This window comes from Cydia strobilella, chromosome 1 (assembly GCF_947568885.1).
Source record: "Cydia strobilella chromosome 1, ilCydStro3.1, whole genome shotgun sequence".
NCBI lineage: Eukaryota > Metazoa > Arthropoda > Insecta > Lepidoptera > Tortricidae > Cydia > Cydia strobilella.
The window spans coordinates 15085741-15374098 of NC_086041.1; the positions used below are offsets into that span (position 1 = coordinate 15085741).

General features: G+C 37.0%; 6 protein-coding genes across 7 annotated transcripts; 4 read left to right on the top strand and 2 right to left on the bottom strand.

Annotated features, from left to right (window-relative positions):
• Positions 1 to 31835: 31835 nt before the first annotated feature.
• LOC134747181 (BOS complex subunit TMEM147) lies at positions 31836 to 41309 on the top strand. Its single transcript, XM_063681769.1, has 5 exons — positions 31836 to 32014; positions 32086 to 32227; positions 33869 to 33991; positions 39433 to 39638; positions 41100 to 41309. Exons 1-5 carry the CDS (start codon positions 31938 to 31940, stop codon positions 41239 to 41241), a joined length of 690 nt encoding a protein of 229 aa, XP_063537839.1. The 5' UTR covers positions 31836 to 31937; the 3' UTR covers positions 41242 to 41309.
• Positions 41310 to 44946: 3637 nt separating this feature from the next.
• On the top strand, positions 44947 to 77637 carry LOC134741484 (uncharacterized). Its single transcript, XM_063674274.1, has 9 exons — positions 44947 to 45458; positions 62051 to 62259; positions 64291 to 64396; positions 65502 to 65667; positions 67166 to 67331; positions 68161 to 68299; positions 69615 to 69774; positions 70194 to 70329; positions 74070 to 77637. The coding sequence occupies exons 1-9, from the start codon at positions 45117 to 45119 to the stop codon at positions 74284 to 74286; spliced, it is 1641 nt and encodes a 546-aa protein (XP_063530344.1). The 5' UTR covers positions 44947 to 45116; the 3' UTR covers positions 74287 to 77637.
• A 5153-nt stretch (positions 77638 to 82790) lies between these two features.
• Positions 82791 to 213297, top strand: LOC134746508 (uncharacterized). 2 transcript variants are annotated; one of them, XM_063680922.1, is made up of 8 exons: positions 82798 to 83494; positions 83777 to 83834; positions 141376 to 141426; positions 169804 to 169907; positions 186054 to 186212; positions 193378 to 193560; positions 206303 to 206405; positions 208477 to 213297. In XM_063680922.1, the coding sequence occupies exons 1-7, from the start codon at positions 83429 to 83431 to the stop codon at positions 206393 to 206395; spliced, it is 714 nt and encodes a 237-aa protein (XP_063536992.1). In that variant the 5' UTR covers positions 82798 to 83428; the 3' UTR covers positions 206396 to 206405; positions 208477 to 213297. The 2 variants fall into 2 exon arrangements, with proteins under 2 accessions (XP_063537000.1, XP_063536992.1); XM_063680930.1 differs by lacking the exon at positions 141376 to 141426 and having other exon boundaries at positions 82791 to 83494.
• Positions 213298 to 215167: 1870 nt separating this feature from the next.
• On the bottom strand, positions 215168 to 224961 carry LOC134741491 (protein lethal(2)denticleless). The gene is made up of 4 exons (XM_063674286.1): positions 224753 to 224961; positions 224476 to 224681; positions 220455 to 220566; positions 215168 to 217720 (listed from the first exon to the last, which is right to left on the bottom strand). The coding sequence occupies exons 1-4, from the start codon at positions 224793 to 224795 to the stop codon at positions 216054 to 216056; spliced, it is 2028 nt and encodes a 675-aa protein (XP_063530356.1). The 5' UTR covers positions 224796 to 224961; the 3' UTR covers positions 215168 to 216053.
• Positions 224962 to 226405: 1444 nt separating this feature from the next.
• Positions 226406 to 229820, top strand: LOC134741498 (uncharacterized). Its single transcript, XM_063674298.1, has 2 exons — positions 226406 to 226706; positions 226790 to 229820. The coding sequence occupies exon 2, from the start codon at positions 226794 to 226796 to the stop codon at positions 228555 to 228557; it is 1764 nt and encodes a 587-aa protein (XP_063530368.1). The 5' UTR covers positions 226406 to 226706; positions 226790 to 226793; the 3' UTR covers positions 228558 to 229820.
• Positions 229821 to 234963: 5143 nt separating this feature from the next.
• LOC134747189 (3-oxoacyl-[acyl-carrier-protein] reductase FabG-like) lies at positions 234964 to 241334 on the bottom strand. Its single transcript, XM_063681782.1, has 4 exons — positions 241033 to 241334; positions 240354 to 240579; positions 236936 to 237022; positions 234964 to 235248 (listed from the first exon to the last, which is right to left on the bottom strand). Exons 1-4 carry the CDS (start codon positions 241272 to 241274, stop codon positions 235000 to 235002), a joined length of 804 nt encoding a protein of 267 aa, XP_063537852.1. The 5' UTR covers positions 241275 to 241334; the 3' UTR covers positions 234964 to 234999.
• Between the last annotated feature and the right edge of the window lie 47024 nt (positions 241335 to 288358).

Here is a 288358-nt window from a genome sequence, read left to right on the forward strand (position 1 = left end):
TTGAAACAAAGCTGCATCAGCCTCGTCTTCTGTGACTTGTATCTCAGTCTGACCTAGAACTCTTTCGCGTTCGCATAACTGACTTACCAGGTTCTCAACTCCTTCTTTGACATTAAGAGCTTGAATTGAAGATATTCCGGAGGTAAAGTGTCCAGGATCATACACATTAGGAGAATTTCGGTTTGGTCCAGATATTCTTTAAAATTGAGACATGAGTAATAAACTAATGATGTGATTTGAGTCTTTCTTGTAGCTGATGGATTTCAGGCATAGGATAGGTTGTTTTACTTGTCTACGCACGTACCTCCAAATATGCGCTCTAATTCGTCTTAGATGCCTTTGGCGGGATCTAATCGCACGAATCTTTGCAGTGACACCGAACATGTTTTTCGTAAACAAAATTAAAATATAATATATTTTCAAAATTTGAAAGGTGTTTTTCATAGGTAGGCTTGCTTCATTTTTAATCAGCTACCAGAATTAATAAAGAATAAATATGCTCATATATCTGTTTACGACATTTATTTTTGTCTGACAGGAAACAACCATAATTATGCAACCTTCTTAATGTTGTATCCATGCCCTAAAATTATATCCCTTTGTAGTGACATCTAGTGATGTAGTGTGCATAATCGGAAGTCAACTTTACGCAAAAGTAGGTTGTCTAGAATGAATTAACAGAAATCGCTACCATCTTTACTAACTTAACGCATTCACTGCCACCAACGCACATGTGCGTTCACCGTCATACAAGTTTGATCCTAAGCCACGCCCCCTGGCAGTTAATGCGTTAAACTATATTTGTAGTGCCCCCCACCCCCCTGGTACTAAGTTAAGCAATCGGCAAATGACGCTCAATTTGAAGTAACATAATTAATTAAGGGGCCGTAGTCGATTTTTAACCGACTTCAAGATTCTCAATTCGATTGTTTTTTTTTTTTTTTTTAATGTTTGTTACTCCATAACTCCGTCATTTCTGGACCGATTTTGAAAATTATTTTTTTGATTGTAAGTATATACATACAGATTGGTCCCGTTTTTGTTAAAAAGCAGTTCTGATGATGGGATCCATGAGGAATCGAGGGAACTCCTCAAATGTTAAAGGCATACATATAGTGATTTTAGTATTTTCATCAACAAATCAAGCACTTACATTTAAAAAAGTGACATTTGATGAAGTGGAACTGCTGATGATGATCAGAACGGAACTCTTCAATGACGCATAGTTCACGTTTGGCGATTTGTCCTCTTCGTTATGTTTGTTAAGCAAGTTAGGTTTTCAAGAAACATTTTTGTCAAGCTCGAGTTCTGATGATGGGATCCATGAGGAATCGAGGGAACTCCTCAAATATGAAAGGCATACATATAGTGATTTTTATATTTTTATAAACAAATCCAGCACTTCCATTTTAAAAAGTGACATTTGATGAAGTGGAACTGCTGATGATGATCAGAACGGAACTCTTCAATGATACATAGTTCACGTTTGGCGATTTGTTCTCTTCCTTATGGACCCAAACCCAAACTTGGACCCGGACTCGGACCCGGACCCGGGTCTGAAAATTGGACCCCAACTCGGACCCGGATCCGGACCGAACTCTGACCCAAACCTGGACCCGGACAGCCGGACACGGACCCGGACTCGGATCCGGACCCAGACCCGGAGCCGGAAATGCTACTAGAAAAGTGGGTTTGGTGGGTGGGTGTGTTTTGAACTGCGATTCTCACAGAACAGAACTGCTATCAGAAAAGTAGGTTAGGTTAGGTTAGAGCTGTGACCCTTACAGAAACGAAATGCTACCAGAAAAGTAGGTTAGGTTAGGTTAGAACTGCGACCCTTACAAAAACGAAATGCTACTAGAAAAGTGGGTCGGTTTACCTCCTTTTCTACATAATTAGGCAAAAGATGCTGTCTTTTTCATTTCATTGTCTGGAATCTAAGAATGCTTTCAGCGGCATCCCCCATTGAAGTCGGTTTTTTTTTTCTTAAAAATTATGGAGCAAAAATTTAAAATTGATAGATTTAGTCGTTGAAATTATACACGTTTTGTTACGTAATATCTAAATAACAAGTATTGGTTTCTATTAGCACGTCTTCTCATCTTGCCTTTTAATAATCAGGTCGCGAGCGTGCGTCAACGGTAAAATATGAAAAGAAGGGGTAGTTTTTAAAAATTCATCAAAAATTTATGGTGGTAAATTATACAAATTGATGTATAAGAATAGTTTCAGCAAATGTTGTAGATTGTTTAAGTATCAAAATTATGTTGAAATTAAGTCGTTTTTCAGAGAAATTGTCAATTGTTTTGAAGTAATTTCTGGAGAAAATTGATTTCGTCTAACTTTCATTTACACTACTTCAAAGTCATAATAATAAAAATGTAGTCTGATAAACGTCAAGTACAGGATATGTGTAATACAAAATTACCATGTTTAGCCGTCCAAACTTTACGAAATTTACAAATAAGAGCGACAAAATCAGTGCTTTACGCGCGTTTACCTAAACGTCCATCAGAAAAACCAACATTACTAATTTAGTGAGTCTGTTTTCAAAAAATTGATCTGATAAAAGGTAAGATAAGAAGACGTGCTAATAGAAACCAGTACTTGTTATTTCAATTAGGTAACAAAAGGCGTACAATTTCACCGACTCAATCTATCAATTTTACATTTTTGCGACTAAAATCGACACCGGCCTCTTATATACATATTACTAGTGATGTGCCGACTATTGATTTGGCCGACTAGCCGACTAATCGGCGCTCGAATGGCCGTTTAGTCGGCCGACTAGTCGGCTAGTCGGCCAGATCATTATTTTCATCTAAGTTCAGAATTGACACTTGACAAACAATCGTTTTGGTCCTTTAGTTGGGCTATTCATCATAATAGCTTTGCTAAAAGGTGCTCTTTGAAGGTTCAAAAGCCTAGCACCGGGATTCTAATTCAATTTCCTTTTTTTTTTATTTGCGATCCTGACCAGACCATGAGTACACCTTGTTGGGAGCATTTTCAAGGCTACGTTTCGTTTACCTACGTAGGTAGTCGCGCCAATCAAGAACCCATCCCCAGCAGCAACATGGACTTTTTGTAAGAGACCCACATGGTAAATCTCTCGTATCTTCATGGCTCCGCCATTAAAAATAATTTAAAAACTAAATTTAAAAAATAACTATCGAACTTGCCCACAAAATTACACGAAAATCGGTTGAGAGACTTGAGAGAAAATAATGCGACCTGTAGAAGAAAACTCCAGGTCAATGCTTGAACAAAAGTTTTCGTATGCCCCCTTTATAAGTATTTGAGTAAAATAGACTTAAAGCATATGTAAATAATAAATATTGATATTGTTATTTTCATTTTATCCTTTTTTTCTGTCACTTATAAAGTGCCGACTAATCGGCCTTTTTTGCCGACTAGTCGCCGACTAATCGCCGACTACAAATGTGGCCGGACCGGATAGTCGGCTTTCCCGACTAGTCGGTACATCCCTACATATTACATATGCTTCACTGTGTCCTCATACAGATGAAGTCATATTGACATTTAACTTACCCATTAGAAATCACGAGATACTTAACGTCTACATAACCTTACCAATACGGTCGTTAACGCGTAAAAACTAGTAAAGAATCTATTCCAGCAGTGACATATTTAGGCTTGTCAGTGGCACGACTCGCTTTTTATCGACATAGTCCCTGGCACTTTCTCTATTTGAGCCAAAGATAGATATAACTCCGTAATAGATGGATACAGTCTAAGGAAAAAACGTGCCTCGAAAATCACGAAAATTTGATTCTCGATCAGATGGCGCCACTAGTTTTGGCCTACTCTCGTATAGAGGGCGTTGATGGTTTCGTTTGTTATTTATAATTTTAACGCATATCAGTGAAAGAACATGGGTCAAAATCATATAAAAATAAATAATGCAAATAAAAAAATCGTTTATCCATATTTAAATACATTTTAACGTATTTTTATAAATCTTCATTTTTAGTTTTAAAGTATGTCGATAGATGGCAGTGAATTTACAGTGGTTACAAAATTTACTACGACAGTACCGCTCTATCTTATTATATCCTCTTTGATTTGAGCGAATGAATGGCGCCGAGGAAAGAACTAGGCTGATCAGTAAGGGGCAGCCAAGCCTGCTTCGATCGAATCTTTTGTAATCTAAATCCTCTATTGAGAATTTAATTTAAAGGGTTCCGCTACTAGTCAGTACAAACTTCTAAGCTAAGAAAATAATAAAAAAATGCCTACATACTTATAAACTAGAAATTCTGATAGGCCAAAATGCAATATGTCAATACTAGAGCCACATAAGGCCTGCTCCGTAACGGATTTGACAAATTCAAACCCCATTAATAATGGTACTGAAGCCCACTGAATCAAAATTAGTTTTTTCTATAATTTATTGAAAATTTGTTTAAAATTATTATTGATTAGTAACTTCATCATTCTCCATTTCTCCCCGCTCCTGTCGTAAGTTTAGTTGTATGCCCTCCATCATACATTCGACAGTGTCTTTTGACGCATTGGTTCTTGATTTGAGTTCTATGAAGAACAATTTTTTTTATTAAATATTTTTGTTGCATATCGTTCTTGTCGTTTTAACGAAAGAATTCCTTGGATTGTCAACCCCCATACCGTTTAATACGTCAATACTGTGGGACTTTGTTGAATCAATATTATTTATCTCCACGGGACTTAATCGCGTAAAATAGTTTTAAATTTACCTCCGACGTTTCGAGGACGGCGTTGTCCCCGTGGCGTTGTGTTGTATTTTACGCGATTAAGTCCCGTGGAGATAAATAATAATGAGTAAAAATCGTGAAAGTTTAAATCAGTGTTTTGTTGAATCAAGTCTTTGGGCCCCATTTAGATGGCATTGGCTTAAGCAAGCTGATGGCCTCATAACCATCGTGGATCATCTCTAACTATCTTCAAAATAATATTATAAAATCTTATTATTAAACAAAATCTGCGAACCGTTTCTTTTAGTGATTTTTGATGTAGATTTATCTATCGAAAAGTACCCCATGCCGGCCATGCCAGGTAACTGATACTACATCGACTAAATCCCTGGTACTCCAGATATTTGGAGACTCGTCTACATTCTTATTGTTTCATGAGAATTTGAAAGAAATTGTTCAGTAATGGTATAATGTTGTTTAGCAGGTTGTGTTGGAAATTAGTTATATGCATGTTTCGTCAACACATATCAAGTTTTTGACAGTAATTTGGCGCCGAATTATTTTCGGTATTCACTTTTATTATAATTTTTTGATTATCTAACAAGTCGTTTAAAAAAATGTCTTTAGTATAATAATTTCGTGATTCTGGCAATTTCAATGGTGGAGTGTATATATAGTAAATATACTAGAAAATATTAAAGAAAAAGCACTTTGAATTTGTCAAATCCGTTACGGAGCAGGCCTTAATAAATACTCATTATAATGAGTGTCCCTTATTTTATCATTATCCATTAAAGGGATAAGTTCGCCTTTGTACTGCCTATTTCTGTGCCATATTTGTGTTCTGTGTTTTGTACAATAAAGAGTTAATACATACATACATACATACATTATAGACGTTACAGTACCTACATATGTACTACGTACAAAATTCTCACTGTATAACAAAACCGATTTGTCTAGACTAGAGCATGGCGCGGACGGCGCGTTCCCTTTTTTTTGCTCACTAGAATGTACCTTGACGACTGCTTGGAGCAGTCATAAGCAGAGTGCTCAATTGAGTGATATACCACTGTTAGGGCATAGGTAACCTCTTAAGCACATCTGTTTTAATTGGATTACGCAAGAAGCACTTTATATACCTATCCTCATAAATAAGGGGAAATAATAAACAATAAATTGTTATAGCGCCATAACTTGATTTCATGTCGGCTTATGAACTTAAACGGAAAAAGCGTGTTAGTAAAAAGCGCGTCACGATGACGAGAGCATAAATGATTTATTGAGCCTCGATCGTGTAGCAAGTCAACCTCCCGAATCTGCCAGGAAACGTTAACTGTCCTATACGTGGCTCTACGGCGATAACGATACAAAGCATTATTTATGGTGTAGCTATAAGGGGTAAACGGCGATATCATCGGAGGATATGATGTACCTACTTTACAGACTATAATTTGAAAATCATCAAAAATCCAAATATGCTTAAGCTGTTGTCCTCGTATACATATTCTCTTAAGCTTGATTTCGTGTATCTACCTATCGCCGTATAGTGGCACTGCCTTATGGGAATATAGTTCAGATCCGGAAACCGCTTTCAACTTTTAATATGTTGTTCGCATGGTACTGGGTCTCCAAAACTGTCGGGAGACAGCGGCGCCGGCCATCTATTTCAGCGGAGTGACGTCATCAAAATGACTCCCGCCTCGTTGCGAATATTGCATATTGCACCCCAACTATGCATTGGACATACACGTGTGGGGTATTTAATGAAAGCCAATTAAATGTTCTATATTTTATTTATACACTGTGTACCAAAATATACAACAGTTTAAGAGCAATTTACAAAGAAATCGAAATGATGTAAAAAAAACGATTATTTGGGTTTTACAACCAAACCAAAAGTCGGACCTTAAAGTAATGTACTGTAACATGAAAGATGACGCCTCAAACCTCACACTGATACCAAACAAATCAAAATCTGACCAAAAATTACGAAATTATGCATCAAAATGTAGGTATTTGCTAGAACATTTGCATTAAAGTTAAAAAATCCTAATTGGTCATTTTCAGGTTAATCCACTTATGCTTCTAGTATGTGATTAGCAATATGACCTGGATTCTAAAAATACCGGGAGACCATCTCTATTATCCCTGACTGACAAATAATGACGTCATACAGAATTTCACTGCCGTAGATCGTTAAATGTAAATTATAGCTATACCATGAGTCACACATCCACGTGTCAAACGAAAGGCTATTAAATATATTATGATTCGTTAATACATTATTTATAAAAACAATGTATATTTTAGGAGCCACAAACAAAGAAAAACCACTTTTTATGAGAAAAGCTCGTGTATATATATTTTATAGCTCAACTAAAAACGTTATAACAATGTCGCGTCTAATACAAAGAAAACCAGTTATTCAACTATAGGTACGTCACAGCTTACATTTTTAATTTCCGACAAAAACTGTGGAAGTTGAAAAAAAAAAATTAAAGCGCGCCAACAATTCTACCTTAATGCGCTCATATTATGCAAAGAATAGTCCTAATTATCGGGTATTAAATGAAAGAACATTACATAAAACACATGAAAACGATATTTTGGAGGGGAATCATAATTTATAAATTGAGTTTGCTTAATAAATAAGTAAAACAACGGTTTATTTTCGTACCTAATCTCCTCCTTGGAAAGTCGGTTAAAATTTAAGTTTTGTGCACCTGGGCTACAAAGGCGAATGGAAAGGCATTTATCAAAATCAGTTCAGTAGTTCCATGTAAACAATACATCACACGTAGACAGCAAATTCTGCCTATTTCTATTGTCTTGGACAGGACACTGACTTCTGTAACACAGGTTTTTTACCTAGCGGAGATGTCAGGGACTTCAACACCTATTTTGTACTTGCTTCTATCAATATATATAGGCATATATATATTTTTTTCAAATTCAATTTATAAATTATGATTCCACTCCAAAATGTCGTTTTCATGTATTTTATGTAATGTTCGTTCATTTAATACCCGATAATTAGGACTATTTCTTTGCATAATATGAGCGCATTAAGGTAGAATTGTTGGCGCGCTTTAGTTTTTTTGGTACAACTGCCACAGTTTTTATCGGAAATTAAAAATTTATGCTGTGACGTATAGCTAAATAACTGTTTTCTTTTATATTATACGCAACATTGTTATAACGTTTTTAGTTGATTTATAAAATATATATACATGAACTTTTTTTCATAAAAAGTGTTTTTCTTTATATTTATCAGTACGGTTTTTACTCACTATTATTTTTAGTCGCTTTTGGCGACATGTTCCGGATTCTTTGGGAATCCTTCCTCAGGCACGAGTGTCCGCGGCGGTTGTACGTCGTGTACTGCCCGCGCCGCCCGCCTCGTCGCTCGTTGCGCACGCGCTGATGGGGCGGGGGCGGAGGGCGCGGGGCAGTCCGCAGATGGAGTCGTCAAGTAAAGGTCTGGTAGGGCGGCTGTATCGAACGAAGTCAAGCACACTGCACTCACTATGTCCCCGCGATCGTCACAACACACTTGCCGCTTGACCCTAGGTATTATAGGCTTCCATACAGGTGGCAACATCCAGCCTCCGTCCCGATTGAAATTAGGGCGGCGTGCAATTTCAATCGCCTCGCGAATCTTACGCGGCACAAAACATTTCTCCCGTACCAGTAATCTCGCTTTATCGAAACGAATGAAATGGGACGCGCCTATATCGTTCGCGTGCTCTGCCACCGCTGAGTTCCTGGTGTCCACATGTTGTGTAAAAATAATAGTGAGTAAAACCGTACTGATAAATATTTTGAAATATGTCTCACGATAGTTTAAGTGCGATTGTTTTTTCTTTGTTTGTAGCTCTTAAAATATACATTGTTTTTATAAATAATGTATTAACGAATCATAATAAATTTAATAACCTTTCGTCTGATGTAGCACACGTGTATATATGACTCATGGTATAGTTATAATTTAGATTTTGCAAATTTCGGTAGTGGTCACATGTATGATACCATTATTTGTCACTCAGGCACTCAGTCTCCCAGCAGTTTTATGATCCTTTTTATATTGCTAATAACATACTTGGAACTTATGCGGACTATCCTGAAAATGACTAATTTCGATTTTTTTAACTTTAATGCATTTGTTCTAGCAAATACCTACATGTTGATGCATAATTTTCACATTTTTGGTCTGATTCTGATTTTTTTGATATCAGTGTATGGCTTGAGACATCAGGTTTAATGTTGTAGTACATTGCTTTAACGTCCGACTTTTGGTTTGGTTGTAAAACCCATAATCGAATTTTTTTTTTATCATTTTTTTTTATTGCTCTTAAACTATTGTATATTTTGGTACATAGTGGAGAAATGAAATATAAAATATTTAATTGGCTTTCGTTTAATACCCCACACGTATACACGTGTGGGGTATTAAACGAAACACATACGCGCAATGCACATACGTGCAATGCATAGTTTGGGTGCAATATGTAATATTCGCAACGAGGCGGGAGTCATTTTGATGACGTCATTCCGCTGAAGTAGATGGCCGGCGCTGCTATCTCCCGACAGTTTTGGAGACCCAGTACCATGCCCAACAACATACTAAAATTTGGTACCGATCTCCGGATCTGAACTATCTCTTCGACCGTTTCCCATAAAGCATAGTACTAGTATCGCCATGTACCTAATCGCCAATGCGGCACGTCTAATCTTTAAAAAATTACATGTTTTTTGTCAATCGCTCTTCCAAAGAAACTAAAATACGTTGGACATTATTATTAAACAGATATGGCGCGATAAGCGGTAGATACATTCAGCCGATTAGCCGGCCAGTCACCGCTGCAATATTAATCTTCCCGTTTCATAAGGAAACTTTATGTTAATGGAATTGATTGATTACGGCCATGCCGCGTCATAACGACGTAGCATCCTGAGGGAAACTTGTGACCGGGTGTAGTTTACACATGTAAAAGTTAGATGGACACATCTTTATCTAGTAGGTTGTTCTACGTATCACAGGAAATTTATAAACAAACAGACAGTAGGTATCTAGTTAATATTGCGTCATCAAAAATATATTATAATTTATCGAAATCGCATGTTAATTTGACCACAGGACATTATATACCCAGCTATAAATCTAAAGACAAAGACAGGATAAAACTATACTGAAACTAACCCTTTTCTAATCCTTCCTCATAATACCATGAAACTTGCCTAATTTATCTTGCGTTATTTAGTCAATTAGCTCCGATAATGGCAATATCGAGTCGCGAGGCGTCATCCGTCATTTACGTGATAATGCACGCGGAGACAACCCTTTCGGTAGGTCATCAATCATAACAACTGAACACTGTACTAAGATAACTATGAAGAGTTTATGAACACAATATACAAACATGACGAGCTGCGTTGGGCGTCATGTCATGATTTCCTTTTATAAATAAAAGATCAGGAGCGGACAGTGCTCTTTAAGTTAAAAAAAATTATACATATCGACACTGGAAAGGAGAAATGGCATAAGCGACATTTTCAGAGATATTGAGTTATATGTTATATACACCGTTGGAATCGCCAGATTTTTCTGCATCGAATGAACTGGGTTTCATACCAATCTGACGACTTTGGTGTCGCTTATCCAGTCGGTGAATTATAAAATCTCTTACAAATTTATATTACCGTCGACTTAATTTTTAGCAACTTTTTGAAAAGTGGAGATTAGATGAGAAGTTATTCCACGTCATGAAGCTTAGAGTTTTTTACTTATTTGTCAATACAATTTAATCTCAACTGGGATAATTTTGCCTTATGGCAATTAACCTTTTACTGTTGGTTAACTTTTTTTACCTGGCTGAATAATAGATTTTAATGTCGTTTGAGACATTTCACCTATATCTTTATGTATAAATTTACATTGATAGATAAATTTACTTAACTGTTAAATATAAACTATTGGCGTTTATCCACATTTACCTCACTTAGAATATAAAACTTTTGTCGTTTGTTCCGTTTTACCTGAAATTACTTGGAAATACTACAGTCGGTTATCCCAAATTGCTTGTATGAAATATAAGTCAATTTGGCGTATAGAATTGACTAAAAATACTTTTATTTTTTAATGATTTGTCTGTTAGATAGGTTTACCTTTCCTGTCACCAAAAAAAATTCATATTTAGCATTATATCAATATATTTCTGAAGGCAGTTATACCCACCTGCTGAACAAAAAAATGTCGCTTAGGCATTACTTTTGTCTGATTTCGAGTGTGTTTGTTGTAACCAAACGTCATCTAATTCGAGCAATACCCTCGTAGACGTTGTCTAGGCCACTCAGAGTTAACGTGTTCGTCCCTGGACACCAACAGTGTAAGTAGATTTTGAGCGTTTTATTTTGACGCAAATAATTATTTTACTGAGTTAATGCACGTTTTTATTAAAATTTTGCTTTTTTAGGTAAAAATGAAAAGGCAAGGACGTATTTTAGAGCAAATTTATTTTTGAGCAAACTTTGCAAGGACAATGATACCTATAATATTTCATGGCGAATTTTTAAGCATTCCATCTGCTGGTGTTGTAAGAGATACTCTACTCGAGTCAGACATTGAGGATATGACGACGACTAAATAATATCTTTATAACATTATATACATCATATTTGATTTGATTTTTGGAATTATTGCATAGTCTCTTATACGTAGAGACGTTAACTGACGAGCACAGTTACAGTGTAATATAGACTCATGCATTCCATTAAGGGTTAAACACTTGCGCTTAATACACCGAGATGCACATTTCCCAGGAAGAGGACAAATGCTTTTCTGTAATTACCATCGTGTGTCTGACATTTGAATGATGTATTAAAAAACACACCATACCCGTAAATCGTATTAGACAAAAATCATTATATCGTCTTGTAGAACCGTGAAAACAGCAATAAAACATTTAACTACACGACACGCCTCGCGGCCGTCTTTAATGGGCGAGGACACGCCGTTTATAATGTAGGTATCTTTTATTACCATAGGGCGAACGAATGGCCAGAATTATTCTTTTTATAATCCTTGGTTACTTATAAAATATTTAGGCTCGGGGTGCTATCGTGTGTTTCGCTTTTTTTTTACACGGCTTTTATCAATTACTTTTCAGCATTAATTTAATATGAATCAAAATAGAATCAAGAATCAAATATTTTATTCGTGATAAACTTAAAACTAAAATTACATACAAAAGTATAACTAAAAAAATACAAGCATACATGAATTAAAGTTTACCACGAAATGGTCTCGCCTCAGCAACTACTGACCCGAAAGTCAGCATAAATGTAAACTTTTGCATAGATTTGGAACAAGAAAAGGTCGAGAAGAAAACTCAATTTTGTACATGGATGGATCACGGACTGATCTAATTTTAAAAATCTCAACTTGATCTATTTGACATTACTTGCAGATCAGATTTTTACAGTTTAAATGAGCTCCCTACCTAATGAAGAACGTTCTACTTAGATTGTTTCAATTTGTTTACTTTCATATAGGTAGGAATTGTAATTAAATACTAGTATTAGTAATTAAATATTAAATACTATGCAAATTTCTCATTTAAAAACTTAAATGCCGGATGTAATATTTATTGTATTATAAGTTTTTCTGTGCCTTGGACTTGTACTAACAATAATATCGATTTTTATTCGAAATAAAAATATTGAATTGAATTGAATTGAATTGAATTATTGTATACTTCCATATTTTTAGATATATATTATTTTGTTTTCTATGCTTTATTTATCTCTTTAACGGTAATACGTATTGTTTTAACGCTGTTTGTGAGTAGGTGAAGTTTTACCATCCTAAAGACGCTGAGAACCCAAATAATCCTCGGCGTTCCTTATCGTCGCTCTCCATTCTTGTCAAAAGTCCCCCAGCCATCACCACTACCTACCGCGGTTATATTTCAGAGCATTCCGTATAATGACCGCTGTCATATTACTCCCCTTTATGTGTCCCCAGGATGTAGGCAGTCGTAATAGTAAAATCATCTTAATAACAGATAAACCCCACTTTCGGACACTTCCGGCGAGGTATTGCACTCGCATAATGTCTTTTGATATGTGGCCACATTAGTCTACTTTACACCGTCCCATTTAGTTTTTCTTACTGACGTTAATCTTTAATGCTTTATACTGTGACATTTTATAGGTAGGTACGTAAATTGCAAGGCGGTATTATTAACACTTATCACAGTATTACAATTATTCTTCCCTACAGCAGGCCTATGGAACTCTCCGCGCGAGCTCGGATTTATACCTACGACTCGCTTCCCGCCGGCGGGACTCAAGCTAGCCAGTTGGTTGCCACACGCGCTCACGCACGCACGTCACCGCGCGCTATGCCAAGGAAATGTCTTCGTCGCGAACAAATAACACAGCTTGTAGTGTGGACGGATGCAGAAACAACAAAACAAATAAAAAATATAGTTTTTTCCTCTTTCGACGGATGAGGAAAAGTAAGTACATTCTCAATAGGTACTTACTACTATTAAATTGTTTTAAACATGTAGATATTGTTTTTTACGACACATTTATAGCTAGATATCTACCTAAGACACCTAAGTATTTGAAAGAAGCGTCGGCAACCCTAGCGTTGTGTCGGCGCGCGCGGTGCGGGGAGCGGCGCGTTGAAGGTCACTCTATTGTATTTTTGTGTAGGTATCAAAACGGTAGGTATTTGCGTTTTCTTTGAGAGATAAGTATCTGTTCGTAAGAACTATTATATAATCTGTGCCTACAGTAGCGCAACGCCTTTGATGTCGCGCGATGCCGCCGCCAGTGTAGGTACTTACGCTGTCACATGCAAATATGCCAGGGTTGTCACAAAATGAGAAATAAAACAATGACCGATTTTATTTAAATAAATGGCTTATAAACAAAGGTCAGATATGCGTAATTATTATGAATATAATATTAATCGTAGAAACCAAAAAGAAAAAGTAATAAATTGCCTTGTTTTTACTGTTTTTGATACCTAATAAAATATAATTAAGCGTTTTTAGGGTTCCGTACCCAAAGACCTATTACTAAGAATCCGCTGTCCGACTGTCCGTCTGTCTGTCTGTCACCAGGCTGTATCTCATGAACCGTGATAGCTAGACAGTTCAAATTTTCACAGATGATGTATTTCTGTTGCCGCTAAACCAAAAAATACTAAAATGTACGGAACCCTCGGTGCGCGAGTCCGACTCGCACTTGGCCGGTTTTTATTTACATTCACGTTCACTCACTCATTTCATTCATTCACTTTTTTGCAATCAGTACTTCTTGTAGCTATGTGTGTAATCATTCACCTAAACTCCCGTGGAAATACTTGTTCATACGTTTATACTTAGGTAGGTAGGTAGTATACTTATATAAGATTGATTACGACTTGGCAAATTCATGAAGCCGCCGGTAGAAGTATGTAGATGTACTGTTTATGGAACTACATGAACGTATCCTTTAGCTGTATTTTAAGATCTGTGGCAACACTAACAACAACTAGACATGGCGTCGATTAAAGGCTGTGTTATATTTAATTCTGTGTTTTAATTAAATAAATAATTACAAGAAGGAAACTGAAAGTAAATTCCAGGAACTTAATAACAATATTGTAATGCATGTAAAATTACTTCGAGAAAGTTTGCCAATCTCAAATGTCTGGTTAAAGAAAATACAAGAGGAAACAAAAAATGATAGTGTGTTATGTATTGTTAAATCGTTTATTGAGAATGGATGGCCAAAAAATTGTCATAATCTAAATGCAAATGTAAAACAGTACTGGACGTTTCGGGATGAACTAGCAATTTTGGATGGTATAATCTTAAAAAGCAATCTTGTAGTTATCCCGAGCACTTTAAAGCAATACATGATGAAAAAAATACATGAAGGACATGTAGGTTTAAGTACATGTAAAACTAGGGCACGTTCTTGTGTCTTTTGGCCAGAAATTAACAAAGACTTAGATTGTTATGTAACCAGCTGTATACCATGTGCCAAGTTTATGCCTAACAATCAGAAAGAACCCTTGATGAACCATGACATTGAGTTTTTACCATGGTATAAAATAGGTATGGATATTTGTAATTTTGATGAAAAGAATTACTTAGTAATGATAGATTATTACTCTAAATTTATTGAAGTGTGTAAATTAGATAATTTGACTAGTGATTGTGTAATTACTCATTGTAAGTCAATATTTGCAAGGCATGGTATCCCATCACACATTGTAACAGATTGTGGAACTCAGTTTACATCTGATAGATTTAAGCAATTTGCTTTAGATTATAAATTTACTCACATTGAGTCAAGTCCCAAGCACTCACAATCAAACGGAATGAGTGAAAGTGGAGTTAAAATATTTAAATCTATTATAAAAAAATGTAAGGAAGATGGCTCAGACCCTTACCTTGGTCTGTTAAATTATAGAAATACAGAAAAGCCATATCAGCCCTCACCGGCTCAGTTAATGTACTCAAGAAATTTAAACTCACTTATACCTGTATCTCTGAACGGTCTTAAACCTAAAGTAGTAACTATTGATAAACAAAAATATGAGCAATATCATGACTCTGTAAAACAATATTATAATAAGAATGCCAAGTCTCTGTCAAACCTTAACCCTAACCAAAATGTTATGTTTAAAAAAGTATTGATTCTTCATGGGTTCCAGGCAGGGTCCTTAAACGTTGTGATGAGCCTCGCTCATATTTGTTGGTGGATGATAGTGGTAGACTCTTTCGTAGAAATAGAAAATATGTTAATGATAAGCCTAAAATTACAAATGATGGTAATATGTTTAATGATTTAGATTTAGATATTACAACAGGCACCTTAGCACCAGCTGTTAGCTGTAGTAGTGATAGGAATTTGCAAAATAACAATGTAACAGGCACTTCCCCTAATAATGATAATGAAACTTTGAGTGATACTCCTGATAATGGTGAAGTTTTGTTAAATAACGATAATTTGGCTGGCCCTTCTGCTTCTGGTAATGTTCCTGTTATAAATGCTCCTCAAGCATTAAAAACTAGAAGTGGCAGGATAGTCAAGGTGCCTGAGAAATTAGATCTGTAAGTTATAGGAGTAGTTTATAAGATAAAACATTAAATTGTTATTTTTTAATATTAATAAAAGAGGGGGGATGTTTATGGAACTACATGAACGTATCCTTTAGCTGTATTTTAAGATCTGTGGCAACACTAACAACAACTAGACATGGCGTCGATTAAAGGCTGTGTTATATTTAATTCTGTGTTTTAATTAAATTAATAATTACAAGATGAACATGTACATACCTACCTACTTACCTAATAGGTAGGTAAATAATGATGATTGTACCTTCTACTACATAATTTTTATAAAACTTCATGAGGTTTTTCTCGTCACGATCGAGTGCAAGTAGCCCTTAGTTCATATTCATACAAATAATTACATAATACTTATTAGTAAGTAGGTAATTCCTAGATGGTGTTTTGGTATTTAGTTCCAACTTATAAGTACACAAATGGAAAACACCTACACCTCTCGTCGCGGGGAAATCTATGAAACTTTGAATCCGTCTGGGATTTCGATGTCGAATTACATCCGTACACAGAACAGTTTGTGCGCACCATTACAGAATATGTATAATTATTACTAATAATTATGTAGTGATGATAATTGAAGTAAAAACACGCCCGCGTCTGCCCTTCGCGCTCGGTACCACAAACTAAGCGTGTTTGTGGTACGCGGCCCGCGCCGCCCGCCTCCCCGCGAGTTCCCCTCCATTGCTCTGTGTAAGTACATTCGTCGCGCTACTGTAGGGAAGAATAATTGTAATACTGTGACACAGCCTCGGCCGCGTAGAATTGAGGTGACATTCGGATGTCAACTGCAGCAGCATTACTGCTGTTGCGACAACAACGCCGCCGCTATATCTGTCTATTTCCTTGATAAAATGAGTGACGGATTGAACGTCATAATCGCGACAGTAATGCAGCTGCAGTTGACATCCGAATGTTAATGACGTTCGGATACTGCAGCTGCATGACTGCTTCGGCCTTGACCCGGGCGCTGTAATTGTCGATTTCCTTGCCAAAATGAGGGACGTTCGTAACCGCATTACTGCCGCGATTAGAACGTTGACATGAGGATTAAAAAATTGACAGTGGCAACCCCCGCGTAAACATTTCAACAGTAACGCAGCTGCGGTTGCCAAGTTGAGAAGTTTTATGTTTGAATGTGTATAGTCCCAAGTTGGTCCCGTTTTTGTCAAAACCCAGTTCTGATGATGGGATCCATGAGGAATCCAGGGAACTCCTCGAATCTTATAGGCATACATATAGTGATTTTTGTACTTACATTTATAAATCAAGTATTTACGTTCAGAAAAACTGACATTTAATGAAGTGGAACTGCTGATGATGATCAAAACGAAACTCTTTAACGATGCATAGTTCACTTTGACGATTTGTCCTCTTCGTTATGTTTACTAAGCCAGTAAGATTTATAAAGAACATTTTGATCAAGTTTTAGTCTGATGGTGGATTCCATTTGGGATTGAGGGAACTCCTCAAATATTATAAGCATACATACAGCGATTTTTGTATTTTCATCAACAAACTAAGCATAAACAAAACCGGCCAAGTGCGAGTCGGACTCGCGCACGAAGGGTTCCGTACCATTACGGAATAAAAAACAGCAAAAAAATCACGTTTGTTGTATGGGAGCCCCATTTAAATATTTTTCATTTCTCACGCTCTGAAAGAGGGTCATTGTTGTTCTAAAAGGTGTGCAGAAAATGATACGTGTCTGCACTAGAGAATTTTACGTTCGAAGTACGATTTTTTTACTTTTTTTACGATAAGCAATTGAAATTTGAATTTAAATGGATTTTTTATACAATTTCCATTATGATATTTGACTCTCCGTTCCATAAATAACGATACTTTTGCCTAAATTGTTAATTGAAAGTACCCTCAAGAAATACTATAAAAATGTATACTTAGTCATGTTTAAAAAACACATTCATTTTACTTTTCTCGTATTCGAAATGAAAAGTAGAGTGTTTAACTCGGGTGAAAGGCATCATTTCAGCCTCGGACTATTGGCGCTCTCACTGCGTTCGAGCGCCAAAATACCTCGGCAGGAATGAGTGCCTTTCATCCCTTGGTTAACAATCTACTATATATTTTACAGTACATATGGTGCTACTTTCTCGCATTAGTGCGTCAAATAGCACTTTTCGTGCATATGTCGAAAGTTTAAAGAGCCATATGTACTGTAAAACGTTGTACGATACACGTGCGAATAGGTAATTCGCAACTCGTGTCGATTTAAAACACTCCCTGCGGTCGTGTTTTAATTTATCGCCACTCGTTTCGAATTTCCTCTTTTCCGCACTTGTATCGTAAATAACTAATTCTGTTTTTAGTATTTGTTGTTATAGAGGCAACAGAAATACATATAATATATAATACAATACAATTTCAACTGTCTAGCTATCACGGTTCATGAGATACAGCCTGGTGACAGACAGACAGGCGGCCAGACGGACGGACCCTTTGGTACCTTTTGTCATTTGATAAAGTGGAACTGCTGATGAAGTACACAACGGAACTATTTAACGATGCATAGTTCGCATAAAATAATTGAACTAAAAAGTAGAAAAAAAAAACATAAAAAATAACCGACTTCAAAAAGGGTAAAATAAAATTATATTATTCCTTTTCTATGCGCTAGCAACTGATACGTTTGAAGTCGGTGCCAAGCCAATAAGAGATGTATATGTATGCCTAATATTTGAGGAGTTTCAATACTCATTACATACTGGTTCTTTCTTTTTTATCAAACTACACCAGGGTTGGCATTCGATTTGACGGTGTTGATGCTTTAAAAATTTGGTTTGGCACCGATTTCAAACGTATCAGTTGCTAGCGCATAGAAAAGGAATAATATTATTTAATTTTATCCTTTTTGAAGTCGGTTTTTCTTTCTTTTTTAAGTTTTTATCGTCACCAAGGTCGGCGAAAAACAGACAAATACATACAAACCGACAAAAATCCAAAAATTATCAAGTCCAAAAGCGCAATTAGGTACTGATTTTTGACTCTACTGCTTACATACAAATTTAAATAAATTATCTATAGTTATAGTTCGCTATCTGAAGGTTGTCTGGAAGAGATCGCTTTTTAGCGATAAGTCCGCCTGTTGTTACCTACTCACTTATGTCCTGTCTTTGTTTGTAACATGTATTTTTCTTTGTAGTGCACAATAAAGTATTTTATTATTATTATTATTATTTGTATCTCGTATAAACTCACGGGTATATACATCCCGGTCATTTGATAGGCGTGCGTGGGGATACAGATCCAACACGTAGAGGCCCTTTGGAGAAGTTTGCTGTTATGTAATACACCTGCTAGAACCCATTCACGGGTACAAATAGATACCCGTAAATCGGTCCCAACAGGTGTAGGGGCTATTATAAATACAGTAAAAAGGGTGCCGGTTATGGTATTGAAGTTTGGCTGGTCAAAAGATTGGGCTATTGCTAAGAGGTCCGGACACCTGCCATAACAATGTCTGTACACGTTATCGAGGCAGGTGGTGACTCGCCGCCGACTAGATGGGCCCCTGAAACTGCCGTCGTGAAGACGACCAGGAGCAACACCGGTGTGAGCGGCTCAGGGGTGTCGAGAGGTGTGCGCCGCTTTCTACCCAGTGGCTGTTACCAGCCACTGTGCCAACTCGCGTCTTATGCATCTTTCACTTCCACCCCTGGAGCATATAGCTCTAGCGACTCCTCTCTGGACGGCCAATGAAGGCAAGCCAGAGCTGAGAGTCCTGCAGGTCCCCTTGGGGTCCACTCCGACCGATGAAGACACGCCGGAGACGGAGACCCTGACCGACTCTCGGGAGCACTCGGGTCCGTGGGGTCGTTACTCCCCAACAGCTCGCCACAAGCTGCCCTGCGGGCTTATTATTATTATTATTATTATCAATTTATAGAAGTTATCATTAAAATCCGTTAAATTTCTAATCATGTCAAGCTTTTATAGTATAGTTACGTAATAGAGTCAGACCAAGAGACAAGTCTGCAACGATTTTGATAGCACACGCAGTGCAAGTGTTATTTTAAACGTCAAACTTCTATGAAATTATGACGTATAAATACCACTTGCACTGCATGTGGTATCAAAATTATAGCAGACTTCTCTTGGTCTAACTCTGCCTATAATTCATTGCAATATAACAATACATCGTTTTTAAGATATTCATTGGAATGACCCATCATCTAATTTAAAAATGACCACCTGTCACATTCCACGACTCAATAATGCACACGCCTTATAGACCCCGAAAGAAACTCAATTATTGTGGGTGGTTACAATTTAAAGCCGAGTGGGAACCCGGTCGCAAGTAGAAAAATATTTTTTCAATACATCGCACCCTAGCGAATGATTTTAGGGGCTTGAACCAAGAGCTTGGGCGTATTAGGAGGAATTATTTTATGGTTCAGATGATCATGAGTAGGTAATTTAGTAGCAGTGTCTTCAAAAATGGCATACCAATTGCTCTAAAAACAAAGATCTTTATTCAGTTTATTCTACAAGTTATATCAATTTTTAAAAGAAAAACACATCGGAAAAAATGTTAACGAAGCTTAGTCTGAAAGTTAGTAGGTATCTACAGGTACAAATGGGCATAAATTTAATAATCAGATAGGAGGTCTTCGATCACCTTATGGCTGAGTGGAGTCCACGGACCCCCTAGGGGTCCGTAGCATGTTTATCAGGGGTCCGCAGTAGGTCAGTTTAATCAGTTACCTACTGTAAACATACTTATGAGGAAATCTTGTAGTAAACTTGACGAGACCTAAGTGTAATGAAACTTATAATAAAAGTAAATTTTAAAATATAAATAAGGTTTTTAATTTTTTCTTGAATAATTTTTTGACCGGGGTCCGTGGAATTGTTTCAATTGTGAAAGTGGTCCCTGCCTGCAAAAAGTTTAAGAAACCCTGCCTTATAGTGACATAATTAATGGAAAAATCAAGTTTCCAGCCACTAGTATTTCGTATAATTTGGAAAGTAGTAGTAGCTCTTGCACTATATGTACCTAACAACAAAGCCGGTCAAATTGCGCAGACGGTCGCGAGGCGAGGGTGGAGGCGAGTTTAAAAAATAATGCCCCTTTCCACTGCAAGGGATAATCATGTGCATTCCCAAGCAACGGCCTACAACCAAGCCATAGTAGCCCTTGTGGCAATGGGACAAAGGGCTTTACAATTAGGGGAGCACAGTTACAATTTCGACTATTCTTTACTCAGCGTATGGGCTTCAACTACACACGGGATCACGTGCGAAGGCTATTTGGCATGTTCGTCTATTGTAAACTGCTCAATAGTGTTTTTCAATATTTTTATTCACAGTGGATTACAGTAATGTGTGAGTGCGTGTTAGTCTCTCGAGTCGAAATTATAGAATTGTATGGAATTAAAAATGCACAACGCTCCCATTCGGTAGATGCATATTCATTGTGTGATGATACGAGTGGAAAGCAAGCAAAACAAAAATCAATAAAAGGAGGAAAGTAAGAAAGTTAACGAGAAATAGAAAACCGGAAAAGTATTTTGAAATAAACCCACTTCAAAACTCCTTAAAGAATTCTAAGCATGTTAAACACAAAACATTATTACACAGCTATCCCTTATTCCCAATACCGTCCGTACACCTCCGCAAATTGTAATCCTCTTAGAAAACATTTCCAATTTAAAAAGAATTCCAGCTCTTATCCCTCGGAGGGCTCGCGTAAAAAATAAAAGGAAAAACTGCGACACACGGCGGAGGCGTGGAGTGCGCCTCACTTCACCGGCCCCTCGATTCCTTACAGGTCGCTACGTCCGTCGAGAAAGCATCTATTGAAACTCCACTCAGGTCATGTTAGCTATCTATTTAGTATAAAAAGGGTCGAGCATTTCTTGAGATCCTTTTTTTTATCCGGAGGAGACCCCACCTCCGCCCGCTGGGCATGCTCGCGGGGCGACGCTACGATTTTCAATTTTTGCAAAGTATGCTTAACTGTAAGTTTCGTTAACAATACGTTTCTGTTTGCGAACGCCTCGTTGCGCTGACGAAGTATGGTATAACGAAATGGACGCGAAGAATAAAACGTAACCTTTACTAACAAGTCCTGCGGTATCATCAAGAATAAACGGTTTATGTATTAAGTCGGAACCAAAGAATGAGGTTATACACATATGAATAAAACCGAAGCAATCGTAATATTATGGGCGAGCATAAGCGCCCTCTAAATAACCCCGGTATAAGTCAGTTTCCTCGATTTTTTACCTGAAAATAATAGTACGACGCATCCCCACGGCCCCCGCCCGCCAATCTAGCATCAGTTCAAATATTTAAAGGGCGGCTGAATTTGATTTCATCCGTTTGAAGCGACTCTCTCCCGCAATTGGATCACACGAGCGGTTACGACTCGCCTCGGGCGCGCCATCTCAGAGTTATTTCACTAAAATCAACTTATCCAAGCAAATTTGATTCCAATAGCCCCTAAGTAAACTTAAAGTAGCTATTTAAGTGTTATTGCCTTGTCATTTTACAAGCGATACTTTAGTTTTTTTTGTTTCTATACGATTATTGTAACGACAAACTAAATATGGAATAGGTATAGTACAAGACCGATACGAACGGATAAAACTTAACGAATTATACACCTAAACCTTCCTCAAAAATCACTCTATTGATAGGTGAAAACCGCATCCGTTCAGTAGTTTTTGGGTTTATAGCGAACATACATACACACAGACAGACGTGGGGGGGACTTTGTTTAAAAAACGTGTTAATGATACGAAATACGCTTGTCTACTGTCGAATGTCGACCTATTTCAAACTTTCTAACTATTGGAAAGGACGTACAAGGCATGATCTAACTTCAAAATAACTGGGGGCGGCTAAGCGATACCTACATCTACATACCTGCCTCGTTGGGCATGTTGCGATTGTGTGAAATTGCGCGCGGCACGTCTATCTCAGAATAAGAAATACAAAATATCGTAATCCACATAAGACGGTCGCGGCGCCAGGGGATCGGTTAACCCACGTTATGCGACGCTCCCATCGGACGATTCCGACTTTCCACAAAGAAAATACCAATCAAAATTTGATTTACCGCCACCCGCGGCCATACATCAGGCCGCTCTAATCCGCGGAAAGAAAGCCTAAAATCTAAGGGGATCTGGCGAAACTGTCGAATTGAAAATCCTAGTGGCACGAGCCACGTTTAATATTTATGAGCGAGTAAAAAATACGCGCCGACCTATGAATAAATACGCCAGGAAAACAGGGAGCGTGAATAACAAGTCGTTGTTTCCAAAACACAGCAGCGCCCTCGCACAGAATTCGCTTCAGTTAGCGCATGTGGTAATGTTCACGCGAACGCCAATTATGCACTTTAGGCCAGGAAATAAATGCCCAAAAAAAGGTATAGAGGGAAATGCTAGGAACACAATTTTTAACTTCGTAGCTTTGTTTGGACTAGTTAGGAGATGAACATATCAAAAGTCCCCGGCCGTAACCCTGGTGCTGGGGGGGTGAGGGGGGTTTGAAGGTTCCATTTTTCGGTTTTTTTATTATATCTCGGAAACTATGCGTCTGAGCGACTTGGCTACTTATATAAAATGAAAAAAGATTTAATTTGTTACAAGTCTTATTTAGTCAAGTTTTTCGATATCTTGTATAGTTTTTGAGATATCCGCTCTTGAAGGTTTATTTAGGGCTCTCATTTTTATCTTGATTATCTACATCAGTGAAGCTGCTAGGTCGGGTATGGGATCGTTTTCGTATAAATGGGGGGTTGCTGAATTCATTTATGGTATCAACATTGACACCATTCCTAAGTAAAAACAAAATTTTAAAAAAAATATTTTTATAAAACTCCTCTTTACGCTTAAACCGCCGAACTGATTTCGTTGAAATTCGGTATAGAGATGGTTTGAGTCCCGGGACAGTACATAGGATAGTTTTTATAACCAAAATCATCTTTTAAGGGAGTGAAAAGTGGGGTGGAAATTTGTATGGGGAATCAATAACCGCTGAACCTATTTAAATAATATTTGGGATGGTCTACATGTTTGATTTAGTTGATAATGATACCAAACATGACTTCAAACCTAAATTTAAACAGTATTAACCTCAGGAATTCAACTTCGGCGAAGAAGTTGAATTCCCCTCACACCAAATTTCACACCTTCAAAGTATGATTTTTGAGATAAAAACTATGTATATTATATCCTGTCTCAGGACTTAAAACACATATTTACCAAATTTCAACTAAATCGGTTCAGCGGTTTAAGCGTGAAGAGGAGTTAAAAAAAAAAGTTATTTGTTTAAAGTTTATATGTTTTTACTTCGGAAAGGTGTCAATGTTGATACCATAAATGAATTCAGCACCCCCGATTTATACGAAAACGTTACCAAACCCGGCCTAGCAGCTTTACTGATGTAGATAATCAAGATAAAAATGAGAGCCCTAAATCAACTTTCAAGAGCGGATATCTCAAAAACTATACAAGATATCGAAAAACTTGACTGAATAAAACTTATAACAAATTAAATCTCTTTTCATTTTGTATAAGTGGCCACGTCGCTCAGACGCATAGTTTCCGAGATATAATCGAAAAACCGAAAAATGGAACCTTCAAACCCCCCCTCACCCCTCCAGCACTAGGGTTACGACCGGGGACTTTTAATATGTTCATCTCCTAACTAGTCCAAACAAAGCTACTAAGTTAAAAATTGTGTTCCTAGCATTTCCCTCTATATCTTCTTATTGCTTGGCCTACTTTACCAGCCATACTTTTAATTGCTTTAGTACATATTTTGCTGCGTATTGATTTAATTTACGAACATTTTCCAACTGCTTGTGGCAATAATTATTGCAGGTTTTGACTTGTTCGTGTTGAGCATGTACCTACATTATTTTTATCTCTTTCAAGACAAATTATCATAAGCAAGTTAACTTATTAATTTTAAGTAACACATTCGTAGTTATATATGGTATATCACATCGTTAAGAAAATATCGTAACGTAGGTGCGATATTTGTAATATTTGTATAACTGTTTTTAAAGTGAGTCTAGACACAGACTCGATTTAGTATTCGATTCAAAGCCACACGTAGGCGAAATAGGTAGATACCTTAACTCCCATCTCACGCCCTCCACCGTACTTACATCTCATTGCGGATATTATACGACAGTCGCTCAATATTCAGTGGCATATAAAACCGAATAGGACTTTTTGATCAGCCATCACGTAATGGAACCTTGGATATTACATATTACCCAGTATCTTCAGCCGAGATGGAATTTATACGTAGCATTAGCATTTGGAATTTCGACATAGTATCCAACTGCCTACACGTGTAAACGTGTTATACAGTTCTCGATATTCTTGATCGGTAGAGAGTAGATAACAGCGTTTATGAATCAAGTTTTTACTTTAATAGTAATAGGTAAGTGACTGTGTTCATTTCCACGCATCTAAATGATACTTTCATACAAGTATTACGATTACGCAGTAGCTCATAGCTGTCTACCAACTTTGCAATAACAGTTTCTTACGAAATCACATTATACTTAATACAGATAGACATCTTTGTTCAGCTCAGCCATAGGTAACTACGACGGTCGAAAACTTCGGAAAAGCAATAAGAAAATTACGAGCAAGAAACAATAGTGGAGGGTCCCCTAGCGTGGGTATTTGCATTGAGATCGATCGGAGGGTCGGAGGAATGTCGCAGGGGGCCCAAGCCTGGGCCGGGGGTCACCGTAAGCCGTTTCCGATAAGCCCCGCCGCTATCAGCCGCCGCACTCGCCTGCAGCCCGCGTGACTGGAATAATGCAGCCACCCCAAATTGAAATTATTTTTCTATAACGCATTATTGATGACGAATTCGGGATGGAAGAGCTCTTCCTTGAAGATACATGTGTTCGGAGTTTACATTCGTTTTTTGTAGTCAGTAGAGACCCAGTGTGTTTTATTTAAATTTGAAGGTAAGTACATAGGTACCTATTAAAAACTTCAGCGAAATATACTTGATAGGAATTACAAGGAAGAAAATAAGAACTTAAAGATGCTCAAAGATATTAAAAACTGGATTCCTAAGAATCCTAAGTATAGGAATAAGTATATGCCTCATTTGGTATGAAATAGGTACTTGACACTGTAACTATATGAGGCCAATAGAAGTTTCAGCGTTGTAAGGATCTGAAAGAGACGCTTAATAGAATAAAGAGTAAGAATAGCGGTGATTTTTTTATTGCATCGAACACTTATCTTGAGTGCCCACACTTAAAATAACCGTACATTGATAAAAATGGCGATGTCTAAGGTAAAATTATTAGGCACGTGTAACATACCAATATATTAGGTATATGGTATTTTAACTATAAAACTCAAGACTGAGACTCAAACATATTAATAGTACATTCCGATGCTAGTGCGGAAAGTATGTCATTACTGAAGAATGACATTTCCGCACGTGTATCGAACGACTTTTTTTAATACAGTTGCGAAAAAATAAGAAAAGCAATAAGCAACAAGTAAGGAATGGAATTCGAAACTTTTATATTATTAATTCTGTGACATCATTGACATCGACATTATGAAGAGGTGTTTTTCTAGCTTTTATTCGACTAGAATAGATTTTAGTTTTTAACAAGTAGAAACGTCTGCGATCGATTCTATTAAGCTTAGAATAAATTTAAAAGTGGAAAAATCCCACACAATCCCACAGTCGAGTGGTGGTCTTGGTGGCTCAGTTGGCAGAGCGCTGGAGTATCGATCCAGAGGCCGTGAGTTCAAGTCTCACCCAAGGCAGTAATTTTTCCACTTTTAAATTTATTCTAAGCTTAATAGAATAGATTTTGTTATTATTATTAAACCCACTTCAATGACAGATTTTTTTTTCAATTGCATGTTCTATAAGAAAGAAACAATTATAAATATTAAAACATTGTACTATTATTACCTAAATATCGTTATTTACGATTATTTGTGTATCGTATATTTATAAAAACAACATCGAATGTTGCCTTTGGAAACTTAAAACATTCTTGCAGTAAGAAAATACGCCTCTTCTTTGACAGGCGTTCCGTTCCATTCAGACAACTTATTAAGAACGGTTTTTCAACATGAAAAAAAAACGTGTTATAATACTTATAATGATGAAGAGGTAAGTAATAAAATATGAAATATGCATATTTTTCGTATTCTTACATTAAAAGTAGGTTTTTATGTTGATTACGACGTTTAAAGAAAACTAATATTAACACTCATCAATAAGTAGTCATGAATTGGAACAAGTAAAAATTTAAAAAAATTGGAAAAGTAAAAAGCACTAGTTCGCGAAAACCAACTTTCCGCACGCTAAACAGCCACGAAAAGTAGCATTTTTTGAGCCTGTATTAAAAAAATATTTTAAAACGTACTCACGTATTATTAAGCTCGACATGTTTCCATCCAATTTACGAGGATCCTCTTCACGGAGCAACGATGAATTGGATCGAAACATGTCGAGCTATTCATCTTAATAATACGTGAGTGACCAGTTTTAAAATAAATTTAATAGGTATATGGTATGATACACATTTACATATTTTATACAATATATATTCATGCTCCTCGGTAATAGTATTTTTTCTACTCGTCGAGTATAATCTGTGTATTACAACTTCATATGCAACACTACAACCTTAGCCCCCCTAGCGCCCCCGGCGGGTAGGTCAACGACACCTCCTCGTAACTCATGAGGCCCTGGTACCTGCTCCTTGCTAAATTCAATTTTAAGACAGTTTTTTTCTCGATTTTGGCCACCGTAGCCTATGGAGACTAACAAGCAACGCTAAGCGGTTTTCGTAGGGTATAAAGTTGCTATATGAAGGGTGTCACATGCGCGTTTCTGACTTATGAAGCAATTGTTTCTACTCCAACATAAAATGTTTTTGTTGGCCAACCAATCACAAAGCAGATGCGACGCAGCGTGTTTAAGTAGGCTAATTTGCATTGAATCGAGTCTCCTTAAACAAGAAATATTTTATGGAAATGTATGAAGTTCTATTTTCAAAATGTTTATACTTGACTATGGATGGTATAGAAAGGATGCCAATCTCTTATGGCAGAATTGTTGCAAAAGTGACCGCTTTAAGCTTTAAATAATAGTTCCTAATCTCTCCGGTGGCGCTAGTTAGGCTCTGGGACATGAGTATAACATGAACCATATAAGGCAACAAATAACCCGACCAAATTACGTAGGTTGTTTTTGGTAGTATTTCGGTGATTGGTGGCGCCGCCTAATTACTGTTTTTTGATGGACACTTTTCATACATAGAGATTTGGCTCCTTTATATAGTCTCCATGTACTTGACTAAACCGTATCGATAAAATTCTTATGCTTGAGTCGGAAGTGCCATAGACTATCCAACGTTGAAAAGAGTAAGGTTGTAGGTGTTGCATATGAAGTTGTAATACACAGATTATACTCGACGAGTAGAAAAAAAAATGTTTTAAGTTCTCTAAGTTGAACACCTGTGTTGAACACTATATAATCAACCGTCTGAAGCCCTGAACCATATTTTCAATATCACGCATCTTAGTGCTGAAATGCTATTTGTTTTAACAAGGAAGATAGGGAGGTACCATAGCTGACCTCGCCCGGCACCTGCACTCCAATCGATTACAGCAAAAACCTTCAAGCGTCGAGATCTCAATCTCAAGCTCTCCAGCCATGATAAATGCGCGTCCTTTTTACCGCTACCCTCGGGTGTCACGCAAAAAATGAATAAGGAAATTTACCTAATGGCCGCGATTCTTTATCCCGGCCCATTGTCGCAGGACAATGCTGTAATGGAGGGATGACGTGAGTGGACTCCGGCTGCCTTTTATTTTATTCCTTTTTACTTTTTAGTAATTTTCTCTTGAGGGTTGTGTCTTAGTGTTTCATGTTGCGTTTTCGCATACATTTTCCGTTTTTCCAATATTGTTTTCAGTAGCTGTTATACAGGTATTTAAAAATTTAAGTAGGTACTTTTGGAAGGAACTATTTTGTATGAGGTTAGATAAAATAACCCATAAAAATAGTTTACCCACACATGATACAACGAAATGCGATGAAAGTTCTATGTACCTACAATAGAAGTCTGAATATTAAAGTCTGAGATCAAAATACAAATTGTATGGCTCTTTTCTAGCTATGTGGTGTATGTAGTTATATTATGTTATAGAATATCACAAAAGTAAAAACAGAAAACACTAAAACCCTTATTTTTCTTAACCGTAAATGCGTACTACATAGCCCTATAGTGGTTTGAGTTAAATCATAATTATCATGTTAATAATCTTCCTCATATATTTGGTTAAGCCCTTTACATTACACAGTTTTAGTTTTCATTTTTTATTAGTACCTTTTATTAGTACCTACATACCTCATCTCATCACTTCTTATTTATTAGAAGTCATCAGTTAGTGTTTATATTAATTTATAAATAAAAACACACACTTATCTCATCAATTGTAAACCTTACTGCACTCATGCACTCACTAAGCGAGGGCCTCAGAAAGTGGCGTTCTCAGAAATTGACGTCCTCAGAAAGTGGTGTTCTCAGAAAGTGACGTACTCAGAATGTGACGAACTCAGAATGTGACAAACTCAGAATGTGACGTACAGAAAGTGACGTCCTCAGAACGTGACCTAACTCGAAAGTGACCTCTTAAGCATGTGACATACCCCGCCTAAACCATCACAGATAGCGCTACAAGGCACGATTGAATAAGACATGATTTGCTTTTATACATCTTAACCGATGAAATATTGTTTATTGCTTTAATTCCGTTACGCAAAAGTAAAAAAACCCGTAATTGGCCATTAAAGACTGCCACATAGAACTACCTACATAGTACGGAGCGTCGGGCAGTACTTTCGAATTACTTCATGAATCTTCAAAACCAATCGATCGAGATGCCATTATACACCATAAGCTACATTATTGTGTAAAAATAAAAAATATAAAAAAATGCGAAGTTGGAAAAAAAAAGATATTTAATACTAACTTCCGGTTTGTTATATGAAAAAAAGATAAAAAAACTTTTTTTTATAAATTTTCTAGGAAATCAACTAATATTCTCAAATAATCACTATTTAGTTATTATTAAATCCATTGAAAGAATTGCAATAATATTTTTTTTTAAATCCATTCCTCAAATTTTGTAGTTTTTTTAAATGCGTATAAATTTTTAACGAAGCAATATATTAAAAAAGTAATGATGCCAAATTTTTTAGTTCACATATAGGTCCAATTAATCCAACTATGAACAAAATCCAGAACTTGACATTTTTCTTGCTGCCCGCTTGACGTGAAATGTCCCATAAGTTTAAATGTATACCTATTAGTTAGCTAAGAAGATAGGCTAATTATAGTTTTAGTGTAAGATTCATATTTTGCATGCCTATTGTGGCGTAATATGCACTCATGAATTTGTACCACACTGACATGACCAATATTGTATCTGTGTGTATTAACAAAATAAATAAATTGAAATTGAAACTTAATAGTGCTTTTACACAATACAGACATCAGTTTACAAATTTAACTTTTGCAATAACATATAACAATCAATGCAAAAAATGTGCATTTGGCCAGAATCGAATTTCAGTATTACCTAACACTGTAGGGTCTGTAGATACAGGAAATTCATGTGGGCCACCAAAAACTTAGTAACCTAAATATATTTTTAATTATTGTTAATGAGATGTAGACTAAAGCCAAATAAACTCACCTATTATCACAAATTAATCCAATTAGAAACCATCAGCCAAAGATCACAAAAACGATTTACCAACTACATGTTTAGTAGGTAAGGTAACCAACTTTCCACAAGTTTTTAAATTTAAATTTAAAAATGACATTTCTCAAGTTTAAAGTTATGTGTGTACATTAACACAAAAATGGAAGCACCCTTGTTTGCATAATACAGACAGGTTACTGCTAGCAGGTTTAAAAGGGTACTGATGAAACCGTCCGGAGCAGCCACCGAGCGGTGGCTAAGTTTTCCTCCGGACAAATAAATTTCGAATCTACAAACCGCGCCCTGCCATTGGTTAACATACCCTTTACTCTTTTGCGCGTGTGCTAAAAAACGGAAGGGTTAAACAACTTACCCCTTTTTTATCAACCCCTGCACAATGTGTCCCTTTCTATATTGTTGGCACCCCATAAATTCAGTATTATCCTTAAAAAAATGTAAGCAATTAATATGATGCTCGATAGCTATTTCTAAGTATTATTTAAAAAGCTTAATTAATTCTAAATAGGTATTGAGAAGTAAAATAATGTATAATAGTTACTTACCACAAATAAACAAAAACAACCTAACTTCCTTTAAACTAAGTTTAAATTACAAAAAAAAGCATCTTTAGAAGGTCTCCGTCATTGTATTCCATTCAAAACACCCCTTTTCAATAAAAAAGAAGGGGTAAACCATAATAAAAGTTATTATAAATTACTCGATCAATCAAATGAAGCAACAAAAAAAAATCTCCCGCGATGATTTTATTTCCATTATACGTGCGTGAGTTTGACACGACCTACAGGGAATCTGATATTATAGTTTATTTTGAACTTGTTCTTTAAAATTCGATACAAATCATAATTCAATATAAAATAAAACATAAATCGTAACTAACTTTACTGTTACATCTTTTACATTTTAAAAGAAAATTTATAATTCATTCTGCTGCTTTACAACGTAAAAAGGAATCACTTAACATTTCGTATTATGCATTATCGGCGCGTGTAAATAACAATCTGGTTTAATATTACTATTATATTACTCTGTGTTTGATAAATTATTAATATAAAAATATAATTTGTTAAATAAAACTGTTAGTGACATAGTTTGTATATAATTGATAGAAAAAAAAAACGAATTTTATTCAGGTTAATTCAGTGTCTAAACGTTAAACGGAATAAAAAGTAATCATGGCTGTCGTCTACGTAACGTCAATGTCACTTTGACATATTAATTGATGAATGAATTTAAATTTGGCTGGATTTGTAGTTTTGTAGCATTCTTGATTGTTGTCTTTATTGAGTTAATATTACTAAAATATATGGTCAAAATAACTTAAATAATTAATAAAAATGACGCTTTATCATTTTGGGAACTGTCTTGCGTTAGTTTACGCTCCATATCATATGGCCTACAAGTTTTCTGGGGTGTAAGTAAGATGTTTTAGGTTATGTTAATAATCTAATTTGGCCTATTAAAATAAGAAAAGGTATGTTACAGATCTGAATATGCAACGTTTTCAAAATGTGTATACGCTGGAGGCCTGTACATCTTTACCCAGTTGTGCAAGATGCTACTGCTTGCTACATTCTTCCCCGATTATGATTCTAACCAAGCAACGGGTGAATATGATGTGTTTCTGGTAAGTTATGCTTAATAACCATAAAGTACGACTTTGTCAATCTTAGTTTACTTACGGATTTACCTCAATCATACTTTTTTATTCCACTTCACAACTAATGGTTTAATCCAAAAAAGAAAATATTTTTAAGTTCTGGAATTAAAGTTTATATTAAGTTGAAAGTTATTGGAATTGGTATGTTCTAACATTTAATGAAATGTAAAACTGGACTCCTAAAAAGTGTCTGACACAAGGTGCGGGAATGTTTGACATTAGCCAAAGAGTAGGTATTGACTTAAAAAACAGACTGTACTCTAGCAGGCTTCTGCCTTATGAATATTTAATGAAATAAAATAATAAATTAAAATTAATATTTTTTATATTTAAAGAAACTGCTACCAAGTGAAACACATTTTTTCACCACACCAACGCTAGGAAAATATTTACTATAAAACATTTCAAATGAAATCCAAATGAACATTATTTAATACCTATCATTCAAAATCATCATTTAAAAGTTAATTCTACTTGCTGACATCAGAAATCAACTCAAAATTTGCTTCAAATTACTTTGCCACTCTTGTGGACAAGTTGCAACTTTCTCTTCCATTTTTGAAAGATAAAGAGGGTCTTTACAAGCTTATGTGGTGAAAATAAAATTGTATCATAGTGTGTATAAAATTTACAAAGAGGTCATTATTCATTAGGCATAATATGATGTTATCTCAGACTAACATATCTGTTTAGCTCTACTCTTACTCAAATCATTCTCGCACTGAAAACCCTGATGTATGATAATGTGCAGTAATCAGATTTCTGCGACAACTGCTGTTTGGTGTTTTTTATCCTGTCTACCTTAAATCATTACACAAGTACAAATAGTACAATAACCATTTTTACTTTTTTTTGGATTATAAAAATTTATAGAAAGACTGGTAAATGTAGTGCAGCATCAGTCTTAAAGATCAATCACCGTTGGTCCTATTTACCTAGGATAGACAGTATAGCCACAACTTTTATCATTTATCCTTTAAAAATACAAGACTTCATATCAAAGGGCATCATTGAAATACTAGACTTATATCACTACTACTACTAATACTAGACTTATCATTGAAATGTTTTACCAATGAATAACAGCAACCATTATTATAATGTCTATTTGGGAGGGGTGCGCAGAGCCGAAGCCAACACACCTCTACATCTTTGACGTCTTTTGACACTTTAGTGAGTTGGAATGAGAACACCAAGCGGATGCTGCCCTTCCTTTTCAGGTTGTCTGACCATCTAGATTTATTTTTTACATTTTGTTTTCTCTTGCACAATACTCAATTATATTTCCCATTCATATATCTGTTTTCTCAAGTTCTGGGTATGTCTTTTATGCGGTCATTTCACTCATGCGGATCCGCACAGTACCCTGGTGTGTTAGCATATGCTCATTTACATATAGCGATATTCCATTTGCACACGGGGGCATCATCCACATTCAATGTTTTGGATCATTCTCAAAAAATTTGTCTGAGGTCTAATTGTCCATACAAAATGTATGTAAAGAGTCATGGTAATTAGACACAACCGCAGACATATTCTCAGAATAACCCTTTTATTTATTTCTATATGAATAACTAAATTAACTAAGTTAACTTATACTTTTTCCAGGAAATCCTGAAGGCGACTGTAGACCTGGCTGATCTTCTTGGGCTCTATTTTGCCATTAACTCTGTGCCTGGAAAGGGCCATGCGAAAATCCTCACAGCTGCTATAGGCTGGGCTAGTGCAGAGGTATCATCAATTTTACAAGCTTTTATTTAACTTGCAATGTTTGTGCAGCACAAGGCCGCACTGACTGGATTGCCATTTGAGGTGGGACGTTGAAATGATACTACTTGCTCGGAAGATAGATCTATATTGTCTAAAATAACATAAGTGACAGCTTATATAGTAGAGTGGTATGCACATGTGAGGGTAAGGCGTAGCACACACTACACCTACAGTATGTATGTATCAACAAATCTTGCAAGCTAAATTGGACCCACTTCCCATTATTCGATTGAGCTGAAACTTCACATACATAATGTAAGTTGGATGGCAATGCAATATTAAATTTTCTAACACATAATAACATTTTGACTACTGTCACACATGGATTTTAAAAGTACAGCAGCAGCACCATCTGGTGGTGTCTAAGTGGTAAAAAGTATAGGTACATCTCAGGATGTACTATGTTGATGAGGAAATACCTGAATTTGTTCTTTCAGTGCACACTAAAAGCCTCATAATCGTTGAAACATAGAGAAACATACTATTAAATGAGATTTATGACAGTGAAGTTTGTTGCCATTATTATGTATACATTTTAATCTGGTAGAGTTGTGGATTCTTTTTGTGTTTGGTGTTTTTCATCAGAACCTTTTATATTTTCTGAAGTAAAACCTTGCAAATCGTACAAACCAACATGCCAATTATGGAAGGCTATCTATGAATTTTATACGTTCGATCGTAATAGTACATTACTACAGAGGCTGGGAAGTAAGGGGTTGCCGGCCGAATGCATATATACGGATAGTTATGAGGCCGACAACCCCTTTCCACGCCGATGTATGTATAGTGCTTTTCTCAAACATGCAATGAAATAAATAAAGAAATCTCCACGAAATTAAAGTTTTATTTCTAAAGAAACTAAAAATAAACGAGGCACAAAATATAACTACTACCTATACGTATCTTTCTTTATCACACGTGTCGTATATTTTACACATGTAGTTAATCAATTTATTACACAAATTTTCAAGATATATTTATTGCACAATCGGATTAAGTCTCACCTCGAAATCCTTCCAAAGATATGAAATTTGGTATGTATGTTAATGAAAGGTCTCTTTTTCATGTCCACACTATTTGATATTTGGGGACCTCGAGGAATCGCAGCCATCTTGAAAAATGTGTACCATCCTGGAGAAATTTGCGTTTTACTCTAAATATATGTTCTCTATGTAAATATGGTATAAGGCAACATTAAAGCTTATTAAATTCTACACAAAAAAGTCAAAGATAACTGCGGAAAAAATACAGTTATAGAAAATAATTGCTCTAGATTTAGCGCTTATACCCTTTCAGAGGATATTCTCTTAATATGAAACTTGGAGGAATATGAATTCCACTTCTGTCTAGACATTTGTACACGTTCTACTCCAATATGAACATTTTACTCGACTGCGACTTAAACAGAAAGTAGGGTTTAAATACTGAAAATCAGTACACCCTGTAGCTCAGGATACTTGACGGATTTTTTAAAATGACATATCGGTAGATTCCTTTTGCCCATCACAACCTGTTTACACCTGTTTTATTAAAAAATAATTAATACAGCCGCCTTGAGAGTACGCCGAATAGTAAATCATATTTTTACTTCTAGCGCCTAAACTATTGAGTGGATTTCAATAAAATATACATCAGTAGATCCATAATTGGTACACGAGTGCTATGCAATACAAATTTACTAAAATAAATGCAGGAAAAATGTGTAAAACTTAAAAATGTGACTACAAAAACAGATTTTAGGTCTTAAATGGGGTTTACACAATAGTGACAGTAATGAAATTTGACACCTACAATTTCAGGGATCCCTGTTTTCGTGTCATATACCTAGTCGGCTCATAAGTTCTGTCACTGGCCTTTAAAATTTAAATTTGGAACTCCTAAAACAAAAACCGTTCTGCATTTGAATTTCGAATCTTTATTAAATATTTGAGTAGTATAATTTTGCAATTTTCTGTTTTCTTCAACATGGAGTGGACGCTTAAAGATAGCCGTACCGCAATAATTGCACTATATCGTTGTGGTCACTCGCCGACTAAAATTTTTAAACTACTTGAAAATTTAAAATTCTCTCTAAGATTTGTGTATCGTACCATAGAAAGATACAGTGAGGTCTCTAGTTTAAATGACAAGAAAAGAAGCGGTCGTCCGCGTACAGCTAGGACTCCAGCGGTTGTACAAGCAATTAGGGCACGCATTGCCAGAAATCCCGCTAGGAAACAAAAAGTTATGGCCCTCCAGATGGGTTTGAGCAAAAACACGATGAAAAGAGTGCTTAATCAAGACCTGAGACTTCGTGCTTATAAACGAAAAACTGGCCATCTTCTCAATGGTCGGCTTAAAGCTTTAAGGCTTAAAAGATCTAAAGCTTTATTGAAGAAGTACGCTAAAAATAAGCACCGTTGTATACTGTTTTCGGACGAGAAAATTTTTGACATAGAAGAAAACTGTAATAAACAAAATGATAGAGTGTACGCTCGCAATAGTAAAGAAGCGTCTAATAGCATTCCCCGTATTCGAAGAGGTCATCACCCTTCATCTGTGATGGTTTGGCTGGGAGTTTCTTATGCGGGCGTCACTAGTATGCATTTTTGTGAGAAAGGAGTAAAAACTAGTGCCAAAGTGTACCAAGACACGGTGTTGACTAATATTGTGAAACCACTATCCCATACGATGTTTCTAAACCAGCATTGGGTTTTCCAGCAGGACTCTGCTCCAGCCCATAAGGCAAAGTCTACACAAGCCTGGCTCGCCTCCAATAAAATCGACTTTATACGGCATGAAGATTGGCCCTCCTCTAGCCCAGATCTTAATCCTGTAGACTATAAAATATGGCAGTATTTAGAGGAAAAGGTGTGCTCAAAACCTCATGCAAATCTAGACTCGCTGAAAAAATCTCTTGCTACGGCAGTGGCCAATATCGACATGAAAGTGGTGCGTGAATCCATTGACGACTGGCCACGAAGACTTCAAGCCTGTGTAGATAATTATGGCGGTCATTTTGAATAAATGTTATACATTTAGATTCTCTAGTTTATAAGCTTTCAAACGCTGTACAAATTATACGGAATAAACTTAAACTTTTGATTTTATTTGATACTATGTATATGACAGAACTTATGAGCCGACTAGGTAATTGGAGCTTGGGGATCAAACGCCATCTTGAAAAGTGTAAGTCTTTTTAGGTGTTTCTTTTTTTCTCGGAATATCTGGGTTTTAGTGTGAATACTGTGTATGGCGAAACGAAAGCTTATTAAATTCCACACTAATAAGTTATACAACACCGTGTCCCAAAAACGAAGCCTTTTTCTAGAAATAGGGCTTACAAGTTACAAGGGAAGCTTATAAGTTTCCACACATTTTTTTTTCGTGGCAGGGTAGATAATGTTTTTGTGTTCCAGAAATTGATAAAAAAAATATACAAGTATTTTTTTCTGACCCGTCTTAAAATAAAATTTTAGTAGATGATTAAGTTTAACCATTTGACTTCTGAGCCATATTTCTAGAAGAAAGCTCCGTTTTAGTTTATACCTTTTTTGTGTAGAACCTAATAAGCTTTTGTTTCGCTATACACAGTATTCACATTAAACCCAGATATTCCGAGAAAAACAGAAAAACCATAAAAGACTTATACTTTTCAAGATGGCGTTTGATCCCCGTGGTCCCCGAAGCTCCAATTTTATGACACGAAAACAGGGATCCCTGAAATTGTAGGTGTCAAATTTCATTACTGTCACTATTGTTTAAACCCCATTTAAGACCTAAAATCTGTTTTTGCAGTCACATTTTTAAGTCCTAAAACTCCTAAACATTTTTCCTCCATTTATTTTAGTAAATTTGTATTGCGTAGCACTCGTGTACTAATTATGGATCTACTGATGTCTATTTTATTGAAATCCACTCAATAGTTAAGGCGCTAGAAGTAAAAATATGATTTACTATTCGGCGTCCTCTCAAGGCGGCTGTATTGATTTTTCTTTAATAAAACAGGTGTAAACAGGTTGTAAAGGTCAAGAGAAATCTACCGATAAGTCATTTAAAAAAATCCGTCCTGTATCCTGAGCTACAGAATGTACTGATTTTTAGTACCCATAACCCTACTTTCTGTTTAAGTCGCAGTCGAGTAAAATGTTGATATTGGGGTAGAACGTGTACAAATGTATAGACAAAAGTGAAATTCATATTCCGCTAAGTTTCATATTAAGAGAATATCCCCTGAAAGTGTATAAGCGGTAAATCTGGATTCAGCTATTATTTTCTATAACAAGATGTATTTTTTCCGCAAAGATATCTAGGACTTTTTCGTGTAGAATTTATTAAGCTTTAATGTTGCCTTACACCATATTTTCATAGAGAACGTATATTTAGAGTAAAACGCAAATTTCTCCAGGATGGTACACATTTTCCAAGATGGCTGCGATTCCTCGAGGTCCCCAAATGTCAAATAGTGTGGACATGAAAAAGAGACCTTTAATTAACATACATACCAAATTTCATATCTTTGGAAGGATTTCGAGGTGAGACTTAATCCGATTGTGCTATTATGTATCTTTGATTTTTTCGCCTTGCACCCGTCTGACTGTAGTTTTAGCCACATAACTAAGATTACATAGTTTTTTATGTTAATATTATGCTTCACATACATCGTTGCCTTAAACATGAAATATAATTAACAGGTATTCATTTAATATTTCCGTCGAAACTCAATTTAAATAACACAATCAACAACGCACAATAAATCCAATAAAATAGAATTACAGAATGAAAAATGTTAAACTTTACCTCCAAAACGATTACAAAAATACCTATGCGTGTTTGAGTAGACATTTTTACCGCTAATATTTAAATAAAATATTTTAAATCTGTATTTGTAATTATAGTTTGTCAAAGGACTGTCTTATTTCAAACATAGACAGAGAGAATCATACTATCTTTATCTTACACTAGTACTAGCACTCGAAAGAAAAGAATGAGTATAGTTTTTTTTGTTCTCATTTACTGCCAATTTGGTTTGACCAACTATAAATTTGCAATTCAATATTATTGGAATTTGTTAATAATGTTTTATTTATTATTATTTTTTGGAAATTCTATACAAATAAAACTGCAATATATATCAAATATTGTTTATTGTTTTTTTTTATAGGCGTATTGGCAGAATGTCATTCCGAACCAAACAACAAATATTGGTTATAGTTTTTTTTTATGCTGTGTCACAAATATATGTGAAATGGAAATTAAAAAAAAAGCCACTTCCCGGCCTAGGCCTGCAACTTTGTATGAAACTTCATTACAGACCTCTCGTCTAGCCGCGCCTGAGACGTGATACTTCCTAAAGAACGTAATATCAATATTACATAGCATGTTTGAGAAAAATTTAATTCGATATTTGCACTCGTCTTCAGGTTGTCGTGACTCGTAGCGTGATGCTATGGGTGGGTGCGCGCGGCTCCGAGTTCGACTGGCGCTACGTGCGCGCCGCGGCCGAGTCCAACGTGGCGCTCCTGCAGCACGCCGCGTCCGCCGCGCTCGTGTGGCTGTGGACCCGCTCCGACCTGCCCCGCAAGCACGCGCCCGTTGTGGTCGCGCTGCTGGCCCTGTCTCCCTACAGGTATACCTACACAACGTGCTGCAGCACGCCGCATCCGCCGCGCTCTTGTGGCTGAGGACCCGCTCCGACCTGCCCCGCAAGCACACGCCCATCGTGGTCGCGCTGCTGGCCCTGTCTCCCTACAGGTATACCTACACAACGTGCTGCAGCACGCCGCGTCCGCCGCGCTCGTGTGGCTGTTGACCCGCTCCGACCTGTCCCGCAAGCACGCGCCCGTAGTGGTCGCGCTGCTCGCTCTGTTTCCCTACAGGTATACACAACGTGGCTGTAGCACGCCGTTTCGGCCGCGCTCGTGTGGCTGTGGACCCGCTCCGACTTACCCCGCAAGCATGCGCCCGTCATGGTTGCGCTGCTGGCTCTCTCCCTACAGGTATACACAACGTGGCTGTAGCACGCCGCGTCAGCCGCGCTCGTGTGGCTGTGGACCCGCTCCGACCTGCCCCGCAAGCACGCGCCCGTCGTGGTCGCGCTGCGGCCCTGTCTCCCTGCAGGTAGGTATACCTAGACAACGTGCTGCAGCACGCTTTCTGCGCTTGTGTGGCTGTAGACCTGCTCCGACCTGCCCCGCAAGCACGCGCCCGTTGTGGTCGCGCAGCTGGCCCTGTCTATATAGGTATTCACAACGTGACGTTGCCAAAAGATAGTGCATTATAGACCTATGTTCGTGATTATTCTCTATTGAGCGAAACTTATTTAATCAGGTTTCAGAAAGGCCTTAAGATTGTTATTCATGTTTTTCAACCGTCGCAACCGTATTCTGAATAAAAGAAGCGCTACGACTTTTCAAAAACTGCTGCTTGAACCCACTGCACCCATGTATTCGTTTTGTACAAAACAGGAGCGGTATTCGAACTTTAAAAATCTAACACATATGATGCATCGGAATGAGAATGAAAAAGTTTTTTTTGCAATGCATGTGCTCGAAAAGTGCGTTTCCTACGGAGCCATATCATGCGGAAAGTACTACTTTTCCGCACTAGTGCTTTTTTTTTTTTTTACAGTACATACGGTGCTACTTTCTCGCACTAGTGCGGAAAAGAGCACTTTTCGTGCATATGTCGAAAGTGTAAAGGGCCATATGTAATGTAAAACGTTGTACGATACACATGCGAATAGGTAATTCGCAACTCGTGTCGATTTCAAACACTCCTTTTAATAATTAAACTTATTTGCCATGATATGTTTTCTTATTTACTCGCACAATGCATAGTAAAACATTGTATAATACACGTGCGTAAAGATGATTTCCGACTCGTATTCCTTTATACACTCGTCGGAAATCATACACTTTCCGCACTTGTTGCATAAATAGCTATTTGGTCCTCTGTGCGGAAAAAACAATTACTCTCTTTTGAGACTTGAGATTAAAATTTAAATTCAATAACGTTTATAACGCCCACGATTTTTTTCTAAACCGAATAAAAAAATCTTAACAAAAACTGTCCTTCTATTTTTTTACAGAGCACTGCTCGAAGACGCCGTTGGCTCCCTCCTGTCTTTGAGCGCGTGGTCCCTGCTAGCATTTCGAGCACTCAACGCTTCGGTTATTGGACTGACCGCTTTAGGCATGTACGCTGTATTGGCCCAACAGATTGGGATGTGATTACGTTTTGTATTTATTAATGTAGTGTAATTTATTATTTCATATGTAGGTATGTGGTGTATTGAGAATACCGTTGTTTTATTTACAACCCTTAACTTAATTTAATTTAATATATATTTATTTCGAATAACAAGATCCATACATTACAATAATTAATGATTAAATTACACTATTAATAATAGCTAATTAATTTAAAGCATTGTCAAATCATAACACAAAATTTAGGAGAAGCACAAGAAATATTATAATATACCGCGATAGTTACTCATGAAACAAAACTATGAAAACGGATTATATCGCGTATATTGAATTTATAATACATCCCGACGTTTGGAACCCTTTGTAGTTTTTCCTCAGTCACCCGTTGCCTACGAACGCTGTAAAGGGTTCGAAACGTCGGTATGTATTATAAATTCAATATACGCGATATAATCCGTTTTCATAGTTTTATTTCATATGAAGGTACTTACCGAACCACCACCTTCGCGGTAAACTTGGGAGTCGGTTCGCTGTACGTCTGATAAGGACGCGGCTATGGGTAAGAGCGAGATATTGTTTATTGTATACATGTACAGTACAGTGATGCATCAGAATACATGGTGTTAAATATAATCTTAGGAATAGTACATGCTACCCTGTGAGGGCATTACAATGACGTCAATGACTTATTTCTATACTTATGTTATGTTTGTACATCTTATGTCATTAATACTAAAGTTTGGTGAATTATGGTATTATACAATTTAATTACATACATTCAAATTTAATCTCATTAATTATGTACGTACATATTTGTCACATCTAATTGAATGTCTAGTAAATTTAAATCTCTGTCATTAACGAATTCGTCTATACTATAATAGCATTTTTTTGTCAGTAGGTTTACGAGGTTTTACTTGAATACGCTGTAAAAAATAATGGTGCGAAGGGTTATCGCCCCAAAGAACATTTGAATTTCGTGCCTTTTTCTACTGACAAAGTTGTTTGACAGACTGTACTATAGGTACGTCTATTAGTACGTACTAGGAGGATATAACCAAACGGAGCCGCCACGTCTGTAATTTGCTGTACAAAAAAGTGCCAATTTTTGCAGGGGAGGGGAACGTCAAATGTATACGTAACGTCATCGTCAAAATAGCCATGTCAGATAAACGTCAGTCCATACATTGTGTATGACCATTGGTCGACTATTATCGACAGAGGGGAATGCCTGTTAATAGCTACTCCATTTGGTTATATCCTCGTAGAGTACGTACGAGGCATGAAGTTATATCATAAACTGGAGCGAGCTGTCACTTTTTTGCCATACTAAATTAAACCTTATCACCGAGCCAGAAAGGTGTTCGTACCAGACTAGAGAAAACGGTCCACATGAGATAGCAAAAGGGGGTCGCGGTGTCCCACTCGCACATGTTGCCAATGTTAAAAAGTTACCATTTTGGTAGTATTTATATCAATAACTACTAAAATTAAATACCTTCTTATAATATTTAAGTGCTATATTCAGAGTACGGTTCTGATATCTTTTACGTAATTTGTAAATAATTATGATGTCAATATTATTAACTGATTTAACCAAGCATGTGCACAACAAAAAATACTATAATTTTAATACGGTAGACATTGTAGTAACTTTGAATATTAATTGGTATCCCCAACTTGATGAAGAAATTTTCAAAATACGTGAATGGCGGCGCTCAGGATTTATTTGCGAAATATAGTATAAAATGGGTAAAAGATGTGTGAAAGGTTGCAGGAGTGAAAGTTTTGCTGATTGTGGTATATCTTTTCACAGGTAAGCCTCAACTATTCAAGTTTACGATAAAAATACAATACAAACATTGTCAAACTCATTAGGGTGACTATGATGTCGGCACGATGTGAATCGGTCTTACAGAATTCTTATGTACGTAGGTAACTTACTTAATGTAAAAATAAGTTAAGCTAAATAAGTATATATATATACGTTAAAATCACCAAGGGGAGAGGGGGGTCATAAATAGGGCAAATATGATCACATGATTTCTGGACGACCCAAAACACACATAATAAAAATCTTATATTTAACTTATCACACCTAATTTATCATGACATTTCGTGATTTTTAATCCCACTTGGTCAAAAAATATTTTATTTCATGCAGGTGTACGTTTTGTTTCAAAGATCTATTTTGTTCCCGCGGGATTTTGAAAAAAAAAACAACCTGTAATTTTCATTAATATAACTCCCTAGGGAGTTATACTTTTTAAGTAGGTACTTGGTTTGTATAAACTAGCTCCTAGCAGGGAAGAAAAAGGCCCTTTCTGAATAGGTGAATTCCTTTCTGAATACATTCCAACTTATTCTAATATCCCACATACATATGACTTATGGTCGCCCTAATTAGAAAGAGGTGCAACCGCCCACTTTGACTTCTCATGTGGACACACTTTTTGGCCCGTGTACTCCATCCGGTTTATTAAATCTACATCCGTGGTAACACATTAGGCAGGTGTTGCGGGTGTCCATGGGCGGCGGTAATCGCTTACCATCAGGTGATCCGTCTGCTCGTTTGCCTCCTATTTCATAAAAAAAAGGTAATTATTAAAAAAAAAAGGTAGCACGCGAAAGGTTAAAAAGGGTTATTAAAGCAACTAAGACACGGGCGTACCAGATCGAGACCGTGGTACGGTCCGAGGCTTATTCGATCGAGTGTGGTTCGTAGGTGGTGCGTCTTCGTACGTTAAGGACGCAGCTATGAGTGAAAGCGGGAAAGAGATAAGTTGACCGGATCAAAGTCTCTGTCCTGTACACCCGTCTGTTAGCAGTAGTATCTATCTCTACATTTGATAGCCAGACTTCGGTTGAAAGTGTAATTTACTGCAAAATTGTGGATATAATAACACCTTCACAATTTGATTAAATTGTCAAATTACTTGTGTGATACAGCCGCAAAAATGATATTCAAGGATATTGGCTCGCCGGTCCCACCATTGAATTGTGTACGTGTGGACGCTAGACGATATGAACGCCAATTTCGTTATTGATTAAATTGGCAATTTGATTGTCCCGTCTGGATCGCTATAATTACTTAACGCGTTCAGCGGCGGTAACGGCTATAGCCGTACTTGCCAATTGAATTTAAGGTTTAGCAGTACGGCTATCACCGTAAGTACAGCCGCCTAAGGCCTTATTAGCACGAGCGCTTTTTCAACGCGGATACATGTGTATTTTGATTTATTCACACCAAAGTTCACACGATGGCAGGCGGTGGCGCTTTTAGTCAAGCTTTATTAGATTTTCGACTTTAAGCGTTGGCCGTTAAATCGAATTTAACGTGCGGTCGGATTCAAGCACTTTTTTACGCGCGTTGAAAAATAGCTCGTGTTTATGGGGCCTAACGTGTTAACTTATAGGGCTTATAGACGGCCGCACGGAACCGCGGCCTTGTGCGGGCCGGCGCACGTTTGATCGTTTGTAAGGTGGTCCGCCGTACATCCTTATGGGCGCAGATATAAGTGAGAACGAAAAAGAGATTTTGACCTAACCAAGTTCGCGGTCTGGTCTCCTATATATTATACTATGCACCCGTCAATGACTTTTAGGGGTTCATGCACGCCTGCGTTATCTGTGGTGTATGACGTCTAGCAGCTGTCAAATTATCAAATATTTGTCAAAATGAGGGAATAAAATAATTGTGTCAATGTCAAGTCGAATGTAAATTAAGGCTATAGCTGGTAATAGTTGTTTTCGCAAAATTTTCCTTACCTTAATTTCCTTTTGCCATAGTTATTTTTTATACTTTAGTGTTTAAAACTTAACAACAGTACTGGTTTTCTTGTGGTTTCATCGAAACGTGAAGAATACAAACATGTTTATTGTTTGTTAGATCGTATATGATCGCGGGGTTTTCGAGTATAAAAACGATGCTGAAGGCCGCGTCGTTGCTTTTTATGGTGTCGACAGCACTTGCAGAAATCACGACACGATGTGGATCTGAAATCGGTACTACTTTTAACAAGACAGAAGACGGCGTAGAAGGACGCTATACAGTGGAATGGTGTACCCAAATACCCGAGAATGCAAAACTTTGGGAAATTCAACTGGAACACACAACTGACAATAAATTTAACGTTTGTAGAAATAATATCACTCTCAGGCAGAAGCATGGAATGAAAATGGCATTCCATTCTGGACCATTGATATTGGACATTACCAATAGACCTCAGTGTAACATTGTAAGTATCTGTTTTTTTTATATCATAACAAATAAATTAGGTAAGTCAGAGTAGGGGAAAGGGGGGCCGCTCTTGGGACTTTCAGTGCCATTTGTTGCTGAGGTTGTAACTGACAATAGTAGGTACTATAACATGTCAGTTCCGGCACTGTTCAATCACGGTCAACCTAACACACACATGGCCCCCCCTTTCCTATACCCCAACCAGTAAGTCCAGTTCATAAACATCTTCACAAGCTAACATTCCAAAGATATAATTACATCCCTCTGAGACACTTATAGGTTGTGTAATTATTTTTTTGGAATATTGGCTTGTAAAGACTATGTTTGTGAACAGCCATATAACATTTTTGTTGTAAGAGTAGTATTAAACTTTTTTCTATTTTAGACTATGTTAGCCTGTTAGGGTTGAAACCAAAAGGAGTCTCAAAGAGCTGCAAATGTTGTATTCAGTGGTCTAAGAACTCATTGAACTGCATGATCATTTATTAGGTGAATTGATGAGCCACACTTGTACCTATAAACAGCATAACCAAAGGCACACTTGTATTGCACAAACAACTTATTTGTATTGGCTTATTGAGTCAGTCCAAGCCAAACTAAATCTACAGACTTTGACAAGGTGTGAAAGAGTAATCTATATATATAAACGTAAAAGTCCTCAGTGACTGACTGACTCACTTAAATCAATGCCCAGCCCAAACCGACAACCTAGAGAGCTGTTTTTTTTTACAATAGGTAGTTTTTATAACGTTAGTACGCACTAAGAAGGGGTTTTTAAAAATTCCCCAAAGAGGTGAAATGGGGGTCCAAAGTTTGTATGGGGTTCAAGTTTTATTTTAAGCTATGAATTCGAACCTTGGGTCAAATATATATTATTAAAAAACAAGAAAACTACTTTCAGCGTTTTTGAAAATCATCCCCTAAGGTGGTGAAAAAGGGGTTGAAAGTTTGTATAGAGATCAAAAATTTTATCAAATGCGGGACTTAAAACTTTGTATATAGGCATATTATTAGAATATAGGAAAAGTAATTTCAGCGTTTTTAAAAATTCATCCCCTAAAAGGGGTTGAAAATTTGAAACCATTACAAAATAATAATGCTTAGAAACTAGGGATGTACCGACTAGTCGCCGACTAGTCGGTAAAGCCGACTATCCGGCCACATTTGTAGTCGGCGATTAGTCGGCTACTAGTCGGCAAAAATGGCCGATTAGTCTGCCACTTATTACAGTACAGAAAAATAGCACATAAACAAAATAAACAGCAAATCAAATGTTTAATACCCAGTTTATTCAAATTAATAAAACTATATACCTATTGAGGGTGCATACGAATATTTTTGTTAATATTGTTATATTAAATTTGTCTGTAGGGAGTAGATAGATAGATTAATTTGTTTCAAAGAAAAAGACATAGTACTTTACACAAAAGGATAAAACAAAATGCTTTCATTAAATGAAACAGCAAAACCAACAATTTATGAAGTAAAAATTTAAAATAAAAATATTAATAAATATAAATGAACAATGTCACACTAAAAAACAATGTCTATGTATACATAGCTAGGGTAAACCCAAGTATTGTCGAAGTATCTAAAAAATATGTATGTCGTCGCAGTCCATACAATATTATGTAGTTGGTTACAATTGCAAACGTTTTATTATGTACATCACTTTGTTTTTTTTTTTTTTTAATTTTTTTCAAGCATCTGTAATTAAGTTACTACAAAATGATAAACCTCACAAAACGCGGGACACTTTGTGCTCAAAATGCTCAAAATGATTCATGCATGAAGTCTGTATTGGAACGAAATATTTTTTATTTGGATATTTGTTGCCGTAATATCATGCTACATATATTGTGCATTTCATTTATTAAATCAAATGTACAAAACTTGCGCGCGAAAAGTGACGCAAAGAGCAAAACAAATGTTTTTCAAAGCATCCGAACTTAGACAAAGCTACTGCAGTGACTATCGGAATGCAAACTTTGAAGAGAGAAAATGATTTATGGATTTGGCCGACTAGCCGACTAGTCGGCCGACTAATCGGCCATCCGAGCGCCGATTAGTCGGCTAGTCGGCCAAATCAATAGTCGGTACATCACTATTAGAAACTTCTTAGAAAGGCATAACAGCCACTTACAAAAAAAATATTTCGACGTTTTTGGAAATTTAAACAGGGTTTAACACGGGATGAAAGTTTGTCCTGGGGGTCAAATTTTATTATAAGCTAGGAACTTGAAACTTTTCACAAAGGTATTATATTTAAAAAAACAAGAAAACTAATTTCAGCGTTATTAAAAATTCATCCCCCAAAGTGGTAAAAAGGGGGGTGAAAGTTTGTATAGGGTTCACATTTTATTTTAAGCTAGAAATCAGAAACTTCGTGAAAAGGTATATCATTAAAAGAGTAGAAACGTGATTTTAGCGTTTTTGAAAATTAATACTCCAAGGTGGTGAAAAGGGGGTTGAAAGTTTGTATAGAGATCAAACATTTCTTTGAGTGCGGGACTTGAATCTTTGTTTAAAGGCATATTATTAGAATACAAGAAAAGTAATTTCAGCGTTTTTATAAATCCATCCCGTAAAGTGGTTAAAAAGGGGTTGAAAATTTGTAGGGGTCCTCATTTTATTTTAAGCTAGGTACTTTGAAACTATGTAGAAAGATATTTAATTAAAAGGGAAGAAAACTTTATTCTGCATTTTTGAAAATTCATCCCCCAAGGTGGTAAAAAAGAGGTTGAAAGTTTGTATGGAGATCAAACCTTTTTTTGCGTACAGGACTTCAGTTTTTGTATAAAGGCATATTTTTAAAATACAAGAAAAGTAATTTTAGCGTTTTTAAATATTCATCCCCTAAAAGGGTTAAAGGTTGAATCCATTACAAATGCTTTGAAACTTCTTAGAAAGGCATTGTATAATATTACAAAAAAAAGTTATTTCAACATTCTTAATAATTCAACCCCTAAGCCCCCTTAAAAAGACGATGTAGTTTATAATTATGTAGTACAAGTTTTCGTTTAAGCTAGGAACATGAAACTTGGTAAAAGGGCATTATATTATAATAGACGAAAACTGATTGCACCGTGTTTGTAAAGTTTGTATTAATAAAGTTTGCATCGGGAGCGAGCATTTTATTTTAATAGTGGACTTGAAAATTCATGCGTTGTATAATATTGTATAATTATTAACAAATCATTAACCGTCCCTACTGATATCTTTTGCTGCATAATGTTACAAATCCACGCGTACGAAGTCGCGGGCAACAGCTAGTAAATAATAAAATAAAAAAACATTTATTTCAAGCTGCAAGGCTCATAACCAGTTTTTACACATGTCATAAAATGTCAAGTGGTAATGGTCAAGATTAGTTAAGTAATTAGGTATAAATCTCTAACTTTGATATCATTGCAATAGTAGGCTTACATAGATCTGATCTGATGATGCAACCAGAAGGTGGAAGGAGCTCATCAATGGCAGAACACAACCACATTGAGTATAGGCTCATTATAATTATCCCCATTAATAATTGATAGACATGCCAAGAAGGTACAGTCAGCAACAAAAAGGATATTTTTCATTGACAGAAACTTATTAGGGTTTATAATGTTATTAAGAAGTAATTTTACTTTGGGAAGTAAGAGAGAGCAAAAATTTGTCTTCATCATATTTTTTATGCAGCCTAAGGTTTCATCATTTATAATAAGTATATCTAGAAATTGTCATCAGAGCTTGGTATTGGTTAAGTAAACTATCTTCAAACATAAGGGTTCTTGTAACATAGTGTACCAAAATAGAAGCAATAGAAGCTATATGCTGTTATTGTCATGCTGTCACTGCAGTCTGTGACATGCATTCTATCATATTGTTTGTAATATGCAAGATTGTTCTACAAGTTCTTAGTTTGTTGTAAACTTACTTACATGTCCCTGAGTTGACATGTATTGTGTTAACACTCGACAGTGCAAATTGTTTACAGCCTAGGTGTCAGTTATTGTTGGAAGCATATACCACGCATGTTTATTAACTAAAACTGTATTTTCGGTAGTGACTGGCCAAAGTTTTGGTTTCTGCTGGTTTCAACACAAAAATCATGTTTCGGCCAAAGGTATGGTTTTAGATAAAACTAGAGCAAAAATGAACCATCAGTTTCAGCAAAAATCTGTTTTTTGGTCAGACACTAATAATTATTCACTAAATAGTTACACAATCCACCAAACTCCTGTGCATGTATGTTTATAACAATTTGCTGCTATCTAGTTAGGTGCCCTGTGAACTTGAGATGTCACTATCTTGTGGGATCGTTTGTTTACGTATGCGATTAATAAATTGCTTATGTATGAAATGTGTATGTTTTAAGTGCAAATATTATGGTCGCTATGGTATGCTATGGAGACTCGGTTGTTTGTTTGATGGATTATCAGTTCTAAACAGGCATATTTTTTAACCAACATATGAAAAGGAGGTCATCGATTTTACCCCTGTGTAGGTATATAAAAAAATAAAAATAAAACATTTATTTCAGGTCTTAAAACCCATATTTGTGCCATTTTCAACCAAAAGGGTACTTATTGTCGCTTGTAAGTAAGGCGCTATTTCCATATAGCTTCAATTACAAATCAACCTTATCGACAAGCGACAATGTGGTACCTTTTGGTTGAAAACGTCACATTTTGTCACATTACAAAATATAAAATTAAAATAAAAAAATATAAAAATAACAATGTAATATAATATGTATGTAAGTATGAAATGTAATGTAAATGTTGTGCAATGAAAGATTTTTTGTTTAAGTTCTATGTCACTTAAGAGGCCGGTGTCGATTTTAGTCGCAAAAATGTAAAATTGATAGATTTAGTCGGTGAGATTGTACACCTTTTGTTACCTAATTGAAATAACAAGTACTGGATTTCTATTAGCACGTCTTCTTATCTTGCCTTTTATAAGATCAATTTTTAGAAAACAGACTTACTAAATTAGTAATCTTTTATTTTTCTGATGGACGTTTAGGTAAACGCGCGTAAAGCACTGATTTTGTCGCTCTTATTTGTAAATTTCGTAAAGTTTCGACTGCTAAAAATGGTAAATTTGTATTACACATATTCTGTACTTGACCTTTATCAGATTACATTTTTGTTATATGACTTAGAGTTCGAGGTCATGAAAGTTAAACGTTTTTTTTTTTCAGAAATTACTTTAAAACAAGTGACAATTTCTCTAAAAATCGACTAAATTACAACGTAATTTTGATACTTAAACAATCTACAACATTTGCTGAAACTATTCTTATACATCAATTTGTATAATTTACCACCATAATTTTTTGATGAATTTTTAAAAACTGCCCCTTCTCTTCATATATTACCGGTGACGCACGCTCGCGACCTCATTATTAAAAGGCAAGGCGAGAAGACGTGCTAATAGAAACCAATACTTGTTATTTAGATATTACGTAACAAAATGTGAATAATTTCAACGACTTGTAAGGTTACCTCCGGGTTGATGATGAATACTAATACTTTTACCAATATTTTAACTTTATTCGTTCGCTACCAACATAATAACAACCAATTTACAATAAATATTCCAAAACGTCTACACTGTAACTCGTCTGTCCACGAACTGCCCCTTGTCACAGTGTACCCGCCTTTTAATAACAATTCAAGATGGCGGGAACCAGTGACAAGTAAGGGTCAACTGATACTCTTTTTTAAGCTAATCGTAAAAGTAAAAATGATCAAAATATAAGCTATTAATAAATAATGATCCTTACAAACAGTGTTGCTAACAGACGGCCATTCTGATGTAGGAATGTCCCTATTCCGAATTCCGATTAATGCTCGGCCATTCTACAAAAGGCGTATGGCCTCATACAATTATTTGAATCTCTACAAAATTAAGGATTTAATTACAATAAACACGTCTAAAGACTAGTCTTCTAAAATGTAACTTTAATCTTATACATCATTAATTAGCAATAAGCATATAAAAATGAAACTAAAATAAAATAAGACTTTCTAGGACAATGTATCACTTTTATCATCCAATCCATTAAACATCAAACAAACATCAAACATTTATTCAGCAAATAGGCCACAGGGGCACTGTTACATGTCAATTTTTACAAGCAATACAAAACCAAAATTTAGAAAAAACAATTACAAATATGGAATCAATAAAATATTAGATACTTTGTCAGAGATGTATCCAGTCTAAATGTCGAATTACACAAAAAAAAGAAAACTAATAAAAAACAAAACATTATTTCAAAACTTGCACGCTCATCGTCATCGATTTCTTTATACAATTTTTCAGCGTAGACGTCGATTCCTCGCAAGTGTGCACGTCACCTTAAACGTGATCACACGCTCCTTCTTTGGTGGACGTCACCGTAGACGAGGTCGCACACTCCTTCTCATGTGTCTAATTCACCGTAGACGAGATCATCTATACCTTCTTATGTGTACTCGTCACCGTAGACGAGATCTCACATTCCTTCTTATATATACGCGTCACGTCACCGTAGACGAGATCTCATACTTAAAACGCAACTTGAATCATCTGATCATGACCTGGCACAATCAATTGCTTTAAACCTTTAATGAAATCAAGACTATTGTAGAGATAATATTAGAAAGTTTCATGATAGTATAAAGGCTCTCTCCTTTTGTGAGTTTATTAGCTCGAACAACGCTCAGGAAGCGTTTAATATCCTCTGTGACTTATTGAGACTTCTTTTTGATCTGTGTTCTCCCATCATTAAATTATCATCATCATCGACAAAAGGGAATTAAGTGATTATCTAAAGGTATCCGCCAGTCTTGTCACGTTAAACGACAGGTGCATTTCCAAAACAGAAATAATGATGATATTTCAGTACAGACATTCATTCTCATTTTGTCACAGATCACCGCATTACACGGCATATTTCAGAACAAACATTTTCTTTCTTTTATTCACTGATCACCGCATTGCACGGCATATTTCAGCACAAACATTCATTATCGTATCATCACTGATCACCGAATTCACGGCATATTTCAGCATAGACATTCATTTTCGTATCATCACTGATCACCGAATTCACGGCATATTTCAGTTCAGATATATTTTCTTGTTTAATCACTGATCACCGCAGTATACGGCATATTTCAGGATAAACATTCATTTTCGTATCATCACTGATCACCGAATTCACGGCATATTTCAGCATAAACATTCATTTTCGTATCATCACTGATCACCGAATTCACGGCATATTTCAGTTCAGATATATTTTCTTGCTTAATCACTGATCACCGCAGTATACGGCATATTTCAGTACCTGAATTGAATATAAATGTATTAAATATCACACCAACATAAATACTACATATAACGCAGACTATGTTGCGCTTATTCTAATCATGTAAATATTATTAGTATTATTTTTTAGTTACACTTTATTTAATGACATAAGTCAGCCAGTTTGAGTTTGTCATGAGTTTTTTTAACTATGTATTCTCAAATCGCCAGAAGTTTGCGATAGCAAATATATATCCTCTAATAATAATAAAGCAACCTGGAATAACATGTCCTCGCAGGTACCAAATAGAGATCAGACAACAAATATACCTTATTATTAAAAAAATGAATAGTAAGATCTATAATAATTATCAAGACATATGTACCATCCTAAATAACCATTTCATTTATCAAATATTTTAAATAAGTTAACAACCAACCGTAACCAACAGTAAGGCAGTACTTAATGGTGACTATTGTCCATATTACGATGTTCCTATTGTCAACAGCAGTTAAGCAATAGTAAACCCTTTGGTATTGACGATATTTCAAGACTATCAAATTATTATTGAATACTTAACTCGTGGTTTTATTAAATTGATTTATTTCATAAGAAAGTAGTCATATCGATTTAAGCTTGTTATGGATTAATATTGCTACACGTTTCAGATATTTTCGTACATAAACGACATGGCTACCAAGTATTTTACCAAATTATTAAAGTCACATAGTCCACAAATTATTTGTCATTTAGTCATGTATTATATCATTGTATTGTGCAATAACGTTTAATAATGAATGAAAGTCTTACACCTATATAAACAATCATGGTTTTGATTTCATATCTTCGGGTCCAGCCCGTAGTCAACATGAATGCAAGCATATGCTGAGATAAAAACCTCTTGATAATAATAACAATTATGAGTAACCAATTATGTTGTTTGGTTTAGGCTACTGATTATTTGACAATATTTCATTCATATACTTAATAAACGGAAGTGTAAACGAGTAAGTCCCGTTTCAATATTAAAATTATTCGATAATTTCTTTATAATTATAGTACTTTGACGGTTACCCGCTTTAGGTTATTATTATAGCCATTAAAGACTTATGAATACTCAATCAAATTTAAGAACATCAAATAAACTAACGAGTGATTCATTACAAGAGCAAATTCCTTGTCACAAAAAAAGATGGATTTAATTAATTACTTTATTAAAAGTATTTAATTTCCAAATATAATCGTATTTTTTTCTAAGAAACAAATTGTAATAGGTATTACGGTGCATTTGTTATCCTAATTCGTTATTCAGACTAAATTCCAGATTCCACAATCAATGCATGTAATTATTTCAATGTGTATGCTTGGAATGTTTTTTTTTTTTTTAATTATTTTGGCTTTACGAAAACAAGATTTTATTAATAATACTGTCATAATTCACGTATAAAACCCTGGACAAAATAGTGTGTGTATATATGTCGAATACCATTTTGTCTTGCAGATTATTTTTAATACTATTTTACTATATCGAGATAGGTATTCGTAAATAATTATTCAAATTAAGAACCGTTTTCTGAAACCTCATTAAATTGAGATTTTTTTTGTCAATTTATTAGTTGTATTGAAATTGACATTTGAATAAATGGTACTTTCTTCTGAATTATCAGTTATCAAACAAACTACATATTAGAATATAAAATATGAGACTAGAATTTACATCATGTTTACTTGTCAAGATAATATTGAACAGAAACAGCATATTGAAAGCTAAGCACCTTATCAATTACTATTTTATATGTACATAATTGCATGTCACTATGGTGATTTAAATAATGGAAGAAATGAGATTCTCTTATGAACGAAACTTATAAGATCATGTTATTTCTTTTGTAAAGATTTTATCATATCTCCTCAGTAATAAGCAGTTTTCATATATATATGGAATGTCTCAACTCTATGGCTAACGCGCTCAAATTCAAATTGAACATTAAGAAAACAGGTATCACTAATGTACGCGTATATCGATTTCCTTTATATTTACGAACGAGCGATAATAACGCTTCGTTCCTTGTATTAGTCAAGTGTCTAATTCCTTCGTCTTATTTTTTTAGGTGTACACAAAAATACAAGTACGAGTAATGTATAACACATGTAATATGATATTTCATTCACATAATCTGTAATTTATTCAGTTTTAATCTAAATTGCACTTAAATGAGAACTCCACATATTAGGGTGTAGTGACATTATTAAGTTTTTCTTTTTATTATTATTGTTTATTTGTATGTTATACATATTTACATGGTTAACTCATTATTTTAGTGTTGTAAATATGTTTATGAGAGTTGTAATAAAAGTCTAGCGCCTTCATCCACGCACTTAAAGGTCTCACACGTTCATCCACGTGCGGTAACTATACACATCGATTTCACAAGATGTATGTTCGTATTTACTGACACTAGCGTCTACATGTACGGCATAATTTCTATTTATGAGAATTACTCAATATAGCTCTGACTGTACATATGACTCTACATGTGACTCTACATGTGACTCTACATGTGACTCTACATGTGACTCTACAAGTGACTCTACATGTGACTACATGTCTCTACAAGTGACTCTACAAGTGACTCTACATGTGACTACATATGAGTACATGTGACTTGACTACGTAACCGACTATATATTACGCATCATATTCTCTATATTTGTCTTTCATCTTTTCACATCAAGTTAGTGTTTTTATAATATGGATATTAAAGTAAAATATAAAAGCACTTACAAAACAATACAAAAAATATAAATATATGAACACATTATAAAAAACCTAACCTGGCCGCCGGCAGCGGGGCAAAGCCCATTTTTTTACGCTTTATATATATTATATGATTCCAATTAAGGTCCCTTATTTTTTTTATTTACGTATGAATTAGTATTATTACAAAACAGAAATAATAAAATGTAGTTACTGCCATATAATACACTATACGACATTCAAAATATTCTCAATAAATAATAGAAAACGGGTAAATGAGTTTTTAAATTTTCAAAATATGCGAGTTAATCCAATAATAATATCGACTTCCCAACAACCTCGTATGAATGATAAATGATTTATTTGCATATGAATATTGGGTTACATAAGTAGGTGTTGGGTACAATATTTTGAGTTTGTTTCACCAAGATTCTACCTATACAGGTGTACATGCACTGTATATTGGCTTGATATTATTATTTCTCTATGATCAACATGGTTAATACACGTAGAATAGAATAGTTTATTTAGAATAGAAAAGCAACGTAAAGGAAAGAAACATAAATATGGCCAAAAATAAATTACACAGTTTACACAAACTAATACAAAAAATAACGTAGATTTATATACATTGATAAAGTACTTGTGCCGAAATTACTGGCCATTATAAAGTTGTTATGAGGAAACTGATTATATTAGGTAGCCAAAATAAGTGTTGTAGTGAATTGTTACATGTAGTAACTTACATTCGATAAACAAAAGGTGACCGATTATTAAATTGAATCCATTGAGATTTAAGTTCACGATGTCTAGTAGGTGTATAGGTACATTGACACAAAAATAATTGAATGCTCAGCGCATAAAGTTACGAGATATATATCATGAGGAGTGTACAATATGGAAAATACGACATATGCTCTGCTCCATAACTTGGAGATTTAACATACCAGAGTTGGCAAAATTAGAATAAGGTTCGTTTTTCGACAGAAATATTTGAGGCTTATTTTAGTTTAAGAACAGATTACATTCGGGACTGACGCAAATCGAACAACTTGGAACTCGAGGCATTTCTTATTCAAAAGCAGCAATAATTAAGAGATACTCAATTGACAAGTTATAATTTTAGTTTACTCATCGGTTTCACGGCTACTAAGTCAGTGTATTTATACAATAGGGATGATGACACATGTTAAATTTTATAACAAAATCTAATTTTATAACAAAAATAGATAGCAATTGAGCAATTAATTGCAATAATATGGATATTAAAATAATATATGGAAATGATAAGAAAATACAGGATCTAAGTTTCCAAATCTAAAGTTTTTTCAACTTCCAAAAAGGAATAAAGAAAGGGTACTATTCGATTCCTTACATTTTATCCAAAAAAAGATTTTATAGCAACGATATGCATAAACGCAATATTTCACAGACAAAATCGCAATTTTACTTATTTTCCATACATTCAAGTTGGGCTCCCAGTGACCTTGACGTCATGTTCATATCGTTTTATTATGACCGTTTCGCGAGTGAAGTACGACTGTCGGACTTTGACTATCAATTCTGACTTTTGTATTGCTTTAATGCAATGGGTCCCATATAGACATTGGATGAATTGTAATTAAACTGACATATGTTTACTTGTTAATATTTATGACATGTAAAATTTGTAATTTTATCAATAAAGGAATATGAATATAATCCAAAAAATAAACCTGATCGATTGATACCATTAAAGAAAATTTGTCATCTAGCCTATTTCAGTACCACAAACTGACCTCAAAGATGCAGCAGATCGTAAATTTTTAATGTCTATAAAACAATATCCTACTGTAGTCTGCTACTACACTACTGCTATGCTATGCTATTTTGCTACGCAGAAAACTAAACAATGAATCCTTAGCCTGAACTTGAAATAATCGATGTGTTACAGCATCGTACAATCGATTTTCATAAAATAAAAATAAGAAACATTCTTATGACACGATCGACTTTTCACTAACTCATATGCTGTATTCAAAAACGCTTAATAGACAATTGTAGATTTTAAAATTTCATATTTTTAACTTTTTATTATTACTGAGAATATCTGTTATTTGTTCGTACGTTCTTTCTTCACATACATATGCCAAAATTACTACATTAAATGATATTGTCTTAGACGACGATAGATTATCTAACCAGTTTTATTTAAAATGAAAGAAGGTAAAAGAAATACATAAAAATTATGACTGACTTACCATAATTTAACATACTTTCCGGTAAATAATGTTTTACTCACTGATACAAACGGAAAGAAAACCTACCGTCGTGGGGCGTGGCAAAACAAAATCTTATCGATTTTTGTTGGATCCAGCTTCTGATTGTGAGGTTACCTCCGGGTTGATGATGAATACTAATACTTTTACCAATATTTTAACTTTATTCGTTCGCTACCAACATAATAACAACCAATTTACAATAAATATTCCAAAACGTCTACACTGTAACTCGTCTGTCCACGAACTGCCCCTTGTCACAGTGTACCCGCCTTCTAATAACAATTCAAGATGGCGGGAACCAGTGACAAGTAAGGGTCAACTGATACTCTTTTTTAAGCTAATCGTAAAAGTAAAAATGATCAAAATATAAGCTATTAATAAATAATGATCCTTACAAACAGTGTTGCTAACAGACTAAATCTATCAATTTAACACTTTTGCTCCAAAATCAACAACGGCCTCTTAAACTGGTGAGCTATGTGTCATTAGTCCACAAATCAGAAATTAGTAGAAGTTAGATAACTGTGCATCGCGTTTGATAGCATAGACTGTGGAAGTGTTATTTTATTTAAACGTCATAACACTTCCTAGCTTTGTGCTATCGAATTCGCTGCATAGGTATCTTGTCTAACTTTTGTAATATATGTATTTAACTAAGTATTCATCAATTTACACCTCAGCCACGAAACGCATGCTCCGGGCGTGCACTCTCGGCGCCCACGCCGACAGCCATACACTAGTTAAAATATAATTTTTAAGAAAAAAAAACCGACTTCAATGGGGGATGACGCTGAAAGTTTACTTATTGATGGTGCACTCTTAGATTCCAGGCAATGAAATGAAAAAGACAGCATCTTTTGCCTAATTATCTTAATCCATCTTTTGCCTAATTGCCTAATTATTATAATATAGCCTAATAATGTAGAAAAAGAGGTTTAACCACCCACTTTTCTAGTAGCATTTCGTTTTTGTAAGGGTCGCAGTTCTAACCTAATCTAACCTACTTTTCTAATAGCATTTCGTTTCTGTAAGGGTCACAGTTCTAACCTAACCTAACCCACTTTTCTAGTAGCATTTCCGGGTTCTGGTCTGGGTCCGGATCCGAGTCCGGGTCCGTGTCCAGCTGTCCGGGTCCAAGTTTGGGTCAGAGTTCGGTCCGGGTCCGGATCCGAGTTGGGGTCCATGTCCAGACCCGGGTCCGGGTCCGAGTCCGGGTCCAAGTTTAGGTCTGGGTCCATAAGGAAGAGAACAAATCGCCAAACGTGAACTATGTGTCATTAAAGAGTTCCATTCTGATCATCATCAGCAGTTCCACTTCAAATGTCACTTTTTAAAATGGAAATTGATAAAAATACAAAAATCACTACCTAGTCGGCTCATAAGTTCTGTCACTGGCCTTTAAAATTTAAATTTGGAACTCCTAAAACAAAAACCGTTCTGCATTTGAATTTCGAATCTTTATTAAATATTTGAGTAGTATAATTTTGCAATTTTCTGTTTTCTTCAACATGGAGTGGACGATTAAAGATAGCCGTACCGCAATAATTGCACTATATCGTTGTGGTCACTCGCCGACTAAAATTTTTAAGCTACTTGAAAATTTAAAATTCTCTCTAAGATTTGTGTATCGTACCATAGAAAGATACAGTGAGGTCTCTAGTTTAAATGACAAGAAAAGAAGCGGTCGTCCGCGTAAAGCTAGGACTCCAGCGGTTGTACAAGCAATTAGGGCACGCATTGCCAGAAATCCCGCTAGGAAACAAAACGTTATGGCCCTCCAGATGGGTATGAGCAAAAACACGGTGAAAAGAGTGCTTAATCAAGACCTGAGACTTCGTGCTATAAACGAAAAACTGGCCATCTTCTCAATGGTCGGCTTAAAGCTTTAAGGCTTAAAAGATCTAAAGCTTTATTGAAGAAGTACGCTAAAAATAAGCACCGTTGTATACTGTTTTCGGACGAGAAAATTTTTGACATAGAAGAAAACTGTAATAAACAAAATGATAGAGTGTACGCTCGCAATAGTAAAGAAGCGTCTAATAGCATTCCCCGTATTCAAAGAGGTCATCACCCTTCATCTGTGATGGTTTGGCTGGGAGTTTCTTATGCGGGCGTCACTAGTATGCATTTTTGTGAGAAAGGAGTAAAAACTAGTGCCAAAGTGTACCAAGACACGGTGTTGACTAATATTGTGAAACCACTATCCCATACGATGTTTCTAAACCAGCATTGGGTTTTCCAGCAGGACTCTGCTCCAGCCCATAAGGCAAAGTCTACACAAGCCTGGCTCGCCTCCAATAAAATCGACTTTATACGGCATGAAGATTGGCCCTCCTCTAGCCCAGATCTTAATCCTTTAGACTATAAAATATGGCAGTATTTAGAGGAAAAGGTGTGCTCAAAACCTCATGCAAATCTAGACTCGCTGAAAAAATATCTTGCTACGGCAGTGGCCAATATCGACATGAAAGTGGTGCGTGAATCCATTGACGACTGGCCACGAAGACTTCAAGCCTGTGTAGATAATTATGGCGGTCATTTTGAATAAATGTTATACATTTAGATTCTCTAGTTTATAAGCTTTCAAACGCTGTACAAATTATACGGAATAAACTTAAACTTTTGATTTTATTTGATACTATGTATATGACAGAACTTATGAGCCGACTAGGTATATGTATGCCTTTCACATTTGAGGAGTTCCCTCGAGATCCCATCATCAGAACTCGAGCTTGACAAAAATGTTTCTTGAAAACCTAACTTGCTTAACAAACAAAACGAAGAGGACAAATTGCCAAACGTGAACTATGCGTCATTAAAGAGTTCCGTTCTGATCATCATCAGCAGTTCCACTTCATCAAATGTCACTTTTTTAAATGTAAATGCTTGATTTGTTGATGAAAATACAAAAATCACTATATGTATGCCTTTAACATTTGAGGAGTTCCCTCGATTCCTCATGGATCCCATCATCAGAACTGCGTTTTTTTGACAAAAACGGGACCAATCTGTATGTATATACTTACAATCAAAAAAAGAATTTTCAAAATCGGTCCAGAAATGACGGAGTTATGCAGTAAAAAACATAAAAAAAAAAAAAACCGAATTGATAACCTCCTCCTTTTTAACCGACTTCAAGATTTCAAAAGGAGGAGGTTATCAATTCGGTTGTTTTTTTTTGTTTTTTTTTTTTTAATGTTTGTTACTCCATAACTCCGTCATTTTTGGACCGATTTTGAAAATTCTTTTTTGGTCAAAACGCAGTTCTGATTATGGGATCCATGAGGAATCGAGGGAACTCCTCAAATGTTAAAGGCATACATATAGTGATTTTAGTATTTTCATCAACAAATCAAGCATTTACATTTAAAAAAGTGACATTTGATGAAGTGGAACTGCTGATGATGATCAGAACGGAACTCTTCAATGACGCATAGTTCACGTTTGGCGATTTGTCCTCTTCTTTATGATTGGTAAGCAAGTTAGGTTTTCAAGACACATTTTTGTCAAGCTCGAGTTCTGATGATGGGATCCATGAGGAATCGAGGGAACTCCTCAAATGTGAAAGGCATACATATAGTGATTTTTGTATATTCATCAACAAATCCAGTTTTTACATAAAAAAGTGACATTGGATGAAGTGGGACTGCTGATGATGATCAGAATGGAACTCTTCAACGACACATAGTTCACGTATGGCGATTTATTCTCTTCGTTATGGACCCAGACCCAAACTTGGACCTGGACTTTTTTTTAAACTGCGATCCTCACAGAACCGAACTGCTATCAGAAAAGTGGGTTAGGTTAGGTTAGAACTGTGACCCTTACAGAAACGAAATGCTATCAGAACATTGGGTTAGGTTAGGTTAGAACTATGACCCTTACAGAAACGAAATGCTACTAGAAACGTGGGTGGTTTTACCTCATTTTAGTTAGGCAAAAGATGCTGTCTTTTTCATTTCATTGTCTGGAGTGCACCATCAACAATAACTAACCTTTTAACGGCATCCCCCATTGAAATCGGTTTTTTTTTTCTTAAAAATTATGAAATCTTGAAGTCGGTTAAAAATTGTACGCCGGTCGGCGTCAGGCGGCCCTCTGGGATATGAGAACAGTCACAGATTAATAAATAGGAACAGTGCAGTTTTTATAAACTAAACGGGTTCAATATTTTCTAAGATAAGGACTATCACGAATGACGTCTCATTCACTAGTAGAAATACATTATCATGAATATTAAAACTAAATTAAATATGTCTTTTATATATCACATCCTGTTGTTCCAGACCTGTCTATCAAAACAGTTTAATGCAGTTTTCTCAAGCTGCTACAAGGTATGCAGCAAGATAATTGAGAAGAAAGAAACCAATGAACATGGGGTCACTAACACGCTAGTGCACTTAATGATGGATACGTATCATCGCATCGACAACATGTTCACCAGCCATCAAGCCCTCAATACGTTGCAACCTATCGTGCAACTTGAAAAGAATAAGTAAGTTTAATTAGTATAGTCTAGCCAACCATGTTAGTAGCAACAGTTACCTAAACCTGTGTTGACACTGTTGACTAATTATAATGTTTAATGTAGGAGGTAAGGACCTATGTTAACTCAAAACGGTCACCACCAACCAAACACAGTGAACACTAGTATCTAGAATAATACGTATCATCGCATCGACAACATAATCACGAGCCTCGTTTGTAGTTCCCCTCTATCTATGATAGTTTAATTTGTGTAATTATTTCGACCAGGCACGCGTTTCAAGCACATGCCTATTTTTAAAGAAACTGGCCCCGTAGATAACATAAAAGGGTTTTTCCACTTTTTCCTTCTAACTTTTGAGCCATCTATCTAAAAAATATGAAAAAAATTCCAAAAATAGTGCGCAATAAAAACATTCGAAAAAAGTTAAAACATGATCGTGATCAATTAAGCCGTTTTTGAGTTATTCATAAAAGTCTTTCCTTCTTATTTTCTTTAAAAGCCTGCCAACCCTTATTTGTGACCGGATTTTCGCAGGCAACCCTATACCATTGTATTTGCAATAAAATTACCATTATTTTTATATATAATTCAAGCGTCAGACAGATAAGTGCAATGGGGTTGGCAACTGTCAAAGGTTTGCAGAGATGGCGCCATCATAGCTTGCCCCTTTTTCTATGAAATTTGGGTTAAAGGGCTGGCATCCAGGGCATTAAAAAAACAAAAATTTTACACAATTCTAGGAATTGACAGGGCAAGCTATGCTGGCGCCATCTGCTAAACACTTCGACCGGCCAACCCCATTATCGATAAAAACTCACCTGTTTAAACATGGCAACCTCATAATAGTGACCGGAAAAAGATAGGCAACCTATTTTATTCATGTTGTACTTACAAGTTGTATACTTTCCATTTGAACTTATTTCGTTCGTCAGACAAAAATTTATTAAAAATAGCCTTGACCATAATTCTTTAGGCAACCAATTTTGTGTGTGTATTAGTGCCTGCTAATTTGTGTGCATAATATGCTCAAATTTAGATTGCTATGAGATTTTTTCCAGGCGCCATTCTTACTCTAGCTGCGGTTACTAAGTCCACCCAGACGAAGTCGCGGACAAAAGCTAGTAATATCCATACTAATATTATAAATGCGAAATTCTGCTGTCTGTCTGTCTGTGTGTTCCCTCTTCACGCTTAAACCGCTGAATCGATTTAGATGAAATTTGGCATAGTGATAGGTTGAATCCCTGAGAATAACATAGGATAGTTTTTATCCCGAAAATCATCCCTTAAGAAAGTAAAAAGCGGGGTGGAATTGAGATAATTAATGAAGTGCCTGCTAATTTGTGTGCATATGCTCAAATTGAATTATTGCTATGAGATTTTTTTCAGGCGCTACTTTAGCTGCTGTTACTAAGTCCACGCAGACGAAGTCGCGGGCAAAAGCTAGTCCATACTTATATTATAAATGCGAAAGTCTGTCTGTCTGTCTGTCTGTCTGTGTGTTCCCTCTTCACGCTTAAACCGCTGGACCGATTTAGATGAAATTTGGCATAGAGATAGGTTGTGTCCCTGAGAAGGACATAGGATAGTTTTTATCCCGAAAATCATCCCTTAAGAAATTAAAAAGCGGGTGGAATTGAGATAATTAACGAAGTGCCTGCTAATTTGTGTGCATAATATGCTCAAATTTAGATTGCTATGAGAATTTTTCCAGGCGCTATTCTTACTTTAGCTGCGGTTACTAAGTCAACGCAGGCGAAGTCGCGGGCAAAAGCTAGTAACGTATATAAAAAATACATAATTGAACACCGCCATATACGAAACGTAATATTTCGACGTTATTATCTGTCAGTCATCTATTCTGATGAAGAAGTTACTAAGTTGAAATATTTACAGTATTTGACAAGTTGACAACAAATAGTACAATTTAACAAGGATTTCGATTTATTTTAGGTCCAATTATCATTCGGTGCCTCGGAGACCACTGATGCGTGTACAACCATTTACTTAAAGGTATATATTTTCCCTTTGTTTCAGCCGTGAGCTCGTGGCCACGTACAACCTTCACTACATAGACGTGAGCGAATCATTTGGCATGATAAGAAAAGAGTATAAGAAAAATTCCACTACTAAAGAAATTGATGTAAGTATTTAAAAGCATGATGTACACCGAGTGGGTAAAGTATGTACGAGTAAATTCCGGATTTGTCCTGAGAGTCGTGAAGTTCAGAATTGTTCAAATCTCGCCACAGTGTGATTTTTAAATTGGAACGGCCACTGAACGTCTAGCGACCTTTATTAAGGAGAAATTTGGCTGAAAGGTGTCAAGATCTTATATGATTACTCGTGTGTCACACTCCGTCCGTCTGTTACAGCCAATTTGCTCCGAAACTACTGGACCGATTACACCGATTAAGTTGTCATTGCTTGTTAAGCGAAACTGACTTTCAGTTAGTTTTTTCTAATGATTAGGGTAAATATATGGTGGGGTAAATATATAAGACTCGGGTAAAAATAAGACGTAAGTTTTTAACACTCAAAATAGCAATGATTTTTTTATTTGCATTAATTATTTTTATATAATTTGGACCCATGTTCTTAAACGGATATGCGTTTAAATTATAAATAACAAACGAAACCGTCAACGCCCTCTATACGAGAGTAGGCCAAAACTAGTGGCGCCATCTGATCGAGAATCAAATTTTCGTGGATTTTCGAGGCACGTTTTTTCCTTAGACTGTATCCATCTATTACGGAGTTATATCTATTTTTGAGTGAATTAAAGACTCGAGTAACAATATTCTTACCCCCGGAGTTACACACAATGATTTACATCACACATGCGAAGAAAAAACTAAATTTTAAACAAAATCATTCTTAAAAATACTGACATTTCAAACCTTCGTTGAAATTTTTTGGTAGTTTAGGCCTCGAAGGTAGAGACCCATCAACATTCAGCCACAATAAAAAATTGTGTGTAAATATAATTTTTAAACGGCTATTCAATTAATCAAATTAAATATTTTTAAGCATAAACAACAAAAATAATTTATAAACCTCAGTATTTTCAAAGTAAAACTTATTTATACCTACTTGGTTCGTATAAATTAGTGACATACTTAAATAAGATCTATTTCGAGCAAGTGTGATGAAAACGTATTTTTATTCATTCCTATTCCATTTAAAAAGAAGTCTACACACAAGGCTTCTTGTTCTGACCCATAAATTTTCTATTTCTAATATTTTAGGCTGTAGATTGGATAAACATCAGAGGCAACTGCACCCCGCTGTCTGAGTCTGCTACAGTTGTTTGCCACCTGCGGTGTCCCGACGCGGGTAATTGTGTACTACTGTCTTTGGTATACACCGCGTCTTATCGAAACAGCATCGACGACCCCAGCGTCTTTGAATACTGTGAGTACATCGAAAGACCCTTTTTCCCTCTTTTTATTATAAAGGGGACGTCAGCTTTGGTGAAAAAGGCATTACTTATAGTCAACGATTGAATCACATAAAGACGTATACCTACAGGTGATTTCATTCATAGATGATTTGTCATTAATGGCTTGCAATCACTGCATTTAAATTTTATGTAACGTATTATTAATTAAGAATTATTTTAAATGAAAATAAACGAATAATAATTACCCATCACAAACCAAAGTACAAATTTAACCTTTATTCGTGTAAATTATAGTTGTTCCATTGTGTCACGTCCCCGTGACAACAATAAATAACTGTTGTTTTCCCAATGACTCGTTGTGGTTAGGGCCAATGAAAATGCGTAGTAATTTGCAAGTGAAACTTACCTTTACACTACTACATACTTAAATAACTGACTCAGCCCAGCACCTTAAACAATACAGGGTAGAAACTCCTGTTTGAAAAAAATGTGCTTCTTATACCTATCTGTTGCCGCTGAGTTTTCTACAGATTTTTTATAAAAAAAATTGAGACATTACACTGAAATAAGTAACGTATTACAGAATAGTGTATGGTGTATGGTGGCTTACATTAAATTTACAATACAGAAAGATTTTGTAAACAATGACAATATTTCCTTGTAGGTATGTTCACTTTATGACACTCGCGCGAAATGATTGAATTTTAATTCTAACTAACCTTTCCTGGTCTATAAATAAACTGATCGTAAATTAACGATAGTAAAAATCACATTATCTTATTTACAAAAGTTACATGTGTTCTTATTATAAATGCGAAAGTGTGTCTGTCTGTTACCTCTTCACGCTTAAATCGCTGAACGGATTTAGTTTAAATTTGGCATAGAGATAGTTTAAGTCCCGGGGATGGACATAGGATAGTTTTTATGTTGGAAGTCATCCCTAAAGAGTGTGAAAAGGGAGGTGGAAATGAGAAAGTTAAGGAATTGCATGTTGATTGGTGTTAGCAATTAAGCATATTGCTCAAAATTATTGGCATTAGGTTTTATCCAAGCGCTGTACTTACTCTAACTGCTGGAACTAATTCCACGCAGACGAAGTCGCTGGCTAGTAATCTATAATTCTTTGTAAATGTAATATGAACAGTAAATATACAAAAGAAAAAATTACTAAGGCCTCGAGTCTCGAGTGTCCGAGGACGTATTCAAACAGGCGTCTTAACCCATTAATTGCAGAAGACGCGAATTCGCGTCACGACACTTGTTAATCGTAATGCGTCGGCAATTAATGTGTTAAGCATTCGCGACTGACGCTATAGCTTCTAGGTCACCTGGACATGGCCTTTCCTATCCCATTTTTTGCAATCTTGAAGGCTACTTTTGCCTGGTATAGCAGTTCAAATATATCATCGGGTCCCGAAAGCCTTGGTCACTTCTCTCGTTTATGACATCTACTTTCATTTTATAAATCCACTGTGAACAATACTTACGAAGTACAAATTCGAATTACAGGTGCGTCGAGCGAGGAGAGGGAGATCGACCCAGGCATGGACCCTCGCGTGTGGTGGGCGATAGGTGCGCTGGTGCTGACGCTGACTCTGCTGGCGGCGTGCTGGGCCGCGCACTCGCGCGTGCTCGCCAATCTGCGCAAGAAGGTGCTGCACGAGTGGGTGCACAGGTAGGCAACATTGACTATCGAAAAAGATCTTATTTCATGCAGGTGTACTGAAGGACAAATGCCTATATTGTTCCCGTGTGAGTTATGGATTTTGAAAAAAAAAGCTATAACTCACTCGTGAATTATAGCTTTTTTTTTAATTATTTCACTAATTCATACGAACCAAGTAGGTATAAATGAGTACTACTTTGAAAATACTGACGTTTACAAAATATTTTTTTTGTTTATGCTTTAAAATATTTAAGTTTATTAATTTAATAGCCGTTTCAAATATTTTTACACATTTTTAAATTGTGGCTGAATGCCGATGGGTCTGTGCCTCCGATGCCTAAACTGCCAAAAAATTTCAAAGTGGCGGACGAATGTTTGAAATGTCACCGTATTTAAGAATAATTTTGTTTAAAATTTAGTTTTTTCTTTGCAAGTGTGAAGAAAAACATTGTGTGTAACTTCGGGGGCAAGACTATTGTTACTCGAGTCTTTAAATCACTCCAGCCTGCGGCTGTCGTGAATATATTAGATTCTTACAATATTTCACTTACCCCCCCACGTTGCATAATGTACTATTCTTAAACCGCTTCCCGGTTGCACATCGGAGCCCGGGTCTTCCAACCCAGAGGGGCTACTAGGTTTTTGAGATTATTCCGGTTTCTTCACAATACCTATGTTTTTTTACTTAAGTGACTTTTTTTTCACTAAAGAGTAAACCCTATTGTACTAGCTTAGTAGGCTACTAAATTACCGTCATGTTTTATTAAACCGTAAATAGTATTATACGCGGCGTTGAATATTGTAAATACGTGTACATTATACATTTATTTACTTACAGATACGCTTCGTACTCAGTTGAGCACCCGCCAGCGGTAGACCCCGGCCGCATCCTCCTGCTGTACGCGCGGGACTGCGAGCCGGCCATGGAGGCCGTCAGCGTGCTGAAGGAGATGCTCGAGGAAGGCGCTCCGGCCCGGGTAAGAGATGAGATATCAAACAGTTACAAATTGTAGAAAGGTGAAAGTATCAGAAAAAAACCGGCCAAGTGCGAGTCGGACTCGCGCACCGAGGGTTCCGTACATTACATAATTTTAACAATGTATTTTTTATGTGAAACGTGAGTAAAAGGTAAATTGCGGTTTACGATTTATGACGTATTAAAAAAAAACTACTTCTAGATCTCGTTCAAACCAATTTTCGGTGGAAGTTTGCATGGTAATGTACATCATATATTTTTTTCAGTTTTATTCTAGAAGTCTCTTCTCTTATTTCTCTTGGTTCTCTTATTTTAGAAGTTACAGGGAGGGACACACATTTTACCACTTTGAAAGTGTCTCTCGCGCAAATTATTCATTTTAGAAAAAAATGATATTAGAAACCTCAATACCATATTTGAAGACCTATCCATAGTTACCCTACACGTATGGGTTTGATGAAAAAAAATTTTTTGAGTTTCAGTTCCAAGTATGGGGAACCCCCAAAATTTATTGTTTATTTCTATTTTTGTGTGAAAATCTTAATGCCGTTCACAGAAAACATCTACTTACCCAGTTTCAACGGTATAGTTCTTATAGTTTCAGAGAAAAGTGGCTGTGACATACGGACGGACGGACAGACAGACAGACATGACGAATCTATAAGGGTTCCGTTTTTTGCCATTTGGCTGCGGAACCCTAAAAATCGTGCTCAAGTTTGATAGAAAAACTAGATGGCGCTATATGGCGCCATGTGTTTTGTGGTTACGAAAGAAAAGAAACGTTCACTTTTGACAACCAGAGTTACCACATAATGTAGCCTACTGGACCATATTATACAGACATCTGTTTCGGGTGTCAAATTCGAGGCACAAATACTTAGTAGACTGTACACTTACCTATTCGTTTTACCTTATCAAATCGACACATTTCCTCTTAAATTCATAATATTTCAGTCGCGTGCTCACGCCTTCCTGAAGTTGGCCACAAACGATTGCAATATATATTTCAAACACTTAAAAATGCATGAAAGTGTGCTAAAGGAGATGTCTTCCATGAAGAAGATACTCGTGCTGAGTAATTTTAATAATTAAGGCAGCTTGAAATAAAAGGACGAGTCCGAACACACTGCAATGCTTGTGCGAGTTGTGCGACTGAAAGCGTCACAGTTGGAGACAATTATATTTTAGCTTTTATTGCACGCATAACGCGTTCAGCTGTCATCGTGCTGCCTGTGTCGCCAAGCCTTTACTCTCAAAATGTACAGTTAAGGTTTAAATTGAAACAAACATTTGTCTTCAGCAGTGTTCTATTACAGGTATACGACTTATTCAGCGCCGACTGCATGGCGCTTTACGCCCAAGCACCGGAAGAGTGGCTCTGCGGCTTGCTATCGCGGCCCGACGTGCGCGTCGTGCTAGTGCAGACCCCGGCCGCCGCGGCGCTGTACGCGGCGCAGGTCTCCCAGGACATGCAAAGTGAGTCTATAGCCTGTACTGTTGTGTACTTACTGCACGGTAGAGCGTGTGCTATCGCGGCCCCACGTGCGCGTCGTGCTAGTGCAGACCCCGGCTTGTACGCGGCGCAGGTCTCCTAGGACATGCAGAGTATTTAGATCAGTACGGTTTCGCTCACTATTCCCCCCATCAGCGCGCGCGCAACGAGCGACGAGGCGGGCGGCGCGGGCAGTGCACGACGTACAACCGCCGCGAACACTCGTGCCTGAGAAAGGATTCCCAAAGTATCCGAAACCTGTCGCCAAAAGCGACTAAAAATAATAGTGAGTGAAATGAAACCGTACTGATCTAAATATTTTGAAATATGTCTCACGATATTTTAAGTTAGGACATGCAGAGTGTCTATAGTGTAAACTAACACTTTCTTTTCTTATTTTCAGTGCAACAACCGCTGCTGGGAGCTCGTGTGCAATACAAGAAACCTCACTATGGAGATGTGCTACTGCAGTTCGCATTACGATTGGTGCGTGACATGGCCCCGATGCAGCAAGAGTATGCTCGGTATTACATCGCTACGTGAGTATTAACCACTTCTAATGTTTTAAGTTAAACCATCTTGTCTTCCAAATGCATTTGGTATGTGGATCTCAAGATCTGGATCGATCGATCAAGACGGATTAGAGATTTGACTGACGGGTGAAATCAGCTTCTCTTATTAACCTCACATACCCTTTTCATTTCTTACCGATTTATCGAATAGAAATTGTGTCGAAACATGAATTCGGTCGACGTTTTTTTGGAACGAAGTTCCTTTTCGGACTGACAAACGCGGCGGATGGGGGCTAGGCGAAAAAAAGTGTAAGATTTTCCGTCACGCAAACTCGTCACGATCCTTTCTTAACCTCCTTCCAACCGAGTGTGAACATGAACACGAACTTGAAAATGATTTCCTCTTATGTGATGTGAAAAGCGGGATGTGTCAACCTGTCAACCTTCTTTCTTAACTATGTTCCAACCAAGTGTTCCTAGACTACGATTTTTTAATTTGAGTGCTTTATTTCGTACATGGTGTAATAGTAGTTTATGCAACTGATACATAATGAGAGGCCTTAAAACACAAGTGTGGTTTTATAAAACGAGCGTCAGCGAGTTTCATAATAGAATCACACGAGTGTTTTAAGGCCTAATTATGTACAGTTGCATACACTACTTTATCTACACACATATCATAAGTACTCTAAGATGGGTTCAGAAGCTTTAGGGAAATGACCTGCATTGCTACTAGTGCTACCTGTAAAATATCTATAGACTAATATAGATATTAAAATAATGCAATAAAAAATAAATTTGAACAAATACAGAAACAAGCTAGCAAGCTACTCATATTTTCAACTAAAATGTAAATTACAAACAACTTTTTATAATTCTACTTTCGTAACAGCAAAAAACCAACAAACAATTGACAACAGTAATGGCGGAAATTCGATTCTCCGTCAAGACGAATGTTTTTTGAAAATTATAGACAAACGAATGAAGTCCTTATTTTCATGTCACTCAAGATCAAATGTTGTGCGGTTTATATAGGTGGGGTAAGAGAAACACCGGGACAAGAGAAACACTTGTATGGAATCTTTATACTGTTTCTCTTGCCCCGAGCAAAATAAAGTATGTTTCACCAAAGAGGATATAATAAGATAGAGCGGTACTGTCATAGTAAAATTTGTAACCGCTGTAAATTCACTGCCATCTATCGACATACTTTAAAAATAAAAATGAAGATTTATAAAAATACGTTAGTTAGTTAGTTAGTTTTGCTGGGCATTTTCCGCAACTCGACATCCAATGTGCCTATTTTGCGTGAAACGAGGTAGCGCTACTCTAACCACCCCAGCTCCTCCACGAAGCCTAGCAAGGTCTTCAGGTTGCTAGTTGCTTCCTTTAGTGTGCATGGATTTCCTAGGTATTTGCTCCTATATACTTCTACCTGTTTACAGTCTAGGAGAATATGTTTTGTTGTTTCTTCTTCTGCCATGCACGCTCTGCACATGGGGCTGTCCGTTTTACCCATGATATGTAGGTGTTTGTTTAGTGTGTTATGTCCTGTGTGTTATTAATCCTACTATTTTACGTTCGGCTTCTTGGTGTTTTCAGTAATATTTTGGTAAGTTTGTGGTTCAGTTCCGGTAGAATTTCTTTGGTTTGCCTGCATGTCTTCATTTCATTCCAGTACTTGTTGTGCAGTTGTCTGTGATGTTGTTCTAGCTGGTTGTGTATGTAGGATATTGGTAGAGGCATAATTGGCTCGGGTCCATATGCCGGTGTTTCTGAACCTTTCCTGGCCAGTTCATCCGCTGCATCGTTTCCTCTTGATCCACTATGCCCCTTTATCCATTGTACTCTTACTTTGTTGCCTTCTTTGCTCACTTCAGTGAGGCTCCGATGGCATTCAAGTATAAGCTCTGAGGTAAGTTTGTCGCTGCATAGCGCTTGTAGTACCGATTTACTGTCTGACAGTATTAGTATGGTTTCGTGTTTCACTTGTCGTCTTGTAATAGCATTGCAAGCTTCTATTATTCCTACACATTCAGCTTGGAATACCGTATTGTGTTCACCAAGGGGTTTTGTGATGTGAATGTTCAGGTCCTCTGAGAAGACACCACATCCTGTCCCTTCGTTTGTTTTTGAGCCATCTGTGAATATTCTTAGGTTTGTTTGGTTTAGTCCTTCTTTCGGATCTTCTGTTAAGGATATGGCGTAATCTTTCCAGAAGATCATAGTTTTTGGTATTTTGTCGATAGGCGCTTCCAGCATGGGCATTTTTGAGATCGTATTTTCATAGATCTTCTTGTGCGATGAGCTGAAAGATGTCCATAGGTTTAGATTCTTCAAACGAAGAGCTGTGGCAGCCGCTTCTTTCTGTGTGTACATGTGTAGTGGCAGGAGTCCTAGCATTATTTCTAGAGCTGCAGTCGGAGTAGTTCTCATGCAGCCCGTTGCAGCCACACATGCTAGTCTTTGTGTTTTATTTAGTTTGTCTATTACTGTGGTTAGCTGGGTGCGGGGCCACCATACAACCGCGCCGTAGCTGATCATTGGCATTATTACCATTTTGTACAGCCATAGAAATATACGTTACATATAAAAATACGTTAAAATGTATTTAAATATGGATAAAATGATTTTTTTATTTGCATTAATTATTTTTATATGATTTTGACCCATGTTCTTTCACTGATATGCGTTAAAATTATAAATAACAAACGAAACCGTCAACGCCCTCTATACAAGAGTAGGCCAAAACTAGTGGCGCCCTCTGATCGAGAATCAAATTTTCGTGATTTTCGAGGCACGTTTTTTCCTTAGACTGTATCCATCTATTACGGAGTTATATCTATCTTTGGTTTCACTTACCCAACTTGACTATTTAAAAACAAAAACATACTGAATTGACGTTTACTATCGATAACTGTTTTAATATCTATGGATACTAGAATAGAGACCCACTTGAGTTTCGACAGCTGTTCCAAATTTAAACTCATAACCAGGGACCGGCCCGCTATTCCTTATCCGGGTTTTATAAGGGTATTGCATAAGGCTTAACTCACCATACCCTTTGCCAGACGAAACCCTTTCATTTTGCTTTTAAAAACCCTTATATAAAGCTAACACATTTGAGTAATCGGTAGCCCAAATACCCTTACAAAACCCTTATCATCCGCTCACCAACACCTTGCATATTGCTTATAAGGGTTAGCCTTATAAAGGGCTTCCCTTTTAGCATATAAGCGTGCTAATTTAAGTCGTCTACCTTGTTCATAAAGCACACATTACTTCGAATCCGAGCGATCGTCGGCGGCGACGGCGTCGTTCTTTGACTAGGCACGTGTTTTCTTTCCTATATACTAATCCTGTCTCTTTCACGCAAAGGGAAACTTTTATAAAAAGCGCTTAAAGATAAGGTAACCCTTATTAAGGGCTAGCCTTATTTTTGGTTAGCTTTTCTGTAAGGGTTAGTCAAAGGTAGGGGTATGAATGGGCTTGCAGTTCAAAAGGGAAAGGGTTTTATCGCGGAAAGGGTTGTCCGGTCCCTGCTCATAACCTTACAAAAATCTATAATGTAATAACATTAAACTACAGATTTTACCTACCACCACAGATAAGAAAGTTCTCATGGTAAAATTGGTTATGGTCATTTCCTACGGTTTTTGAACGCATTTTAGAGCACTAACGATATATGCGTAGATAAAATAATTGGATGAACTACAGTCGACATCCCTATCGAATACTCGTCGTCACCAACCATATTAATATTCCAGTGTCTCGGAGCTGGGTGACTCGGTGCTGCCGCAGGTGGCGCCCTACCGGCGCTACTCGCTGCCCTCGCACGCCTTGCGCCTGCTGGCCGACCTGCGCCTGCGCGCGCCCGCGGCCCCGCCCGCGCGGCTGCAAGCCCTCGCCGCCGCTGTAAGGGACCTGCTCGACTACGTCAGGGCCAATGAGAACTACTTGCGGGACGAACTCATGTTCATATAGGTACGCACAGACACTTCACGGAACACTTGAAGGATAATGTTGTAGACCGCGGGCCAGGAACAGATTTCCATGACCGATCGCCTCCCGGGCGAAAACTCGTATAGTGGTTAACGGCTATGTATGATGAACCCCTGTGAACGTCAGCTGCCGCTCCGTTGGTGGGTTGAGGAATGGCAGCCACCGAAACGCGTAACACGGTCTTTTCACCGCGATACAACAGGCTGACGATTTGTTTTATTAGCGGGCGATGACTGACGAAATTTGCGCCTGGCTTGCGGTCTATAGACATAATGCGCCGACCCCAAGTGAATGGGACAAGGGCAAGCGAATGATGATTAATTTAAGATCCGATGGAATAGAAACACAATTTATAGAAATTATAGATATTAAAAATGACGTCAGTATACGAAATTGGTGGCCAGAAACCGAGTCTACTTTATTGTAAAACTGAAAACTTGTCAATTATACTAGTCCAATAATTGGATAGGATAATTATTATCTTCTTGCTACATGGGGTTGCTGTTTTCACTCGACCATCTAATCTTACAAACCGGCATGGTTCTAGAAGCTGGTGTTGTGTATATATATACAGGGTGTAATCGTTAAGTGTAGCCATGCTTCATAATATATATATATATTCTGTATAGTCGGTCAAGCAAATCTTGTCAGTAGATAAAGGCGCGAAATTCAAATTTTCTAAGGGACTATATCCCTTCGCGCCTACATGTTTTAAATTTGCCGTCTTTTTTCTACTGATACGATTTCCTTGACCAGCTATAATTAATAGTCTATATTCCTGAATGATTCATTTTCAATGCCATATAATAGGCAATTTATACATATAATAAAGCGGAATATTTATACATATTGGCACCGTGCGAAGTACATGGTAGGGGTAAGGAAAACGATCGCAGCGCATAAGGTGGTAAAAATTGACAACTATGGATTAGTAACATTTTCATACTAGTTATATGGGTCGAAATGGAACTTTAATCTACGATTACTCCTGAGATATTCATTTAAATTGTATGGTGTAAGGGACCATTGTAATTTGTATGAAATGCTTAATATAACTAATGTATTTAATTTGATAATTATTAACACTGTATCCGTGTAAATAGCTTTGCAAATACCACATACTATGAAATCTTTTTGTAGAAGATAAGAATGGGTATAGTAAGTTATCCTTAAAAGATAGACATACACCATCGCGGACTTTTTTGTAGACCAATGAAAGAGAAATCTTTTCACCATACATTGTTTTGTTATATCTCAAACGGGTTGGGCAGCGTTTTCGATTAAAGCTCTTAGCCAGCGTGATTTTTTTCTGACTTCATTACCAAATATCGTCATATTTCAACCAATTTACACAAAACCTTAACAAATTATACGCCTTAAGCTTCCTCAAGAATCACTCTATTCATAGGTGAAAACCGCATAAAAATCCGTTCAGTAGTTTTCACTGAAATTATTACGATTTACTTACTCTCGCTTAATAGTTTTGACAAAATACAAGCCTATAGTTGCAACCGCTGTGTGGCGCTGACATCGTGCACGGTCCCAATAGGAAGAGGGTCGAAAGTTTGTACATGGAAGATATTCGAAAAAAAATTTGCTGGGGATACTTAGAATCGATAACAGAACACGTTCCAACAGTTTTTAGAATTTTTGTCTGTTTGTCTGTTTATCTGTTTGTCTGTTTATTTGACCGCGCATCAAATGAAAACGGCTAAACGAATTTTGATGCAAACTTTACTAATCTATCGAATAAATCCACGACCAGGTTATAGGCTATAAAAATTAGAGAAATTTCACCCCTAAGGGGGTTAAAAAGGGGATTTAAGTTTGTATGGGGTTCAAGATTTATTTTAAGCTAGCAATTTGAAACTTCGTAAAAAGATATATTATTAAAATACAAGAACACAAATTTTTGAAAGCCATGGGGATAGGGATGAATTTTCAGCGTTTTTGAAAATTCATCCCCTAAGGTGGTGAAAAAGAAGTTGAAAGTTTGTATGAAGGTCAGTTTTTTTGGAGTGCGTTTTACTTGAAACTTTGTATATGGGCATATTATTATAATACAGGAAAAGTGATTACAGCGTTTTCAAAAATTCGTCCCCTAACGGGGTTGAAAGTTTGAATACAATACAAATGCTTTGAAACTTCTTAGGAAGGCATAATAGACGATTACAAAAAAAGTAACGTCAACGTTTTTGGAAATTTAACCCCTCAGGGGGTTGAAAAGGGGATGAAAGTATGTCTTGGGGTGCTAATTTTATTTTAAGCTAGGAACTTGAAATTTTGCAAAAAGGTATTACTTATATTAAAAATCAAGAAAACCACTTTCAGCGCTTTTGAAAATTCATCCCTTAAGGTGGTAAAAAAGGGGTTGAAAGTTTGTATGGAGGTCAAACATTTTTTGAGGCGGAACTTGAATCTTTATATAAAGGCACAACGACGACTGGTCACCACAAAAGTACCCAATACCCTACTCAGAAGCCGAAAGGCTTCTGGCTGCAGAGGAAATACTGGGGCCGCCTCAACAGAATCCGCACAGGTCATGGCAGGTGCATGTGACACAAATGGGGATGGAAAGAGAGCCCGTTGTGTGACTGCGGCCTTGAAGACCAAACTACCCAGCACATTGTTGAACGATGCCAAAATAGACGTTTCCAAGGTAGCCCGGAGGACCTCTTTAAGTACCTACCAACGGACCTCTATAGGTACCTACCAATCTGAACGATAACTCCATTAAAACAAAATGTCCCTTTCAAAAGTTATTTTATACGACTAGCGCTCTGGCTGTATAGCATTAACTAAAATTGATAACCCGTTTAGCCTAGCGGGTATTGGCAGTATGGCAGTAATTCAGTTCAGGAAGCTAATGGTCCTGGGTTCGAATCTCAGCGAGGGAATTTCTTTTTGTATTTTTTTTTTCTTTTTTGTTCTTGTTAGGTGATGTTTTTAAATTAGCATTTCCTAAATAAATCTATTACATATTATAATATAAAGCGGAAGAAGGTCGAAAGTCTGTACATGGAAGATATTCGAAAAAAAGTGGCTGGGGATACTTAGAATCGATAACAGAACACGTTCCAACAGTTATTAGAATTTTTGTCTGTTTGTCTGTTTATCTGTTTATTTAACCGCGCATCACGTGAAAACGGCTGAACGGATTTTGATGCAAACTTTACTAATCTGTCGAGAAAATCTCCGGCCAGGTTATATGCTATCATAATTCAACCCCTAAAAGGGGGGGTAGCCACTACACATGATTTAGTCGAAGGTGCAGGTCCTAAAATACGGCGTAGCGTGAGCAAAAGATTTCACCAAGCCACCGAGATTTGTGATGTAAATATGTAGAGGGGGGGGGGGGGGGGGTCTCGACTTTATCTTGATATCTATATCATCAAAGATAGATATAACTCCGTAATAGATGGATACAGTCTAAGGAAAAAACGTGCCTCGAAAATCAAGAAAATTTGATTCTCGTTCAGAGGGCGCTACTAGTTTTGGCCTACAGTCGTATAGATGGCGTTGACGGTTTCGTTTGTTATTTAACAATTTTAACGCATATCAGTCAAAGAACATGGGTCAAAATCATAAAAATAATTAATGCAAATAAAAAAATTCATTTATCTATATTTAAATACATTCTATCGTATTTTTATAAATCTTCATTTTTAGTTTTAAAGTGTGTCGACAGATGGCAGTGAATTTACTGGGGTTACAAAATTTACTATGACAGTACCGCTCTAGTATAAGTTACTCTATGATATCATTTAAGCTACTAGGCCAAGTTTGGTGCCTAATATAAATATAAATAAAAAGTCTTAGACATATATAACCAGCTCCGTTACTAATATACTAACAGAGACCACCTAAACTAAACCGCTGAAAGTAGAAATCTTCAAATGGAGTTCCACTAATTTTTGGCTATTCATCCCCGGGGTGGATAAAGAAGCTTATACCAGCCAGCCAGGAGCCATTATTTACGGATTTTGAAGGTATCATAGAGGGTTTATGATATGTGTGTAGTATAAAAGTTTTTAACGATGCGGACAAGGTCGCGGGCGGAGGCTATTGTATATAAAGCAATTATAAGTTATGTCTGTTCAATACATGTACTTACTTACTCATCAAGTCATCAAAACACCTGTGCAGTGAGCACCTTTTGACACAATACCATTATGAAAGTGTGAAATGTTTTTGTATTTTCGTTAAATATGCGTAATAAACGCTCTACAAAAAATTTCATTTCTATATTTTTTTCGATCGTGGCATAGACGTGAAGTAGTGGGTGCGAAGTACCTTTCTTCTTATATTAAATTAGTATGTAGTAGTAGAAGAAAACTCTTTATTGTACAAAAATACATATTAAAAATTACATGGTACAAATAACAAGATAATGTAATGTGTGGTATGTAATTAGATAAAGACATGTATTTTGAAATATATTTATACTTTATGGGTGAATAAACTTTTTGTTGTCGGTCGCCTGGCTCACTCTTGAAACACTTCCCTGGTTATATGGTATTTATAATAACCAAGTTACAAGCCCTTTCCATAATGGGTCATCTACTTAGCATATTAAAAGAAAGTACACACTAAACAAATGGAAAACAGATTATGCTACTATTGCCACAAGCCTTATTGAACTTACTGTGGGACTTAGTCAATTTGTGAAGCCAGCTATTTATGAGCTGCGTAATAAATTTGTGTAATAATGTCCTATAATATTTATTTTAATATTTATTTATTGTTGTTGCCTGGCTGACGGGTCAGAATAACAACAATAAAAGTTGATCCACCCTTATAGACATTTCATTAGGTACACACCTACTAGATTTTGTTGAAATACATACAGTAAAATTAAAAGGGTTTTCGTTTTGGCTTTTATAAATGTAACGTGTATAACGTTACATTAACCCTCTGCGTAACGAAAACAATTATTGTTATTAAAATGAATCTTAATCAATTCCGAATTTGAGATCTCTCCCAGTGACTATTTTTGTAGTGTACAATTGAGACTTTTTTAAGTAAAAAATCTTTATTATTTAGGTATATTTAATGTGAGAAGTGTCTGTGTTCAGTTAAAAATATGTATGACTAACATAAGTTCGTTTAATTAAATTTAGATTTGTACATACTAACTAATAAAGAATTATTGTTCGCGTTCTTTCCTTATAATGTTATAATTATTTATTTAACCAGTCTCTATTATGTCGCAAATGTGAAATTCATGTTTTGTCCACCGATTTACCTGAGATTATACAAACTTGAAACAATAAAATATGTAATGTTGTTTTTTTCTTAGTTTGATGTATAATTTGATAAAATGATGTTTAGTTTACTAAGTCACGCATGTTACAACTTAGTACCTACTGTATAAATGGTAGACGCATTTGTAAATGACTGAAACTGTACCTTATGCTGTTTGTGAATTACATATTTTTGTAATTTGTTTATATTTCATATAGATATATACGCGTTGTTTGTACTAAGAGGTAAGTTAGTGATTCTGTCAACCTGTTACAGGCCGACTAAAAAATTTCAATCAGTTACAGTCGAGTTCACAAACATCTTTACAAACCAATGTTCCAAAAATATATTTACACCCTACTACAGTCGGACCAAGCTAACTCTGCATGCCATTTGCAATGACAAAGTGTGGGAATGTTAAAAATCTGAAAATATGATATTTATAATGAGTATAATGACAGTCCCTCACTTTGTTCTGTTCAAGTCGGTGCAAAGTTCGCTTAGATTATACGGGCTCTAAGACCTAATAGGGTCCCTAAGATACCAAATAAGTGTGAATAGTGAATATATTTTTGGAACGTTGTCTTGTAAAGATGTTTGTGAACTCGACCGTACAATAAATTTACCTTATTCAAGATTGTAATTTTGTGATTTTACATCCCAGTTAACTTTCAATTGTATTTTATACCTAGGTGAATAAACTTTTTCTCGTTACTCGTTGCCACGGTTACGCTCCCTGGACAACTTTTAAAACCTTGATTTTATAGTATTCAAATGTACCAGACATGGTTTCTCTAATGGGCCATCTACTGAGTATATGTATTAGAACGTGATACGACATTTCATCTAACAAACTGTGCCGCTATTGTCCCCTGGTCAACAGGACAGAATTACAACAAAAAATATTTGATCTAGAAGAATGAAGAAGCCATTTAAAAGAGTATGTGTTTAACAATTGTTATTAGTGCATAGTTACATTAGTATCTTGGCACACTTTCAATTTTTGTAAATGTAGTTTTGTTTTTACTAGATCCTTGCTTGCTCAATTTTATTTAACTAATGAATGACAATGAATACAAAAAAACGCTTTTCATATACAGAGCTATCAGATAAGCGTTCCGATCTTATTAGTAAGTACAAATATGGCCAAAGTGGCCAAATACATTGGAACACATTCTTATTTTTATGGTAATAACAAAGGTGTGTTCTGATGCATTTGGCCATCACGGGTGTGACGAAAATTACTGTGATTGGTGGTAGGTATGACAGTAATAATAAAATGCAAGCAAGTAGCAAAATTAAGTACATATAAGGAATGGCCCTCGGGCCCTCACACCCTATACACTAATTTTGAGCAAGGTTGTGCTGTAACTTTTGATGTGGCCGTTGAAACAGAACATACAGTAGTCAACTTTGATTAGATAATATGATATAAAATATATCTCACGTTGTGCCTTCATTTACTATTATTGCAAAAAGGATTGTTTAGTACTAGTTCTAGTTCTAATATTAAAATAAGCGTCTCAGTTAATGTTTTTTTCTTCTTCATATAAATACACGTTTGAAATTGCATTTAAATTTGTTTTCGTAAAATTTATACAGGTACAGTCAGCATCAAAATCAGCGAATGAAACAACGGGCCAAAATTATCTGCAACCCTCGATTACTTTTTCAAAGAGATATTATACAGGTTGGCAAAAAATAACTACATCCCCGTTGCCAGGGAGGTTTTGGGATTATACTGAATACATTTTTACTTTGGGACTAACCACGAAATCGCGAAAAAAAATTACCTAAATAGCCAAAATTTTTTGGCGATTTCGGGGTTGGTCAAATAGTAAAAGTTGTTTAGTATAATCCTAAAACCTCCCTGGCAACGGGAATGCACTTATTTTTTAGCCATCCTGTATATCACTACAGTTTGAATTCCAAAGTATCTGCATTTATTTGTGTTAGTTTTTAGTTTAATTAGTAAAAAAACTAACCAATGTAGCTCCGATGCGATGCTACCGGCACAAAGAAAAATACAAAACAAGACAGGTTGAATACTAATAATGACCAATGCTTTCTGCCTGTATATTTGATAATATTCTGTAATTTTAATTTACCCTAAGGATGAGGTTAGTAGTAGAATCACCTGATTTTTTTTATAGCAATATCATTCAAAGTTGGCGCGCAAATATGGCGGACGTAGCGAGTTGACATGCGCGGCGCAGCGAAAGACAAGTATGGATACGACTTATTATTTCCTAAAACGGAACTTGATCGCATAAAATTAAGTTTTAAATTTACCCGTAGTCTCGGAGAAGTCTCAACTTATTTTTACGCGATTAAGTAGTAGTAATAAAAAAAGTGGTGAGGGTCGTGGAACAAAATTAAGAAAGGCTGGTGACGTGTTCATGCTCATGCTGATGCTCGTGCTCATGTTTTGTTTTGTTCTGTTCTCTAGTATGGCTTGTGACACCAATATTTAACATTTCCATCTATCGCACTGGCACTAGTATGGTATGTGACGCCAAATACGCCAATATCAAACATTTGCATCTATCATAGTATTCATAGTAATATGGTATGTGACGCCAATATCAAACATGTGCGTCTATCGCAGTAATATGGTCTGTGACGGTAAAAACTTACACTTTTTTCCATTTTTTTTCGCCTAGCCCCCATCCGCAAACCTTATCGGACGATAAGGAACTACGTACGTTCCAATAATGAGTAAAAATCGTGAAAGTTTAAATCATGGATATTAGGCCGCGGGCCAGGAGCATAATATCGTCAGTCATCTCATCGCCTCTCGGCTGATACTTTGTCAGATGATAGTTTAGGTGGAATTAAAAAAAATAGTCTTCCGTTTGTATCGCGGTGGAAAGCGTCAGTTGATGACATGAACATGTAAAAAAAAAGTACTATGACAATAACCCTCTATACACTCTATTCTCTTTAACGTGTATATACGGAGCGAACGATTGGCATCTTGGCTAGGCACAGTTGATTCTTTCAATTCTTTGTCTGATAGGATAGGTACCTACATAATTAATGTTTTATTTTGTATGACATGTATTGTGGACTTAATAAATATGCAAACTTAAACATAATTAATAATGATCATAACATAAAGGCCAACCTTTATTTTTAGCACGTTTGATTTGTTGGCAAAAGGGCACAATACAAAAGTACCTAGGTGTTTGGCATATCCATATCAGTTAAACATGCGCAACTTTTTATCAGCGATTTATTATCAGACGCGGTTATATAACCGACCGGTACTCCTTCTCCCTCACATGCCCGTATTGCGAGCGAGATGCGTTCTGGCTCGAGTGAGACGCAGCATGTTGCATTAAATTTCGATCCTCTTCTGTAATATGTTTTGTCCAATCGCGTCGGATCTTCGCGTGTTCCGGTTCTTTGTCATCAATGGGTCGCCGGGCGAGTCCATTTCGAGTGCCTCTTATAGTTCTTTTACGAGATATCCTAGTCGAATGTGGAAAGAGGAAAAGCGCCGGCGGCATCCGCATGTAATAAACCGACCGCTCGATAACGCATTCGCGTCGGAAGCGAAGTATTTAGCGCGATAGTCTTTAGGACCTTTCGGCATTAATGAGTCGTGCCCACTTCAGCTGACTGCGTCGTACGCGAAGCTACTCTACCTACTCCAGTAGTAGTTCGGCGTTCGAGCCAGGCGGTCGGGTTGCACGCGTGCCCGAGCAAAGCGGATATGTCGTTGATGTTTAAAATGTTTATAGAACGTTTCCCATAGGCGTGACGGTATTTCATTGGCTACAAAGACGACGTGAAGTCGTGAAGTGCTCTGCAGAGGCAGCGACGCGGCGAGCCGGCGAACGACTAGCGAGTGCGGGACAAGGCCCGAGGCTCAATAATGCTCAAATTTCTGACCCACAAGTTGCGAACGCATTCGTTGAATGAGGAGAACGTTTCCGAGAAGGTGGGTGTCGCCGCGATGGCTCTGCCGGCTCGTGTGAAGGTCACGCCGCCACCAGAAAATGGCCGCCCGACCGAGAACAAAGAAGCGGAACGTTCACCGGCTCCCGGCCCGCTTTGCTCGCACACAATTCTCCTAAAATTGTCGTGTAGACGTTGTCTGATTATCCTTTAGCGGTTCTAAATGCTGTATAACGTTAGAAAGCGGGCAGGAAGTGCGGTTTATGGGCTTCGAAGGCGGCGTTCGGATTGATCGTGTTGTTGAGCCGTCGTGTTGTTGTTACAGGTCGAGGAGCGGGACTCCGGCACCGAATCGGACGACGAGGCCGACCGCGGTGACACCGGTGAGTTTCGCCGGCCGGCTACCGGTCTGATCTGTGCCTACCTAAGTTTTTAAAGTTCAAATCTAAGTCAAACTCGAAGAATTCCTCAATCCTATTAGAATCTTATAAGAATTGTTACTTAAATATTTTTTCTCAATCGTATCAACTTTCTTATCGGTATGGACGGTATGGTGACCTTGGGGTGCGACCTTGAGATTGACATCGGAGGTGTGTCGTGACGTGGCAGAGATGCGGGAACACAACTCGCGGAAGTGAGATCAGAACTAACCTAGGCCATGCCAGGGTCTAGTTAATAAATAATTCCTTTAAATCCGCACTTTGAAAATAATACGATATTAGGTACCTACCTAGATTTGAGGATCTTGATTAAATTTAATGACTGAAAGCCAGTGTTGTACCTACTCGGAATAGAGAAGCGATATATATATAGGTATGCCAATGCATTCACCTTTAAGTACTTTTTTAATACAGTTGCTCAAAAAGTGCTACTTTTCGTGGCTGTTTAGCGTGCGGAAAGTTAGTTTTCGCGAACTAGTGCTTTTTACTTTTCCAATTTTTTTAAATTTATACTTGTTCCAATTCATGACTACTTATTGATGAGTGTTTATATTAGTTTCCTTTAAACGTCGTAATCAACATAAAAACTACTGGTTAATGTAAGAATACGAAAAATATGCATATTTCATATTTTATTACTTACCTCTTCATCATTATAAGTATTATAACACGTTTATTTTTTAATGTTGAAAAACCGTTCTTAATAAGTTGTCTGAATGGAACGGAACGCCTGTCAAAGAAGAGGCGTATTTTCTTACTGCAAGAATGTTTTAAGTTTCCAAAGGCAACATTCGATATTGTTTTTATAAATATACGATACACAAATAATCGTAAATAACGATATTTAGGTAATAATAGTACAATGTTTTAATATTTACAATTGTTTATGTCTTATAGAACATGCATTTGAAAAAAAAACTTTCATTGTAGTGGGTTCAATAATAATAACAAAAGCTAGAAAAACACCTCTTTATAATGTCAATGATGTCAGTTTTTTTTTTTACTAGCCTATTATGGTGTCCCACTGCTGGGCAAAGGCCTCCCCCCCTTGTCTTTCACGACTCCCGATATAGTGCCTCCTCCGGCCAGTTGTTGAGAAAGGTGTCTAGGTCGTCCCGCCATCTCCGTCTGGGCCTGCCGGGTCCGCGCCCCTCTTCTGGCATCCATTTGGTGGCTATGAATTAATAATATAAAAAGTTTTGAATTCCATTCCTTACTTACTTGTTGCTTTTCTTATTTTTTCGCAACTGTATTAAAAAACGTCGTTCGATACACGTGCGGATATATGCATACTTTCCGCACTAGCATCGAAATGTACTATTAAATCTGGCATTCATTTGTTTTGTTAAACAGATCTATAGACAGATGCCTACTTAATTTTATTAGCTAAAAGTCTACTTCTTCTAAATGGAATTGAATACCTAGTAGTAGTAAGTACATAAACATTTCTAGCACTCTTTCGCTTATAGGATTAGGATTTCATTTAATCGAGAATTACTGCATTCGTCTATTTCTACTACCTAGTTTGATTTTTCTCATTGAGGCCGTAAGGGACCAATGTCGACGATCAACGGAAAGAGATAAAATAAAAGACTTGTTGATACCTAAACACAATAGGTACTTACCTAACCTACCTACTGAGTATGTAAAAACGTAAGTACGTGAGAGTACAGCAGTTTAAAAATTTAAACAGGTAGGTACTTGCCGCCTGTAGATTTTTCTCAGCCTTTTTCGTTAAATCACGGTTAGATTTTGTTCTGTTCTACTTCTACCTCTCCAGTCAATTCCACGTTTCGCAGACGTACCTACTTACTCAGGTAAGTAAGTCAAGACTGATCTTATGCTGGTTCAGTATATTATAAAGACTTACCCCCTTATTCACAAAACTTGGCAACCTCTTACAAACATCCGTAAAAGTTTCTCTCTTTCTAATAAACAGAAATGTCAAAATGACTGATATGGACATAGTAAGATTCATCTACTAAAAGGTTAACGTTTATGAATAACGCCATTAATCTTGCACTCCTCAGGTGCATTTAGATAATTTAGTTATTTATTTATATGTTCCTAGAGTGTCCCACTGCTGGGCAAAGGCCTCCTTTCCACGTATCCCGGTCTTGACCCGTCTCCCACCATATATTTTAGTTAGATAGTTCATACCTATTCAAGCACCAGCAGTTTGTGGCAAAAGTGCCATCCCAGTAGATCTTGTAATTTACATTTATTGAAACCCGTAAAGTATGAGGGGCAAACTGAAAGTTTTTAGAATAGAGAAAACTACAGTACCTACATAATTAATTAGGTCGCCTCCTTTTTTTTCGAGATTAAAGTTTTTTAATCACACATGTAATATTGACATGTAATATTTTAAGAATATTATCAATAAATGAGTATGAGTAACGCATAAATATTCATACGAGATTTTTTTACTGGTGTCTGTCATAGTAATACCTACTAGTCAAAATCAGAGGATATGCAACTTTTTTGTTAGTCTTTTTATTAACCGCACAAGTGTAATGTAAACTTTTGACGTAGCTGTTTAATGCCATGTTTCTAGCGATTAAATATGATATTCTAAGTGTAAACAGCCGTACAATAACTAGGCTTCATTGTAAAAATAGGTATAAATAACTGAAGCATATTGCAACATTTGTACTTAACTCATTTGTTGGATTAGCTTGCAACGAAAATCGTATAAAAAATACACGAAACGTTTCTCAGGTCAAAATTGGAATAACCCTGCCAGCAAATAAATTTGAAATACAATGACAAGGACCTCAAATAAATTATAAAGCTATAATATATTTTCATAAATTATATTAGTCTCTTTTCGTTATATTATTTGGTTTCTGTGGCATTATCTAAGAACTTTCAGTGTTGCCTACGTACCAACCAAACCCTATTAGGCAGTTCTTTTCATCCTCATTATTCATTACTTTTAGTTTATATAGTTTAGTTTTAATTTTAGTTTTCTTTCGGTTATATCTTTAATTTTTGATATTTACGAGTATTTGCCTCTACTATTTGTGTTTTTAATTATACGGAGTATATCTTCTATCTCTATATAGTTAATTATGTTATAAAATTCAACATATTGTCATCATACAGACTTTACTGAACTTTTCCGTTAGTATGCTGTCTTTTCGATTTATCAAAATATTTTAAAAGTAGGTAGGTAAATTATGTTCTGATTTCTTAAACCTCTCCTTACATATTTGACTCAGTGAATAAGTCTCAAATTTCTTACCAGAATTTTATCGATTCGTTACGTACTGACAACCCTGATAACAGTTGTTCCATTATTTATTTAAAACAACCGATACTAAATAAAAATATGCACGTGACACTGTAAATAACGTTATCAAAACGAATAGGTGTAGGTATATAGCTAACAATATCGCATACAAGTTTTAAAATCACGTCACCACAACAACCCATAGAAGAGATAGATAAAAATTAGATACCTAACCGTTTTTCTAGATCAAGTGCGCCATAGTAAATCTACTTATGACGAGCTTGATCTTAGAAATCAGACAGGCTATATATTAACCACATGAAATTAGCTGTGGTAGTATCTTTAAAAAGTCCTTGGTACAAAATATTGTGCTATTTCTAAGGCAACGAAAAACGCTCTTGAGTTAACGGTCTTTTTTTCGTTAATAACATGATCTGGAGATCATATTAAACCAAATGTAAGGCTGGCGTGCCTGATCACAGTTAATTTCCCAGTTCATTTGCTGATCTTCCGATTTTGCTTTTATTTCTAAGTGACGATCTCGTAATGAATAGAATAGAATAGAACATTTTTATTCAACATGGGAATGGGACATAATGGGAATGGCTAATTATAATTTGTCGTTTACGAGACGAGTTAATACACCAGAAAAGCGAGGTAAATCCTCTCCAATCCAATCCATCCATCGCTTTTATTTGCCTACTTTTATGAAATACTTTCATAAATCATATCAAAAACTATGATTTTTTGTATCCGAAAATTGTTACTTACCTAGTATGTAATTTAAAGAAAATTTTGCTTTCATCTGATACTAAAATTAATAAGGCAGGTATTATCGAGCGTGTGCCTTGTATTACTTATTTCAAACCAAGTGTTGTTTTCACTAACTGTAGATATGTGCTACAGTCCAACCCATTTTTTATCTAATCATCCATCGCCATGTTATTATTAGACCGATAAGCTCCGAAATAAGTTGAATGAACGTCGATAAAAGACAGGCCGAGATACCTGTCCATGAGTTCCGACATGCGTAACTGTTACAAAACAAATCTATGTTAAGGTGACCGACCCCAACAGTTCCAATCTGACAATGTACGTGATGGTTTTTGACAGCACTTAGCGTAGTGGCACCAATGATCGACACTTTTAGGAGATAGTTAGGTTCTCTATAAAATTAAGTTATTTAGTCATCATTAAGCCAAAAGTAACGATTGAGTATGATAAGATATGTTCTTGAGACTTATCTAGGGTGTATTATTTTTATTAACTATACACAGGCTAGAAGAAAACCCAAAAAAAGGGAAAAGGGTCGAATCATCGACACTGAATCTCCAGTAACCAACACCCAGTTATCGACATTACCAGTTATCGACTATTAATTATCCGTAATGTGCATCTGCCAGATCACCACAATGATACCATGATACCTTAGTCGGTAATTAAATAAAATTAACTATTCACTCTATCTATCAATATTAAGAGGGCCCGGGCCTCTGTCGCTGCATTTTCCATTCCAGCCTATTCTGGGCTTGCGTTTTCACTTCCTGATATGAATGGCTACAGCACCATTCTTTTATCCGTGTCATGTATGATATTCTGGGTCTTCCTCTTCCTTCCTCAATTCTGCCCTCTAGTATAATTCTGTGTAGCCCTTCGTGTCGAAGTATGTGACCTATACATTTAGCTCTACGTTTTTCAATGGCGTGCATTATTTGTCTTTTATCTTTTGCCTTCTCTAGAACTTCATGGTTCGTGCGCTTTTCTGTCCAGCTGATTTTGAGCAACCTGCGCCAACACCACATTTCGAATGCTTCCTGACGACGGCGGTCTTGTGTTGTGATGTTCCAATTTTCACATCCGTAGAGGGTGGTGCTCCAAAAGTAGGTTTTAATTAAGTCTTTCCTTATGTTATGTGGATTTTGCTGTTGTAAATATGTCTATTTGACGTAAAAGCTTTTCTTGCCATTGCTATCCTAGTTCTTATTTCTTTCTCGCTTCTGCCTTTTTCCTCGATGATGCCTCCTAAGTAAGTGAATGTGTTTACTTGTTGTTCTTTCCGAGTTGAGAGCGATGTTTATTCGGGGAGATTTGGTTTTGTTTGTCACCAGAACCTTTGTTTTCTTGACGTTTATTCTAAGGTTGTATTTTCGGAAAATGTCGTCCATTTTTTGTATATTTACTTGGAGCGTCTCTTCTGTGTCTGCCATGAGAGCAATGTCATCGGCGAATCTGATCCAGTGCATAGCTGTTCCATTGAAACTTATTTCTGTAGTGCAATCTTTGATGTCTTGCATAGCTTCCTCTATATATAGGTTGAACAGCAATAGTGATAGACTACATCCTTGCCTTACTCCCTTCTTTATATTTTCAGTTTTAGTTACATCCTCTATTGTCACTTCTGTCTGTTGGTTCTTGTACAGTTCTACAATTACTCTCCTGTCCTTCCAATCTATGTGTTTGCGTTTCAGGGGGTCAAAGAGTTGGTTCCATTCGACATTGTCGAATGCCTTCTCTAGATCTACGAAGCAGATGTATGTGCTTTTGTTAAGGTCAAGGCGTCTTTCAATAATATTGCGTAAAGCCAAAATAGCTTTACGTGTTCCTATGTTCTTCCGGAACCCAAACTGATCGTCGCTAAGATTTTCTTCTACTTTTTTGTAGAATCTGTTCCGTATAATTTTTAAGAGAATTTTTGAAGCATGTGACAGCAGACTAATCGTTCGGTAGATCCACATTCCACTGCGTTACCTTTTTTAGGAATGGTAATTGTTTTACTAGTTGAGAACTCTTCTGGCACATGCCCTGTGTCGTAAACGGTTGATATTAGCTTGTACAGGTATTTTTTAGCTTCCGGGCCGCAACATTTTAGGAGCTCCGCTGGCACATTGTCCTTACCTGTCGCTTTCTTATCTGCTAATGCTTCCAGTGCATTCTCGAATTCTCTCCAGAGTATGTTCGGGCCTTTGAGGTCATCCGGGACTTTTTCTTCTTCCTCCAATATGTAGTAGTAGTAGTAGTAAATCACTTTATTGTACAAAACAAAAATTGTTAACATGAAATTCATATAAATTTAGGTACAAAGGCGAGCTTATCCCTAAGGGATCTCTTCCAGCCGCCGCCGCCGACAGGAGAGTAATATGTCGCCGTTAAGATTTGTTCCTTCGTATAGTTCCTCTATGTATTCAACCCACCTGTCGGCTACATCCTCTGTATCGTATAGCAGTTTACCTTCTTTATTGCTTATGACCTTGCTTTTTGTTTTCTTCTTTTCTTGCAATGTTTTGAGTAAATTATAGCCCCTTTCCGGAAAACCTCTCTGCATACAGAAACTATAACTATTCAATAAGTATTCATTTACTTATTGTCTACAGTACCCATGTATTAGTTATACAAATACACACACATAATAAGACATAGGGTCTGTGCGTAAAAGTGAACAGTCGTGGATTAAAAAGGAACCAAATCATTCTCTGACTCTATCTTTCCGCACAGACTTTGCGATGTTCGCGGTAGGCCCTCTGGTAGCTCTACTTTTTTAATTAATCTATTTCAAATATCTACCGAACAGGCAAATCAAAAGGAATCATATTCGCTTGTCAAATGAAATACGTTTAAAAAGTATATCAGCACGTGTCGATAGTTGGAACAGTCACGTTTGTGAAAACCAGTAATCGACACCAACAATCCTATAGTTCTTATAATAACCCATGAAAAACATCAAATTCGAGTTACATTGGGATTATTAACAAAAAAACCGGCCAAGTACGAGTCGGACTCGCGCACGAAGGGTTCCGTACCATTACGCAAAAAAACGGCAAAAAAAACACGTTTGTTGTATGGGAGCCCCCCTTAAATATTCATTTTATTCTGTTTTTAGTATTTGATGTTATAGCGGCAACAGAAATACACCATCTGTGAAAATTTCAACTGTCTAGCTAGGTCAGGTCAAAAAGTGTCGGTTATTGGTTCTTGTCGGTCATTGGTGCCTCTACGTTACCAACACAAATCTCAAAACTTAAAATTATTTATTTATTTAATCGTATGGCGTATATACATAAACATTCTTTATAAAATTGGATAATAGTCTGAATAAGATAATTATAAGTCCACATTCACTTAAAATTATGATTTAAGGGTATCCGTCGATTTTTATGTCGAAAATAATGGAACTTATTCACGGCAGTCAAGCTTCCTCCACACAAAAGTTATATCGGTATATGGTATATCGGTTATGCTTTCGCATTGATATAGGTAGGTATGTATAATAAGACGGTACACAATGTTGTATTAACCTCACTGCGTAAGAGGAACCTTTAACACATCACTGGGTCTTTACTCCCACTAGCAAGTCCGAAGGTTGCTATTTACTACTGCTATGTCCGCTGGCCGATAGCACTGGGTAGGCGAAATATAAAAGCAGTTAGAAATATAAAAGAGTACAGCACCGTACTCCACATATTTATTATCGTCGTCACGCAGTCTGCCACGATTCATATCACCACTCCACGCGCCACACCATTATCATGCCTATTTACAATCACGAAAGCGTCAGTTTCGAGTGGTTTTCACTTATCCACAAAGAATCGTAACGAAATTTTTCCACGGCTGAAGAGATGACGGTGCGATTGGGCAGGATTGATAGCTTCTAACATTAATTGCTTTGACATTGTGTATTCGCTGATTAAAGAGCTCATTTATTTAGATAGTATTGTATTTGCCATATGGATATATTTATGTGAGTATTAAAACAATAAGTTCTCAAAATTATTGTTAAACGGTTTAGTTTAGGGGTAAGACGTATCAGATTGTTACTTATCCAAACATTAGTACGAGTAGGTATCATCCATATTCGCACAAGAAAATTGAAAAAAAAAAGAAAGTTGATAGTTGGTCAGACATAGCATTAGCTCATTTTATATTTTAATACTAGCTGAAAAGGTTCTATACGGTTTGTTCTAGATTTTCTAATATCATATTAGAGACATGAAATATTACATTTCAATGCAAGTGTTAACCAGTGATTCCAAAATTTCTTTTTCCAAACAATAGACTATCTGTCTACCTCGGAAGCTTTTTTTTTATTTTTTCGATATCGGCTTTTGTATTCAGAATAATCTACTTCAAAGAGTAGTATAAATCTACTTTCTGTCTGAAAAAACAGGAAGTTTTGTCGTTTTTTTCCAACATTTTCAATTTTCCAAAAAAGTTACCGACCGATTTTCGAAAATTTAGAACCTTACGCGGTAAGCTGCATCTCTTAATATGACTGCATTTCGTCTATCTTTATAACTTTTGGAAATATAGCCGAATTACACTCCCCCACGAAAACTATCTGATAAATGTTTTCGATACTCTAAGAACAAATTAAATTATTTTCTATGAAAATATTTTTAATTTGTGGTTTTTTAAGTAGACACACTACTATTTAAACTATAAACTGAAATAAATGTCAGGGGGCGCCACAAGCCTTCGGGAATTGTCATATACTTGGAAATTTCGACCCATTCCACCGTGACCGGATAGCCGAGCGGTTCAGGCACCTGTCCGGTAAACGGGGTACGCTGGTTCGATTCCAGCTCTGGACACTGGAGGCTTTGGTCATTTTTTTCCTTCGTATATGACATTTATTTCAGTTTAATGTTTTCGATGTTAAAGGCCAGGCCACAGTGGCCACACCGGCTGCGTGTGCGTAGACGTGCAAGTGCGCGTGCGCTAAAATGTTGGAGCCGCGCTCGTACAGGTCACACAAGCGGTGTGCCGTCTCTCATGCACGTGCGCGTTGTAATATACGCACCCGGTGTGCACAGGCCTTTAACACGAACATAGGTCTAAAACGCACTTTAAAAATTTGTAACTATTTATACACAAAAGCTAAAAATATGAAAATTGTTTCTCAAATGCGCTATTTAATTTTTCAGGGAACTTACTTTTCTTTTGTTTACAACAAATTAAATCCAAGAACATGATATCCGCCTTGCTTGTCTCATGTGAATTGTAACAATTTATGCACAAAAGCTAAAAATATAAAAATTGTTTCTCAAATGCGCTATTTAATTTTTCAGGGAACTGATTACTTTTCTTTTGTTTACAACAAATTAAAATTCAAGAACGTGATATCCGCCTTGCTCGTCTCATGTGAATTGGCAGAACAGTTTAAATTGTTTTAATAAATTAATTGTGTCTTCTGTACAAATTCTAGAGAATAGGCAGTGTACTTGTTGTACTACTATAAAGTTAGTAAATTGAAAATGACATGTATGTAAGTCACTAGTTACGAGTCACACGAACCTTAATTGCCGCCATTAAATCGAAGTTACGCTCTCATTTTAAAACGACATTTTGAAATAACATGAAATTTGACACTGAACATTCAAATACCGTATACCTATGTCTGGTACAAGTTGTCGTTGCTAGAAATTGTATTACAAAGAAATTAGAGCGAGTAGAAGTTTTACATACAGAACTACTATTCGCTCTATGTATTTTCTTCGTGCAACAATTTCCAGTAAAGAAAACTAGTACCAGACAGAGGTATAATTTAATACATATGTTACGTAAATGTTCATGTCAAGTTTCATGTAATTTGAGCATGTGGGTTTAAAATGAGGGTGTACTTCGATTGTATGGGGGCGGCTTTTTGGCGGCGGGCGTTGTTTCAAAATTGTAGCTATAAGCCAAATCGATGTTTTGGAGCAATCATTATTCTTAAAGACTTATTTTACAGCTACGGTACGTAGCTCTATTATTCTCTTATCGTTGTTGACTGTCACACACATTCATTGCAGCCTGATTGCCGCTATCTCTGCGACCCGTCGTTTATATTTACTATTCATGTTATTTTCAACGTTATGATTTGTCAACATCAAATGGTATTATATTTAATTGATAGATCATGAAATTCATAAACATCTGGTTATTCCTTAAAAGTGACAGCATAGAGTAACTTATACTAGAGCGGTACTGTCATAGTAAATTTTGTAACCCCAGTAAATTCACTGCCATCTGTCGACACACTTTAAAACTAAAAATGAAGATTTATAAAAATACGATAAAATGTATTGAAATATGGATAAATGATTTTTTTTATTTGCATTAATTATTTTTATGATTTTGACCCATGTTCTTTCACTGATATGCGTTAAAATTGTTAAATAACAAACGAAACCGTCAACGCCATCTATACGACAGTAGGCCAAAGCTAGTAGCGCCCTCTGAACGAGAATCAAATTTTCTTGATTTTCGAGGCACGTTTTTTCCTTAGACTGTATCCATCTATTACAGAGTTATATCTATCTTTGGTGACAGCAAGAAATTGGCTTGTAGAAGTACACAGATAGATACACGATACGCAAATTGTAACATTGTTTAGTATTACCGTTGGCATAGAAAACTTTAATTAGTTCGGCCTGCCTAGTTATGTTATGTTTGACGCTCCGCCACTGGTAACTATAAGAAAATACACTTTTAAACATTCTCAAATACAAGAATTTTAATTTATTCCATGTACATACTAAGTTAAATACTTGAGGTACGGCCTTGGGAGGTGTTATGGTTTAAACAGAGTATTTGCTCAGGTGACGGTAGAAGCGGTAGGCGATACTTGACCGGCTGCGTACACTGTACATGAACACTTGTACGAGTTGTATGTATTCGATCCGATCCCAGTATTTGAAGAGTTTAAGGTACTTAGTACTTAACGGTTGCCATTTATTAACATTGGGCAGTGTCGAACATTGGGCCGTGTTTGACTCTCTCCATCGCTGTTCAGTTGATACTCGCTATGTGAATGTGCTCCGGGAACTATATAGCTCGGCAACAATGCAAGTTCGGCTTCACAAACTAAGTAACCCAATATCCATCCAAAGGGGTGTGCGTCAAGGGGATACAATTTCACCCGAGCTTGGCGGTACTTGAAGACGTCATAAAAACGCTTGCATTGGACAAAACTGGTATAAATATCCATGGTGTCTTCTTGTCGCACCTGAGATTTGCCGAGACCCTGGAAGATCTTCAAAGCATGGTTGAAAACCTATACCATGCTGCTTTGAAGATAGGTCTTAAGATGAATATGTCCAAGACTAAAGTTATGACGAACATCCCCGGTAAATCGATTCCAATCGTTAAGGTTGGGAACGAAATGCTAGAGGTGGTCGAGCAATACTTGTATCTTGGACATATTCTATCATTTGACAAAACACACCAGCAGAAGGAGATCTCCAGGAGAATCCAGCTGGGTTGGGCGGCATTTAATAAATTAGCGGACATCCTGAAACCTGCTAACATTCCACAATGCCTGAAAACTCGCCTCTTCAACCAATGTATCCTGCCCACCATGACATACGGTGCCGAGACATGGACGATCACTAAGGAGGCTGTACATAAAATCCGCGTAGCACAGAGAGCCATGGAGCGCGCCATGCTCGGTATCAAGCTTCAACATCGAGTAAGGAATGTCGAGATCCGTCGACGCACCAATGTGCAAGACGTTGGTTTCGCCATTACCAAACTAAAATGGAGTTGGGCGGGACATGTTGCTAGGCAGAGTGATGGCAGGTGGACTAAAATGTTAACATGATGTTAACGGAATGGTGGCCGCTTTCGAATGAAAGAAGCCCCTGGCGTCCGTTGGCTCGTTGGGTGGACGACATCCGGAAGATTGCGGGTCACTTCTGGATGAGATTAGCTCAGGACCGGGACAAGTGGCGTACTGGAAGAGAGACCTATGCTCAGCAGTGGGCGATAAAGGGCTGATATGATGATGATGATGATGATTTATTAAACATTTAATACTTTTTTAACCGCCTTCAAAAAAAGGAGGTTCTCAGTTTGACCTGTATGTTTGTATGTATGTATGTATGTATGTTTGTTCGCGATTATCTCGCGTTTGGCTGAACCGATTTTGATGCGGTCTTCAGAAAAGTGTTTCTTACATTCTGGAGAAGGTTTTAGTATACATAGAGCTGAGCTGATGCTGAACCCTGGCTGTACCTAGTGGAACGCAGGTTTGGTGCAACATAGGCACACGCTGTTTTGGTGTTCCGACACGTCTTGATGAGCAATTAGGAGAGCGGTACCCAAGATGGAGCTGATGCTGAACCCTGGCTGTACCTAGTGGAACTCCGGTTTGGTGCAACATAGGCACAGGCTGTTTTGGTCTTCCAACACGTCTTGATGAGCAATTAGGAGGGCGGTACCCAAGATGGAGCTGATGCTGAACCCTAGCTGTACCTAGTGGAACTCAGGTGTGGTGAAACAAAGGCACACTCTGTTTTGGACATCTGACACGCCTTGATGAGCATTTGGGAGAGCAGTACCCAAGATAGAGCTGATGCTGAACCCTGACTGTACCTAGTGGAACTCAGGTTTGGGGAAACATAGGCATCTACTGATTTGGTTAACCGACTCCTCGCCGTGTGCCTATGTTGCAGATGGATCGATCAACTTCTTTTTAACCGCCTTAAAAAAAGGAGGTTCTCAGTTTGACCCGTATGTTTGTGTGTATGTATGTATGTTTGTTCGCGATCTCTCGTTTGGCTGAACCGATTTTGATGCGGTTTTGAGTAAAGTGTTTGTTACATTCTAGAGAAGATTTAAGTATACATGGATGGTTTGAAAACCTAATTGGACCCGGTAGGTGGCGCTGCTATCGATATACCTATCGTCTTTGATTTGCTGAAAGCTGAAACCGATTTAGATGAAATTCCTGGAGCCTGGAACTGGGAATGGGAGTGGGACTGGGACTGGTAGTGGGAGTGTCTAGAGAGGTTGGCCATCATCTACACTAGAGTACCTACTAGCCCAAAACTAAATGGGGAACCTAACTGTAAACAAACTAAATTTTAGCCCAAAATCTAAAATAATTCGCTAAAAAGTAACAAAAACTTTCTTTGCTGCCAAATAGAAAAAGATCTACGAGAAGTAGTTAGTAGTGCAAGAAATAAACATGTCTTTTTTTAGGATTCCGTACCTCAAAAGGAAAAAGTCTGTCTGTCCGTCTGTCACAGCCTATTTTCTCCGAAACTACTAGACCAGTTAAGTTGAAATTTGGTATACATATGATAGTTTGTGACCCAAAGACGGACATGTAACGTAAACAAATGAATTTTAAACATGGGGGTAAATGAGAAAATTAAAAAACAAAGTTTTTCAAACTATATCGTGTTACATATCAAATGAAATAGCTCATTGTGAGAATCTCAAATATATTTTTTTATTATATTTATGATAAACAGTTTAGAAGTTATTCAAGAAAATAGGCAAAAAATGACAATCCCCTCCCCTTTATCTCCGAAACTACTGGGTCTAAAATTTTGAAAAAATACACAAAATAGATCTTTACCTATAGATTACAGGAAAACCTATTAGAAATGTGTACTCAATCGTGAGTCGGACTTTAGTTATTTGTTATACAAGGTTGCAAAGTTGTATTTTACCCGCGAGTGTGGAATTAGAATCCTGAGCGTAGCAAGTATTTCAACACGCGGGAAGTAAAATACATTTGCACCCGTGTGTAACACAAAACTTTTCCCCTCACTATAGCGAGGAAAGTGCAACATCCACAGGCGTTAGATCATCTTCATCACTGGAATCACTTCTTTTGTTTACGATAATACGATATTATAACAAAAAACTCTGGAAGTTGTGTATTTTTACGTATCGGAGTCGGTGAGAAATTTTTTGTTGACAATGTTGACATTTCTGACGATGCGTTTTGAAATTGCATCGACTCAACTTGTGCGTTCAGAATTACATTCAACATCATTTAAAAAAACAAATGTTTCTTATGGAATTTAAGGTTTATGACTTAAAATCATTAAATAAAGCTAAATTTGGTATTTTTTATTAAATTCTCAAACCATTTATTTACAATAATTAATATCGAACGAACCATTATTATGAGCGTTTTACGTTTTGTTATCTGTCAAAAGCTACTTAAACACGCTCCATCCAAGGTCAAATTACTTTCCCCACTAGTGGATAAAATGCGTTTTTTCCCGCTTGTCTTAAAGGATAAAAGACGGCTTTCCGAGCTAGTGAGGGGAAAAATTACTTACTCTTTGATCCGACCCCTACGGGTTTTTTAAAGACATTTCACTCACGTTTCACATAAATAATACATTGTTTAAATTGTGTAATGTACGGAACCCTTGGAACGCGAGTCCGGCTCGCACTTGGCCGGTTTTTTTTTGGTTTGGTACCGCCTTCGAAAACTAAGTCATTACCCGGATGGTTATTAATTTGCTTATTATTAGGTATTAATTACTTTTTGGCAGAAATTTAGTATACGACGGGATAGGGACTGGACAAGGGTGGGGTTTATAAAAACTATTTTGTACTTTTCAGTGGGTTGGTTTTTTGAAGGCGGTTCCCTTTTTTAAAAAAAGAATTGTAATTAAACTATTTGAAGCATAAAGTTGACGAAGAAGTTAGCCGAAAATGATTTAATATAATCAACATGCAGTAAGCAATCCAAGATGGAGTTATAGAAATCGGCTCGACTTATTAGTCTTCCTTCTCTATATTTATCATATGTACTAAACAACATAGTTAGGCAAAACTATACAGAAAATGCAGTACTGAGTATAAAATGATATATTCTACTAGATGTAAAGTGCAGTTATGTCAGCTTGATCGAAGCCGTATCGAGTCCAGTTTATCGAGAATATCGAGATCTAGATTTGCTTAGCATTCAGTTCGTGCCTTGTGCTTGCGACTGTCCGATTGCGTTGAATTAAACATCTTTCCAAAACTGGATGTATTAATTGATTGCCATTTCTCCGAAGCTTAAGGCTCACACTAAGTTCACACGGCGTTTATTTTTCCCGGCGTTTATACGGGATTTTATCGAATACCATAGAGGCAGCAAAATTTGTATAGAAACGTACTCAACTGGACTTACTCAAAGGGAAAGAGCTATTAGGGCTCATGACAACACAGAATATTTATTGTTATATACTTAGTATTAAACCTGACGTGATGAAAGCCACATGACGAGAGCGGTATTAAACATAAGGGAGGGTAACCGAGGCTGAGGACGACCCCCCACAACTTGGAGCAGCACCGTTGAAGGAGACATGGAGGCAGCAGGCATAGATAAAAGTATGACAGCAGACCGCATAAAGTGGCGTAATGGTATAAGGAGGGCCGACCCCAACTAGAGATGGGAATAATAATGGCCAGGAAGAAGAAGAAGAAGACTTAGTATTAAACATGTTTAGGTCTAGAAGCAAACTTAATGTCTACTTGTTCATGTCATGTCAAAGATCAACTTTGTACTACATTCCCGTTTTTGCGCTACGAGTAGGTATGTATTCTTGCTTGTAGGATTTGTCCCTCTTTTGTGAATTTCATTTTTAAAGACTATTTGGATTTGGCATTAGTGTCCACACCTCAGATACATTATGATTTGCCCTTTCCTATCATCATAAGTCTATTTATCAAAATAGGTAAAACTAGATATGACCTCGAAATATGATAATACGAGCATTATTTTATTGGACTAACAATATTTGACAACAACCTATCGGTAGCGCTTTCTTGGTGTGACAGCCCTATGGTAGACATTTTGCGCCATCAATTGGCATTTGCGCGGTGAATGGGCCCCCTGCCTGCACAAAAACCACTCCCGCGTCGACGAGCGGGAACGCCATTGTGGCGAGTGGGAGTGAGACCAGTTGCGCACTTGCGTGGCTCTTTCTTCGACTTTTTTATATCCTTTATGGGTTTGAGAAATCTTGAGTTTACTTTATATGGTCAACTTACTTTTTGAAGTAGAAGGGCTGTTCAGAGAAATGCAGGCAAATTAATATATTTTTTAATACAGTTGCTCAGAAAGTGCTACTTTTCGTGGCTGTTTAGCGTGCGGAAAGTTGGTTTTCGCGAACTAGTGCTTTTTACTTTTCCAATTTTTTTAAATGATTACTTGTTCCAATTCATGACTACTTATTGATGAGTGTTAATATTAGTTTTCTTTCAACGTCGTAATCAACATAAAAACCTACTATTAATGTAAGAATACGAAAAATATACATATTTTATATTTTATTACTTACCTCTTCATCATTATAACACGTCTATTTTTTTAAATATTGAATATTGAAAAACCGTTCTTAATAAGTTGTTCGAATGTAACGGAACGCCTGTCAAAGAAGAGGCGTTTTTTCTTTCTGCTTTAAGTTTCCAAAGGCAACATTCGATATTGTTTTTATAAATGTACGATACACAAATAATCGTAATTAACGATATTTGGGTAATAATAGTACAATGTTTTATATTTACAATTGTTTCTGTCTTATAGATAATATAGAACATGCATTAAAAAAAAACTCATTGAAGTGGGTTCAATAATAATAACACCCAGATAATAAAAACTTTTATAAAAAAAAAGATAAACCGACTTCAAAAAGGATGAAATAAAATATTATCCTTTTTAGGGTTCCGTGTTTAAGTATATGCGTTACCAACTGATATTTTTGAAGTCGGTGCCAAGCCAAATTTTAAACCATATATTCATAATGATTTTGGTGCAATTCGATAAAGATACATAGATATAGAAGTGTCCTACGAGGGCGATCTCGTTGCGAACGCGAACGCCTTGGGCCGGCCGCGCCGTGCCGCGTCGCTTCGCTTCGCATTCGCGAGTGTTCGCCTATGTAAGACGCAGCGTACACGACGACAATAAACGAACTTTCTGTACACCTCAGAACAGAACACACGGTTGAACCTTCTTGGCGCAGTTCGTACCATGCTTGTCGGCACGTTAGTGTAAATCTAATACGTTTTGTCGTCGTATTTTTTTAAAGAGCATTTCTTACTAATTCTTGAACAGTCATAGCACGCAAGTGTGGGATTGGGACTGTCGCTTATCCAGAGGACTACATTTCAAAATATAAAACAATTCAAGGAACCTTCATGCAAAATTTCAGCTAAAGCGGTTCAGTTGTTTAGCCATGAAAAGGTAACAAAGAGGCAGACATAATTGCTTTCACGTTTATAATATTTGTACAGTTGTAATGGGATTTATAGACATAAAGCTGATTATTTTTGACTGGTATTGTTACTACTTGGAGTACTTGGCTTGGCACCGACTTCAAAAATATCAGTTGGTAACGCATATACTTAAACACGGAACCCTAAAAAGGATAATATTTTATTTCATCCTTTTTGAAGTCGGTTTATCTTTTTTTTTATAAAAGTTTTTATTTTTCCATTTTTAGTTTTAAAACATTGTTAAGAGCGTGACGCATGAATGAAAAACATAATGATGTTTAACTGTAAATTCGTAAACTTTATTAAATAATCAGAATTTTCCTCGAGTCCGTCTGGGAAATCATTCCTGTCACTAAATCCATTCTCCGCCCCGCCACTGACCCAATCCCTCAAACCCGGTGATCACTCAACCTCACAGCACATCAACCCCTGATCACTGAACCCCTCGACCCTAAACCACCAACCCTTCAACCGCCATTCCCCGACCCCTAACCCCAGACCCCTTAACTTCTAACCCTAACCCCCGATCCCTTAACTCCCAACCCCACAGTCCCCAACCCATCAACTCACCTCCCCTCAACCCCCAACCTCAAACCCCCCAAACACTAATACCCTCTACCTTCACCTCTCAGTCTCTTTGGTTGTTTCCAACACTACCTACATCAAAAATCATAATACACATACGAGGGAAGTTATCAGTAGCCTTACCACGAGTTTGACATTGATATATTCGCTATCGTGTGCGTAACTTACTGTTTATGCATCTCGCTCGTACTAGCATATTAGTGTACAAAGTAAGTTACGAAGAATATTTAGTGTCAAACTCGTGGTTAGGCTACAGTTGCACTACATCAAATTGGTGGTTTTGGGGAGGAAATGCTTGAGTTACTTTAGAAAACACCGAAATTACCACACACGTGCCTTTAAAAATTGAGGAGTTCCCTCAATTCCTCACGGATTCCATCATCAAATCAAAACCAAAAATATTACGAAAACACCTTGGAGAGGTAACTTCTTTCAAACAGAAAAAGAATAACTCAAATCGGATCATGGGTGCCGGAGTAATCGCTGAAATCATTATCATCAAAACAATCATCATCATCCGCTCCACTTCATCAAATTGGTCGTTTTCGAGAGAAAATGCTAAAGTTGCTTATGAAAACACCCAAATCACCATACATGTGCCTTTAAAAATTGAGGAGTTCCCTCAATTCCTCAGGGATCCCATCATCAGATCAGAACCAGATTAATATGGGACCAACTTGGAAGTAGCTCCTTTCGAACAAAAATATAATTACTCAAATCGGACCACGGGTCTCGGAATAATCGGTGAACATACATAAAAAAAAAAAAAAAAAAAAAAAAACAGCCACAACCGAATACAGAACCTCCTCCTTCTATGAAATTGAAGTCGGTTAAAAAACACCTCTTCATAATGTCAATGATGTCACAGAATTAATAATATAAAAGTTTCGAATTCCTTACTTGTTGTTTTTCTTATTTTTTCGCAACTGTATTAAAATAGTACATTTCGATGCTAGTGCGGAAAGTATGTTATTACTCCACGAGTACCGAGATATCATGACGAATGACATTTCCGCACGTGTATCGAACGACGTTTTTTTAATACAGTTGCGAAAAAATAAGAAAAGCAACAATTAAGGAATGGAATTCGAAACTTTTATATATATATCTTTGATATTGTTAATTCTGTGACATCATTGACATTATGAAGAGGTGTTTTTCTAGCTTTTATTTGACTAGAATAATTTTGTTATTCTTATTGAACCCACTTCAATGAAAGTTTTTTTTTTTCAAATGCATGTTCTATAAGACAGAAACAATTGTAAATATTAAAACATCGTACTATTATTACCTAAATATCGTTATTTATATTTATTTGTGTATCGTATATTTATAAAAACAATATCGAATGTTGCCTTTGGAAACTTAAAACATTCTTGCAGTAAGAAAATACGCCTCTTCTTTGACAGGCGTTCCGTTCCATTCAGACAACTTATTAAGAACGGTTTTTCAACATTAAAAAATAAACGTGTAATAATACTTATAATGATGAAGAGGTAAGTAATAAAATATGAAATGTGCATATTTTTCGTATTCTTACATTAACAGTAGGTTTTTATGTTGATTACGACGTTTAAAGAAAACTAATATTAAAACTGTATTAAAAAACGTCGTTCGATGCTAGTGCGGAAAGTATGTCATTACTTCACGAGTACCGAGATATAAGACTCGGGACGAGTGAAGAATGACATTTCACACAAGAATGACATTTGACAATGTAGAATGAAATGTACTATTTTAAACTTTTATCTCGTTCAAGCCTGTATCTCATGCTCTGAAAGTGGGTCGTTGTTGTTCTAAAAATTGCGCAGAAAGTGATACGTTTCTGCTCTAGTGCAGAAAAGTGGTGTACTGTACTCCTCTGCGTTCCCGTCCCACGAGCAACTATTAGGTGGAAACAAAATGGAAAAATAATGTCTTTATTTCCCTGACTGGAACAATTGGTAATTGTTCTATTTTACTAATCCCGCATTGGATCTTTTTTTTTTTAAACAAAAATGATCTAAGTAAATTGGTAAAATAAATTATTCTTGATTCTTTTGTTGAATTGTATTTATTTACTCGATTTCATAACATAAGGCGGGAAGCAAAAGGAATACACCAAAATATCATTTTAAAATTACTGCAGTGTGTTATAAGATGTGTGTTTTCGTAAATATTGCAATCTAAATTTTTTTCGCTAGGGGTTATTTATCTTCACACATGTAAAGTCTCCGATTACAAGTAAGTCCTACGGAAAAAAATCATGGCATGCTAAGTCTATTAGGTACATTAATTACTGATTTTGCAAAATTGCCTTGTCTTGTTTGGTTTCCTCGCATTCGATATGAAAAGTTTAACTCGGGTGAAAGGCACCATTTCCGTCTCTGACTATTGGCGACTATCTGGTGGACTATAAACTAGCCTTTTCAACCCTTGGTTAACAATCTGCTATTGTCTATTTCGTTTACTATATAATTGGTTTCTGGCTGACAGCAATATTTAGTTCCCAGTTCCCAAATAAAATATAACTTATGCTTACCTAAATGGAGCGTTATGCCTTATTTAATCGAGAAAGTCCTTTGTAGTGAAATGAAATTAAAGTCGATGCACCCGCACTTCGATCGCAGTATCGATTTTCTCTGCACCAGTGCTGCTTAGTGTTTAGTTTCATATTGGTTTTACATGCCATAAGATTACCAGTTTACGATCGCAGCATTGACTCACTGAATTTTAATCTCACCACCCGTCTATTCACGGGTGTGTTCCTTTTGAAAGACCTGTTTATTCTATTAGGTACTTTATGCTTAATATTATACTTGTCATAATTCAGTTCGGACGTGGGGTGCCCACTCATTGTTTCTTAACCGTATCTACTTGATAATCGAGACCAGTACCGGTAGCTAAATTGATAAGATGATAAATTTCCGATTCAAATCTAAATAAAGGAAGTAGGTAGCTCATCCATTTTCAAACAAACAATTAGGTACTCGTGAGAGGCAAGTTAAACAATCAAGTCGTCAAGTCAAAAATAAAATTTTCATTTGAAGAAAAGCATTTCAAAGTGCACGTTACCAAGTTGCCATTACTTATCCTATTAGTTTGAAACCTATGGTCAGTTCGTGTCAGCTTAAGACGATTAACTCCAGCAAGAGATTACCTACGTGACACTATCGCGTGTCATGTGCGTGCGGCGCGGCGTCCAGTTATCACATGTGTGTTGTATTCCAAAGGCACCCATTCATTAAGCGTGGTTTGTACATATATAATGTCTCTTTGAATTTGCGAGGGCTTTACTGATGCTTTTTAGTATAGAGAAAATGTATCATTAAGGCAGTCAATATTTTTACTACGAATCACACTGAAACGCACATTCCTCCATCCAAACTCTATTTTTTGTATGTTAGAATCTGCTGATGTGCTTTTTTTGCTATTATTAAGTATATTATAATGCAACATCCGTTCAATTAGGTTAATGGTTTTATCTAAAAATATGTACCTACAACTACAATGTGATTTTGGTGGTGGTTCTTTTATCTTACAATCTTTTTCAGACTAAGAATTAGCGAAAAACATCATGCTTGTATCTCAGGATCAGATCAAAGGAAGTCTGTTGTCATAATTTTAATTACGTACACGCTTATTATTAAGTAAGTCGCGAACTCGAATGATAGGCTTTTCATAAAAGTTAACAACAGGGGCCCATTTCTCGAAAGGTATTATACTAATATTATTAGTTCACGAACTGTCAAATCGTATGAGTTTCCATAGCAACACACTAATAATATTAGTCTAATATCGTTCGAGAAATGGGCCCCAGGAGGCAATTTGTCTACTAATAATTACTACTTCGACATGTACAAGTATACTTCGGCGCTTCCCTTCAATGAGGCTGCTTTGCGTATCGGGTACCACATACAAACATCCAAACAGTATAAATATTTTGTAACTTTTGAGAGTTACAATGGCAACGCTTACTCTGTTGGGTCACCGTTATTGTATGTTGTTCGCTCTAGAATTGCAGGAGGATGAAGCAACCACCAACAATATTTACGTTACTAAACTGTCGTGACAGGACAATCAAAATAAGTTCTTCTCTATGTCGTTTAAATCACGTCAAAAATTTGAATAAGGGCAAAAAAATATTGATTTTGAAGTGTAGTTTTATTTAGTGGTACCTAATTGTAAAATATTTTATCCGGACTACAGTCCTCTAGCGTATCCATCTGTCAAATTTACTTCAAGTTCCGCCTCCAGGGGAGAAGGAGATGAATTAGGGGTACATTAGCCGCTTACTGACAATTCAATTCAATTCAATTCAATTATTTATTCATAAAATTTTACATTTTATACGTCCGTCAGTTTACGATTACACATTACATTACATATGACACAGACCGAATTCCACGCAGGCGAAGCCGCGGGCACAGCTAGTTGACAATAAACGTTTTTGCGAATGCCCGTAAGGCGTACATATATACCTAGACATACGTGATTTCCGCGAACCGTGTAAGGTTAGGGTTGTCGCTTATTTTCCCGAATTTGTCCCAAAATCAAATAGAGTGACCTCTCTTTATTCTGATATGGTTTTTTAAAAGTACGTTTGAGTAAAATTCAGTAAGCCTGTTTTTAATTTTGTTAGTCGACATGATGGCAGCTCAACAAGAGTTATTTGTCTTACAAAGGGGCAAAGTTGTTGTTAAACCTCTTGATACTTAATTGATACCCGAGTAAGCGTAAGATTCCAAATGTTGAGCGTTGCGAGGCCTTCGAAACTAATTTTGGCACCGTGTAAAACACAAAATATTTCACCACACCAACGCAAGGAAAATGCTAACTGTAGAATATCAAACAAAATTAAATCAAATCAATTAAAAATTAATATCATTAGATATTTATCATTCAAAATCATTATTTAAAAGTTACTTCTACCAGCCAACATAGATACAACTCATAATAAATATGCATTTGATTACTTTATTACAATATGGCATTTTTATTGTTTTTTGTGACTAAATGATTAAATTTAGCGTTTTACAATATTACATATGTGGATAAAATGCAACTTTCTGATTAGTTTTTGAATAATCAAGAGAGCCTTTACCAGCTGGTGTAGTGAAATAGTACATTTCGATGCTAGTGCGGAAAGTAAGTCATAAGTATAATATCCGCACGTGTATCGAACGACGTTTTTTAATACAGTTGCGAAAAAATAAGAAAAGCAACAAGTATTAAGGAATGGAATTCGAAACTTTTTATATTATTAATTCTGTGACATCATTGACATTGACATTATGAAGAGGTGTTTTTCTAGCTTTCTAGAATAGATTTTGTTATTATTATTGAACCCACTTCAATGAGTTTTTTTTTTCAATGCATGTTCTAAGACATAAACAATTGTAAATATTAAAACATTGTACTATTATTACCTAAATATCGTTATTTACGATTATTTGTGTATCGTATATTTATAAAAACAATATCGAATGTTGTCTTTGGAAACTTACAATATTCTTGCAGTAAGAAAAAACGCCTCTTATTTGACAGGCGTTCCGTTCCATTCAGACAAGTTATTAAGAACGGTTTTTCAACATTAAAAAATAAACGTGTTATAATACTTATAATGATGAAGAGGTAAGTAATAAAATATGAAATATGCATATTTTTCGTATTCTTACATTAAAAGTAGGTTTTTATGTTGATTAAGACGTTTAAAGGAAACTAATATAAACACTCATCAATAAGTAGTTATGAATTGGAACAAGTATAAATTTTAAAAAATTGGAAAAGTAAAAAGCACTAGTTCGCGAAAACCAACTTTCCGCACGCTAAACAGCCACGAAAAGTAGCACTTTTTGAGCAACTGTATTAAAAAATATCTTTTCTGCAAGATTTGGTAAAATAAGGATTCAGTGACGTTTTGATCAATATGTAGAAAGTTAGAAACTTTGTTATAATGAAATACGCCATTTTATTGATTGTATAAATAGTACCTATTCCATATTTTCTGATGGATGTTTCATAATATGCAAGCGCGATGAACGATTGTAATCAGCATTCATTTATTGAACTAATTTTTATTCGATCCAATTATCGGGGCAGCTCTTATCTCCTATAGCACAATGTGGTGGTAAAGCAAAATCTTATATTTTATCTACACACTTGGCGTCTTGTTTGCTACTCTATTTTACCCACGATGGGCACTGTGCGTCCAATTGGTAGTTTTTTTTGCGATATGTGTTCAAAGTTTTTGGTTATATTATACTAGCGAAGTAGCGACCCGTCCTGGCTTCGCACGGGTAGTTCAACTAATTTACACAAAACCTTCACACATTATACATATAAACCTTCCTCTTGAATCACTCTTATCTATTAAAAATAACCGCATCAAAATCCGTTGCGTAGTTTTAAAAATCTAATCATACATAGGGACAGACATACATAAAGAGCGGAAAGCGACTTTGTTTTATACTATGTAGTGAAGTATGACTACATCTCAATTGCATACCAGAAAATGCTAAAACAGTGCCGCTGCGTTCTAGTGTCTGACTGTCCCTACACCATGCACCATCGGCCATCCCTAAATCGGCGACACCGGTTCAGCCCAACTGGTCCCAGGACGGGTTTTTACAAGCGAGTAACCATGCAACATAGTAATGAGCCGCATCGGGGACGCTCGAGCACAGCTAACTAACCAGCGACTACTCTCCTAAACAATATCGTCACGAACACGTCCCCTCTTTTACGCACTCTGCTGCTTTACAACTTGTTCTCGGCAAATTTATGCGTAAATAAGAGACTTAACACGATTATTTGAGAAAATACTGTCAAGGTAAAAGTTAAGGCATTTTTAGGGTTCCGTACCCAAAGCCCCCAAAGGGTAAAAACGGGACCCTATTACTAAGACTCCGCTATCCGTCTGTCCGTCTGGCCGTCTGTCCGTCTGTATGTCACCAGGCTGTATCTCATGAACCGTGATAGCTAGACAGTTGAAATTTTCACAGATGATGTATTTCTGTTGCCGCTATAACAACAAATACTAAAAAGTACGGAACCCTCGGTGCGCGAGTCCGACTCGCACTTGGCCGGTTTTTTTATTCCTTAATTTGGTTGGAGCAAGGTATTACTTACTCGTAACATTTCTTAGAGATCTTTAGTATTGATTTAATTCCGTTTTATCTTTTATAAAAATAGGTTTTCGCGTCTTGCTGCTGTTTGTACTAGTAATGGCCGTTTACTGAAAAAATACAGCTTATTAATTTTTCAGGTGTTTTTATAACCTTTAGCAAACTGAAAATTTCTTCTGCTGTCTTATCTTTCTTACTCTAAACTGAAAGCCATAAATAGATTCCAAAAAGTGTTGCCATTAAAATTAAATATTTTAGCTAAAGTAATTTTTTACTTTGCTAAATGATGTATGTAACTAATGTTCTTATTTATAATTATAAAGATTAAATTTTATTCAACAGTTTAAATAAACAATCTTCTATCAATACTATTCACACCAATATATATTTATTCAAAACTATTTTGTTAAAGTTACCATTAATTTTGCTAAAAAAGTTAATATTACAATAGTATTATTTCAGGTGTTAACAACATTCGGTACCAATTATTCTCATAATGTGCGTATTATATTATTATGAATATTTAAAAAAATCACAACTTATCGTGTGAGATAGACTTTATGGTGCTTATGGTGGCTCTATCGCGGCCATGACATCTCCTATTGTCACTTCATTCGACATCTGACGTTCGGATTGCTCGATTGTTTTCTGTGCTCGTCGTGGTGATTTCCATTGTTGAGTTTTTGTTTCTTATTAATATAAATTATCGACAACCTAGTATGATTTTTATCAATTTTAAGTACTTGATAGCAAAATAATATTTTTTTATTACGTTCTATAGGTTGGTTACATCTGGAACGTCACAATGACAATGACATGTGTCACTATGACATTCGGCCATCTGGTAGTTTTTTTGGAATCTAATGGTGGCTTTTGGTTTAATCGTGACTGTAGCCATTCGACCTTTAAAATACAGACAAGAGCTGCAACTTGTGACTGGTCGTATCCCTATAGCCTAGTATTAAGCTCATTTTTCATTACAAAAACATAGAAGATGGGAAAATATACCTTTGTAATACTGAAATCCTCTTCAGTCGCATATTTCATTCATAATTCCACTAAATATTCTGACAGATGAAACTTGAAGCACTTAATTCCATGCTTTACTATTTAACACTAGTGTTCTCGTTAAATTAACCCTTGTTTTTAACTTAGAAATAACCAAAATAAACTTTTAAAAAAAGGTTCAATATAAAATTACGGAGACTGACAGCTTGACAGGATGTCGAACTGACGTTTTGGTGCTCCTGGTACAATATGACATGCAATAACGTTTTTGATACTACATTCTGATCGTAAAACTTACGTGTAAAAGATAGTAAAATCTTAATTTCCGGAATTTGTTTTAAACATATTCCTCCCTAGCGACACAATCTACTATTTTTACTACTGTAACTATTAAAATATTCTTTAGTTTCATAAAATATATCTTCAGTACCATAAATATAAATATTCCTTAAAATATAGGTAATAATAGAATAATACCGGAGTCCAAAATTTAGTCGATACTCATTAAAGAATCTAGGGTTCCGCGGTACACTTCGAGGGGTTCTAACTACTATCTAGACGATCACATGGCCAAATTTTAGGGGTACATTCGTAAGAGGTGTTTAGCATAATAAGAGTAGCTTTAATAATAGTAATAGTGGGGGTGGTGACAAACTAAGTAGTAAACCACAACCAGATACATGGTTTAATTATCACAATTAATTAAGAATCATCTATGTATCGAGGTTATTTTAAAGTTCCATTGACTTTTAAGAGTATAGTGGACTACCGCTTCTCCATACAAGTCCGCATTTTCCTCTAGGGATATTGACATTTTGGAAAATATTTTCTCACATTCTGATGAATATACCATCAAGGTACTACCATCAACCAGGTGGCAACCACGACATTCTTGGCCTTCCAACTCGATCAGGGCCTTGCTTGGGAAACCCAGATAAGCGCGGTATGTGGCAAGCTTAGCAAAGCCTGTTTTGCACTATCGAGGTTAACCCAAACCTTACATAGCCAAGCGGTGCGCACATGTTATTTCGCGACTATACAAGCGATTATTCAATACGGTTCGGAGTTCTGGGGACGAGCAGCGGAATGGCAGCGCGTGTTTCGACTACAAAAACGCGCCGTGCGCACACTAGCCCGCGCAAGACACGACGACAGCGCTAAACCGCATTTTATAGCACTCGGGATCCTAACACTACCGTCTCTATTAATTTTTCAAATAGCTGTATTTGCTAGGGAAAACATGTCGCAATATGGTAGGCGAGGCGATGGATCTGCGTGGGTCACTCGAAACGCGCACTTGCTTAAAACAATTTCACATAAAATAAAAAAAACCGGTCAGACTATATGTTGCTGGTCCGGTAGTATACAACAAGCTGCCAGTCTATATCACAGAAGCGTTAACGCTTAGTTCCTTTAATTAAAGCAAGGCTAAAAAACTGGCTAATCAAGCAAAGCTTTTACAGTTTTAAAGAATTTATAAATTATATTGAATAGTTAATAGTATAATATGTAATATGTATAATAGATTATAAAGAATACTGTAATATTGAATTGTTTAAGAGCGCTATTACATTTGGGCGTTGAGCGAGTTTAGGTATTTTACGCGCTGCGGCGGGCTGTGCGAGCTCAGTATGCCGATCCCTTCTACCACGTTTTCCCTCTCGCTCGCACTACAATGATGGATTAAACAATCTTGATCCTTCGTGAAGCATATTGAAAACAATTATAACGACACTAACTTAAAATCCTAATTATTGTTATTTGGTACGAAAATACTAAATCCAGTGCAAATGTACTTACTTTTGTATTATAAAAGAATTATTTTATACTAGAAAGAAATTATACTCGCTTGTTTACATGTTTCGTCATTACATTTGGTACAGGTACAGGGTAACCGTACAGCTTGGGACAATGTCACTTGGTGCTAAATTATATCCCAAAAAGAGTGAAAATTATCACTGAAAATGACAAAAACTGTCAATCTGTCAAATTTAACTGATATGTCAAACAACACTAAACTATGTCACTTAGTACCACTTTAACAAAACATGTTAATTTTCACTAAAAATGACAAAAACTGTCAAACTGTCAATTTTGACAGTTTTGACAGATGTGTCAAACTAACCAATTGCATTACGCACCAATTGCATTAAAGTTAATTCGAATTAAATTTTTGAGACGTTAATGGCCATTGAAGTTAATGTTTTGTTTAGTGTTGTTTGACATATCAGTCAAATTTGACAGATTGACAGTTTTTGTCATTTTCAGTGAAAATTATTTTTTTGGGATAGAATCTAGCACCCACTGACATTGTTAAATGTAGATTTATACTATCTGTCAAAATTGACAGTTGGTGACCTTTTGACAGTTTTGGATCCCAAATCGAAACGGCTTGTCCGATTTTGATAGGACCTTCAACATTAGTCATGGGATGGAAAATGTAGTTTGACACATCTGTCAAAACTGTCAAAATTGACAGTTTGACAGTTTTTGTCTTTTTTTGTGAAAATTAACATGGTTTGTTTGCTAAATTATATCCCAAAAAGATAATTTTCACTGAAAATGACAAAAACTGTCAACCTGTCAAACTTGACTGATATGTCAAACAACACTAAGCTATGTCACTTAGTACCAAACTTTAACAAAACGTTAATTTTCACAAAAAATTACAAAAACTGCCATACTGTCAATTTTGACAGTTTTGACAGATGTGTCAAACTGCATTTTCCATCCCATGACTAATGTTGAAGGTCCTATCAAAATCGAACAAGCCGTTTCGATTTGGGATCCAAAACTGTCAAAATGTCACAAACTGTCAATTTTGACAGATAGTACTACACTTAACAATGTCACTGGGTGCTAAATTCTATCCCAAAAAGATAATTTTCACTGAAAATGACAAAAACTGTCAATCTGTCAAATTTGACTGATATGTCAAACAACAGTAAACTATGTCACTTAGTACCAAACTTTAACAAAACATGTTAATTTTCACTAAAATGACAAAAACTGTCAAACTGTCAATTTTGACAGTTTTGACAGATGTGTCAAACTACATTTTCCATCCCATGACTAATGTTGAAGGTCCTATCTAAATTGGACAAACCGTTTAGATTTGGAATCCAAAAATGTCAAAATGTCACAAAATCTCAATTTTGACAGATTGTATAAATTTACACTTAACAGTGTCACTTGGTGCTAAATTATATCCCAAAAAGATGAAAAAGACAAAAATTGTCAATCTGTCAAATTTGACTGATATGTCAAACAACACTAAACTATGTCAATTAGTACCAAACTTTAACAAAACATGTTAATTTTCACTAAAAATGACAAAAACTGTCAAACTCAATTTTGACAGTTTTGACAGATGTGTCAAACTACATTTTCCATCCCATGACTAATGTTGAAGGTCCTATCAAAATTGGACAAGCCGTTTCGATCTGGGATCCAAAACTGTCAAAAATGTCAATTTTGACAGATAGTATAAATCTACACTTAACAATGTTACTTGGTGCTAAATTCTATCCCAAAAAGATAATTTTCACTGAAAATGACAAAAACTGTCAATCTGTCAAATTTGACTGATATGTCAACCAAACCTTAGTTCCACTAGGTACTGCCAGGGTTCAGCATCAGCTCTATCATGGGTACTGCTCTCCTAAGTGCTCATCAAGACGAGTCGGATGACTAAAACAGCGTGTGCCTATGTTGCACCAAACCTTAGATCCACTAGGTACTGCCAGGGTTCAGCATCAGCTCTATCATGGGTACTGCTCTCCTAAGTGCTCATCAAGACGAGTCGGATGACTAAAACAGCGTGTGCCTATGTTGCACCAATCCTAAGTTCCACTAGGTACTGCCAGGGTTCAACATCAGCTCTATCATGAGTACTGCTCTCCCAAGTTGCTCATCAAGACGAGTCGAATGACCAAAACAGTGTGCGCCTATGTTGCACCAAACCTAAGTTCCACTAGGTACTGCCAGGGTTCATAAAGAGGATGAGTAATACATAATTAAAAACTTATACAAGTTCAGTCTTAGTTATATCGGAGCATCGTTTATAATGGCGTAAGCGCCATCGACAAAAAAGGGACCTTTTTATAGGAAATACCACATTTTATTCTGTTTTTAGTATTTGTTGTTATAGCGGCAACAGAAATACATCATCTGTGAAAATTTCAACTAGCTATCACGGTTCATGACATACAGCCTGGTGACAGACGGACAGACAGACAGCGGAGTCCTAGTAATAGGGTCCCGTTTTTACCCTTTGGGTACGGAACCCTAAAAACAGAATAAAATAAATATTTAAGCGGGGCTCCCATACAACAAACGTGATTTATTTACCGTTTTGTGCGTAATAGTACGGAACCCTTTGTGCGCGAGTCCAACTCGCACTTGGCTGTTTTTTTTTTAAATTAACTACCTATAAAATGTCAGGTCATTTCAAATATTTTTAATGTTGTTCGGAAGTTTGTTATGTTACTATACTATATTATAATACTATAAAAACAAATACAGTACTCGGATCAAAGTTTCTCAGTCGCAATTTACACGCACACAGTATAGCGTTTTACACGGCGCCTGCCGCACACAACGATAAAAAACCTCGTTGTCGCCGTCGAAAACGTGCGGAGCCGACCGACACAGGTCCGACCTCTTCAAGCTCTGCTGCGGTACTGAGATCGCCAGCGCGCGTCATCGGCAATATAGAGTAGTTTTCAAAAAATTGCTAAAAAATTTAAGTAGAATTTGATAAACACAAATGTATACCAACAGTATAAGCAAACGTTGTAGATTGCTCGTGTATAAAAATGACTTCGATACTAAGTAGATTTTCGTAGGAATTTACACTTGTTTCGAAGAGAAAATTCAATTCGTTTAACATTGATTTTCTCTTTCTTAAAAGCATGTAGGAAGAATATTATTCGATATTCCTTCAATACAGGATATTAGTAATACAAAATATCCAACTTTAGCAGAGTAAACTTCTCAAAATTTACAAATAAGAGCTCACAATTCAGTGCTTGACGCGGTTTTTCGTAAACGACCATCAGAAAAACAATCATTACTAATTTAATTAGTCCTTTTTCTAAAATGTACAACGATATTCCTAAGGATAAGAAGACGCTCCTACTGGAACAAGTACTCTTTATTTCTAATAATGAGCGTAAAATCTTAAATGTTGTCGGGAATATCATCAATTTTACATTATTTCGACTTTTCTTGTAAGAACGCTCTTAATTAAAAAAAATATTTATTAGTGATATAAATGAAAAATAGGTGATGTGTAGAAATAAGTGACCTGTAATATCTTAACACTGATTTAAACTTTCACGATTTTTACTCATTATTATTTACAACGACGGGACTTAATCGCGTAAAATAAGTATTAAACCCACCTCCGACGTTTCGAGGACGGCGTTGTCCCCGTGGTCTCGGAGAAGACTGGCTAAAGTTGACATCAACATCTTCTAGGCGCGCGAGTTTTTCGAACTACCCGCACTTGGTCTTGTTTATTAACTTGAACGTTTTGCGCACTAGGGATGTTACCGGGTCGACACACAACACTCACAATATTCGATTTTTCAACTTTCGATATTTGGTTTCGCTTGCACTTACTAATGACTGGGTTCCATGTGGATGAGATCTTAAAACCTTCGTCTCGATTGAAATTTCTATGTTTCTTGATTTCAATGGCTTCACGGATTTTTCTACTATAAAACCCACGATCTGTAGAAAGTATTCTAGGGTTGTGAAGCTCAATCCAGTGGTTTGGCCCTGACTCTAGTAAATGCTCAGCAACAGCAGACTTGTTCACCTGACGGTTCTTGACAGCTGCTATATGTTCCTTAACTCGCTCCGCAATGGTACGTTTCGTTTCCCCGATGTAGGAACTACCACAACTGCAATCGATCTTATAAACGCCAGGTGACTGGAACGGGATAACGTCCTTCGGTGACCTCAGGTTTCCTGCAATTTTGGATAAAGGAGTGTATACCGTCTTTATAGAGTACCTCTCAAGTACTGTGCCAACCTTATCCGTTATTCCTTTCACATAAGGTAAAAATGCCGGTTGCCTGGAGACATCAGGACGCTTCACTCTTGCTTTTCGTCTGGGTTGCCACTTTCTCACCTTATACCCGTTCCACCTAAGTACCTCCTGAATATGCGACATCTCGCTCTTTAAATATTCAGGGTCACACAGATCTTGTGCTCTGTTCACCAGCGAGCTGACAACTGATTGTAAGTGTCGGGGATGGTGGTGAGAAAAAGCGCTCAAATACCTATCCGTGTGAGTTGGCTTCCTGTATACAGTATGCGTCAGGGTTCCGTCGACTCGACCAATCACTTTGACATCCAGAAAAGGCAAACTGCGCTGTGATTCCAATTCACACGTGAATCTTATCTTAGGATGAATTGAATTCAAATATTGGAGTAGTTGCTCCACTTCCTGCTTTCCACCTTTCATAACACAGAAAACATCATCAACATATCTCTTCCACAACTTTCCGAGACCACGGGGACAACGCCGTCCTCGAAATGTCGGAGGTGGGTTTAATACTTATTTTATGTAATATCTTATTACCAATAAATTATGTCAATGTCTATTAATCATAGCAAAGATAGATATAATCCTCTTTGATCATAGCAATGCCCTTTCGTTTGTTTTTTTTCGATGTTTTATTATTATGAGTTAGGAGCTTTTTTTTAATGAATTTTATACTTATAAATAAAAAATCAAACGAAGGGGCATATCTATGGTTGATATACCTACATGGTTGTGTAAAAATATTTTCCAAAATGTCAGTATCCAGATAGGAAATGGAGAAGCGGTCGTCTCCTTTCGTCTTAATTTTGAAACAAAGTTGTCTTTTGTCATTTACAATGTGTTGTGACGTATTTTATTCACAACACGTACCTAGGTAACAGCTGTTCTTTGGCGGAGGTCACCAACCCGCGCACTATCGTGCGATAACGTCCCAATTGCCGGGATTGTGTAACGTTAACGTTACTGATAACGTTTAGGCCTGATAGTAAATAAACTACACGTGAAATAAGTTGCTGACTAATGAAAAGAGTGGGTGCTGATACAACACTCGTTGTTTGTCTGTGTCTGTGTCGTATCACAGGCATACGATAAACAACGATTGTTTGTTGTCAGTTATCAATTAGTGTTATATTTTTTCCGTTAACAAAATCGTCAGCTATAGGATCTCCTATGTAAGTATATAAAAGTAAATATAGTTTATGTGACTGCTACATAATAAAAGGCATTAAAATACGAGTGTGGGTTTAAGAAACGAACGAAGTGAATTTCTTAAAAGGATCACACGAGTGTTTAATGCCTAATTAAGTATGTTCAGTTACACTATTTTATCTACACACATGTGCCATTTTCAACCAAAAGGGTACTTATTGTCGGTTGTCAATAAGGCGCTATTTTCATATAGCTTCAATTTGAAATCAACCTTATCGACTAGCGACAATGTGGTACCTTTTGGTTGAAAACGTCACATATTATAAACTTTCTATGATATATTCACTAACCTCATATTACAGCCGACATTGGGGCATAATTGCTCTATGGCGGAACTCGCGGTTATAAGGTGGCGTCTCCGAAATATCTTTACCGCTCATTTTACTCGAAACTTTTGCTATAGTTAGTTTAAAAACAAATTCCAAATTATTTATTTGTTAAACATAGGTATGTACAACAGGTCTTAAATGTATAATATAGTATCACAATGTTTCGCCACATGGCACACAAATAGCTACAGAGCCGTAGCGTGAAATTATAAACTAGTCTTAATAAAATATACACAACACAACAAATTAAAAGGAAATGAAATCTCCTGAGTCAGACAAAAAATCTTGAATAGAATAATATGCTTTACTTACAAGGAAATCATATAACATTTTTTTAAATTTCTTTAAATCATGAAATAAAACTATGAAAACGGATTATATCGCGTATATTGAATTTATAATACATTTCTTTAAATCATCAATTACCAAAATTTGTTTTGGTAGCTTATTATAAAATTTTGGTGCCATTCCAAAAAAGCTTTTTGCTAGTAACGCTGTTTTACATGATCTAGATTGTATTCTATTTTGATGGCGATAACTTATGAAATAGGAGAATTGGTCAGGGTTATACTTAACATATAATGCGACTTCATATATATAGAGACAGGGAAGCGTGAGAATATTTAGCTTAATAAAGTAGGGTTTACATGATTCCATGTTTTGTATACCGCATACTGATCGTAAACACTTTTTTTGAGCTCTGAAAACTAATTCTCTATCAGTACAATTACCCCAGAATATAACCCCGTATCTCAAAGTTGATGTAACATGAGCGTGATAAGAGATTAAAACAGTCGACTGGTTTACTACTTTTCGCAAATTATGTAAGGCATATGAATATTTATTTAGTTTTTTACAAACATTGTCTATGTGGTTTGTCCAACTTAATGTTCGATCTAAGGTTAGACCCAAAAAAGTTGTTGAATCCGTTTCTTCAATGTCCTGATCTTTGTATGTAATTTTCAAATCAGAAATAAATTATTTTCTCTGTTTAAAGGTCACTGTTTTGGTTTTATTTAAGTTGATAAAAAGATTATTTTGATATAGCCAATCGTTTATTAATTCTATTGTTTTATTAATGTGTTGTTCAAATGATGATGGGTCTTTGCTAGTAAAAATCACCGTACTATCATCTGCAAATAAAACTATTTTATCTGTGATTGCTTGTGGCAGATCGTTAATATAGACCAAAAAGAGGAGCGGGCCTAAGACGCTTCCTTGTAGGACGCCAGAATTTGTTTGTTTTAAATCTGAATAAAGTGTGACCTCTTTTTTAGACTTAACACAAATTCGAGTTATTTGTGTGACTTGCTTTCTATTTATCAAGTAGGATTGTAGTAAATTGTAGGTATTTCCACGGATACCATAATTATACAGTTTTGATAATAAAATTTTATGGTCAACAAAATCAAAAGCTTTTGTTAAATCCATATACAATGCTGTAACAGGTACTTTCTTATCTAACTGTGACGTGATTGTGTTAAGTAAATCATAAATGGCCATGTTTATGCATTTATTTTTGCGGAAACCTTTTTGCTCGTCAGCAAAGAGGTTATGTGATTCAAGAAAGCTACTTAAATTTAAATAAATTACTTTTTCTATTATCTTGGAGAAAATAGGTATCAATGCCACTGGTCTGTAATTAGTTATATCTTTTTTATCTCCTTTTTTGTACAAAGGTCGAACGATGGTAGTTTTTATTTTATCCGGAAATATTCCTTGTTCAATACACATGTTTATAATAAAACTAAGCGGTGCTGCAATGATTTTTGAAACTGTTTTAACTATTTTTGTATTTATCCCGTCATTTCCTGTACAACAAAACAAATTAATTTTATACTTACAAACCGTACAACCGTTCTTCATCAATTCTCATCTACTCAAAGGTTAACTGGAAGAAATCCCTTAAAGGGATAAGTTCGCCTTTGTACTGCCTATTTCTGTGCCATATTTGTGTTCTATGTCTTTGTACAATAAAGAGTTTATACATACATGTAACATGTATGTATAAACATGTAACATACAAACTCTTTTAAAGTATGCGTCAAATGGCGGTAAATGAAAACTTATTTCACGCATGTCACGCATCCGTAGTTTTTTTCTGAGGTTTTTTTAATTCAGAGACAAACTAGAGTGGGGGCCCGATTGCCATATCATCAAAGAGTATAGTAAGTTGATTATATAGAAAAAGAGAGCCCTCTTCAAGCATTTTATGGAATCTCATTTGAAAGCGCCATCTCCGATTTGCAATCGTAACTAACGATGTATGTGTGCGTGTACATTTACATATGCATCCGTAGGTATTGTGTACTTTCGTCCTACATAATAATATTTTCAACACACTTGCTCAAAACGACGTTTTTATTCCATCGATTTTTGGCTCATAATCCTAGATATTAAACACGCGTGCTCTTTCAGTGTATTATTCCACTCGTGCTTTTTCATTATATTATCCGAATGAGTTAAGAAGCTAACTGATTGCTAATAATATGCATGGAAAGGGAGCCTTCTTTAATTGGTCGGACTGGCGGGCACGGGTGCGCCCGACCGCTTGCGCAGTGCGCGGCCCGACCGGCCCGCCCGCCGCGCCGCCCGCGGCCGGGGCGAGCGAGGTAAGGGCCGGCCGGCAGTACGAGTATGGCAGATGAAACACACAATACTAACTGTTTTAACTTTTAAAATTTGATTAATATGAAAGTTTCTTTTTTTTTCTCGCAAGTGTGTTGAAAAACGTCGTATGAAACGCGTGTGCATTGGTCATTACACACATCGGCTTTCTACAATACAATATCGCCTCGTGTGTAATGACCAACTTAGCACACTTGTATCATAATGTACTATAATAATATTGTCTACTTGGGCGGTTTACAAGTAGTTTTTAGGGTTCCGTACCTTAAAAGCAAAAAACTGAACCCTTATAGGATCACTCGTGCGTCTGTCTGTCTGTCTGTCCGTCTGTCACAGCCTATTTTCTCCGAAACTACTGGACCAATTAAGTTAAAATTTGGTATACAAATGTATGTTTGTGACCCACAGACGGACATGTAACGTAAACAAATGAATTTTAAACATGGAGACCACTTTTGGGGGGTAAATGAGAAAATTAGAAAAATAAAGTTTTTTAAACTATATTGTGTTACATATCAAATGACAGAGCTCATTGTGAGGATCTCAAACAAATTTTATTATTTTAGGATAAACAGTTTAGAAGTAATTCAAGAAAATAGGCAATAAATGACCATTGCCCCCTTTATCTCCGAAACTACTGGATCAAAAATTTTGAAAAAAATACACAAAATAGTTCTTTACCTATAGATCACATGAAAACCTATTAGAAATGTGCAGTCAAGCGTGAGTCGGACTTAATTACTTACTTTTTGATCCGACCCGTGGGTTTTTAAAGGCAATTTTCACTCACGTTTCACATAAAAAATTCATTGTTTAAATTGTGTCGGAACGCGAGTCCGACTCGCACTTGGCCGGTTTTTTGTTTACAATAAGTATATAAAACAAATTATTGACCTAATCGCACTTAAACTATCGTGAGACATATTTCAAAATATTTATCAGTACGGTTTTTACTCACTATTATTATTACTCACTATTATTACGCGTGCGCAACGAGCGACGAGGCGAGCGGCGCGGGCAGTGCACGACGTACAACCGCCGCGGACACTCGTGCCTGAGGATGGATTCCCAAAGAATCCGAAACATGTCGACAAAAGCGACTAAAAATAATAGTGAGTAAAAACCGTACTGATAAATATTTTGAAATTATTGACTTATAAAATGAAAAAAAAATTAAAATAAAAGTTTATTAATAACAATCGTTACAGGTCTGTTACAGGTCCACCCAAGTAGACCTAATAGTTTGTAGAAAAGGTGTAAAAAAAATTAAATCAAAATAATTAAAAAACATACACTGTACTTCATAGTAACACAAGTATGTTTATATAAGTATAGGTATACAAAATACTAAAAGACTAGGTGTAAAAACTTGCAGCTTCTGATTCTCTCTAAAATTATTCTTCTTTTTACCTTTGTTCATCTTCGTGTACAAAGCTGCATGCTGCATTAGACTCCGTCTTCTGTAACTTGTCTCTCAGTCTGACCTAGACCTCTTTCATGTCCAAGTCAGTTATGCTGACTTGCCTGATTCTCAAGTTTCTCAACTGAGCATTCCCTTTTTTGACCTTAATATCCAACTGGACTTGATTTCAAAATATTCCAGAGGTGTAGTGTCTAAGTATGATCTTTCAATTCCCGGTAATTTTTCACCTCGCTCTGTAGCTCCGTACACATTTCGCTTCAGATATTCTTTAAAATAAACTCATGAGTAATGTAATGATGTCGTGATTCGGTCCTTCTTGTAGCAGCTACAATGTAGCTGATGAATTTCAGGCATAGGTCGTATGTTTTGTCTACGCACGTATTTACATAGATGTAATCTATCTCGTCTTACTTAGCGGAATCCAATTGCACAAATCTTTGCAGTGTCATCGGACAAGTATGTCGTAAACAAAATTAAAATAATTTTTTAATACAGTTGCTCAAAAAGTGCTACTTTTCGTGGCTGTTTAGCGTGCGGAAAGTTGGTTTTCGAGAACTAGTGCTTTTTACTTTTCCAATTTTTTTAAATTTATACTTGTTCTAATTCATGACTACTTATTGATGAGTGTTAATATTAGTTTCCTTTAAACGTCGTAATCAACATAAAAACCTACTGTTAATGTAAGAATACGAAAAATATGCATATTTCATATTTTATTACTTACCTCTTCATCATTATATGTATTATAACACGTTTATTTTTTAATGTTGAAAAACTGTTCTTAATAAGTTGTCTGAATGGAACGGAACGCCTGTCAAATAAGAGGCGTTTTTCCTTACTGCAAGACTGTTGTAAGTTTCCAAAGACAACATTCGATATTGTTTTTATAAATATACGATACACAAATAATCGTAAATAACGATATATATATTTTTTATACAACGTCGGTGGCAATCAAGCATACGGCCCGCCTGATGGTAAGCAGTTACCCCGTAGCCTGTGGACGCCTGCAACACCGGAGGTATTACACGCGCGTTGCCAACCCTTTAAAAACCTGTACGGAGTAAAACCCCATACTGTAGCCCCTCGGGAAAACCTCGGCAGGGAGCTCATTCCACAGCCGAAGCGTACGCGGGAGGAAATTCCTCTTAAACCGCACAGTACGCGACCATTTAGGTGCTAGGGTGTGAGGATTTAGGTAATAATAGTACAATGTTTTATATTTACAATTGTTTCTGTCTTATAGAACATGCATTTGAAAAAAAAACTCATTGAAGTGGGTTCAATAATAATAACAAAATCCATTCTAGTCGAATAAAAGCTAAAAAACACCTCTTCATAATGTCAATGTCAATGATGTCACAGAATTAATAATATAAAAGTTTCGAATTCCTTACTTGTTGTTTTTCTGATTTTTTCGCAACTGTATTAAAAAACGTCGTTCGATACACGTGCGGAAATTTCATTCTTCACTCGTCCCGAGTCTTGCCACGAGCCGTAGGCGTATATCTCGGTACTCGTGAAGTAATGACATACTTTCCGCACTAGCATCGAAATGTACTATTTAATATCTAGGCCTAGGCCGGCCTCCCGGCATTGCCTTGAGTACCGTTAAAGCTTTAAACCTCCAGGATTTGTAACATTGAAACTATTGGGAATTACCCTATTTGAATTTTACTCGTGTTTTATTATGCTGCTTGCTTGCTTGCTCCGATTTTACTTTGTTCTGCTATGCACTTTAAAATTAATAAAGAAATAATAAGTTCGTATCAATCATATCTCTCCAGGTAACAACCATGTAACAACATTATGAATAAAGATGGAATAAAGAAAGGTCTTGACGTACGAGATTATATTCTTTGATATGCAACCTTCTTAATGAATACAACCATGCCTATAAATTGTATCATTTTATGCTAGAAAGAAAAGAATTATTTCCGAACAAAAACTATTGTGTTGGGTTAAACTTTGTTCTTCTTTTAATCGAATGACTCCTTTGCAACGTATTTGGGACCATATTAAAAGATTTAAGTTTGCCAAGTTAAACAATAACAATACAAGATCTAAATTTTTGGACAACCCATCTAATGCTCGTGATTTTTTAGATAAAATTGCCTCTTCTAATTGCGTTGACCCTGATCGTAATACTTTAGATTTATTTTTTGCCTCTGAAGGCTCCGAAATATCTCGATGGATCGTGAACTCCTTTGAATATTATGAATTTGAAGCTTCTTTGGAAAACAAAAAGAACACGTCTCCTGGCCCTGATTTCATTCCATACTCAGTTATTAAAAAATTACCTATTAATGTAAAGAAAATTCTACTTAGTATTTACAATCAACTTTGGTTACATAAAGAAATTCCGCCTATCTGGAAAGTTCAATTTGTAGTTCCTATTTTAAAACCAAATAAGGATTCTAATAGTTTAGATGCTTATCGACCCATTTCTCTTACTTCATGTTTTGCTATGTTATTTGAAACTATGTTAAAGAATCGGATTGAATGGTTTATTGAACATAATTCTTTGATCCCAGAATTTCAATTTGGTTTTCGTAAAGGCAAAAATACTATGTATAATTTGGGTTGCTTATTAGGTGATATCAATAACAATATGAGGAATAATAAATTAATTTTAACAGTTTTTCTGGATGTAAAAGGGGCCTTTGATAGCATTAATCACGATTATTTAATTAAAAGTTTACACAACCTCGGTGTTCCTGGATCTGTTCTGTATTGTATTTTCAATTTTTTAAACGACCGTAGTGTCTCACTTAAAATAAAAAAACAATTTATATGGCCCTAAATCTACTTTCAAAGGAACTCCGCAAGGATCTGTTATTTCTCCCTTAGTGTTTATTTTGAGCCTCGTCGACTTTACGTATGTCAAGTATTCCTTTTACACTGATGATTTAGTTTTATATTTAGATTGTGATGATATTTCAGCCGGTGAGACTACAATGAATCAGTGTTTATTAACTGTATACAATTTACTTCATAATTAACTTAAATTGGAAGTTAATGTAGGAAAAAGTTCAGTTATGATTTTTAGTCATACTTGTCCTTTTCGTCCTAAAGTTTATTATAATAACACTGTTACCATATAGTACTTCTGAACGATACTTAGGTATAATATTAGACTGAATTATCTTGGACCCAGCACATAGAATATATTTGTAAAGAAGCTGAGCTTCGTTTAAATATCTTGAAGTCATTATAAATAAATAATAAATAAAAACTTTTATTTCAGGCATTTACCCATATTGCGTACAAAATTAAATACTACTTAAGAACTAATTGACACTGTAAAGGGGTGCCAGTCATGTTAAAAATAAATTAATTTTTAACAAGCAGAAACGTCTGCGATCGATGCTATTAAGCTTAGAATAAATTTAAAAGTGGAAAAATTACTGCCTTGGGTGAAACTTGAACTCACGGCCTCTGGATCCAGAGGCCGTGAGTTCAAGTCTCACCCAAGGCAGTAATTTTTCCACTTTTAAATTTATGTTAAAAATAAGTCTAAATCTAGTTCAGTCATTTTCCATGTGAACAGAAATCCAGCGCTTAAACACCGGACTCCTTATATCGTCAGAAACAGCCACAAGTATTTTGTTGTCGGAACAGCGAAGTCTCCTCCAGAACGAGGCAACGCGGGATCTAATTATCGCGAAAAAGTCGGGGACCCCCGCGTCCGCGAACATGCCCGACGCGCTGCAGCACCGCGGCAGCCGCATAAGAGCTCGGAACGCGTCATTGTACTGAACTCTTATTCTGCTCATTGCCTTCTGCGTGAACGTTATCCACAGCTGAGAGGTGTACATGCCTAAGCAGTACGCCTTGAAGAGTGTGGTCTTTACATCCTTGCTGCACTTAGAAAACCGTCGAGCGAGCATGTTGCCTCTGACGGCGAGGGCCCTCCGCTCGCGTTCAATATCATCGTCGTCCTGCAGCCGTTCCTTCAACAAATGTCCTAAATACTTGAACCGCTTAACAACATTAATTTTCGACCCATTTAAATACACCACAGGTACGCTGTCCGGCCCAGAACCCGACGCCAATACCATCATCTCCGTCTTGGAAACATTATATTTCAGTCCATAATAGTCGGAGTCATTTGGGGCTCTGACCCTAAGATATTAAAAACATTGTACATTTCTATTGTTCGTAGTCAATTTGATTATGGATGCATCTACTATGCTAACACATCTAGTCATTTGCTAAAAGGCTGGATATCATACAGAATAGAGCCTTACGTATTATCACTGGTGCCATGATGTCTTCCCCTATAAATTCTTTAGAAGTTGAGTCTGGTGTTCCGCCACTATTTACAAGGAGAACTTATCTTATTGACAAATTTTGCCTTTCCTTAGTCAGTTCCGATAATGTTCTTGTGAGTCGGTATTTAGAGGATTTTACTGTTCCCAATTATAATTTAATATCATTACATATTTAAAATTTTGAGTTTCAAGATACAGTATTTTGGTACCATCTCTTGCCCTGTTATACTTACAACTACCATTGCTTAATGAGAGATATTCCGGTTACTATAATTAATTTTAAATCTAAGTATGAATTTTATGAGTTTTTAAATGATAAGTCTGATTATATTAAGATCTATACTGAAGGGTCTAAAACCAATACTCGCACTAGCTTTGCTTTCTATGATTCTTCAATTAAATCAGGCAAAGTATTTTCCTGTAATAATCTTTTTTTAATTTATTCAGCCGAAATTCTAGCTATGATTTGTGCCTTGATGTATATTAAGTGTAACGATTTTGCGTCACACAACTTTGATTTTATCTGATTCTATGAGTGCCCTTCAAGGTCTTTCATCAAAACAAATTGTAGCAAATGTTAATTATTTAATTTATGAAATGCGAGAGCTATTTGATGATCTATTTAAATGTAAAATCAATGTAGAGTTTTGTTGGGTTCCTGGTCATTCAGGTATACTGGGCAATGAAATTGTTGATTCTCTTGCTAAACACACAGTGAATTCTGAAATTTGTAGTTTTATAGTTCCTCGTTCGGATTAATTCAAACCTCTTAAAGATATCATGCTAAAGCGGTGGAATGCTTCTTTAATCAGTGCCAGAACTATCAAAGGGAAATGGCTGGCTGAGATTCAGCCTGACCCGTCAACTTCAGCCTGGTTCGAAAAAGGTAGCGTGTACTCAGGTAGAGAGTTTATTAAAAGTTTGTGCAGGCTGCGTCTTGGCCATTGCCATTTCCCAGCTCATCTTTATAGGTTAAAATTATCAAGTAATTCTGTTTGTAAGTTCTGTCTCGCTGAAGGTTGTAATGTAGACCATTTATTTTTTAATTGCCCCTATTTTAATTTACAGAGATTACTGTTTATTTGAACTTGTAGTGATATATTGAAAGACAAAAAATGTCCAGCATCCGTACAGAAACTATTAAGACATTTTGAATTGTATTTAATAGTAATATTTGATTTAGTTAAAAAATACTTTCGGCCTCTTATAGGTGACACTTTTTTCCTTTTGTTTTGTGTTTTAGTAGTTTTTAAGTTGTTTGTGTATTTCTTTTCTAAGTAGTTAAGGATGTGTTTGTAGTTTGTACTGATGTATTGATGTTTGAGCTGATGGCCGTGTTGCCAATGCTCCAAATAAATGTAAAAAAAAATGAAATTTATACTGACATCTGGTGACGTAGTTTGCATAATAGTAAGTCAACTTTACGCAAAAGTAGGTAGTCGATCCAATAAATAGAAATCTCCATCTTTACTAGTTAACTACATTTCTAAGTGTCGCGCGAGATTTGTATAAATTGTATGCAATTGACATTTAATTTCGAATAAAACGTCATCTCGCATTATGGATGTAACGTCTGAAAAAGGTCTAAAATACACGATTTCAATTTCAATTACAAAAGAGGTCAAATCAAATTATTCTTTTTGTTCAGAGATGTTCGAAATTTGAATGTCATTACCGTGGTCATTACCAAATCGATTTAGATTATTGAGGGCTAACGCGTATGAATTCGCCGCTAGGGGCGCTAGTGTAGATGGTGGTCTTTTCCATTATGGATGGTATAAAAAGGATGCCAATCTCTTATGGCAGAATTGTTGCACAAGTGACCGCTTTCAGCTTTAAATAATAGTTCCTAATCTCTCCGGTGGCGCTAGTTAGGCTCTGGGACATGAGTATAACATGAACCATGCAAGGCAACAAATAACCCGACCATATTACGTAGGTTGTTTTTGGTAGTATTTCGGTGTATGGTGGCGCCGCCTAATTACTGTTTTTTGATGGACGCTCCTTTATATAGTCTCCATGTTTTCCATAGTTCGAAATGTCAATTGTCACTTGTCACTTCAATGACTGACAGCTGTTCTTTAGTCTTTTGGACCACTATAAACAGAGGCGCCAACTGGTGAGCAAAAAAACGATAGCCCTCATTACAACATTTTCACAGATAAGAAATTTGTTCTAACATATCATTTACGGATTTTGAAGGCATCATAGAGAGTTTATGATATGTGTCATGGAGACTATATAAAGGAGCCAAATCTCTATGTATGAAAAGTGTCCATCAAAAAACAGTAATTAGGCGGCGCCACCATACACCGAAATACTACCAAAAACAACCTACGTAATTGGGTCGGGTTATTTGTTGCCTTATATGGTTCATGTTATACTCATGTCCCAGAGCCTAACTAGCGCCACCGGAGAGATTAGGAACTATTATTTAAAGCTGAAAGCGGTCACTTTTGCAACAACTCTGCCATAAGAGATTGGCGTCCTTTCTATACCTTCCATAATATGTGTGAATGTGTGTAGATAAGAACATTAGTAAAATATGGTGCAGGTTCAGGTTCGACCAAAGAAAACTTATAAAAAGGTAGTCATTCAAACTTATAATAGTTATAGTTATAATGGCGCAAGGTAAATAATTCGTTTTAAATGTTTCAAATTAAAGAACCCTCGCTTCCATTCTAAAGGCATCAAGCAACGAGCCATGCTTAATCCATAGGCTTCGCTTTTCGCTGCTAAATCTACATTAGGCGATAGTATCGCATCGTAGGTGAGTGCAGCGGGCGTTGACCCCTGAACTGAATCCAGGTCGCGGAGGTTACGCAGCTCCGCCAACTGCTAGGATAAACACGAGGCGTTGAGAAAGGGATCTCAATGCTGCCAACTGGTTGTGGCGAATAATCCAAATTTGAAATGTAGAATGCGTTTGACATCGTTGTTATCTGGGCAGTCATTGCACTGGCGTTTCATATGGGCTCGTTATCAACATAAATCGGGAGCTAATAAACTGAAACTTGTGAATATTGCACGGGTTGCTTGTCGGCATTATTTAAAATGCGAGTGCATTATTTTTATTGAGTACTACGATGAGGTTTAAATACCTAATGTTTGGAAGTTATAAGAATTAAAAATCCATAGTTTATTTAGTCATATTTCACTGATTTATGAAACCTAAGGGCAATAAAATCCAGTTATGAATTGTGGTCAGTTGGTTAGCTAAGCATCTATCTAGTTTTTCTATATTTGTATTACGCAGCGCAGTGGTGATTCCTAAATAAATAAAATAGTCGTAAAATAAATAAAATAACGATTATAGATGAAACGCCGAAAAAAGTGATTTAGATAATATCAAGGAACTAAAGGTAGAATCGGAGTCGTAGAGGTGAAATAACTTACATTAAGAAGAACTGACTGAGGGAACTGCACCGACAAAAGATCACTTAAATTAAATAACGGCGGTTGTAATAAGTTGAAAAATATAGAAGAAATTATTATATAAAGTTTGTCAAAGGACTGTCTCATTTCAAACATAGACAGAGAGAATCATTACTATCTTTGTCTTACACTAGTACTAGCACCCAAAAGAAAAGGATGAGTATAGTTTTAGGGTTCCGTACTCTAAGGGTAAAAACGAGACCCTATTACTAAGACTCCGCTGTCCGTCTGTCTGTCTGTCTGTCACCAGGCTGTATCTCATAAACCGTGATAGCTAGACAGTTGAAATTTTCACAGATGATGTATTTTTGTTGCCAGTATAACAACAAATACTAAAAAGTACGAGTCCGACTCGACTTGGCCGGTTTTTTTTGTTCTTATTACTGACAATTTGATTTGACCAACTATAATAAGGTTAGGTTCGTATACGTCAGTATACATATGTATATGAACTCTTATTGTAAAAAAAAACATGACTAAGAGTAAGAGCACTTATCGATTTAAGGAATATGTATTTTTGCAGTAGCCTTTATTTTGTTTTGCTTTAAGTTGTATATTTCATATTTACTAAAAAAGAAATTTAAGTCTAACAAAATCTAACTAAATTAACCTTCACTTTGTCGAAATGGTGTCAGGAGCTCAGGAGTGCATAAAATAAATTAAAACATAAAATTGTAAAGACAGTTATGAAATAAATCAAAAACACGAAAAAAAAACGTAACGCCCTGGCACCCGAGTTGCCAATTTAATCGAGTTTAACCAATCCGAAAAACATGAACCAAATTAAACGGCGAGACTAGTTCTAACAGCCTGGGAAAGTAAATGTCCGCCACAATGTTGCATGCGTGGAATATTTTACTAGAATCCATGGATTGAATTTTTATTGCTAACTCCACAGCTTACGACAGGAACAAATCGTTTTGATGATTTAAGCTTAATACTTCAATGAGAATGAGAAATCGTTTATTACCAATTAGTAGTTACATCTTTTTATCCCCGTAGGATTGTGTCAGCTACCTTGTGTCTAAAAGATCCCATCAAAAACATTACATGTAAAAAGATGCAAGTTTCGCAACGCAATTATTTAATTCACCTACAAAAAAGTTTTGAGATGTAATGTGATACCAAGTTGGTTATTTTAGTCAGGGCCAGGGGGTGTTAAAACCGCATCAATATTAGATATCTAATGATATTTTTAATTTGTAATACGTATAATGACTTGGCCATCGCACGGCTGCATAATGACATAAGGATCATCGTCAACTATTAAAAATAATTGTAATTGAACATAACGCTAGCGCTAATCACATGCAGCTTGAGCATTACACATATTTAGGAGTACGGTACAGTACGAGCATAGCATTATGTGCGATTGCCAAGTCATTATATGTATTAAAAATTAAAGGTATCTAATATTGATGCGGTTTTAACACCCCCTGCACTGACTAAAATAACCGACTTGGTATCACATTACATCTCAAAACTATTTGTAGTAGAATAATTGCGTTGCGAGACTTGCAAATTTTTACATGTAATGTTTTTGATGGGATCTCATCTCTTTTTGCAGGCAGTCCTTCTTTTTGGGTACTACTTCTTGTACGTCAGCTACCACATTTCTCAAAGCTCATACTCATACCCGTCCCACACCATACTCGTACTCATACCTATACAATAGGTACTCATGGCCATACCAAACTATACTTGTATTCATACAATACTCATACCCGTCCCACACCATACTAGTACTCATACCTATACAATAGGTACTCATGGCCATACCAAACTATACTTGTATTCATACAATACTCATACCCGTCGCACACCATACTAGTACTCATACCTATACAATAGGTACTCATGGCCATACCAAACTATACTTGTATTCATACAATACTCATACCTAAGTCCCCATCCCACACCCTACTCGCACTCATACCTATACCATATTCATATCCTTACCATACTCATAGTCATACCATACTCATATTATACACATCTTTATACTCACATCGTGCATCTTAGTCCTTTACTTTACTTATTCTTTGTTGGAACTGCAAAAGTAACTTTGTAATAGCATTCTTTTATATGGGACTACAAACTTACTTATGCAGTTCCTTAATCTTTAGAATGTGACTAATATTGCAATGTTTTTAGGTTTTTTATGGCTTGTTAATCTAAAAACTACTTATGTTTAAAATTTGAAGCTTGTGGGTTGGCTAGAAGTACCTTAGAATTATGATGATCGGTGAGTGAGTGAGTGAGTGTGTCAGTGACAAAAGTAATAAGGAACTTTGTCGTGCAATAATTCTTAAACTAATAGTTCAAATTGAATGTTCTTGGGAATATATGTAAGCCATATCATGCCCTATATGTCACTGGAAATTTAGGGTTCTAGCTTTAGCCAGCACAAAATTACAGGACGTCGAAAATGGCCTGAATGGCTTCGAGAAAAGGATGGTACGGCCGTGCCTCTTTGTTTTTCTCGACTTGGCGGAGGCACTGCCGTGCCCCCAGATCTGTGTAAGCTGGAGTTGTTACGTCACAAGTCACAAGTGTTGAGTTAAAGATGTTAGTAGTGTTCCATAAGTTACATTTTCAACACACTTGCTAAAAACGACGTTTTTATTCCACCGATTTTTGGCTCATAATCCTAGATATTAAACATGCGTGCTCTTTCAGTGTATTATTCCACTCGTGCTTTTTTATTATATTATCCGACTGAGTTAAGAAGGTAACTGATTGCTAATAATATGCATGGAAAGGGAGCCTTCTTTAATTGGTCGGACTGGCGGGCACGGGCGCGCCCGACCGCCTGCGCGGCGCGCGGCCCGGCCGATGAAATGATGACAGATGAAACACACAATACTAACTATTTTAACTATTAAAATTTGATTAATATGAGTTTCTTTTTTTTTCTCGCAAGTGTGTTGAAAAACGTCGTATGAAACGCGTGTGCATTGGTCATTACACACATCGGCTTTCTTATTGCGCGCTCGCTTACAGCTCGCGCGCACAATGTCGCCTCGTGTGTAATGACCAACTTAGCACACTTGTATCATAATGTACTAACTATTACTTAATTTTAAGGGGACGAGGAGCCGCTGCCCCTCGCGGCATTCTATTATTTGTTAATAGTGGATTACGTTCGCCGTGAGCTAGGTAAGCGTCCCCTTAATAGTTGAAGTTGCCTTTACCTACAGTTCATGTCTTATAGGTAAACATTCTTGTTTGAGATGAGACCTTTTAATAGTAAATAGTCAATAAAACTACGGCCACTTGATATTTACGATATTCAATAAGCGCGTAGCATTATCTGATTCGGTTTGTTTAGGCTGCGGTTACGTGTTCTCGCAGAACCGGTCTGCCAACTCCTTTTAAGGCAACTTGCTCAAGTGATTTGGTTGGAACTTGTTACTTTTTATTAAGCTGTTTGTTAGCTTTCATAAGTTACCTCTGCATTTCTGAGTGTTTTAGATTGTTAATATTTGCTATTTATTATGGGCTTATTAATTCCAGTGCTGACTAATTTTGTCTGTAAGGTATTAGAGGTTAGAGGTACCTATTTCGCAATATAACAACAGAAGAAAAGATTGATACATACTGATAAATGGACTAAAAACGTTCATAGTGGGGTTATATTTCAATAGAGAAGATAATATTTATATGAAACAGGTCAGAATAAAAAAACTAAGTAATTTCGATAAAAAAATCGTTTCTTTTATGCACTTTACCATTTTTGTAATGCAAGATAATTAACTATAACCACGGTCTTATTCTCTAAAAACACTTTCTTTTTAATACATACATACATATAATCACGCCTATTTCCCAGAGGGGTACGCAGGGACCACGGATTTCCACTTGCTACGATCCTGACATACCTCTCTCGCTTCCTTCTTCTTCTCTTTAATATTCAACCATATTATGTATAGCTACGGCTGCCAGAAATCCCGACATTTGGCAGCGATGTATGAGTATGGCCAAATCATCCCGTTATATTTTATAATTGAGTAGATAAGGCAAGATGTCTCAACACCAACCATTAGATTCGAGCTCTGTTTTGCGAGCGAGTGTTTTGTCTTGTATTAGAAAATGTTCGCCGGCACCTGCACTCAGCAGTCTAAGATATTACTTACATTTCTTTTATTTACACAGGATATTAAATCTACAAGCAAGTTTTTTGTGCGACAATATATTCAATCGTCAGTCGTGTTATAGTCGTGTAACGGAGGATTACTATGAAGGTGCTCCATACGATAATTAACGATTTTTATTAAGTTTTGATTCGATATTCCTCCTTCAATACTAAAGATATTATAATTATTGTTTAATTTTTTTATGTTAATTTGTACATGCTGAATTCTAAAGACATGAATAAGTACTCATTTTTAGGGTTCCGTACCCAAAGGGTAAAAACGGGACCATTACTAAGACTCCGCTGTCCGTCTGTCTGTCTGTCAACAGGCTGTATCTCATGAACGGTGATAGCTAGACAATTGAAGTTTTTACAGATGGTGTATTTCTGTTGCCGCTATAACAACAAATACTAAAAACAAAATAAAATAAATATTTAAGTGGGGCTCCCATACAACAAACGTGATTTTTTTGCGTAATGGTACGGAACCCTTCGTGCACGAGTCCGACTCGCACTTGGCCGGTTTTTCATTTCTCATGCTCTGAAAGTGGGTCGTTGTTGTTCTAAAGAGTGTGTAGAAAATAATACGTTTTTGCTCTAGAACACTGTGTTCTTTCTAAGTACGTTTTTTCTTTTTTTACGATAATCAATTAAAATTTTGGTTTTAAATGGATTTCAATCAATCAATCAATGTCTTTATTTTGCATAAAAAGTGGTGGATAATATAAGTAATTAAAATTATTTATATATTTGTTGTACGATTTCCATTCTGATAATTAACTCCCCATTCCATAAATAACGACAAGAATCGGGACAGGATTTTGAGATGAAGCTGGGCTTGAAATTTCAACCGTTTTTTTTGTGTTATACCTCAGGGCTCAGAACTCCGTCATATCTGAACCATCATTATCATCTTCCTCGCGTTATCGCGGCATTTTGCCACGGCTCATGGGAGCCTGGGGTCCGTTCCAACCCAGAGGGTAAACTATAGGTCTTATTGGGATTAGTTCTTTCCTCACTATGTTTTCCTTCACCAAGAAGCAACTGGTAAATATCAAATATGATATTTCATACATAAGCATTAAGCTCCGAAAATCTCATTGGTACGAGCCGGGGTTTGAAGTTTTGAATATAGCACACATCAATGTATGTAATTTGAGTAGGTAATTAGGTATAGCCTGTCCGATTTCTAACATCAAGTTTGCCATAGTATTACCTGAAATAATGATATGTTTCGTGTCTACAAGCGACATAGTCAAATCTGGCTAGCTGATAGAAATATACAAAATATGCTGCTCCTATTAGGTATTAGTAATGTGTAACATATGGTTGTTTAGGACTACTCGTAGCTGTTTCGTACTAATTCAATTAACTGGTTCAAACTATGGGTTAATTAAGACAAAATCATTGAGAGGTTGAGACGACTTAGGTTTGAGTTTACACGGGCGGGTTTGTCCTATCGTTATTTATTTGTTTATTATTTATAAGACAGAAGGCCTTTCTGCTTGTCAATCACTTTGAAATTTTGATTACTTTGATGGCGTGCTAGAACCGGTTTTATTATACATAGAAACCGATAATAGAAAATATATGTATGATCGATACGAATCTATATATTATATAAATATGTGTATATGTATACCGTCTATAATAGGTTGTTATCGATATATTTTTTCCTGAATTCCTGATGCTTTTTCATTCTCTTCTGTTAGTACAATAAAAATGAAAAAAAAAAAAAAAAATTTTTTTTTGATGTTTTGTTACATATTAGGTATTGAAAAACAAAATGCACGTGAACAGTGGTTCTCGTGCAATCTTCCGTCGTATGCCCTAAAATTTATCTCTATCTAATCATGAGTAGTTAACCCTTTTTTAACAGACTTCAATTTCATAGGAGGAGGTTCTGTATTCGGTTGTGGCTATTTTTTTTTATGTATGTTCACCGATTATTCCGAGACCCATGGTCCGATTTGAGTAATTCTTTTTTTGTTCGAAAGGAGCTACTTCCAAGTTGGCCCATATTAATCTGGTTCTGATCTGATGATGGGATCCCTGAGGAATTGAGGGAACTCCTCAATTTTTAAAGGCACATGTATGGTGATTTGGGTGTTTTCATAAGCAACTTGAGCATTTTCTCTCGAAAACAACCAATTTGATGAAGTGGACCTGATGATGATGATTGTTTTGAAGATAGTGATGATGATTTTTTTAATGTAGGATGTTCAGCGATTACTGAATTTTTAAAGTCACGTGTATGGTAATTTCGGTGTTTTCTAAAGTAACTCAAGCATTTCCTCACCAAAACTATTTGATGTAGTGCAACTGTAGCCTAACCACGAGTTTGGCACTAAATATTCTTCGTAACTTACTTTGTACACTAATACGCCAGTACGAGCGAGATGCATAAACAGTAAGTTACACGCACACGATAGCGAATATATCAATGTCAAACTCGTGGTAAGGCTACTGATAACTTCCCTCGTATGTGTATTATGATTTTTGATGTAGGTAGTGTTGGAAACAACCAAAGAGATAGGGAGGTGAAGGTAGAGGGTATTAGTGTGTGGGGGGTTTGAGGTTGGGGGTTGAGGGGAGGTGAGTTGATGGGTCGGGGACTGAGGGGTTGGGAGTTAAGGGATTGGGGGTTAGGGTTAGGAGTTAAGGGGTCTGGGGTTAGGGGTCGGGGAATGGCGGTTGAAGGGTTGGTGGTTTAGGGTCGAGGGGTTCAGTGATCAGGGGTTGATGTGCTGTGAGGTTGAGTGATCGGGGGGTTTGAGGGATTGGGTCAGTGGAGGGGCGGAGAATGGATTTAGTTACAGGAATGATTTCCCAGACGGACTCAAGGAAAATTCGGATTATTTAATAAAGTACGAATTTACAGATAAACATGATTATGTTTTTCATTCATGCGTCACGCTCTTAACAATGTCTTAAAACTAAAAATGGAAAAATAAAAACTTTTATAAAAAAAAAGATAAACCGACTTCAAAAAGGATGAAATAAAATATTATCCTTTTTAGGGTTCCGTGTTTAAGTATATGCGTTACCAACTGATATGTTTGAAGTCGGTGCCAAGCCAAATTACAAAAAAAAGTAATATTGACGTTTTTGGAAATTCAACCCCTAAGGGGGTTAAAAAAGGGGATGAAAGTTTGTCTTGGGGTTCAAATTTTATAATATAAATGTTTATTCATTATTATAAAAAAACAAGAAAACTCATTTCAGCGTTTTTAAAAATTCATCCCCCAAGGTGGTGAAAAAGGGGTTGAAAGTTTGTATGGAGATCAAATATTTTTGTGAGTGTGAAACTTGAATCTTTGTACAAAGGCATATTATTAGTATACAAGAAAAGTAATTTCAGCGTTTTTAAAAATTCATTCCCTTAAAAGGGTTAAAAAGAGGTTGAAAGTTTGTATAGGGTCCAAATTATATTTTAAGCTAAGAGTGTGAAACTTCGTAAAAAGGTATTTCATTAAAAGAGAAGAAAGCTAATTTCAGCGTTTTTTTAAAATTCATCCCTTAAGGTGGTGAAAAAGGGGTAGAAAGTTTGTATGGAAGTCAAACATTTTTTTAAGTGCGCGACTTGAATCTTTACTTAAAGGCATGTTATTAGAATACAAGAAAAGTGATTTCAGCGTTTTTTAAAATTCATCCCCTAAAGTGGTTAAAAAGGGGTTGAAAGTTAGTCGTGGTCCTAATTTTATTTTAAGCTAGGCACTTAAAACTTCATAGAAAGATATATAATGAAAAGAGAAAAAAACTTATTTCAGCAATATTGAAAATTCATCCCCCATGGTGGCAAAAATGGAGTTGAAAGTTTGTATAGAGATCAAATATTTTTTGAGTGCGGGAATTAAATCTTTGTATAAAGGCATATTATTAGAATACAAGAAAAGTAATTTAAGCGTTTTTAAATATTCATCCCCTAAAAGGGTTAAAAAGGGGTTGAAAGTGAATCTATTACAAATGACAATACAAATAACGTGAATCTATTACAAAAGACAAATTTCATGCGTTGTATAATAAAATTATCAGGCATCGTAAACTGCGAGCGAAATCCCTTGAAGTACTACCCCCCTACCCTACCCCCTACCCTAGGGTTGTAACTGGTTGTCATACGTCATTTCAATGGATTTCGCTCGCAGTTTACGATGCCTGATAATTATTAACAAATGATTAACCGTCCCTACTGATATCTTTTGAAGCATAATGTTCTATATTATGCTCATGTAGAATATATAACCACCAACATACAAATCCACGCGTACGAAGTCGCGGCAACAGCTAGTAATTATATATTTACAGTGTATGTAAATTTTACATACATATTATTTATTATTTCTAACACTGATTTTGCAGTGAAAATCAATGTAACAATTTTTTACTCAAGCAAGCAAGAATCAGCAATAGTTATTTGTGCAACAAGAGAGGAAAGTTGGTTTTTCTTGCGAGTTTTGATTTTGAGTCCCGAGTAAGCGAAAGATTCTATAATTGAATCACGAACGAAGCGAGTGATTCTAAGTTAGAATCTTGAGCGTAGCGAGGGACTCAAAAACACGAGATGTAAAATAGCTTTGCTCTCATGTGACACATATAATTTTTCACTTCAGTAGTGAGAACATATTAAAGGTTAAAATTTGTAATAGACCCCGAAGTGTGAAGTGGCAGTTCATGGCCTTCACTAAATTAAAAAGCTACTTTGTTTCACTCCTTGGAGTGAGGAAAGTCGCACTTTCCGCACTCCACGGAGTGACGAAAGTAGGCTTATTCGAGCTGCTGAGGTGAAAACAATTATGTGACACATTAATTTCGGGGAAAAAGAAAAAAATCATGCATTTAAGGGTTAAGGACCAAAGAATAAACGGTCTAGTTTTGCTTAGTAGCGGTGTCATGCATATATTAGATCTCTGTTAAAATTTCAACTCCCAGTGACTGCCTCGGGTTTTAATTTTAAACTGAATTAGCAAATGAGGGTTAAGCCGGGTCGGCGACCGACGATCTGAGAGATTCAGGGAATGTAGGCCGGCTTAGCGCTGTTTGCTCTCCTAGTACTCTTATAAAATTATTTTATTAGAGCTTAACAGATTAAATTTCGCTATGGTTTAATGACATTTAGATTGTATCGTTTCCCTTAATTTTGTTGAATGTAGACCGAGCGATTAATTCAGAATATTCGCGTTTATTTAAACATACGAGTATATTAAATCGTTAGCTTGCTAATGTATTTTGCGATGATATTTTTCTAGGCCCTGTAGTGTGTATATCAAATCGTTTATTGAGCGTCGACGCGCTTGCGTGCGTATATAACGTGCGTGCCAATAGTTAGTTTGACTAAACAGCGACCGCTGCACAAACGTACGCTGCACATTGTATGCAACATGGCACTTTTTTCAGCAGTCTCTGGCGTTCCATTGTAATTAGAGCTCCTATTGTGAAGTTCGTTCTCACGCTGAACGAAATTTCATTCTATGCTAATATCGTCGTAGCAGATAATATATACGCAGAAGTTTAACCACCATTTGAAACATTGCAATATCTAAACTCTTATCCTTATCGCACTACGTGGTCCTTCTTCTATAAAGGCGGTGACAAGCGGGACGTAATGTAACGTAAACCTATCATTTTATTTCAAATCATAGAAAACATTTGACACGTGACATTTGATGAAGTGGAACTGCTGATGATGATCAGAATGAAACTCTTTAATGACGCATAGTTTACGTTTGGCGATTTGTCCTCTTCTTTATGTTTGTTAAGCAACTTAAGTTTTTAAGACATATTTTACGTGAACTATGCGTCATTGAAAAGTTGGGTTCTGATCATCATCAGCAGTTCCACTTCACCAAATGTCACTTTTTAAAATGGAAGTGCTGGATTTGTTTATGAAAATACAAAAATCACTATATGTATGCCTTTCACATTTGAGGAGTTCCCTCGATTCCTCATGGATCCCATCATCAGAACTGCTTTTTGACAAAAACGGGATCAATCTGTATGTATATACTTACAATCAAAAAAAGAATTTTCAAAATTGGTCCAGAAATGACGGAGTTATGGAGTAACAAACATTAAAAAAAAAAACATACAACCGAATTGAGAACCTCCTCCTTTGAAATCTTGAAGTCGGTTAAAAATGCACTGAGATGGCTACCCGGTATCCTACAAGCAACGTGAATAGTTATTTGCGCAACAAGAGAGGAAAGTTGGTTTTTCTTGCGAGTGTAAAATAATGCTCTTGTGTATTGCACACATCTACCCGGTATCCTACAAGCAACGTGAATAGTTATTTGTGCAACAAGAGAGGAAAGTTGGTTTTTCTTGCGAGTGTAAAATAATGCTGTCGTGTATTGCACAAATAAGTCATAATTTTACATCTCAGTAGTGAGAACATATTAAAGGTTAAAATGTATGTATTTCGAATTACACAGAATAATAATACAGAGGAAAAAAATATTAAAAAGCGAGACCGAGTAAGCGAAAGTTTCTATAATTGAATCACGAACGAAGCGAGTGAATGTAAGTTAGAATCTTGAGCGTAGCGAGACTAGCGAGGGACTCAAAAACACGAGATGTAAAATAACTTTGCTCTCGTGTGACACATATAATTTTTCACCTCAGTAGTGAGAACATATTAAAGGTTAAAATGTATTTCGAATTTGTAATAGACCCCGAAGTATGAAGTGGCAGTTCATGGCCTTCACTAAATTAAAAAGCTACTTTGTTTTACTCCCTGGAGTGAGGAAAGTCGCACTTTCATTGTTCGAACTGCTGAGGTGAAAAATAAATAGTCAAATTTCGTAATGTACTTACGATTTTTTATTTTATTTTGATATTTGCCGAAAAAGCCGAACTCCATTTACAGACTCGGGATAAAAACTCCCGTATTCAATTTTTGGTTGACGCTATAAACTAGTAGTTCGCCCTGAACTGAGAACTCGCGGTTTGCCAAAAACTATATAGATAGAGCGATTGAATTTTTTGCACCTACTTAGTCGGCAATGGGTGGAAAGTCGCGTGCGATTTATTGCAAGGTCTGTCGGTCCCTTAACTGATAGATTTAAGCCACCATAGAGATTAAAATAAACTGTATCTGTGGTAAGCCGTAATGTTTCTTGTCAAATATTATGTTTATTTTATTTCGTTTTTATCTTGCTAATTATTTTAAAATGGTAAATATAAAAAAACCGGACAAGTGCGAGTCGTACTTGCCCACCGAGGGTTCCGTTTGTTCTTATAGCGGCAACAGAAATACATCATCTGTGAAAATTTCAGCTGTCTAGCTATCACGGTCCATGAGATATAGCCTGGTGACAGACAGACGGACAGACAGACAGACGGACAGTGGAGTCTTAGTAATTAGCCTTCAAAGGTCTTCTAGCTCAATAACCCCTTGATCGAGCCTGCTCATAATTTAACGACTAAAATATAATGCCTTCAACTACACGTTTACCCTATTTAAATTAGAACAAATTTACTTCAGCTATTGTCCATCAAACTATCCTCTGATAGTTCAGCTTAAAAACATCGAAATGCCGGTACGTGCCCCTAGCCAGCCGCGTGTTCCAAGTCGAATGTAACAACTTCGCTTCGCTTCGCTCGCTCCTTCGAATATTAAAATTACGCTACTTCTGCTAACCACCTACCCTTTCTCAATAAAATTAAAACGTAATCCTATTAAATTTTTCAGAAATCAGAAATATTTATTTGCTTAGATACAGTAATGGGATGTTACATATTTATAAATGTACTGTGTATCTTGCCTGCATGCAAGCGTGCAAATCAAATCAATCTTAAAAATAATAAAAATAAATAACATCAATGAAGCTTAATACAAATTAATAATTAAAATGTCCATTTTGTACAAATAATAATACATTCAAAACTAATTCTAACCTAGAGGCACGAAAATCAATTCTTATCCTAGAACTGAACCGCGGTCGAGGTACTCCTTTACGCTATAGTAGCACTGGTCTAGAAGCCAGTTCGTCAGGCGACGCTTAAAAAAATTGCCCTCGAGCACCTTTATGTCCTCCGGGAGTTTCCATAGTTTATATGCATTTTCTTTTGTTTCAGGTGATTTTTGTACCGACGTCATCATGAAGTGGAACGATGTAACAGATATCAGTGAGTGTTATTTATTAAAACTAAGTAAAGACAGTTTTTCCTAATATGATACCTACCTGATGCAGTCCAGAAATCTAGATAAATTATAAGTTTTATTTCGTTTAGTGTCATAAAGCTCATAAGAGTCATAAGTTATATGTATACAGGTTGTTTTAATACCATGGCAATGTTTTACGAGACGAGAATAGTACTGGAAAGGCGCATGACAAGATAAATAATAGTAATAATTTTAATAGATCAAGGTCTTAATAGAGGAAACGATAACATTAAACTTATAAGCTTTAATTGTAGGTCAATCACTCGTTCGGTTGAATGTGTAAGGCAGTTATGCCGCTCAGCTGACCTAGTAGCCATACAGGAACACTGGCTGTTACCCGAGGACATCCCATTTTTAGGTGGCATTGACGACGATTTCGAGTTCACAGGGAAATCGGCGGTGGATACGGGAGCCGGTATTTTACGCGGTAGGCCGCACGGCGGTGTGGCACTGTTGTGGCGTTGTTTATTTACATCGGTTTCGATTGTGCATTGTAAAAGTGCGCGACTCTGTGCTGTAAAGATAGTGTTATCGGATCGCTCGCTCTTAGTGTTCTCTGTGTACATGCCCGTCGATTCAGCGGAGACTCTTACCGAATTTACGGAATGCCTAGGTGAAATGGCGGCAATAGTGGAAGAGTGTCAGATAGACTCCGTGTTCATATTAGAGGACTTCAACGCTCACCCGGGCAGACGATTCGGTAAGGAGTTATTAGACTTTTGTGCGGAGGTTAGATGGCAGTGTGCGGACATAGACTTTCTAGGAGTGACCTCGGATACATACACTTATGTTAGTGACATTAATGGCTCTAAAAGCTGGTTGGACCACTGTGTAGTATCTGATATCTGACGCGGCACGGAGAATAAAGGATGACTCACGTTAGACCGGGGCGTGACCGGGCCGGAGCTTCCGGCGCGTTGTTTTCTATGGAAAGCATTACGTCATGACCGGGGCTCGGGAGTGCGACGGTGCGGGCACGGTACGGGCCCGGGCCGGTCATGCTATGTGCAAAGGCCTGACATCCCGGAGCCTCCTGACAAGCCATTGCTCTTGGGGTGGTATTCCACTTGTTGAAGATCTGTGTCCAACGTGCATTGCGTCTCACTCTCTCATTAAGCAAAATGTGAAACGCAAATACACGTTGGACCAAGATTGGACAGATGGAATACCACCCTTCGCAATATGCATGCCCGGGTGTGTCGGAATATATTTGCCAAAATAAAAAGGTTGCAAAACGTCATAAATTTGTTTCTTAAATATGATGGTTTAGCTAATTCGTTAATTGGTCGGTTTATGTTCATGACATCCCGGGGCCTCCTGACAAGCCAGAGACTCAATTCTTCTCTTGGGGTGGTATTCCACTGTTCAAGATCAGTGTCCAATGTGCATTGCGTCTCACTCTCTCATTAAGCAAAATGTGAAACGCAAATACACGTTGGACCAAGATTGGACAGATGAAATACCACCCTTCGCAATATACATGCCCGGGTGTGTCGGAATATATTTGCCAAAATAAGAAGGTTGCAAAACGTCATAAATTTGTTTCTTAAATATGATGGTTTAGCTAATTCGTTACTTGGTCGGTTTATGTTACTTGGCGCAAAGAGAAGTTAATCAACAATGACTTTCAATCTCTTTAAAAAAACACATTACCATAATCTATTTTAGTCACACTGGCTCTACATTTTACTTCAGATAGTTGATAGCGCCAGACAGCCAGTTGCCTAAGAATTTTTTTGCCAATTTTAATACTTCCGTTCATTTTTTGACTTAATTGCATTGAAATAAAAAATGTTTTCAAGAAGCGGAGTTTTAAGAAGTAAAGACTGCCGTTTCAAACATATACCTAGTTGGAATATCATATTACAGACAATGAAATAAATTATATAATAAGTATACATGTCGTTACGTAAGATTTATTACAAGCGATTTAGCTAAGTATTAATTTGACTCTTACGTAATAAATATTTAAAATAAGGGAAAATTCCTATTTAAAATACCTTACATTTACAACAAAAAACTAATTCATAAATACCTATAAATATTTTCCAAACAACGCTGTCATCCGTTAAGATTCATGCAGTCTTTATTATTTACTTTTCAATGTTAGGTGTTGCTACATGAAAGCTAAGTCCCAACACGGGCGACTCGGATGTATACGTCAAAATTATATAGGTTAGATAATGTCTTGATTTATTTTGTGAAATATGGAGGTGTTGCTGAAATGTAATTTAGTCGGATTATATTAAATGAGATGCCTATTGATGTTACTGCTTGTAAAAATAATTCAATAATGAACATGTAGGTTAATAGGGAATATTACACAAAACTTTGCGTAGCGAGCGTCATTAGCACAATAAAAAAATCGGTTTCTGCCTCTCTATCACTCTTGCCTATTCAATCGATAGAGAGGCAGATAAAGAAATTTAGATTTTCGCGGTTCGCGGTAGGCCACTTGTAAACAGACCTGAGAAACAAACCGCCTTGATCATAGACATAGTATAATATACAAGTAGTTATAAACGCGCTACCGAGCGACCGGGGGTAAAAGAAAGAATATTCATATAAAATTTGGCAGCATAGGATTTTTTCTCTTTCACTCTTATAAATTCGGTATTTCGCCATCGCCTCCTATATATGATGCTACCCAGTCGGTGATAGGGACAAAGCATTGCACTATTTTCTCTTTCCTCTTATAGGAATCGCAATAGGACTATCTTTCTCTATCATAGAGTGTCAGTGGGCCTTGATGTATAATGTCAGTGAAAACTTGTCAAAAAACTGTTGAAGGCCTAGTATGTATAAGTTACTTTAAGAGTTAGTATTGTGCACCAGTGCTGCACTCTGGCGGCAGAACATTACAGACAGAAAATGCCTGCCTGCAAAGAGTACAAACATCATATTATTTCATTGTATTACTCATAAAGGGATATTTATTGCTAACTGCGTGTATTATACACCATAGCGTGTAAGTAACGTATACATACTATGCCTTAAACAGTTTTTTACAAGGTAATTTGTTAACAGATGGCCTACCGCGAAACGCAATAATCGAAATTTTGTTATCTGCCTCTCTGTCGATCGAATATGCAAGAATGATATACAGGCAGACCGAAATTTCGATTGTCGTGTTACGCCGGTTACGCGGTAGGCCCTGTGATTGTGCTAGTGACGCCCTCTACCTATGCAGAGTTTTGCCTATTTTCTGTCTAAAATTACCCAAAGGCACTAACTACTGAAATAATACAATAGTACTCTTCGTATATTTTATTGTTCTTTTTTAATATTAATGACTAAGACGTGGAACGCGTAATTTCCTTAGGGGAGCCGCCAGACATCCAAAATAAAAATTTCATCTATGTGCCTCTCCTCCGCACAGATATATATAAGATCGATAGAGAGGCAAATAGATGAACAAATGAAGTGGTTCGCGGTTATAGCCCTGACTGTAAAGTATGAAACCAGGCATACTGCGTGTGTAACAATATTAAACTACAATTCTGCCATGGAGTATGCTCTACAGCTGAAACATAAGAAAGCGTACAACGAAACTAGTGATAAATATAGATATTTTTTAAACTAGTCTAGAATTGTAAAGAGTCTGTGCGGAAAGAGAAGAGTCGTGGAATGTATAGGTCCCAATACATTCCACAACTCTTCTCTTTCCGAACAGACTAGACATTATATAGATATTTCCTATATATTCATTAAAGCTAAGGTGGTTCTGCTGTGGAGCATGAGTAGCATGACACGAATCCCCTAGTCTGATCCTCTAGGGATCCTGGTGAATTTGGGGCCTGAACCCTCAAGCCGTAAAGCTGCAGCGTTTACATTACGGCAAACATATATAATTGTTAAAGGTTTTCTTGTTGTTCAAACCGCGAGTTCTCAGTCCGGTCCGGGGCGAACTACTAGTTATATATCAAACAACAAAGAATAAACATTTATTGAATATATCCTGCTTAGACGTGGCTGCTACGGTCTTCAGGATTTGATTTGCCATGTGATCATCGCTTTCCGGTTGCAACTTGATGCCATCGAGGAATGTCCATGGTACATATATGAAAAAAAAAATGTTTATTATACCATTCATTGTACCTATCACAATACCTAATACTACTAGAGGGCACCTGTAACATTATTTTGGCTATCTGGTTGTCTATATCAGGCATTCTCAAAGTGTGCTCCGCGGACCCCTAGGGCTCCGCAAAGCCTCTGTTGGGGCTCCGTGAGAATACTTGTAATAATAAGAAAAAAAACAGTTTTTCTATAGGTATATCTGGTCCATAGTGACGAACGAAAATTTTAATTTGGGGCTCAAATATATCCTGCTTAATCGGTTCAGTAGTTTCGGAGAAAATAGGCTGTGACAGACGGATAGACAGACAGACAGACAGACGCACGAGTGATCCTATAAGGGTTGCGTTTTTTTCCTTTTGAGGGAACGGAACCCAAAAAAATAACTTCTACTTAACATAACGCTGTTTCTTTGTAAATAATAATATTTAATGTATCTACCAATCCTATGATACGACCTCTGTTCATGGGCTCTGCTCGTTTGCCTCCTATATTTAAAAAAACCGGCTAAGTGCGAGTCGGACTCGCGCACCGAGGGTTCCGTACTTTTTAGTATTTGTTGTTATAGCGGCAACAGAAATACATCATCTGTGAAAATTTCAACTGTCTAGCTATCACGGTTAATGAGATACAGCCTGGTGACAGACAGACAGATGGACAGACGTATATGGCTCGCAAAACCGAATTTTGTCTTAAATATCCGGTCGCACTGTGCACAATAAAGCTTTACGTTCTTACATAATACGTGAAAGACAAGTCTAATGCATACTAATAATATGTAGGTATTAAGGTCTCACAAAGGCGAAAGCAGGAAGCTCTGTCCGTCTGGTTCCTATACTAAGCTGATTCAAGCGGCACTACACTACACCATATCACACCTATTAGCCAATACCTTACTTAGTACATCTTATGTTGTTATGTTACTGACGCGCGGACCGCGCGGTAACACGATACATTACATTCAAAGTGTTCTTGCATATTTATTCATACATTTGGTATCTTTCTAAACATAAGATCACTATTTTCTCTCTTGACATGTTTATTTTGCTATTCGAAAAACATGACAGCATCAAATATGTAAATGTCGTAAAAAGTATATAAGTAAAAAGGCTTAAGAAAAGAGCCCGCAAAATATTATTATTATTTGTTAGACCCTTTAGTCTTACTTCAGACCTTTGCTTCAGACCAACTACACTAGAGCAATAGAAAGGTACAAAAATGAAAAGTATTTTGTTTTGTTTTTGTATGTTTTTGTATTTTACTTTTATATACATATTGGAGTTTTGAATGATTCACGGTTAGTTTCACTAGACTACAAAATTACAAAAAAAATATTGTATTATTACAAAAGGTAATCACGGTCTATATCCCGGTCAATATAAGTTTATATACATATGACGCTGCGGCTGTGGAATGAGCTCCCATGTCGAAGTTTTCCCGAGGGGCTACAGTATGGGGTTATTCAAAAAAGGAGTCACAAACCTACATATGTGTACCAAATTTCAACTTAATTGGCCCAGTCGTTTAGGAGAAAATAGGCTGTGACAGACAGACAGACAGATAGACAGTCAGACAGACGCACGAGTGATCCTATAAGGGTTCCGTTTTTTCCTTTTGAGGTATTGAACCCTAAAAACGGCAAAAAAATCACGTTTGTTGTATGGGAGCCCCACTTAAATATATATTTATTTTATTCTGTTTTTAGTATTTGTTGTTATAGCGACAACAGAAATACATCATCTGTAAAAAATTTCAACTGTCTAGCTATCACGTTTCATTTGATATGTAACACGGTATAGGTAGAAAAACTTTATTTTTTGATTTTCTCATTTTCTCATCGTCGAGCGGCGCCACACTATCGGTTCGTGTTAGTCGTGAGGCCAAAAACTGACAGAGAACTGTTAGTGTGTGGCCTTTTGCGGTTAACTGACAGGCTGATATCGTCCGGCGGCCTGGTAGTCAGTGGGCCCCTTAAGAAGTAAGAAGCTCTATTTACTGAATCTCTCTGACGGTGATGAATTGAATAAAAAGATACTTTAAATATATACATAAGAAGAAATTGGACAACCGCCCCGTAGTTTCTATACAAACCTAGTTCCCATTTGCCTCATTGAATATTGATATTATGGAAATAATGTTTGTATAATTAGATGTAGAGCGAAGGAAGATAGCTATTGTTAATAAACATCTAATTTTATAAAACTATATTCGTAATAATCTAGAGAGGAAAATGGGGACTATATTTGTATGGCGAACCGATCATCTCCTTTCTTCTCAATAGCTTTATATATGCTTCGGCACATTATTATACTTATTTGTTATACACAATACACGCATTGTATATCTTACCTTAAACAGAGAGCCAGACGATGTTTGCTGGTTATTGGTTCCTCAAATCTAGTTATTGGTGGTGGTTATCAACGGTGTTTAATCCTGTCGTGAATGGCTTCGAAAGAGTCTTGGGTCATATGAAAATAATCAAAAAATTTGTCGTCGTAGGTCCAAAGCTGCTTAAGGAGCCCGCAGCAGCCTCTTCATCTGCCGTTACGGCAGCAAGGGACAAAATTTTAATTTTATTCGGCCTTTCCATTTTTTCTCCTAGTTATCACTATCAGCAAACAATTATTTGTGACATTTGTCATAAACAGTCCGTTGCTCGGATATACAACTAGTTTCGGGTGGCCCTGACGCCCCGGCCCCGGAACGCTCCGGCGACGGTGGCGCTCCTGATAGCCCCTGTGTCGGATCGCTCCGGCCCGCCCCGGTCCGGTCACGCCCCGGTCTAACGTGAGTCATCCTTAATACGGAGTGTAAAAATACATTATGACGTGTACTGGTCGGACCATCATCCCTTAGAATTAGTTTGTAATTTAAATTTAATCAGAAATAATAATGTAACAATTAATATAGTATGTAATAGGATTATTTGGGGAGAGCGTGACGTAGAATAATTGACATTATATGAGAATTATTGCAATGAGAAATTTAAATGTATTGACTTTCCAATTGAATTTACCGAATGTAGTGACAGAAAATGTAACAATAATGAGCATAGGTTATATATTGACAACTTGTACACAAATATCATTAATATTCTCGGGGGTGCCGCTAGTTATAGTTATATTGACAAGAGATCGAATAAGAAGCGTCATGTGGTAGGTTGGAACAAATATGTGCGTCAAGCTCACGCGGAGGCTCGGCTTGGGTTTCAAAATTGGGTCATGTGTGGAAAACCAAGGGCCGGGGTTGCTTATATGAACATGGTTGAAACTCGGAAAGCTTTCAAGGACAAATTAAAATGGTGTCAGAACAATGCAGAGCAAATTAAAATGGACATTTTAGCTACACACCATTCTAATAAAAAAATTAAAAATTTCTGGAAGCAAACCAATAAATTGAGACCGAGGTCGGGCCTTCCTGTGAGTGTAGAGGGTGTTAGCGAGCCTAATAAGATAGCTGATTTGTTTCAGAAACATTTTGAGGTTGAGTGTCCCATGGGGCCCTGCGGGGACCCATCTCCAATGAGGTGTGTGCCTGCGGGACCTCTAATGAGAATTACGGCCATGGAGGTGGCATCGGTGGTGAAGAACATGACGCGAGGAAAGTCGCCAGGTCACGACTCCCTTAGCATTGAGCACCTGCAGCATGTAGGGGTACACCTACCTAGAGTACTCGCCATGTTCTTCAGCTTCTGTGTCAGCCATACTTATATACCAAGCGATATGATGAGAACTGTGGTAGGACCAATTATCAAAAACTGTACAGGAGACACCTCGGACATTAAAAATTATAGGCCCACTAGCTGTTGCCCGCGACTTCGTACGCGTGGACTTGTTTGTTGGTGTTTATATATTTTACATGAGCATAGAACATTATGCAGCAAAAGATATCAGTAGGGACGGTTAATCATTTGTTAATAATTATACAACTCATGAAATCTGTCTTTCACAAACTACGAAGTTTCAAGCCCCTAACTGAAAAAAAATGTTCTCGATATAATCCCTCTCAACCCTCTTAGAAGATTTTTAAGTCCACTACTTATTTAAAAATAAGGTTAATTCGCTCCCGATGCAAACTATTAATACAAACTTTTCAAAAACGGTGGAATCAGTTTTCGTCATGTTTTCGTCTATCTTAATATAATGCCCTTTTACCAAGTTTCAAGTTCCTTAGCTAAAAAGAACCCTTTTCACCACCTTAGGGGTTTTCACCACCTTAGGGGATGAATTTTTAAAAACGCTGAAATTAATTTTCTTGTTTTTTAATATAATACCTTTTTTCAAAGTTTCAAGTTCCTAGCTTATAAAAAAATTTTAATCCCAAGACAAACTTTCATCCCCTTTTTAACCCCTTTAGGGGTTGAAATTCCAAGAACTTCGAAATTTATTTTCTTTGTAAGCGGCTATTATGCCTTTCTAAGAAGTTTCAAAGCATTTGTAATAGATTCAAACTTTCAACCGCTTTTTAACCCTTTTAGGGGATGAATTTTGAAAAACCGCTTCTTAGTGGATACTAACGTTATAAAAACTACCTATTGTGAAAAATTCAGCTCTCTAGGTCCAACGGTTTGGGCTGGGCGTTGATTTAAGTGAGTCAGGACTTTTAAGTTTATATATATAGATTTCGTTGGCTACCATTGTAGCAAAGGTGTTGGACAGTGTGCTGGAAAAACAGTTGGAAAAGCACACGGTGCTTCATGACGCACAATTTGGATTTCGGTCGGGCTTGTCCACGGAGACGGCAGTCCTTTGTCTTAAGCACACTGTCCGATACTACACAGATAGGAAAACACCAGTTTTTGCGTGTTTTCTTGATCTCTCGAAAGCCTTCGATTTGGTGTCGACGCCCTTAGGACGCTAGTAAGTGTTTGTGAGCGGTATGCGGAGGCCCAGGGTCTCAAGTACAATGTCTCTAAAAGTGAGCTGCTAGTCTTCAGAGGAAGAACCGTCCAATTAGACGACCTAATGTTACCTCCAGTGAGACTGAATGGCACTCCACTTAAAGTCGTAAGAGAATTTAAGTACTTGGGACACTGGGTAACCTCATCGCTAAAAGATGACGTAGATGTGGAAAGGGAGCGTAGGGCGCTGGCAGTAAGAAGTAATATATTTATCAGTACGGTTTTTACTCACTATTATTTTTAGTCGCTTTTGGCGACATGTTTCGGATTCTTTGGGAATCCATCCTCAGGCACGAGTGTCCGCGGCGGTTGTTCGTCGTGCACGACGAACAACCGCCGCCGCGGTAAAAATAATAGTGAGTAAAAACCGTACTGATAAATATTTTGAAATATGTCTCACGATAGTTTAAGTGCGATTAAGAAGTAATATGTTGATTCGTAGGTTCGCAAGATGTACTAGCAACGTTAAAATCACCCTGTTTAAGGCGTACTGTCAGTCATTTTACACTTGCAGCCTATGGATCAACTTTACTCAAAAAACTTACAGCGCCCTACGCGTCCAATATAATAATGCTTTTAGGATGCTGTTGGGGCTGCCGCGCTATTGCAGCGCTAGTGGTATGTTCGCGGAGGCGCGCACCGACGGCTTCCACGCCATCATGCGCAAGCGGGTGGCGTCGCTGGTACGGCGCGTGCGCGGCAGCACTAACAGCATCCTAGCCACAGTCGCAGACAGGATAGATGGCGCTTTCTGGGAATACTGGAGTAGCCTACATGTTTATAATAGTTAAAGTATACATAGATTACATACATAGATATTGTCACTAACATAGTTTAAGAGTTAATAGAATAAGTTACTAATATATTATGGAAATTGAATTTCTGAAATAAATAATTATTTAATCTAATTTAACAATAGGTCAACTTTTACTATGGGTTCAACCACGAAATCAGAAAAAAATAGGCTTTTTTATACGTTTTGTGGCTGGTCTGATGTGGATGTTTTCTATGGGAGAGCCAATTTTATTTTTCGCGACACCGCGAATTGGTACCATAGAAAATGTTGCTCAGCATGACCTATTTATCCAAATCGCAAAATATTGCCGGGTATTATAAAAACAACCTGTATAGTAAATTAATATCAAATATTCTACATCTGTGTCACCATAACGGCTTTTGTGTTAGCTGTTTACAACGCCTTTGGACACACTTCTTTTCAACTCTTTTCCCCTTGTCAACGTAATCCGGTGGAGACGAAATACCTCGTCGAATAAATTTAAATAGCATTCACAGATCGACTGAGACGAACATCAATCAGTATAACACTGACTGCGACTTCCTTTACAATTAATCCCATTTTGGCGTCGGTACAGTATTTATAAATAAAATGACGGGATAATATGTATAGGAAAATCTGTTGGTTTTGGCAGCTCGTTCGCGTACTACATACTACAGTAGTAACTCTAGTAACGGAGCGCGACGTGGGTGCTGGGTGCCTGGTGGGCGGATGTGATTGATAGGTCATTACTAACAACTCTTTGTAACTCCGTATTTTCAAAGTGATTCCTCAATCAAACCGGTTGCTTTGACTGGGTAAAGGTCACTTCCCGGTAGATTGATGCCTAATAAATCGGGATTCTATCGACCACTAGTTTTTACGAAAGCGACTGCCATGTGACCTTCCAACTGGGCCTTATTGGGAGTAGTCCGGTTTCGTCACGATGTTTTCCTTCACCGAAAAGCGACTGGTAAATATCAAATCAAATTTCCATACGAGAGTTTTCTATGGATTCCATCATCACACCAAAGATTATGGCAATAATGGGACCAATCTAAATAAAATCTTTCCAAAATCGGTTTAGGTATCTGTGGATTTTTAATCTTAAGCTTCGACACCCCTTTTTGATTATACCTGTCTGTTTCTAGAATGTAACCAACCACATATTATGCCTTAACCTTCACGACGCCGTGTCAAACACAAAAACTGTCACTCGGAACGTCACCGAAGTGTCAAAACTGAAATTGAACTTTATGCACATGCACGTAGCCACGTAGGTCTATCTTGCTCTGTGGTTTGTGACGGATTAATCGGTCTTTGGCGTTGGACCTGCGGTGCCGATACATATCGGTCATTGGCGTGCAAAAGGTTAAATGAGATCGTTAATAATTGATTTGATACCTAGATCAAAGAGGATATAATAGGATAGAGCGGTACTGTCATAGTAAATTTTGTAGCCACAGTAAATTCACTGCCATCTATCGACACACGATAAAAATATCACAAAATGTATTTATTTGGATAAATCTTTCTTTTATTTGCAATATTTGCATTAATTATTTTTATATTATTTTGACCCATGTTCTTTCACTCATATGCTTTAAAATTGTTAAATAACAAAGGAAACCGTCAACGCCATCTATACGAGAGTAGGCCAAAGGTAGTGGCGCCATCTGATCGAAAATTAAATTTTCTTGATTTTTGAGGCACGTTTTTTCTTTAGACTGTATTCATCTATTACGGAGTTATATCTATCTTTGCCTAGATTCAAAGAAAAGTTTGATTTTCGATGAAAAAGAGTTTTACCGAACTCGACCTCGGTTTTGCATCGGTTAAACTTGATACTCGGTTTTTTCATTACTCGGATGCACTCCCTACCACCAGCGCTTCACCAATACCAATTTATTCCTTTATATATGTTGTAGGTAATAAACTAATTTATATGCACAATATAGAAAGCTGTGGAAACACTGTAGGTTTTCTTGAATGCAGTGACATGACATAAGCAGTGATATGGATTTATGTTAGGGGCAAGTATTCAAGCAGACACAGATTTTGACCTTAGGTCATCATCATCATTCGCTTGCCCTTGTCCCATTCACTTGGGGTCGGCGCAGCATGCCTTTTTCTTCCATACATCTTCAAAGGGTCTAAAGACGCAAGGTCTTTGACCTTAGGTATTCATGTTTAATCATAAACTGTCGACATGACCTATACTCTGTATCTTTAGGTATTTAAGGTATATAAAAGTAAACAAAATCTACCTTCAAATGGCTTCTTAAGCCAGTTGAGGGTAGTTGAAAACATTACATGATCAAATAATGTAGGTTAAAGTCAGGCCGTTCAGTGACAGATCCAAGCGGTTTTGTATTTGGTTGGTTAACCAATAAATGTTATAACTACCCGAAAATGTACAAATTGTTTGTTTACTTTTATTTAAATACCTGAAGATACAAAGTATAGAGTTTTAGTGATATACAGGAGAGTACCAATTAGTGATACATAAACAATTTTATTTACCCGTATTAAATTGGCGTGTCGCTTTAAATTCACTCTTAAATGAAACAACCTCTCAAACCTCTGATTTATTTCCGCGCAGATCCCCACAGCATCCAATTATACGACAGATAGTTTGGCAAAGTGTCCGGGAAGGCACGTACGATGAAGGTAAATATATGCACGGTATTAGGACTAAAGACAGTAACCTATCTTCAAAATCAAATGATCAAACATTTTTTATCAATTTGTGTTGGAATTTCAAATTCAAATACAGGGACAGGGATCATGAGCATGTAGCGTGTAGCGTGTATCGTCACTTATTCTTTTGCGCGCGCGAAGTCTTCCTGTTTTGAGATAGATTACCCTATATAAATTTACTCTGGTATATGCTATGCATGATACGCACAGTAGTGGCCATTCATTCGGAAATAGTAAGTACAAAGGCGACGCCGGCCACAAGGTCCGATGCCTCTCTGACAAATTACTCCCCCATAAAGGCTGACATCTGATTGTTGCATCCACAAATTTGATTTTTAATCGATCAGAATCTATCTAAAAGCATCAGACTCAGTCATCAGAGACAGTAATGAATTGTCGCGGTTACTGCTCCGTAAATTGTACGGTATCTTTGGTTGTCAGATGTTGACGTTTGACAACTCAGTTACTACAAAACGCCGTCTAGTTCGGCTGTCAATCTCGATTAATTTAGAATCCGCCACTAAAATGAAGCATAGGTATAATGAATATCACTAGAATATTTCCTTGCATTAAAAGGCAGCGATACATTTTGGTTCTCCACATACTAACAATTTACAGCTTATCTTGCCGGCAGAGAAGGGAGTCCACGGAGAGATTTCTTGATAGGTGTTGCATGACTAATGGGATGGGCGCATGCGCGTGTGTAATTGCACGTGCAATGCGCCTGCGGTCCCGATGCGGTCGCACGTTGCGTCCGTTGGCTGCGGAAACTTAAGAGTATATCAGAAACAAGTTTCCCTCACGCAAACCACGACTTACATTCAAGCTAGCGTAGTACTACGAGACGTGTTGTCCATAGACTGATTAGAGTATAAGTACCATGAAAGCGAGAAAGAGAAAGCCTAGAATTATACAACTTGGTAGAAGACATAAATACTCTGAGCTACGCCGACAGTAACTCATCAGCTCTTCAATAATAGATCGAAAGATAGCATAGTAGAAGTTAAGGGAGCCAAGATGACGATATCTGCGCTACTACAACAAAACGCTATCTGTCTCTCTATCGCACTTATATGGATGAGTGATGCTGAGATGAATCGTTCTTCTATCTCATAGTACATCAACTGTACATCTGAAAATTCTGAAACATTAATTGCACTGCAATATAAAGTTGTCATGGTCCCCTAATGGACGGTAACTAATAGCGATCATCTGTCACCATCATTCTAATAGTAAATAGATGATCTGTGGCAATGGAAACCTCACCTGTTACTGCCAGACTGCCATCTTTAAAACATTATCGCTGCTAATTCTTATTGTGTCTAATAAACCAACAGCCGCGAAAAAGCGGAAAAAGACTAAATAAGCAGCAGCAACAGTCAGCATATAAAATCGTTAGGAGCCGATCCTAATGTCCATCCATCCATTGTGCGAAACGAGTGCGAGCGAGTCAACTAATCAGTAATCATCTTTCCGGGGTCTGATCTTGTAGCATGGGTCGACATTGACGACAATCATAAAGTTATTACCCATCTAAAACGAAGGATTACGTTGCGATGCTATAAGATCTCATAACCAAGGCTCTAGTTTAAAAAAAGAAATAAAATTGCTTATCCGAGCGCGTCGGGCGGCCATGTTGCGCTCGCGCCGAATTGCGGATTACATCACTGCGCAAAAACTGCGCGGGGAGGGGGGCGAGTGACCTTGGCCTTGCCACTGCCAAGGCGAGGGCAATTATACATGCGCCCACTAGTCTACCGATGTTATTATATATTACTTGTATGCTTACAACCAAAACGGATTAACTCCATAACAATATAAAAGAGTAATGAAATGGTGCATTTAGACTGCCTAGATTTTATTTTATTTATTATTGTATTTTATTTTATAATTTATTGTACCTATGTGTGTGTTTTGTAAATTGTAATTGTATGTTACTAACCTTAACTAATTTTAAGTTTTGTTGTACTTACTAACATTATATGGATCATATGATTTGAAATAAATAATGAATGAATTGAATATTTTTTTTGTCACGATAATGTTTTGCAATAAAGTTCTTATCTATCTATCTATCTTATATAAAAGTAGCTCTACTACAGCAACAAAATGATAGTAGCCCATGAGCCCATTTTGGCAGAGAGGGCGGTGTCTTATATGGGATGCAACCTGTGTGAGTACATTTGCTGCATCCCATGTAGGACACACTGCTAAGTCGACTGCCGCCAAAAGCAAGCGCCTCAAATACTCTGCTTTGGAAGCCACCTATGACTTCGTGCCCGTCGCTGTCGAGACAGCCGGGCCCTGGGGGCGGGAGGCGCGTGAGCTCTTCCGAGAGCTTGGCAAGCGCCTCAGAGAGAAAGGGAGTGACCCCCGTTCTGAGTCATGGCTCGTCCAACAGGTCTCCATCGCCATACAGCGGGGTAACGCTGCTAGTGTTATGGGGACCTTTGGACCCGGTATGGCTCAGAACGGATTTTAGTTTCTAATTATTATTATTATTTTTTCGTATTTCTTGTATTACAAATAGTACAGCTATAATGTAGTAATGTTATTTATATTTGTAAAATATTTGGTAAATAAACGATTTGTAATTACAGTACATATGGTACTTTACTGCAGTAGTGCGATAATTAGCACATTACATAACTGAAAATTTAAAGGGCCATATGTACTGTAAAACGTTGTACGATACATGTGCGAATAGGTAATTCGCAACTCCCTTCAGTCGTGTTTTAATTTATCGCCACTCGATGCGATTTTCCTATTTTTCGCACTTGTATCGTAATGTACTAATAAAGTTCGAATCGCTCTCATGCAGACAAGTAACTAAAAGGAAAATTCTGTTTTTTATGAGTATCAGGACAGCTAGAGAACTCCAAAGAAATCATTGTTAGGTTAGTTCTGCGTTCGTTAGTTCGGTCATCTATTTGCCTCTATCGACTATCGCTCAAATATGCAAGACGAACTTTCAATTTTCTGTGTTCGCGGTAGGCCCCCAGAACGGGCTAGAAACTGTTGCTGTATATACATATGCGTTCGAGTGGCCGGGCCCACGCATACACGTCACGCCGCCACGCCATGTTTGCATTGCGGTGACCAACTAGCTAGCTTCATATAACGCCTTGAAACTTCAAACCCAGTTTAACCTTCTTATGGACAAAAACACAAACATAAAAAATACACATACTCACACTTTACTTGTGCAAGTGAGAAAACTTATTTTTTTTTAACGCCATTTTTTTTTAAATTGTTCTGTATAACTCGTAGCGAAACCCTGATATAGCGCTTTTGGACAATACATATTATATTATGTGTCATAAAATAGAATTCACATTCACATACCTTCGGCGAAGTAGAACTGTGTCACTTTGTAAGTTTGTAATATAAAAAAAAAACTAAATGAAATTATTTTCGAAATCGCTTACTTTTATTGCAATAACAAGTAAAATAAACAATGAATAAAGCCTTACAGTAAAAATTAAACTAGAATTAACTAAACTAATTGCTTTCTTGGGGTTAGATATGAGGATATCACTTATCATTTGTGGTTGTACAAAAAAAAAACCGGCCAAGTGCGAGTCGAACTCGCGCACGAAGGGTTCCGTACCTAAAACGGAAAAAAACAGCAAAAAAATCATGTTTGTTTTATGGGAGCCCCATTTAAATATTTATATCATTCTGTTTTTAGTATTTGTTGTTATAGCGGCAACAGAAATACATCATCTGTGAAAATTTCAACTGTCTAGCTATCACGGTTCATGAGATACAGCCTGGTGACAGACAGACAGACGGATAGACGGACGGAAAGACGGACAGCGGAGTCTTAGTAATAGGGTCCCGTTTTTACCCTTTGGGTACGGAACCCTAAAAAATCAGCAATATCGTATCTGGAGGGACTTGGTATGTTTTGAAAATTCTTTTTGTTTAAATTAAAAAAAAAATGGTTGACATGTAATGATGTGTTATATTTTTAAAATCGCCCCTAAAAATCCTTTCGTATCTACACACGATAGGTTTTTGAAAAAAAAACCATACTTAAAAAAAAAAGTTTCAGCGCTCCCCTCCTAAGGGATTTTTTTTAGGTACTGAGGGTCAAAAATGTTGTTTTGACCTTCTAATATGCGTGTGGCAAACGGCTAACCTGTACATCGATTTGCGGTTTTTCTTTGAAATTGGGCTTGTACGGCTGCCACTAAAGTCGAAGGCATCTGCACCTCGCTGCCGCGCTTCAACGGTCCGTAAAGTGATACAGACACTAGGTTATTAGGTTATCTATTTGACGAACTAAAGTGGAACTAAAGAAGAACCCACAGAAACTAGAAAGCTTGAGCTTGTAATTCCGAAACACAAAAAAAAACTTTCAGAGGAGGTTTTAAATATGCTGCAACAAAAATCTGGAACGACTTACCGCCACCCCTGAAGAAGCAAATGCATTTCCTACAATTTAAGAAATTAATGAAGACGTATCTTCTTCAAATACAACAGAAAAAATAGACCTCAAGCAAACAATAGATATTAGCATCTGTTAATTTTTACATATAACTTTGTCCTTTGTTTTACCAACCTTCTACATCAAAATAACCAAGCCTGCTGTGGATATACACACACACAGACTACACAACATACTAATCACACTACTAAATGCTGCACGCACACCTCACATGCATAATAAATGGCATCGTTAGTTCCAACTTATAAATTCGTAGTATTAGGATAATGCTTGGCAAGGGGAACAGCTGACCTAGCATATGTTGAGAGTTGTATTGTATCCGTATACCAAACACTAAAAATGTACTATACCACAGAATAACTAATAGTACTACCGTACAGAAAATTCACTCCTTTACAAAAGTCAGATTTAGGTATAAAATTATACCTATACTCGCCGCCTGCAAGCAAAATTGAAACTTATAACCGCGCACGAACCGTGAATCTTCTTTGCGCGCCGCAGTTTTATGACCGAGCTGCGAGTGTCGGCACGGGGTTAGAGATGGGTAGTGAGTAAATACTCAAGAGTAAATACCGAGTAAATACTCAGTATTTACTCAATTTACCCGTATTTACTCGTTTATACCCAATTTGGTGGGTATAAACTATTTAGAGTGCTGACACTGCTGACAGGGAATAGAAATCTGAAATAAAGGTGTATTTTGTACTGGATTTAGTAGTCCAATTAGTAAAAAATATATTTTAAAAGGGGCGTTCCATACATGTAACTAAGTGTCACAATAAAAAAATCTGAAACCACCAACGTGTGGCACATCATTAAATTGGTCTTTAAAAATAACTTAAATGTTATTATACACTTTTTTCGATAAAATTAATACTTTTGGGAAAAAACCGTTTCCAAGGCACAGATTAATAAATAGTTACTACGTAACAGATACATCATTCCCATACAAAAGCGAAAATACCTACTCTATAATAGCCTACAAAATCTTAATAATAATACCTGCTGCTCAGGACGAGAAGAAATGTACCATAAGTATGCGCACAAAGAGTCGAGACTGCCTTGCTCGCCGTGCGAGCCACGTGCCAACGCGTCATCGTAAGAATGCGCTAGGGTTGTACTGTTACTTATGTTATTATTGTAATAAAACGAATGTTGCGAATCAACCATATTTTATATTAGTCAATCAAATATTTAAAAACAACACTTATAATACCCGACTCAAAAAACTCCTTAATTTACGATTTATTTACTTATGTTCAAAGAAATAAATAGTGACAAAATTCATAAAGATAGATTTAAAATACTACTCACCTTTCTTCGTCTCTCGGAAATGAAAAAACCGGCCAAGTGCGAGTCGGACTCGCCCACCGAGGGTTCCGTACTTTTTAGTATTTGTTGTTATAGCGGCAACAGAAATACATCATCTGTGAAAATTTCAACTGTCTAGCTATCACGGTTCATGAGATACAGCCTGGTGACAGACGGACAGCGGCAGCGGAGTCTTAGTAATAGCATAGAGTACCTTATACTAGAGCGGTACTGTCAGCAAATTTTGTAACCCCAGTAAATTCACTGCCATCTGTCGACACACTTTAAAACTAAAAATGAAGATTTATAAAAATACGATAGAATGTATTTAAATATAGATAAATGTTTTTTTTTTGCATTAAATTTTTTTATGATTTTGACCCATGTTCTTTCACTGATATGCGTTAAAATTGTTAAATAACAAACGAAACCGTCAACGCCATCTATACGATTGTAGGCCAAAACTAGTAGCGCCCTCTGAACGAGAATCAAATTTTCTTGATTTTCGAGGCACGTTTTTTCCTTAGACTGTATCCATCTATTACGGAGTTATATCTATCTTTGGTAATAGGGTGCCGTTTTTACCCTTTGGGTAAGGAACCCTAAAAAATCGACAAATTTTCTTTTGTTTTTTGACTTTTACACCCATCTACTGCACAATAATTACGTGGTTTCGGCATTTCGAAGCGTAAGCGCGGGAAACGTGCGGTGCGAGCGCTCAGGCGGGCGTTCGGCGGCCCTCTGTCGATTATATCGTCGACGATACGCCGAGCGGTAGGCATATAGCGCGTGGCTTTGAGCGAGTGAAGGAGGCCTGTCCAAGGGCCAAAATAATGTTCATCCCTCTATAACTTTTGGAACAAAGTTTAATAAAATATGAAAAAATATCGGGAGAATAGACCCTAGAAAATACTTTGAGAAAAAAGTACTTTAAACATGATCGGTCAGGTCATTTTTGAGTTTTCATTAAAAAACTCTTCATAAAAGGACGTAAGTGCCGCGTAAACACGTACTTTTGCGTGTACGGGGATTCAGGATTCTAAAAGGCGGACCTGTGGATTCTATTCCAGTCCTCAGTCACTTATTTTAATGGGAGAGTGGAACCCAGCATGGAACGACGCTTTCTAAGCATCAGTTAACCGCAACTAGATGGGTAGTTAGAAAAAACCCACCAAATATTTACCTAAAATACCCGTATTTGCCGTATACCGTAACTATGTATTTAGTGTGGTTAAAATATGATTTAATTATAGTCGTTAGTTTTCAGGCTGGCCCTTTCGGTTAGCTCTTTGTCTATTGTAAGTAAAACCGCACGTGCTACTACCTGCAAAAAAAGAATCGCTAACTTTGACCGCGTATACTATACGGCTATACTATGTACTATGTATAGTCGTTAATTTTCAAGCTGGCCCTTGCAGCTAACTCATTGTCTATTGTAAGTAAAACCGCACGTGCTACTCACTCAATAAAAAACGGTTCGGTCAATTTAACCGGTTATTGAATTACAATTTCTATGGAACTTGCAATAAGATTCAAAATGAACTACGGAAAAATTGCGAGGCTGTATTCCCTCTACGGTTACTGAGTTTCGGCGAGTCGAACGCTACAGAACCAGTCTAAAATGTGTCAATGAGATGCGTAACAAAGGCGCGTTATCCGATTTAAAATGTATATATATATCGTAGAGCGCACTTACACTGGTTTTTGAGCGTTGGCCTAGGGGTCATCCATAAATTACATCACACGAATTTCGTGATTTCACATTTGGCAATCCCGTTCCCCCTCGTGTGACTTCACATATTTGACAATTTTGTTTTCAACGAAATAAGTAAATTAAATGATTTTAATAAAAATATTTTAAATAATAGGAATATAAGAAATTTTATGATACGAAACCGATACGATATATCGTTTCAAAAACTAGCTTATTTAGTTGTATCGCGAATACAAACAATCAAAACAATTTTCGACTACAAGTGAAGTAGAAGTGACGTCACAAAGTTTGTAACTCCTCTCCCCCGTGTCACAACATGTCACATTTTCTAGACTCCCTCCCACCCCCTAAACGTGGGACGTAATTAATAGTTTTCCATTGTAATTGGCACGTCTAACCGGTCAATTAATTAATCGAATTTGGGTAGTTTAAAAAAATAGAAATGGGTACTTTTTTTTATTAGCCTACTTTGGTGTCCTACTGCTGGGCAAAGGCCTCCCCTCGTTTTTTTCATTCGACCCTGTCATCGGCATTTTCCCACCATTTCGGGTAGAATGCGTCCAAGTCGTCCCGCCACGCCGTCTCCTTTTCGGTCTGCCTGAACCCCGGCCTGCACCGTCTATGGTGTTCCGTGGGTCCCACTCAGTAACCATTTTGGCCATGGGTACTAAAATTGATAAATTGGCAACAAAAACGGAGCCTTAAATTAATCAATATGAGTTGTATTTTTATGAATTTTGGCCACATTGCCAGGAAAAACCTGGAAAAGCTGGTAATCACTGGTAAAATCGAAGGCGATAAACCGAGACGCAGGAGCCCAATGCGGTGGACAGACCAAATTCGCTCAGCCCTTGATGTAACGCTCCACGGTCCCTACACTCGGCGACAGACAGAAAGAAGTGGCGGCAAATTGTCCAAGATAAGCTAGAAGTTACCTAGAAGTGACCACTACCCTCAGTGATGAGGAACCGATGCAAGGAGGAGAAGACCACATTTTAAAAAGAAAACGGCTATATATTTGAGGCTCATATAAATTATTGGCGCTAAAATATTAATACACAGCCAAATTATATTATTATATGCCCAATGAAAGTTCGTGTTTAATATTTTAGATTCCCGAATATTGATAAGCCAATAGGGCATTTGACTGTATTTAAAATTAATTATTTTACACCATGCATGAAATAAAGCACCAGAAGATTAATAGAGAAACGTAGACAGACAGCAGTTATTTTTAGACACCATTTCTATTTTAAAGCCCGTATAAAACTAAAGAGTAGGTAATTTGATTGTGACGTCACATGCTACTCACGCTAGTGTTTCATATAAATTCCATAGTAGCAAAATCGTTTTGACAGTTCGAAAAAAGAAACTGATTTGACTAGTAGTCAAATACCCTATTAGAGTTATATGCCAATGACCGAACCTTTTTTGCAGGTAGTAGCACGTGCGGTTTTACTTACAACAGACAAAGAGTTAGCCGTAAGAACTACTATACATACTATGTAACAATCGCCGCGCTATCTGGTAAGAGCTATAATATTGTTAAGTATTTTCGTCGCAGTTTTATTTTAATAAACAACTGGTTAAAAACTGTATATATAATATGTGAATCAGCTTGCAACATGCACTTATCTAGACCGTAAGTAATTAAGTAACTTTGAAAGTAATTAAATACCTTCTTATTTAAAACAAAATTGTTAACTATGCTTTATCACGTCTATATCCGCTAAATTCCAAATTACCTCTCACTGATAATCACCTTTTTGCCAAAAACTAAGCGTAATAAGCTTCTTACAACATAAACATCATTAATATTGTAAGAAGCTTATTAATGACAGATATGTAGGAATTACAAACGTTGATTCTGTAAACATAGTTTTTTTATCCGGAGATGGTATGTCTGATTCTCACGGAAGTAGTTATGCCACAGAAGTACTTATTTCTTTGAAAATATGTCGGTCAATATAGTCCGGAATTAAAAAAAAAATGTTATTTCTGCTTCCTTGTTCTTCCATTTATTCACACATTCGTATACAGAACAATATCTATAGATTTAGGTTTCGAAGGCATTATGCATTTTCAATTTTGCGCGAGTCGAGCGGCAGCCCATTGCCATACTCCTGCCCGGGAGGCGCGCCGGCCAAATGTACCTAAACTGCGAAGTGACACCCCCCTGACTATACTTTAGTTTAAGTTTCCGACACCATATTGTTTCTGTGTTTTCCATTGCTGTACTGTTTTTGTGTCTTGGTAATAAACGTATTTTTATTTATTTATTTTATCAGATCAGAACCAAAATTGATTAAGAAAACACCCAAATCACCACGAATTAATAAACTAGTGGATGTGAAATGACTCCTATTTAGTATGAAAACCAGTGTCGCTAAACTCACACATTCATAGCCACGTTAAAATACGTCACACACTTACAAAATTGCTCTGATTCGTAGCAACTTTCCATACCAAAAAGTTATTACCGGTGGACATTTCTCGAACGAATATCAACTGTAGGCTACATGAGTGACGGTTTAAATTATAATGTCAAAGCTATATGACATACGACTCTTTCATTATCTCATTCATCTCACAAAAGCTCGCTCAACGTTCACCTAATACAACTACTCAACACCAGATGGCGTTATTTTATATAATTTTAAAATCACTTACTTAACAGGCGAGAAAAGGGCTAAAAAACCAGTATAAGTAAGGTCTAATTACGCATGGTTTGTTACGGATCTCACGGTCACGTTACACTGGTGTTTTCGAGACCTCTACACGCCTGCGAGTAGCTAACCGTTGGAACTTCTTTCCATTCGACGATATAGGGAGGGGACAGTGTAATCGGAGTGTTTTATCGATATTTGTGTGTTCAGTTAGGTATTGATATTTCATTACCGTATGTTTTAACACATTTAGATGATACTTTATTTATGATTATAATATAGGTAGTGATAATCGTGATTGTATGAAAAATAATATGTAGTACAGTACAACAAATATCTAACTAGAAATTTGTTTCTTATTAATTGACCAACTAGGTTGTTAATGTGAACATTAAATATATCTTAAAGTCAAACAGATAAAATCATAGTTCTTTAAAGGTCTATTAACTCGGTATTGCTGTTATTTTGTGATCACAAATCTGCAATTACTTACATAGGTAAGTATTCGTCTTTAACAATATATTTACTTGTAGCAGCATTTAAGGCCAATCTAGACGGGACAACCTGATTAAATTGTCAAATTAATTGTATGGTGTGAAAGCATACATGAAACTGGCTCATCGATCCCACTTGATTTGATTGTAAGATTGTGACCTATCAAATCAGGAAGGGGGGCGGCAAAATTCCAATATTTCACGCTAGTTTGCGTGGTACACTTTTTATTAATTAAGTAAGCCCGAATGTCACTAATAATTACTAAATTAGTAACTAAGTTTTAGGCGTGTGGACGCTAGATGAGATGTATGGCAATTTTATCCCCAGAAATCTTTCTCTAAGAAATGCTCCTAGCAAATGGTGCTATATTTTTGCGGAAACTAATTTTCTTGCCCAGTAGCATTGACCCATTTATTTTTAATATCGGCATCTTGTGGTAACCTACAATAATTAATAATAAAGAAATAGAAAATATAAAACGTTTATTCATGGCACATTGCATGCATTGTACGCATAAGTGCATTAAGTACCTAGTCTAATTATATTAACGATGAAAATATGATGGGTGTAAAAAACAAAAACGTATGTAAAGGAATACGAAGGTTTGAAAGGTTGCCATGAAATGACCCCGACTTAACTTAGTGCTTGATGACCAGAGCTGCCATATTTACTAAGACATTGATTATCCCAAATAATAATTAGAAACGTGTCTAAAATAATAATTTATTACCGAACTACCAAACATCAAACTTGAAATATCGTAACTTTAACTTTATCGATATAAATATCGACATTGCGCAGCATCTGAGTAGCGAAGTTATTTGACATTTAGGATAGCGAATATTCCAGATAAACGTAAAGAATAGTGACAAAGGATTGTGAACTCTAAGTTCTAACTGATAAAATATAGATTTACTTAACGAACATTCGTAAATAATGCAATAGAAATAGATTTTTCGTATTTATCGGATTATATTTAAATAAATAACCACCGGTGATAGGAAATACCTCCACGTGAAAGATTTTTTAAACCGCTGTGATTTCTGCAGCTTAATACTGCACAATACGGCATTTTAAATTTAATTATCAATTTTTGTTAGACGAGCGTACGTACGACGTGAATGTCATTCGAGCATGAAGTTTACACAACAACTGAGCATAGTCTGTGCATAAAGTGAGTCGGTCGCTACTAACTGTCGGATAGACGGGAACGCCCACTTGCCATCTCCATCCTACTCCGTGCAAATCACCATACATATGCCTTTAAAAATTGAGGAGTTCCCTCAATTTCTCATGGATCCCATCATCAGAACGGCACAAGATTAATGTGGGACCATCTTGGAGATAGTTCTTTTCAAACAAAAAAAGAATTAAGTACTCAAATCGGACCACGGGTCCCGGAGTAATCGGTAAACATACATACATAAAAAAAACATAGCCACAACCGAATACAGAACCTCCTTGAAATTTAAGTGGGTTAAAAATACAATTTAGCATTCCTGCCAATTACTTGAATGTGGCCACCATATAGATTGACGGGTCGTGACCAGTCCGTCAGCACTGAATCTTGATCAGTGATCACACAAACATGTTCACCCTAGTAATACTTGCCACGCCATCTTCCACCATATGTCTATTAGCAAAGATAGATATATAACTCCGTAATAGATGGATACAGTCTATGGAAAAAACGTGCCTCGAAAATCAAGAAAATTTGATTCTCGTTCAGAGGGCGCTACTAGCTTTGGCCTAATACTGTCGTATAGATGGCGTTGACGGTTTCGTTTGTTATTTAACAATTTTAACGCATATCAGTGAAAGAACATGGGTCAAAATCATAAAAATAATTAATGCAAATAAAAAAAATAATTTATCCATATTTAAATACATTTTATTGTATTTTTATAAATCTTCATTTTTAGTTTTAAAGTGTGTCGACAGATGGCAGTGAATTTACTGGGGTTACAAAATTTACTATGACAGTACCGCTCGCTCTAGTGTAAGTTACTCTATGCTATTAGTTACGGTTCTGGAGACATGTTAAAAAGGCAAAATTAATTTTGTCATGTAACACCGTGCAAACTTAGACTTTACGCCATGGACAGTAATGTTAGGTTTGTTGGGAGAATTCAAAATAAAATCGATGAAGTATCGGCAAGTTTTCAATTCACTATGCTTGGCCCTGCGGTGGATAATTTGATGTTTATTTAGGAGGGAAACTTAGTACAGGACAGGAACGCCATTATAAGACAGTCAATGAACTATGGGATCTCTTGCACAGGTCAGCTGCCATAGTATAAGGCCTGTGCCGAAAAAAAAACTGTGAATTTTAAACGGCTAAGCAAGAGTTGACAGAACTTGACCTAGAGACAAGTACCAGAACCGGAAGAACTAGTACCAGAAGATGAGCTGGGTCCAGAAATACTTAGAGAAGAATTTGATAAGGCAATTGCGAGACTTCAAAACGGTAAAGCTGCAGGCGTTGACAATATCTACATAGAATTGATCAAATTTTCAGCTTGTGATCCAGTTATTGATGAAATTTTCTTCTTACGAAACAAATACATACCACAGGCCAGATCCCAAGAGATTTTAAACAAAGTAAAATAGTAGCTTTGCCCAAGAAACCTAATACCCTACTTTGTGAAGAACACAGAACCCTCAGTTTAATCTCGCACGCAAGTAAAATACTTTTAAAAATAATTCAGAACCGAATCAGACCCATATCAGAGAATTACTTAGGCCCCGACCAATATGGTTTCCGTGAAAACAAAGGTACCAGAGTGGCTATACTAGCTCTTAGATTAGTAGTAGACAGACGGCTGGATGTAGGACTCGACACTCATATCGCTTTCATAGACTTAGAGAAAGCCTTTGATAAAGTTAACTGGAGAAAAATGATGAGCATCTTGAAAGAAGTAGGAGTAGACTATAGAGATAGAAGAATAATCTACCAACTTTACAAGGAGCAGGAGGCGTTGATGGAAGTGGGAGAGGAAATTGGGAATGCAAGGATTAGACAAGGAGTACGACAGGGGTGTCCACTTTCACCTTTAATATTTAATATATACATAGAATACGCTATACGAAAAATTGTTGAAGCAGACAAGGGAGGGCTAAAATTCAATGGGGAGAAAATACATTTTATACGATTTGCAGACGATATCGCGGCGTTTGCAGAAACTTCAGCTCAACTAGAACATCTAATGTTAACAATGGACACAGTATTTAACGAATTAGGCTTAAAGATAAACATAAAGAAAACTAAGACCCTTACAACTTCAAAACGCAAAACTAATCATCCTCCAATAGTTCTCAACAACATCCCAATTCAGCAGGTTGATAGTTTCAAATATTTAGGTAGCTTAATTACCAGGGACTCCAGGTGCACACCAGACATCGTTTCAAGGATTGCTATGGCAAAAAAAGGTTTCAACCAGAAGAAACAATTATTGAAATCCCGTTTATCATGCAGAAGCAAGAAGCTACTGATTAAGGTGTACATCTGGAGTATAGCCCTTTATGGAAGTGAAACGTGGACAATGACCCTAAGAGATAGAAAGAGAATGGAAGCATTTGAAATGTGGTGCTGGAGGCGAATGGAAGGCATTAGTTGGAGAGACAGGATAACGAATGAGGAGGTGCTACGAAGAGTGAGTGAAAGAAGAGCTATTCTGAACACTATTGCAAATAGACGCGGGAAAATGATTGGACACTTAATACGACACGACTACTTCTTTAAAACTATCCTGGAGGGGCGGATAGGAAGGAAGCGGGGTAGAGGAAAACCCAGACGCAGCTTTTTAGATCAAGTGAAAGAAAAAGTAGGGGTCGTGTCGTATCAAAAAGTCAAAGAGCTGGCGCGGGATAGGGAAAGATGGAAGATACTCCACCGACAAGAGAATAACTCTTAAGTTAATGATGATGATGAAGCAAGACGACGACGGCTTTCTTACCGCAGTTAAAAGTCCTATCATTAAATTATATATTCCAATATAAATAATTCTGGTTTTACGCAATGCGACGTTACGTTACACCGGTAATAGAATGGCAAAAGCATTTTAAAATTAAGTACCTCGAAGTTTCGTGCATTTCATAATAAATAACTAATTTAGTATGTTGTATCTTGAACAGAGGTCTCGAAACGGCAGACCTCTAGGAACAAGTGACCAAGTGCCCATCAGAAAGATTGTTAATAGAATTTGCGCCGCCCCCGCATGCCCGTCATATTTATCGTGAAAAATTGGGGTACATATGCGGCTAAAGTGAAACGAACTATAAAAAAACATAGTATAAATAAATATAGATTCGTACAAAAGTTAGGATAGCTAAAGTAACCAAAAATTTTCCGTTATTAATTTCTAGGCAACAGTCGAAAATCATATAATTTCCGTCGTACAAAAAGGGTGGAAAAATATTTTGCATGGAAGACAATTTGCCTGAATAGTACTTATTTACTTACAACGTACCTAATACGAACATACTGTGGTGTATACCTTCTTTTTAACTGGCCTTAAGCTGAAAGCGCCGTAACGTGGCAAATGTGGCAATGAACACTACAGTACATATAACTCGTATACTCTGACCAATCGTGGCAATCGTTGCAATTGTAAGTCTCCTCCCGTCCATCATGATTTCGTGGTCATTATGTTGGGGACATTAATTCTTACTTGTAGTTTTCGCGGTAAACTGAAGATATGAAGAAGAAGCCAAGCCAAGTGTTGTTATTTTCGTAATTAAAAACGTAACAGCGTATACTTAAGAGTCACGAGAACAGAAATAGATAGGTAGCGGTAGGTATTCAAAATAAATTATTAGCATCTGTATTCCAAATTTCGACTGTAATAAGAATAAAATGTTTGTGCATACACTTAATTTAAATGCATTATTAATCGCGCTAGGGGCCAGAACGTTGCAGTGGTGAGTGTTTATAAATAAGATAAAAATCGTTAGCCACATAGATTATTTCTAATACTGGCTTGCTACATTTGAAATAGATGCAAGATACCAATGCAGCTTAGGTCACTTCACATGTTAACATTAAGGCACACAGAAGTACATACAACATACATACATTACTAGTGTACATATTGCTTTACAATAATGGTTAAATGTATTGTTTAAAAAAGATTACCGCTGCAATTAGAACTCTTGGATTAGTTTTATCTTGAAGGGGTGCTATGTATATTATTGTCTTGTTTGTTGTCTTGGTTATATTTAATTACCTACACGTCATCTCTTTGCTCTAGGTATGGGCGGAGAGGCATGTGCGTGTGCGCCGACGCCTCAGGCGCTACCAGACCCCGAGCCAGATCAGCTCTACGACCACCACTCTTCAGAAGAAGAGCTAGAGGTTGGTAGTACTTACAATGACAGTGTTTAACAATGATCACCACGTGGCTTTGAAAAACGTTCCATCGTTTAATGGGAAATTTGTTACACTTGTAGTATGTGTAGAGAGAGGGCAATAGAGAGTACTCTCTCCAGGCGGGTGTTATGCCTGGGGACCGAAGTCCACTGAGAGTTAGTCAGAAGGAGTATATATAGTTAGTGACATTTGAAACTTCGTAAGCGCGATGTAGGTTTCTAGCTAATTGCGTTCTAGCTCCCTAACGGCATCTGTTAGATGACGTCGACAGTGGCAGCTAGTGGGAACGCCGGACGCCACACACTCATCGATTGTCAATGTCAATGCTAAAGATACGATACTATAGGTAGATATCGGGCCAGGCCAATCAGAATATCAGGGTGATTTGAATCTACTTTTTCGTACATGTATTGGCGCGAGCGAGATGTACGGGCGAATGATAACAAAATGATATCATATTATTCTCAAAATTAAGGTTCGGATTGACTTCTCGGTCTCACCGCGGTTCGCTGAATTATTGCGGGCCAGCGTCTTAGTAAAAGGTTGCTTGTACCTAGTATATAAGTAGTATACCTACCGTTCCTTGACGTGCAACTCGATGGCAAAACCTTTTCGCAACGGCCACGATAAAAGTTCCTGCATATTAGGCCACTCTACTAGTGAGTATTATATTCTTTGCACTCTACGCTCATCGCAAAGTGGTAACAGATTTTGATTTTTGACATTCATGGAATCACTGTGAACGATTTTGGTTATAAGTATTGTTGATATTAGGTAGTTGACGCTAACGATTTTTCATGAAAATATTATCTTGACGTTTAGAGCCGTAATAGATATCTGTCGTAATATAGTTAGAATTTAACAAAATCCATGAGCTCGGAGGTTGGTGACAGTACATCTTACATCCTGTATTTTATATTTTATAAAAGTTACCTTAAATAAACTAGTTGACACTCGTAGGTACTAATTACGCGGAAAAAATCGTTGCAATGATTATTAAGCCTTTTGATTTGTGCACTATATAGTATACTAATAAGAACTAAATTTTCCCCGTAATTAATTCGAAAGTGAATTATGGTATCTACTCGTATATAAATAACAAGTATTAATTCAGATTTTCTTACCGCGATCCAGTGGATTTTCTGAGTCAAAATAGGATGTATACATTGTAAACGAATTATTACGATTAAAATAAACAATAACATTATGTTACACGTGGGTAAATTAGAATTTCGATTGTGAAAGTAAATATTCGTGTCTGCGAGTCATTTGTTAGTAAAGAGGTAAACATCGCAATTTATATCTCACTCGAAGAGATGGCAGGGGTCCCAACGGAGTAAACAACTTAGCCAAATTGTCCACTCAATCTGGGCAAATTAAGTTAATTGACATTTTTATCCATGCTTATCGCTAGGTAGGTATAATAATAAATTCCGAATAAAAAATTGTTATTGAAATTACTGAAGCCAAAGGTACTTTAGTATTATTTAATACGTAATCTTTGCCGGAGGTTGATCTATCAAATAAAAGTCAGGAATAAACTTTGCTGTATTTCTAGAAACCTGCGTGCTCTCGTCAGCCTACAATAATGAGGTTTCCTTTCTCAAATAACTTATTTGTACATTTTTAGGTATTGATTTTTGTCAATTGGGTCTGATTGTCCCCTATTCCTATTCAGAATTTGTGCAATGCTCTTCCTGTTATTATTTTACAAGCCCTCTTGAGCCCTGAAGGGTTTCCCCATCATTAATTTCTACCATTATCCGTAGACATTTCCCCAGCCAAACGTTTTAATGACGTAACATGACATAACGCTTGCAGCTGCATCTTGATTCGGGGTGAACGACCGCAGCGGGAAAATGGCGACCTCGTGGCTGCAGGAGCGAACTAAGAACTCAAGGTCGCCGAGACAAATCCCGATTTGAGATTGCAAGTTAGAAAACAATAAACGAGTAAAACTACGTTTAAAAATCTGAACCTGATATTTCTTTTGAATCAAAAAAACTGTATACATACATATGTATATTCTTTAGTCAGTTTAGTTGGAACTGGATTCATTGATTGCATTATTCATTAAGATGTGTAAAGTTTTAAACGAATTCGTGCTTCGAATTTAACAGCTAATGTAGATGGCGCTTTCGTACATAATGCGGTATCAAAGATAGATATAACTCCGTAATAGATGGATACAGTCTAATGAAAAAACGTGCCACGAAAATCAAAAAAATTTGATTCTCAAACAGATGGCGCCACTACCTTTGACCTACTCTCGGATAGATGGCGTTGATGGTTTCGTTTGTTATTTAACAATTTTAACGCATATCAGTGAAAGAGCATGGGTCAAAATCATATAAAATAGTTAATGCAAATAAAACAATCATTTATCCATATATAAATACATTTTATGGTATTGTCTTCGGTTACCGCGACAGTTACTCATGAAATACAACTATGAAAACGGATTATATCGCGTATATTGAATTTATAATACATCGTCGGGATGTATTATAAATTCAATATACGCGATATAATCCGTTTTCGTAGTTTTATTACATTTTATGGTATTTTTATACATCTTTATTTTTAGTTTTAATCGTGTGTCGATAGAGGGCAGTGAAGTTACTGTGGCTACAAAATTAACTATGACAGTACCCCTTATCCTATTATATCCTCTTTGGCGGTATCTTTGGATGTCTAAAGTTGGAGTTGGTCAATTCAGTTGCCACAATACATATAGCGACGTACAGCGCTATCTTCTTCAGCTGACAAATTGGGGGCACAATTTTTACAATCAATTAATTTAGTTTGAACCTATTTAATAAGTCTCGGTCTACATACTATCCATATTAATATTAATCTAGCTTTTGCCCGTGACTTCGTCTGCGTGGAATTAGTAATTTGGGTAGTTTATTTTTTATCCAATCTGCTTTTTATCGATTCCCTATACAAACTTCCACCCCCCTTTTTACCCCCTTAAAGGATCACTTCTGGGATAAAAACTACCCTATGTCCTTCCCCGGGACTCAAAATATCTCTATACCAAATTTCAACTAAATCGGTTCAGCGGTTTAAGCGTGAATAGGTAACAGACAGACAGACGGACACACTTTCGCATTTATATTAGTATGGATGCAAAAGTTTGCCTGTCTGTCTGTTACCTCTTTACGCTTAAACCGCTGAACCGATTTAGTTGACATTTGGTATAGGGATAGGTCCCGAGGAAGGATATATAGGATACTTTTATTTATCCCGGAACTCACCCCTTAAGGGGGTGAAAAGGGGGTGGAAATTTGTATGTGCAATCAATAACCGCTGAACCGATTTAAATGAAATTTGGTATGGAGATAGCTTGAGTCCTGGGGAAGGATATAGGATAAGTTTTACCCCAGAAATCAACCCTAAGGGGGGTGAAAAGTTTGTATGGGACCCAATACCAACTACTTCAAAAATACAATAAATACAGGAAGCCTCTGTACATGGCGTTTATTGATTATTCAAAGGCATTTGACAGTTTGATCCAAAATCACGTCTGGACAAGCTTAAAGGAGCAAGGAGTAAACGAATCTTATACCAGCATCATCAAAGACATCTACATAAAAAGCAAGGGATCGATAAAACTAGTCTAAAGGTAAAGAATTCCCCATCGAGAGAGAGAGAGTAAGACAAGGGGACCCCTTGTCACCCAAGCTTTTCTCTGCAGTGCTCGAAAAAATCTTCAGAAAGCTTGACTGGGAGGAGTATAGACTCAACATACATGGCAGGAGACTAAACATCCTCAGATTCGCGGACGACCTAGTACTGATGGAGGAAGATCCCAAAAGATTGGAGTTCATGGTCCAAAACTTGTGGGATTGAAAATGAATGCAAGTAAAACAAAAATGATGACAAACACAACCAAAGTTAACATAACAATAGATGGAAGCGCTTTTGAATATGTCGATGATATACACATACTCATCCGAATAATTTGACCCAGGTACAAACCTTGGTCAAATTATTTCCCCTAAAGACCAAATGACGAAAGAAATCGACAAAAGAATAGCATGTGGCTGGGGAAAATACTGGTCACTAAAAGAGATAATGAAAAGTAAGGACCTAGGTACCCACATAGAGAGAAAGACGTTCAATACGTGCATTCTTCCATGCATGACATATGGATGCGAAACCTGGTCATTAACAGCAGAACATAGGGACAAACCCGACAAACTCGTTAAATGCCAACGTGCTATGGAGAGAAGTATGCTCGGTACAAAACTAAGGGACAGAATCCGGAACGAAGAACTAAGGCGAAGAACAAAAGTAACAGACATACTCGAGCGTATCGGTATCGACCAACTAAAGTGAAGGTGGACAGGTCACATGTTGCGGCACAATAAAGAAAAATGGAGCAAACAAGTGACCCACTGGTACCCACTCGGCTGTAAGCGCAAAAACGGCCAACAAATAACCAGATGGGAAGACGATATCCAGTTTTCTCTAGGACACCACCAGAGTTGCCTTAGACAGGCAGCACACCACACTAAGAGACATCCGTAATAGATGGATACAGTCTAAGGAAAAAACGTGCCTCGAAAATCACGAAAATTAGATTCTCGATCAGAGGGCGCCACTAGTTTTGGCCTACTCTCGTATAGAGGGCGTTGACGGTTTCGTTTGTTATTTATAATTTTAACGCATATCAGTGAAAGAACATAGGTCAAAATCATAGAAAAATAATTAATGCAAATAAAAAATCATTTATCCATATTTAAATACATTTTAACGTATTTTTATAAATCTTCATTTTTAGTTTTAAAGTATGTCGATAGATGGCAGTGAATTTATAGCGGTTACAAAATTTACTTATGACAGTACCGCTCTATCTTATTATATCCTCTTTGCTATAACATAACTAAATAGGTATCTGAATTTGTACTTACAATTGTCTCTTGTATGGAATAAAATAAAACCGATTTAGATGAAATTTGATATGGAGATAGTCTTAATTGTTAGAAAGGGTGTAGACGTTTGTATTCCCGAAGTGATCCTTCTCTTCTCTTCTCCACTCTTCCAACACTCACGCAACGTGCAACGAGGCAGCTCAAGACCTGGAACACCTGGAGTGCTGCTGGGTGCAAGGGGTCAGAGGTAACAATCGCTCAACGTGCCGCTGGTAGTGTATGATGGGGAAAGCTCAAGACCTGGATGGAACACTTCTGGAGGGCTGCCAGATGAAGCAGGCGCCTGACCAGAGCTACCAAACGTTTAACGTGCAATAGGTACTGTTTGCTGTAATCAGGTTGAATTCTCCAAGACCTGGAACACCTAGAGGTGGCTTCCCACGCATTCCTCGCGCCTACAAGCCTTTGCTGAACAAGTTTCTGCTGGAGACGCTATACTGATGGGAGACCAGGACTACCACAAGCTGAATGTTCAGTTGGTAAAATTTAGGGGGTGAAAGGAGGTGTAAGCTTGTATGGGAAAAAAATAAATAGCTCATTGGTTAAAAAAAGCTACCCAAATTACTAATTCCACGCAGACGAAGTCACGGGCAAAAGCTAGTATAAGATAAAGAGCTGCTAAAATATATGTACGAGTATAAAGTCTATCTAGATTTCTAGAGGTTCTCTGAATTTTGAATTTCAGTATTAAAACCAGGCGCCCTGAATTCAAACAATCTAATTCTTGTCTTGAGATCGAAATGTTACTACAAGCTTATTTATATTCATTATACAAACTTAGTGCAGCAATTTACCAACGCGTACGATATTACGCAAAACTGCATAGAGGGCGTCACTAGCATAATCACAGGGTCTACCGCGAAACACGAAAATCGGTTCGGTTTCTGCCTCTCTATCACTCTTGCTTATTCGATCGATAGAGAGGCAGATAAAGAAATTTCGATTTTCGCGTTTCGTGGTAGGCCACCTGTAAAGGAGCCCACTAACTATCAGTCCGCCGGACGATATCGGCCTGTCAGTTGTTCGGAAATGTCAAATTTTTGTTCCAACTGACAGGCCGATATCGTCCGGCGGACTGATAGTCAGTGGGCCCCTTTAACAAACCGCCTTGATCATCAATGTCATAATGAAAAACCGGCCAAGTGCGAGTCGGACTCGCGTTCCAAGGGTTCCGTACATTACACAATTTAAACAATGTATGCGAAATGTCTTTAAAAACCCGTAGGGGTTGGATCAAAAACTAAGTAATTAAGTCCGAATCACGCTTAACTGCACATTTCTAATAGGTTTTCTGGTGATCTATAGGTAAAGATCTATTTTGTGTATTTGTTTCAAAATGTTTGGCCTAGTAGTTTCGGAGATAAAGGGGGGGAATAGTCATTTTTTGCCTATTTTCTTGAATAACTTCTAAACTGTTTGTCCTAAAATTATATAAAAAATAGATTCTCACAATTTTCTCATTTACCCCCCAAAAGTGGCCCCCGTGATTAAAATTAATTTGTTTACGTTGACCAACTAAAGGAAAAGATAAACGTCGTGTCGTATCAGGCGGTCAAACGAAAGGCTCAGGAAAGAGATACATGGAAATTGCTCCACCAACAAGAGCTAGGCTCTTAAATTAATGATGATGATGACGTTACATGTCCATCTTTGGGTCACAAACTTACATATGTGTACCAAATTTCAACTTAATTGGTCCAGTAGTTTTGGAGAAAATAGGCTGTGACAGACGGACAGACAAACAGACAGACAGACGCACGAGTGATCCTATAAGGGTTCCGTTTTTTCCTTTTGAGGTACGGAACCCTAAAAAGGCCTAGTACGAGTCTATGTTACTTTATGGTTTAGTATGAGCACTCTGGCGGCAGAACATTGCAGTAATACTCCCTATTTATGAGTTGTTGTTGCCGACGGCCGAAAATACTTAGCAGACCGGACGTGACGGTAGCTCCATCTAGCGAATTTCAACTGTCTGGAACTCGCAGATACGTATGTCAGATAATAGCGTAGTACTTGTCGCCCCATTGTTCAAGTCAAGAACCACTGTCTGCGCACCTATAACTCGCAGACAAGGCAATTAAATCCTTCTCATCATGGTTTTAAGGTCGCTGTATAATTTATTCAAAAAGCAGATAAATGTGGGTATGTCTCTTAAAATTTGTATAAAATATGCTGAGGTGTAGGAATATATTTTTCAGAGGGTTCAGCTAATTTCATGGTATGACTTGAAATGATGCTTATTCGAACTTGTTATGGCCAGTATGTTATAGACCTGTACCAATAACTTCTGAGGTTATAAGAATATTAATGTTGCTTATTTTTTATATATAGTTTCCAGACCATATACTAAACCTAAAAATAATATTTTGTGTCATCCTAGGTATTTGCTTAGGTAGAAATTTAGGTATTTCTTTTTTCAATCAGCATTCTGTAAAAAAAATATTCGAGACGAAATTCTTTGTTTCCCTGTAAAGGCAAAGTGGCTTCCGACGTACACACGCATTTTGTGTCATTTTCATCCACGGGTATAATGGCATTTAATAAATACCTAATATTGATCCTAAAACGCCTAAAAAAATATTAGAGTCGGTAAGTGAAGTGTTGTACTTTACAGAACATTGTTATATGTTATTCAAACAAATCTGTGTCAAATTCATCCACCGCTTTTATTTAAAAAAAATTTTTTTCTAATTAACACCCTGTATCTGCCACAAAAAAAAATTCATATTATTAAGTTTACGTCTATAATATTATAATACCACATTGAGACATCATTCATAATTTGGGTCATTTTGATCCACGGTTTTTTTACTATCTGGCAAAATAAAACTCAATTGAGCAAGAAGGGCGTGCGCGGGGAAGGGTACCTACGCGGGTGGGGTGCTTATTATACTTGCCGCAATATCAGCTGGCCACTGAGATCTTAATACTATCTCCTTTACCCTTGTTAAGTTAAGACCAACCAAGAGATGGCATTATGAGCTGTCTCGCCACTTAGTTTTGCGATACAGTGTATTTATTTCATTCGGAGGCATAATTACATTGTCTTATCAATCTTACCGTAGTAGGTATATAAATATAATTAAAAATAAACTGTAGGCTGCACTCCTCATACTGACCAACATTTGTGACGTTCCTAATCAAAAGGTACCACTTTCTCTGACAGGTTATTTGTATAAAGATATAATCAAATTTCGTCTTTATGGTAAACGACAAAGTGGTACCTACCTTTTGATTGAGAATGTCACATCAGCGACTTAAAAATTACTTTTGTTTCGATTTTTAGTAGACTTTTTAAGTTTATTTTAAGACGCAATTTATTGTGATTTTTGTTATGTTTAAGCGTGGCAAGCAACATTAATTACATTGATGATGATGTTCATTAAATACAATATTTTTTCATACTATACTGAACTGTCACCCTATACATGAGAATGAACAGCGCCCTCTTGACAATGATCATATATTACTGATCAGGCTTTAATATGTGTCATAATTTAGTAAAGTCCCCTTTGTGGATTCTAAGTTTCCGAGTTACAGCAGTTTAGTGAAAGCGTTTTTTTTTAAATATAAATTAAGGGTTGAATAAAGAGGAAAGAAAATTTGATTATTTTTGCGCTACGACGCACGGTTTAGGAGATACAGCCCTATAAAGTTTTTTTTATTGTTTTTTTCTTTTTTACATTGTGTTTTTTGTATATTACTTTGGGGTTTCATAAAGGGGAACGAAAATTTAATTATTTTTGCGCTACGACGCATGGTTTAGGAGATCAAGCCCTATAATAAAAAAAACTTTTTTTTTGCGTTTTTTTTTGTATAAATTAATGGTTACATAAAGGGGACCGAAAAGTTGATTATTTTTGCGCTACGAAGCACGGTTTAGGAGATACAGCCCTATATAGATTTTTTTCTTTTTCTTTTTTACGTTTTTAAATCTTAATTAAGGGCTTCTTAAGGGGAACGAAAATTTGATTATTTTTCGCTACCATGCACGGTTTAGGAGATACATCCCTAAAGTTTTTTTTTCTTTTTTTTGTCATTGCGTTTTTTGTTATTACTTTGGGGTTTCATAAAAGGGAACGAAAATTTTATTATTTTTGCGCTACGACGCACGGTTTAGGAGATACAGCCCTAAAATGATTTTTTTCTCTTTTTCTTTTTTGCGTTTTTAAATCTTAATTAGGGGCTTCTTAAAGGGGAACGGATATTGATTATTTTTGCGCTACGATGCACGGTTTAGGAGATACAGCCCTATAAAGTTTTTTTGTTATTATTTTTTTCTTTCTTTTTCTTGTGTTTTTGTATATTATTTTGGGGCTTCATAAAGGGGAACGAAAATTTTATTATTTTTGCGCTACGACGCATGGTTTAGGAGATACAGCCCTATAAAGATTTTTTTTTAATTTTGCGTTTTTTTTTTAAATATAAATTATGAGTTGCATAAAGGGGAACGAAAATTTTATTGTTTTTGCGGTACCACGCACGGTTTAGGAGATACAGCTCTATAAAGTTTTTTTTCCTGGTTTTTTTTTGTTTTTTTTTTAAAGTATTAATGACGGGTTTCTTATTATTTATTATTTATTATTTAAGCTTTGTTTCTCGCACATCTATTATAAAATTGACTTTTCTTTTGTTATGTTTTTATGATGTGTGATCCCTTGAGGGTAAAAGCCTCCTCCATCTTTTTCCATTTCTCTTTGTCTGTAGCATTGTTCTCCCAAGTATTTCCTGCAATTGCTATGATGTCATCGACCCATCTTTTTCTTTGTTTTCCTGAGTTACGTTTGCCCAGTGGGCCTTTCCATTTGGTTGTTTGTATGGTCCATCTCTTGTCCTTGTATCTAGCCAAATGTCCAGCCCATCTCCATTTTTGTCTTAAACTAAACTGTAGTGCGTCTGTCAGTTTTGTTCTCATCCGGATATCTATGTTTTTTACTTTGTTTATTCTTCTTAGTTTCAATAGGCTTCTTTCCATTGCATGTTGGCATGATAAAAATTTTTCTTTAACTTTCTCGGTGAAGACCCATGTCTGGCATCCGTAGATTAAACTGGGGAGAATGCAGGAATCCATAACTATTTTCTTTATTTTTAAACTAGTTTCCTTTTAGGATTTCTTTATGTGACCAGTATTTTCTCCAAGCTATGTTTATCCTTCTTTCCACCTCGTTTATGTTGCTATTGGGGTCAAAGGAAATCATTTTACCTAGGTATACATAGTTATCCACGTATTCTATTTGTTTTCCTTCTACAGTTATACTTTTTTTGTGACTGTTCGTCATAACTTTGGTTTTAGACGCGTTCATGTGTAGGCCCACTTTTTGGCTCTCTGAATTTAGCCTCTTTAACATTGTCTCCAGACCTTTGGCAGTGTTACTGAATAAAACTATATCATCCGCAAACCTCAAATGTGTTAGTTTTTTATTTGATATCCATATGCCTTCCTTTTCCCATTGAAGTTTTTGAAAGATTTCTTCCAACACCGCTATAATAAGTTTTGGAGAGAGGGGGTCTCCTTGTCTCACACCTTTTCCGACTTTGAATTTCTCTCCTAGCCTTTCCAGTCTCACCCTGCTGACGCTGTTGGAGTAGATGTTCTTTATGATGTTGATGTATTTTTCATTAATTTTGTTCTTATTTAATGTGTTCCATATTGATGCGTGTATTAAGCTGTCAAATGCTCTTGAGTAGTCCACAAATGCCACATACAGTGGTCTTCGGAATTCTTTGAATTTTTCTACAACTTGTTCGATGGCATGTATGTGGTCGATTGTTGAGTATTGTGGCCGGAAGCCGGCTTGTTCGATCGGCTGGTTTTTGTCAATTTCTGGTGCTATGACGGGTTTCTTAAAAGGGTTTTTTAAATTATTTTTGCGCTACGACGCATGGTTTAAGAGATACAGCCCTATAATGATTTTTTTTTAAATTTTGCGTTTTTTTTTTAAATATAAATTAAGGGTTGCATAAAGGGGAACGAAAATTTTATTATTTTTGCGCTACGACGCACGGTTTAGGAGATACAGCCCTATAAAGTTTTTTTTATTGTTTTTTTCTTTTTTACATTGTGTTTTTTGTATATTACTTTGGGGTTTCATAAAGGGGAACGAAAATTTTATTATTTTTGCGCTACGACACATGGTTTAGGAGATACAGCCCTATAAAGATTTTTTTTTTAAATTTTGTGTTTTTTTAAATATAAATTATGGGTTGCATAAAGGGGAACGAAAATTTTATTGTTTTTGCGGTACCACGCACGGTTTAGGAGATACAGCTCTATAAAGTTTTTTTTCCTGTTTTTTTTTGTTTTTTTTTAAGTATTAATTACGGGTTTCTTAAAGGGGTTTTTTAAATTATTTTTGCGCTACGACGCATGGTTTAAGAGATACAGCCCCATAATGTTTTTTTTTTTAATTTTGCGTTTTTTTTTAAATATTAATTATGAGTTGCATAAAGGGGAACGAAAATTTTATTGTTTTTGCGGTACCACGCACGGTTTAGGAGATACAGCTCTATAAAGTTTTTTTCCTGGTTTTTTTTTTTGTTTTTTTTTAAGTATTAATGACGGGTTTCTTAAAAGGGTTTTTTAAATTATTTTTGCGCTACGACGCATGGTTTAAGAGATACAGCCCTATAATGATTTTTTTTTTAAATTTTGCGTTTTTTTTTAAATATAAATTATGGGTTGCATAAAGGGGAACGAAAATTTTGTTATTTTTGCGCTACCACGCACGGTTTAGGAGATATAGCTCTATAAAGATTTTTTCCTGTTTTTTTTTGTTTTTTTTAAAGTATTAATTAAGGGATCCTTAAAGGGGAACGAAAAATTGATTATTTTTGCGCTACGATGCACGATTTAGGAGATGCAGCACTATAAAGATTTTTTTTTTGTTTTTTTTTCATTGTGTTTTTTGTATATTAGTTTGGGGTTCCACAAAGGGGAACGAAAATTTGATTATTTTTGCGCTACGACGGTTTAGGAGATATAGCCCTATAAAGTTTTTTTTTGTTTTTTTTTCATTGTGTTTTTTGTATATTACTTTGGGGGTTCCGTAAAGGGGAACGAAAATTTTATTATTTTTGCGCTACGACGCACGGTTTAGGAGATACAGCCCTAAAATGATTTTTTTTCCTCTTTTTCTTTTTTGCGTTTTTCAATCTTAATTAGGGGTTTCTTAAAGGGATTTTTTTAATTATTTTTGCGCTACGATGCACGGTGTAGGAGATACAGCCCTATAAAGTTTTTTTGTTATTTTTTTTCTTTTTTTTCATTGTGTTTTTAGTATATTACTTTGGGGCTTCATAAAGGGGAACGAAATTTTTATTATTTTTGCGCCACCACGCACGGTTTAGGAGATATTATATCTATATATATATAGCTATAATAGCTCTATAAAGTTTTTTCCTGGTTTTTTTTTAAGTTTTAATTAAGGGTTTCTTAAGGGGAACGAAAATTTGATTATTTTTGTGCTACGATGCACGGTTTAGGAGATGCAGACCTATAAAGATTTTTTCCTCTTTTTTTCTTTTTTGCGTTTTTAAATCTTAATTAGGGGCTTCTTAAAGGGGAGCGAAAATTTGATTATTTTTGCGCTACGATGCACGATATAGGAGATACAGCTAATACAGCCCTATAAAGATTTTGTTTCTTTTTTTTTCATTGTATTTTTCATGTATTACTTTTGGGTTACATAAAGGGGAACGAAAATTTTATTATTTTTGCGCTACGACGCATGGTTTAGGAGATACAGTCCTATATATTTTTTTTACAATGCATGTGCTCGAAAAGTGCGTTTCCTACGGAGCCATATCGTGCGGAAAGTACTGCTTTTCCGCACTAGTGCTTTTTGTTTTCAATTTTTTTTACAGTACATGGTGCTACTTTCTCGCACTAGTGCGGAAAAGAGCACTTACCGTGCATATGTCGAAAGTTTAAAGGGCCATATGTACTGTAAAACGTACGATACACGTGCGAATAAGTAATTCGCAACTCGTGTCGATTTAAAACACTCCTTTTAATAATTAAACGTATTTGCCATGACATGTTTTTTTATTTACTCGCACAATGCATAGTAAAACATTGTATGATACACGTGCGTAAAGATGACTTCCGCAATTGTTGCATAAATAGCAATTTTTTTTATCAAAGAATGAAAGAAAGTCACGGTATTAATAACCAAATTTTACTTTAGTGGTACCTTTTCCCTATCACTGTCACAAATGTATGTGGCGTTCACGTAAACGCGATATTTTTAAGATTTCCCTGCGCAATGTTGCCAGCTCGCTCGCAAATCAAACATGTACTTACAGTTCTTTTGCATAATGGTGACATTGTACAATATCTATGAGTTTTAAATAGGTAAAAGATAATTCGACGCATTCTTTGCTTGCTTGTTGCTTGTTGTTGTGTTGTTTGCGTAACTTCTTTGAATAAGTTGCGTTAATTTGGCGCACAGGCGAAGTAAACATGCGTTGCGTACGGCAAGGTCACGCCGCGGCCCCACCCTGCACGGCCTCCGTTGCCCATTCAGACCGCCCGCTAGCTTCGTTTGAACGCAAATAATATTTTTGTAATATTTGTTTATGCAGTGGATGCAAGTGACACAAATTCATACATCTTATTTATCTTGCATTTCAAATTAATAAGATGTAAACTCTAATATCTTTAATATTCTTTTGTAACGGTGACAGCCTGTTACAACAAAATCATCAAATATCTTATGAAGCTATGCCTTAATAAGACACAAAATCATTTAATGGACCTATTTAAACGATTAAATTCGACCTAAGTAATTTTTTTTAACTCTAATTTTTTTTTGTGTCATTTAGAATATTATGACATAGTATCAGATTGCAGTGGACGTAATTGACACAAACTATGTTTTCACACTAAAAACACTATCCTAAATGCAACACAGTTACATGTTTTCTCTCGAATATTTTTTTCTCCAAGATAATTCAAAATATGAGGCCGACAACCCCTTTTCACGCCGATGTATGTATAGTGCTTTTCTCAAACATGCAATGAAAAAAATAAAGAAATCTCCACGAAATCAAAGTTTTAATTCTAAAGAAACTAAAAGTAAACTAGGCACAAAATATAACTACCACCTGTACCTATCTTTATCACACGTGTCGTATATTTTACACATGTAGTTAATCAATTTATTACACAAATGTTCAAAGGTATATTTATGTATCTTTGATTTTTCGCCTTGCATCCTTCTGACTGTAGTTTTAGCCACATAACTAAGATTACATCGTTTTTTATATTGATATTATGCTTCACATACATCGTTGCCTTAAACATGGAGTATAATTAACAGGTATTCATTTAATATTTTCGTCGGAACTCATATTAAATAACACAATAAACAACGCACAATAAATCCAATAAAATAGAATTACAGATACACAATGAAAAATGTTCAACTTTACCTCCAAAACGATTAAAAAAACACCAACGCGTGTTTGAGTAGACATTTTTACCGCTAATATTTAAATGAAATATAGTTGGTCAAAGGACTGTCTCATTTCAAACATAGACAGAGATAATCATACTATCTTTGTCTTACACTGGTACTAGCACCCAAAAGAAAAGGATGAGTATAGTTTTTTTTGTTCTTATTTACTGACAAACTGGTTTGACCAACTATATTTTAAATCTGTATTTGTAGGTAAATTTGCAATTCAATATTATTGGAATTTGTTAATAATATTTTATTTATATATTTTTTGTAAATTCGATACAAATAAAACTGCAAAATATATTAATTATCGTTTATTGTTTTTTTTTAAGGGGTATTGGCAGAATGTCATTCCGAACCATAAGCAAATATTGGTTATAGTTTTTTTTTTTTTTGGCTGAATGCCATGATGCTGTGTCACAAATATATGTGAAATGGAAATTAAAAAAGAGCCACTTCCCGGCCTAGGCCTGCAACTTTGTATGAAATTTCATTACAGGCCCCTCGTCTAGCCGCGCCGGAGTCGTGATACTTCCCAGCCTAATATAAAGAACGTAATATCAATATTACATAGCATGTTTGAGAAAAGAAATGTAAAGGCACTTCTGGCTTGCTATACATTTGTCTCCTTTTGCTGAGGCTATGGAATATGAGTATCCCGAGATACTTACAAATCGTATAAAATAGGATCGTTTAAAATTGTTAGTCAGCGCAAAGGTACCGTTAATAAGTAATGGTTCCATGCGTCTCATGCATTTTGTATTGTAATAGAAAATTTTTAGAGGTTAGTAATGTAATCATTGAAAAACTGGCAGTTTTCATCAAAAATTACAGTTAAGTATCAACAAAAGCAAAAGAAGGAAAAAAGCTGTTTAGCCTTTATTCAGATAATGCTATGATACATGGAGTTTTTTTGGTCTCCATAGGCATACATAATCAGGAAAATAGGTATAAAAAATCAGGAAAGTAGGTAGGTAGGCAACCTCAGGTAATAATAAAAACGTATAAAAAAGATGACTATTTATAATTAGGGTGCTGACTATTCATAACAATTGCAACCACTGCAAGGTCTTGTATAATTGGAATTGGCGCAATTATGTGCGCAGGACCTACTGTGTTTGTTAGGGCAGGTTAGTTCGTAAACTGTTATGTTTTATGCGAATTGCATTAGTTTGTTTAGCCAGACAAACATTCGCATAAAACATAGCAGTATGCCGTGTAACTTAGAATTATGAACATTTTACAAGCTTAGTTCTTTAGTAAAATCTATTGGTCAATGGAGTTTTTTTTTTACTTTGAAAAACCTTCGAGCACATGGTTATTCTACATTCATTGACATTGTTTTTAATAATGCATGATATGGCAGGAGGTTTTTGAATGAGATGGCAGCGATGAAGGAGGATCTACCAGCTGTGTATAATTTATTTGCTAACACAGGTGTCCCCTATTGTATTTCTATATGATTATGATAACGATGATGTTCTGGGGCTTTTAAAGTTTTGGAGCATTTTTACCAGCTGCTTTGCGTTAGGACCCAACCACAACTCCAAATCTGCTTTCGTTCAGCAAGTCTAGCCCGCTCCAAGCAGTCTATCTACAGTGTCTCTTAAAGAACCTCGAAGCTATATTGAGGTTACAGATCACTTTTTTGAACCCTTATCGCTGTCACATCCATAGATCACCTGCCTCGCTAACACCACCCCACGCCCATACTAGCATCGCATGCGCAGGTCATAAACGGGGCGCCGTGCGGAGCGACGACGGAGTCGCGGCGGCGCGGCGCGTCCTCGCCCCCGCCCGCGGCGCCCGAGAAGCGCAAGTGGCCCGCGCAGCCCTACGACGCGGACGAGCCTGCTCGCGTGCACAGCTCCGACGACGACGACACTAAGGTTTGACGTTTAACAATCACCGCACTGTGTGGATAACCTGTCAGGGTAATTACACTTGGCTATATTTCCAATATTCATGTCCAATCACGAAACAAGATACCACACGAATACCTGCTCAAATACGGCTAAGTGTATTACCATTATAGGTATACTTATGTCCGAATTTGTTCCCTTATTTATAGGTATACATATTGTAACATGTGTTATAGTATTAATTCTTATTTAAATAACTTGTTTTAATTCTTGCTTAGATTTTTATACTTACTACTAGTACTTAATTTCTCGAGAACCTCTAACTCTATTAGTTTCTGTTTCTACCTTTTTCAACAAAAAACCGGCCAAGTGCGAGTAGACTCGCGTTCCAAGGTTCTGCAACAATTTTTAACCATGTATTTTTAGGGTTCCGTACCTCAAAAGGAAAAAACGGAACCCTTATAGGATCACTCGTGCGTCTGTCTGTCACAGCCTATTTTCTCCGAAACTGCTGGACCAATTAAGATGAAATTTGGTATACATATGTATGTATGTATGTATGTATAGGTAAAGAACTATTTTGTGTAAGTTTGTGACCCAAAGACGGACATGTAACGTAAACAAATAAATTTTAAACATGGGGGCCACTTTTGGGGGGTAAATGAGAAAATTAAAAAATAAAGTTTGTCAAACTCTATCGTGTTACATATCAAACAAAAGAGCTTATTGTGAGAATTACATATTTTTTTTTATAATTTTATGATAAACAGTAGAAGTTATTCAAGAAAATAGGCAAAAAATGACCATTCCCCCCTTTATCTCCGAAAAATATACAAATTAGATCTCTACCTATAGATCACCGGAAAACCTATTAGAGATGTGCAGTCAAGCGTGAGTCGGACTTAATTACTTACTTAGTTTTTGATCCGACCCCTACAAGTTTTTTTAAAAACAATTCACATAAAAAATACAATGTTTAAATTATGTAATGTACGGAACCCTTGGAATTTGGCCGGTTTTTTTTAAGTGAAACGTGAGTGAAATGTCTTTAAAAAGCCGTAGGGGTCGGATCAAAAACTAAATAACTAAGTCCGACTCACGCTTGACTGTACATTTTTAATAGGTTTTCCTGTCATGTATAGGTAAATAACTATTTTGTGTATTTTTTTCAAAATTTTAGACCCAGTAGTTTCGGAGATAAAGGGGGGGGGGGGAATAGTAAATTTTTGGCTATTTTTTTAAACTTCTAAATTATTTATTCTAAAATTACAAAAAAATATATATTTGAGATACATCAAAATGAGCTCTTTCATTTGATATGTAACACGATGTACATATGTATGCAGTTTGAAAAACTTTATTTTTTAATTTTCTCATTTACCCCCAAAAGTAGCGTTCATGTTTACAATTCATTTGTTTACGTTACAAGTCCGTCTTTGTGTCACAAACTTACATATATGTACCAAATTTCAACTTAATTGGTCCAGTAGTTTTGGATAAAATGGGCTGTGACTGTGACAGACGGACAAACAGACAGACAGACGCAGAGTGATCCTATAACTAAAAGGGTTCCGTTTTTTCCTTTTGAGTTACGAAACCATGTACAACATGTTTATTGAACTTTCTTACTAATCGAATGATTACATAATAAAAAATATACGTGATACGTGATGTGACTTAATAGTAGTTTATGTGACTGCTACATAATGAAAGGCATTAAAACTCGAGTGTGGGTTTATGAAACGAACGTAGTGAGTTTCATAATAGAATCACACGAGTGTTTTAATGCCTAATTATGTACAGTTACATACACTGCTTTATCTACACACATATTATAACTTTCTATGATATATTCACTAACCTCATATTACAGCCGACATTGGGGCATAGTTGCTCTGATGGAATTCGCGGATATGAGGTGGCGTCTCCGAAATATCTTTATCGCACATTTTACACAAAACTTTTCCTAGTTACTTTAAAAACAACAAAACAAATTATTTTTTACTTACAAACTAATTCATGTTAACATTTTTTTTGTACAATAAAGTGATTTACTACTACTACTACTAAAAGATAAACTGCACGTCAAATGGCGGCAAAGAAAACTTTTTTCACGCATGTCACGCATCCGTAGTTTATTTTTAAATTCAGAGACAAACTAGAGTGGGGCTCGATTGCCATATCGTTCGATACCAACTAACAAGCGAGATTTGTCAAATTTGTATGCAATTGACATTTCATTTCGAATAAAACGTCATCTCGACTGATATAAGAATAAAGGTCAAATCAAATTTCTTTGTTTTTCAGAGATGTTCGAAATTTGAATAAAATAATATTATCGAAATCGATGTTATTATTTAGCGATAATAACATTTCACAGATTTACGGATTTTGAAGCCATCATAGAGGGTTTATGATATGTGTGTAGATAATAGTAGTTTATGTGACTGCTACATAATGAAAGGCATTAAAACTCGAGTGTGGGTTTATGAAACGAACGTTGTGAGTTTCATAAAAGAATCACACGAGTGTTTTAATGCCTAATTATGTACAGTTACATACACTGCTTTATCTACACACATGTTATAAACTTTCTATGATATATTCACTTACCTCATATTACAGCCAACATTGGGGCATAGTTGCTCTCTGGCGGAATTCGCGGATATGAGGTGGCGTCTCCGAATTACCTTTATCGCACATTTTACACGAAACTTTTGCTAGAGTTACTTTAAAAACAACAAAACAAATTATTTTTTACCTACAAACTACCTAATTAAAAGATAAACTGCACGTCAAATGGCGGCAAAGAAAACTTTTTTCACGCATGTCACGCATCCGTAGTTTTTTTTAATGCAGAGACAAACTAGAGTGGGGGTCGATTGCCATATCGTTCGATACCAACTAACAAGCGAGATTTGTCAAATTTGTATGCAATTGACATTTCCTTTCGAATAAAACGTCATCTCGACTGATATTAGAATAGAGGTCAAATCAAATTTCTTTGTTTTTTAGATATGTTCGAAATTTGAATAAAATAATATTATCGAAATCGATGTTATTATTTAGCAATAATAACATTTTCACAGATAAAAAATTTGCTGTAACAAAACAGTTTATCTTAATGTTGGCCATTATTTACGGATTTTGAAGGCATCATAGAGGGTTTATGATATGTGTGTAGATAAAAGTATTAATAAAATTGTGTGTGATATGACTACATTAAAAGGAAACAAAAATAATTTTCTTTTAATGATCCATTGCTTAATTATCTCACCTTTATTGTAATTGTGCCCAAGAATAATCTTTTCATTTTTGTTAATAACTGTCGTGATCATGAAAAGTCGCTTACCTATCCTATATGTATACTACTGGAGTAGTGGTCGGTCCTTTTGAAACAATACCCCATTGGCTGCAGGACAGGTGAATTTTACATTTTACAATTTTACATCAGAACCCTTCGGTTTTCAAACTGGGTTGCGACAGCAAATGGTAGGTATTTTATACAATTGTGATATAATAGAGAACTCTTTAGTCGAGTACCGTGATTAGGCCACGAAACTTGCTGAGTGGCTTAAGTAAGGTACGAGATTGAAAAGCTTGATTATATTATTATTGTATACAATACTTTTTCTACTAAAACCCTAAATAATTAACCAAAATTAGGTACGTATCTCAGTAGATAAAAAGGAAGTACAAAAGACATCAACGCACTTCTTTTTCATTAAATAGGAGCGCGTTGATGTATTTTGTTCTATCCTTTGATTTATTTCTCTTGACCGCGGCGACATCGCATATTATTTATTATGGGCTTCCCGCTCAACTATGATGACTTTTAACGTCTTTAACGAAACGCTTAAGGGCCTACACACAATTAGACGTCACGGCGTCGTGCCTAATCCTATGGTTAAATCCTATCTTATGGTTGGTCTTATGGTTATCTTATGGTTAATCCCAGCATCTCCAGAGGTTCAATACATCCTGCCTGATGTATGCTGTTTTCGTATATATGGTGTTATCCGTGCCAGCAGTTCTCTAAAACTTGGTATACTCATTCTAAAGAATTCATAATAGTACATTTCGATGCTAGTGCGGAAAGTATGTCATTACTCCACGAGTACCGAAATATCTTGCAGACTCGGGACGAGTGAAGAATGACATTTCCGCACGTGTATCGAACGACGTTTTTTTAATACAGTTGCGAAAAAATAAGAAAAGCAACATACTTTTACAACGGAATTCGAAACTTTTATATTATTAATTCTGTGACATCATTGACATTGACATTATGAAGAAGTGTTTTTCTAGCTTCTATTCGACTAGAATAGATTTTGTTATTATTATTGAACCCACTTCAATTAAAGTATTTTCTTTCAAATGCATGTTCTATAAGGCAGAAACAATTGTAAATATTAAAACATTGTACTATTATTACCTAAATATCGTTATTTATGATTATTTGTGTATCGTATATTAATAAAAACAATATCGAATGTTGCCTTTGGAAACTTAAAACATTCTTGCAGTAAGAAAATACGCCTCTTCTTTGACAGGCGTTCCGTTCCATTCAGACAACTTATTAAGAACGGTTTTTCAACGTTAAAAAATAAACGTGTTATAATACTTATAATGATGAAGAGGTAAGTAATAAAATCTGAAATATAACATTTAAAACTTTCGCGGTTTAAACACATATTAAATCACATTTAGAAACGGGTCTATCGCGAATTTATTTTGTTACCTTTATTTACCGACGTTTCGACACAGGTTTCACTGGTCGTGGTCGCGGCTAACTGACGTCCCAGCAAAATGTCAAAACAGAGATTTGTGTGACTACCCCACGAAAAGTGCATTTAAAGTTCGAGGTAGACATCACATTTTCAAACCACCCACTACACATAAAAGTTAATTATTGTCAATAGTCCGACACACAACACTCACAACATCCGCGCACACATCCGAAGATAGATCCCTTGGCTTAAACTTCTGGATCACTGGTCCCCAAGTTGCCGATAAGTTAAAACCATCTTCCCTATTAAAATTTCTGGGGTGCTTCTTGATTTCAATCGCTTCTCGCACAACTCGAGGATAATAATGGCGTTCAGTGGAGACAACTTTTGGTTTATGAAGCTCAATCCAGTGATTTGCGCCGCATGTAAGTAGATGTTCGGCGATCGCGGACTTGTTTACTTGGCGATTTTTTACTGCCGCTATGTGTTCTTTCACTCTCTCTTGCACACTTCGTTTGGTTTGACCAATGTACACACTTCCGCAACTACACTCTATTTTGTAAACGCCCGGATTTTGGTACGGAATGACATATTTTGGACTGCGTAAAAGATCTGCTACTTTGAATAACGGCTTGTATACAGCCTTGATGGAGAATTTCTTAAGTACTGCTCCTACTTTGTCCGTTATCCCTTTCACATATGGTAAGAACGCTGGTTGTCTGTTGACCTCTGGATGTCTTTCCGTTCTCTTCGGCTTGCGTTTCATCCCCCCTCGGTATCCATTCTTTTCCAGTACAGCTTTGACATGCGCTAATTCACCGTCCAGGTGCTCAGGGTCACATAAGTCATGTGCCCTGTTCACCAAGGACGTGATCACGGATTGTAGGTGCCTTGGGTGACACTTACAGGCATCCTCTCATCATCACCCAAGGCACCTACAATCCGTGATCACGTCCTTGGTGAACAGGGCACATGACTTATGTGACCCTGAGCACCTGGACGGTGAATTAGCGCATGTCAAAGCTGTACTGGAAAAGAATGGATCCCGAGGGGGGATGAAACGCAAGCCGAAGAGAACGGAAAGACATCCAGAGGTCAACAGACAACCAGCGTATGTCATTCCGTACCAAAATCCGGGCGTTTACAAAATAAAGTGTAGTTGCGGAAGTGTGTACATTGGTCAAACCAAACGAAGTGTGCAAGAGAGAGTGAAAGAACACATAGCGGCAGTAAAAAATCGCCAAGTAAACAAGTCCGCGATCGCCGAACATCTACTTACATGCGGCGCAAATCACTGGATTGAGCTTCATAAACCAAAAGTTGTCTCCACTGAACGCCATTATTATCCTCGAGTTGTGCGAGAAGCGATTGAAATCAAGAAGCACCCCAGAAATTTTAATAGGGAAGATGGTTTTAACTTATCGGCAACTTGGGGACCAGTGATCCAGAAGTTAAAGCCAAGGGATCTATCTTCGGATGTGTGCGCGGACGTTGTGAGTGTTGTGTGTCGGACTATTGACAATAATTAACTTTTATGTGTAGTGGGTGGTTTGAAAATGTGATGTCTACCTCGAACTTTAAATGCACTTTTCGTGGGGTAGTCACACAAATCTCTGTTTTGACATTTTGCTGGGACGTCAGTTAGCCGCGACCACGACCAGTGAAACCTGTGTCTTAACGTCGGTAAATAAAGGTAACAAAATAAATTCGCGATAGACCCGTTTCTAAATGTGATTTAATAAAATCTGAAATATGCATATTTTTCGTATTCTTACATTAACAGTAGGTTTTTATGTTGATTACGACGTTTAAATGAAACTAATATTAACACTCATCAATAAGTAGTCATGAATTGGAACAAGCAAAAATTAAAAAAAAATGGAAAAGTAAAAAGCACTAGTTTGCGAAAACCAACTATCCGCACGCTAAACAGCCACGAAAAGTAGCACTTTTTGAGCAACTGTATTAAAAAAAAAATGTCTTCCTTTTTTAGGGCACTATACTTTCTCTTAAAGTGATTTCCATCATTCACGATAAAAAGAAATGGATGGACCCAGTATTTTCTGTGTTTCTCCCTCTTCTTTAGGCGACTTCTTAATAGCAGCAGGATGAAGACAAGTCTGGTGCAGTCCATGGCTTTTGATCAACTGCGGCATATTTTTCAAATTTCGACGGCCTGCGACACGACGTCGTGACGTCGCGCGTTGCGGCAACGTGCTACGGCACGACGTCATAACGTCTAATTGTGTGTAGGCCCTTAAGCGTTAAAAGTCATCATAGTTGAGCGGGGAGCCCATAATACACAATAATAATTACTACAAATAAAATATATTATATTCTATTCTATTCTATTCTATGCGATTACAGTTTGGTATACGAAATCCTAATTCAACCATTAAAGTCGACGTAAACATAGTAAACAAGTAAACATTGTTCAAAGATATTGTAACCTGGTGTTCCAGGTGGAGACGCCAGTCAGGTTCCGCACGTCGCCGCCGCTGGAGGCGCTGAAGCCGCGGCGCGCAGGCGCGGGCGCGGGATGTGCGTGCGCAGCGCGCGCGCCCGGCTCGCCGCGGCGGCGCCGGGCCGCGCTGCCGCCGCCCCGCAGGCACCGCCCCGCGCTAGACTTTGATAAGATGCAGCAGGTATGGAGATTTCCTATTTTATGGATAGAACACCTAGCAGCCTGAGCTTGCGGGGCGTCGCCTTTTTAACCGACTTCAAGATTTCAAAAGGAGGAGGTTCTCAATTCGGTTGTTTTTTTTAATGTTTGTTACTCCATAACTCCGTCATTTCTGGACCGATTTTGAAAATTCGTTTTTTGATTGTAAGTATATACATACAGATTGGTCCCGTTTTTGTCAAAACGCAGTTCTGATGATGGGATCCATGAGGAATTGAGGGAACTCCTCAAATGTTAAAGGCATACATATAGTGATTTTAGTATTTTCATCAACAAATCAAGCATTTACATTTAAAAAAGTGACATTTGATGAAGTGGAACTGCTGATGATGATCAGAATAGAACTCTTTAATGACGCATAGTTCAAGTTTGGCGATTTGTCACCTTCGTTATGTTTGTTAAGCAAGTTAGGTTTTCAAGACACATTTTTGTCAAGCTCGAGTTCTGATGATGGGATCCATGAGGAATCGAAGGAACTCCTCAAATTTGAAAGGCATACATATAGTGATTTTTGTATTTTCATCAACAAATCCAGAATTTCCATTTATAAAAGTGACATTTGATGAAGTGGAACTGCTGATGATGATCAGCATGGAACTCTTTAATGACGCATAGTTTATGTTTGGCGATTTGTTCTCTTCGTTATGGACCCAGACCCAAACTTGGACCCGGACTCGGACTCGGACCCGGACTCGGACCCGGACCCGGGTCTGGACATGGAACCCAACTCGGACTCGGACCCGGACCGAACTCGGACCCGGACCCAGGCCAAACTCGGGCCCAAACTTGGACCCGGATAGCCGGACACAGACCCGGACTTGGATCCGAACCCAGACCCGGACCCGGAAATGCTACTAAAGTGGGTTAGGTGGGTGGGCGTTTTTGAATTGCGATTCTCACAGACCAGAACTTCTATCAGAAAAGTAGGTTAGGTTAGGTTAGAACTGAACTACGATGGGAGCAGGAGAGGATGAAGAAGTCCCAACAGTAACATCCACTGAGCTCCACGCGGCGGTGTTTCGGCTCCGTGCCAAGAACACGGCCCCCGGGCCTGACGGCATTCCGGGCCGTGCTTGGGTCCTGGCCATGGACGCCCTAGGGTCAAGACTGTTGAGGCTCCTGACCGCGTGTCTGGAGCAGGGCCGCTTCCCAAGGGACTGGAAGACTGGGAAGCTAGTGCTTCTGCATAAACCCGGGCGGCCGGCTCACTCTCCATCTGGTTACCGTCCTATAGTCTTGCTTGATGAGGTGGGCAAGCTCTTCGAGCGGATAATCGCAGCTCGCCTCATCATGCACCTGGAGCGCGTAGGGCCGGATCTTGCCGACTACCAGTTCGGCTTTCGTAGGGGCCGCTTGACGGTAGATGCCATATTGCGGGTTCGGGCCATGGCTAAGGAGGCTGTGTCCCGGGGCGAAGTCGTCTTGGCGGTGTCATTAGACATCTTTAACGCCTTTAACACCCTGCCCTGGGAAACCGTAAAGGAGGCGTTGCGGTACCACAAGGTGCCCCCACACTTGTCGCGAATCATAGCCGTCTACCTCAGCGAGAGGGCTGTAGTCTGGCCAGGGCGACAGGACTGGAGTCGAAGGAGTATGTCGTGTGGAGTTCCGCAGGGGTCGGTCCTACGGGGGGAAAACTTGCGTGGAGTAGACGTCACGTGTTACGCTGACGATACGCTCGTGACGGCCAGAGGACCCAGTTACCGCGACGCAGCTGTGCTCGCGACGGCGGGAGTCGCCCACTGTGTGGCCCGAATCCGGCGTCTAGGGCTAGAAGTGGCGCTAACGAAGTGCGAGGCCATTTGTTTCTTCGGCCCGCGAAGAGCGCCTCCAGGCGGCGCAGAAATTATTGTGGGAGGTGTTCCAATTGCTGTCAAGCCGACGTTACTCTACCTCGGCGTCTTGCTTGACAGCAAGTGGAACTTCGAGGCTCACTTTAAGCGTTTAGCGCCCAAATTACTGCTCGCAGCGGTGGCCTTTGGGCGTATACTGCCCAACCTGGGAGGGCCCAAGGCCTCATGTCGCCGCTTATACACGGGTGTGGTGCGCTCGATGGCGCTTTACGGTGCCCCAGTATGGGCGGATTCCCTCAGCAGCCACAACATTGCCCAACTGCGACGACCGCAGAGGGCAATGGCGCTAAGGGTAATCAGAGGATACCGCACAGTGAGCGCGGCGGCCGCGAGCGTGCTGGCCGGTTCTCTGCCCTGGGACCTGGACGCGAGGGTCCTCGCGGCGCTGTACCAGTGGCGCGGGGAGGCGCGAGCCCGAGGTGACCCGAAAGCACCTCAGGAGGTGGCGAAGCGGCACACTGAGCTGCTAGAAGACGCGACGGAGATGTGGGTGCAACGGCTAGAGCGGCCGAGGGCTGGCTCCCACACTATAGAGGCGGTACGACCAGTCCTCCGTGACTGGGTTGAAAGACGCTCCGGTGTCCTTACCTTCAGACTAACGCAGGTACTGTCGGGGCATGGCTGTTTCGGCAGATACCTGCACAAGGTTGCCCAGCGGGAACCGACACCGGAGTGTCACCAATGCGGAGCCGGCGTAGACTCGGCCCAACACACATTGGCTGAGTGCCCAGTTTTTGGCGAGGAACGGGAGGAGTTGGTCGCCCAAGTAGGGCTAGACCTTTCGCTGCCAGCCGTAGTTCAGGCCATGCTGGGCAGCGAAAGTGCGTGGGAGACTGTGCTCACGTTCTGCGAGCACGTCATGAGAGATAAGGAGGCGGCCGAGCGCGAACGGGAAGTCCAGGCCGAGGCTGACCCAATGCGCCGCCGCCGCATAGGCCGCAGACGTGCCGCTCATGAGCGGAACCTGCCGCCCTAATGAGAGCCAGCGGGCGGTGGACACGGGGGCGTCCCCGCCCATGACGCTGGCTCCCGAGATGGTAAGCGCGACCTAGTGTCCTGGAAGCGCTTCCACTGGGTAGGTCAGGGGAATAAAAAAGGGTATGGATCCTAGGCAGGATAGCCGCTGCGGGGTCGCGGACGCATTGCGTGAGCTTCCCCGTAACCCCGCAACCACAGCGGCGAGAGGACACCATGGGGTTTAGTGGGTAGTGGGGCCTCTATACAGCCCTGAGTCCCACATAACCGTCCGGGCCCGGCGGTATGCGTAAAAGCATTCCCCATGTAAAAAAAAAAAAAAGGTTAGAACTGTGACCCTTACAGAAACGAAATGCTATCAGAAAAGTGGGTTAGGTTAGGTTAGAACTGCGACCCTTACAGAAACGTAATGCTGCTAGAAAAGTGGGTGGTTTCACCTCCTTTTCTACATAATTAGGCAAAAGATACTGTCTTTTTTATTTCATTGTCTGGAATCTAAGAGTGCACCATCAACAACAAGTAATCTTCCAACTTTTAACGGCATCCCCCATTGAAGTCGGTTTTTTTTTTCTTAAAAATTATTGCTTTTTTTGCTCCACCACGTAAGGCACGTGAATTGTCTGCTGAATTTTATTAATTACCTACATAAGTATTTTTTACCCTTTTGACGAAATTTGGCAGAGGACAAAGGTCGCTCACAAAGCCAATGTAAAGACGTTGCTTCAATGTGAAACATACGCTACGTGCCTTTCTATTGATGTCACCAACCTAGCGCCTCTTACTAACCACAACCAGGACTAGTGCGATAACTTCTTACGAATCATCGTTACGGATTTTAAGGCCAAGTTATACTAGGGGTGAGACCAAACCCGCGTCAAGACGGCATGTTTTGTGAATATTGCTTGCACAGTATGCCATGTCACGTCCATGGGCCACGTGCACGTACGAGACACGAAACAACATATATGTGTGTACGCGATACAAATAAACAGGCATGGACGTCTTGGCATTCGTCACAAACTAAAGCTTTGGAGAAAATATCGTAACTATTAAAAAATATTTCGAGATTGTCATCAGTAAATCATATGACGATACCTTAACATATCTTTTGTAAGATGATTTCTACTAGGTATTAGGTATGTATCTAGATTACAAGTATTTTTAATAGGTATATAACATAACATAAATATCTACTCAATACTTTAACACGTTTTAATGCAGTGTAAATTTTACATTCGGATGTTGACTGCAGCAGCGTTGTTTTTGCAACATCTTGCGATTGGAACTAGTCGCATATATTACATTACTGTCACGATTATATAGAACGCTCAATCCGCCACGATCAAATTAAAGATCAGAGTGTGGTCACTGTAGGGTTTAAATTAATTATAACAGATGTACAACTGCATGCAAAAATGTATCTACATCATACATACATACCTATACATACGGGACATAGCTCTTAAAAAGGATTGAGTTGCTTTTCGAAGATTAGAAGATTACACTTGCAGGTTCAAGGAAACTTTGTTATGTTAGGCTTTAGGTAATGGTTTCTAACCGCATTTTGTAAATATAAAAATCGGCCAAGTGCGAGTCGGACTCGTGCACGAAGGGTTCCGTACCATTACGCCAAAAACGGCAAAAAAATCGCGTTTGTTGTATGGGAGCCCAGTTTGTTGTTATAGCGGCAACAGAAATACATCATCTGTGAAAATTTCAACTGTCTAGCTATCACGGTTCATGAGATACAGCTTGGTGACAGACAGACGGACAGCGGAGCCTTAGTAATTGGGTCCCGTTTTTACCCTTCGGGTACGGAACCCTAAAAATAGCTGATTGTGTCGATTGACGAGGAATCCTCACCTGCCAGTCTCCCTGAAAAATATTAGATATCCGTCGTAATTCAGTTTAACGCCTGTTCGGTAACTCGATCAAATTCATCACGCGCGTTATGTTAATCGCGCCGGTAACTTCGTTTGAATAACTCGCATTACCATGAGGGAAACACCTTTATTATTAATATTTATACGTAAAACTGAGTCAAAAGCGACGTGCCTTAATGCATTTTATAGGGTGTTAATTCACTTTGTCGACTTACCTACCGTTTAACAACTTTACCTACCTACAGTACCTACCTAACAACGGTTTGTATAATTTGAAACATTTCACATAGAGTACGGAAGAATAGAGATTTACTTGAAATAATTAAGTAGGTATAACCGCCTGTGCAAGCGGACTTGCGCTCCAAAGGTTGCGCACGCAGGTCTGGTACCTATATCACAATTTTATACAATGTTTCATTTATTTTTTTCTTGAAACAGACTCACGCTTGACTCGATGCAAATATCTACAATTCTAAATCTATTTTAATTTTATCATGTGCTACAGTGCTACACCAATTCATATGTTTTTAGTTAGAGCCCATATGAACTTGTGTCACAGTATTACAATATTCCCTACAGTAGCGCGACGAATGTACTTACGCAGAGCAACGGAGGGGAACTCGCGGGGTGGCGGGCGGCGCGGGCCGCGTACCACAAACACGCTTAGTTTGTGGTACCGAACGCGAAGGGCAGACGCGGGCGTGTTTTTACTTCAATTATCATCACTACATAATTATTAGTAATAATTATACATATTCTATAACGGTGCGCACAAACTGTTATGTGTACGGATGTAATTCGACATCGAAATCCCAGGATTTAAAGTTTCATAGATTTCCCCGCGACAAGAGGTAGGTTTTTCATTTGTGTACTTATAAGTTGGAACTAAATACCAGAACACCATCTAGTAATTACCTACTTACTAAGTATTATGTAATTATTTGTATTAACTAAGTTAAGGGTTACTTGCACTCTATCGTGACGAGAAAAACCTCATGAAGTTTTATCAAAATTATGTAGTACGAGGTACAATCAGCATTATTTACCTACCTATTAGGTAAGTAGGTAGGTATGTACAGTCAGCTGCAGAGAAAAAGTACCCCCCCCCTGCATGCAATGCAGAAATTTGTATGATGCAAAGGTGCTAAGCTTCATGAAATTTATAAAATTGCCAAGACGTAATCAATCTTATATACGTATACTACCTACCTACCTAAGTATAATATAAATGTAGGTATATATAGGTGTTTCCACGGGAGTTGAGGTGAATGAATGAAATGAGTGAGTGAACGTGAATGTAAATAGAAACACTTAATTATAGTTGGTGAAGCAAATCTTGTCAGTAGAAAAAGGCGCGAAATTCCAATTTTCTGTGGGACAATATCCCTTCCCTTCGCGCCTACGTTTTTTAAATTTGCCGCCCTTTTCTACTGACAAGATTTGCTTGACCAACTACATATTTTTAATAGGTATAAAAAAGAGTAAAATAAGGCAATTTATTACTTATTCTCTTTGGTTTCTACGATTAATATTATATTCATAATAATTACGCATATCTGACATTTACTTATTCATATACTTACCCAAGCCATTTATTTAAATAAAATCGCTTAATATTTCATTTGCTGTTTTGTTTTAAGTCGATGAGTTAATTATTTTGAATGTCCATATGAATAAATGATTACACCAGATTTTTAATAATCACAATTGTTTTATTACCCATTTTGTGACCACCCTAGCATATTTGCATGTGACAGCGTAAAGTACCTCTACACTGGCGGCGGCATCGCGCGACATCAAAGGCGTTGCGCTACTGTAGGGAATAAGAATAATTGTAATACTGTGCTTGTGTGCTTTTCTAATTTGTGTAAATATCTGCTCAGTTTTTTTAAGGCCATTCCATTGGTTTGCCGCTGTCACTGTTACATTTGCCAAGTGTCAATTTTGCTCGAATTTTTTCGATTTTTATTTATTTTAAAAACGTTACCTTACAATATCAAAATTCTAAAGCTATGAATTTACTATTTAAGATTGAATTTTCTTCTTTTTTGTTTATAGTATCACATAATAAATAACCAAGTAAAGTTGGATTAAAAGTCCGAGTTAGAGGTTACTTTGGGAATTAATTGTATCGAGCGAAGTGTCATAATTCGTGTCTTCCGGAAAGAACTACGTATATTTTTTCCACGTCTACGAATATCAACGCCTCTTAGAAAAACATGATCATATAATTTTTCGCCTTCTGATTCAGAGAACCGCCTTAATGGTTCATTTGTGCTTGGACATTCAATTCATGTAATCACATTGCACAATGACCGTGGAGGGTGTCGCTGTCGGTATGTTAGTAGAATTACTAAATACAGTAACACTTTTATGAGATATATATATCTGAGTGAACAATTCTTCGACATTTATAAGGGCAATTAAATTAGGTACATATTTCTTAGATATTATACCGTATAGCAGTGACGAGTCGCCCATATTCGGTTTCACCGACTTGTCCAAAATATCTAGTTTATGGACTTCAGTAATAATATTTTTTCGGCGACTGTACTTGAACGCTACCCTAACTCTAATTACAATCGGCCGCACGGCCCGCACGTACAACTGGTCGTGGATCTCGGGCAATTTGTCGTGTCGTGTCTGATTGCCATCAGCGCCGCTTTCTGGATTTTCATTAACTTTTATTTGCGGCTAAATTTGGTTTGCTCTCTTAATTTAAAGCGGCAGGGCTGATACTTCTGTTCCGAAGCGATTAGGCCTTTACAGAGTAGTCACGGTACTCACGGTACATACCCAGATAAGAATACACTAGTTAGGAACTCTTGGCCTGAGGTAAATCAATTATATTTAGGTAGTAATTGAGTAGTAGGACAAAATGTTATTACCTAGTGTGCGTGAGGTAGACGTCCGAGTGCACGTCACTTTCCTAATACATGTCATCTCTAAACATACGTCATTAGTTATTAATAGCAATTAACCGTTATCGATATTCTATAGGGTCATCAATCATCAATACCTATCCAAAAATTAGTGCTGCTGCAGATGAAGGTTTGAAATTTTGCATACAAATAATACAGAAATAAGAAATTTGCAATGCAGTTCACCAACCACGAAGATTGCAAATATAAACACCTAGATTTATATCCAAAGCTGCATACAGTTTTATTACTTAATGTCAGATGTATTATTAAGGTAGTGCTATGCGGGAGACACGACGTTACGTTTTTGTGTAAAGCGGTTATAGCCTCGTCAGCGTTGAAATAGCTGGGCTGATGTTTATTTTGGTTATTTACGTGAGTCGTGTCGTGTGCGATGCACATGCGCTAGCGCTTCCCACGACTGCACGTGGTCTCGGCCGCTGATATTGCTATAGTAGCCGCAAACCTACTGCGGACTGGGTTCATATCACTATTTCCCCTATTCTTGATATTAGTAATATATAAGTACGCATACTTAGCCGCTGACCAACCTGAGGAGCACATTCATATCAAGATCTCTATCACTTGATATATATACAAGTGTGCCTGAGAAGTCTTACGACCCCATTGGTTAATTTTATTCTCTTATTTACTTAAACGATACTAACCACTAAGCAGGCCGATACAAGTTCGGGAACCTCTGAACTAGGCTGAGGAAGATTACAAAGCGACAAAAATAAAATAAAATGTAATAGTAGACTTATATTGACCGGGATATAGATAGACCGTGATTACCTTTTGAATTCAGTCACCCGTGAACAAGATGCATTTAACTGCGTCGAAATATCGTGAGCTCATAAACAATTTTATTCAAAAGGTAATCACGGTCTATATCCCGGTAATTATAAGTCTAGTGAAACTAACCGTGAATCATTCAGAACTCAAAATGTAATAGTGTCGCAAGTAGCAATATATGCAACGCTTATTCGTATATCAAAGGATTAAATTATTTATTATGAGTCGGTTGCACCAAATGACCAAACCGTCTGTCCCCGTAAAACGTTCGGTAAATTTTATTGTATGGGAAGTTTCATAGATTTCTGCTACGTAACGTTAATCAGTCTATTAACTGTGGTTGGTGCAACTGGCACTTAGTCTGATATTAATGAGTAATTAATCTGTCTAATGACAATAGTTATTTGTTATACAAGGGTGCAAAGTTGTATTTTACCCCCGAGTGTTTCAACACACGAGAAGTAAAATACATTTGCGCCCGTGTGTAACACAAAACTTTTCATCTCACTATAGCGAGGAAAGTGCAACATCCACAGGCGTTAGATCATCTTCATCACTGGAATCACTCATTTCTTTACGATATTATAACAGAAAACTCTGGAAGTTGTGTATTTTTACGCGAGTCGGTGAGAAAAGGTTTTAAGTAAAAAAATTGTTGACAATGTTGACATTTCTGATGTATGAAATATCAACGATGCGTTTTGAAATTGCATCGACTCAACTTGTGCGTTCAGAATTATATTTAACATCATTATAAAAAAACAAACCTTTCTTATGGAATTTTAAGGTTTATGACTTAAAATCATTAAATAAAGCTAAATTTGGTATTTTTTATTAGATTCTCAAACCATTTATTTAATGATAATTAATATCGAACGAACCATTATCATGAGCGTTTTACGTTTTGTTATCTGTCAAGCTACTTAAACACGCTCCATCCAAGGTCAAATTACTTTCCCCACTAGTGGATAAAACGCGTTTTTCCCCGCTTGTATTGAAGGATAAACGACAACTTTCCGAGCTAGTGAGGGGAAAAAGTTTTTGAACGTGCGTGATGATCGACAGATCTGAGTCATAGTCATTCACATTAGGCCTCATATGACAGGTCAGAGTTATCGTGCTTGGAAACATCGAGCATTAGATAGGACTCTCCACGCACCCTGAGGGGCTACCTCCAAAGTCGATAATCGAATATGCAAGAGTGATAGAGAGGCAGATAACGAATATTCGTTTTTCGCAGTAGGTTATCTGGCTTGTTCACGGTTCATGAGTTACTGTATTTACATGCAAGGGTGTTTCCGTTGGGTTCAATCAACATGCTAAGCTTGCAGATACTTGTACCATTACGTCTTAATATAAATTGAGTATTCTATGTACGGTAAGTAGGATGCGTGGGCGAATGGTTTATGCACCTTATTATATATATATATATATATATATATATATATATTTATACCTACGACTCGCTTCCCGCCGGCGGGACTCAAACTAGCCCATAACTAGCCAGTTGGTTGCCACACGCGATCACGCACGCACGTCAGCGCGCGCTCTGCCAAAGAAATGTCTTCGCCACGAACAATAACACGGCTTGTAGTGTCGATGGATGCAGAAACAACAAAACAAATAAAAAGTATGGTTTTTTCCTCTTTCGACGGATGAGGAAAAGTAAGTAGACATTCTCAATATGCCTACTGTTATTATTTATACGATAGTTACAAGCTACGTAGGTACTATTAAATTGTTTTAAAGATGTAGGTAATGCTTTTTACGACACATTTATAGCTATATATCTACCTAAGACACCTAAATATTGTACTCGTTGTGCTGGCGCACGCGGGGCGGGGAGAGGCGCGTTGAAGGTCACTCCATAGTATTTTTGTGTAGGTATCAAAACGGTAGGTATTTGCGTTTTCTTTGAGAGATAAGTATCTGTTCGTAAGAACTATTATATAATCTGTGGCACTGTTAGCTTATCAAATGAAACCAAGCCAAACAAGTGCGCATGCCGTGGGTGAAGTGAAGACTTGCGCTCCAGATAAGGATTTGAAGTAATTCCCTTCCGCTCAGTTCCGCGTGATAAGTTTTATCGCCGAGATCCCTGACCTCTCCTGTATTTTTTGCAGCTTGAGTTATATAAAACGTAACATATTTAGGTCCACTACACTTATAAGTTATGTGTCTTCAAACTGTATAGGTATATTACCTAAAAAAGACAACCCTTAATACGATCGCTTCGTCAGGAGATATAGATTCGTTCGAGGCTTCGAGATACAAGCAGGGTATTGTTGTAGATAAATACTTGGTACCTATTCTAGTTTGTATCATGTGAACTAGTTCTATTACGCCTTTGCGAAAATTCTAAACTTCGAAAATTCTCACTCTAACTAAACACGTACCATAAAAATCCGCGCGTCTCAATGACTTCCGCCCCATTGAGCAGTCGTCAATGGACCGCATTCCTTGCGCGCGCCCTTATATGGCCAGCAGTGGAATGAGAACTCGATGCATTACACTTTTTGCACTTAGCCTCTTGGTATGGGGCTTGTTTTTGCTGGATTTGATCTGTGGAAATTATTTAGGAGTGGTTAATATAAGGTTTTTCTTATAGGGCGCCACTAATCTGATATATGAATAGCCAATGAATTGTTTAGTGTAAGAATGGTCATTTGTTTAATGGCGTATCGGTTTGCTTTCATATTTATCTTAGGTATATAAACGTAAAAGTCCTGACTGACTGACTCACTTAAATCAACGCCCAGCCCAAACCGTTGGACCTAGAGAGCTGAGTTTTTTTTACAATAGGTAGTTTTTATAATGTTAGTATCCACTAACAAGGGGTTTTTCAAAATTCATCCCCTAAGGGGATGAAATGAGGGTCCAAAGTTTGTATGGGATTCAAGTTTTATTTTAAGCTATGAATTCGAATTCGATACCTTGGGTAAAAGATATATTATTAAAAACAAGAAAACTAATTTCAGCGTTTTTGAAAATTCATCCCCTAAGGTGGTGAAAAAGGGGTTAAAAGTTTGTATGGAGATCAAAAATTTTATCAAATGCGGGACTTAAAACTTTGTATATGGGCATATTATTAGAATACAGTAAAAGTAATTTCAGCGTTTTTAAAAATTTATCCCCTACAAGGGTTAAAAAGGGGTTGAAAGTTTGAAACCATTACAAAATATTAATGCTTAGAAACTTCTTAGAAAGGCATAATAGCCGCTTACAAAAAAATATTTCGACGTTTTTGGAAGATAAACAGGGGATGAAAGTTTGTCTTGGGGTTCAAATTTTATTATAAGCTAAGGAACTTGAAACTTTTCACAAAGGTATTATATTTAAAAAAAAAAAAACAAGAAAACTAATTTCAGCGTTATTAAAAATTCAGTGTCACCACTTTGGGGGATGAATTTTTAATAGTGGACTTGAAAATCTAAGTGCTGAGAAGGATTATATCGAGAACAACTTTTTTCAGTTAGGGACTTGAAACTTTGTCGTGGGCAACAGCTAGTAATACATATATATTTGATCGCAAATCGAATTGTGTCTTTCACGGCTGAACATTCTAAATTTGTGTTCAATATGTAGGTACATCTTAGCGGAAGCCGCTCGACCCCAATTTCAAAGGAATACCGCAAATCGATGTACAGGTTAGCCGTTTGGCACACACATACTAGAGGCCAAAACAAAATTTTTGACCCGCAGGTAAAACATTTTTTTTTTGTATGGAAAAATTTTTTTTTTCAAAACCTATCGAGTGTGGTATCATACGAAAGGGCTTTTTGAGGCGATTCTAAAAATATATCACATCATTACATTTCGGGCATTTTTTTTAAATTAAAACAAAAAGAATATTATATTATTTTCAAAATTGCTTTCTTGGGGTTCGGTATCAAGATATTACGTATTGGTTTTGGAAAAAAAAAAATTTTTTCACATACAAAAAAATAATGTTTTACCACCCCCGCAGCGAAATTTTTTTAGGAACTGCGGGTCAAAAATTTTGTTTTGGCCTCTAGTATGTGTGTGCCAAACGGCTAACCTGTACATCGATTTGCGGTATTCCTTTGAAATTGCGGTATTTTTATACGAACGGGTTAGACTATCTAGTTAGTTCGTGCCTTGCCTAACAGCAGATTTCAATCAAATAGATTTTGTCGACCGGCTGTTATTTATTATGGATATACATATTACTTACTGACTACAATAACCGATAGGATTATATAAGTAATTATAAATGAATAAAGATATGATTGATAATATTTGTTTGTTTGTTACAGCTAAAGGTGGGCGGCGTGCGCTCATGGCGCGGCGTGGGCTCGCACGCGCATGCTCATGCGCATGGCGGCGAGCTTTCCGTCTTCTGCTGGTGATAGCGCGCAGGTAACTATCATATCAAAACTATTCATCACTATCATTCTTATACCTCGTTCATTTTCAATTCAATTTGTGACGTTTTCAATCAAAAGGTACTACATTGTCGCTTACCATAAGGACGAAAATTGCTTGTATCTTTATACGAAAAACCTGTCAGAGCGTCTCTATGGCAAGCGACAATGTAGTACCTTTTGCTTGAAAACGACACATTTTAAGCCATTTATACTCGTTTTTTTTTGTATTGAATTACCTTTTTGTGCTTCTTGAACCCTCGAGGCACATACTAGATGCACACGTTAGGTATGTGAACCTTTCAGCTATAACTATAATTGTTCCTTTGTACCTACGTTAGCAACTTTTATTTAGAAGTGACCAATATTCGAATATTAAATTGCCAGTCACTTAGGTCAACGTTTAAGACGAAAGGCGATGAAGTGAGATGACCGCTTCTCCATACAAACGTAGTCCCCATTTCCCTCTCTAGATATTATATTTTACAAAATAATTTTACGCAATTTGATGTACGACTACCTATACTTAACCACATCTATGCTCTTTCGTTTCATTTTTCTCCATTTGTAATTAGTATTATAACAGTGAGGACTTCATTGAGTACCTAGCTTTTAAAAAATTGTATGGAATTTGATTTTTGCTCCTGTAACTTATAATAGAAATCGAAAATACCCGATATTTTCTCATGCCCAATCCAAATAGTGCACTTTATAATTAAACTATCTTTGTTGTCACGTACATTAATTGCAGAGGCCGGGAAAATGCAATCGTGGATGAGTTCGACAAAGAAGACGCATCCACGAATTGCTATTCCTGCCGACGCATATATAGTTGGTCAAACCAAATTGTCAGTAAATAACAACAAAATAAACTATACTCATCCCTTTCTTTTGGGTGCTAGTACTAGTGAATGGAAAAGATAGTATGATTCTCTCTGTCTATGTTTGAAATGAGACAGTCCTTTGACAAACTATAATTATAGTGCTTTTCTCCAAACATGCGAGGAAATATTGTAAAACAATCATTATTTAAGCATCAAGCATCACTCAAATCGAACCTTCACGTCGAAAACAATTTTCCTCTTTCTTATAGTGCGACATAAATAATAGAAATTATAGAAATTAAATGAAGTGGAACTAAAAAAAATCCATACTAAATTGTTGCCATGTTATATTACATTACTACAGAGGCCGGGAAGGTAGGGGTTGCCGGCCGAACGTAGTGAGGCCGACAACCCGTTTTCACGCCGATGTATGTATAGTGCTTTTCTCAAACGTCTAATATAGGTATATAGTTTGTCAAAGGACTGTCTTATTTCAAACATAGACAGAGAGAATCATACTATCTTTGTCTTACACTAGTACTAAAACCCAAAAGAAAAGGATGAGTATAGTTTTTTATATACTGACAAGATTTGCTTGACCAACTATATATCAATCAAATATCGTTTATTGATTTTTTTTTAAACTTTAGGAGTATTCCAGCGTAGCAAAACCGTCTCGTGTGATGCGGAAGGGTCCAGGATTTTCCCCAGGCTACCATCCCACACAGTCCTACCGCTCTAATGGCCATAGTGCCATAGAGCCCGTCAGGTTTAACAAAAAAAAGGCGTATTGGCAGAATGTCATAAACGAACCAAAAAGCAAATATTGCTTATAGTTTTTTTTTAATGGCTGAATGCCATGATGCTGTGCCACAATTATATGTGAAATAGAAATTTAAAAAAAGCCACTTCCCGGCCTAGGCCTGCAACTTTGTATGAAATTTCATTACAGACCTCTCGTCTAGCCGCGCCTGAAACGTGATACTTCCCAGCATAAAGAACGTAATATCAATATTACTTAGCATGTTTGAGAAAAAGCATTTTACGTCAAAAATGTGACAGTTACGTAGGACAGGCGCCCTCAATAATTTTCTACAATTTCTTGTCGGACTATATTCTGCCATTCAGTACCATTCAATATGATTGTGCAATATAAACTGTATGTGCATGCATGAGATCCTTAAAAAATATAAGTTGTAAGTATTTCCGCATGTTCCTTAACTGTATTTTGTCCTGTTGCAGTGAGTCGTGGTCCCCCTGCGTCGCGTCCCCGGGCCGCGGGCCGCGCAGCGCCGCGGCGGCGGCCGCGGCTCGGACCGCTCCCTAGATATCCCAGCACCGTTCCATATCATTGATAACTGTACACGACATTTTGATCTTTTTATTGCTGACGTTCCTTTTGCACTCAATAATGATACAGTACAAAATAACGAAAGACTTTAATATTGTAACGCTTGTACTAGACGGACGGGGCGGATCCGACGCGACCGCGGGTGGAGCTGGGCCCTCGCCGTTTGGGTGCGGGCGAAGTTCTTTTCTATTTCTTTACGTATAAGACTCAACTTTCACCTATCGTTACTTCGAATCGCACGTTTCGACTAATTCGTTTACACTACGTTTTTGGGGGTAGAGGTGTTTAGACACGTGTCATAACTTACAAGTTGTTGCCGGTGTTTAGTCCCAAATAATCTTATTTCTCAAAGATAAATAATACGACGCTTCCTGTGGCATGTTTTGGTCGGTGTAGATACATGATGTTAGAATATATGTGTTAGGGCAATGAAGTTTTAGTTGATGAGAGTAATTTCATCTTAACTTGGTGTATTTGTGTAGGGTCGTGCGTCGCGTCGGATCCGGTGACGCCTTTTACAGATATATCGTACGACCGTCACATTAAGTAGTATTTTTGAGATATTTACTGTTTTTGAACGTTGTGTTAACACTGTTACAATGATTTGAACGTTTGTATTAGACGCGGTGACATTATAAAATAATATGTAGGTCACATATCGGATCAATGTGTTACGTATCTACATGACTCGTATTATTTGTACCCGTAGTTAAATTAGGTACGAGTATTCTTTAGGAGGCGGCTTATTAAGTGAAGATGTCGACTACATTATTTAAATAAAAAAATATTTGCGATATTTAACTGTCGACTGATTAGTTGTATTAAATCAAAATTTGCAGCATCTGAAATTATGTCCTATACGGTACACTATGTGTAGACGCGGAACATACGAGTATTAGTAGGCTTAGCACAGGAGCGCCCCGACAGTATCTCGCCCGAGAGATAGACTACCGGTCTCTCTCTAACTAATAAAGTTAGAAAAAAATGGGTAGTCTATCTCGCTCGCGAGATATTGTCGCGGCGCTCCCGTGCTAAGCCTACAGAAACTAGTAGTATTTCTTTACCAGACACACATAACATGTGAGGACTGAGGAGTGTCTTTTCAAAAGGGTTCATTTTTGTATAGATTTCATAGAGAAATAAGCCCTTTTGAAAAGACACTCCTCATGTGTGAAGGAAACTTCAAACTCTAGTAGGTACATATCCATCGTGTACTCAACTCAAACAATGTACCTACAATTAATGAATTTGTAGTTTTGAGTCGGGCGGCACGACATCGGCATGTAGCTAGCTTCTGTACTTACATTACATATGATCTTATAATGTCACCGAATAGACTGGATCTTCCGCGCGAAACTATTACAAAGATTTATTTAATTTTTAATTTAGCGATGCCATTGCTAGCTACATCCCAAAAAATATTTTTGTTACGAGTTATGTGATAGAATGGTATCTCGGGACTGGAGTCTATGAATTAAACTACGACTGTGCCTCTGATTTACAAGACAGATCATAACTGAAGTTATCTCAGTAATAAAGTACATTTTATTCTTTAAATTAGATGGACAGCCGTTTTTTTATTAAGGACCCTTAAATTTTTAATGATTTGATCTCGAGCCACGGCCCAATCTTCGCTCGCAGCGGATATTATCCTTTTCTGCTCGACTTAGATTGACGCGCGTGGTTCCTACATAGATTTTATAATATTTTATCAAAATAAAATGTCAATTGTATGGGAGGATGAGTTTGCGCCAAATCGTTTAGGGCTATTTTCAGAACCTGAATAAATATATGAGTATGGGCTGTTATAAAATGTTCATCAAATAGGTCAAAACTTATCTATCACGTAAACGGAACTTAATCACGTACAAATAAATTTATTTACTTTTTCGACAAATCACCAAGACTACCCGTACAGTAGTAGTGGTTAGAACAACCCGCGCAGCTAGAGCATGCTGATTAGTAGGTACTTATCGACATGTTCTAGCAGAAACTTGGTACAATCCCTCGCAATCGTGTGCCTGCGACCAAGGCGCAATTTCAAGCTATAGAGTTTGAAACGTCAGGAAAAACCAAGTACGCGATTATTTGCCGTTAAAATAATATGCGAAAATCGTGATAGGTACATCAATACTTATACTTTAAACCTAGTTGGGGGTCAAGTCAAAAATGGGAGTACCTATACGGGGCAGTATGAGCTAGGCGCAAGCTCGTCGTACAAGTTTTGTCGGTTGTATTGTACCCTAGTTGTATGTTATAGTAGTTTTATTTAGCAGAGCTAAACTTTTCGTTACTCGTTGTGTTAAACGGGATTAAAGTGGTGCAAGTGGATTCAGTGAACTTAACGATAAAGACAATTTAACAAATTAATACCTACGATTAAAATAAAGTACTAAGACTTTTTTTAAATAGCTTGGAAGAAGATTGTATGTATAGATGTAAGGTAGAATAAGCATAAATAGATGTAGTAGGTATAACAAATTGTAAGGCAGAAGCCAGCTCTTGAATTTAACTTTTTGTGTTGTTTAATCGCGCATTATTGACGATATTTGTTACGATGCACCTTCCGTTCGAAATAGCGCTTCAACGGAGGCGTTAGCCAGGGCCGCATGCGACATTTTGTAAGTTTTGTTTGTGTTCTTTACCGAATTAGTAGATAAGCTAAAATCCACAAAGTATTTTCAGTCCATCGCAATACATATATATTATGATTAACTCTACATCACCTACAGGGAGACTTCATCTCGATAAAATGACACGTGTAACGTGCCTACCACATTTAAAATAACCATATGGTAACCACGTCACTATGATTAGTCGAAGTCTCTTCTCATCTAGTTACTGACGCGGTAATGATTCATTTTGATTGTCGAGACTTGTAATTATTTTTGTTATGAAGAAACAAACAAAAAAAAAATTACAAATCTCGAAACTACCTATGCTTACGAAGTATCTTGAGCGAGTAAACTTGCTGTTTGGAATTTTGATATCCCACTGATGCTCGACGGCCGATTTTAGGTTTACCTTCTATGCTGATATGAATAGACATAATAAATATCGCATGCGGTATTGCCACCGTTGTAGCACCATGTTGTGCGCACATATATGGGCCTTGGCGCCGAAGCCCTGCAGTGGGCCCTTTTAGTTATACCTTAAAATTGAAGAATTAAAAGGCGGCAGGTCGTGAACTTAAGGCCGTACACACGAGCACTTTATCAACGCGTTTTAAAAAAGCGCTTGAAGCGTTTGAATGACACAAATGGATACATCTGTATTTATTCACACGATGGCGGTCACGCTTTTTATCAAGCGTTGTTGGAACTGCGTGCGGGCGGATTCAAGCGTTTTCCAGATTTCACTCCGTATACGTTATCTGTACACCCTTAACGCCTTCAATATGCAATGATGTAGATGCATTAGGATACGGTACGTGGGAAAAATACAATTTGATCCCCTAAAATTATGCTATTTTTAGGGAAATGGGGGAACACTTAGCTATAGGTCTGTGGTGATGTTACATCCGCATCCGGATAGCTTTGTGTCGAAAGCTCAGTTTCCAACATTAATCAGTCAAGAAGAACTGATACTTGATAGGTATACTCGTATTGGAGGCAGATTTTGATTTAACAAATTGTTAAGGTTTTCATCTTGTTTTGACACGAAATTGAGTCTGCCTCCTGTTATGATACGGTGTACAAATGTTAATTAACATTTATCGTACACATTCCGAGACTGACATTAATGCCGGAAACTTTGTAGCAATCATGTGATGATTTGTGGTATTTTCTATAAAAAGGGACCTTATTGTCGATGGCGCTTACGCCATTATAAACGATGCTCCGATATAAATACAATGCCGCGTAACGCTGTGCGGCGTAAGCGCCATCGCCATTAAGGTCTCTTTTCATAGAAAATGCCCCATTTGATGAAAGTAGATTTTGTATGGATATTGGTCAACTGTATATTTTTGTTCATGTAATCTAATCACCATTTGATTTACATTTATAGTAATTATAATGCTGTTGCCTGATAAGATAATTCTAAAAATACCCCAGAGTAACCACCTGTTCCAGTTTTTCAGATGTAATACTGGAAAATAACCAGTATTTAGTTTGTATAATTATTCAGTATACTTATTTACTTAACCCTAATTATCAATCTGCAGATAAAATATAAGGGCCTGTTTCACAATGTCCAAGTAAAGTCCTGAATAAGCTACTTGCAACTTATCTGACGAATAGTCATCGTTGGCGTTTCACAATCTTCAAATAAGCTTAACTGGTAGATAAACATTTTTACAAGTTGAGGTAGCTTTATCTGGCAGTTAATTTATTTTTTAATTATCCAATACTTTACTCAGACTTGTATTGGCCGTTATGTAGTGAAGACTGTTTGGTAGTTACTCTATTTACAGGTGGACATCCTGGATTCCACTCATATTTGAACAGAATTAACAACTTCTGTAATAAAAATTCTATCCTTATCAGGTACAAGTCTACTGTTGTTTTCTTAATTTTGAACCTCAAATGTTTAACAATAAAGGTTTTTATAGAGGAAACGTTCATGTTTCATGTGTCTTTCAAGCTTGGCCTACCGGGCAGTCCGTGGGGCCCGCGGGCGCGGAGCAATCAGTGATATTTTACAATAAATTATTTTGTTTTTATATATTGAATTAACAAGCGTAATAAAGAGTGAGCAATGGCACATCTTAATTGCTGTTTTATTCTACCTGACATATTCGCCACCTGTTTCAATTAAACTAAAATAATAGCACAATCGGATTAAGTCTAACCTCAAAATCCTTCCAAAGATATGAAATTTGGTATATATGTTAATTAAAGGTCTCTTTTTCATGTCCACACTATTTGACATTTGGGGACCTCGAGGAATCGCAGCCATCTTGGAAAATGTGTACCATCCTTGAGAAATTTTCGTTTTACTTTAAATATACGTTCTCTATGAAAATATGGTGTATCTAAGGTAACATTAAAGCTTATTAAATTCTACACAAAACAGTCCAAGATATCTTTGCGGAAAAAATACATCTTGTTATAGAAAATAATAGCTGAATCCAGATTTAGCGCTTATACCCTTTCAGGGGATATTCTCTTAATATGAAACTTGGAGGATTATGAATTCCACTTTTGTCTATACATTTGTACACGTTCTACCCCAATATCAACATTTTACTCGACTGCGACTTAAACAGAAAGTAGGGTTATGGGTTTAAATACTGAAATCAGTACACCCTGTAGCTTAGGATACTGGACGGATTTTTTAAAATGACATATTGGTAGATTCCTCTTGACCTTCACAACCTGTTTACACTTGTTTTATTATAGAAAAATCAATACAGCCGCCTTGAGAGGTCGTCGAATAGTAAATCATATTTTTACTTCTAGCGCCTAAACTATTGAATGGATTTCAATAAAATAGACATCAGTAGATCCATAATTGGTACACGAGTGCTATGCAATTAATATTTACTAAAATAAATGGAGGAAAAATGTTTAGGACTTAAAAATGTGACTGCAAAAAAAGGTTTTAGGTCTTAAATGGGGTTTAAACAATAGTGACATTAATGAAATTTGACACCTACAATTTCAGGGATCCCTGTTTGCGTGTTATAAAATTGGAGCTTCGGGGACCACGGGGATCAAACGCCATCTTGAAAAGTATAGGTCTTTTTTGGTTTTTCTGTTTTTCTCGGAATATCTGGGTTTAATGTGAATACTGTGTATGGCGAAAAATGCGCACTAGAGCATTTTACTTTCAGTACGATTTTTTTTAAGATAACACAATTGAATTTTGTTTTGAAATGCATTTGTTATTCAATTTCCGTTCTGATATCTAACTCCGCATTCCAATCAAAACTATACTTTTACCTAAATTGTTAATAAGTACCCTAAGTAAGTGAAAGTACCCTCAAGAAATAGTATAAAATGTATAATTAGTCTTTTTTTTACACTTATTTTACTTTCCTCGTATTCGAAATGAAAACTAGTGTTTTAACTAGGGTGAAAGGCATCATTTCATCCCTTGGTTAACAATTTACTATTACCACATTGACAAAGCACCTCCGTAACATTAAATGTCGTAGCTCCCGTAGATATGTAGAGGACGTGCAACGTGCGAGCGCAGCATGTGCCATGCGCCATAGGTACACAATACACATCATTAGTAGATTGTTAACCAAGGGATGAAAGGCACTCATTCCTGCCGAGGTATTTTGGCGCTCGAACGCAGTGAGAGCGCCAATAGTCCGAGGCTGAAATGATGGCTTCCACCCGAGTTAAACACTACTTTTCATTTCGAATACGAGGAAAGTAAAATGCATGTTTTTTTTTAAAACGTGACTAAGTATAAATTTTACAGTATTTCTTGACGGTACTTCCAATTAACAATTTAGGCAAAAGTATCGTTATTTATGGAATGGGGAGTCAAATATCAGAATGGAAATTGTATAACAAATCCATTTAAAGTCAAAATTTAATTGCTTATCGTAAAAAAAACACGTATCATTTTCTGCACACCTTTTAGAACAACAATGAACCTCTTTCAGAACATGAGAAATGAAAAATTATTAATTATACACAAAACTATATTTAAATAAAATTTCCGATGAGGAACAAATATTTTTTCACGTACATTCATACCTACCTACTCATAGTCCATTCTATTCTATGCGCTTAAATAATTACTTACGTTCCTCAATAAAATGCTTGGTTATAACTAAAAAGCTCTCTTACTCATCAAATTAGCATTAATCACAATATCAGTTCATTTCGTATAAAAGGGGGCTTAGTACTTTCTATTTTGATTTAATTCTAAAATACCTAAGTCTTCGTTTCGGGCCAACATGTGTTTGCTAAATACACATATAGTCATTAAATATAAAATTGACTTCGCCAGAAAGGCCGTGCCAGGATAAGCTAAGTGCCATGTTCTTTAACCTTAACCTTTTTGCTTTAACCTTATGGCGTGGGTTGCCGTTGTCGTTGAATAGGTCTTTAAAAACGAATAATGGTCTCCAACAACTATTTTTTGATGATAATAATTTCAGAAATAATTGCTCCGAAAGAAAAAATATATGCGTCCCTGTAGCTTTTTAACAAAAATTTACGTATTCATTTACATTATTTGCTATTTCTATTGAACTCCACTTTACATTAGTAGTGTATAAACTATTTTACTAGGAACACGCTCATGCGACTTCGAGACCAATACTCGATGTCTAAAATAGGGCAAATATCGGCGGCCAGTATATTCGTGGTAATTATTTTTATACAGCTTGGTACCTAATAACTAGTCTTAGATGTGGGGCCTGACTATCAAGCGCAACCTTTTCTAATTGTCTAGAATTCTAGATCAATATATAGGAATATTGTTATAAAGGTAATTTTTCACAGATATTCAAATTAACATCTCTGCGATATACATCACAGAATCTGTGTATGATATGATGACTTTATTTATCTTTATTGGCAACTGAGAAATACGTTAGCAGCGTTCTAGATTTTTTGCCAGATTTGGGTGTTTTTTCTGTTACTGAATTCCTTCTAACAGGTATATTCTCTTTAGGACTAAGCGGCGCAACCACGTCTTCCGGATTGCCATTTTTTCCTTTTTTTTCTCGCACGATACGTGTGAGCCAGTTAGTGGTGTCCTGTTTCTTCTTGACAGGTGACATCAGTCTTAAATGTGGAGCTTGTCCATCAAGAACAAAATTAGGTAAATTTTTTGTGGGAGTATTGAAACTTATTATTCTAAGTTTAGTAGGAGAAACGCTTACTGGTGAACAACTAGGCATTGAAGGTGGCGTGATAGTCTTAGGTGATTTTGGAGACAGTTTCCTGAATACCTTCTTTTCATAGTTTTTGGTGGGTGTCATAAATGAAGTGCCAGCTTTCGGTGCTATATAGTTCCAATCACTCGACATTTGACCTGAATCAAAGGATAAGGGTACAGAACTGGTGTTGTCTAACACATCACTGTGCCTCTTAATGCCGGCAGGAAGCAACTTCGGCTCGTCATCCTCAGGGACCATATCCAGCTTTAACCGCTTAACTAGGATTTCGGCATCATCTGCCTCTCTGGAAACGTTCATCAGATCTGTTAAACATCTCTTAGTTTTTCTTATTGAAGTACTGTCTGAACGCATGCGTTTAGAGCTATATGAGCCTGGAGTTGTCACCAATTTCCGCTTTAATGAGCTGGGTGTTCGGTCCAGAGTGCCCCACTTTGGTAGAGTGGTTATGTCAGTCCTTGGGACGACCTCGGCGTGCCCCTTCAGTTCTATGTTCCGTTCATGATCCGATACAAACTCTTTCCCTATTCTCCAGATCTTGTGTCGTGCGTCGTCACTGCAAGTGACGATCTTCATGTCACCCTTCTGACACCACGCAGGGCACGTGACCTCGGCCCAGTGTCCAACCAACTTTACAACCGGCTCAGAGTATTTTACATTCCAAATGTAAGCGTTCTTATCGCTACTGCCTGAAACTAAATACATACTGTCAGGGCTAAGACTAGTTTTAATGTAAAATGTGCTATTTTCATGGCCGACGTATCTTTGCTCTGGCAGCGAATTATACGTTGAAATATTAAAGCAGTAAATTACGTTATCCATGCAGCTGGCGTAGAGTCTCATCCTAGCATCGTCAATGATGAGATTTGTGTAACCATTCTTTGTCGAACTTCCACAATATGGTATAGAATGTTTTGGTAGTGGTTCTCTTTTATAAATAGTATAATTCTTTCTTAAATCCCACACCTTGATGTTACCGTCGCATTCGCCGCATGATATTAGGGTTGTGTCGTCTTGAAAAACTAGACCAGTGATGCTGATGGACCTATGGTTATCAAGTCGGGGCCTTTTGGTATGTGAACCTGGTGTTTTTGGTGTGAACGAGGAGTGGCAGTTCATGAGGCAGTTGTCGGGTTTAACAACAACAGCGGGTTGCCCGCACCTCACATCCCAAACAAGGATGTGTCCATCTCGAGCCCCCGTAGCAAAAACCGAGGGCTCGTTAGGGCGGAAAACAGCTGTCTTGACTGAGCGTGTGTGGTTGGAGAATACGAGGACACGCTTTGGAGTGCTCTCAGACACATCCCATAAACTGGCTGTATGATCTCCTGGAAAACAAGAATTCATTTTGTTAGATACATGGTTTGCAGTCTTACTTCATCATTGTACTGCAGAATTCTTTCCACTCATAATATACTAGATATTTAAAAAAAGCAAGTGCAGTGATATACACGCATCAGCTTTCAGCTGCTAGTGTATTAATTTAAACAATATAATATATGTATAATATAATATAATATATAAAGCTAGCCCTGGAAAAAGGTGCCCCTCTGTTTTGATTTGATATACTATACATATTACTCTGGGTAATACGGATTGGGGGTTTGGGTTGAGTGTATTGGGGATGATGAGACCCACGAGGAACCGAGGGAACTCCTCAAATGTGAAAGGCATACATATAGTGATTTTTGTATTTTCATCAACAAATCTAGCATTTACATTTTAAAAAGTGACATTGGATGAAGTGGAACTGCTGATGATGATCAGAATGGAACTCTTCAATGACACATAGTTCACGTTTGGCGATTTGTTTTCTTCCCTATGGACCCAGACCTAAACTTGGACCCGGACTCGGACCCGGGTCTGAACATGGACCTTAACTCAGACCCGGACCGAACTCTGACCCAAACTTGGACCCGACAGCCGGACACGGACCCGGACTCGGATCCGGACCCAGACCCGGACCCGGAAATGCTACTAGAAAAGTGGGTTAGGTTGGTGGGTGGGTTTTTTGAACTGCGATTCTCACAGAACAGAACTGCTATCAGAAAAGTAGGTTAGGTTAGAGCTGTGACCCTTACAGAAACGAAATGCTATCAGAAAAGTAGGTTAGGTTAGGTTAGAACTGCGACCCTTACAAAAACGAAATGCTACTAGAAAAGTGGGTCGTTTTACCTTCTTTTCTACATAATTAGGCAAAAGATGCTGTCTTTTTCATTTCATTGTCTGGAATCTAAGAGTGCACCATCAACAATAAGGGTACTTTCAGCGGCATCCCCCATTGAAGTCGGTTTTTTTTTCTTAAAAATTATTTTACACCTCATATGCTGCGCTCCATAGCTCTCTGGCAAACCCCGAGTTTGAACTTCTGAGCTTCCGTCAAAGATCAGGTCTGAGCACCATAGGTGAGAACTGGAAGTACGCACACGTCCATGTAGGTCCAACGTAGACTACGTTTGAGTGACAGAGGTAGGTTTTCCTTCATCAGGTGTTTCATTGACCAATAGCTTTTCCAGGCGTTTTCGGTGCGTCTTTGGACTTCTTTGTCCTGTCGCGCCTGGAAAGAGACTATTTTGGCCAAAATAAAGGTATTCCTGGAAATATGCGATGTGTTCTCCGTTTATCTCAAACCCACGTTTTGTGCTATTAGTTATGACCTTGGTCTTTGAGATATTTATCTTCAGTCCAACAGTCCAACCTCGAGGCTTGAGTTGCTAAGGTCTTCTAGCATATGACGTAACTCAGATGAAGATGAGGAAAACAAGACTATATCGTCGGCGAAGCGAAGGTTGGTCAGCCTCCTCTCCCCGACAATCAAGCCCCTCTTCCCCAACGCAGCGCAAGTTTTTGGAACACGTGCTCTAAAGTGCTGGTGACAAGCTTCGGCGATAGCGGATTTCCTTGTTTAACTCCTATTTGTACATCGAAGGACGGGCCAGAAGACGAGTTTTATGGCGGCTGTGCAGTTAGGATAAATGGTGGTATGGTTGGAATAAATGGGAAGAGGTTAGCGTCAGAAATTAATAATGTTTGTAAATACTCAAAATCAAGCTACCTACACAAATTTTGTGTTCTTAATGGTAACTGACACTGCACTGCAAGAACTCAAGGCTTGTAACATGATAAATAGTAAGCACCCATGGCCATAGGTAATGGGCATGTCTTATACTAGAGCGGTACTGTCATAGTAAATTTTGTAACCCCAGTAAATTCACTGCCATCTGTCGACACACTTTAAAACTAAAAATAAATATTTATAAAATATGATAAAATGTATTTAAATATGGATAAATGATTTTTTTATTTGCATTAATTATTTTTATATGATTTTGACCCATGTTCTTTCACTGGTATGCGGTAAAATTATAAATAACAAACGAAACAGTCAACGCCCTCTATACGAGTGTAGGCCAAAACTAGTGGCGCCATCTGATCGAGAATCAAATTTTCGTGATTTTCGAGGCACGTTTTTTCCTTAGACTGTATCTATCTATTACGGAGTTATATCTATCTTTGGTAATGGGGTACCACTGTCAAGAAAAACTAGGCTTGTGTCGGTCACAAACTAAGAACTTTCTGTGAAGAATGAAATCCCGTGAAGGACCAAAACCGAAAAGAACTAAATCTTTTTGCACACTCTTAATCGGTCTTTAGGTCCTTTAGTTTGGTGGGATTGGAGAGCGCTTGACTCAGTGAAACAGAAAACGTTTCACAATGCAAGTGCGAACGAGGTAAAAGAACGACGTGACACGCCAAAGCCCGAAAAGTATGAAGGGAAATCAAATATTTTTCTTTATATTTTAATTTTTTTTATTGTGTTAAGGTGTTTCAATGTTTAATATCGACATAATCATATCGTTCAACTTGAATTATATTTAGTTACCAAAGATTGGAAAAAAAAGAGTGTAAAACTGATTCCTATTCATTTCCGGCTCTCAACAAGTTATACAACCGAACTGAACTAAAGGAACTAAAAGACCGAACTAGTTTGTTTGACCGATTTACCGAAAGTGGAGCGCTCTCTGTAGTGTATGAGCAGGCACAAGCCTAAAACAATCTTACCTGAGACAGTAACAAAGCTGAGGGAGCGAGGTGCCCAGGCCAAGTCAAACACTGCATTGTTGTGGCACTGGAAGCTTTCTAGGGCTCCTGTGAAGCTTATCTTTGAAGTATCCTGCAACATGAGTAGATAGAAATTATAATCTGAGAATTATCTCAGAACACCTGTGGCTGCACACGCCGTATAGGCAAGTTGTTGACTTATTTTCACAATATAGCATTTTTCTGAGTCCGGTCCGGACACATCCCTACAAACAAGTTTCTGTGCATGATGGGTGTCAGAAGACTGATGACTTGTCTCCGGTGTTGTTGGAACGCGTCCGGAATTCGGACTTGAGAAAAATATTTTTTGGTAGTCTGGGCTCCATGCACAATGGACAGATCAATTGTTGGTTGGCAGAGCCTATATCGGACAAAGCAATCAGTGTTTACCACTTTATTGACCTCTCCCTTGAGTAGGGAACTATGAAAGCACCCATGAGGCTGATATGTTCACCTAGTGTCCAAAGCCTCAATAAAAACCAGATAAAAAAAACAATATAGCATTTGTATTAAACATAACACAATCCTGAATTAACCTTGTAAACGTAGTTTACATTCAAAGGGGTATCTAGGGATCTTATAAAAATAGAAATCATTATTATCACATCAGTCAAATTATGTACACTAATATGGATTATGGATGTAGGTCTCTCCCAATGATTTCCATAGGATGTGCATAGATTTCCATAATCCATATGGTCCTTTGCCACCCAAAACAGAAATCTTAACACATACCATCAAACTTGGCAACTTTACCTTCTGTGGTAACTTCATCTATTATAGTATGGTATTACTTACTAGAAATAGCTCATTTTAAGTAATACTTAATATAAATAGCTTAAAGAAACCTTAATATATTATAAATATATATTTTTGGATTTCTATCAGATATTTCTATTAAGTACCACATGGTAAAGTTACTACAGAAGGTAAAGTTGCCGGGTACACTACATAATTCCGAAAAACGTTATGCCGAATTTCAGAATGCCGAATTTTATTATTCCGATTTTTAAATGCTCGACCTATCAAAATTCCGACTGTCGTAATTACAAATGATGAAAATCACGAAGATTTATATTTCCCAAAAGCCGAGTTTTGTAAATTCCGAATCACATAATTCCGATTATAACAATTCGGATGGTGACAAACACCGAATTTAACACTTACTTACGATTTTTGAAATCACGAATTCCGAATTGCCATTATTCCGAAATTCAAAATTCCGAACCACATAATTCCGATTATAACAATTCCGACAGTGAAAAACGCCGAATTTAACATTTACGATTTTTGAAATCACGAATTCCGAATTCCATTTCGATTTTTTTTATTCCGAATTGACGTTATTCCTATTTTAAATATCCCAATTTTTAAATTTCCGAATAACGATATTCCGAATTTATTGTTAAATACATGAAGGTACCTACGTCGTTAAAGTAAGCAGAAATGCCTTTTAACATTTCCTATTTTACATAATATACACACTCACAAACACCAGTTTTCTACACAATTATGCGCTTTAAACATTAGTAGATAATAAGGTAGCCTTCAAATCCATATCACTTTGTCACACCCATTTTCTGTAAGCAGGTCCCTTCTGTGTGGGGTTGCAGTTCAAAGCAGTACAGTGGCAAACAAGCATACGGCAAGCCTGATGTTAAGCATTCTCCATAGCCTATGTACGCCTGCAACTCCAGAGGAGTTACATGCGCGATGCCGACCCTAACACTCCTCTCCCTCGAGCTCTGGCAACCTTACTCACCAGCAGGAACACAACACTATTAGTAGGATCTTGTGTTATTTGGCTGCGGTTGCGGTTAATGGTTGATTCGAAACATTCGTTTTATTACAATAATAACATAATTAACAGTACAACCCTAGCGCATTCTTACGATGACGCGTTGGCACGTGACTCGCACGGCGAGCAAGGCAGTCTGTCCTGAGCAGCAGCTATTATTATTAAGATTTTGTAGGCTATTATAGCGTAGGTATTTTCGCTTTAGTATGGGAATGATGTATCTGTTACGTAGTAACTATTTATTAATCTGTGACGTAACCCACTTTTCTGGCAACAGTTCGTTATCTTGAGGGTCGCAGTTCTGCCGAATTTATTTATGCCGAATTTAACGTGACGCGGCACGACAGGCACCCGTAATAATTACTAAAACGTGAGTCTTCTTTTGAATATCACGAATTTCAGTTTTCCGACCTTACAAAAGACCGAATTTCTGAATACCGAATTACTAAAACGAAACGTGTCTTCATTTGAATATTATGAATTCATTTTTCCGACCTTACATAAGACCGAATTTCTGAATTCCGAATTATTTTATTTCCGATCGGACAATGGTTTTTCGGAATTTAAGAATTCGGAAAAACATTTTTTCGGAAAAGTGTTAAATCGGAACTTTAAGCTTTCGGTCAAATGACAATCGGATTTTAAATTTTCGGAAATAACACATTCGTGATTTTCTTCCATCGTGTTTTTAAAAATCGTAATTTTGATATTTCGGACTTATAAAAAATCGGGATTATGAAAATGGGGCTTATGAAATTCGGAAAAACATATTTCGGAATTATTGGGTGTTCCCAAAGTTGCCATGTTTCACAGTACACTTGCAAGTGACAATATCAACTATCAAAGATGCAAGATTGAGGGCCTATTGAGATAACTTTTAGGGTGGTGGTTTGTTATAGTTAGGTTTTTAGTCTTCTGAGGCCTCAGGCTACCAGAAATCTGCAAACTGGCTCAATTTTAGTTAGGCAAACATTTGCAACAAAAGTGAATGAAAGTTTGATGCAAAAAATATTTCTTTGTTGCTTGGGCAAACAATTGAATTAATTTCACATGCATGGTCAGAAACTTATAAATTTCCAGAAAGGAAACATAAAACAAGAATAAATTTCCCAATTTTCCTATTTTGTCAAAATACCAGCTTTTATATGATATATTTTTTAGGATTGCATGAAGTCAGACACCTTGGAGGATCTGAGCGGTCATCAACTGAAGCTAGAAAGCCATAGATTTCATGGTAAGACACTTCCGGAGCAACTAAATAGTGATGGTTTGGAGCAAATTTCCAGAGGATGTGGTTGTGGCTCAGTGTGTCATAAATTATTAAAATCATTTTTATTTTATTTTTTATTTTATTTTGGTACATGGAAAACCAACAGCGCTAAACATATCAACAAACTACAACAGAATTAGATAGCCAATTATAGGTTTTCACTTATAGAAACGGAATAAAATATAACAAGCTTATTGCCCAACTTAATTACACATGTACAAGTTCATACAGCACAAGAACAGAGGATCGATATGAATATGATCGATTATTACAAAAAATAAGTAGAAAAGCAGGTAAAATCTGTTAGGTAGTACATTTAGCCATAGTAACACATTTAGTACATTTACAACACATATACAATTATATTCCTGGTTACTGTATAATATTGGATTATCATTCATTATTGTGCAATTTGAGTGTTTGCTTGCTGCTATTGTAATTTAGTCAGAATCTTTGAGTTGGAATTTTTATTCTATAACATTTGAAGTTTTATAACATAAACCCTGATTGAAGTGGAAGTGTCACACTGGTGTAGTTAGATAAGATAAGATAAGATAAGATATTGCTTTATTGTACAACCGTGTTACAGAGGTGTTATGTGGTGTGATACATGTGAGTTTCAACGGTAACCCAATTCGGGTATACAATGGACACTTATAACTAAATTAAAATTTTATCCAGAATGTTCCAGATTCTAGCAATACAAGCTAGACTTTATGGACTGTAGTCATACATTTCTGAAAATCCTTTTAGATCAAATAATAAGTGAATATAAAATAAAATCATGGCAATCTCATTAACTATTTAAAATAAAGCAAATGGATCAGGCTTGTTTACATTAAAAAAATGTAATACACACTAACAGTATTTAGACTATTTAGATATGCTATAGTGATATTGATTAAAAAAAATACCTGAATAGCCACTTTCCCGTCTTCATTAGCTAAGGCTAAGATGTTTTCATAGCCGGCAGCCTCAGAGAATCGGCATGCAAAGATTGGTGGGTCCTGCTGATCGAGTGAGGCTGCGGGAACCGCACTCGAAGGCTGCAGCCCGTAAAAACACTCCGCACCGTTCACCACCAGTCGCTTGAGCACGTTGTCGTAGTTATAGCGGCTGCCTACAAAGTTAGCGTGAATAAGAAAACGTTGCAAAATAGTGCCCGTTATTGTAACGATTTAAACAACGTACTTATGCCAAATTGTCTATCGATGAGATACTGGAGGTCGTTCATTGTATTTTTTAGTCGAAAAACTACATTTAACACAAACAGATAATTATCATCTGTAAAAAGAAAATATTTATAATACAGCGTCTTTCTTCACCTCACACTAATCCTGATTGATAAAAATCAACACACAGTCCACACAGATTCAATTCACATATGACACAAACATGGACGGCATGGCGCGAAAATGGCGTACTACTGTCATGTAAAATGTCAGTGTCACTGTCATCAGTGTCATTTAAATATTTTTTTAATTTGCGTTTTGTATACAGTTTTTTTGAGAATTTACCAGGCTAAGGGATATATATTTCCCACATACGGCACTTCAAACATGTGTTCTATTTTCGATGAGTAAGACTGACATTCGATTGTCATTTTTGAAGTATCAGCCTGGTAATGGGTTAATATCATAATGCCAGAAAGTCGTAACAGAGTACCACACCGCACAGTGACTTCGGTTCGGTGCTGCGCACTCATCGATAGTGTGTTAAGTGAGGTTTAGACTAGCAAGAACTTGCATGCAATTTTCATTACATTGCGGCACCTGATAAACATTTTGAATGCAGTTTACCTTAGTAGTCAGCAATGTAACGTAAATTGCATGCAAGTTCTTGCTAGTCTAAACCTCGCTTAAGTAAGGTGGTCGCCGTACGTGCGTTAAGGACGCAGCTATAAGTTAGAGCGAGAAGGAGATATTTTGACAGCACCAAGGTCGCGGTGCGGTAGTCTATATCATGGAGACTATATAAAGGAGCCAAATCTCTATGTATGAAAAGTATCCACCAAAAAACAGTAATTAGGCGGCGCCACCATACGCCGAAATACTACCAAAAACAACTTACGTAATTTAGTAGGGTTATTTGTTGCCTTATATGGTTCATGTTATACTCATGTCCCAGAGCCTAACTAGCGCCACCGGAGAGATTAGGAACTATTATTTAAAGCTGAAAGCGGTCACTTTTGCAACGATTCTGCCATAAGAGATTGGCATCCTTTCTATACCATCCATAGTCTATATGACTGTTTTAACTTTAAGCACCCTTCACAGTCGATCGCGGCTTCGCGCCGCGTGTGGAGAGAGCTTAAAGAAAAAATATGAATTGTTGGCATCTTAGCCATTTTATAGTTTGTCAAAGGATTGTCCCATTTCAATTTTCAAACATAGACAGAGAGAATTCAGAGAATCATACTATCACATACTATATACTCTCCCGACCGGTTTCGGCCACGGCGACTGTTTCAGCCCCGTTTGTGGGCTCGCGTAGCCGATTTTATTTGCGAAGACCCGTGCACATGACGGGCAGGAAAGCACACCATTGACGTAATTATACGTAATAGCCGCTGTTCATACTATCTTTGTCTTAGACTAGTATTAGCGCCCAAAAGAAAGGGATGAGTATAATTTTCCTGGTTGTTACTGACTGACAAATTGGTTTGACCAACTATATTGACTGATCATGGACTTATCAGATTGGCAATTTTTTTCATTTACATGTAATGGGAGTTGATGTCAGGGACTACTTTCTTATAATTATTACATGCATGTTACATGCCCTTAAAAAAAATACTTGTTAAAAAAAGTCAAGACGCGACGCTTGACCGTTATTATTTACTTCTAGCCACACATCACCATCGGGGCGCCATCTTCCTTCCCATTGTTGTTGCGTCAAATCGTAGTGAAAAAGCATCTAAAACTCGTAGGAATATATAATTTTGTAAAATTACGTAGTTTTGTGCCATTTATTTCGACATTTTAATGATTTAGTTGTCGCAGAGTCATAACAACATCGTATATTGTGACCGTCGTAGTGTAGCCTGGTGCTCCACCGCCGCCCGGTGATGACATTTGTCTCCATTGGAATTTCCGTTTCACCTGGAGCTGGACCTCTCCTCGCCGAAACGGACGAGTATAATAAAGTGAGTATTGTATATTTGCCCTTGGGACACTTGGCGTCCACGTACTGCCTGGACTCTCTTCACCCGTATATTTATGCTTGCAGGTTTATGGAATGTGATCGATATATTGAGAATGGACAAGACGTTGTTTCGACACCGCAGGCATGGGCCTGCGGGGTCAAGCGTAAGTTCGGAGACGGAGGGATGCGGGTTGGCGGGCCTGGCGGTCGCTATGCGGGCCCTGGGCGAGTGCTGGCTCCCGGCGCTCTGGAAGGCGGCGCCATGCTCGCTTGCGGCGTCAGCGCCTCTCCTCGCCGCCGCCCCGAGCCGCGGCCCTCTCCCCGAGCGCCTTTGCCACGAGTCGTGTCAGACTCTCCCTTTATGAACAACATGGACGAAATCACTTATTGGATTGTAACAAAACGCGCGCCGTGCTTAGCAGGTTACAACAACCCCCTGCGGCGTGTGCAGCCACAGTGTTCTCGTGCGCCTCTTCACTCAGCTAGTCCTGAAGAACAAGGAGAGCCCGAGAAGAAAAAAACGAAACTTGTTGTCTTGCACAATGATTCTGATACATTGGACCAAATAAATGTACATGTTGAGGCCGCACCTCAACTCGAGTGTGAAGTGATCAGTGATGAATCGGAGACACTTGTGTCAGACGTGGATTTTAATATTAAAAAATCATCAGTGCAGGTCAAGAACAAAAAAACAAAGATACAAAAGAAGAGCAGTTGTGCAGCTCTGCATAAAAAAAATAAGGTGGTCACATCTACACCTAAGGTGACATCAAATCTTAGGAGGAGCTTGAGGAAAGTTCAGTCTTCTGTCAATAACAATAGCCATTTAAACAGTACCCCTGATATTTTCCACACATCCAATGGCAATGATCATTCCACTGTTTCCAAGTGTCAGGCAGGGAAGTTTGAGGAGAATACAAAATTAATAAATATGTCAAACAAGGAACTAAATGCTAATACATGTGCTGTATCAGTTCCAAGACCAAACAATGGTATTACAAATGGTCAATTTGATGATCTCAGTGATGTTTCTGGGTTCACAGCAAACTATATAAAATCCACGAAAATAAATTCCAAAACTCCCAGAAAGGTAAGAAGTAAGCAAAATAGAAACTTGGCTAGAGAATCAAGACATAGTGGGCACAAGGAAGAGAGATCTTTGATTGTGAGTATCAACAAAGCTACAGGTGATCCAAAAACGAACATTATGAACTGCAGCACTGACTCTTCCCAGAATATTATCAACCTTGTAACTGTTGATAAAAAATCAAGAACCAAGAAAATTGATAAAAGTACCTCCTTACTCAAGTTTATGGAAAGTAAAAAAGGGCAAAAACTTGTAAATAGTAAGAGTGAGAGTAGAAATGGTGTCCTAAATACATCTTTTCAGTCAATAAGTACAACTGGGTCCAGGTATCCAAAGAGGCACAAAAATAATTCCGTGGATGTATTAATGATAGACATCTCTGAGAAGACCGAACCCTCCAAGCTAAATTCAGATAAGAGAACTGCAACTAACCACTCCAGCAGACTGCAGAGTACAGAACTGGTCTCCAGAACAAGAAGTGGGAGAAGCTCTAAACTTACAGAGCCTACAGTGTATGTTCGTAGCGACTTTCCTGAACAAGAAAGTACTGTGGCAACTGTTAATGTGGCCAATACAGTGCCAGATGAAGCAAAAGATAGTTCAAAGAAGAAGAGACCATCATCAAAGTGTGGAGTTGCAAGAAAAACTCTAAACAAAACTGGACAATCTAATAAAGACTCTTTTAGAGAAAAAAGTGGTTTTGCTGCTTGCTTCTCTGACAGTGATGATGATAAACCATTAAAACCGCAGAAATACTTGTCATAGCTTAATTGATATTTTAATGAGTATGGGATTTGTAGACATATTTGTGGATATGTTATTATGAACCTAGAGTTACAACTGTAAGCACCAAAATCATAGGTGTACCAATGATGGCTAACGCATATGAATTCGCCGCTAGGGGCGCTAGTGTAGATGGTGGTCTTTTCCATAGTTCGAAATGTCAAATGTCACTTGTCACTTCAATGACTGACAGCTGTTCTTTAGTCTTTTGGACCACCATCAACAGGTGCCAACTGGTGAGCAAAAAAACGATAGCCCTCATTGGTTGTGTAAACTTATTGCTACACAAGAAATATCATCACATTTGATATGGCAGTGAGACTGCTTTCCAGATCTCTACTGATGATTTCCAGAATTGTAACTTTAGGAGCTGGTTTTGGTATTTGCATTAATTCATTGTCATGAATGTATTGTCATGTATATTGATTGATTTTGTTGTTCTTTGTAACATAATGTGCAATTTGGCAGCAGAAATCCTGTCTTTTCATAATGAGGCAAATATAAATGAGTAATATATAAAGTATATTTGTATAAAAGTAAAAGTGTTGTCATATTATGTGATGTAAATGTAAAATGTATGTAACAGAAAGCATTCTAAGATTTTTATCATTTGGGAACTAAAAATATGTTTTGCCATGATGGTTATGAATAACAATGATTTGTGCAGCCAAATATTGCACATACAGACAACAGTGCCATACTCAGTATGGTACTTATACATAGCTTGTATCACCCACCTAGATGTAGTTCGTGTTATATTTATTATATCTTATAGATCATGTCATATTGGACTATACACAATTGAATTTATAAATTATATTAAAGTGCCATTGTACCAACAACACTATTGAGTAAGTGTCGGTCTTATAATTATGATTTATATTTTATTTATTTATTTCAATTCTGACCTTTGGTGTCCTTGTATATGACACTCTCGAGGATAGGAATTGTATACTGTAGTATACAATTCCTATCCTCCAAACTTACTAATATACTTTGCCATTATTGTATTCAATCAACTCATGAAAGTATATGAATGGTGTACAATGATATAATGTAATATGAGACTGTCTTATCAAGATAGCCTATTGGAGTCAGTACCTTGTTTCCATGACTAAATATGTTACTTTCATTTGAGTTTATTTTTAAATAACAGTAATGTTGCTGTTTTTTTAATTCAAATTATTGTGTAATATATTTGTGGCTTTCATGCATTTAAATTAAAAGTAAAACCTTAGTAATGAATATGGTTTTCTTTATTCTTATGAAACTGATTATTGTACTTACATCTATTCTGCTTTTATTGAATACTCCGCGGAATGTGGTCTGGCTTATTAGTGGACCATATGTAGGACCATATTAGTTATTTATTAGTAAATGTGAAAATTTGAGCCATGTAAGCTCCCATTTTCAAACTTCGCATGTAGGCTTAAAGTTTAAAGTGTCCATTATTCCCCAATACAAGTAACTGATATTTCAAAATAATAGACAAATATTTTGAGATAACAGTAACTGTGTATTGGGGATCAGTGCTTTATTTAAATATTCAGGTTTTGAGGTAGAAGCAGAACATTTTGTATTAGATACAATTTTAATGACACTTGCATTCACAACCGACTAGATACCTACATTAATATCAATATTATGTTTCATATCTACATTTCTAGATCTCTTTCAAAGAGCCGCGTGCGACCGGCGTTTGCCGACCACCTGTATAGGGCAACGGCACCCATATAGACAGTATATACACGTAGTTATAGACATGAAACCGAGCGACCAGGGAAAAGAGAAAGACATATTCATGTATTGACAGTTTCATGTATAATCCATAATTCATGCATAATCCTTTTTCTCTTTCACTCTTATAAATTTCGCCTCCTTGCTAGCCATAACCGGACCATGAAAAAAACCGGCCAAGTGCGAGTCGGACTCGCGCACCGAGGGTTCCGTACATTACACAATTTAACCCATTCAGGGCCAGCGACTGAGCGTATGGGTCATTCTCAAACAGTTCCGCAGGGCCAGTAAAAAAAAATATAAACAAGTTTTTTTAAATAAAAACAGGGTCTTAAATACTCAAGTTTGGTTTACTATCAGTATAAATACTGAAATTCTAGATACATACGCGTTGTAAGCAAACAGAAAAATCCATATTTCAAAAATACTAAAAATATATATATTTCAGAAGTTATTGACATGGCTCAAGGTATGGGTCACCGTGGCCTGGCGCTAGATGTAAAAACTACAAATGTTTCCGTAGCAGGCTAATCTAATATAAACTTATTGTCTGGTTTTAAAGCTTATTTCATGTTGAAGCTGGTTGATATTGTATCATTTTACAACCGATTACTGTTTGGATGATGGTAAGTAACATTTTGTAGGGACCAAACCGTAGTATAATAATATTTTGCTTTGTATGAGGGGTAAGGCAATGAGTATTATCTCCCACTGTACTTTTATGTCATAATATTTGGTGATCGTTGTATTGTATCTTACCACTAACAATCATGTTAAGATTCTTTTTTTCGTTTCAATATAAAACAAGGCGGTTAAAACAGTCGCCACTAACTAATAGGTATTGTATTATCGTAATAGTGTGTGACAAATATTTACAAGTTTTTCAAAACATCTTCGTGGTTTCTACGGCAGATTAGAAAGAAGTACTATAATACATTTTAAGTGCTCTATTGTTACTAATATTAAGATAATGGCGTTTACCAAAACAACAATAATGACCCAGGTGTAAGCTTATCGGACACACTTGGACAGTAAACAACTAAACAATGAATGCATCCGAGCGGCGGTATTATCTTTCATGTGGTATTTTTCACAAAAGTTCAAGAAGTGATTCACCTCACCCCCCCTATTAGAGATGTATTTTGGAGTAACATGAGAAATATTATTTAGTCACGATTTTAGAGATGGGCGAAATGTGTCAGTAAAAAGAAAAGAGTGATATATATCTTTCTCTCACTGGGATATATATCACTCTTTTATATCTTTATATCCGTATGCGTCACTGCTCCCGCTCGCAACTGTATCGGGCCGATACAGTTACTATCGGCACTTGCTCACTTTACGTCATGTTATGAGTGAGAGAGAGGACACTAGAGTAGTTATTATACCGTGGCGAGATTGTTTCTTTCATTTTGTATATTGGATGTCTTGGATGATTGTATCATGATGGATATTGGATATAGATCGATTCATTCACGAAGGCGCTTGCTTTGGTTCGTATTGTCATGCTCATGCTATTACTTTAGGTTTGACAAATCTGCGCGTCGTGAATTGCGCTATTTATAACCTTGACCTTGCATTTAAAAATGAATATATTGACGTTATTGAATTTTAATATTTTTGCGTAATAAAATACCTTATTGCGGTTTGTTTACATTTTATTAAATACCTAAAGGAATACACTCAAGTCGAAACGTCAAAGCAAAGCGAACGATTTCCAAAATTTTGGAAATCGCAAATACGTTTGGTGTAAATCCTTAAACTTACCAAAATATGACCTAAATTAGTTTGCATATGCATAGTTCAATTCTAACTTTGTAGGAACAAAACGCAGCTAGTGTATAATAACAACGAAAATAATCATGCTAGGTCCAAAAAACTTTAAGCTTTTAAACTTTAAGCAATAGAACTCATTGCATTGTACTTCGGTTGACCGACGGCGTCGACGCGCGGCCGAGACAAAGAGACAATAGACATCGCTTATCTTATCTATCTATTCACTTTTGTAAATCCTTGCCGGGGGTGCGACGGTGCGAGTGTACGGATATATTGGGATATACTGATATATTCGGATTCGTAAAGACAAGAAGAGTGATTCATGAAAAGAGAAAGATATATATCCTTTATATCTATATCCCCTGAGCTACCCATCTCTACACGATTTATAGTCACGACAGATAGACGCACGAGTGATCCTGTAAGGGTTCCGTTTTTTCCTTTTGAGGTACGGAACCCTAAAAATGATATTAGAAACCTCAATATCGTTTTTGAAGACCTATTTGATGTTTGACAAGACGGGCTTGATGAAAAAAAAATTGAGTTTCAGTTTTAATTATAATAATTATGGGGAACCCCCAAAATTTATGTTTTTTTTTCTAATTTTGTGTGAAAACCTTAATGCGGTTCACAGAATACATCTACTTACCAAGTTTCAACAGTATAGCTCTTATAGTTTCGGAAAAAAGTGGCTGTGACATACGGACGGACAGACAGACAGACATGACGAATCTATAAGGGTTCCATTTTATCCCATCTGGCTACGGAACCCTAAAAATGCCCGGTCGGTGATAAAGACAAAGCATGGCACTATTTTCTCTTTCCTCTTATAGGAATCGCAATTAGGCTACCAAACGAAGCCCAAAAATTGCCATTCAAGGGAAATAATTCGTGTGTATGCGTATTTTGGCATAGTTGTAGATAAAGGTGCCTGAAACAACATACTAAAAGTACTGATGGATGGGGGTGATACTCTAACCCGTTCGTATAAAAATACCGCAAATCGATGTACAGGTTAGCCGTTTGGCACACACATACTAGAGGCCTAAACAAAATTTTTGACCCGCAGTTCCTAAAAAAATTCGCTGGGGGGGGGGAGTGGTAAAACATTTTTTTTTGTATGGGAAAAAATTTTTTTTTCCAAAACCTATCGTATGTGGTATCATACGAAAGGGCTTTTTGAGGCGATTCTAAAAATATATCACATTATTACATTTCGGGCATTTTTTTAAAATTAAAACAAAAAGAATTGATGAAACATACCAAGTTTGGGCTCCTCCAGACACGATATGGCTGATTTTTTTTTGTACAATATACTACAAATGATACGTGATATCCTCATTTCTAACTCCAAAAAAGCAATTTTGAAAATAATATCATTAACATTTTTTTTTTAATTTTTCAATTTTACAGTGACACAGTTCTACTTCAATACCTATTTCACGAGACTTATGGAACTATACTGCAGATACGGTACATATTAATCATACATGATACGTATATCCATATATCGAACGGGAAATACCTCTTTAACCCTTTAACTGCGCCTTTCATCAGTTGGTATAGTTTTTGACACAAAATATCAAGATTGTATCCTTCAGATACGATATACCCTATCGATTTTTATCGAATGATACGTAATATCTTATTATCTAACCCCAAGAAAGCAATTTTGAAAATCATTTCATTTAGTTTTTTTTTTAATTTCTCAATATTGTAATATTGAAAAATTATACACATGAAAAATATTAAAAAGAAATTCTTAAAGAAATTATTTTCAAAATTGCTGTCTTGGGGTTAGATATCAAGATATTACGTATTATTTATGGTATATTGTACAAAAAAAACTCAGTAAGGTACATAATATCGTATCTGAAGGATACAATCTTGATATTTTGTAACAAAAACAAAACAAACTATACCAACCGATGAAAAGGCGCAGTTAAAGGGTTAAAGAGGTATTTCTCGTTCGATATATGGATATTACGTATCATTGTATGATTAATATGTACCGTATCTGCAGTGTAGTTCTATAAGTCTCGTGAAATAGGTATTGAAGTAGAACTGTGTCACTTTGTAAAATTGAAAAAAAAAAAAATTGTTAATGATATTATTTTCAAAATTGCTTTCTTGGAGTTAGACATGATTATATCACGTATCATTTGTGGTATATTGTACAAAAAAAAAATCTGCCATATCGTGTCTGGACAAGCTGGAGCCCAAACTTGGTATGTTTCGAAAATTCTTTTTGTTTTAATAAAAAAAAATGCCCGAAATGTAATGATGTGATATATTTTTAGAATCGCCTCAAAAAGCCCTTTCATATGATACGACACTCGATAGGTTTTAGAAAAAAATATTTTTTCCATACAAAAAAAAATGTTTTACCACTCCCACTCCCAGCGAAATTTTTTTAGGAACTGCGGGTCAAAAATTTTGTTTCGACCTCTAGTATGCGTGTGCCAAACGGCTAACCTGTACATCGATTTGCGGTATTCCTTTGAAATTGGGGTCGAGCGGCTTCCGCTATGACGCTAACGGGTAAAGGTCCCTTTTTTTTAGTTTTTCGTAAATAACTCGTAAACTGTGGCCCATAGCAAAACATGTCCTTCTACATAAAATTGCCTACAAGAAAGATTCGATACAATTTTTCGCTAGGATCAATATTCAAAAAGATATTAACGCGGGAAAGTTAACTATAATCAATTATAAGGTCCCTTTTTTGTTTTTGCCTGACCAGGAATATATGATCACGCGCCATGTTGCGGAATTTCACTGGAACTAATTTTTTCATACTATACTGAACTGTCACCCTATACATGCACAACAGCGCCCTCTTGACAATGATCATATATTACTGGTCATGCTTTACCTACATAGATAGCAATAAAAATGTCAAGTTCGTCAATATTCATTTTCTCATCTCCTCGTTCTGGCCCTTAAGTATCTCTCCGAGGCCAACGAGCTGCAGGCCGCCGTCGACCTTAACGGTGGCGCCGGTGACCAGCCGGCTGTCCCCGCCGGCCAGGAACGCGATCACACGCGCCACGTCGGCCGGCTCGCATGTTTGTCGCATCGGGATTTTCGCCTCGCTGTTCTTGAGGAAGGCCGCGTGCTCATCGTCAGAGTGGCCGGTCAAACGTTGAAGGAGAGGTGTGTTCTAGAAAAATATAAAAACTTTTACAATGTTCATTATGACCTTTGTGTACGTGATGAGAATAGAAAATTATAAAAAATTGCAATTTGAATTTTTATTTAGGTATTAAGAATTATTTACAAGTGTAATTATCAAAAATGTCAAATTATAAGAAACAGATTATTGAAGAGAAAATTATAGTTGGTCAAGCAAATCTTGTCAGTAGAAAAAGGCGCGAAGTTCAAATTTTCTATGGGACGATAACCTTTAACCGATTACTGACAAGATTTGCTTGACCAACTATAGCTTAAAAACGGCTTTTTGCTTGCATTTTTTTACTTTTTAGGGTTCCGTACCTCAAAAGGAAAAAACGGAACCCTTATAGGATCACTCGTGCGTCTGTCTGTGCGTCTGTCACAGCCTATTTTCTCCGAAACTACTGGACCAATTAAGTTGAAATTTGGTACACATATGTAAGTTTGTGACCCAAAGACGGACATGTAACGTAAACAAATGAATTTTAAACATGGGGGCCACTTTTGGGGGTAAATGAGAAAATTAAAAAATAAAGTTTTTCAAACTATATCATTGTTCTATATCAAATGAAAGAGCTCATTGTGAGAATCTCAAATATATTTTTTTTTTATAATTTTAGGATAAACAATTTAGAATTTATTCAAGAAAATAGGCAAAAAATGACCATTCCCCCTTTATCTCCGAAACTACTGGGTCAATAATTTTGAAAAAAATACACAAAATAGATCTTTACCTATAGATTACCGGAAAACCAATTAGAAATTGCAGTCAAGCGTGAGTCGGACTTAATTACTTAGTTTTTGATCCGACCTCTACGGGTTTTTTTAAAGACATTTCACATAAAAAATACGTTGTTTAAATTGTGTAATGTACGGAACCCTTGGAACGCGAGTCCGACTCGCACTTGGCCGGTTTTTTAAAGTCATTTCACTCACGTTTCACATAAAAAATACATTGTTTAAATTGTGTAATGTACGGAACCCTTGGAACGCGAGTCCGACTCGCACTTGGCCGGTTTTTTAAAGACATTTCACTCACGTTTCACATAAAAAATACATTGTTTAAATTGTGTAATGTACGGAACCCTTGGAACGCGAGTCCGACTCGCACTTGGCCGGTTTTTTAGCAAAATAACTAATTGGGCTAATTAATAAAAATAATGTGAGAAGTTGAGAAGTGTGTGTGGTGTGAGATTACAAGATAGAATTAGGAACAGTGTGATATGCGAAAAGTGTGGACTGAGCGAAGATGTAGTGACAAAAATTGAGAAAGGTATGTTGAGATGGTTTGGACACGTGGAAAGAATGAGTGAAAGAAGGCTAACAAAGAGAGTGTATAAGCGAGAGGTAGAAACGGGAGTTGGAAGGGGCACACCTCGGCGGACTTTCTCTGATCAGATCGGGGAAATCCTGAAGAAAGGCCAGGTCAAGAGCACCCTAAACCGGCGAGCGTGTTTGAGGAATGTTATGAAAGTGAAGGAAGCGAAAGAGGTATGCCAGGATCGTAGCAAGTGGAAATCCGTGAAATAGGCGTGATTATATGTATGTATGTATGTGTAATAAAAATAATATGATAGATACACGGCACGGTTACCAGAATGATGCCAATAAAGAGGAAGATTAAACGACAGTTTGTAATTTATAAAGAAATCAAAATATAAGGCTTAGGTACTTACTGTGATTCCTGGACTAACGGTGTTCACTCTCACTCCTTTCGGGGCTAACTCGAGGGCGATCAAACGCGTGAAGTGGTCGAGAGACGCCTGTTGATAGAAAATGGTGCCGAATGAAGAAAACAGTGCTAAAATACTTATTTCAGTTGTGCTTTAAATATGAAACAAAATTTTCGGACGCAGTGAAAATTATAGTTTCACTACCATATCAACCAACGGGCGCTACGAGTCACACACTTTAAAGAAATTTAATATCCACCATTTTCTGTCTTTCAGTGACAGATTCTCAGTGCATCTCACTCACCAACGAAGTTAATATCAAATTAAGTTCAGATATTAAAAGTTCAATGTACTTTGGCCTTCCAAGTAAGATTCGTCTATCTGTATTATTTAAAAACCTATTATAAGATACCAATTTTATTTTAAAAATTAAAACGTCGCGCACACATACACGTAGGTATTAGACGTCGCGCACCTACGTGACACATGTAAAAAAAATAGATTATAACCGGTATAGTTATAAACCACACACATGGATTAACCTAGATAGGCTAGGAAATGAATGCTCAAAAAAAGTTACAGAGGGAAATGCTTGGAACACAATTTTTGACTTCGTAGCTTTGTTTGGACTAGTTGAGGTGAACATATGGGGGTTTGAAGGTTCCACTTTTCGGTTTTTCAATTATATCTCGGAAACTATGCGTCTGTGCTACATGACCACATACAAAATGAAAAGTGATATAATTTGTAACAAGTTTTATTAAGTCAAGTTTTTTGATATCTTGTATAGTTTTTGAGATATCCGCTCTTGAAGGTTTATTTAGGACTCATTTTTAGGGTTCCGTACCCAAGGGTAAAAACGGGACCCTATTGCTAAGACTCCGCTGTCTGTCTGTCTGTCCGTCTGTCACCAGGCTGTATCTTATCAACCGTGATAGCTATATAGTTGAAATTTTCACAGATGATGTATTTCTGTTGCCGCTATTAACAACAAATATAAAAAAAAAAAAACTGAATAAAATAAATATTTAAGTGGGGGCTCCCATACAACAAACAACGTTTTTTTGCCGTTTTTTGCGTAATGGTACGAAACCCTTCGTGCGCGAGTCCGACTCGCACTTGGCCGGTTTTTATCTTGATTATAGATGAAAGCTGCTAGGCCGGGTTTGGTATCGTTTTCGTATAAATCGGGGGTGCTGAATTTATTTATGGTACCTATCAACATTGACTCCATTCCTAAGTAAAAACAAAATTTCTAAACATAACCGATTTCGTTGAAATTTGGTATCTAGAGTTTGAGTGCCGGGACAGTACATAGAATAGTTTTTATAACCAAAATCATCTTTTGAGGGCGTGAAAAGTGGGGTGGAAGTTTGTATGGGAAAGATATCAAGATAAAATTTGAAGGCCCATATAAACCTTTAATAGTGAATATCTCGAAAACTATTTAAGATATCTAAAATTTTTATTGTTAAACTTGAAGCAAATTCAATTAGCTTTCGTTTTGTTACCCAAAGGGTAAAAACGGGACCCTATTACTAAGACTCCTCTGTCCGTCTGTCTGTCACCAGGCTGTATCTCCTCAACCGTGATAGCTAGACAGTAGACATTTTCACAGATGATGTATTTCTGTCACCGCTATAACAACAAATACTAAAAAGTATGGAACCCTCGGTGGGCGAGTCCGACTCGCACTTGTCCGATTTCTTTTAAAGTAGTCATATCGCTAAGACGCAAAGTTTCCAAGATATATATATTTTTTTTTACAAGCCCATTATGGTGTCCCACTGCTGGGCAAAGGCCTCTCCCCTTGTTTTCCACGACTCCCGATATAGTGCCTCCTCCGGCCAGTTGTTGAGAAAGGTGTCTAGGTCGTCCCGCCATCTCCGTCTGGGCCTGCCGGGTCCGCGCCCCTCTTCTGGCATCCATTTGGTGGCTATGCTAGCCCATCTGTCTGGATGCATGCGGCAGACGTGACCGGCCCAGTCCCATTTGAGCCTAGCAGTCTTCTCACCGACGTCAGCAATGCGGGTTTTTGCGCGCAGCGTGGTGTTCCGGATACGATCGGTCCTCTTCACACCTAAAATGCTGCGCTCGATAGCCCGTTGGCATACCTTCAACTTGGACTTCTGACTCTCTGTGAGTGACCATGTTTGGGCACCGTAGGTTAGGACGGGCAGGATACACATGTCGACGAGTTTTCGCTTCAGTGACAGTGGAAGGCTACCCTTCATCAGCTCTTTCATGGACCAGTAGCTCTTCCAGGCGTTTTCGACACGGCGCTCAATTTCTTTGTCTTGCCTGTTGTTGAAAGAGACTAACTGGCCCAAGTAAATATACTCGTCAACATAGTGTATAGTCTGCCCGTCTACCGTAACCGTACGTTTCCTGCTGTTGGTCATCACTTGAGTTTTGGTTCGATTCATTTGAAGTCCAACTTGAAGGCTTGCATTGCTCAGGTCTTGGAGCATTACCTGAAGTTCTGCAGCGGAATGGGCAAAGAGAACGATGTCATCGGCGAAGCGAAGGTTTGATAACTTCCTGTCACCGATGACCACTCCTCTATCCTGCCAGGAAGCTGCTAGGCTCTTAAAGATTTCTTCCAGGGTGCTTGTAAATAATTTCGGAGACAACGGGTCACCCTGCTTGACACCTCGCTGTATTTGGAACGATGGACCGGATGACTGTAGCTTAACGTCCGCTGTACTATTGTTGTATATGGCTTTAATGAGATTTATATAGGTGGAATTAATACCTTGATTTTAGAGTGCAGTTACTATGGCGGAATGTGTAACGCTGTCAAAAGCTTTGGTGTAGTCCACAAATGCTAAGTATAGGGGAATCTTGTATTCAGTAACTTTTTCTATGATCTGGTTAAGGGTGTGTAAATGGTCAGTGGTGGAAAATCCAGGGCGGAAGCCAGCTTGATTTGGGGGTTGGTGTCGGTCGAGTTGTCCAGCAATGCGACTCTCAATAATTTTAATGAATGTCTTTTAGACATGAGACACCAGGCTGATAGGTCGATAATTGCTAATGTCGCCTTTATCGCCTTTCTTGTGTAGCAGTACGATATTAGAATGAAGTAGCTTTTGTGGAATCTTACTTGTTTTTAATATGTTATTAAATAGTTTTGTCAAGGGGAGTAAAAGACTAGTTTTGCCAAAAACGAGCGCTTCTGAATTAACACCATCTGCTCCAGGGCTTTTTTCGAATTTTAGAGTAGATATATATAAGAAAAACCGAAAAATGGGACCTTCAAACCCCCCGGCACCATCAGGGTTACGGCCGGGGACTTTTGATATGTTCACCTCATAACTAGTCCAAACAAAGTTACGGAGTCAAAGATTGTGTTCCTAGCATTTCCCTCTGTACCTTCTTATTGCTTGGCCTAAGAATGCACAAGTATCGTCATAAAACAAACCTTCGCCATCCCATAGGGCAGACTGCCAACGTGCACCATGGTGGCGGCGACGCTCGAAACGTTGACGATGGAACCGCGCGCCGCTATAAGCGCGGGCGCGAGCAGCCGTGTCAGGTTGAAGGCTCCGCGGACCACCGTCCCGAACACGCGGTCGAACGACGCCATGTCCGCCGTCTCCAACGACGTGATGGCTGCCACGCCGGCGCAGTTCACAAGCACGTCCACTCTGCAACCAGTTAGATATACCGGGGTTAATATGGATGGCGATAAGGAACTCAGTACGAGCCGTGTTCGAATACCTAGGTACGTAACTTCTGGTTTGGAAGTCGTTTTACCGCTACGCTATCAACACTTAAAAAGTTGGCAAAGCGGCTCAAAGCGCATGCTATGAAACCATGAGTACCAGCCGTTGAATACTTGCTTAGGCAACTAAGAATTTCGAGCGAGCGAGGCGAGGACAAGCGGAGAAGCAACGTAAGGCTGCGGACAGGACGCACGTGAACGCGGCGGGGCAAGGGCAACGAGCGGCCGTTTATACATTGGTCGAGCGCAATGTATGGATGGCCTTGATTTGTCGGCGGTCGCGTGCGTCCAGGCTGCGGTCTTAGAATCTTACTACCGTACTGTTTTTATTTATTGTTGTATTTTACCTATCTAATAATGAGTTGACCCTTCTTACCGTCTAAAATGCTCTAAAGTTTGCTTAGCGACCCTCTCGCATCCCTCGTCCGTGGACAAGTCCGCCGCGATGTGCAGGTGTTGCAGCTGGTGTTTCGAATACTTTGCGACCGAGCGCAGTTTCGCCTCGTCTCGACCCACGAGCGCGAGCCGAGCGCCTCGCTCGGCAAACAGGAGTGCTGTCGCTTTGCCGATGCCGGAACTCGCGCCAGTCACCAATATCACTTTATTTTCAAATTCCATTTTGTCTAAGTTGCACGCTTCTTACAGACTGCGGCTGGGATATAACTTATGCTATATTTATAAGAGTTATAGCAAACCCAGTATTCCTCAATAGAAGTTACATCATGTCGAGGGGGAAATACCTACCTGCGTGAGTTTCCCATCCGCTTGACGCATCTTGTGGTTTTAAGGTTATTTACGTTTTGATTGCTTCTTAGAGTTCTTAGCAGGAAAATATTCTACTTATAGCTAATAATTGTTTTTTTACAATTTAAATCGACCTACTAGGTATAATGAAAAAAATTAAGTTTAAGATTTGGATTCCTGTTCGGTTCCGGTATTTACCATTGTTAATAATTATAATAATTGTGGGACAACTTTACACAAATCGCCCTAGGTCCACAGCTATATTGAGTATTTCCTCTACAGTAAGCTCAGTAATTTAGTGACCCTACACATGCCCTACACACGAGCGCTTTTTCAACGCGCGTTAAAAAAGCGCTTGTATCTGCCCGCACGCTACATTCGATTTAAAGACCAACGCTTAAAGTTGAAAATCCAACAACGGTTGATAAAAAGTGCTACCGCCAACGTGTGAATAAATACACATGTTTTCATTTGTGTCATTCAAACGCTTTTTTAACGCGCCTTGAAAAAGCGCTCGTCAGTATGAGGTATGAGGCCTTAGCTTAGGCTCGTGTTGTGGGTAGTACCCACTGGGTACTAGACCGCGATGTAAAGTTATGTGTATATAATATAAATATGTATAGATAAATACTTAAATACATAGAACCACCACCATACCATAACTCAGGAACAAATAATAGATTGAAAAACAGACCAAGTGTACATAACACAATTTAAACAATGTATTTTTTATGTAAAATGTCTTAAAAGACCCGTAGGGGTCGGATCAAAAACAAAGTAATTAAGTCCGACACACGCTTGACTGCACATTTCTAATAGGTTTTCCGGTAATCTATAGGTAAAGATCTATTTTGTGTATTTTTTTCAAAAATATTGACCCGGTAGTTTCGGAGATAAAGGGGGAATGGTGATTTTTTGCCTATTTTCTTGAATAACTTCTAAACTATTTATCTTAAAATTAAAAAAATATATATATATTAGAGATTCTCACAATGAGCTCTTTCATTTGACATGTATACGATATAGTTTGAAAAACTTTATTTTTTAATTTTCTCATTTACCCCCCAAAAGTGGCCCCCATGGTTAAAATTAATTTGTTTACGTTACGTTCGTAGAAAATAGTCTGTGACAGACGGACAGACAGACGGACACACAGACAGACGCACGAGTGATCCTATTAGGGGTTCAGTTTTTTTCCTTTTGAGGTACGGAACCCTAAAAAACAACCATTGGTACAATTTGACTTTTATGAAATTAACATTTTCATCATTTAACTTGATTTAACAGTTAACTATTTAAGTAATATTAGTACCGATACAAATACAATAGGTACATACATGCAAAGAGAACAGTGTTTATAGGTTGAGGCTTATTGTCATAGTAAATTTAGTAGTCACAGTAAATTTACTGCCTTCTTTCGTTTCGAGGCATGAAAATGAATAAAAATATTAAAAAAAAATATACTTATGGATAAACGTTTTTATTTTTTAGAACGCCATATGACTTTGACTCTTGTTCTTTCACTGATATGCGTTGTCGCCATCTACACGAGTATAGGCCAAAGGTATGGCGCCATCTATTCGAGCATACATTTTTCTTGATTTTCCGGTGTACGGTTTTTTTCTTAGACAACTACATATATCTTTGATACATGTATAGGGGAAGGGTAACTGTTTTGTTGCTGATATTATAGTTGTATTGTACATGGTACATGGGACACGTTTATTTAGAATCTATGCTCATTAGAAAGCGTTTTTGAGTATCGTATTAAATTGGCATAAAACTACGGAATGAGATTAAATTTAATTGGACTATTAAATAGTTAACATCTCAAAAATAATTTGATTTTAATGCCATCTATTATCAACAGAATGCACTAGTTTAGTTATTCTACTCAACAATAGATGACGCTACTTGCAATTGTAATAGTGTTTGCTATCGGATAATAGATGGCAGCACAAGTCTTTCAATACTGCTGTAATATACAAACAATTTATATTAATATTACAGTAAACTTGCAAAGGAGAGTTACGCCGGTTAGTTTTAGCAATAATATATAATTATCAATAATCGGTATTCTTTTTTGTAAAAGGAGACCCTCGATTTTGTTGTACTTGAGTCCAGAATAAACTGAAGCGTATGTGATTGAATTCGAAGCTCATTTTAATCGTCATCATTTTTAGATTACGACGAATCACGAAATATTACTGGATATTGAGAAATCCCGTGTGAAAGTAAATATAGTAGTATTATAACATGACAAGAAATACCTAAAAACATAGATAATATATGCGATGCGCATACTATTCATACTATTCCGTAAAATCAGTTGTTTTTTTTATTTATTTAAATAAAATAGATAAAGAAACTGGCCTGTAAATGAAACTGGAATCGTGTTCTCATTTTTAATACCTAATATAAGGTAATATCAAAGATAGATATAAGTCCGTAATAGATGGATACAGTCTAAGGAAAAAACGTGCCTCGAAAATCAAGAAAATTTGATTCTCGTTCAGAGGGCGCTACTAGCTGTGGCCTACTGTCGTATAGATGGTGCTGACGGTTTCGTTTGTTATTTAACAATTTTAACGCATATCAGTGAAAGAACATGGGTCAAAATCATAAAAATAACTAATGCAAATAAAAAAAATCATTTATCCATATTTAAATACTTTTTATCGTATTTTTATAAATCTTCATTTTTAGTTTTAAAGTGTGTCGACAGATGGCAGTGAATTTACTGTGGTTACAAAATTTACTATGACAGTGCCGCTCTAATGGTAATATAGTAAATTTTTGATCTAGTTCGTAGTTCGTACGAAATAAGGTTTATTAAACATTTTCGTTGCTTGCATGTTTGATAGATAGATAAAAGGAACATGTATTATTTATTTCCACTATTTGATACAAAAACAATACATAAAAACAACAAAATTACCATTAATCTAAATACAAACGAGCATGATATTGTCCAATTCTTATTTAAATCTCCAAACTGAACCAAAATGAAAAATCAAGTAGGTACCCACCTAAGTATTTCTATAAACTATTTTTTTTACATTTTGATAGTCGTTTTGTAATTTAAACGTAGGTACAAACTCGTAGTTGCTCGTAGGAATATATAGATAATAAATACAATAGTATATTTTAAAAAGTAAGTATCATGCTCAAATTAGCTATGACCTATGACAGACATTGGCAGTTAGTGTCAAACGAACACATTTTGAATCTAATCTCACTAATCTGCAAGTAAACCAGGTCAGGTACCTACATCTCATCACATTTTCAAACACCGTGTGACAGCTCAACACAAGAGGATTAGCGATACCTACTGACTTCAAACCAACTTCAAACCCATCACATTTGCTTTCTTTTGCACATTGACAGGTCTTTCCCGAAACTGTCAAATAGTTAAAGAGTCAAATCATTACGCTTCATAGCAATATTGCAATCGACTGGTGTGGGAACCGTCAAGTGTCCGACGTGTTCACACTCGTTTGAGTGGAAACCTACTGTGCGATTCATCTGGGAAACAAGGTGAATAATTCTTTCATGTTTGATATTTCTATTGCTCCTACTATGTGCATTTGACTTAACATCTTTTATTTACCTACGAATGATTGAGTCTATTACGATTACAGGGTCATTTAAAATTGTACTTTCAAGTAGGTTAGTACTTAACTTTATACGTATACTTGCTTATACTTACCGAATAAAATAAGTATTCTTGACTATTTTAAACTGACTTTCATGAAGTAGTAATTAAAGGGTGAAGCGAAGAGTCTCCGTTTGAGTTAAGGCAAAAACACTTTTTTCGTATGGATTTTGACCACCATAGGTGGCATAGCGGCAAAATAGTTTTGTTCGTGTGTGTGTGTGTTCACCTAAAACCAAAGAGGATATAATAGGATAGAGCGGTACTGTCATAGTAAATTTTGTAGCCACAGTAAATTCACTGCCATCTATCGACACACGATTAAAACTAAAAATAAAAATATCACAAAATGTATTTATTTGGATAAATGTTTCTTTTTTTATTTGCAATATTTGCATTCATTATTTTTATATTATTTTGACCCATGTTCTTTCACTGATATGCGTTAAAATTGTTAAATAACAAACAAAACCGTCAACGCCATCTATACGAGAGCAGGCCAAAGGTAGTGGCGCCATCTGATCGAAAATAAAATTTTCTTGATTTTCGAGGCACGTTTTTTTTTAGGGTTCCGTACCCAAAGGGTAAAAACGGGACCCTATTACTAAGACTCCACTCTGTCCGTCTGTCACCAGGCTGTATCTCATGAACCGTGATAGCTAGAGAGTTGAAATTTTCACAGACGGTGTATTTCTGTTGCCGCTATAACAACAAATACTAAAAACAGAATAAAATAAATATTTAAGTGGGGCTCCCATATTACAACAAACATGATTTTTTTGCCGTTTTTTGTGTAATGGTACGGAACCCTTCGTGCGACTCGCACTTGGCCGGTTTTTCTTTAGACTGTTTCATTCATCTATTACGGAGTTATATCTATCTTTGCTAAAACGAGTGTAGTACTTAGAAATTTTCTAATGTAGGTACCTATTTTGCTAATACATATTTTTAAGTCCCCGGCAAGCTCGGCCGAATTTCATCTTCCCATACAAACGGAGCTAGTTTCGTTCTCATTTTAAAACTACGTGTTGGATTATAATGAAACTTTGCAATGACATGAGGTATATCTAGGTCTGTAATTAGTTTAAATAGCTCCAGTTTATAAAACACATGAAATAGAGCAAAAACAAGTTTTGTATGAAAAACTTAAATTAGCTGTATTTTTTTAACTATGGCCTCTGAAGCTACATAAACTAATTACATATATATATATAAAATGAGAGCGTAACTGCGTTTGTATGGAGAACCGAGCTTGCCGGGGACCCTTAATTTTAGTTCTTCTTGTTGAAAGGTTGAAAGCTCGATGAAAGCCATGCAGTTGCAAAATTTTCTTATTAAGGATTTATTTTGCTTGGAACAAACTACCTACCTACCGATGCCTAGTTTAAATAGGAACTCGAATTACGTTTTATGAATTTTGGCTGGAAAAAACAATAGAGTACCTATTTACAGCAACTACCAGCTTCGACGACAGGCTCTTTCTGTCAGATGCCAGCTGTGTGTAACCCAAGTGTAACCCGAGTCGCGTTTGTCTTGTTGTTTCAATACGTCTGTAGCGCGACAGAGATACCCGTGTTACGCTAATAAGTATCAGTTTCTAAAACGTGGAACTGTTTTTTAGATGATGTTTTAGTAAAGTTATATTCAGGAAATGTTTTAATCTAAAATAACTTTGTTTCAGACGGGTCAATGCCTACTTGTAAAAACTTGCTAAAAATTAAACATTTTATTATTTTAACACCCGGACGAGTGCCAGACGCCACTGTTTTTATCGTTTAGGAGCCGGAAAGCGGTATATGTTTTACTTACAATCATATTCATAAAATTGGTAATATAACCACTGACTTGGTCAACTTGATTAGTACCTACTTCGGATAAGCACAATGGAAGCCGACTGCGCCACATGGCAGACACCGTACTTATCCTATACATATAATAAGAAATGTTACACTGTTACACACACATAATATTTGCATTTAATCCCAATTCTCTTGTATGCTTTCATATACTACCTATAAGAACACGCGTAGCATGTCAACCACTTTATTACAGGGACACTTAAAAATTGTCGAACAGGAAAAAAATACTCCCCAAATTCGACTGTAGGTATTATTGATATATTACTATCTTCGAATACGTTTGAAACTCATAGCCTCTATCAAGCATTTAATATAGGTAGTACATACACACTACGAAGTTGGGTAGGTACTATATACATACATAGGTACAATCAATCAACCAATTGAGACATAACTATGATAATATTCCCTCAAAAGGTTGTCATATGAAGACTATAGATCAAACAAGTGGCAAAGACGTACCGACTGTTTACAATCCGCAGTCGCAGGCGACACATTAAAAAAAGCCTCATTGAAGCTCAATTCATTAAATCGTCCGAATTGAATTAAGTGCTTATTTATCCACAATACGCACTGCGGGCTTTCAAAGCTTCCTCAATCAAAGGCTTCAACACTTTTGTACAGGTGTTGCGCGGTCGCACAAAGCCTCTCGGGTAACCCTTGGAAGGTAACCTAACACCCTGCGCGGACGTTTTTTCAAAAAGCTCGGCCGCCATTGCTGTTCTAATCGTATCTGAGAGGAAACATTTTGACAGGCAAATTCTTGGGAAATGATAAATGTTGAATAGAAACGGGACGATAGACAGAACGGGATCAAAGACGATGTGATCAGTTTAGAAAACAGCCTCGTGATAGTACCTACCTATCTTTAATATCACGAGGCTGTTTTCGGGCCTTTTTTTAACTCTGCATGGGGCTTGAGTAACATTTATAATTTGACTTATTTTAAATTATTTAGGGGTCAATTCCTGGGCAACCGTTATGACCGTTGTGAGTGTTAGGTTTTGCTCAGCGCCGATCTATACGTAAGGGATCGACCATTAATTACTTCGCACAAAATTAGATTTTTTTGCCAATAACTCCTATGTTAAAAAACCGGCCAAGTGCGAGTCGGAATCGCGTTCCAAGGGTTCCGTACATTAAACAATTTAAACAATGTATTTTTTATGTGAAACGTGAGTGAAATGTCTTTAAAAAACCCGTAGGGGTCGGATCAAAAACTAAATAATTAAGTCCGACTCACGCTTGACTGCATATTTCTAATAGGTTTTCCTGTGATGTATAGGTAAAGATCTATTTTGTGTATTTTTTTTTAAATTTTAGGCCCAGTAGTTTCGGAGATAAAGGGGGGAATGGTCATTTTTGCCAATTTTTTCTTGAATAGCTTCTAAACTGTTTACCCTAAAATTATAAAAAATATATATTTGAGATTCTCATAATGAGCTCTTTCTCGATATAGTTTTAAAAACTGTATTTTTTAATTTTCTCATTTATCCCCCAAAAGTGGCCCCTTAAAATTCATTTGTTTACGTTACATGTCCGTCTTTGGGTTACGAACTTACATGTAGTTTCGGAGAAAATAGGCTGTGACAGACGGACAGACAGACAGACGCACGAGTGATCCTATAAGGCTTCCGTTTTTTACTTTTGAGGTACGGAACCCTAAAAAACAAGTAGCTCTAATCTAATATAGCGAAATCAAACAGTATGCGTGCAATGGCGGCCTGTTGCCTTGTGAGTAGATACATATACGCAGTGTATAGGCACGCATGAGGCGGGGCCTGGCGGAAACAGGATCCACTTCCTTAGACACGGCTGACACGGGCTCGGAGCTCTTTGGTGTCGCTTTAAAGGGTTAATCACGAACGTAATAATAAGAGAGTATGCTTACTCAACTAGTTAGGTTCATTCTCAGTGCACTTGTCAAATTCCTTACTGAGGTATCAAATACGCAAGTACTTTGGAGTGCTTAATTAAAATTACCAATACTAGAATCAAAATTTTTGAACTGGAATATAGATTTAAGATGTTTTTCCTGTTAATTACATTTCGGCTGTAACACAGGTCTTTGTCAAATGACACGACGTTTAAAAGATATACGAGTACTACTTAGAGGCCTTGGAGCGCATAATTGAGTCGCTTAACTTCAAACAAGTAGATTCAGATTTTGCGATTTTGATATTAAGAAGTAATGGGGTAATAATTATTTCCTAAGACTCCTAAGAGGGTCGAATGGATTTATCTGAGTTTGAAGTTAAGCGACACAATTATAACACCTAGATACTTATAGCATGAAACGTAATAATAGAATAAAAAATATTACAAGGGTGAAGTTAACCTGACCGACACTGTATGACACCATCATCACCTTTTAGCCATTATATTTAGAGTAACACTAGCATCATTGTGTGTCACTCTTATTGTATTTGCGATAAGACGCTGATTTTATATTATAAACAAACTAATGCCCTATGACTACGGCATCTAATGTGTCCTTTGAGTTCTGATTATTTATTTGGGCCTTTAATATTTCAAATAATTGATTTTAATAATGTTTGAGATATTCGACCGACAAAACATAACCTTATCGAACAGCTCAGACGAGAGACTTAATTGCGAGCTTCATATAAATAGCTTACTTTACAATATAAACAAGAATAAATATGCCTTCCGTCACGCTGCGAAATCGCTTTAAAAACCGAGGAGTCGCAGATGACAAGTAAATTAGCCGCACACCTCTTTACGGCGCTCATTTATCCGAGGTAAAGCCTCAAGTCAAGGACCCAGGCGAGATACCCTAAAAAGAATTCTAGTCAATCGTCTTACGTTTCACACTTCTTTACCGCAACCTCCTAAGGTTAAGTTCAGTGCTCACAGAGAAAAAATAATCGTTACGCGTACCTTTTAAGGTGGTTTTTGGTATAAAGATGAGAGGGAGGAGGGAGCGGGTTCTTCCATAAATAAATCGTCCCCGTTGAGTCCTGAGCGTATTTTACAAGCGTTTACACCTAAGTAGGATCGACGGACAGTGTGCGTTAGAAACGCTGCGAAAAGGATTAACGTTGGATTTCTCTTTTACCCGACTTACGAAGTAATGTTTTCGGTGTAGGTGTACCTTCAACACAAATAGTTTGATGATGGCTCGATGGGATTTATATTAATATTACATTGTGCAACATGGGGCGTAAGTTAAATATAACAAACGAGAGTATAGTTAAATCGCGACGGCTTGCCGGAGCGATTTATAGACTCGAGTTTGCAATATCATTACGCCCCGAGTTACACATAATGTTTTTCATCACACTTGCGATACAAAAATGAAGTATAAAGACAAAAAACTGTTAATTATAATACTAGAAACTTCATAACTCCCTACGGAAAACGCTTTTTCTATAGTTCCCGCTAAGCCGGCGTGCAATTCCACATTTACTAAGCGAGTGTGATGAAAAGTATAAGGTGTCATTAGATTCGTCCTGACTTTGTGAGCGACAGACAGTGGGAATATTTCGTAGTTTTTAGGGTTCCGTACCCAAAGGGTAAAAACGGGACCCTATTACTAAGACTCCGCTGTCCGTCTGTCCGTCTGTCCGTCCGTCTGTCTGTCACCAGGCTGTATCTTATGAACCGTGATAGCGAGACAGTTGAAATTTTCACAGATGATGTATTTCTGTTGCCGCTATAACAACAAATACTAAAAAGTACGGAACCCACGGTGCGCGAGTCCGACTCGCACTTGGCCGGTTTTTTTTAGGATTCGGTACCTCGAAAAGAAAAAACGGATTATAGGATCACTTTGTTGCCCGTCCGTTCGTCCGTCTGTCTGTCTGTCAGGACCCTTTTTCTCAGGAACGCGTGGAGCTATCAAGCTGGTATTTATATCAAATACTCAGGTCTACTGTCCCTTGCAGCTGTGAAAAAATCAAACTTCTAAGCAAACGCAATCAAAAGATACAGCCGTTTATGCCGCAAATTTCCGCAAATTTTCGACACGCAAGGGAATCAAAACCTACAAGGTACTTTCCGTGAACTCAGAATCTTGAAATTTGGTACGAAGCAACGTCTTATAGCACAGATAAAGGAAAAATTGCGAAAATTTTAGTTACATCATATAATAAAAATATTTTTAATAATTTTAAAGTTACTACCCCTTTCCTCATGAACGTGTAGAGGTATTAAATTGAAATTCATATCAAAAAATATGACTCGATTGTTGGATGGCTGAACTTTTACTTATATACCTACAGGTTTGTACGGAACCCTCGGTGCGCGAGTCCGACTCGCACTTGGCCAGTTTTTTTTACACATGATGACATTTCATACAAGATAGCACGATTTTGCTGCTTAAACCATTTTTATGTAGTGGTGAAGTAACAGGGTGATCAATCCAAATGGGTCAGTAGGGAGAAGTCAGAAACTATGAGAGATAGCGACATCTGTTCTTAGAAACTATGGCTTCGATTTTTGATTTAATAATAATAGCATTTTTTTAATTTTTTTTAAAGCGCTGGTGGCCTAGCGGTAAAGGCGTGCGACTTGCAATGAGGTCGCGGGTTCAAACCCAGGCTTCGTACCAATGAGTTTTTCGAAACTTATATATGTACGAAATATCTTTGATATTTACCAGTCGCTTTTCGGTGAAGGAAAACATCGTGAGGAAACCGGACTAATCCCAATAAGGCCTAGTTTCCCCTTTGGAGGGTTTGATGGCAGTCGCTTTCGTAAAAACTAGTGCCCACGTCAATTCTTGGGATTAGTTGCCAAGCGGACCCCAGGCTCCCATGAGCCGAGGCAAAATGCTGGGACAACGCGAGGAAGATGATCATGGCATTCAATTTTTTCTAATTTTTTATTCAAATTTCAGGATCAATTATATAAACAAATACTACACGCGATTACATAAAGAATATTGACCAGGTTCGATTCCCAGTTACATAACTGGGAATGGAACCTTGAAATGAGAGTTTAAAACAAAGTTTGAATGTCATTAATTATTAAATCTAAAATCGACGCCATGGTTCCTAAGAACAGATTTCGCTATCTCTCATAGTTTCTGACTTCTCCATACTGACCCATTTGGATTGATCGCCCTGTATATTCGGAAAGAGGTTCCATATTTGTAATTTTTAGTAATACATACCTATAATTACGTATGGATTGCAGACTACTATGCAAAAAAGTTTGATAAATCCTATTTTTTTTTATTCAACGGGAATAATTTGCAATTTTAATGTTACTTTTGTGAGCTATACACAGCGCCATGTATGTACCTAGGAGAGGCTCTAGCTAAGTTTTTCATACCTATATCCTATATATAGTAGGCATATAACGTAAATAAAAAAACGTGCACGGTTATTTTTCTTCCTATATTACCTGATGTCTGAAAACAGAAATTACCTTAACTAACGAGTATAAATAACTAGCTGTTGCCCGCGACTTCGTACGCGTGGATTTGTATGTTGGTGGTTATATATTTTACATGAGCATAGAACATTATGCAGCAAAAGTCATCAGTAGGGACGTTTAATCATTTGTTAATAATTATACAACGAATGAAATTTGTCTTTCACAAACTACGAAGTTTCAAGCCCCTAACTGAAAATAATTGTTCTCGATATAATCCCTCTCAACACGTAGATTTTCAAGTCCACTATTTAAAAAAAATGTTCGCTCCCGATGCAAACTTTATCAATCAGTTTTCGTCTATTTTAATATAATGCCCTTTTACCAAGTTTTATGTTCCTAGCTTAAACGAAAACTTGAATCACATATAAACTTACATCCCCTTCTTAAACCTCTTTGAATTTGGGTTGAATTATTAAGAACGTTGAAATAACTTTTTTGGTAATATTATACAATGCCTTTCTAAGAAGTTTCAAAGCATTTGTAATGGATTCAAACTTTCAACCCCTTTTTAACCCCTTTAGGGGATGAATATTTAAAAACGCTAAAATTACTTTTCTTGTATTCTAATAATATGCCTTTATACAAAGACTGAAATCCTGTACTCAAAAAAAGTTTGATCTCCATACAAAGTTTCAACCTCTTTTTAACCACCTTGGGGGTGGAATTTTGAAAAATGCTGAAATGAGTTTTCTTCTCATTTAATTACATATTTTTCTACGAAGTTTCAAAATTTCAAATTAGGACCCCTACAAATTTTCAACCCCTTTTTAACCACTTTATGGGATGAATTCTTAAAAACGCTGAAATTACTTTTCTTGTATTCTAATAATATGCCTTTATACAAAGATTCAAGTCCCGCACGTAAAGAATTGTTTGATCTCCATACAAATTTTCAACCCCGTTTTCACCACCTTGGGGGATGAATTTTCAAAAACGCTGAAGTCGGTTTTCTACTCTTTTAATGACGAAAACCTTTTTACAAAGTTTCTAATTCCTAGCTTAAAATAAAATTGGAACTCTATACAAAGTTTCAACCCAGTTAAGAGGAAAATTTTTAAAATCGCTGAAATTACTTTTCTTCTATTCTAATAATATGCCTTTATACAAAAATCCAAGTCCCACACTCAATAAAATGTTTCATCTCCATACAAACTTTCAACCCCCTTTTCACCACCCTGGGAGACGAATTATTTAAAAAACGCTGAAATTAGTTTTTTTGTTTTTTAATATAATACCTTTTTATAAAGTTTCATTGCAAGTTCCTAGCTTAGAATAAAAACTGAAACTTAAAACAAATTTCATCACATTTTTAACCCCCTTAGGCGTTGAATTTCCAAAAACATCGAAATCACTTTTTTGTAATCGGCTATTATGCCTTTCTAAGAAGTTTCAAAGCATTTTTAATGGATTCAAACTTTCAACCCCTTATTAACCCTGTTAGGGGATGAATTTTTAAAAACCCTGAAATTACTTTTCTCGTATTCTAATAATATGCCTTAATACAAAGATTCAAGTCCCGTACTCAAAAAAATGTTTGATCTCTATACAAACTTTCAACCCCCTTTTCACCACCTTGGGGGATGAATTTTTAAAAACGCTGAAATAAGTTTTCTTGTTTTTTAATATAATACCTTTTTGCAGTTTTAAGTTCCTAGCTTACAATAAAATTTGAACCCCAAGACAAACTTTCATCCCCTTTTATCCTACTTAGGGGTTAAATTTCCAAAGACGTCGAAATTATTTTTTTGTTAGCGGCTATTATGCCTTTCTAAGAAGTTTCAAACCATTTGTAATGGATTCAAACTTTCAACCCCTTTTTAACCCTTTTAGGGGATGAATTTTGAAAAACGCTTAAATTACTTTTCTTGTATTCTAATAATATGCCCACAATATGCCCATGTACAAAGTTTCAAGTCCCGCACTTGATAAAATTTTTGATCTCCATACAAACTTTCAAACCCCTTTTTTACCACCTTAGGGGATGAATTTTCAAAAACGCTAAAATTAGTTTTCTTTTTTTATAATACTATATCTTTTACCCAAGTTTCGAATTCATAGCTTAAAATAAAACTTGAACCCCATACAAACTTTCATCCCCTTTTTAACCCCCTTAGGGGTTGAATTTCTCAAAATCGCTTCTTATCTCTTGTACACATTATAAATGTAACCTGGTGTGCAAATTTCAACTTTCTAGCTTTTGTAGTTTCGCCTCTGCGTTGATGAGTCAGTTAGGACACGTGTGCATTTATATATATAGAAGATAGACAGATAGAAGATGATCAGCATTTTATGAACGACGATTTACCCACGACGGTAGCGTTAGTACTAGCCCCATATGCGTGTGTCCTTATCTTAAGCGGCGTATCAAAAAGGATTATTCGAACGCAATAAATATGGCCGCCGTATAATCCGAATAATAACATTAAAATAATATCGTCACCAATGGAGACGTCGCCGCCTAATAGATTTATCAGGCCGATATATCAACGTTATTGGATGGTATATTCTACACGCGGCATCGGCTTTCATATTTTTAACGTCTGCTCAATTTGACGAGTTTTCGGTGTTGTAATTAGAAGCATCCGTTCAACAGTCGACATATTTAACAAGACTTTGGTCCTTGCGTGGAGAGGCGTAGAATAGGGTGGCGTTCTTTTGTTTCAGAGGCCAAGATCCTCTATGGGTCACTGATCCAGTGGAGTAAGAAAGTATTGCTTTCATAGTTAGTATTTTATTGCTAATGGAACTGTTAAAGACTGAATGTAGACGAGGTGACGCACTAGATGTATTTCCAACTAGGCACCAGTGAATCCAGATAATAATTAAGTATGGTTTTAAAGATAACATTACGTGGGTCACTAGGAAAGATTTGCGATACTCCAAATTTATAAAGAGAACGGACCTGGTTTAATACCTTTTTATAAAGATAATTTAATAGACATTCAACCATAGACAACTATTATAAAAGTATTTAAAAATTAAAAAAAAAAATGTTATTTTTTAATTCAATTTCGCGCGCGTTTTTCGTCAATCATGGATTTTAAGAGAGAGCATTTCCGTGCAATGATTTTGTATGATTATAAGTTTGGGTTAAATGAAAGTGAGTGCAGAGATCGATTAGTTTCATTTGGAGGCTGTGCGCCATCCCGTGCAACAGTTTTCAGATGGTTTGCACAATTTAAACGATGGATCTTCTCCTTGAATGATGATGAAAGAAGTGGTCGCCCTGCGACTTCAGTTACGGAAGAAAACATCTTGGCTGTAAAAAAAATGATTAAGGAAGATCCAAAAGTGACTTATAAACAAATAGAAGAGGTCCTTAAGATTTCATCGCCAGCCATTAATGACATTTTACACAACCGGCTTGGAGTTAGGAAACTGTGTTCATGGTGGGTGCCTCACGCACTGACTGCAGAACAAAAACATGCTTAAGTGACGTGGTGCAAAGATATGCTTAATCAATTTAACCAGGGGGAGGGACGCACCATTTTTAACATCATTACTGGAGACGAGAGTTGGATTTATCAATACGATCCACCAACTAAGCGGCAATTGCCAGTTTGGGTGTTTTCAGACGATGAACCTCCAACGAAGGTGAAACGTGGGCGAAGTGTCGGAAAAAAATGGTGGCCACATTTTTTTCCGCAAGTGTGGCTACAATTTCTTAAGATGAACAAAAAACTGTGAATGCTCAGTGGTAAACTGAGGTGTGTTTGCCTACCGTTTTTAATAATTTGAGACAAAAACGTCCGAAATCTGGTTTGAGGGGGCTATTTTTGCATCATGACAATGCGTCGCCGTACAAGGCCATTCTCACCAAAGATTTTTTGAAGAGTGTACTCTTCTGCTTCTTATCTGTAGAGATCGAAGAGTTGTGTCATCCTCCATATAGTCCAGATTTAGCTCCTTGAGATTTCTTTCTCTTCCCGAAAATCAATTTGGACTTCGTGACACGCGATTCAACAGCCCTGAGGATGCTCGGAATGCCTACCTATATTTACAAGCCGTAGAAGACCTTCATAAAGAAGAGTACCGGGAATGCTACAAATCATGGTTTAGGCGGATGAACCGATGCATAGTAGCTAATGGAAAATATTTTAAGAAACTGTAATATAAATTATTTAAATAACTTCAGTAGTTTTTTTGTATCTCAAAACTTTCGTAGTGACCTAAGGTAATTTGTTAGCTGTTATAATTGGTTGGGGTAACGTCTTTGTATTAAAACAGTTAAAAACGTTATTTCTGTGTTATCTAAAATATCAGTTTATTCGAATATTTTGAGTTGTATTATTCGAATATTTTCGGATATTATTATTGGCGGATATTCGAATATTATTCATATCCGAATATTCGGATTTCAAACCCTACTCAAGATGGGACAATCAAATAGATAATATGACATAAAATTAAACTATTACTACTACTTGCAAGCATTGCTGTATGCATTATTAGCAAACATATTTAAGAGCCCTTATTCCCTGGAGCGTTCATCGATTTCACGAAATAACACTCAATAGATGGCGTTGACGCGCGGTACGCGAGCGCCGGCAACTATAACGCGTTTTGAACGCAGAGAAGACTAATCTTGATCTTTGTCGATTTCAACAGCAAGTAACATTATTTTTATTGTTATAGCCACTCTTTTATTTTATTTTATATGCATGGTAGTAGTAATTTCAGTTTATTATGTTAAGAACATATACATACTTGTACCCAGAGATGACCAGGGTGCCTAGCCAAGATGCCAACCGTTTAGTTAATTACAGTTTACATTAAAACCAAATCTGCAGCTGGCCTCTGAAATGGGTAATAGAAACGCGATCCGTATGTCTTTCATTTTCCAAATGACCAGGGTGCCTAGCCAAGATGACAACCGTTTATGCTCCGTAGCAAATGAAACGTAACTGTCTCTGCCGCACTAATATTGAAGAGTGATAGAGAGAGATTACGCTATTGTTCGCTTCGGAACGAACGACTGGAATCTTGGCTAGGCACTCGGGTTTAGTACCTACAGTTTACGTTAAAACCACTTAAAACCAAATCTGTAGCTGGCCACTGAAATGGGTAATAGAAACGCGTTCCGCATGTGTTTTGCTTTCCAGATAATCAGAGTACTTAGCCAAGATGCCAGTCGTTCGTTCCGTAGCGAACGATAGGGTAATTTCTCTCTATCCCTCTTCCATATTAGTGCGACAGAGACGGTTGCGATTCGTTCGCTACGGAGCGTAAACGGTTGGCATCTTGGCTAGGCACCCTGGTCATCTGCAAAACGAAACACATACGGAACGCGTTTCTATTACCCATTACAGTGGCCAGCTATAGATTTGGTTTTAATGTAAACTATAGGTACCTTAACCTGGGTGCCTAGCCAAGATGCCAGTCGTTCGTTCCGCAGCGAACGATAGGGTATTCGCTCTCTATCATTCTTGCATATTAGAGCGACAGAGACGGTTGCGTTTCGTTCGCTACGGAGCATAAACAGTTGGCATCTTGGCTAGGCACCCTGGTCATCTGCAAAGCGAAACACATACGGAACGCGTTTCTACTACCCATTCAGAGGCCAGCTACAGATTTGGTTTTAATGTAGACTATAGGTACCTAAACGGTTGGCATTTTGGCTAGGCACCCTGGTCATCTGGAAAGCGAAAGGCATAAGGAACGCGTTTCTACTACCCATTTTAGAGGCCAGCTACAGATTTGGTTTTAATGTAAATTATATTATAGATACCTACACGGTTGGCATCTTGGCTAGGCACCTTGGTCATCTGGAAAGGGAAAGACATACGGAACCCGTTTCTACTACCCATCCAGAGGCCAGCTACAGATTAGGTTTTAATGTAAACTATAGGTACCTAAACGGTTGGCATCTTGGCTAGGCACCTTGGTCATCTGGAAAGGGAAAGACATACGGTACCCGTTTCTACTACCCATCCAGAGGCCAGCTACAGATTTGGTTTTAATGTAAACTATAGGTACCTAAACGGTTGGCATCTTGGCTAGGCACCCTGGTCATCTAGAAAGCGAAAGATACAAGGAACGCGTTTCTACGACCCATTTTAGAGGCCAGCTACAGATTTGGTTTTAATGTAAATTATATTCTAGGTACCTAAACGGTTGGCATCTTGGCTAGGCACCTTGGTCATCTGGAAAGGGAAAGACATACGGAACCCGTTTCTACTACCCATTCAGAGGCCAGCTACAGATTTGGTTTTAATGTAAACTATAGGTACCTAAACGGTTGGCATCTTGGCTAGGCACCCTGGTCATCTAGAAAGAGAAAGATACAAGGAACGCGTTTCTACGACCCATTTTAGAGGCCAGCTACAGATTTGGTTTTAATGTAAACTATATTCTAGGTACCTAAACGGTTGGCATCTTGGCTAGGCACCTTGGTCATCTGGAAACACATACGGAACCCGTTTCTACTATTCAGAGGCCAGCTACAGATTTGGTTTTAATGTAAACTATAGGTACCTAAACGGTTGGCATCTTGGCTAGGCACCTTAAACAGACCCGATCACCTAGGCGAAAAAATTTAATATTTGTGCTATAAAATGTACCTATGATTACATTGATCACCTAAGGATCAAGATTTTCTAATCGCAGTATACACCACTTCTCGGAACTAGCTCGTTGATTACGAACGAAACAAACGCCTGACGATCGAGCACAGGTCCGTCCCCTAAGCGCGCCCGGCGGAGACTGAGCGCGCAGTGTCGGTGCAGCGTGATTTATACGTCTTTTAAAAATATTTAAATTTACGGTAAAATAGGTCCTATAGTTATGATTATTTTTTTATGGGTTCACATAAAGTTAGAGTTTGCTATAATATTATTTTGAGGGCAAAATATAAGTACAATTTGCGATAAAAAAATATAATGTGACCCTGTTTTCACCGAAAAAATGAAGAAAACTCGGAAGGTATTTTATAAATTTTTTTAAATGAATCTTTGATTTTCAATCATTTTAGCCCCTCGTCCAAGATATGGTGAATTGAATTGTAATCATTCATGTACCAAATGATTCTTGTTTACTGCAAAATTGGCAACCGAAACGACACCTTTCACTGCAAATTTTGAAAAATACTCCCAGGAAAACTCATTTATTTTAGGTTTAAAAAGAAAAAATGCAAACTTTAATTATTTCAGCCGCTAGTTTAGGAAATGATTATTTAAGAACGTTAACAGTTTTTGAATAAATACTAATAGTTACGTCGTAATGTTGAATGAAAAAGGAAGCATTTTGCAAAATACGCTCGTTTGTAGGAATAAGGCCTCTTAAAAAGAAAACGTTACGCCAACCTTTTAAATGAAAATGAACATAACATTGTAATGAGAATAAATCTATTATTATGTTTATGGATAATAAATTACCTAACAGATTTATTCTTGTGTAAAGTACATGTGTGCGTCCACTTGTCAGTAAAATAGCTTCATTAGCCCTATTTCCATCCCATAATGGATGGACCATATCGGTCTTTAATTTGATTTACCTACTTACTTTCAAACCAAAAATGTCTCATTAAGTGTAATAGCAATAGCAATAGATTTATGACGCACTTTAGTTACGCGAGCAGTATACGGGGCGTGCGTATCGGTGTATGTCATAAGTACTTAGAGACGTGTTTATTTGGAATGAAAATTGCTTAAAAGCGAAGCCGACTCGCATCTGAAGGGTTCATTAGAATTCTTAGAAGAAATTTGCACTATGTCAGTAAAGATCATAAGGAATATATCGAAGACAGTTTATTAAATTAAATTAAAAAAATTAAAAAGCTTTTATTTCGGATTACATATTACATCCATAGAATTACACATTGTTAAAATTGAAAAATAAAAATAAATGAATACTAAACTTAAAATTAATTTAAAATTAACATATTTAAAAAATTACTTTTGATAGACTGCATGTGGCGCGTGCGATTTCGCCCAGTGGCCGAATATCGGGCTGTCATAGGCCCCTGCGACCGCGCTCAGGAGCCCGTTGGTGCTGCCGCGCGCGCACGGCGCATCAGGGACGCGACGCGTTTGCGCATAATGGCATGAAAATCGTCCGTGTGTGCCTCCGCGAACATCCCCGAAGCACTGCAGTACCGCGGCAGCCCCATCAGCATCCTGAACGCGTTATTGTAGAGGACGCGCAGGGCGCTATAAGCTTTCTTCGTGCAGTTGATCCACAGGCTGCAAGTGTAAAAAGTTTGGCAATATGATCTGAACAAGGTTAATTTAACACTTCTTGTGCATTTTGCAAACCTGCCGATCAACATGTTGCTTCTCACTGATAGTGCCCTGCGCTCCCTCTCCACGTCCATGTCATCATTTTGAGACGCAGTGACCCAATGCCCCAGGTACTTAAACTGTGTTACTAATTTCAACTGAACACCCCCTAACATGACTGGTGGTACTATGCTGTATGTTTTTGTGCCGGCTTTGAATATCAGTAACTCAGTCTTATTAGAATTGTACCTGAGGCCGTGTGCCTCTGCGTATCTTTCACATATGGCCAGTAGCTTATTAAGTGCGCAAATCGAAGGGCTAAGTACCACCATATCATCAGCGTAGCTGATGTTATTGAAGCACTGCCCTCCGACCACCCTCCGACTGAACAACCCGCTCGAGTGCCGCTAAGCTCCTCTATCAGGTGATCCATATACAGACAGAATAGCCTTAACGAGGTTAGGGGGGGAGGGGGGTATGTCAAGGCACATAAATAAAAAAGGTTTAGTAAGAGGTTCTCATTCTGACTCACAACTCTTCGCGGTGGTTTATTGTTTTACGCCTACGGACAAAAGGACAAATCTCTCGTCCCGGTGACGGTCTGTGGTCGCCGCTCACCGTCACTGGCCACTGACCACCAAAAATAGCTATCATAAACAACTATTCAGATTTGTAACTATAAATTTGTTAACGGACCAAATACAGTTTTATATCATGTGGCCCGTGATAAATATTAAAGTGTTAAGTGTCACCCACAATTTTATTGTCTTTATAGCTTGAAACATGTAGACATATCGTTAATATTGCTTGATTGATACCATCGATTCGCCACTACCTACATTTAAAAGGTTTACCTTTCGTTCTGGGCACCTCTAGAGCCGCGCTCAATCAGGAGCTATAAATCTGCCAAATCCGTTGTTGTTATGATTATCAACACTTTATAGGAGCTGGATGAAGTAATCATGCTAATCGCTGATCAATGGACGCATTATAACAGATTATTTTTAATTACAACATCCCGTTCCCAGTCGAGTCGATTGAGACATTTATTTAAATATTGTTTTGAATATTAATAGTTTTTTTTGCAAATATTAGGAAGCTTCACCCACGCAATACTTATATTTCAATAATTGTAGATAATATAGACAGGTATAGGTATTATAACGGTAATAAGGCTCACAGAGAGAGAATACGGTTACCTTGTGCAGGTAATGCTAATTATGGTACTGATCCAAAAAAATAGTTTTTTTATTATTAATATTAATTATATGTGTGAAAGCTTGGCCAAATGACAATAAAATGTAATTTACCTTTCACTAAGTTACATTTACGACATTTTCATAAATACACTTCTCCTTTATCCTATTAAACATCGAAATTTAGAAGAAGGTAGGTAATAGATTAAGTAGAATAACGAATCGATCAAATTCTAATGTTCCACTTTCATTCTAAGAACGCCATACGGAGGCACTGTCTGGCCGCATGCAGTCGTGCTTTGTTCTAGAAAAGACAATATTATACACTTTAAGAATGAAAAAGATAGATAGTTCAACAAAAAATGCACAGAAACTTTATCCTTGGCACTATATATTAAAATCCAAAGTTGAATGAGTTTTACCGATTGTTGAGCTTATGTTAGTCATACAATTGCAAATCGTAAACTGAGTTAGGCTGGCCATTCACGGCCACTGTATGACAATGTGGATAGGACAATGGGTAATGACGCGCCAAGTCTATAGGATGATCATTTTTCAGATCAACCTTATCAGAAAAGGGAATGAGAATGTAAAACAGCTTAATTGAGTTTAGGTGGGTTAATGCTAGACATGAAAACGTCATCTAAAATTGAAGCATTTGTGCCTAAATAATAAAACAATCATATAGGTACATGGTATTTAGCAAAAAAAGGCCTAATAGTCTATCCAACCAAATCATTAAATGTACCCATGTACTGTTTTTTGCAGCAAAAAATGGAAGGGCAAAAAAAATAATATTTTATGACAATAGAAATTCAGTTTCCATTTAACATTTTATGTAAAATAAAAACAGCCTGTTGTGAACAGGACTCGTTACCCAAAAGTGCATAACGGAACGCAACTAAACCGCGCAGTAGCAGTGATGGATCGCCTCAGCCGCTCCCGCGGGCTAAGACAACGCAACTATTATTTAATCATGGACAAAACTGACAATGCGCGGAGCGGAGCGCAGCGGGCGACCATCTTGGCCATCTTGGGGACAATGACGTTCACGGAAGGAACTTCTTGCACTGGCTAAGCTACTTTTCAATGTTTAATTTATGTTTACGTCCAAATGTTTGTATAAAAAGTTAAGATTGACATTGTTGCAATGGTTTACATGTTAATGAATACATATAGGGAGTAAATAAATTTTTAACAAGCAGAAACGTCTGCGATCCACTTTCCACTTTTCCACTTTTAAATTTATTCTAAGCTTATATAGGGAGTAAGTTGCCAAACTAATTAACCGGCCAAATTAATTAATTAATTAGTGTAGGGTTACATATTTTTTGCTTGTTTTAGTTTCAGTTTAAAATAAAATATTTTAGCATACCTAAGTACTTTATGTGTTTCATTTTTCACAAAGTAGAGGCAAATATAGTAAAATAATATTTATTATACCCTACCCTAATAATATCTTACCTACCCGCAGCCATTTATAATTTTGTATGTCGGTAAGGCGGATTTAGTTTATTATTCTAGTATGTACTCTAATTATAGTCATCGTCAAGTAGCAGGTTAATCCTGTTTTCTAATTCGAAGATATTTTAAGTACCTACCTATATTTAAGTAGGTAGCATATTCCACCCGCGACTTCGGCTTCGAATATTCAATGGTTTAATGAACTAAATGAATGCTACAAAAGAATTCACGAAAACTACTATTTCGTCTATAAAACTATCAAAGAATTTGTGTGTCAGTATATCAAACTACACATTAACGTGGCGACCATAAAAAATTTAATGTCGTATATAAAAGAAGTTGCAGTAAAAGTTTTTGTCTAAGACCTTTAAACTTTGGTTTTAGTAACTATAAACGTTGATATAGATTTGGTAACGCGTTGATTGATTTCAAAAAGGTGCTGTGGGAAGTCTACAAATAAAATGAAATGTGTTGATAAAGTGCAGCATGAACATATTTTTTAAATTATTTTCACATCTTATACCTATATTGTTGTTGGTTAGACTATGACAAAAGTAAAAACTATGTTTATGTAGTTCCATACCCTTAAATTTATACCCTTAAATTTCTATTTGGTACAAATAATGTTTATGTTCTACGGCAGCGTAAAAGTATTTGAAAGTCATCCTATATCATGTAAGTGCATATTACTTCGAGCAAAGCTTTGTTACCTAATAATGCAAATTAAATAACGTAGGTACTTATAAAAAATATCATAACTTTTTTTTCCTTGTTTTAACAGTCGGGAATTCTTCCTATCTATGACGTGTTTTTAGCTAAATACAACATAAAACAACTTTTTCGGACTCCCTGGAGCCTCTTAAAAAAATAGGCTAAATGAAAACAATATAACGAACTCATGCATAAACAAAGAAGCATTGCTCTCAAACCAAAACAAATTAAACGCCACATTGACGTACTTTCTTTTGTCAAATTAGCTATTCTTGTCGAATTGACCATTCTTTTGTCAAATTGACCATTCAGGGGCACACTGTAGCCACGGGTGTAATATATGGCAGTTGTAAATTCTGTTGGAGACAAACTGAAATATTATGAGACAATAAGGTTCGAGTAGATAGAAAAAATGTTATTGGAGCTATGTGATGTTGATTATTGGAAATGACGCGTGCGTTGCAAGTGTTTTGACTGTCCATAGAACAATTCTAAGTTGTTTTTTTTTAAAGTATTTTGACGTAAAATTTATTTGCAAAAATACAAAAAAAATGATAGTCTGTGCGGAAAGAGAAGAGTCGTGGAATGTAAGAGAACCCATACATTCTACGAATCTTCTCTTTCCACACAGACTATCTATTTTTTTTGTATTTTTGCAAATAAATTTTACGTCAAAATATGAATGATGATGAAACGATGAATTAATGTTGAATGATATGGGTTATGGAATGACGAGATATATATCTCCTGCTCCTTCAGCCTCGCACGGAAGTGCACAGTGCACGAACTCTTACGTCCCGGCCACGACATCGCGCGGCGGCAGCAGCACCTATGGGTGGGAACGAAAGGTCCGATCGCTGTGTCTCGATCCAACCTATGGCCGCCGCTCGTCGCTGCCGCCGCCGCGCGATGTCGTGGCCGGGCCGTTACAGGTCTTATGTGAAAGGTGTCACGTCAAAAACGGTTTTGCCTGACTTTCCACCCAGAAATTCGTTGTTTTTGCGTTATGTACGTGTATGTCTGGGTACATTGTATGTTAAAAAAAAATCTTCGTCAGTTCTTAAAAATGAAAAATCATATTTTTAAGTCTCTCTCTCTCTCGTCTTAATGTTGTTGTTTACAGGTTAGAGCCCGGGTATAGGTCACCACATTTTCTACTTCACTTTGCGGTGAGATCAAATAAGCATTTCCTATTCCTAGGTCTACGAGTACCTCCCTCTCCAACTTGCGACCTTTCTGAGGCGATACTTGTTCTTCCATTCTACTTATTTTTTTGCCACAGATGCAAGTGATTTGATGTGGTCCTTACAATTTACTTTCAGATCGAATAGCGCAACATGTTTACCGTGGCGCGAATTAAAATTAAGTAAATTACGACATTGATTGAGTGATTGAAAGGTTGACTGGAAGGTATCCCTTATAGGGATAAGTTCGCCTGTGTGCATTGTATATATTTTGTTTTTATTGTGTTTGTAATCTCTTATGTACAATAAAGTGTTTACATACATCGTATATTGCCATATTATGTCATTGCAAAGCTAGCTTGTTTCGACTCTAGTATTTTTAAGTTCGAATAGTTTTATTTTTTTCTGCGTGTTCCGTTTCACAAAACATTACGGTTTTATTACAAAACACCAAAATTGAATGGTCATTTCACCAAATAGGTTTATTGCACTACGGCAAAGTTGCCTTTGCATCTAACAAAATTAGTAAGTTATAGTTTTACAAGCATAAAGATAAAACGTAGCTGCAAAGTTATGTTTGTATTTCTATAGTTATAAAACCCTCGTTGGTTTATAGCTCCTAACAGACTGCCTTTGTTTACTGAAACTTTAACGTAAACAATATTATTTACCTACCTACTCATAATTTATGGTTGTGACACTATTTATGACATCTCTTGAAGGGTTGAATGACCGTTTGTTTGTATTTTGACACAGATTTACAGTTGAATTGTAGGTAATATGAAAATACAAATTTTAAAAAGAACGTACAACTTGGACAAGTGTTAAGAAAGTATAAAGTAGAGATACCATACCCTACCTAAAGGATATACTAGGATGTATTTCACCTTTAAGAGTTTGTTTCTTTCTCTTTCTCTCAAAGGTAAGCTGGAAGAGATCTCTTTTTGGGATAAGTTTGCCTTTGTACGTATACTTATATTTTATACTTTGCTTTGATTGTTTGCGTAACTTGTTAATGTGCAATAAAGAAACTTAAATACAAAGATACTTGGTACATATCTATTTTTGCATGTTTATATATTATGTTCGATGATGTTTTCTGTGAATATGTCAGAAAATAAAAAAATATGTTTACGGTTATTACATGTACTCAAATAAAGGTCACGTGGGTCATAAATTTATCAACAAAATTTAATTAATGGGCAATAAATTAATACTTAAATCCTTTTAACAAAGCAATACAGTTCACTGCTTGATTACGGCATTATGCCACACATAAATAATTATATGCATAATCAAGAACGCTTTAACATGAACGTATATGCTGTTGCTGGCGTCGCCAAAATTTTGTTTTGACGTAATATGTATAGGTAATTTAACACTGTCCTAATAGCTGCCACCTTCAATCTTAATTCCAAGCAGTAGAGGTGACTAACAGTCTCTGTTGGGACTAGTTCGATTTGTGTAAGGTTTTCCAATAAAAAACGGGTTATCAACTATTGGAATTAGGCTATAAAACACTAGGTCATCACTACATAGTATAAAACAAAGTCGTATTCCGCTGTCCGTCCGTCCTTCTGTCCCTATGTATGCTTAGGTCTTTAAAACTACGCAACGGATTTTTTTATAGATAGAGTGATTCATGAGGAAGGTTTATATGTATAATTTGTACAGGTTTTGTGTAAATTAGTTGAACTACCCGTGCGAAGCCGGGGCGGGTCGCTAGTTTATCTATAAATGTTTCATGACATGAAGGTCATCAATTTAGTGCAATGTCCATTGACTCCAAATTGTTAGCATTTGTCTACAATAAGCTCAGACTACGTTTGAACGCAAACTGTTGAGAATTCCAGCATGGTAGATACTTTTTCACCTCAGCAGCTCGAACAATCCGGTCCGGTCCGGTCTCGTATCGTATCGTATCGTATCTTATCTTATCGTATCGTACATATTATAATACTTTTTTTTCTGTTTATTCTGTGTAATTCGAAATACATACCTTTAATATGTTTTCACTACTGAGGTGAAAAATTATGTGTGCAACACGAGAGCAAAGTTATTTTACATCTCGTGTTTTTGAGTCCCTCGCTACGCTCAAGACTCTACCTTAGAATCACTCGCTTCGCTCGTGATTCAATTATAGAATCTTTCGCTTTCTCGGGACTCAAAATAAACACTCGCAAGAAAAACCAACTTTCCTCTCTTGTTGCACAAATAACTATTGGAGGGTTGTTCCATCCGCTACTATTGATGCTGACTGTACAATACCTACTTACTTCACTCGTGAATTATACGTAACTATAATGAACGTTTGATATAATTACAGCTTTCAGCCCCTTTAAAGCCTCGGCACTAAATAACTACAAACAATCTCAATTACCGGATCGCTGCTCTGTCCCGCTGCGCGCGCGCGGGTCTCGTGCGTCCTCGCGGCCCGGCACATAAATCACAAGCCAACGCGAATCTAATGACGGAAAAAACTTTGATAAATCACCATTTATGAACTCGTTGTTATTAAGATGTTTTTTTTTATTGTGAGAGTGTAATTAATCTGATCTGAATTGTATCGCTAGATGTCAAATTTATTGATGTGTAACGCCGAGGCTGGTACTGGTGAGAACTTTCGATCAATATCGATTCTCGCACATATATGTACTTAGATCTAAAACTCCTAAAACAAATGCGTTAAATTTGGATACGAGGTACCTCAGCTTAGTCTGATTGAATTAGAAGCTGAATACAGTTTACCAAAAAAATGTATGCTTAACATATTTGCTCTACATATAGTTTAGGTACATTGACCCCCTGTTCTTTTAGCTATGTACTTGGCACTAGTATTATGAAATACAAGGCGCAAGTTTGATCAATTACATATTTTAGGTACTTGTTTTATTCGAGACTAAATGATAAGTAGTGAGAGGCAAACCAAAGGGAATCGAGTTAGGTATACGAACATAAGTGTTCCTAAATTATCCAAAGATGGATTGTGTAAACATAACTTTAGCCTTTCACGCTCTATCGTTGTGAACAGCAGATCGCATTAGGAGCTTGGCATTGTCATGTTCCCGTCACCCACCTGTTGACGGGGGTAATGGATGACGGCCTTTAGCTCGGGGCCGAATGGACCCCCGCTGGCTCTGCGGGGTCACGCGCGTAGGGTGACACAAGGGTACAGATGTAGCGGGATCTATTTAAGAGAAAACGTGGTTAATCTGGGAGTATTTACAAAGATACGATTTGTATCAGTCAAATGACGAAATAACTAAAGATGCGTGCATCGCAAATCAGCATCATTCAATTCAGGACTTATGTAGAAAATTAGGAAAAAAATACTTTCTTGTTTAATTTTATTTAAATCGCATACATGCAAATGTGTATAGACGTCACTGTTCCTCTCACCTGCATTTTTATTCATTATATATGTGTATTTTAAATCCTTGCGGTTCCTTCGAATCCTTTCATACAAAAATCATTAATAAAATCCAAAAATTAGTGAAACAAGAACGTCGAATCGATTTATCTAACTTAATTTAAATTAAAGACTGCATGCAACAGTTTTTTTTTATATATTTGGTATGTAGGTAAGCTTTTTTGACTTGTACCATGGCGTACTCGCATACCGCTCGTGTCTTCGCTTGCCAAAATAAAACATTAATATTGTAACATCCTAATATAAGCTTACACCTGCCTGTGGCTAAAAAAAACCTTTGTTTGTAACCGCTGTTTTTGTTTAGAATACTGTTTCTGTTAATAGAGATCTCGGTTGTATATTTATTATGATTATTGGTATAATGCCGTCAATGCTATAAATCTGCATACGTACATTTATTCCTTGACGGGGTTGTCTGGTCTACTTTTACTTGGGTTGTTGTATTTTCTTTGATTTTATTTAATATACGTTGTAACCTATAATAGAGCAAAGATTTAAGTTATATTTCTCTCAAGGTTCCATAAACGCAATATGTCAATTAAGTTTAATTTATTAGGTACAGTTGATTAGTATCAGCCTTCACTTGACATAATTTTTTTTAATTAGCAAAAACATACAATTTTCAATTAAGTAATTTAATTGTAGTAAGATACTATTGTATCTTACATGAATTAATGCTAAGTGGAAGTAGTTAAACACGTGTCATTGTGCGTATTTACGATTATTGTTATTGTTATTGGCGCGACAGCCATCTCGTCACGGGCGGCGAGCGGGATGTGTGCCGCTTCCTCTCTTAAATGTTTATAGCGGAAGCCGCTCGACCCCAATTTCAAAGGAATACCGCAAATCGATGTACAGGTTAGCCGTTTGGCACACGCATACTAGAGGTGGAAAAAAAATTTTTGCTTTTTTTTCCGAAACCTATCGAGTGTGATATCATACAAAAGGGCTTTTTCAGACGATTCTAAAAATATATCACATCATTACATTTCGGGCATTTTTTTTAAATTAAAACAAAAAGAATTTTCGAAACATACCAAGTTTGGGCTCGTCCAGACACGATATGGCTGATTTATTTTTTGTACAATATACCACAAATGATACGTGATAATAATATCATTAACAATTTTTTTTTAATTTTTCAATTTTACAAAGTGACGCAGTTCTACTTCAATACCTATTTCACGAGACTTATGGAACTATACTGCAGATACGGTACATATTAATCATAAGATGATACGTAATATCCATATATCGAACGGGAAATACCTCTTTAACCCTTTAACTGCGCCTTTTCATTGGTTGGTATAGTTTGTTTAGTTTTTGACACAAAATATCAAGGTTGTATCCTTCAGATAACATTGTATTGTATGGGTCTAAATGTCCTTACAGCAATTTACAGTAATACAATGTGCAATGAGGGAGGTATGAGACTCTGTTATTGAGAGTCAATAAAAACACGATGCGCGTAACGCAGTGTTTTTATGACTGTCATTATTTATAAAGTGAGTAAACATTTATTTTAAACAAATGTTTGACTTCCCTTTTAGTTCATGTCTTACTGACATAGAGTTAGACCAAGAAAAGTCTGCAGCGATTTCGATAGCACACGCAGTGCAAGTGTTATTTATACGTCATAATTTCATAGAAGTTTGACGTTTAAAATAACACTTGCACTGCGTATGCTGTCAAAATCGCTGCAGACTTTTCTTGGTCTAACTCTTACTAATTTAAAATAATCCTCCGTAGGGACTTGTTCTATTTCTCCCGCAAATTAGGTACCACCCTTTATGAGCATTGAGCAAGTGTGATGAAAATAAAATAGCTGTCTAGTCTACCAGCATCTCCCCTTTAGTACCAGTGTTCCAGAGCCAGTAAAGTGATTTGAAGTTTTTGATAGTGTAATGATCTGTAGCAGGGGTCGGCAACAGGCGGCCAGCGGGCCGCATGTGGCCCGCGAACCTCTCACTTGCGGCCCGCGAGCCTCCCTGGCTATTTTGTATGTAATTTTGACAAACGACAATACCTGATAAAGTCATAAATATTAGCAAAGTGCGGCCCGCGTCAATTTCGTCAACTGCTATGTGGCCCTTGGCTGCTAAAAGGTTGCCGACACCTGATCTGTAGTAAGCTATTGCCTGAGGCGGTTAACAGATCAAGAGGTCGGCAAAAGAAAAAGCATAACCTACACGAAATCAACTTTATCAAACGTCAAAGTTTAAAATCAGTCAAATATAAATTGTGTCAAAAAATAACAGCTATCTATGATTTTAATATTTTACAATGCATGTGCTCGAAAAGTGCGTTTCCTACGGAGCCATATCATGCGGAAAGTACTACTTTTCCGCACTAGTGCTTTTTGTTTTCAATTTTTTTTTACAGTACATATGGTGCTACTTTCTCGCACTAGTGCGGAAAAGAGCACTTTCCGTGCATATGTAGAAAGTTTAAAGGGCCATATGTACTGTAAAACGTTGTACGATACACGTGCAAACAGGTAAATCGCAACGCAACTCGTGTCGGTTAAAAACACTCCTTTTAATAATTAAACTTATTTGCCATGATATATGTTTTTTTATTTACTCGCACAATGCATAGTAAAACATTGTATGATACACGTGCGTAAATATGATTTCCGCACTTGTTGCATAAATAGCTATTCTGATGCTTTATTTCATGCATAGTGTGAAATAATTTATTTTAAATACAGGAGACCTCCATATTGTAGTCATATTACATATGCACTTTGTTTTTTCCAATTATTTTAAAAATCACACAGTGAGATGGCACTTAATTTTGTTGAGTGATAAACTGCATGATTAGATAAGAACATAAAAAATACAAATAAAAATATACACATACTTAGATTGTAAATTGTGCGTCCGACGGCAAACGCCATAGCTGTATACTTAAATATTTTATATTGTTCTATAGGAAATTAAATATGTATGTTACAATGTCCTAAAAAAACTACATTCCAAACAATTTTTAGTTCGGCAGGTGAGTTGAATAGCTTGTGTAAATAATTGGGTGACATAAAACTTTTACGATTTGCTCTCCACCTGTGGATGATATCACTGTACGCAGTAGGAGATAATTTATAATTTAGATTATGCAGTAAAGTTCCTTAATTATGCGTAATGTATTAGTGTAATCCACCCTACTAAGGTTACATTTTTGAATAAGACGAGTGACATCATTAAATTATAATTACATTACGCGCACTTAAGAATGTATATTAGGTATCCGAATGTTTTCAAAATCTATACCTTTTAACTTCAATTTATGTACATACTTAAAATTAAATCAGTAACTCACGCACACTTTTAGTTTTACGTTAGTCCGATCTAGTGCGTACTAACCAATAGCTATTTCGTCCTCTAATCATAACTATAAGTGCACATTGCACTGCTCTAACGGCGCGATTCGGGAAATGAATTAGAGATTAACTAGATATGAAATAGTAAAGATTTGTGACGTCCCACGGGTCCCAAGCGCCAGCCGCCGTAAGGTACCTTTTGCCGTGGAACGTCACATATCTTTACTATTTCATATCTAATGAATCTCTAATTCATATCCCGAATCGCGCCGTAATTTGTCGTAGGTAAATACATATCATTGTCGCTACGAGTCTATTATGTCGTAGAGGATGCTACGAATATTGAAGACGAACATTATCGATAGGCGTAGATGCTAGACAAGTCCTCCTCCTTCGTTCTTGTGGATATTAAATATTAACTAGGTACATTTATTTCCAAGTTATGCAACTAAGTATCCGCTATGTCTATAAATGTCAAAAACTAAAGCTCTATTCAAAAGCCACGGCAATGTTTTGAATTGATAGCCTCGTAACATTTTTAATGTTTTAAAACAAGAATTAAAACCTTTCCAATGGGTTTTATTTACAAAATCGTTTTGTTTGGATATTTTATTGTATTCGAATGTTATAAAATCGTGTTATCGTAGGTGACAATCACTACGTATGCGTAGAATTATTACTCGTATTTCTTACGCATTGTTTATTTAATATGAACAGGTCGGCATAAATTTTATTATACTTATTGTATTTACTACAATTTTTTTTGTTAAAGGAAAAACTGGAAAAACTTACGCTTCTGGTAAGACTTGAACCCGCGACCTCTGTAATCCGCGATCGCGGGTTCAAGTTCTGCTAGAATCGTAGTATTGCTCGCAGACGTATCTGATTGATAAAAAACTGGCTCTGTGTTCATTACATGTAGGTATTGTAAAAGTCATTTACACTTACAATTATTTATTTTGTGTTAAATTTTGTAATCCTGAGCCTAAAAACTCTTGCTGGGTTGGTTTTTTTTCTATTCTGTACTTTGTTTTGCCGGGAACTATCTTCTAAATCTTAAATTATTCTTAGGTTTCAGATTTTCGTATGATAATTACTGATGTAGTGGTAGCAAAAAAGTAGGTACATGAATTATCATTACAAGGTAAAAAATAAAAATATGTGGTAATGTGAAAATGTTTAGCTCCCTATAAGATAGACGTCCGAGTGTTCGTCACTGTTCCAGGACATGTCATCTTTAAACATAAGTCACTGTTAAAAGACGTGTCATCTATTGGGCATTTCAAGCTCTATGACGTTTAAGTACCTTAATATTTACAAGGCAATACTAAATATTTGTGCTGGGTGCAGCGTGCAGCGGCGCGTAACTAGAGTTCGTCGAGAACTTCATTTTCATTGAGACAAAGTTGTGAGAACCTTTGACACAAAGGAACCCTAAGTTTCCGCGACATTTATTTATGACTGGCATCCGTAATTGATAAGGACCTATCTAGAATAGATACAATCCCTTTTTATGGTCCATAAACTTTTTATTAACCGATATGTTGATCGTCAAATAATTTTAATGACCGGCCACCAAGCGCCAGCGGTCGCCTCGGACATGGTCAGTCTGAAAATCACATTGTCTCTAAGCTTATGGATATAAGAGCGATTATCAATTAATTTCGTATATCTATCCGACCTGTTTGGTGTTACAGTAGTGTTACGTTTCTTGAGACAATATAATTTCTTTAACGACGGTATGATCCGAGTGCTGCTGTTAATATTGTCAAGCCAATTAACGTATAGTCTGTGTTTTACCAGTTTACGACTTGATAAAGTCATGTTATTAAAAAGTGAAGTGTTGGACAACATTTTGTAGCCATTGTTGCCGTTTACTTACTTAGTTAACTTATGGTAAGGATTCAGGTCGTGTGTACCGAGAGCTATGTAGGTACTTAAATAATTTAATATATTAATCTCTCATATTTAGACAGATAGATGATCATCATACACATTGCATAATAAAAATGTATAATTATATCTAATTTCATTATTGGTCCGTGGTCAGTGTGGTGGTGTAGTGGGACCACAGCTGGTGCAACCTAGCTGAAACGTCGGATTTAAGGTAAAAATAATGAAATATTATCGCGGTAGGTAGGTTCATATCACTGGATATGCGTAAGTACAAAACGCGAGAGTTTAAAGTGTTATATTAATCTATCTATCATTAATTACTACTATAATTTGAGTATGTATAGGTAATATAAGTTAGCGGGCGTCACTAAGATCATCATTATCATCAACATAATATCATATCCGTCTCATTGTTGACACATGTTTCCTCTTATAAAAGAACAAGATATGGACCTTATACCCACTTACCCGACTGCGTCAGAAGGAGGGTAATATTATGTTTTTTGAGCGTAGGTATCTATGTACATACATAAGTACATACGCTCGAAATACATTACCACAGTAGCGCGACGAATGTACTTACTCAGAGCAACGGAGGGGAACTCGCGGGGAGGCGGGCGGCGCGGGCCGCGTACCACAAACACGCTTAGTTTGTGGTACCGAGCGCGAAGGGCAGGCGCGGCGCGTGTTTTTGCTTCAATTATCATCACTACATAATTATATGTAATAATTATACATATTCTATAATTGTGCGCACAAACTGTTCTGTGTACGGATGTAATTCATAGATTTCCCCGCGACGAGAGGTAGGTTTTTTTCATTTGTGTAAGTTGCAACTAAATACCAAAACATCATCTAGTAATTACCTACTTACTAAGTATTATGTAATTATTAAATTTGTATTAACTAAGTTAAGGGCTACTTGCACTCATGAAGTTTTACCAAAATTATGTAGTAGGAGGTACAATCAGCATTATTTACCTACCTATTAGGTAAGTAGGTAAAAATCAACCAACAACAAGTAATAAAAATTTTACTTACGTAAACGTGCATACAATACTATGCATGATTCCTGTGGTGGACTACAGGTACCTCCAGCTGATTTCTTTAAATACTGTACTAAACTACAAGCCTGCTTTAGGCAAAATTTCCACTCGTTTGTTGGAAACAATATTTCAGATAGATTATTTTATTTGAAATACTAAGCACTGTAGAATTTAAATCACGGCCATGTTCATGTTTTCCCCATTCCTTTCTGATCAGATTGTTCATCCGAATGCGAATAGGTACATTATATAGTTAAATTTTATAATAGAAAATTAAAAACATCCAAAAATTAAGTGTCACGTAAATATCTAGCAGTGCAACATATGTAAGTAAATATATATTTATGAATAAATAATTACATTACATTTGTAATAATCACAATTGTTTTATTTCCCATTTTGTGACAACCCTAGCGGCGGCATCGCGCGACATCAAAGGCGTTGCGCTACTGTAGGGTAGAATAGTAATTGTAATACTGTGACATTACCCTCTATGTACCTATGTCCATTTCTTTGGCACGCCCTAGAGCATGGAGACTATATAAAGGAGCCAAATCTAAAAACAGTAATTAGGCGGCGCCACCATACACCGAAATACTACCAAAAACAACCTACGTAATTTGGTCGGGTTATTTGTTGCCTTATATGGTTCATGTTATACTCATGTCCCAGAGCCTAACTAGCGCCACCGGAGAGATTAGGAACTATTATTTAAAGCTGAAAGCGGTCACTTTTGCAACAATTCTGCCATAAGAGATTGGCTTCCTTTCTATACCATCCATAACATGGAGACTGTATAAAGGAGCCAAATCTCTATGTATGAAAAGTGTCCATCAAAAAACAGTAATTAGGCGGCGCCACCATACACCGAAATACTACCAAAAACAACCTACGTAATTTGGTCGGGTTATTTGTTGCCTTATATGGTTCATGTTATACTCATGTCCCAGAGCCTAACTAGCGCCACCGGAGAGATTAGGAACTATTATTTAAAGCTTAACGCGGTCACTTTTACAACAATTCTGCCATAAGAGATTGCGATCCTTTCTATACCATACATAGTCCAAACGGCTGGACGGTTTTTGACATATGACCTCATATGTCAAAATGAAAATAACATTAAGGTTGCTAAGTAATAATCGCTCCGAAAGTCAGAAATATCGCAAAGAGTTTTTCCTTCTTACTAAAAAGTCATACAAGTGCTGCGAAGACACTCCCTTTTGGCTGTTATGTAAATAATAATATCATCCAGTGCCCATTTAAGGCTGCCTATTGTAACGGACGGGTAACTACGGAACCCTACACTGACCATGGCCCGACATGCTCTTGGTCGGTTTTTACTTCTTGACCCGATAAAAAATTGTAATGTAAAAAAGGTGAAACAATAATGCTGACTCTCTGCTTCCAATTGGTCACCAACAATACAATTTGTTTCTTCGTGGTAACAGCTTGAATCAAACGCGTCGCGATGACGGCTCGCGCACGCGCGCCCCAGCTGCCTCCACTTCCTCTGATCTTTGACTCGGCCAATTGTCCGCATCTGCCGTCTCAAGACACGCGCTGGTCTCGCCAATTGAATCTATAACTCCCCTCTAGATCCCAATCAAACCAACTACCAGAGCAGTGAGGAAGGCCAGCGTACACTGGATTGGTGACATTATTTACAATTTATATATGCGGTAGATGTACAACCTGTTTTAAATGAGATACTACGAGTTACGACTTTGGTGACCGCAACGTAAAGTTTGTAAGGAAATTTGTTACTCAATTCCTTGTTGTCACGAGGTTATGATTTGAAGTGGTTCGCGATCAACTGGGTGCTTCCGCTGCGTCAGCTGTTTGAATCAAAAAGGTGAGTTCATTTCTTAATGTGATGTATCATAGATTTAGAGGATATAATCAAATTTGGTTATATCCTCTAAGATAAAGAAAAATACGAGTAATCGGAATGTCAGTAATGTCACAACAAAAAAATATATAAATATAACAAAAATAGCTTCAATAGTTTTTAGATTCATATCATGATTTATAAATATGACGAATTTCCTGAAGCGAATCCAAACCTTTTGCAAAAAAAGTTCTCTCCTTCGCAGGACAAAACAGTGGTACAAAAATATAATACTCCGAAAATAAGTAGTGGTGCTGAAAAATGCAGTAACCTGGTCCAGCAAAAGTCAAGGAAAATTAGTTGTCACTGCCCGGGCCCTACATTCAGTACTGAACCGCCCAATTTAGTGACTTCTGACTTAGATTATATGACAAATCACCAAATTTTTACTACTTTTTCCAATTCGGGAATTGAATCATCCGCAATTCAGAATTATCAAGAAACTCCCGTCCTAGACCTAGAAGGCAATGTATCAGAAGTCCAAAGTTCTGAATGTAGACCTGGATTAAACCCCAGATGGAAGAACCGTGCCTATAGCAATATTATGACATTCCATGATCAAGGTACCATGACGCGGAACACAGTTGATGCAAGCAGTTGTGCGCAGTTACCCCCTGTTGCCGCCGCCTGCACTACATCCGAAGCTTCAGTCATGGCTTCCGACACCACAGCTGGTTGGTTTCCAATCAATCGACGCTCATTTCTTGTTGAAAGTAGGCCAATACCTGATCGCAGCGTGATGCAGATTAACCAAAGGTGCCAATCGGCTAGTTGCCACTGTTCAGATTTAAAAAACGTCCGCTATCGCTTTTACCACAAAGGTATTAATAAGACCGAACGGCCTGATATCATCATTCCCGAAAAAATTTCTCGAAAGAACATCTACAATGAAGGCATTAACGACGTGATTTTAGACTGTATTTCTTCACATCCTAATATAAAGTATCCTAGTTTTTCTAGCTCAAAATGCTGTAACAAAAGAGAATGCGTTAAACAAATTGTAGATGACTCTATAAACTGCATTCCCTATTCCTATAAACCTAAATCGCGATACAATGTTTGCAGCATTATTCCGCGAGCTTGCAATAAGCGTTCGTCTTTATATAATTCTGTATATGAATGTGAAAACCCATGCAATAGAAAAATGAGAGAGTTTCCGGACAAATGCAAAAAAAGAATAATGGAGCGTAAACTTCCTCGCTCAGGGTTTCCAAAAAGAATCTTATCATCAAACCCCGACGTTGATATTTTTTTGAAAAATAAAAGTTTTAGTAGGGTTACGACCACGGAATAAGCACTGTTTTAATTCGTCATGGCTTTAATTCAAGATAATACTTATATGGATGTATTAAGTTATTACATTTAAAAATGTCGCATAATGCGAAACTGCGATAGATTTTTATCACTCCTGATTACTCCATTTGAACGATAAGGTTATGACTGCGCTGTGAGACGCTATCAGCTGTGCAAGAGGCTAACAGGGTCGCAGCTGCGGAGAAAGTCCTGATTGGATAATCTGGATGCAATTGGCGCTCGGGCGCAACAGGGGCGCACCACATTCTGCCACCAGCGGTGAGTTGTTATCAATTTTTACACAAGAAAAATATGAGCAAGAGACTGCGCGTGTTATATACAAGTAACTAATAATAAAATAAATAAATAAAAATAAAAATAATTTATTTTCAGATAGCTGAGATCCATAAAATGTTAGTTACAAGACACTTATAAAACTACATTAGTAAACTACCTATTACATAAAAACATATAAATACTTATTTCCTAGGTCGTACGACATGAAGGTCGGTATAGCGGCGGAGGATATCCGAGTCCCACCTTTCGGCAATCATTCTCAGGATGCTATTTGAGCTCCCCCTCATCCGCAGCACCACAGATGCCGTCTTCTTCCTTATTATGGCATAAAAGTCCTCTACGCTAGCATCGGCAAACATCCCAGAGGCGCTGCAAAATCGAGGAAGCCCAAACAGCATCCTGAAAATATTATTATATTGGATACGCAGGATATTGTAGGTCTTCAGCCTGAAACTGGCCCACAGGCCACACGTATAAAAACTTTGACAATAAGCTCGAAATAGAGTGAGCTTCACTTGGGCACTGCAGCGTGCGAACCTGTGTGCCAGCATCCCGCCTCGGACCGACAACGCCCTGCGCTCCCGCTCGATATCGAGATCGTCTTTCAGGTCCTCGGTCACAATATGCCCAAGGTATTTGAATTGAGTGACACGATTCAATGGAACTCCGTTTAACATTATTTTGGGCGTGTAGGCTGGACACTTTATTTTACCCCTGAAAATCATGAACTCGCTTTTGGCAGCGTTGTATTTCAAACCGTGCTGCCGCGCATACATCTCGCATGCATTGATAAGCTTTTTTAGCCCTGATACTGATGGGCTCAACAGCACCATGTCGTCCGCATAACTGATATTATTTACACAAACGTTATCAATTCTACAGCCGGCATGTGTGCTGCCGAGCCCCTCAATCAGTTCATTTATGTACATACTAAACAATCTAGGCGAGGTTAGCCCCCCTTGCCTCACCCCACACTTTAGCACATACGGATCCGAATATTCTTTAGCCCATTTTACCACGTTTATCTGCTTGCTATACCAGTGCGACATAATTCCTGTCACCGCCGGATTTATGCCTGTCTCCTTCAATTTTGACCACAGTATATCATATGACACAGTATCGAAAGCCTTAGAAATATCCAAGAAACAGGCATAAACAGGCGTATTTCTCTTTACATAATAGCTTACTGTATGTTTTAAGGCTAATATTGCACTTTCCGTAGACAGTCCTTCACGGAAACCGAATTGCGCATCATTTAATTTAACATGATGGTTTAAACAAGTGTCCAGAAACCTATCAAGTACCTTGGCGGTGACTGTAGCCAAAGAAATCGGCCTATAGTTACTTTTATCCGCGAGATCTCCTGTAGAATTTTTAACAAGGGGAATGACCACAGTTTTCATAAAATCAGGAGGTAAATATGTGTGCCTCAAGCATAGCGTGAACAGCATAGATAATAACCTCGCAATGTGCGAACCCGCGTGTTGAAGGTGCTCAATGCTGAGCCCATCGTGCCCCGGAGACTTACCTCTTTTCATATTAGCTATAGCTAGTCTAACGTCTTCAGCGGAGACTGCAATTGAAGCATCTTTCACGTTGGACTCAGCACTGAACCCCTCCCGCACGGGTTGATAAGGGGGCTCCACTTTAAAATATTTTCCGAACATGTTGGCAACATCTTTGGCTTCACTAATGCCATCCACACTAGCCGACAGACTTGGTTTACAATTTAATTTTTTGGTACTTTTCCAAAATTTACTAAACTGTTTAGTTGCATGTTGTGTTGTTAATATGTCAAACTTAATCTGCTCTTGATTGTTTTGACAGAACTTAAGCCTAGATTTAAAAATTTTACGACTAGAGCACATCCTTTCATAAATAGGACCACTCTCGGGTTTCCCATAAAATACATATGTCAAAAAATCTTCCCTAGCTTGCTTGTGACTGTTTGATACATGTTTATTCCAGCCCAAAATGCTTTTAAGTTTATTTTTCCCCTTCGACTTATGTACACTACTCTCTACAGATGCCCTACTTAGCGCTCCTATTATGTCACAGTATAGTTGATTAATAATACTTCTGTGTGAAATATCCTGACACATATTATCCGCACAGTAGCGAAGTTCCTGCGGAAAATCAACTACCTTTAAATAGTCATTGCATAGCTTTGAGTATTTAGCAATCTGTTCGGGGCTTCTTACTCCCCATAACACTTTATTACAAACTTCATTCTTCTGTATGTCTTTTGACCTAATTACGTTAATATTACATTCGATTTTTAATGGATAGTGATCCGACCAGTATACATCATATAGAACCTCGATATTATTTAACGTGTAAAATGCAGAAGTACTTACCAAGCAGTGATCTAACCACCTTTGGGATCCGTGCGCATCACTCACAAACGTTCGGGTTCCCGACGATGTACCTAGTCGAATCACATCCGCACATAACCACCGTCTTTCATTACAAAATTCGAACATTTCTTCATAAAATTGAGCCGTTGGGTGCGCATTGTAATCGCCTAACATATATACATTTTCAACACTGTTGTCCTCGATTATAGCATTCATTTCGCCCAAACATTGCGTAAAAATTGGCAAATTATCCGGTACATCCGTCGGCATATATACACATAGCACTATGAACTCCTTTCGACCCTTAGTTACGACTTTTATTCCAGCGATACGCTCACTACTGCACTTTATAACGGTAACACTATGAAACGCACTATTTCGCCAGAGAATCGCCACGCCGCCGTGAGGCCTCCCGCGAAGAACGCCACCTGATAAATCCACCGCCGATTTGCCTGTGTAACTGAAGTCATTGTCGATCTGTCCTAGGAAAGCCAGATCGTGGGGCAGTAGCCAGGTTTCCTGAAGCGCGATCACATCCGCCCCCTTACAAAGCGATCTCACACAGTCAACGCTTCTCTTTATATTTTTACAGTTATATGTTATAAAAGCACTATTATTATTCATCTGTTTCGTTTTTATTACTAGTATTGTTTATTGGACCCTGCCCCCCACTCCTTACTGCGGGGCCGCTGGGTTTGAAATGCATGAAACGGCTAAATTTAATACCGTCTAACTAAGTCTATTTATCTCTTTTTATTTTTTTACAGTGTTGTCCACCATGCATCTGATGTGCGACAAGTCAAGGAGCGGCCAGTTGTGCTAGCCCTTTGGTATTTCGCTGTGACATGTAAGCGTGCTCATCCTTTGATTTTCTTGTCAGTAATATTAAAGGTAAGTTTATAAATAACTTAGACTTATCAATATCATAATGTCTTACTTGAACTATGAACTTAAATATTCGTTCGAATGAAATAAACATTATCTAATACTTACTTTAAGATCATGAACTAGACTTAAAAACCAACAACTGTACAAGTGTACATATTAGGCATAGCGGAATAGGTACTGAAAGCACAGTGTAAAAAGTAACAGTGGACTGACGCCTTTGATGTTTGCGTAAATGCCGACACCGCACAAAAACACAGTAGGGTTGCCGCAGACTTTTACATTTTAATTGTGAAATTAAAACATTTGAAATAAGACACGCTAGCCCCGTAAGTAGTACCGAGCTACTAACAAAGGCGATGTATACAGCTCGGGTGCGTTCGACTTCGACCCACCCCTCGCCCCTAGCACCCGCACGATTGCCCTCTCGATTGTCTAGGCAGCTTCGTCGAATGACTGTTTTGTTTTATAGACTGTGCTGAAAGTATTATACCTGGATTTTTAATAGTGCAACTATTTTTTTTTCATATTATTTTTTTCATAATATTGTCTACGGTTACCGCGATAGTTACTCATGAAATAAAACTATGAAAACGGATTATATCGCGTATATTGAATTTATAATACATCCCGACGTACACACAACAGAACAACACAAACAAAATAAATACATTTTCTGTAAAAGAAACTGTAAAACTATGTTGGCCCATTTAACCTCAGGCGCTTTTTTTTGTTTGTGTGTAGATTTTGCGAAGACTCAAAATCTACACACGATTATTGTGTTTAATATTGCGGGTGTGGGATATCCATCAAACAGAATTTTAACCCAGGATGTTTAAGTATAGTTTACGCAAGTGTATTAAGAGTCTAAATTATGGTCCAAGACTGTGAGGGAAATTAATTTATATGATGTTACGAATCGTCCTTAAAGTAGTGGACTATTTAGGTATAACCTACTGGATATAATCCAATTTGTTGGTGCTGCGATGACAATGTTGGCGACCGCTGGCGTGAGGGTCGCTCGTCGCTCGGCACGCGTCGCTTGCGCACGGTGATCAGACTGCACTTGTTCCACTTGTTTGTTTGTGTGGCGAGTTGGCGACCCTTGGCTTTGTAACTTATAACTCTTATAAGAGTTACTTGATCAACTTATATGCATCATATTTTCGCTTTAGACACGAAATGAACGCAATGAGCAATCTCCACGGTCAGAAACCAGCTATAAACGGGTTAGAAATAATGATTGTAAGTTGCAGATGGTATCTTTCATAGTTATGTGACAGTGACAATCTAGTACCTCGTTATTCATCCGTTTAATTAATAATTTACAGGCGGAGTTTTGTTGGTTCGTATTATTAAAGATAGTGGTAACAGTAATAGCTTTCAAAATAAAATTAATATAATAATAACTGTCTTAACCAGATACACGTTTTATCTAAACACAACAGTGAACGATATGAACATGTAACTATCTTGCATCTTACGCATTCGTGATCACTTTTTGCTGTGACATGTTCTAAACGTGTTCATGTTTAATGAGAACCAACTCGCAACTGAGCATTGACACAAACAAAACAAACTATTTCTACAACTGTCTTACATGCTATTTGGGGTATAACTCAATTAAGTTTCCCGCATGGGCGAGCTTAAATTAAGTTATGTAATTATGTGTTAACTCCGGGGGGCGCTATCTCACCATCGCTCGCCGGCAATGGAACAGTGTCCTTATCTGCTATGGTGACCATGTTTTATTGTAATGGCCCAGTGTTCGGTTCCTTTTCCTATCAACCATGTAGCATCATTATCACTGCAGAGTGAGTTCTAACTTTATAACAATTGTGGTAGGATAACTACTTTCGATGCGATTATTTATCATTTATCCACGAATACATAGTAATTTTCTGTCCAATACTTTAAAAACATTTGTTTTAACTACATATTTACGGAACTTTCAGCATTTTGTAATACTCCTCGTGTCTGAATTGATTTCACTCATTGTCTAATGACAAAGCAAACAAACTGTACAAACCATCTCCTCAAGTAAAAATGCATACGCACCCGAAAACGGCACGGGCCCGGCGCGGGCGCAGGCCGCTGCCGCCCCCTCATCGATCATACCGGACAGACGGACACAATAGCATAACTGCAACGTCTTCCATTAACGGTAGCACCTGCCGTGGCTAATATACACTTCAAACTGGCTAACATGACTTTGACGTAAAAACATGCACTAAGGAAAAAAATTGATATGGTCCATTCCTTGTTTAAGCTGAAAACTGGGACCTGAAGGTATTACATAATATTTTTGCATCAATGGCCAATCAACTATAAACAGAAAATATTCAATATCCCCAAGGGGAAATTGAATATTTTTTTCATTAAAATGTCCGGCAATTTGAAGCGTGTTAATATAGTTTGAGAAAAACTAAACTTAAGTTAGTTTGGGTATTTCTGTGGCTTGAAGGCTTTTCGACTTTATTTTAATTGAGGCCTGGAGCAACGTGAACTACGTAACATAGCGTAACACAAATGTGTACAAAACAAACCAAGTTTTGGATAATAAATAATATACTTCGTTTTATTCTAGTACATTGGACAACCGTAGAGAATTGAGGTGCGCGTGGGTGATTGCTTATCACTAGCACTAACTACCTACTCAATATGCCGGGTTGATTGTTACATTTAGCCCTTCCTAATACCAAGTAACGATTATGATTTAGATTCTATATTAACGGAATGATTAAAGATTAATTATTATTTTTGTTTTCAGCAGGTTGTTTCGTTTGTTCGTTTGTTGTTAGTATTTTTTTTAACAGAACTTAATTTATTTAGTCGTATGGCATATTACAATTCTTGGTCGCTATACAAATTTACAAATTAATAGTTAGGTTCTTCACCCAATGGGCTGCGTTGTCGCTTAGCTTAAGTAAGTCCAGAGGATATCCTGTGTACTTCCTTTTTGGGCACTCGCGGACTATGTGGTAAATGGACTGTACAGGTGCTCCACAGTCGCACTTCGGTGTATCTCGCCACCCACACTTAAACATAAATTCTCCGGATCGCCCGCTTTCAGTGCGGAGTCTAGCAATCCAGTCCTCTCTTCATTTCTCTCTGATGATAAAACTGCTCTCTTTAAGTTCCTGTGCCGTATTGTATGGTGGATGTCGGGATTTTAAGCGTAGCCTAGGCGGACAGAAAAATTCCGAGAAGACGGGCAGCTTTGTATCTGCAGCAATTTTGTTTGCTTCCTTTAGCAGGGCTTGTTGTCTCCTAAGGTGAGGTGGAGCAATGTGGCTCAGAGCAGGCAGCCATTGTGTCGGAGTGGACCGTATGTAACAGAACTTAATTGCAGTTGATATTACTTATCATTTACTTGAAACATATTATATAAGTATATGATATGATATGATATGATTTATTTATCTCACAATATAAAATTGCACTTAAAATTACCTACACATGGTAGATTCTTAGGAATTTATATTGTGATTGTCTGTTTTTTACATTATGAATAATTGAATATGAAAAATAACAGAGACAATCAAAATTACATTCAAAATTATTAAATTACAATAGTATGTCAGCAGTTTCGTTAAATTCTACATAATAGATTAAAAAACATTCAATAAATTAAACAATTATCTAGAAAATAAATTCGCCAGGAATGGGTCGTTATTAACTCTATAAAATAAATAAACAAAATTGAGCACTTATGTCACAGAAATTAAGGTCACCATTAAACTAACAAATAAGTAAATTACAATAAACCTTACAATTCCGATGTCAGCAAAGTACCATTTAAATAAATCTAATTAGTGATTTCATAAAACTCCTTTATGGAATACAGTGGATTATCCAATAAAAAGTTTCTCAAACGGCTCTTAAATTTTCTGTCAGAGGGCTCGTCTCTCAAGTCTTGGGGTAGTCGCTCGTAATAAGTAGGGCTGATGACACGCGGGTTTTTTCCTGCAAGTGCCATGCGACGCGGGACAGTTCTAAGACGCCCTGTTGAGCGAATCACCTTGCCAGAGACGTCTACTTTAGAAAACGACGACATGTTATTTCTGACATACATCAAAACTTCAAACATATGTAGCGAGTAGTGCGTCATTATTATACACATATAGTTTTTAAGAGAATAATAAAAAGAAGAAACGAGAACTATATGTATACGAGGGCCAAACATAAAGGTTGGTAAAATTGTAGATAGTAGGTAATTAAAGTCATCAGTCTTTAATATTATGCATGTTTTAGCTCTTTCTGTTCACGGTAGGTAGTAGGTAATTAAAGTCGTCAGGCTTTAATTTAATGCATGTTTTAGCTCTTTCTGATCACGCGTACCAATTTTCGTTAAAATCACCCTGAACAGAAGGGGAAACTATAGGTATTGTACCTTGGAGCTACTGGAGCTAGTTTTACCTCGGACGGATGGCAATATTTCCGCATTGCCACGGTTATTGAAATATTTCATTTATATTATTTGAAACGTTATTATTAAGTATAAAAAACAAGCTATCAACGAAACTTGAGACCGGCCGGTAACTGAAGAAAAAAATTAAAGCATAAATTGTGTTATGAAAAGTCAGTATTTTGAACTTTACATCAAGGATGATTATTTCATGTTTTGCTAATAGATAATAAAACTTAATACCTAATAGGTTAAAGTTAAGTTAATTAGCTACTCGATGGTAGGTTTATTTTAGCCTAATCTTAATTGAAAGTGCCATTACGAAGCTTACTTGTCCAAAAAGTTGCTTTGTTGTACTTCGGACACCGAAAATATGATGTATATCATATTTTCGCCCGTACCTTGGCCCGTAGGGGAGAGTGGGGGAATTGGGAACACAACTTCAAACGCTCTAAAAAGATAAAAAAATGTCATAAGCCGAATTAATTTTTTAGCTTACCGTTAGTTTGGTTATCAATCTATCTAATTTTAACAAAATAATAATTTTAATTTTATGATATTACTAAATTAGGGCGAAAACAAAAACCTAGCCGCAGGGGAAATGGAAATACTGAAGATTTTCAATTTCAAGGATTTTTTTTTACCACACGGGATACAAAATAATTTACAATGTAAAAAATATTTGATTTTCAATCAGTATGTAGTAGTAATCATTGATAATGCATGGGGAATTGAGAACAGTCTCGTTTTCTTAGTTCCTAATTACCCTAATTGAATAATTTCGATCAAAATGAGTATTACTCTCGATTGTAATTTTGGTGAACTTGAAACTACCTGGGGTTTGAAAGCAGATACCATATACAAGATAATCTTCTTCAACTCCAAAAACTCCATGCTTACATCCATCATCTATCATCTATATTGATAAATATTATAACAAAAGTTGTAAATATTTTGTTCGATTAATTGTGACCATATGTGCGTAGCTTCCGAATCTTACAGTCACTTAGACACATGAAGGCCTCTTTATGTTTGTGGTAAACATACTCAAGATTTTTTTTGTGCAATTAGAAGTACATACTATCATCTCACTGTTTTCATTTACCCGCCGTACCCGCTGTTCCTAATTCCCCTACTATCACCTACTTGGTACTACTGTAAAAATTATTTTTAACTTAAGGTTTCATATTTGCCGTATTTCTAATTATTAGTTATCTGCGTTGTAAGTTGCAAATTAAAAAAATACCATTGCTAAGTATATTTTCCTTAGGTAGGTAATTGTACTAGAAAATAACTGGCCAAGTGCGAGTCGGACTCGTGTTCCAAGGGTTCAGGACATTACACAGTTTAAACAATGTATTTTTTATGTGAAACGTGAGTGAAATGTCTTTAAAAAACCCGTAGGGATAGGATCAAAAACTAAGTAATTAAGTCCGACTCACGCTTGACTGCACATTTCTAATAGGTTTCCTGTGATCTATAGGAAAAGATCTATTTTGTGTATTTTTTCAAATTTTTTGACCCAGTAGTTTCGTAGATAAAGGGGGGGGGGGGGGGGATGGTCATTTTTTGCCTATTTTCTTGAATAACTTTTATCCTAAATTTATAAAAAAATATGTTTGAGATTCTCATAATGAGCTCTTTCATTTGATATGTAACACGATATACTTCGAAAAACTTTATTTTTATATTTTCTCATTTACCCCCCAAAAGTGGTCCCCGTGTTTAAAATTTATTTGTTTACGTTACATGTCCGTCTTTGGGTCACAAACTTACATATGTATACCAAATTTCAACTTAATTGGTCCAGTAGTTTCGGAGAAAATAGGCTGTGACAGACGGACAGACAGACGCACGAGTGATCCTATAAGGGTTCCGTTTTTTCCTTTTGAGGTACGGAACCCTAAAATCTATTGAATGGCTTATATATGCTAAAAATATCTGTGATTTCATGTATAAAAAACATTATTTCTATGATAATATACTAAATTTAGTAACTAATATTATTATGTCCGAGGTACAACGGGAAATGACCAAGGTATAAATCCCATAAAATTTAAATTTTATATCGTATTAGATAGTTTATTAGTTTAGTATCTTATGATATTCGGATAAACAAAAATTCTGCAGCCTTTAGTTTTTTTTATCATAAAAGAAAAAATTGACCGAAGTAAGTTCAGCTTCCCCTACATGACTCATTCTCCCAAACCCTTTTTGTGTGACGATTTTGGATCCTCAGAGGTTTTGTATGAAACCCATCGAGATTAAAGGTCGAGAAGAAAAGGTTTTTACTGGCGTCATAGGAATACTGAGGGTTAAGGGATGTCAGTTGCTAAATATGCAACTTTCCTGTTAGTCTTTTTTATTAACGGCAAACTGCGATGTAAACTTTTGAATAGTTCTCTATGATCATCCGTTAAAGAATTAAAAAAGCAGTTGAATTTTGCATTC

Coding starts and splice junctions, on each gene's coding strand:
- LOC134741498 (XM_063674298.1), top strand. CDS start 226,794: ATGGAATGTGATCGATATATTGAGAATGGACAAGACGTTGTTTCGACA.
- LOC134741484 (XM_063674274.1), top strand. CDS start 45,117: ATGATCGCGGGGTTTTCGAGTATAAAAACGATGCTGAAGGCCGCGTCG. Junction 62,260..64,290: donor GTGCAACTTGAAAAGAATAA/GTAAGTTTAATT, acceptor CCTTTGTTTCAG/CCGTGAGCTCGTGGCCACGT. Junction 70,330..74,069: donor GCTCGGTATTACATCGCTAC/GTGAGTATTAAC, acceptor TTAATATTCCAG/TGTCTCGGAGCTGGGTGACT.
- LOC134746508 (XM_063680922.1), top strand. CDS start 83,429: ATGCTCAAATTTCTGACCCACAAGTTGCGAACGCATTCGTTGAATGAG. Junction 141,427..169,803: donor GAACGATGTAACAGATATCA/GTGAGTGTTATT, acceptor TCTTTGCTCTAG/GTATGGGCGGAGAGGCATGT. Junction 186,213..193,377: donor CCGACGACGACGACACTAAG/GTTTGACGTTTA, acceptor CTGGTGTTCCAG/GTGGAGACGCCAGTCAGGTT.
- LOC134747181 (XM_063681769.1), top strand. CDS start 31,938: ATGACGCTTTATCATTTTGGGAACTGTCTTGCGTTAGTTTACGCTCCA. Junction 32,228..33,868: donor GTGAATATGATGTGTTTCTG/GTAAGTTATGCT, acceptor TACTTTTTCCAG/GAAATCCTGAAGGCGACTGT. Junction 39,639..41,099: donor CTGGCCCTGTCTCCCTACAG/GTATACCTACAC, acceptor ATTTTTTTACAG/AGCACTGCTCGAAGACGCCG.
- LOC134747189 (XM_063681782.1), bottom strand. CDS start 241,274: ATGGAATTTGAAAATAAAGTGATATTGGTGACTGGCGCGAGTTCCGGC. Junction 240,580..241,032: donor ACTTTAGAGCATTTTAGACG/GTAAGAAGGGTC, acceptor AACTGGTTGCAG/AGTGGACGTGCTTGTGAACT. Junction 237,023..240,353: donor TGCCCTATGGGATGGCGAAG/GTTTGTTTTATG, acceptor TTCTATCAACAG/GCGTCTCTCGACCACTTCAC.
- LOC134741491 (XM_063674286.1), bottom strand. CDS start 224,795: ATGAACGACCTCCAGTATCTCATCGATAGACAATTTGGCATAA. Junction 224,682..224,752: donor CGATAGACAATTTGGCATAA/GTACGTTGTTTA, acceptor CTAACTTTGTAG/GCAGCCGCTATAACTACGAC. Junction 220,567..224,475: donor ACGGGAAAGTGGCTATTCAG/GTATTTTTTTTA, acceptor CTCATGTTGCAG/GATACTTCAAAGATAAGCTT.